The following is a 246,400-nucleotide window of genomic DNA, read 5'->3' on the forward strand; positions in this document are numbered from 1 at the left end:
GTCGTAATATTATGAGAATAAAGTCATAACTTTATGAGAAAAAAAAAGTGTAATATTATGATAATAAAGTCATAACTTTACAAGATAAAAAAATCAATCATTCTTATAGAGTAATTATTTTTTTCACGATTTGGTTTTTCTTTGCATTCTATGTTTTTTATCAATTATTTGATAGAGTAAAAAAAAATAGTTAATAGATCCCAACACAGCTTTTTAATCCATTTGATTAAAAAAAATGCTAGACATCCAACTCTTTTGTCTTTTTTTTTAATTTTGTTTTTCTTTTATTTGGTTTTACTCAGACATTTACATAAACATACTGGTAGAGATACATAATGCAAGAGCCCACCATTTTTGGATGAAATGTCTGAGAGATATTATCCCAGCAGTGGGTTTACTCATGCGTCTCATTTGACTGACAGACCTCCATTCATGCAGTCAATCAATCAGTTAATTGCAGTCAATTAATCCCCCACTACTACTGCAACAATCAATCATTCTTATAGAGCGATTATTATTTTCATGATTTGGTTTTTCTTTGCAATTTTTTTTATCAATTACTTGATAGAGTAAAAAAATAGTTAATAGATCCCAACACAGCTTATTTATTTTTTTTAAACTGAAGTTTTCATCTTTGTTAAGAAAATGCTAGACATCCAACTATGGAAGTTTTTATTGGACTTTATTAATTGTAATCCACAGAAGACATTCCACAAATGTGTACCATGATCTGCAAATATTTCACTACCCACAAACATGTATTTTTGTATTTGTGTTGTGTAAAGTCACATCCACAAAAATAAAGGGCGATTTGCAAATACGCATAACTTACTCTGTAAATACGTATTTTAAGGTTTACATGTAAAGTGATATTTACGCATTTTTGCATCTATTTCTACACGTGGAATGATATTTGCGCATTTGCAAATTGCTTCATGTGGATTTATGGGCCACATGACATTTGTATTTACAGAGTAAGTTATGCGTATGTGCAAATCGCCCTTTCAGTCAAGACAGACTGTCATGGTACACATTTGTGGAATGTCTTTTGTGGGTTACAACTAATAAAGTCCAATAAAAACTTCCATATCCAACTCTTTTGTCTTTTAACAAGCAAATGTGTGGCAAATAATGAATGGCTTTTATATTTTATATTGATCCATAAATCAATTCCTTGTCTGTTCAGTTAAGTTTTTATTGGACGGCATGGGTAAATTTGACTTTCAGCATTATAAAAACAGACTCATCCATCAGTAAACAGAATGAAGTAGGTTGGAAAAGAGGGTGCATATTTGTATTATGTACCTTCATCCTAAAATAAATATAAATATATTCTTTTAAAAAGGAAGCAATGAAAACCATCGATTAGTTAAAGTGACATCCAATAGCAGTAGAAACAATAAGTGACTGCAATAACTAAAAGGAACAAGTTAAAAAGCAGTTAAGAAAAGTCATATACTGTTATTGCTATTTCTGCAAGTCAAAATAAATAGAGTGAATCAGAAAAGGCGACTAAATTGAATAAGATTATTAGGCAAAAACAACCTAAGTACAAGTGGAAACATCTATAAGAAGTTAAGAGACTACATGACATGTGTTTTATATACAGTCCAAGGTTTTACTGGCCTCATTGTGTAAGATATGCCTATACTTGTGTTGCATCCATTTAAATATTGTTTTAGGATTATAAAAGGTGTGGCTGTAAGGATGTTTCTGTAGTTGTAAACTGCAAAACGGTGAGGGGTTATTCTGATTATTTTGTTGATTTTCTTTCAAGGCCTCTGTCTGGGAGAGAAATAACACCAATTTAATTTTCCTTCCCTGTCGCAGACAGAAGAAACTGTGCGTGGGACTTGGTGTCATTACAGAGAAAGCTCCAGCAACCTGTCCAGCCTAGAAGCCAATACAGAACTAACAAGCGTGCTATTGACTGCTGCGACCGAGGGAGAGGAAGAGGAGGAAGAAACAGCCAAAAAGAGAGAGAGAGAGAGAGAGAGAGATTGTCCTCTCTGGATACAAGGGGGGTTTTGGTCACAGAGATCATTGTTTTCCAGAAGCTTCTCAAGGGAAAAGTAGCCATTGAAATGTCTAATGGCTGAGCTGTCATCAGCCCAGGTGACCAAGTGCACCTGAGCATTACTGGTGCTGCACACACTCAGTCACCAGCAGCTGGTGGGCTTTTGCTGCGCAGTACAAAAAAAAAGCAACTCTACAGTGCTGTAGGTAGAGGAGGAGAAGCGTCACATTTTTATTTATTTTTTGTCTGGATTACCTGGAGCTTCTTTTTGCTGATTTGGTGGCTTACCTGGGAGAGACAAACAAGCGCGGGCGGACTAATGACTGTTTGTGGATTTGGGATTTTACTGAGCTGTTTATTATAGCAACAGAAGGAGGAGGAGGCTGCTGGGAGCTCAAGCGTCCATGTGCAGGAATCACATATGGAGCCAGACCATACAGGTTTGTGTCAGCAGTTTCTTGTTGTGTGAGTGTGTGAGGATTTATAATCTGTGCCTGGTGATCACAACTTTGCTTTTTTTTTTTTTTAAAACAGCATCTAGTAACATATGATATAGTTGCAACAGATGTTTTCGGGTTAAACAAAAATGATCTGCTATCATGAATCTCAAACTCTGAAAAGAATATCAGCGTCTGCATGTCTTTAAACACTAACCCTAACAATATTTACAACCCAATGGATACATAGCGTCTAGCTAACATCTCCAGACTGTCTGCTCAGCAGATGTTTGTGAACGCTGCTTGATTCATTGCTATATTTCCCCATAGTAGTCTCCTTGTGGGACGTGGTGGGACGTGGTGGGACGTGGTGGTGGAAGAGGCTTGCTCTTCACGTCTTGAACACAGTGTCCCAGGACTTGTACTGTTCACTCCCCCCTTTTTTTCTTTTCTTTTTTTGCCCATTCTGCTGAAGAACTTGCATGATAATTTGCGTGGGGGAAAAAGTGCAGTATGGCTCTTTTTTATTAACTCAGACTAACTCCATGCATTCCTCATCAAATCACAAGTTCCTGAAGTGTTACTTTGCATGAAAGAATAGAGTTTACTTTTGCACCTCCAAGACGTCAGCAAGGTAATTATTCTCCAGCATGAATTTATTATCATCGCTAATGACTTGGAAATTAGAAACTTCCTCATCCCACTTCCTGAAGGGAAAGGACATTACACTTTAGGAAGTTGCCTCGGGGGGTCTGGAGGGCCTGTGACGGGGTCTTGAGTGTAATTTAAACCATTTTCTACAGTGCTGTCAGATTGGATAAAGTAACTTTATATATTGTGACTGCACTTATAGGCAAGGCAAGGCAGCTTTATTTGTATAGCACATTTCAACAACAGGGCAATTCAAAGTGCTTTACAGAAACATTCAAGAACATTGCGACAAAATGCAAAAGAACATTAAGAAATAATTAAAACGGTTATAAAAACATTAAAACATTAAAACATTAAAGATTAGAAAATAAAAACAAGCTAAAAATAAAAGCTAGGATAGAAGCTAAAATTGCATAAAACTCAAAAGAGTAAAAGTTATAGTGCAGTGTCAGATCATTATCTGGTTTAATAAAAGGCACCCGCAAACAGGAAAGTTTTAAGCTTTGTTTTAAAAGAAGTGAGAGTTGGAGCGGTCCTGCAGGTTTCTGGGAGCTTGTTCCAGATATTTGGTGCATATCCCTTTTACGTCAAGGAGTCTGATCCTTTTTTTTACCCAGAGTGACTTACAACAAGTGCCACAAAGAAGGCACAGTATGAAAGACCAGTGAGGGATGCAATCGTGTGATAAAACTGATGTGTATAGAGCGATGGCTGCGGTTGTTGCACAGGAGAGAGATAAGAGCTTAAGAGAGAGTTAGAATTATTAATTTGTTTTGCTTCCAGCAATCCTCCAAAGTGTAACGACAGATTAGATTGCATAGTTCAGATTTTTGCATAATGTGTTGTGAGATATGCCTTTGGGACTAGTCACCTGTCATAGAAGTGTATGTAAATTTATTTATCTCTGTCATTTCCTCTTAAACTTCCGTGGTGCTTGAGCTAATAGTGAAAAGGAGGGAGGTCACAGGACTGTGAGTCATGATATCATACCTTCTTAAGAGTCACTGTCAGGATATCAGCAGAAGAGTTGCATAATGAAACAGACTTGTTGTATTTCCTTCTGTGTCGTAATTACAACAGAAAGCAGTTGTCTGGATTCTTATGTAAGGTAGGAGACGGTTGTTTCCAACAGAGCACTAAACTAAATAATTCTTTATTTCCCCTTCATCCTCTGTTTTTGATGATAATAGTGTTTGTCATTTCCATATTTAGATTATTGTAAAGGGGAAATTGATTGAAGTATTCTTTGCTCTCTCTGTGGAATAGCTCCACTTGAAGCGGTTGAATTTTATTTGCATACACTTTTGTTATCAAGTTGATGTGTTTATAGGTTGTTCAAATCCTCTGGAGTGCTTCTGTAAAGAGCTGAAGCACAGTTGTCTGTAATCAAGGTAGCGAAGGAGGGAAAAACCTGAATAATTCATATCGGGGGTGAGATATGGCTGAAAAAATATCTGAATATTGTTCTGATAACTTTGTCCCACATCGCATCAGACAAAACTCTTCTCATGTGTCATACAAAGACATCAATAACTTAGTTTTTTAGTAAAACAATAACACAACATCGGCATCTCGCGATCCAATTCCACTAAAAGTCAGCATACATGTATATTGAATTATCACTCAGTCCCATATGGCCACATGTTTGTTCATCCTGAAATGAATATTAAATGATCCGCTAATTTTTTGTCTTTCTCTCTGCAGTGTAGTGTTTGAGCAACTGAGCCTGTGAAGGCCCCCCGCAGGAGGCCATGTTGGATCTCTTCCTCAGAGTGCTGGTGTTGATCCGTCTTCACCCGTCGCCTCACAGCACCTGGCTGCCGACCTAACTCCTCGCTCCCCCTCTTTCTTCCCACATCTCTTTCTTCCACCGCCTGGCCGGGAGAAAGGTAGATGTGATGGGGGGGTTTTGTTTAGAGGGTGTGCTTGAGTACTTATTGACAGGTATTCGAATAAACCATCTGTAGATTCAGTTTGATGAGAGTCTATGAGAGGGGGGTGTGAGGCAGACCAGACTGATGAAAAATAACCTTCAAATCTACATTTCTTCTTGTGCAGTCTCGGCACTGACTTTGAAGTTTTTTTTTTTACATATTTAACGTACAGACATGAGAGTGGTATCGATCTTCTGCTCTAACTCTCAGCAAAAAAAAAGCGAATCAGCGTATTTCCAAAAAATGTCTAACTATTCCTTTTTGTTATTTAGGAATTTCACCTTGCCCACTTAGGTAGCCCACTTCTGTTGAATGAATATAGAGGAAACATTAAAGCACACTAACATAGTTCCATTTAATTTTTTCTAGGTCCTTGGTCCTTGTGGAAAATGTCCTATGCACACCACAAGCTGCTCACCTGGAGCTTACCTCACCTCCTCTTCCTACCGCTGACCTACCTCTTGCTCCTGGCTTCTCCTACAGGTAAAAACAAACCGTCACTCTGAACACAAACTGGCCAAACCTAATTTGTTGACCGAGAACTGATAAGGAAGCTCACAGCTGTGCCTCATCTCCGCGCTCGAGTGCACAGTAAATTGACAAACCTTTTGGTTACTCAGGGTGTGTCTTCATCCGTCTTTAGAATCAGATGATACTCGGATGGTTCAGTTGGTGTTTACTGTCCGTCTAATCTGAGGCGGAGGGACAGAGGGCTGTTGGCACCCCTACTGTGTGCCTTCTTTCTGATGCCACTCCGCTCAGTGGGTTACAATGTGAAACGGGACAATAGGGGCTCTGTGTGTGGACATTGTGTATGTGTGTGTGTGTGTGTGTGTTGAGGGGTGGGGGACAGAAGAAGGGTGGACAAGGGGTGGGATGACTAAACAGAGGCCAAAGGGTCCTTTCTAAAACAAACTACAGTGCTTTTGTGTGTGTGGCAAGACCTGTGTTTTTCCAGACTTGAGTTACACTGACGTCCCATGAAGTAAACCTTAGCCCACTTGTTGCCATGGTAGCAACAGTTACGGGTATAGCACTGTCTGATGAACTGTGTTTTTCAGTTTTTTAGTGAAGCCACCATCATTGATAACGGCCTTGCCATCAGCAGGACAAGCTCTCAACTGACTGACCTTGCACTCAGCTCAATTTTATCTTAGAAACATCCTGAAATATTGTTGCTACTTTTGCCTACAGAACACCAGTGTCAAAATGATATTATTGTGCCCAAATCAAGTGCGCCACAGGTGCGCCAAGGGGAGCATGGCCCACGAAATTACCACAAATGCATTTGGCATGCTCGGGATGCTTTTGGCAAGGTGCACTTGACTGCAATCTGGGCCGCACCGCTGGCTTCACAAGTCTGCGGTGTCCTCTTGAGCACAAAGAGCAGCAGTAACCATTGACAACAAAATGCTCTGTTGCAGAGAAAGAACTAAACTGCTAACATGTTAAATAAAACAACACACAATAAGTGGTAATCATCAGCCCGTTTTTCCTTCTTCTTTTCAGTTCTGCAGTTTTGACCTTGTTGCAGATTTAAATATCCTCGGGCATATGTTATCAGTTCTAAATTATTTTTTCTCTGGGTGAGAAAATGGACATGTGGCGCGACAGCGTGTGAAAAGAGTCAATTGCGTGAGTCTCATGGTCAATGCCTGAGAGTTGGCAACCCTGTCAATGATAGAAAAATCTTGTTCTTATGTAGGGATATTAATATTGACCAGCTGAATGCAGGTAAACATAAAAGTAATTATTACCTCCGCCAAGGCCGAAGGCCTAGGAAGGAGGTTCTGTTTTCACCGGCGTTGGTTTGTTTGTTTGTTGGTTGGTTTGTTTGTTGGTTGGTTTGTCCGTTTGGAGGATTCCTCCAAAAGTCTGCGATGGATTTGAAGAAATCTTTTGGAGGGGTGGGGTGTGGCACAATGAACAATCCATTAGATTTTGGTGGCGACACCTGTAGAATCTGCATTTTTTCACATTAAACTCGGTGAAATTACAGTTGAATTTGACCAAAGCACACTTGGTGATTGTTGGAAAGAGTAACGACGACGGTTTAGGTGAGTTTTACTTTGTTTCTGTCCAATTTGAATGAAGTGTTTTACGATGCTCCGCTACGTACAGCTGATCTCATCATAGACAAAAATACACGTGGATGATGGCGCAAGCTGAACGGAGAGGGGGGGCGGAGGTCTGCGCTCTCTGAGTGCCATTCTAGTTTTTGATGCAATGTAAAGCAAGAGCTTATACCCAGTTATCACTAAGCCTAGTAGAAGAACCAGTACTTGTTGTGCATTCATTGACAGCATATTTCCAGATGTAGTATAGAATACTGTTCAAAGAGGGCTACTAGCAAATGATAAGTGATCATCATCAGTATTTGCAGTTAATATATGATTGTAAACCTGCTTATGTGCGTGTCTAAAGATTTAATCTGCTTCCCGTGTGTTGACCGTGCTGAACTGCAAGACAAAAATAAAACCGCACTTTTTCATCGCAGCTGCAGTTTTCTTAATTCACAGAGTGACTCAGCAGCTTTCCTTTTGTCCTGGACTCTTATTCACGGCTAGTTTGGCTTCTCTGTCTGTGTGGACATTCATTTAATTAGGGGTGAAATATATCCTCCTATTTCTCCCTGCTGTTACTTTTACAGTCTGTGGGATTTTATTGTACCTGGCTACACAAATGACTTTCTGGTGTGTTGGACAATGGATGGATTGAATTGAGCTCATTTGATACTGCTTGGTAAAGCTTGAATATTGAGTAGTTTTTATCACCCAGAGCAATGCTCTTAAAAGAGCAACATGCACATAGGGGGGCAGCTAACTGTACCAGCTCACTGCACTGCTGATATGAGTCTGATATGGTCTGGCTTAGAGGGTGGAGTCTGGTGCGTTCTGCATACTGTGCTTTGGGTTTTAATCAGTGTCTTGTTTTGTCAGGGAAAAAGCCTCACTTCCTCTCTCCGCTGCTGACTTGGCCGACTGCTCAAATTGCGGTTGCATTTCGGCGTTTCTGAGAAATGTTCAGTCAGAGCCTAATCTGTGAAAAGTCTCACTGTGGGTTTCACTTTGCCCCCTTTGCCTTCGACAATGCCAAGAGTAGCCAACAATGCCCTGATTGATATAAACAAGTGAAATCATGAAAAGGCCTGGGAAGCGCTGCCCGCTGGCGGATCCGTGATGTCGCCTTTGGCAGATCCTTTTGATCAAACTACACGCTACACAAAACTCTAGAATTTCTCTTCCAGGAAACAAGTTAAAAAATCTGTCACAGTGACTTGTAGTTTTGAACATCGGTACACATTGTTTTCTCCTTCCTCCTGTCCCCCGTCCCAGGTGTGTCAGCAAATCTCTGCAGGGTGACCGGCGGGGTGCTGGGGATCGACTGGAGCGGCGCCATCGGCCTGGGTTGGCACTCTCTGGCCAGAGGGATAGGCGGGGCGACGTGCTGGCAGTCCTGCTGCTTGAATCCGAGCTGCAACGCCGTGTGGAGCCTCGGCGGGCAGTGTGTGCTCCTCCGCTGCTCGCAGAAGGGGGGCTGCCCCATCACCTCCCTGCCCCAGCCACACAAGGAGTCCCTCGGCCTCCTCCAGCTGCTCTCAAAGGTATAGAGAGCAGCTGAAACAACATCAACATCATCTGACCACATTTTTATTGTCATATATCATTTTTCCAGACGCGTACTAACGTCATTGATTAAAGTACAGTGATGCCAACAGGAGAAAATTAAACTTAAAAACACTTCCATATAATTATTGATAACAATCTATATAATTCTTTCTTATCTTGAAGATTAATCATCTATTTAGACGTTTTGAGCAGAGCATTTGCGTATATTATTTTACAATTAAAGCTAGGGTTCTCTTCACGAAGTCCACCATGTTGCTCCACCATGTTTCTACAGTAGCCCAGAAAAGACAAACCAAACAGTGGCTCTAGAGAGAGCCCTTCATGTTTCTGCGTTACCTGAAGGCCACCGTAGTTCTCTGACACACTTTCTGACTGTAGTAACATTCACTGTAGTAGCAACGTGAGCTGCAGAGTGTTAAAATGTGGTACCGTCAGCCGCCGTCTGACTTCAGTTGCTCCTAAAATAGTGTTATTAAAGTTAGGATGACCATGCAATGACATACACAGAATTTAAATTTGGTAAAAAGAGAGCACTGACATTGGGAATTTGGTATTTGCAGATACCCCGAGTTTAAAGGTACATTGTGTAGGATCTGGCGGCATCTAGCGGTGAGGTTGCAAATTGCAACCAACTGAAACTTCTCGCTTGTGCCAAGCGTGTAGGAGAACTACGGTGGCTGAGGCGAAAACATGAAAATACAAATGGCCCTCTCTAGAGCCAGTGTTTGGTTTGTCCCTTCTGGGCTACTGTAGAAACATGGCGGCCGGCTCCGTGAAGAGGACCCGCTCCGTATGTAGATAGAAACGGCTCATTCTAAACTACCAAAAACACAACGATTCTTATTTTCAGGTGATTATACACAAAAGAAAACATATTTATTAATATTATATTCTATTTCTGCCAATAGATCCCCCTAAATGCTACACACTGTTCCTGTTGTAATTTATAAACTATTTTTCTTGTCTATAACTTTACTTTTAAGAGTCCCGTCATCACAGCAAGACGTAGAAGAGCTCTTCACGCAAAGCATGCAGAAGGCCAAGCACCGCACACTGGACACCTTACCAGCACGGTAACTTCACAGAATATGGGTTATTTCTGAAAGTTTATATTGCATTGTTTTCTTGTAGCAGCTGCTGTTAATTAGTTAGCCCTCTTTAACAACACTGAAATAAGGCAGCCAATATTCTTCCCCTTTCTTTGTCGTCCTTTCTTAAATACTCCCCACCCTCATTCTTTGCAGTCACACTAGTCAGAGTGTGGTGGTAGATTCGGCGTGTAATTTTATCACATCATTCAAACCTACAATCTTTATCTGTTCCTACAGGAAATCCCTGAACTGGAAAAGGAAACTCCGACAGTACCCAGCACCGCCGCATTTGTCCAAACGGCCCAAAAGAACCTCAGCCAGTTAGCCAATGGGAGTGCAGACATCGCTCCAGCTCCACCGCAGCAGAACTCAACGGACACCGTCGACACCGCCGCGTCTTCCAATAGCAGTGATGTGAGCACATCAGCAACGACCGCAACCGCTGTCATCACAACTCCAACACAGACCGGTAAGGAAGCTACCGTCTGCAGCGGTTGGTGTCAGCGATCACCTATTTTCAGCTCGTTCAGTAATATGTCTTGTCTTCATTTATTAATTATGAGCTGCTAAATAATGTAGCGGCACTGCAGCCTTGGAGGAAGATTTCACACGACACTCAGGTCCATTCTTTACTCAAATTGGTTAAATAAATTGTTATCCTTTTTTTTTTTTATGACTGAATTATTGTTTCTTCCGAGGTCTTTTTTTATTATTAATTATCAATAATCAATAGAACAGCCACTATGCAGGGAAAGTTATTTTTTTTGTTTTTCTGAACAACACTCACCCGTGACACAACAATCATACCTGACAACAACATACACACAGACAGCCACAGCGGGCCACAGAAGACGTAACTGATTCTCAATCATGGATACATCAAATTAAAATTGTAGAAAATACTTGGAGAGTATCCACAAATAAGTCATGAAATAATAATAAGAAGAAGAGAGAAATAAATAAATAATAATAAATAAATAAATATAATAATAATAATAATAATAATAATGACAAAAATGAATAAATAATTGTCCTTTTTTTAGCCTGCGTTTTTCTGTCAGACGCACCCAAAATTTGCAAAAGATCCTTTCCTTTGCCCACAAATTTTATGGGCGACTGCTCCGTTGTTATTTTTCCAGATGAAAGCAACATGTGCTGTGGGTGTGAAGCCAAATGAGTGTAAGCTACAAGAATGTGCTGAGACACGCTGGCCTTCTACAAACAGGAATAACTCGTATGGTCCATTTCTCTCCATCCCGGGGAGGCTGCGGCTCAGTCAGAGGTAGAACGGTTCGGCCACTAATCCGAAGATCGGCGGTTCGATCCCCGGGTCCTCCAGCATGTCGAAGTGTCCTCGGGGAAGATGCTGAACCCCACCCCCCTAAATTGTTCCCTGTGCCATCGGTGTGTGAATGAGCATTTAGATCAGATCCTGATGGGATGTATGAATGAATGAATGGCAGTCATTCTTGCATTTAATTACAGATAAAATATGTTTAGCTTGTTTAACTGGTAACACTCCTACTGGAGCAAACAATAACAGGATGAGCTGGTTTGACTGAAGAGTTGTCCAAAAGTCAGCTGCATTTTATGAGGAGCTCAGACTTACATACACAACAAGAACCCGTGATTCTGAAGGGGAACATCTCACTTTCAGAGTTTGATTGAGAGGGAAACCAATTTTACAGATCATGATCAGTTTACTAGTCATGTGAGAACAGTTGCAAAAAGTCTCCTGTGGCTCTGAAGGGGGTTTTGTAAAGACTGAGATAATAACCCTGACAATGTAATAAGGGTTATTTAAAAAAAAAAATGATTCCATCTCAGTTTGGGCTTGGAGACTAGAACATTGGAAAGCCTTTGTTATGAGCTGGGTGTGGAATGGGTGACCTAATGTTGCCGTTTACAAGGCAGGGAGGGTTTAGTGAATAAATACGGTTGAGTTGCATTATGTCAGTTGTACAATCCAGGATGTTTTTGGAGCTTGATCCATACTAGGGAGTCCCTATACTGAATTACTTAAATGGGATATCACTGTAAAGCTGAGACTCTTTTCGACATCATTTCATTTGTCATTTGTTACTGTTACTTTTTACCTCTGTGTACGACGGATGCCTCTCTCATTCAGCAGCCTTGTTATGTTCGTATATACTACGTTGTCCCTCACCGTCCTGTTCATCTACCGCTTAATTTCACGGACGGCCAGGAGCTTCCGCACCTAAAAGTCTCGCCACATATCCATGTTGTTCTCGTCCGACGTTCACCTCCAGTGTATCTGAATACATTCCTACTGCCGTACGTCGCACCGTGTGTTGGAGCTACGCGCCCCGGTTGTTAATGACCCCAGTGCATGTCGTTCGCATTGAAAAATCGACCCTAGTCTGACCTGGGTCTCAATGCCGAGTCGGTCAACGCGGGTTAACCCTTTCAAACACAAATTCAACGCTGTATATCAACCCTGCTTGAGCTTTCGGTGTGGAAAGAGTACAGTATATGTAAACTGCCCCCCCAGGGTGTGTTATTTGTCCCTCTTCTGTTGGAATACTCCGCTCTCTGACCACTTCCTATCCCTTAGCCTGCCACGCTGTACTTTTGGCATCACCTCTGATCCCTGTGTTGTTTTCCTCGACAGTGAGGGAGCTGGTGGTGTCAGCAGGAGAGAGTGTGGAGGTCACGTTACCCCTCAACGAGGTCGAGCTCAACGCCTTTGTGGTCCCGACGCCCCCAGGTAAAACCATGGAAATATTACATACTATTGAAATTCATTACCTGACACATGCAGGTTGATTTTCTAATGCATTTCCATTGCATAGACAGAGTTATCAAAATCTGATAAGTCTGGAAATATGTGGAAAATGTACCTGACTTCAATGTATTCTAATAGCAGACTGACTGTCATTTAGCAGGTTGTGATATAATTGGTCTTGAAGGTTATATTCCTGAGTCACCATCAGGGTACTGTACGTCACACTGAACACTTGCTGGAGAATTTCAAATCCAGACTGGAAAAAGATTATACAGTTAGGAAGAGGGGACGCACGTCATCATTCAGTTAATCCCTTGATCCCTCCTCGACATGCTCCAACGATCCCAAAATCTCTCATCTGGAAATGATCCTTATCTGATAGATTTGAAAGAAACGCATGAGCAGTTTTGTTTGACGTCACCACTCCTTTACAGGGACAAACTATAAATTTGACTGGCGTCTGATAACTCATCCCAAAGATTACAGCGGGGAGATGGCAGGGAAGCACAGCAAGACACTTCAACTCAGCCAGGTAACACGTCACAGCCTTCACATTCATAAACTGCTCAAAATAAAATGTGCAGCTGGAGCTCTATTGAATAGAAGGTTTCAGTTGCGTCTGAAAATGATTACTTCCTCTCTCTCTTCTCTCTCTCTCTCCTCTCTCTCTCTCTCAGTTGACTGTGGGCCTGTATGAGTTTGAGGTGACGGTGGAAGGGGAGGGGGTTTATGGAGAAGGTTACGTCAATGTCACAGTCAAACCAGGTGAGGAGTGTTTATGTTCCCCCTTTTAAAACGAATGAAGACATAAAAACTAGGGCTGTCAATCGATTCAAATAAGTTTTTGCTTATATTTGACAAAAAGGTTAGAATTAAAAGAATTTTAAAAAAAGCTATTAAAAAAAGCTTTTTATGACAGAGCTATTGAAATGTTTCTTATTTGCCTATATGTAGTTATCTGTCTTGATATTAATGGTGTCTAATAGTCTAATCCTAATTAAGCTCAGCAGTAGTATGGAGTGGCTCTTCTGCTGCAGTAGGCCTTCAGAGGGGCATGACTTAATGTTTGATGGTATCGTCTCCCCCGACTGTCTGTCGGTATAAATGATCAGGAATCAGCCCACAGTTCAGCCTCATGTTGATTAAATAAATGTTACCGCTGGCAGACGAGGCTGCTTTTCCTCCCACGCACACTGTGTGACTTTAGCCGAGCTAGCCAGTGACTCGTGCACGCTGCCTCAGTCACAAGCAGCAGCTGACGCAGGGCTCCAGCAAAGCGAGCTGATTTCTTGTTTTTCCACCTGACAGAGCCGCGGGTAAACAAGCGTCCTGTTGCCATAGTTTCTCCAAAGTTCCAGGAGATCTCCTTGCCAACCAGCTCGACGGTCATCGACGGCAGCCGTGAGTATCCCACAAGCAGCTAAAGAGAGAGACCATGCACCTAAGATATGTTACCTTTTCCTCTCATGCTATTAAATGTATTTAACTGTGCTCCTCCTCCTCCTCTTATGTCCTCCTCCTTACAGAGAGCACAGATGATGACAAGGTGGTGGTGTGGCACTGGGAGGAGGTGAAAGGTCCCCTGAGGGAGGAGAAGGTCTCCGCCGACACCCCCGTCCTCACCCTCAGCGGACTGGTGCCCGGGAACTACACATTCAGGTACAGGTGGTCTTCAGTCGTGACATTGTTTTAACTTTGAGAGGTCCAAATTTTTCAGTTGTATTTTTAGATAAAAATAATTTACAAAGACAAATAAATGGGAGAAAAAACTGTCGGGATTTTGAATACTGTTGCCTCATTTCTCTATATATATCTGTCATAAGTATAACATTAAAAGTAAAGGAACGTCTGGCTTAAAATTACTAAAATTCTTACTATGTGTCACTCTAACTTTTTATAGATGTGTGTTTTCAATTTCTATTTTAGTATTGAACCTAATGAATGTCCTTTCTCAGTTTGACAGTGACAGACTCAGACGGAGCCACAAACTCGACACAGGCAACCCTCTTGGTCAACAAAGCCAAGGACTACCGGCCTGTGGCCAACGCTGGCGCTAACCAGGTCTGTCTTCTATCGTCGTGGCTCTGTTCTAAAGGGGGGACACTCACTGGCTACGTTACTTCCAAAACATGTCTCCTTTCAGACTAGCGGAAAGAAAACACACAACAAAATACACATTTAGGTGTTTATTTTACTACTTTGTCTGTTTGCGTCTGTAGATTTTTTCTCCTAAAGTCACCAAAAGTAAGCATTAGATAATCTATGATGTCAAGCACTTTATGTTGTGTTTTAAGCATGTGTGCTATAGAAATAAAGTATTATTATTATTATTACCAATATTATTAAGTTCAAATAAACTTTTACCAGTAGCAACATGTAAAAGTAGCATGTCTAACCTTTAAATCATAAGGTCTAATTGTTTTGTATTATACACACAAGATGTAGCAACATATTCTGAACCAAATATAGGACATTATATTTGGGTAAGGAGGGATTCGAAACCGCTTCTTTTTTGAAGGGCTTCTGGTCAAGAAATGTCCTCTACACCTATACGCGGCTGGCCACTGCTGATAACCTGGTCTTTCCTCTCCCTTCATCCAGGTGATCCAGTTGCCACGCAACTCCATGACGCTGTACGGCAACCAAAGCACCGACGACCACGATTCCCTGTCCTACGAGTGGTCCCTCAGCCCTGAGAGCAAAGACAAGGTGGTGGAGATGCAGGTGAGATACCGGAGGACGATGCATATACATAATTAATCTTCATGTTTCAAGAGAATCACGGCTGACAGCGGCTGACATCTCTTTGTGTGCTCTGTTATTTAGGGCGTCCGGACGCCGATCTTGCAGCTGTCGGCCATGCAGGAGGGCGACTACACCTTCCAGCTGACTGTGACGGACTCGGCTGGACAGCAGGAAACGGCGCAGGTCACCGTCATTGTGCAGCCAGGTAAACAGCTGGAGATAGAAGAAAGAAAAAGATGCTCACGTTTATGCCGCCTCAGCACTTTCAATAGGGAAAAGTTGAGAGAAATATTAGGTTATTCAGCTGCTGAGGGCATTACTCACAGTTCCTTTCAACTGACACTCTTTATTTGATAGTCATTAACTTGTGGTTTTAAAGCCTATTTGTTCAGCTGTGTGCACTTATGCACCACTTACAGACAAGACTAGAATTAAACTCCTCATCTCCTCGTCCTCTGTACTCAATATGCCCCGTGTCTCCTCTTGTTTGCTCTCACTCTCTTCCACAGGTTATATACAAATATTCACGTGAAGTGTGAAGAACGTAGTATGCAACAGTACTTGGCCTAGATAATGTGCAAAGCTGATGTCGGGGTTTAAGCTGCCGTTAAGAACTTCTATTTGCTTAACCTTTGGATAACAGCCTTTTGACTCAGAGAACGGGAGGTGTGTGTGGGTGCACTAGTACGTTTCACCTGATAAGCACCCGGTGTGAACTGTAGACGGCAAACACACACTGGCACGACGCCAGTTTGAACAGGAGCGGTTATGCGAGCACACATCCACCTGCAAGGTCAAACTATGTCAACCGTGTGAGTTCTAATGTCTAAAAAGAAATGGCAGCGTGTTTGTTAGTCAGAGGTATTTCAGAACAACACTGCTGTTCTTTGATAACACTTTGACCTTTATGTTCTGTATTAGGTTGTCATTTATATATCATTTATATGAGTGTGGATGTTATTCGTTATAAATTTATTTTTTTAAAGGACTGTTTGTAACTTCTTACACGTATAAATCAATCCGGGTCGGTGTCCCATGCGCGCTCGCGTGTTGCTACGCTGTTCAGACTCAGACTCCAACACAAACTACATGGAAGCACCAAAACCGCAAAGTTATATCTAGTGAAGCCCGTCTTGCAAAACAGTGTTGGCGGTCGCAGGACGCGGGGGAGACCGTAGCTTTGGTCTCCAGGGCCGGAGTCTTTGCTGTACTCTGCTCCTCTGCCTGCCTGCCTGCTTGCCTTCACTCACACACCGCGCTCGTTCTCACTTGCTCAGCTCGCGCCACCTCACGTGCATGCGCGCACACCACACACTGCAGAAGTTCATCTGTAATTATTATTACTATTTTTTTTTTTACCTACAATGGCCCTAATACGCTGTCATAAATATTAGTCCGTTTGTCAAACCACTGATTTGTCAGACACTGACCTGATGTGGATAAAACTTGGAGAAATTATGCGTATTGACCAATGTTCCGAATTTCATAGTTTGAAAGGGCTTTAAAGAAGAGGAAATGTTTCATGTGGTTTTCATTTAAGCTCTGAAGACAACCAGACACTTTTGACGGCCCACTTACTACTGTAACCTTCATGTGGGTTGTACAGAGATGTATTTTTAGTTTCATCTCTCGCTCTCCATCCTCCAGAAAACAACAAGCCACCAGTAGCAGATGCAGGACCGGAGAAAGAGCTGACGCTGCCAGTCGATCGAACCACGCTGGATGGCAGTAAGAGCAAAGACGACCAGAAGATAGCCACCTACCACTGGAAACTAACCAAGTGAGTCGGACACGAAGGCAGTTTGCATTGGCTGCAGGCTCCCTAGTTGATGCAATAACTGAAACATAGTCAGTTAAAAAGCTTCATTGCAAATACAGTTTGATTAAAAATGTACAAAAACAAACTAGCCAAGGTTTATCCGTCCTTCTACAGTAAATTCTCTTTCACACTCGTCTCTGTTTCTGTCCCTCCATCAGGGGTCCTGACGGTGTGAAGATTGAGAATGCAGACACCGCCGTTGCCACGGTGACAGGTCTCGAGGTCGGCACGTACATGTTCTCCCTGACCGTGACTGATGACAGAAAGCTGGAGAGTAGCGACACTGTCACGGTCATCGTCAGAGAAGGTCAGGAGATATTTGTGTGTGTGTGTGTGTGTGGATTTATAATTAAGGAAGCATTTCCACTTTGGAAACATCACAAGTAGATTTCTGTGTCTTTTAAAGCAGGAGTCGTTCTTATCTTACAGCACACAGCTGCTTAGAGCATACAAAACTCACTATTGTCTTATAGTTTGTTAATTCTGTATCTCTTTCAGCTCAAAGCTAGTCCATAATAAAATCATAATAATAAAAAAAACATTTTCAGAAATACTGTACAACACACGTATACACGCGCATACTGATCCTATATTCACATGATTATAAATGCGCACACACACACAATTGGATATACATATTCATACATAATTACATAATACGCATACAGACACAACACACAACACATTCTCACTCCCAACTCGTCAAATACTCGGTCAGTGCCCCTTGGCATCGAAATATGACTGTCAAGGTAGCCTTCTATTGTCAGTTTTGGACGTAGCAGGGACGGTGTGTCAATACACGCTCGTTACGTGCGTAGTGTTTTCAAAATAAACTTGCGTTTTCACAGGAAGGTTTAGGCAACACAACCACTTAGTTAGGGTTAGGAAACGGTCGTGGTTGACCTGAACTTGACTGACTAACGAGTCACGTGACTAACGACTGATCTGACGAAAAGTTCTGTTTGTTTGACCCATCCGCCACCACTATTATTCATGTTATGATCCCATTACTGTGTTATGTGTCTGAATTCTTTTTGTTTTTTTCCATCAGAACTGGACCAACCACCTGTGGCTCATGTTGTGTCGAGTCCGTCCATCGCTCTGCCTGTCAGGAGCGCCACTCTAGATGGTTCTCACTCCACTGATGACAAAGGTGGAGTCAACTACCTGTGGACCAGAGATGATAGCAGCCCCGCCGCTGGGGTGAGACTGGCCTTTCACTGGATATTACAAATTATTGTTGTTTGCTCTGATCTAGTTTATAACGCTTTATAGTAGACGGAATATAAAACCAAAGAAAGTCACACCTTGGAAAACACATTTAAAGACTTAAACCACACTAAAACAGAAACATTTTAACACGTCTTTGTTTTGTTGTTCCAATAGGATGTACTCAACAACTCTGACCACCAGTCGGTGCTGTTTCTGGGAAACCTGGTGGAGGGGAAGTACGGCTTCACCCTGACTGTAACTGACAGTAAGGGACAGACCAGCACTGACCGGGGCACCGTGGAGGTCAAACCAGGTGAAGTGAACATTATTGTGTTTGCTCGCTATAGTTCCCTCAAACAATGTATAACGAAGATGTGCATCAGAGGGGATTAAGCGGTGGGTGGCCGACTGAAAAAATAAGTAGATATATGCTGTATACCTGCATATTCCCTGCATTATACCACTGCTTAGATGCAACCTAATCATTACCTAAAACTAGATAGCCATATCCTCAAATGACCATAGATTACGTTACATGAATCTTGAAACACCACCACACAAAGTAACCTGAATCTATAGCTAATGTAAACCTTTAGCTACATGTTGCAACATGACTTCATTACTCTACCACGAAAGATTCATCACTTGACACGACTCTATAAGTCTCACTCCACTCGAAGATAGAATATGCAGGTTGCGCAACGAAACTGGCAACCACTGGTTGTGAAGTGAATGCAGTGGAACGGGGGGAGGGAGAGTGTGACATCTAGTGGCTGAATGTCATCAATGGCACTTTAAATTACAGCATTTTATCAGATAATACCTCTTAGGGTGTATTGGAGTTTATTTTTGCCTTTTGAACAAATCCGTGAGTGCAAATGTTTTCCACACAGCAAGAGACTCACCAACAAACAGCAGAAGGTTGAGCAGGTCAGTGTGCAGCATACGGTGCTCGGACACAAACGCAGCCAGAAACTAATCCGTCACTGGGAGCTCTGGCCTCGTTCCCAGATTGCAGAGTGTCAGATGGGTCCTGCAATCAGTCTCATGTTTTCCTCCTTTTTACTTTTTCTTTCCCACTACACTCCTCTCTACTCTACCTCCCCCCGTCCACGTCTCTTCTGTGCTCTAATCTCCTTTTCTCACCTCTCTGTTTATCAGACATATGGGAGCGTGACCTGGTGGAGTTGGTGCTGGAGGTCTCCGTGTCTCAGGTCACCCACCGACAGCGCGACATGCTGCTGCGCCAGGTCGGGGTTCTACTGGGCGTGCTCGACAGCGACATCATTGTGCGAGATATCAGTGCTTTTAATGAGCACAGGTGAGTCTTACTATTTTATTCTTGACTTATTTCTGCTCTGAAACCCCTTGATTTTGTTAAAAAAATAAATAGATGTGTTGTATGTCTGAATGTTTTCTCATATTTTCCTCAAGCTCACAGTCTTTTATTATAACCCCAACTTGGTAATGAATAAACAACAACCATAAAAAAGGCTGGAATGAGATTTTTAAGTCTTCCTCCCTCCTCAGTACTCGTCTGGTCTTCCTGGTGTCAGGCGGTCCAGGGCGCCCTCCTCTGTCGGGCCGCAGCGTTGCACTCAGCCTACGCAACAAACTGCGCAAACAGAAGAATGACTTTCTCATCTACAAGGCCCGGCGAGTGGATACAGTCAGTGAGTACCTGACATAGTAGTATATAGTTTTTAAGAGATGCACACAACAGAGTAAAAGGAGTATTGAGAAAGAAAATGACCTCTTGACCTCTATTGCCTAAGAAAATGGCCAGATAATGGCCAGGGATTGATAGGACTCAAAGGTCAAATCTCTAAGATGTTCGAGCTGTTGCTACCAGTTCTATATTCTCCTTCTTAACTCTTTTTCTCTTGTCTCTGTGATGAAACTTACATACACTGTTATCTTATTCAATGCACCTATTTTAGGTTTATGTTCTATGATATGCATGTGGTATGTTGTTGCTCCATAGTTCCCTCAGTCTGCTTTTCTGTAAGATAATGTACCACTCTGGGATATTAAAGCTCTGGTCTCATCTACTGTCCACTCTGCTGCGCCGCTCTCCTCCCTCAGTCTGCCAGCTGAACTGCTCGAGTCACGGCGATTGCGACTCGTTCACACGGCGCTGCGTCTGCCACCCGTTCTGGATGGAGAACTTCATCACAGCTCAGCTTGGAGATGCAGAGAGCAATTGTGGTGAGATGACATACGTCTTAATTGAATATTTTAGCCGGTCAGTGCAATCGGACACATAATGTGTGTAATTTGTTTCTCCTCACGTATTCAAGTTTTACATATTCCATTACATAGTACAGTAATGACATACTTTGCTTTTTCAGAATGGAGCGTACTCTATGTGACTATAGCATCCTTCATGATTGTGGTTGCCATAGCAACAGTTGTCTGGGGGATAGTGTGTTGCTGCAACAGGTGAGCACAATTGCTAAAATATCAAATATTGTTACAGTTATTACTAAATAACTGTTATTACTGTGCCATTGGACACGTACAGTATGTGCATTATTTCTGTATTTTACCCACTTCTTATATCTACCTCCACTCCCACTGATGATATTTGATGTTTTCTTTTGTTTTTCCTGAAAGGCGTAAGAGCAAAGTGCGCAGAAGCAAAAGCAGGTATAAAATGCTAGAAGCTGATGAGCAAGACAGTCTGGAGCTACAACCACCTAGAGCTGGTAAGGTACACACTTATATACTGTACACACTAACTCCACGACTTGTTTCAATATCAGAATTTGATCAATTCCGTCCAATAAACAATTTTATATACTTTGCCTTTTTTTTTTTTTTTTTAATCATTCAAATTGGGCTGTGTGGTTTAGTACACATTTTTCTGTGGTGTGACAAAGTCAGATCACATATTTATTTCTGCTTTACCCGGACTTTAAAGGATGCTAAAAGCCGGCGTGTATTTAGTATTTTAGATAATCTGAGACTACCTGTTTAAATAAAGGACTAAATAAAAAAATTCTGCATAGTCCAGGTTTGACACAGCATCATTTTGACATCCTACCGTTTCTTTCTGTCCTCCACCTGCCTCCTTCCAGCCCGCATGAAGCCGGTGCCCGCTCCCACCTCCTCCGCCCTGATGCACTCGGACTCTGACCTGGACAGTGACGAAGGGCAGGGCGGGGTCCCGTGGACGGAGCAGGAGCGCGGGCATCTCTTGCGGCCCCAGAACGGCTCCCTGAGGAACGGCCAGGGGCCGGTGAGGGGCAAAAAGCAAAGAGAAGAGCTGCTATAGCAAGAGAGGAGGAGGAGGGGGAGCTCGCTGCTGCCCTCACACACTCACACGGCTCGTCATCCAGCTGTCACATTCCCTCTTGTTCCTCTCTCTTCCTCTTTCTCTTTTGTTGTTCTTCAACACAGTAACCTCACACCTCTCATCCATGAAGACAGACTGTGTGATGCCTGGATTAAGGAAGGGAAAGAGAGGAGAAACATGTTGTCCCACTGTCACTGAAAAAATACCACCACTGTACTGACATTTCCCTGCGCCTTCACTGAGCCACTATGGAAGGAAAACAAGCTGAGAAACAGGGGTGAGCACTGTACAGTGTACAGATATCACCCTATTATTTAACACAGAGACATAAAGAATGTACTGTTACCCCCTCTTACCGATGGCACGCAAAGTAGCCTGAGTGACACTTGACTTTCTGGATTTAAAAAAAAAAACTGCTTGAATGACACGAAAACCAGCCACTTGACACGCTCACACCTTGCCTCTCGTAGACACGCATGTACGCACACAAAGACGTCCTATTCACACTGTTCCAGGTCAACCTGATGCTACCAAACTGCCATGTAAAAGCCAATGGTTTAACGCTGCTCCGATGATTTTTTGTTAGCGGCCGACGATGTGAAAAACACAACCAAAACAAGAGCCACCAACAGCAAACGGACCCTCCTCCAAATAAACAAAAACAAAAAATGTGCATGAAGAGTGACAGATTGCAGTTCTGGTGCAATTTGATACCCGGATGATCGCCTGCATGATTGTATGTTGGGTGTATGTGTGGATTTATTCTGGCTGCTGTGTCAAAAAGATGTTTCTTCAGAGCAGTTTGTATGTTTTTATTTCTCTTATTAACCCGCGGAAGAGTCACAATGTTGTCAGCGATGGCGGTCAGAGGCAGAAGATCCTTTAAAAAAATAACGCCGTGCTTTTAATCTGAAGGTTTTTCTGTGGATAAAGACTCTGGGACAAACACTGGAATACACGATGAGAAGTTCACAACAAATGGGACCGCTTCCTCACTCACCTCAATATTCATTAATGTAACGAATGCTTGTACCATAAGGACCACTTAGGTATTTTTTTTTATTTTATTTTTTTTTTTACAAACAACCTTCAGGCTGTGATTAGATGTCGATGCACTTTGATTTCATGTCTGTCAGCTTCAGTCTCATTTTGTCTATTGTTGGTTTAAAAGGGAGATCTGTGATGGTTAAAGTTGGAAATGTTCAGCCATAAAGAAAATGGGCTTGACTGCATTCAAGATGTATACAATATTTAATTTCTTTTTTTTTTTTTTTTTTTTTTAAAGATGAAAGGGTATATTTTAGCAGATGTGAATGCAGCTCTAGTCCAGAAGCACCTCTAATTGTAACGCACCTGTAGGCTTGAAATGTAAAAGGATGGTGTAAGCTGTAAATGTGGGACTTTAACTTTTTAATCCTGTGAGGTAATTTTGCCATTTCTGTGCAATTTCAGCAGCCAATTATGAACTGTTTGGATCTGAATAGGATGATCTTATTTATCCTTGCTTTCCTTTTGGCAAATATTCCGCTTCAGTTCAATTTGGGAATTACAAAATTACACTAAAAAATACAAGGAAATCTGCATGAAAAAAACAGACATTAAGGGGATAGTTAGGGGGTTTTGAAGTGGGATTGTATGAGGTACTAATCCATAGTCGACATATTACCTACAGTAGTTGACGATCGGCACACCCGCAGTTTGGAGAAGCAGACAGGAGTTACCACACAGTAACAAAGCAATGTACTGCTGTGGACGGGGGCAGCAGCATATTTTCTACTGTAGGTACTGACTCTGGATAAGTACCTCATACAACCCCACTTCAAAAAACCCTGAACTATCCCTTTAAATCAGGTATTACTGAACTTCCATTAGTGAGTTGTGCGTCCAGAATGACCTGAAACTGTGTTAAAAAAAAATGATGTCTTCCGACAATGTAAGAGCAGAAGGTTAATCTGAGGGAACAGGACACAAAGGAAGGCTGCAAGAACACAGAAGATCTATCCATTTATTTGTTGTGTGCATCAGTGGTAGCGACGGGTGTTTCTACACTGAGTGAAAACTTTAACCAAATGACTCTTCCCTTGCATGTGAAACTGGCCTGTGAGTCCACATATTGAGTCTCTTTTTCTTTTGTTTTTTTCTGTTGAATGTTAAAAGAGGCACACCATTGATTCACTTCAACGTGTACTCTGTGTGAAATAAGCAATCATTTAAATTTATTTGCTAAATTGTCTGTTTCTTCATGTTTCTGCTGCACTTGTTTGGTCTTAAAGCACCAAGGTGCACAATCAGGCCAGGGCGGAGATATTTAAAATTCAGATTAGCTGAATTTATCTGACCTTCTTTTGCCAACTTGGTTAAAACTAAAACTAAAATCAAAGAGCGCCCAACTCTGTAAAATGGCATCACTTTAAAATAGTCATATTCTTCCCATGTTTTTTTTTTTTGCACATCATAGGAAATGGCTTTTGAAGTAATTGCCAAGATTGTACATTGATTCAGTCATTTCTCTCTCATTCCAAGGATAATTATACACTAATCTGACAATACAAAATTCAGCATTTCTTCTGTTACACGTACAACATTTGCCAGTCACTTTGGGAATTTCTAGAAGTAGGTAAATTGACCTTGACTCTGACAGAGTCCACTGTGAAGACAGACAGAGAAAACGGGGAGGAGCTGTTAAATGAAGGGAGTTTAAAGATGTTTTAGATGAGCTTTTAGTGAAGGATTATCCCCCCCTTCTTTCCATCTGTGTGACCAGACCTGATGCAACTGGATTATCTATAAATTAAAATAAAATGTTTGTTCTTCAGTTTTTGGACAGAACAAAGAGTTTTCCTCATTTCTTCCTGTTTCCCCCTTTGTCTTACTTTTCTACTCCCAGCATGCACGGGTCAAAAACAAAAAGGATCTGACACAGAAAGTCTAAAATGTGCACGTAGATTTACCTGTGAATTTGATGTTATGGGACTTCACCAAAGGCTTTTCTAAGGTCCTATAACGTGTTTTTTGAAGTTACAGTAGAAGCCTGAAATTTGGTAATGTGTGCGAGTTTAGCTGAGAATTGCAAGCAAATTTTTCTTTCTCTATTGGTGTAAATCAGGGGTCAGCAACCTTTACTATCAAAAGAACCATTTTAGGCAAAGAAAAAAAAAAAAAATCCGTCGAGAGCCGCAAAACATTTGAGCATTGTGATGAAGGTAAGACAGTTTATAGTCTATAGTATATAAGTCTAATGCAGTGAGGGCCAAAGTGCAGATGTACGACGGAATATTAGGCCACATTGAGGGAAAAAAAATCTGAGATTTACAGAATAAAGTCATAACTTAACGAGAGAAAAAAAGTCATAACTTTACGTGAAAAAAAGTTGTAATATTACGTGAATAAAGTCATACATTTACGAGAAAAAAAGTTGTAATATTGCGAAAATAAAGTCATAACTTAACGAGAAAAAAGTCATAACTTTACGAGAGTAAAGTCATAACTTTACGAGAATAAAGTCATAACTTTACGAGAAGAAAAAGTTGTAATATTGCGAGAATAAAGTCAACTTTACGAGAAAAAAAGTTGTAATACTGCAAGAATAAAGTCATAACTTTACGAGAAAAAAGAAAATAACATACATTACTACTTTATAATATTATGACTTTATTCTCATAATATTACGACTTCTTTTCTCGTAAACCTATGACTTTATTTTCGGAATATTATGACTTTATTCTCGAAATCTCAGATTTATTTTTTTTCCTCAAAGTGGCCCTAATACTCTGTCGTACCATAGTACGTTAGACCTACCACAATGATAAATAAAAATAAAAAAAGCACTTAAACCTGCTTTATAATATAAAATACATGAAAATCTCACTTTTTACAATATGGGACCTTTAAAAAAAAAAAAAGATGCTGAAAGTACTGAATGTAGTCTTATTATACATCTTAACACCAGAGGCCAGGAACAGCCCAACATGTTCAAGCATGACAGAGCACAAGAAGCATGCAACACTGAGATGCTCCCTGCAGTAATTATGCAAATGCCTGCAGATGCATATACAGTATGTGAGTTTTTTTTACAGTATGTGAGTTTTATAAGAAAACGAGTGCAATGATGACATATCTCTGCTGCACAGCCTTTCACAGCTACATCATGAGGAAGGAAATCAGTCTCCTCATCATATATAGCAGTCTGCCCTCTGCCTCTCACACTCCTTATATGGGAAAGGAATTAGTTGTGCGAACAAGAAGAAGGGCGGAAACGCGGCGGCGCGGTGACAGCTGGGTAAAAACCACCGACATACAGGAAGACAAACCAGACGAAGCTCAGTCAGTCAGTCTCTGCTGCAACCTGCAACCTGCAACCACTCCCACAGCTACAGAAAGGACCAAATCACTGCTCCAACCAGGTTAGCAGGTAAGCGGTAATGTTGTGCATTTAACAGTTTCGCTATAGCGTCAAATGGGCGAACAGCGCGTCGCTGCGTCGACTCATTCAGACATTATGTACTGAAGGCGGTGTGATGCTAACTGCTAGCATTGGGAGCTAACTAGCGAGCTAGCTGGTTAGCATAGGGAGGGGTGTGTTCCAGGAAATGCCGAAACTAGACTGCAGACTCTCCACAATAGGGAAGTGGAAAATAACACACACACTAGTTGTGCTAATTAATAACGTATCTATATATATATACGTGATTAACTGTAAAGTAGCTTACCGTCTTTGTCTAACAGAAACCGTTGCCATGGTTTTAACGTTAGCTAGCAGCCTTTTTTCATTGTCGGTGTTATGACATATTTCGTAAACCCCGCAGACTGCTTCCTCATCGATGAAGAAGCAACTGTCTTTAGAGCAAGATAACGTTATTTAAGGGAAACATATGTTGACTCTGGTTAAAAGTCAAGCTGTCTAAATGTTTCCTCCTCGTCCTCCTTTCTGTTTTAGTCGAGGTTTGACTTGTAACGGTTTTAACGGTTTTAACGGTTAGGAGGAGTTTAAACTTGCTGGGGACACAGAATTACACACAACACCCACCCTGCTAAAGCTAGCTACCCAGCTTGCTACAATCACCTGCATTATCCTTTAAACTAAAATTCTGACTATTATTTAAATACCACAGTGCAAAGCAACTAAATGCATAAATCATATATTGTGATGATCAACATGAGATTATGACATTATTTTACAAAGGAATAACAAATATGTGAAGTAAAGATCTGTGTAGTTTGTTCTGCAGACTTCTTGTACTACTTTTTTTTCCTTTTGAAAACTGGCCAAAAGGAGTTTGAATTTATCCCCTCCAAGAGCCCTTCCTCCAGTATGTAAAACCCTGTGGACATATGGCTCAAATGTTCTGCATAAAGCACCATGAGCATGCAGGGGCAGTGAAGTAGGTTAGATCTGTGTGAGGGTTTCTCTGCATGTGGGGACAAGACCTTCAGACATAAAGAAGGGAGTGTGTGTGTGTAGCCTTTTCTATCCACTTGCATGGTATGAAACAAAACCACACACACCATCTCTGCCTGGGGAATCTGTGCTTTTACTCTACATGTTCTCAAATGACACTTTTATGATCAGTTAGTTGCATTACCCTCTAACCAAAGGTTGCCTCTTGTAAGCTATGCATACACTTCAGAGACAGAGAAGTAGGCCAAAAGCAATGGCAGAGAGCTCTAACCCTACCAATATAAACAGTCCTACTTCGGTGGGCTCAGGGCTCCCGACAAATCAAGTTCAAAGCGGCTGATGTTAATGAGATCACTGGGTTTTTCAAACCAGACTGCCAGGGATACTAGCTCGGCTAAGGCTGGCTGGGTAGCTTTTCACAAGTCCATCTGCAGAACAAACTACACAGATCTTTACTTCACATATGTTTTGGGAACTATTATCAGCTGTAGATTTGGATACACAGTAGGATCAATAATCCATTGATGGTTTTGTCTTCTTATTGTCAACAAATCTCATTAAAAAAAAGAAGTGTCATCACAAGACTCCTCTTAACTATAAACGTCCAATCATCTTATGCACATCTAACCCGTTTTCTTAAATTCCAGTTTAAAAGGCTGCTACACACTCACGATCCTCCTCCTCTGAAGTTGCAGTTAAGCCCCAGTTTTGCCTTTTTATAGTACTCAAATCTAAGGAAAATGTTATGAAAGGCATGACTCCCTGGCTGGAGTCATTGTATCTGCCCTTTTGCGTCTCTGGAAAGTTGCTTCTACTTTCTTACTCGACAGTAGAGTTTCCTTTGTGGTCAGCACTTGGCTTGAACCCTTTTACTTTAGTTAACTTTAGGAAATGTTTTCCAGCATCTAAACTGATGTAGCAGAACCGGATAAAGTTTGTTAGTGTCATTATAAACAGTTTGTCATCTGCAGTACTTTTTTTTTTTTAAGAAACTTTAGTATTTAGGTGCTTGTTTTGACTCCCACATAGCCTACACCTTTAGGGACCACTCCCTTCCTGTATTGCTGGTGAGTCATCTCTCGGCTGAGACAAGGTACACCGTAAATGCTGCTGTGCCCCTGAACATTTAGGCATTTAGGTCAAGGGTAGTAAGGGTGTGTGTCCTGCTATGATCCAATTTTATCTCCACGCCTTGTGAGACAGAAAAAGAGAAGTAGTTGAGGCATTTTGAAATGGGACTGACACATCCGCTGTAAGAGAGTAGTACTTTTTTGTTGATCATCGTGAGTGATTTGGTCTTTTGTTTGTAAATGTAGTAGTATCACTATCACACCACCTCTCCTGCAGTAGATCCAGTCAACTATTTATAGTAATGTAATACTGCTGATACTGTTATGACTTCCCTTAACAGCCTTAGGTCTGATATTATATAACCTGCCTCACCCAGTGGTGCTTTAGGAACCGTTATACTGCTTGCAACAAGATTAATATTGGCATCAGTAGACAGTCTGAGTCATGTGATAACTCTTTTATAGCAACTTTTCCAACCTGAACCTGCCATAAATTAATTTATTTTATTTTAATACTAGTGCCATTATAATACCTTACAATATAGAACTTATTCTGCGAAAGAAACATTGTTTTTCTACCTTTCCCTAACATACAATTAAATACATTTCGAAATTTTCGATTCAAATCAGGAGCTATCGGATCCAACAATAAGTAAACAAGGTAATGAATTTGACCAGATGCTTGGGTACCAAAAGCTTCCACTGAATGTCTGGTATTGGTACATTTAAAAATTTTTGGATAACCTATAATTTTGAGAAAGATGTTTTTCTACAAAAAACTTGTCAAAATTCTCAAATTTGATATCCTGTCTGAACAGAATAGAAGAAGAAGCACATGAACTTTGCCTAAATAAAACCACGTAAAATTGCCGTTTTCCTCGTTAAATCAGGAACTTTCTGATCAAAGAGTAAGAAAACAAGATTATGAATTTGAATTTTGATATTGCTACCAATAAATGATTGACGTTTGATACCAAGCCCTACCCTTATGTATCCAAATTAGGTGGCAACCCATTTATACAACTACAACTCCTTTCCCTGCAGTATTATAACCAGGAAAGTGCCTTCAAATGTGCCTCTAGCATCATCTATCACAGCCAAAAATGTTAAGTGCTCTCTGTCATTAGATATGCAAAGATTTTGTTCAGTCCCTCTGTAGTGAAAGTGACACTGTAGCGACAGGTTTATTTTGCGTAGTCTCATTAGTGAGAGTGGTCTGTGTGCCTCCATTCACCGTCAGCCAGGTGTAAGTACCTGAGACTGGAGGGAGGCGCTCTGTCACACAAGTGAAGGCAGCGTCAGGTTACAGCCGTCTTATGTAATGTTAGTCTTTCTCATTTGGTGTGTGTGTGTATTATTCTAGACTTGGATTGAAGTTGGTTAATCATGTACTTAAAGGGATAAGTTAGGATAATCAGGTTGCATGTTGGCACACATTCCTACTGTTTTGTTTATCAGAATGAGTGCCATCTTTTTAAGTGCCTCCTAAGTTTAGACTATAGCTGCTGGCCTTAAAAATTAGATTTTTTGTTGTTGCGAAAGATACAAGCATCTGCACATGACATAGTTGAGATAACAGGGCAGGTCTGCACACTGCAGAGAGTCAGCAGTAGCTTGTTGTAAAGATCGACATACCTTTACTCAGCAAGTCCTGACCTGCTTACCAACACACCCATTCCTTTTCTTTCTCAGTACTCAACCACTCTAAAGGTAGAATTCAGTGACCGTCACTATAGAGCCAGAAAGGACTTCCTGCTTTTGGGTCTATTAATTCAAATTCTGCAAAGTTTGCAGACTGTTTTAGTTCCATTTAGTGTCTTAAGGCCCCAACATTACTGATTACTGCAACCTTGCAGGTTAATTTCCATGTCTTACTGTGCGAGATGGGTCCGATACATCAGCTGCTCCCAAAGTTGGTTAACATGATATAAAAGCAGATAGACATATTTCCGCTGCACAAAGATTTTTTTTTTTGTTTTGTTGTAAATGTCGATATGACCGTACTCACAGCAGTCGCACGGCCAGTGATAGGATTTGTGTTGGATTTAGGACCACATATAAAAGTGAACCCAGATCTGATTGGGGGAAAAAAAAAATCTTATTTCTGTGTTCACACTACTTTGAAATAATCAGATCTGTGTCACATGAGAGCAAAACAAAACAACTGATTGCAGGCAGTTACACCTACTTCCACCAAGCTTCGTAGGACTAAATCAACCAAAGGAAAAAACGTGCCCAGGATCCAGAGCACAGCTGTTTGTTATGCTACCAAAGTAGCTCATTTTTAATTGCACTAATTGCCTTCACCTTGTGTCCCAGGAGTAATCCAGTCTCCAATTAGAAGACTACAAGAACAGAAAGTACCACTGTGTCTTGATGATTAAAATATTAGCTCTGAGACAAACACAAAAAGGAAGAGCTTTTGAAGTGAAGAAGCTTGTGGAGTTGTAGATAACACTGCTGCTATTGCAAAAAAAAAAGAAGGGATTTGAATGACCTCTGGCTGCTGTATGTATGGTATGACGAGGAACCAGTAAATCTTGTAGCTCCTGCTTAATTTCGCCAATGTTTGCACCCTCCTTCACAGGTATGGCTGATATGGCGTGTCTGGTGCAGCGGCTGGAGGTGGCGGTGGGTCGCCTGGAGTCCATGTCGGGACCTGGAGGCAGCGGTGGACAGTCAGCTGGGGGAGGAGGTAAACGATCAAGTATCAGTATTATGGATTAACTCCACTTATCATGAATAAGATATCTGAATGTGTCTCTAAGTAGACTATATGATCTCTCTCTCTCTCTCTCTCTCTCTCTATCTAAATCAATCAAGTATTTACATGTAGATACCAAAACTGAGTCTAAAGGGGAGCTTTTTCTTTCACAATTGTTCGATAAGAAATCAGATAAACGTGTTCATGCAAATCTCAAATCAGTGCTGCCATAGCCATTCAGTACAGCTTCTCCTCCCCCCCTTTTTTCAGCAATGTAGCAATAAAGATATTTGACTATCCCTCCTCATCAACCACTTGCTCCTGAAATAATTTGATTTGGATGTCAACGTTCATTGTTGTGAACTGTAAACTCTTTAGGCTGTAGCGATGCACCTTTTTAAATCGTCCACCTGCTGCGGCGACTGCAGGTCAAGTCACTGAAGATTGTAGTTATTAACCCCCTCATAAAAAAAAGGCATTAGTAGGTGGCTTAATGCTTCCAAATACTAAATAATTATAGACCTAATATGAAATCATCATTATCTTAAATGTGCCTCAGTAACTAATTTTGGAGATATGTATCATTGTATTGTAGCTGCACTAACTATTTTTTATTTAATTTTATCCGTTTTTTATTTTACAATATCTTTCCTTTTTTTATACTTTCTTTTTTCCTCTTTTTTTCGAGGTCGTTTTCATGCATATGCATGATAGTTTATAAACACATTTTTAAGTAATTGAGCTTAGAAACAAACACAATAAGTACACAAGAGAAAACATCAGCATTCAAAATTTAAATAAAATAAAAAAAATTGAATAAATAAAAAAAAATAATAAATATACAAAGAGGAAAATAATAATAAATTAAATAAATAAGTCAATTTATTTAATTTTTACAGTATCATGGTCTTTTTTAAATGCGTTTTTATGCCTTGTTTCTCTCTGTAGCTGTATCCGCGTACGTGGAGGCCTTTGACGAGATCATCAGCGGTTCCGTGGCTAAGTACTTGAGCCTCAGCCAGAAGATCGGGGGCGATGTCCAGAAACATGTAAGTTACCGTTAAAAGGTCTCTCTGTAAGAATCACAAATTGCTTGTTAAGAGTGACACCCGTGGTCGTTAAGTCAACGACAGTCAGCGTCCTGCTGGGGGTGGGGGCTGGTCGTTTGTTGGCGTTAGGGGACTCCATTCCTAACTGAACGTTAGCTGTAATTGCACACTGTTAGCCTCTGTTAGCAGAGCTGAACATAAAGGCACTTGCGAGCGCGCATGACGTCACATCCGTTGGCTTGTCCCGGAGAAACTGGCCCCGGGTTCTTCACATTAAAAGCAGTCTACAGGCTGATGGAGGAAACCCAGAAAGTTGTGGAAGGTCTCATTTTTTAGGTTAGGTTACAACCTGTTCACACATTGGCAATAAAAAATGATTAAAACTTGTTTATTTGATTTCAAAACTTACATACAGTCCCTTTTTATTATGTGACAGTGAAATAAAGTCAGTTCTGCACATCCAGTTATCCCGTTGACACACCACCAAAACCATCTTTGTCTTTACATATTTACTACAAATCACACATATCTATGGAGTATGGTTATGGTATTCAAAATTACAAAACTTGACGAGACAAACGTGCACACTACACTCAAGAAAGATTTTTTTGCTTTGTTAATTATGTAATTTTTAGTAAAAGGTCAAAAACACCGGGATGACTGTTTTTTCTGTAAAGATATTTTGAAACTAACTTCCCTCTCTCTCTTCCATTCTAGGCAGACATGATGAAGCAGGCATTCTGCAGTCAGAGAAACTTCCTCGCAACAGCCTCCTCCTCCCAGAGGCCCGCTGAAGTGAGTGAAACACACTTCGTAATTGCTCGGTCATTTAATTGTCTCAGTTGACTGAACAGCATTGATTAATCAATTGCAACAATTTGAATAATTCATTATGCTCGCCTCTTGTCTTTCATCCCTGCAGCCCCTTCACTCTTGTTTCCTTCCCCGTTACATTTATAATTATATATTGTTGTATTATTATATATTTACATTTAAAAATCTGCCGACTTGCTGTTGAATATTCCGGCTAGATTTATACTTGATGCAATTGGTTAACAGGAGCCCTGCCACAGATATCTGAGAGATTTTGTGACCACAATAGCGTCGCAACCGTGCAAGATGCAGTCATGAACTTTTACAGATGCGTAGTTGAAATTAAAATGGAAGGTTGAGTTCAAAGAAGGAGGACCAGTAACTGTGTTTTGCATGCTTTTCCTCAGGCAATATTAGTTGTTATGAGATCACATTTATTCACATTTACATGAGCCTTTGTTTACATCATTGTCTACAGTAGATTTATGAAAAATTGTCAATTTTCGGCTTGCGTTAGGGAGCATTAATTCTGTTGGAGGGCCAGATTTCACTCACAGGCCGCTTGTTTTCCTCCCACCACCTTATGATGTCAAGGCTTTTAATACCTATTTACAGCCAGGTAACTTTTACCTTAGTCATTACTAAATAAGAGTGGGGTTCTTGGTGTTCTTTCAGTCACTGAGAGTGGATCAGTGGAGATGGCTTTGCTAGATGTGTTTTTGGAAAGTAGAATATTTAGTCTTTCTTCAACTTCAGATTCTTGTTGGAGGAAATGCGAGCATCCCAAGTTCACCAATCACAGTTCTTGCTGTCCCCTCATCGTAACTCCATAGCCGCTATAGCGTGCGTGACCTTTTACATCTAGCTGGATTTACGTTACAACTATAAATCCAGGTTTAGTCAGACATGCCATGCTGAATATGCAAGAAATGGAAGAAAGTGACTTTTGTAAAAGAGCTTTTAATTTGTAAAGTTCATGTATCTAAAAAGTCACCCGATTGTAGGAAAAAAGGGTCTCCTGAATTAAAAAGTATAAATCTTTAACTTGCTAAAAATCTACCACATGTATGAGTGAAAGTTATTATTTTTTTAAACTTTGTGTCGTCTCTTTCCTTTTCAGGGTGTTATGACGGCTCTCCTGCAGCCGGTGTCCAAAGTGATCCAGCAGGTGCAGGCGTTCCGCGAGGCGAACCGCAGCTCGAAGCAGTTCAACCACCTTTCTGCCGTGAGCGAGAGCGTGCCCGCCCTCGGATGGGTCGTCACGGTGAGACTGGGGATGGGAGTGGTAAACAGGCAGGAAGGGAAGCTTTTTGAGACTGTTTGTGTGTTACATAGAATGACTCTGTGAGTGTGCTTTGTGTGCGTGTGGGGAGGGGGGGGGGGTCGGATAAACGAGTGTATAAAACAGGAAACAAGCCGTTCTTTTATTCTGTCATCACCGTCTGGTGAGCGACAGTTTCTTGGCTCACACACGGCCACCAGGCAGAAACAGAGCTTCACTGTTACAGTTTAAATGATTAACTCTTTGTTTGCTGCTGTTTTGGTTCTTATGAATAATACATCAGGTTTTCAAATACACATAATGGATGCATTCATTCTTTGTACGCCTCCTCCAATATCTCGAAGATCTCATCACACACTTGTTGTATGAACTGAATTTATTACTTTACCACTCACTTGCTCCTCTAGTATGCAATTTAAAAGAATAGTACTACATTTTGTGAACTTTCTTGCGTAGACTTAGATAAGAAGATAGATACCACTCCTGTTTGGACGCTAAATATGAAGCTAGAGCCAGCAGCTAGTTCAACGGTAACAGAAGCTGCCTACCAGCACCAATAATTAACGTTCTACATTGCGTATGTTTTAATTCGGACAACAACAAAGTGTAAAGGCTAATTTTGTTACTTTAACAGAGCCAGGGTAGCTGTTTCCCCGTTTCCCGTCTATCTGCTAAGCTAACCGGCCTTTGGCTGTAGCTTCATATTAAGCGTGCAGACTTCTGCACTACTTCTAATCTCTCCAAACTTTCATATAAAGGCAAATGAGCCAAAATATCAAAGTATTTCTTTAATTTGAGAGCTTTATTTTGTAGCTTTGGAGAGGGCCCGCCGCACTTTTCTGTCTCTGCTTCCAGTCTCTATAAAAAGCTCATCCATCTCTCGGCAAGAAAGCAAATAAGTGTATTTCCCAAAATGTTGGACTTTGAATTTAATCTCAGTTTAGACATGTTTGTGTGTTTACCTTTTTTTTTCCTTTGTGTCCCAGGCTCCTAAACCAGGCCCCTTTGTTAAAGAGATGCTGGACGCCGGCACTTTCTACACCAACCGTGTAATCAAGGACTACAAGGAAACGTAAGTAAAGCTTCATTATATTCTGCAGTGAAGCCGGGGGGTAGGGGGGATTTTCCAATAATAATTGACTAATTCAGTGATTTTCGACTAGTATTTTCGCTAGGAATGCACATCCGTCCTGTCTACACGTATACAAAAGGACATTCAATCACCATTTGGTCTCCACATGTTTAATGTGTTCCCTGCTTTGGCCTCCTGTGACTGCGAAATTTTTCAAATGTAAAGTAGTAATTAGTCTGAGCGGTGCTAGCAAAACGTAAAAAAGACGGTAGTCCGACATCTTTTTTATTATTTCTGGCGCATGTTCGTGACACAAAGCACAAAGACAATGAGCGTGTGCGAAATGAGGCGAGGACGTCATCGTTTCCCAAACGCTTCGTTTTCCACGTCCACACAGATACAAAGTAAGAGTTTATAAAAAATCTGCACCTTTTTGAAACGTCTGATGACTAAAATGGTCGGATTAGCTTTCATATGCAGCCAAGCAGCCTGCTCAACCCATCTGTCTTCCATCTTTACTTCCTCCGGGCTCTTTTTTTTTTTTTTTTTTAAAGTTCAGTTTTACTGAGTCAGCGCTGCCACACGACAAGCTGACGCATGCTACCGCTAGACTTCCTGTCTTCAGACCTGAAATCAAAGCTTTTGTGTTTATGAGCAGACTTGCAGAGTTACAGGCAGGTTAGAAGGTAATGAGACTAAAATCAGTTTGTTTAAGCTGAGCAGTTGCACAGAAAAAAAAGAAGCTTATATTAAATGTGTCAGAGAGCAGAGTTGAATGCTGTCTACAAAGCATAGGAGGAAAACTGTCTGGTTATACAGTGTGAGATCTGGACTTTGTGGTTAATGTGGGTTAGAAAATGTTCTATTTAAAGTAGTTAATCTCTGGTTCTGTTCCTGCGTGTTCCGGGTCTCACGCATTGTCTGTTTTCCTGTGGGACGCCGAGACCAGCCAGAAGGAACAATAAATTGCTAGAGGAGGGAAAAGAACCCTAAAAATGCAGAGATTTATGCCTGTTTCCGTCTCTTCCTCACAGCGATACGACACATGTGGACTGGGCGAGGGCCTACAACGCCATCTGGACTGATCTGCAAAACTACATCAAAAAGCATCACACCACCGGGCTGGTCTGGAGCAAGACCGTGAGTCTCATAAGAATAATCCTCTAAAGAGCCAACGTATGAGTAACAAAGTTCTATAAATGGGACCATATTTATCAGACTTACTCCCTCTTACAGTGAAGTGTAAGAGTAACCTCCGGAAAAGGGGCAAAAATTTCGTGTCCACCCTGGTGTCATGCTTCCGTCACTCAGACTTATTTGTCCCGGGAATGAATGCCAGTTGTAACCTATATCACTGAAGGTTAAAGCCAGATGTTAGTGGGTTTTTTTGTCTAGTGGGAAAGTGGCTTTATTTCACTGATATCTGGTTCTGATTTCCATTAACTTTTTCTCAGCACAAATGTTAAAACATGTTAGTTGAATCATCTGCTGTGACCTTACATGGCCTCAGTTACAGCATCTCTGTTGTTCCGTCCACCTCAGGGTCCCGTAGCTTCAGCCTCTGCAGCTCCTGCAGCTCCTGCAGGTGGACGTCCTCCCCCACCTCCACCTGGACCTCCTCCCCCCATGATGTGCGCCCCCAGTGGCGGCAATGCTAGTGGTGATGAAGATCGTAACGCTTTGTTTGCCGCCCTCAACCAGGGATCAAAAATCACCAGTGGTAGGTGACCAGCTATTTTTTTTTAATACTGTTAGTTTTGATGTGCAAGATTTTAGTTTAATCTTTCACAATTAATATCATCATTTTATAAGTTCAAGTTCAATTTTCTTTAAGGTAAATATTTAAGTCAAGTAAAAAGTAATATATTTCCCTCTGAATTTTAATAACGTACCTCAAATTGAACTGAAGTACAGTTCTTGAGAAAAAGTACTTAGTTACTCTTCACACCACTGTGTAGATCTTCAGTCATGAATTGGTGTGTAATATTTGGTTTCTGAGCCAAAGACATGTTCTACTGAAGGACTTAGAATGCGTTTCCCCTCTTCCCTTGACCTATCCAGCCCTGAAGCATGTGAGCGACGACCAGAAGACCCACAAGAATCCTACCCTGAGGAGTACGGCTCCAGTACGTAGCGGACCAAAACCTTTCACCACTCCCAAACCTGCTGCGTCATGCACCACGACCTCCACGCTGCCCCCCGTCTTTGAACTGGAGGGGAAGAAGTGGAAAGTGGTAAGTTGGTGTTTCACTCTCACTAAAAAGTTGCAGAGAACGTTAGAAAGTACAGCTTAACCAACTTATTTTAACTTGGAGTCGGTTATCCCTGTAAAAGGAATGCCCTAGAAAAGAGGAATTGGGCCAGATTAACTGGAATGATTTGTTTATGCAGCAGGCTGTCAGACTGCCAGAATGAGTCATTGAACCAGAATAACTGTTTATAAAATAGTTTTTTTTTTTTATAGTAACTCCATCTCAATGTCTCAACTCTTTATTTTTCTCTTCTTGCCCTCTGCAGGAGAACCAAGAGGGAGCACAGGACCTGGTGATCAACGACACTGAGCTGAAACAAGTGGTTTATGCTTACAAGTGTAACAAGACCACCCTGCAAGTCAAGGGCAAACTCAACTCCATCATTTTAGGTAAGAACAAAACTGTGCGTTGGATGTTTACAGGTAGTTCAACTTCGGGATGTCACAATACCAGATATTTAGGCCATGCCAATACCAGTGACGCTCCACGATTCTCGATACTTCGATACCACGATACAAAACAATAAATCTCATATACTTCGACAGACAATCCTTTTTATTAGGAAGTTAAACATGTCATAATTCCCTCTCTATTATCTATTTTATATTGTTGTGAAAACATTTCCTTCAAACAACTGGATTTATTCAAGTTTCATAATTTTTACCGAATAGAGCCTGAAGGCATCATAAATCAATGGCACCTCCCGTGTTGAAATCGTCTAGTTAATGTTAGCCGTTAGCTTTGTGCAGGACTGTGCTGCTTACCGGCTGCCCTCGTCCCGCCGATTTCAACGCATATTTGTTCACAATGCAGCATTATCAGGGACAAAATAGGGTGCGTCTCCTGGTGAGTTTAGTGTGTCCCCAAACAAGTCATTTTTATCGATGCCGGGTTGCCGTTAGTCTCGAGCCTTGACGGGACCTGCGGTACTCTAGAAAAATTAGTACCGTCACGCTTTCACAATTTTGGCATCTACTTAGTACCGAAGTATCGGTTCTCGTGACGTCCCTAGTTGAACTCACTCGTCAGAATCTTCTAAGCCATAGGTTTTATATTTATGTTTTTTATTTAACTAAGAAATCCTTTGAATCTCTTTTCCGAGGGGAAGCCCTGCAAATCCATCTGCTTAGAAATCATAGAACAAGACGCAATTTGTAACCTCATACCTTGCCTGAGAATAATCACAATTTAAAGTTTTCTCAAGTATCAAAGTAATCCAGTCACAGTTGTTTGTACATCCATCGGTACATTGCAGACAGGATCTGCTAATCACTGATTCGGCATAGTTTTAATGGTGCCAATTTGCAAAAAAGTAAACAAATGTTGGCTTTAAAGAAACCTGGAGCTCAAGTTGTAGCCCTTCAGCCACCCTCCAAAACCTCTAAGCATGATTATCCCCCGAATTAAAAATAAAACAAACAATCTTAATGGAAGGGACAAAATCTGTTATGGTTCTTATGAACCTGTAACACTGACTCTTATCCATTCATAAAGAGATGTGTTGGAAACCTGTGGACATTTAGACAAACAAGTCAATCAATAAGCGCAGTTGATTTGGATTAAAATATCTCAAAGTAATACAGAATATCTCTTTTAAAAATACTTCTACTGGTAAGAAAGACATCAAATGCAAATGGTTAGGGCGAACCCTTCAACAAAGAACGATTGGACTACAATAGTCAATGAAATACACTGAATGGAGAAATTTACTTTTTTGATTGATCTGAGGACCATGATATGAACAATATAACAATAATAAAATAACCAATTAAATGACTTTGAATGGCCAAGTATTGTGTTGCCTGTGCCAACCCACTCATCCAGCTTGAAAATACCAATAAAAATAAAATGGTCAATAAATAAAATACAAAAAAGGAATACAATGTCAAAATGGCCATGACTCTAAATATGTGTTTGTTTCTCTCCCAACAGACAACTGTAAGAAAATGGGCCTGGTGTTTGAAGATGTCGTGGGCATCGTCGAGGTCATCAACTGCAGGGATATCAAGATCCAGGTGTGTAAGAAAACACACGGTGTAATTGTTTTTTGTTTTTTTTATGCTGAACATTGATGCATTTGTGTCCCATCAGATACAGCAGTAATAAATCAAACTTTTCCAACCAACATGCCTTTAATCAGCAGCTATTACATGCATTTTGTTGCCTGTTTTTGTATCCAGGTCATGGGTAAGGTCCCCACTATCTCCATCAACAAGACGGACGGTTGCCACGTCTACCTGAGCAAAGACTCTGTGAGCTGCGAGATCGTCACCGCCAAGAGCTCGGAGATGAACGTCCTGGTACCCAAGAAAGACGGAGAATTTGTGAGTATCCTTTCAGGAGGGAAAATGGAAAACATGTTTAAAGGATAAGTCTGGTGATATTCCATATTAATTTTTTTTATTGGCAACAATATCCCACGAAAAGACCAAAACCAACAATGAATTGATCCTAGTAAAAAGTATTGTATTTCTATCCCGGCTGACTTCCTGTTGGCTCCCCACACATCGTCATCATGGCATAAAATGATCATCTCTTATTATCACCGAGTACACCAGGCAGACACACAGCTGACAACCTCGCAGCTAAAGTATGTGGTGGAGACTTACTGGGACAATACATGCAGCAGCGTGGCTGCTACAGTAACTCTCCCGGACGGATGAACCGGGGACTCTGTCTGTTTTGCTCACACACACTGCAGCTGGTGATAAACGATTGATTTAACCGGTTTGTGCATCGGCTTTTCGTTGCAGCTGGGCGGCTCGTTAGGCACTAAAAAATAGCACCGCTGCGTGAAACGCACTAATCTTGTCTGTTAATAACCTGTTAACAAGGGACAGTTATTGGTTCCATTTTTTTTTTTCAAAATAAGCATTCCTAATCATGCTGTATTGAAGACTTGAAACCAGCAATTAAGACCATAAACTCATGTTTACAATGTTTATGAATAATAATAAATCAAGTGAGAAGTAGGCTCATTTTCTCATTTTGCAACCAGAGTCGCCGCCCTCTGCTGGCTATTATAAAGAACGCAAGTTTAAGGCACTTCAGCATTGGCTTCACTTCTCAGACCCGGAGGTTGCCCACTGAACTGAAACCTATATTTGTAGGAACCAGTGGGCTTGGGTCTGAGAGCCACAGACGGGTGTATGGAAGTCAGAATGTGTTGGTTTTGTTGACAATAATAAAAATGTAGAATATTGCCAGCCGTGTCCTTCATGCCGCAACAAGCATATCAAACATCTATTTCAACATGACTTCTCTCTCTCTTCCTCTCAGACGGAGCTCCCTGTTCCCGAGCAGTTCAAGACCGTCTGGGACGGCAAAAAGCTCGTCACCACAACAGCAGAGATCTGTTAGACGGAGGCAGCGTGTGAAACGGCCGCCCCTCCTCGACACCATCCCCACCACCCACTTCTTTTGCAAACGCCTTCCTGACTGATCGACCACCCCACCAGCTAACTCTCAACACTGTAGACTTGAGATTTGGACCTCATGCGTTTATATCTCCCTCCTTCCCTCCCTCCTTCGTCCTTTTTATCAGCCAATCACAGCTTAAGCTGTCCCTTCCATCAGCCAATGAGAGGACTGCTCACTTTTATCTGGAGCAAAACCCTCCAGCCAATCAGCAGGGAGCGGCTTGTCGTTCAAATTGGTTTTTCCCCTGTGAGCACTTTTCAACATTCATGAGTTTTGCCAATAGCTGGGATGCTCTGTATCATATTTTGTATCTATCTGGATGATGCTAAGCTAAATTTAACATGTAGAATAGCCAACATGGGAATGGGGATATTGATTCCTCTGCATCCAATCAGCCGCTACTATCAAGCTCTCATTCTTTCTCCTCTTCCTGGTCAGGAGGGGCTGGTAGGTTTCTGTCCCATTATATGCAATTCACCAGTGAAACACCTGTCAAACAAAGAGGCTAATGGCATCCATATCACCTCCGCTGATGTTGACTATAATAATATTAACATTCATAGTGGATAATAATATAAAACAAAATAAAAACAAGTCAGCACTCTCAGAGCACATCAATAGGAGTAAAAACAAATTGTGTGCACATCATTAAACGCCATCTAGATGATGTTGGAACAGTTAAAATAGCAGTACAAATGATCATTCCATGTGCTTTTCCCTTGAACCCACACATAGGACATTCCCGAGTATTAAAAAAACAAAACATTCCATATAAAAGGAGGCATGTAAGAAAAAGTTTGCGATAAAGAGCAAAGAGATGTTGAAACAAAGTGGAAGAGAGAGACTGAAGGACGTAATCACCTCCACCTCAAGTCTCTAGATTTGAAATATCTGCTGTAATCAATCTGTGTAGATATTGATAATTACTGAATAGTCTTAAAATATTAGCCCGACCATCGCCGTCTCTCCACCACTCGCTCGTAGCTCACGTCTGCACTCTTTAGTTCTCTTCAGCTCTTGAAGCTTTTTGCTGAATTTTCTTTTATGTTCTTTCTTTTTACCTCTTTATTTTTTGGGTCCAAAAATCTGAGTTGTGCTCATTAGTACTGGAGACATCATTAAAAAATGTTGCAATAAAAAGGTATTTTTGCTTGTCTTTATTGGATTAAACATGTAATCAGTACAGAGGCAGATAAATGATGAATGTATAAAACAAAACAACAATTTGACCTATCGGAACAGTGTTAGTAATGCAGTAGTAAACCCAACACATAAAATTAGCTGCTAAAATCAACCTCCCAAAACCTCAACATGCTACAAGTGATCAGTGCAAAAGGAATGAATTATGTGCTTTCTGCATCCCTGCCCAAGTTATTAAGCTTTTATTTTTGCATTATATTGCTGTTTGAAGTCTTGGAGTATATTTACTCCGAGATGACTGACTGGAAGTGTTCTAGTGCAAATAAGGCAGCAGGTTTGCATCGAACCACTCTCTGGTGAACTGCAGGTGGTCTCCCGGGGATGCCAGAAAAGCCAGCTTTCCAGCCTTGTCCATCGCTGCAAGGCCCAGACGATCCTGCATGAGGGGACGCACAATTCAGTTTTACATCCTCAGAAACAGAACTGTCTAAAGGCAGTCCTGAGTGTAAGATACTATACCACGGTGTCTGAAAGAAATTAGCTAACTTTGAGACCTTTTAAACTGCGGAAGAGTAAGGATGAAATGTCAAACAAATTCTGGATTAAGCCGACAAGGTATCCATTATCAGGAATTAATTGACGACGTGGAGGCCATTAATGGATAACTCGTTGGGCATTATCCCGCTTATACCATGGTCACTTGCCAAAGAAAAAAAATAAGACCATTAATCTATATTTTCATACGTTTTACAACCAAAGTCTAAAGTTTTTCCACAATGCATTCACTCCGTTTCCCTGGTAACCCTGAGGGTTTGCTAATACCTGGAAAATATCTATTAGTCTGAAATGGGCCATTCTGCATAATGAGTACTTTTGGTACTTTTAAGTATATTTTGACCTGCATTAGAGTACTATTATACTATTTTTACTTAAGTAAAAGATTCCTCACACTATCAGCTGGTATTTCCTCATGAGACAGTAAACACAGTTACCTCTTTGTAGAGAACGCTCTCCTGTAGAGTTTCAGTCTCGTTGGCCTGGCCGGTTTTCAGGAAGCCGAACCACTAAAATGAAGAACAACACGATCGGTGATGCAGCATTATTATATTCAGTGAAACAGACCTGTAGAGTATATATTATTTAGAGCGTGTGTTCGGTACCTCTGTATCGACGGGATCCACCACAGTGTCCTGCAGGAACTTGACCATGACGAACTTCTCCAGCAACTGAAGATTCTTCCTGTACGTCTCGTTTACAGCCTTTAAAAGCAGAAATTAGATATTACAAAACATATTGAGAAAGCTGATTATGGCCAACTTGATTCAGACTATAGAAATATGTGAATAATGTGTTTTTCTGAAGTGCTATACAGCCGCGTACTGACCCTCTCCTGGTTGATGTCGGCCAGGAAGAGGCTGTGCTTCTTGTACAGGTCGTCATTTAAAGGGTCGTGCCAGTACTGGGCCTGCACCAGGCTGATAACCACAGAACACAACATCCAGTCAGTGCTACAGAACAATAGTCTGTACAGAGGCCACGAGTAGCCACACAGTATCAAGGCTACCAAATCACATCAGCATCGCTGAGCGATAAACAATCAATCCCTAGCGAGAGGGAGGGAAGAAACGTACTGCTTCTGAACCAAGTCGGTGTACGCTCCGCTGTTCAGAGCTTTGCGGATCATGTCACAGATGTGGGAGCTCTCTCCGGGACACCTGGGCAGCCCGTACACTCCTGAGGATTGAAACACACACATGTCAAGACAGTTTTGATAATGATTCATATTCACAATGTCTTCCAGAGCTTAAAAAATGATCAAGGAGCTATAATCAAAAAGGTCAAGACTCCACTTGTCTGGCTTTGACAAAGGGCTGCTACATATTTGTTCCAACTGAGGATAAAAACATCTTTAAAAACTGGTCACAAATATTTAGTTTAACTTCTAAAAAGGGCAAAATAATATCCTTAAACAAGTGGGCACTGTAGCTTTTAACAACCGTCACTCAAACCAGAGTAAATAGTGCATTTGGGACTATTTTCATCCGCGTATTTATACACGCTTGGTGCACTAGAGAGTATTTACGGCAGCAGGGCGGTGTATATGGCATTAAAAAATTAACTACAGTGCCCGCGTTCATGGTAATGAAGGGACATGTCATCCAGTGCAACAGTGTGGATCATTGCTGCGTTTTTAATAGTGGTGTTTCGGTTTTTCATAATGACGTTACCTTGGTGCTGGCCCCCGACGGAGATCAGGGTTTTCATTGGTGGAGAGGGACAGCGCTGAGCCACAGCTCGTCTGTGAAGAGAGGAACCAAGAAGAATCAACGCAGAGCTTCCTCATTCTTGTCAGGAGGAGAATATTTTAAACAGACAAACATGCTCAAACAGAGGCTGCAACCTGAGGATGTTGAAATCACACTATTCTCTAAGATGTTTTTAAGTATTTCATTCACTCTGCAGGAGAACCAGGCAGGAAGGGAAACTACACAAACACAGAATTTGTCCAATTTCTACCACATTCACATCACAAAACCGTTGAGTGTCCAGAACAGTAGTTACATACAGGAACTGTCCCCCCTGGGAGAAGCCCATGGCATTGTATCCTTCCTTCAACTTTGGGTCCTGAGCCAGCAGACCGCACACCATGGACACCTGCTCATTCACATCCTTGAAAAACCCATTTTCTGTGTCCTGCACGAGGAGAAACATGAAACGTTCAAAGCATGACAGGCAGATTAAAAAGAAGAAGAAAAACGAGCGCCGTCTGCGAGGAGAAGAGCTGAGAGATAAAGTCACGGCGTTACGACGGATCAAAGCAGAGTCACGCTAGTTCGCTATGAATATTAACGCTGAAAAATGACATAGTGAAGTTGTAAAAGAGCCACTTCTCTGATGTAACTTGAGCCACCAGCACTGCAAATATCACAGAATAGGAATCCTTACATGTCATGTGGATGTTTCAATCAAACCTGCTGTAGGACTGTTTGGTTCACATGTCATGTGACGTTCTTGGGTCATATTTTCACATGTGCAAAAGGAAAAGAGGACCTATTTTTCCTATTGAAGGCAGCGAATTAATTTATGTACTTTTACAGAAATTAAATAAAGTCACAGTAAAATATAACAGATTTTTTGGGAGGTTAAGTTTGGAGTTACTGAACTTAAAGTAGCTACCTTTTAGCTAGACAAACATACATACATAGGTGATTATACACTAAAGAAAACATACTTACTAATATTATATTCCATTTATAGGTAGTATTTAGTACAATAAACCCCCCCCCAACAGAAAAAAATAATAGAAAAGGTCAATTTTATATCAAAAAGGAATGATTGTAATAATGAAAATTGTTTAACTGAATAATTTGGGGGCTATAAAACTACTAAAAAAAATCATTTTTTTCTCTCCAGATGTTTAATTGTTGCATCATATATATATATATATATATATATATATATATATATATATATATATCATCTTAGATCATTGATCTAAGTCAGAGGTTTAGTGCTTCTTAGTTCTTCTAGCCACTGTGTATTGTTGGTGTTGTTGAAGTGCAGATCCTATTTTCTCCAGCAACGTAATCATTTTGGGATTAACATGCAATTAGTGACAAAGTTTCCTTCATAAGAGGTTTGGCACTTGCTAGGAAATATGTTCACTTTTCAGTGTAAAAAGTACCTGAATGACATTCTTTCCAATCATCAGCGAGAGGACGTAAATGCCAGAGATCTCCTCCTCGATCATCTTCTTTATCGCCCCCATGCTGAGCGGGTTACAGCAGCTGTCGCCTGGTGGACACACAAACATTTACTTTGTTATCATTTAAACTATTTAGTTGAACTTGACCCACTTTTCAATCCTAAATATAGTTCATGTTAAAACCAAGTCTGATATATCTTATTCATCTGTGCCACAGATCTCTATAAGATACACTTGTAGAGTCCCACATGCATCGTTCTGCTGTCGTCACAAGAGCAACAAATGTGTATTAATAGGCCGCTGAAAATAGTCCCCCAAAAATGCCCTATTTATTCCTGTTTGACTTATATTTGAATTGAGAAATTGTTTGTTTTTTGTCTTTTCATCGGCAGTAAGAAAATATATCGAGCGATGCCAGCCTCATCGTCTCACCTTATCAAAAGAGGATGTGCATAAACACAAGTTTCTGCTGTTAAAACACAACAACAGATTATATAACTTGATGTCAGAGGCACCTTAAAGCCATTGTTGTTGAAGGAGAAGAGAAAATGTTTTTGTTTTTTTCACTTCCCCTGATTATGTGCAATTATAAGTGTAACTTTGAGGTTGCACACCGCACCTCTCTCACATTACAGGTCTGGTGAGGTTTGTATTTCAACAGAGCAACTGTCAGCTGTAAAGGGTCAAGTTTATGAGAAGTGGTAGTTTGTTTTCTTTGTGGAGGAGACACTCAAACATGTGCATTGTATAGTCAGGAAAATGTAATCACAGTTAACTTAACCTCTTAAACCCAGATGACTTCTTGCCAGTGGGTCCATCATTACAAAGCTGTGAAGCCAGACTCATCTTTAGTAGAGGTCCAAAAACTAACCAAATATGACCAAATATGTCAGTCTGAATTGAATTTAATATTTCACTTAGGTTAAAAATCATGTAGCTTCAATAAAGAACTGGAAGTAATTGATACTATACTGTAAGTGATACTGTCAGAGAGAGTTTTTCAACCTGGGAACTGGATGTTTATTGGTTAAATATATAATTCTAGTCCGGTTTCAGTTCATATTTTCAATTAGACAACTCCCTATAGGTAAATGTAATGTTCTTTTTAACCTTTCACAGGTCACTCACCCATCCCATGCCACAGCACCAGTGGTACGGTCCCATTGTTGGATTTATAAACTGGGCCGCCAGCAACCAGCAGCACTGGACCAGCCAGGAGGAAACACAGGAGGGCTGCTGTCATCCTGGGACCCTGAAACACACACACATATTTTATCCATCTGTAATATTGTTGTTCTTGTGCTGCTGCAATTTCCCCTCTGGGATCAATCAAAATGTCTTACTTCATTAATTAAAGGTCCCATATCATGCTCATTGTCAGGTTCATACTTGTATTTTGTGTTTCTACTAGAACATGTTTACATGCTGTAACGTTAAAAACAAACGCTATTTTCCTCATACTGTCTGCCTGAATATACCTGTATTTACCCTCTGTCTGAAACGCTCCGTTTTAGTGCATTTCAATGGAATTGCAACAGAACTGCGTTGCTAGGCAACAGCTTGGGTCCATGTTTACGTCCTGTCAGCTAATTACATTCACATACACTGCAACAGGAAATAAACTGGGACACATTTAGAATATTTATGTTTAAAACCGTGTAATGGTCTAAATATTGTATATCTGTGACATCACAAATTGACAGAAATCCAAACGGCTTGTTTCAAACACACAATTTCTTAATACATGCTTTGTGTGTGTTCCTCCGTATATTGAGCGTTTTGATAGTTAAACAGTATTTATATATCACTTTAACCTGCTTTATGATATAAAAAACATGAAAACCTCACTTTTTACAATATGGGACCTTTAAAAAAATATTTTCAATCTATCATCCCAGCCCTGAGAATTATGTGTAACCTGTCTCTGCATACATTATTTTTGCTGTTATTAATTTAATTTAATGATTTATACTTTTTTATTTATTGTGCATTCCCTTCTAACAAATAGGTTTGTTGAGTATGCTGGTTTCTGTTTGTCCTACTAATATACATCACTATAAAGTGGAAAAACACAGTTAACAATGGTAGTCAGGAGGTGCTGATACTGAAACTGTAACAGTCATGTGGAAAAACAGAAACCAAGCTGATTGCATTTCCTCTTATCTGCAATGCTTTCAATTCATTGTAACCTCACAGAGATTGTCTCAGATATATATATCAGCAAAACAGCAAGGTTAAACAGAGAATCAACCCAGACATAGTACTATGAGATAAAGACACAGATAAAGTCAATGAATCATCATGAACAAGCTAACGTTAACTAACCAATTAACGGAGGTTTACATGACATAAATCAATAACTAAATACATTTTTGAAACATGTAGCAGCAGATTTATGCTATGGAGGAAGTTAAAATCGACATAACATTTTAAAAAGCATAATAAAATATGTCTAATTACTGTTTTATATCAAAGTATAGCAGCTAAATGTCCACAAAAACATTACCAACCTTGTGTGTGTTCTTCCTGCTTCTGTGCAAGGCCTATGGAAGGAGGCTATAACACGCGTCATATCTTTGGGGTACTACACATGCGCAGTAAGATCTGGTCTGCCGCACGACCGCAGCTTCAGTTACACTACGCATGCGTTTGTATCCCAATGACCTAACCTCCTTCAATAGGCCTTGCTTCTGTGTTGTCCCGACCGTTGGTCATGTGACTGTGTTTAGAGCCAACAGAATAGTGATGTGAAGGTCCGAACGAGCCGGTTCATTGAGCCGGCTCTTTTAAGTGAACGATAAGAGCCGTTTTCTTTTTCTTTTTTCTTTAAAGGGACTGTTTGTAAATTCTTACACGTATAAATCAATCCGAGTCGGTGTCCCATGCGTGCTCACGTGTGGCTACGCTGTTCAGACTCAGACTTCAACACAAACTACATTGAAGCACCAAAACCACAAAGTTATATCTAGTGAAGCCCGTCTGTTAGACAGTGTTGGCCGCGGTCGGAGGACGCGGGGGAGGCCGTAGCTTTGGTCTCCAGGGCCGGAGTCTCTGCTGTACTCTGCTCCTCTGCCTGCCTGCCTTCACTCACACACCGTGCTCGTTCTCGCTCCACTCTCACGTTCATGCGCGCTCACTCCACACTGCAGAAGAGTTAGTAGCTCTGAGAATATCTAGTGAATGTACAGTGGATGTTTGTGCAGAAATAAATGCTGCAGCTCCTCCAGACCAACAGAGGTTTCCTGTGTCTTGTGAAGTGACGGGGCTCCACAGAGAGACACGATATCGTCTCCGACCAAAACTCCAGTGTCTCCCCTGTTCCTTCTGGCCGTGGTCGGGAGGCTGAAGCAGGAAAAGCCAACACTAGGATCAGCAGTGATTGATGGAGAGACCTTCGTTTGGTCAGCTAACATTACTGCCAAGCAGGTGAAATATAGTAATATTGTGGTTTTAGCTGATGTGTGTCGCCTCACTGTGTTGAGCGATGCTCGTTCATGTCTATGTAGAGCGAGCACAAGCTCGAGCCCGACGCTGCCTTTCGTTGATTTAACGGCCACAGGTGTCGCTGTTAACAAGCATTTCTGAAAGTTACAAACAGTCCCTTTAAGTGATATATGTGCACACATACTAATCATAGGTCAAAACAACTAAAGCTAAATTTGGCTGAAGTATAAAAGGCAGAAGTGGTAAAACGAAGAGCCGTTCGGGAGCTGAAAGAGCCGGCTCTTCTTTGGTGAGCTGAGCCAAATGATCTGACTCACTAAAAGGAGCCGTGATTCCCATCACTACCAACAGCCAATCAGATTGGAGTGGGCGGGGCTTAGCCGAGCTGACATGTGACCTGCTGTGATGACGACTAGCCACTAGCCGTTCATGTTTATAGTCATCCTGTTTTAGGTTTCTAGTCCGAGTTAATCACATTTGTTCCGGTGTTATGGTGATTTAACCTCTTAATAACGTTCATCTTAAACCCCGTGTGGATACGTGACGGTTGACGTGGTGATTTTAACATATTAAACGCCGTGTTTACAGTTTGATAGCTAGTTAGCTTGCCATGCTAGCAACAACGTTCCTGTGTGTTAGCCACTCAGCTAGCTGGATATAAACAACACTAGCAGCTTTAAAGGGGAACTAAAACACTAAGTACAGGATGTCTATTCAGTATGCGGATGAGGAGCCCGCGTTAAGTGGGAGTTATGATGCTGTGGATTCGTTTCCTAAGAGTTTTGGTTATGGAGTGGAGGAGGAAGGTGATGAGGAGGAGAACTCTTCATCAGCTGACAAACCCAGGATACTGCTGATGGGACTGAGGAGGAGTGGCAAGTCATCTATTCAGAAGGTAAACAAACACTATGGTAGCTTAAAACACACCTAGACCACAAGACTGGGGAGTATATTAATGTAGTATACAATACAATACATCAAAGACTACTGTATATATACAGTCTATGATGTACAACAGTGGATTTATCATTGATCATATCTTTATAGACATTATTATGGGAAAATGTGGTGTTTGGTTTCCTCAAAGAAAATGTTTTCTCATAATAAATTCGATATGTTCTTTTAATCTTTTAATCATAAATATAAATTGAACAATAAATATCTTTGTTTTGTTGTTTTCTTGATGGATATACAGTATATATATATATATATATATATAGTATATATACACACACACACAGTAGGGCTGGGCGATATAGAGAAAATCAAATATCACAATATTTTTTACCAAATGCCTCAATATTGATATTGCGACAATATTATGAGGTTGACTATTGGTATATTCACAAAAATATTTTAACAATGACATTTTTGATAAATAATCATCAGTAATGTGGATATAATGAGTATAAATATAATATATATAAATATAATAATATATATATATATATATATATATTATTATAATAATAATAATAATAATAGAACAGCTAGAACAGTCAAAACACTTTATTGTAATGTATCATTTAAAACCAGGAAAAGACAACACTTATGTCACATTACGATTATCCAAAATCTAAGACGATATCTAGTCTCATATCACAATATCTATAAGATATCGTTACATTACCAAGCTCTAAAACACAGAGAAAATGTGTACAGTATGTGTAAAGTCAGTGTAATATGAGTAATATAAGTTATAGTAATAGAAAACCTTGGTTATTGTGGAAATGAGGGTAGTGGTATGGTAATGTGCAGTCTAGAAACATGTATAACATGTAGAGAATTAAATGCCGAGAGATGTTTTCTAATATTTAATCTACCTTCATTAATATAATATAATATAATATAATATAATGTAATGGTCAAATTGGTCAAAATATTAGAAACACTTCTCAGAGTGTCCTGATAAAGTTCAACTCAAACTACAGCAACCAGAATGACCGTTAATTTGAATAAACACCTCTAAAACAGAACATTATAACCTTCATGATTTACTGAAGGACTGTTGCATTAGTTTCAGCTACGTGTACTTGATAAGCTGACCACTGACTGTAATTATGACATCGTCATGACATCTGTTTATTCTAAAGCCCATAAATTGACCAGGCTTATACAGTATATTTGGCCAATGTTTACTAATCACAGATATATATCGGTATTGTCTTATATGTAACAGGAAATTGCAGTACAGAGGTTATTTAGAAATGGTGTCTCCAGAGTTTGTTAACCAGAGAGTCTAAAATGTCTCGCTCATTACATACATACATACAAGGACTAATGTCCAATATATCATTACCAGGTTTTTTTTTATCAGCCTCAAAAATACTGTACTGGTTAGGCTATAACATGGAAAAATTCTGCTAGTAGCTTTATATTGTGTCATAGTAGATTTTTCTGGAAATAGTCTGTACAATATACAACACTTATTATCCTTTTAACACTGATTCTGATGAGGTAAACTCCCTTTAAAGAAGCTTCTGGAACAGCATGGATGGACAGACATGAAATTTGTGATATAGAGTAGACAGAAGTAGCAGTAGTAGAATTACAATAAACAGAATGACAATATTAAGTAAATACAGTGTAAAACACATCATTTTTAGGCATACTAAGTTAAAAGGGTTTAATGTAAACATAAGAGAATGAAGCCTGTGAATCAGAGAAGATATTGAAAGTAATAACATTGGACTGAGACGAGACATTAATCCTCCCGCTCCTCTGACCAGGTTGTATTCCACAAGATGTCCCCCAATGAGACGCTGTTCCTCGAGAGCACCAACAAAATCCACAAGGACGACATCTCCGCCACCTCCTTTGTCAACTTCCAGATCTGGGACTTCCCCGGCCAGGTGGACTTCTTCGACCCTTCGTTTGACAGCGAGATGATCTTCAACGGGACCGGCGCTCTGATCTTCGTCATCGATGCTCAGGTAGGGTGACATTAGTTTAAACTGAAGAAGAACACTGTTTAACACTTTTAAAGGCTTCCTGTGTGAGATTGATTAACATTGGTTCACCTTGTCCTTCCTTGTTAGGATGACTACGTCGAGGCTCTGGGGCGGTTACATCTCACTGTATCCAGAGCCTACAAAGTGAATCCACGCATCAACTTCGAGGTGTTCATCCATAAAGTAGACGGTCTGTCAGACGACCACAAAATAGAAACACAAAGGGACATTCACCAGAGGGCCAACGACGATCTGGCAGACGCCAGCCTGGAGAGGCTTCACCTCAGGTGAGTGTGTGACACGTCTGCACAGGTTAGATATTTTAAGCTGCAAGATTTAGCTGCAGACTACCCCTAGAAACAGTGTTAACTTTTGTAATTGTAGTCTAACAGGGATGGACGTTGTATGTGCTCTACTAAAATACCAGAGAGATTATGATTTCTAGTTAATTGAAATTACCTACTGTACCTTAAAGCTGCACCCCTCAATATTTTTATATCAACAATCGTGTGTAAAAACTGTGCAACATCGTGACAAACCCAACTCATCAGTCTCCCTCACTTTCTCATATGGCTGTGGCTCAGGAGGTAGAGCGGGTCGTCATTTAATCACGAGGTTAGCAGTTCGATTCCCTCCTGTTCGCATGTCCTTGAGCAAGACACTGAACTCCAAGTTGCTCCCGATGGGCAGGCCAGCACCTTGCATGGCGGCTTTGCCACCATCAGCGTATGAGTCTGTGTCTGAATGATTGGCTTTATCCAGTAAGGTAGAAAGGCACTGTATGAAAAGCAGTTAATTTGAAATAGGCAACTGTTTGCAGTAAAAATGTTATAAGTTTATAATTATATTTAGCTTGACTTGCTTCTCTCAAGTAGTCAACAAATTAGTTAAAGGTGCTAAATACAAAATTCAGAGCATTTCTGTTGCCTCCACACGGCTCTCAACATGGCGGTAGCTGAGCCGGTGACTTGCAGCTAATGGTGCTTGCAGCGCTAACAACGGCAACAATGCTGACAGTGTTAACCTCTAACCGCTTCCGCAACCAACGACATTATCAGTTGTAAACAAAGTATGAGAGCAGTGCAGAGCGGCGGCCGTGAGCTAGCCAGTGGGGCACGCTCACATGCACTTAAAAGCATGCACGGCCGGCCCGGCTATGTCAACAAAGCAGGGAAAAGCTCAGATTACAACACACACAGAGGGAGAGCGACTTCATTCTCTGCTCAGGTAGGCGGTACTCCTCTATGTCTTTACATAGACAACAGTTGTTTGATGCTACATTAAGCTGCACTTATCAATGTTTTATATATTAACAATCGTGAAAAACAGTTAATTGGTAAGGTCAGACTAGGTAAATGTTTCTGTTCTATCACTGTGAAAAAGCCTGATCGGTGTATTCTTTCGTCCTCACAGTGAGAGAGAGAAGACACCATTGGTCTTGTAGTGTAAGAGCAGAGACTTGTTTGGCACTGGTGTATTTTTTGCGGTATCTTCACTCTCTTCCACTTTCCCTCCTCAGCTTCTACCTAACCAGTATCTACGACCACTCCATATTCGAGGCCTTCAGCAAAGTCGTCCAGAAGCTCCTTCCTCAGTTACCGACGTTGGAGAACCTTTTGAACATTTTCATTTCTGTATGTTCAATTTTAGTTACATTTAATTACAGAAAAAAAATGTCTCTGTAAGTGTGTCCTATTTCTTATTAACATCCGTCATGTGTTACAGCATTCTGGGATCGAGAAAGCCTTCCTGTTTGATGTTGTTAGCAAGATTTACATCGCCACAGACAGCTCTCCTGTGGACATGCAGTCCTACGAGCTCTGCTGCGATATGATAGATGTTGTCATCGATGTCTCCTGCATTTACGGGTGAGAAGAGTTATTTTTTGTTTAAAGCGTTGGCAGTGATCGTATCCTTTAGTTTCAAAGTTTAAAGGTGCCTCTCCGTCTTCTCCCTCTTGGCAGGCTGATGGAGGACGGCGGCGGCTGTGCCTATGACAACGAGTCTTTGGCTATCATCAAGCTCAACAACACCACCGTGCTTTATTTGAAAGAGGTCACAAAGTTCCTCGCTCTCGTCTGCATCCTCAGAGAGGAGAGCTTCGAGAGGAAAGGTGAGTGGTTTTTAGATTTTATAAACAGTTCAGTTGGCATTAGTAGAGAGTGGTTTGATTACACAGGATGTCCTGAATGTGTGATTGAAGTGTGAAGCTGCCAACTCAAAAGTGCATGCTGTTTTTACCTCCATTCTAAGCTGGCAAAATTTAAAAAAACACATATTCTTCTCTCTGTTTTGGATTCCCGTACACACTAAGCCGGCATTTTTCACACCCAAAAAACTCAATTTCTTGCCAAGTGTTTTGGTGTGAACGAGGAAAACTGAGCTTTTTGGAAAAGGATGACTGACTGTGGGCAGTAAAATCAAGAAGACAACTTTCTATCTTTCATTGTGCTCCCTCATTTTAAAGCTAGAGATTGACGCTATCAGCGTGTGAAATTAGAAGACAATGCTAGTGTGGAGGCATGTCTTTTTCACATTTAGCCACCGTGTAGAGTTTTGGATTTAACGTTGCAACATCTCTTATCACGTTTAAAATGAACTGCTTTAAATGACTCGTTTGTTCTCTTCGCAGGTTTGATAGAGTACAACTTCCATTGTTTCCGAAAAGCCATCCACGAGGTGTTTGAAGTCGGCGCCTCGCCTCAAGACGTACGCTCGTCCAGCAACAACCTGAAGGGCCTAAAGTACGCAGCGGTGAACGGAAACGCCGTTTAAAGGGGCAGAAAGATGTGCGTGATTCCTGAAGTGCGGCATGATGTGGAGAGATCGTATGAAAGCCTCCTGTCAAACACATGTTGCCTTTAACTGTGTGCAACTGAATGTGAATCAGTCAGAGCCGCAGCTGATGAACTGAGCTTATGCCAAATGTCTAAAAAAAAAAAGTGGCTCCTACTTTCTGCACATTTATCGGTATTGAAATGTCAGCTATGTTTACCTTCTTGGCCAGTTAACTCTGTGTATTCTGCAACATAAAAATACTTCTGATCCACTTTAAATACTTGTGAGCAAAAAGCTCCATTGACTCGAGCTCAGACTGTATTTCCATGAACTAAACTTTACAGTATAAACTTCTTTCATGCTCCTGCACATTTTACTTTGAAATATTGAGTGCTGTAAATGGATTTAATCCCCAGTATGGAAGCACAGTGTTTGTTTTACTGTGTATTTTCTGTTGATAATGACTCATGAGACCAGCGACCGGTGCTCTGCTCAGGATCCCCGCAGACCAGCACTGTGCCAGTTACACCATTAGAGCCTTTAGTTTGATTTAACAGCATGTTGGTCTTAATGGAGTCTGGAAATAACGGATGAACCTGCCACGCCTGCTCACAGTCCGACTCGTTGTAGCTTGTGATGAACGTTTTTGACCAAATTTACTCCACAGAGATTCAGTTTGTGGCGGTTTGTGTTTTGCTTTTCTGTGCGAGCGTTGAATAATATTTTCAGAGATTTGTTTTTTATTATTGTACATAAGTCTTTAATAAAATATGTTTCATATTTTCCTGTGTCAAATTTGATTGTATCTTTGAGATGGAAGCTCATTTCTACCACTCACTTTGAATGTTTTTTTCTCGTTTTCTCTCGATTATGAGATGAAATGTCTTTTTTTAAATGTTTTTTATCATCATTTTGAGAAATGTTTTGTATATTTATGATATATTTCGTCATAGCTATCAGATACTTGTCAAATATGAGGCATGATGTTAGTTAAATATTTACTTTTTATTATGTATCACTGCTTTATTTCTCCTGATTATGATGCATTATTAGATATTACGTCATAATTATATTTCTTTATTTTGACAACGTTTCTCATATGAGATACAAAGTAACTAGTTAAACCGCCTTTTTCCTTTTGTTTTGTGTTCTCATAATCAAATTGTCTGATAATTATGAGGAAGTGTGTCTCAATCATGTTTTTTTCCTCATTATATGCCATATTGTCATATTATTATAACATAATTATGCTATATAATGAGCAACTATCATACTGTTTAAAGGTCCCATATTGTAAAATGAGATTTTCATGTCTTTTATATTATAAAGCAGATTTAAGTGCTTTATAAATACTTAATTAAACTATCAAAACACTCAATATACGGAGAAATACACACAGCCCGTATTCAGAAATTGTGCGTTTGAAACAAGCCGTTAGGATTTCTGTCCATTTGTGATGTCACAAATATACACGTTTTAAACGTAAACATTCTGAATGTGTCCCAGTTTATTTCCTGTTGCAGTGTATGTAAATAACATCAGCTGACAGGAAGTAAACATGGACCCAAACCTTTGCCTAGCAACGCAATTCCGTTGAAAAGCACTAAAATGGAGCTTTTCAGACAGAGGGTATATACAGGTATATTCAGGCAGACAATATGAGGAAAATAATGTGTTTATTGAACATTACAGCATGTAGACATGTTCTTGTAGAAATACAAAATACAAGTATGAACCTGACAATGAGCACGATATGGGACCTTTAAGTTTTAATATTGAAACTTTTCCTAAACTCATAATTAATGTCTCATAATTCTGAGAAAACACCTAATCATGAAAAACTGAAGTGATTATTTTTCCCCCCTAAGTAGCAGAACTGGACCCCACATATATTGTTAAAGTGAAGATTGTGATAATAAAAGCTTCATGTGTTTTAACTCTAACAGTGTGGTTGAACTGTTGTAACTAGCAGGTTTTAACAGCAGGTGGCAGCATGTTTACACGTAAATATTTGACATTTTCAGGATGATGTAGATAAAGTTCACCCTCACTCAAGCAAAGGGTAATAATTCAAACACGTCAATATTTTCAACACATCCTCACCATGAACTCTGAGGCTTCAAAATGCCACACACATGAATGAAAAGCCTTCATCACTTCACAGTGTTCACATTGTGACTTTAATGGGTGGTGGCAGGATGGAGCCTCAGCTGAAGCCTCTAATCGTCCCCAGACCTCCTGCTCACCACTGTGGAAAATGGAGGTCAATGAGAGAGAAAATGATATGTTGATTCTTTTTTGTGTGTTTTTATTTCCCCGGGACCCTCCAGTTCGCTCCTGACCGCAGATGAAATGTCATGTAGCCGAGAAAACTCAGCAGAAAGGTTACACTTGAGAGTGAAAGACAATAAGTGTGGAGGGTTTAAAGCTGCCTCATACATGTGTGATGCCTGGCAACTGAGAAATGAAGCCATACATATGGTAAAAATGTATTTTAACCTCCCCTTTTTAGCCTTTTTAAACAGTATATAAGCAATTTATACACAGTCTATAACTATCACACGTTATAATGTGGTCGTAAGCAGACAGAACATATTTTTAAGAATATAAAATGTGAAGTATATTTATTTATTTTTTAATATTCATTATATATTATGAAGTATTAATTCATTTATAAATCGTCACTCTCATTACAACTGAACCAACTTCATCTCCATCCACGGATGAAAGCCATGACAAGTTAGCGGCTGAAAGCTCCGGGGGGAAATCAAGTAAGGGGACTTTGAGTTAAGGATTCTTTTATCAAACTCCTGTTTTCAGTGTCAGATTTGTACATGTGTATTAACAGTTAAAGAATGTTTTATAACGTATGAATAGTTAATAAATTTTTATAATATTTATAAACAGTTAATAAATGTTTTATAATATTTATAAACAGTTAATAAATTATTTATAATATTTATAAACAGTTAATACATATTTTATAACATGTATGAATAGTTAATAAAGGTTTTATAACATGTATGAATAGTAAATAAATGATTTATAATATTTATATTTATATATTTATTATATTTATTATCTATATATTTTATATATTTATATATCATGATGAGATTAAAACGCTGTAGAGCACATATAGCTCCTATTATTACAGGGACTTTCCATTTAGAGAGGTAATAAAGTGGTTTACATCAGCAGCTATAAGCCTATTATGTATTCAAAACAGTGAATCAGTCAGTCGACCTTCCTCCAGCTGAATGTCTCCACAAGGTGAGAGTCAGGCAGAGGGAGTGGAGAGCAGAAAGGGGAGGTGTTTGTCTGTGGGTTCGGTTGGTTTTTACGCAACACATGCTTCAGTCAGTGGAAACCAGTCAGTCTGCAGCTCGGCAGGAGTTTTTCACGGAGGATTTATTTAATTATCTGTCATTTTATACAGCAGAGACTGCTGAGATCCTGCAGAGAGACTCCTGAGAGACCTGAGAGCATCTCCAGCTAGAGGCTGCTGCTGCTGCTGCTGCTGCACAAAGAGAGGTACGTTACACATCTAGAGACCATTTATAGACCTGAAGGCTGCAACTCACAGCTCTGTCATGTGAAACAGGGGATGATGAGTGAATTTAAAGTGTGTTACTGTGAGTTTGCATTATTATAATCTCATATAAGACCCTCACCTGTCTTCACCTGTCTTCACCTGGTGCATTAATGAAGCATCTAATACATTTTTTAACATCTTTACCCTGTTTTTTAGTTGTTTTAACACACTGAGGCTTTATAATTCCTTTATAAATGATGTAAATAATGGGCTTTATTAGTGGTTAATAAGTTATTTATTTGATGTAATTAAGGAAAACAACCTTTGCGTTGCCAGGTTGTGAATACAATGACTGACCTTTGACATGTGACCACTTATTTTTTTTTTAGAAAAGTGTTGCAGAGAATCTAAACTAAACTTCAATGCATTAATGAGTTAATTACATTTATAACTGCAGACTTGATTGCTTGTTAGAAACAGACAATCTCAAGCATTTATTAATACTCTATTCTAGCTTCTATCCTAGCTGTTATTTTTAGCTTGTTTTTATTTTCTAATCTTTAATGTTTTTATAACTGTTTTAATTATGTCTTAATGTTCTTTTGCACTTTGTCACAATGTTCTTGAATGTTTATGTAAAGCACTTTGAATTGCCCTGTTGCTGAAATTTGCTCTACAAATAAAGCTGCCTTGCCTATTACCAAAATGTATGACTATACGTCATAACCAAATTGAAAGCTCAAACACCTGCCAGTGGGATTTTTTTCACAACCTGGCAACCCAAAATTTCTCTCTTATTCATTTCTTATAATTGATCTATTAAAGCTTTAGTAAATGATTTATTACTTGATAAAGACATTATAAAGCGTGACTCAGTACACTTCCAAGTCAAATATTTGACCCCCCACATCCAGGATAGAGCAGAGAGGATGTTCTTTCTTCAGAGTGAGGAAACGGTGGATGTTATTGGGGGTTGGGGGCCTGAACGGGGTCCAAAGTGAGTAACTGATCCTGTGAATAAGTGCTGCGGCCCCCGTTTTTCAAGTGGGATTTATGAGAGGGAGAACAAGGAGGCCTTTGAGGAAACAATCCCCTTGCTTTGATGTTTTCTTAAATTGGCCTTGGGTGCCCAAAGTAAAGCTTCATATCTTGACATTGAAAGCTTATTATAATGTTTTTTATATATATTAATTTGGAGGCGTGTTAACAAGCCACTCAGTCTGGTTGAGTTAGAGTGATGTCATGTCTCCTACAGATTACACATTTACTTCTGGAGGCTCAGCAAAGCCCCCCCACACCTCCTCCTCCTCCGGCACTGCTCATAGTTTCCATCACCGCACACCCATCCCCATCCCCATACATACCACCATCATGTTCCAATCCATTTGGGTGAAATTAATACATTCATTGAAACAATGCAGCTCTGGTTGCACGCGGGGTCGTTATTTTCGCACAGAAAGGAATTCCTGACTTTTTGTCTTTTTTTAGAAAACAGAGGGCGGAAGAAAAATGCTTTTCTTGTTTGCTTTTTCTTCCTCTTCTTCTTCTTCTTCTTCTCAACCACAACGTTTTGCCACGTTTTGACCACGGTCACATTCCTCTGAGATTCTTGCGTTGGGCGAAGGTTGCGCCTGCATGTGTATAGCTACAGTACAATCACTGGAGACGAGCCAGACACAAAATAAAAGATGATATTTTGGAATTGTCAAAGCGACCGAGGGTCATAAAAGTCAGACAGAGAGTCTCATCGTGAGTCAGTCTCACTCACATCACTTGTCTTTTCCATTTCCCGTTTCAGCTGCACGGCATGGGACAGAGTTTTAAAGGAGTAGTTTGACGTTTTGGAGAATGCGTTGATTTGATTTCTTGCTGAGGAGATGAAAAGATTGATACCACTCTCATGTCTGTATGCTAAATATGAAGCAAGAGCCAGCAGTCGGTTATCTTAGTTTAGCATAAAGACTATAGATAGAGGGAAACCGCCTAGCCTGGCTCCGTCCAAAGGTAACCACTAAGCTCACTAATCAACAGGAGGGAATAGGCGGATGTTTGACTGGCGTCCGGTAGTCGCTTTCAGTCCAAAATGGCGGAAGCGTAGCTCTGCTGCTGCTCCTCAAACGTCTAACTACTCCTTTAATGAATCAGAGGAAACATCACACATTAGTTTGAACTACAGTTTCCACTTCAGTTTGGAGTAAATGTCCTTTTTAAAGTCTGCATATATTTACACCCCCATCTCTAGTTGCTTGAAACCCTAAATCCATCTATCAGTATTTATCTGCAGGCGTAAAAGTTTGATTTTGACCAGTAGTTCTTGTTCTCAACTCAACCCGATAACAACGGCTCATCAATAGATTGAGTCTGAAACCAACATCTTTCTGAAGTCCAATAAAATCCCTCAGCAAACATGAAACAGAGACAGCTGGCCCAGTCCCTCAGAAAACAAACGTCTGTTACCATCAACACCCAGGACTTGACCTTTGCCAACGCCAGCTGGCAGCTGATGGGAAAATATGTTTACTTGTGTGTTTGTTTTGGACGATAGTTGTCGGTATTTTAAGATCAGGCCGACTGTTTATTTGTATCGGTCAGCGTTCGACTGAGTTTAATCCAAGTGCAACAAACACGCTGCCAAAAGTAACTTCGCTAAAGGTACTTCATTTTAAGAGACTTCATGACCGCACTTGATTACAATCTTTTTTAATCTGCCTTTCTACGTTTATTCTTTCGTCATTCGCAGAAACATTTAGACGTTTCACATATATTTTTAGCTACACTCGGTCCATCACTTTGGTCCAGACTGAAATATCTCAACAACTATTGGATGACATTTGTTTTACACATATTCATGTTCCCCAGAGGATGAATCCTATTCTGGACTTTCCCTGGCTCTAGCGCCACCGTCAGGTCAAACTTTGTCCAATAGGAGTCTGCAAAACGTGTCTGCGAGGTCGACTTAAAATGTTGCGATCACAAGGAATTGTGGGATGTTATTCTCTTCTTTCCTTTGGTAAAGGATGGTCCAGTGTATCCTCTGCTAAAGGAAGTACGAAAGGAAGCATTGAAGCACCTTTCCTTAGCGATTAGAGAATTTGACCAGCTCTTATCATGGCTGCTACTCAGATACTTCCAGGTCATTTCACTCAGTTAGGAACCTTCCTAACAGAAAAGGACTTTTCGATAGCAGCCTGAGTGTTGTTAATGTGTCCCTTAGATAAGTGATTTCCAAAAATGCTTTTGCTTGGAACTCCCAAGTTATGTTTAGTTTTCACCCCTTGTCACAGGCCTGGAGAGAATGATGTAATTTGGTAGAATCGTAGGGGAAATGGAGACGTTGTTCACTTCCAATTACTCAATTACAGTTAATTGTCAGCGGCAACCTGCAAAAATGGGGATTTTGACCTCTGACAAGTGAACAATTCAATTAATTCAAGTTTCCTCTCGACCTTGGGAACAGAATTTTGACAAATAGAAAATCTGAGAGTCCACTTTCTAGCTTTTTCCCTAGAGCTTCATCTCACAGTCTTCCTCTGTGAATAGAGTTTGGCTGAAAGCTCAATAGCAAGTAACCAAATTCGCATGTGGACTCTGACTAAGATGTGTTATTGTTTATTTATTACATGGCTGTGTTGAATACTCGATTCTGATTGGTCAATGAAGGCGTTCTGCGGTCTGTAAATTCTGTATAGCAGACCGTTGCTATGGACGCAGTTCTGATGTCGGACTCTGGCGGACCATTTTTGTGTGAAATTATTGATTTCTTAAGTAAGTTGCTGTGTAACAAGCGGGATAATGTACAGCTAGCGGGTCATTGTTGTGAAAGAATCTCCTTCAGGGCGATGAGAGACCAGTCGTGGATTCTTTCACAACAATGACCGACTCACTGTACATTATCCCCTAAAAAATATGTTTTATTTTCTAGTTAATCGAAGAAAAAAAGTTTCTGATAAAAAACAATGGAAGAATATGTGAGTTTAGATAGTTTTCTGTCACGGAAATGTACCCAAATTACATATTTCTTTCCAAGGAAATGACGAGGATATTATAGCACTATAAAATAAAACATTTTAGAGATCAGAGGAAATAAAACTACACAGTATTAAAAAAGAAATTTGAGTTTATTTTGTTCCTATTTTGTACCTCAGTAATCATCTGGCGACCCCCCATCCCAAGGAAGGAGCAGTAGCATCAGGTCACTGTGTGATGAAGTCTTGGCGTGGTGGTGACTTGTTTACTTGTTGTCTGACTGAGATCTGTTAGTCAGTTCTGACGACAGCAGCAGAGGAGAAACTGCAGCTGCAGCCCACATTGTTTCACTGGACAAACAAACAGCCAGCTGGAGACTCTTAAAACAAAACCAGGCATGTATTATTCTAGTCTTTAAAGGTGCTCTAACAGGTTGTCTCATTATATCCATCTTTGACACTAATTTGACCTTATAAGGATGCGTTTTTTTTCATGTTCAAGTAACCAAAAATAATGTTAAACATCTAAAGTGACACACATCTGGACATTGTCAATGTTTGAAACCGCAATAAGAAGCAGTTCATCCTGATGAGATCTTTAATCAGCGACTACAAAAATGCACAATGTGCGTTGATTTGTGTGCGTCGCGGCAGCTGAAATTAGCCTTGTGATCTGCAGGAAGCCGCAACACATTGAGCGTCTTTGTACCGGGGGATGAAAGGGAGCGCAGTCATCTGACAGCCATAAGAGACCAGCCTTGTTTTTCTTTTCTGTAATAGCTGCAAAACCATGAGGGGTGTCACTTTCCCCGCCGATGCTGCAGGGCTCCTCTGTTGTTGCCACACAGTATTGTGCCGCTGTCAATATTCTCATTCACCTCCCCAAAATCCAGGTTATGCAACCCAGTGAGTCGCACAATATACGGACTGTTCTGAGCTTCAGAGGCCGTTAAAGTACCCTAATCCATTTCTAGGGGGAATAAACAGTAAAGTGGGGTGGTAATTAAAAGCCAACTTTGTTACACGCTTTCCTGCTTTGACTGAATGCACACACAGTTTGGGTTATTTATAGAGTGGTACAGCAAAGGAGAAAGCAGTGATTGTTACGTTGAAGCATAAAAACCAAGAGTCTACAGTCACGCTAGCAGCCCTGTAAGGCTGCACTTATCGTTTACGAGCAACAGAATCGGAAAAACATCAGGCTCCGAGTGGTATTTCCCAGACAGAGATATTGAGAATTTATGACAATGAGATAATATCTGCCATAATAAAGTTTCAACAAACCACTGGCAACACGCCTGTAAAGCTGCCATCGCTGGCAGTTACATCTTAAATAAAACCCCAATATTACAATCAGTTTAGCTCATTTAAAAAGGAGCTATACATTGTTTGTATCTTATTTCATTTGTTAATGAACCATAAATATTTAAAGTAGCTAAAGGCAGTTCGTTTGACGTCATGGCTCCGTTTTGCTCTGATGTGCATCGTCAGCTGTGAGACCTTTGTATAGACGGGTGTGTGTCCAAATCATGTCCAGTTAGTTGAATCTATCACAGGTGGCACCAATCAAGGTGTACTAACATCTCATCAACATCTCGATTTCAGTCATAGCAAAGAGTCCGAATACTTACTGTATGTCAATGTGATATTTCAGTTTTGTCATTAAGGAGTGTATTGATGAGGGGAAAATGAATTTGAATGATTTAAGCATAATGCCGCAATCATAGACTGTATATAAGAAGTGGGTGTAGTCACCGTGACGTCACCCATTGGTCTGTGGACTGCCGTTTTGAAGCCTTGAGTTTGGCATTTTGGCTGTTGCCATCTTGGTTTTTGGTCATCTCCATATTGGTTTTTGGCCGTCGCCATGTTGGGTTTAGATCGTCGCCATATTGGGTTTTGGTTGTCTCCATATTGGGTTTTGGTCGTCTCCATATTGGTTTTTGGCCGTCGCCATGTTGGGTTTAGATCGTCGCCATATTGGGTTTTGGTCATCTCCATATTGGTTTTTGGCCGTCGCCATGTTGGGTTTAGATCGTCGCCATATTGGGTTTTGGTTGTCTCCATATTGGGTTTTGGTCATCTCCATATTGGTTTTTGGTCATCTCCATATTGGTTTTTGGCCGTCGCCATGTTGGGTTTAGATCGTCGCCATATTGGGTTTTGGTTGTCTTCATATTGGTTTTTGGTCATTGTCGTCTTGTTGGGTTTTGGTCATCGCCATATTGGTTTTTGGGCGTCTCCATGTTGGATTTTGGACGTCTCCATATTGGTTTTTGGGCGTCTCCATGTTGGATTTTGGACGTCTCCATATTGGTTTTTGGACGTCTCCATGTTGGGTTTTGGACGTCTCCATATTGGTTTTTGGGCGTCTCCATGTTGGATTTTGGACGTCTCCATATTGGTTTTTGGACGTCTCCATGTTGGGTTTTGGATGTCTCCATATTGGTTTTTGGTCGTTGCTATGTTGAAAAACTAAAAACTCACATAATATATGAAACAGTCTCAACAGGAAGGGGGTACAGGGACTGTAATCCCCCCCAAAAAAGGACTGAGGCTGTTTTACAATGCATGAATTAGTATTTTGTGTCTCTGACAGATTTAACACTTACCTTTATGTTTTGTTCCACTGGATTTTATTACGTGTGACAGCTGTTTTCTTCATGGAATAATCTGGTTTGTAAACCTCAGACATGAAGTCTAAATTCCTCCACGGGGGGAAAATAAACAGTAACACCCAGCAGCAGCAGCAGCAGCCCTCATGGCTAGCAGACAGTTTCTGGCTGCGGTCGTAAGAAACTGTCCAGGTTGTGAAGGAGTAAAAACAACAGCAGCGAGCCATGAAGGGACATGAGACAGGAGGCCCTGATCCTGGGAGACAGTTGCCATTTGGCCGCCGCTACAAAGCACTCCTGTAAATCTCTCACCGGGACAGTCAGTGTATCAGTAGAGGAATCCAATATGTTCTCTCATCAAGGTGAATTGTGGTCTTAAATACTTTCACAGCCACGCTACTAGAGAGCGAGTGCTCAGACAGGATGGATGAGTGTTTGGTTTAATGTCTTGTGTTGAGGAGGAGGAGAACAGGGGCGACAAGTATTCTTGGGTGTGAGCCAAGAGGACACCTGTAGAGTAAAGTGAACGCCTCCTAAACAAGGAGCTGACTACATGTGAGTCAGTGATTCAGAGACTATTAGTGTCAGACAGTCTGCAGGGTGTGAAGATGAACACATTCTTAACAGATGTTTGTTTTCAGTGTGTCGTGACCTTTAAGCGAGATATATGGAAGCAAATAATGGGTAGTAATAAGAATCTTATGAACGACTGAAAACCTAATTTTGAATTTTAAATCCCATTGAATTCAGGACAAACATAATTTACTTTGAAAACCATCTACATGACTTTATGTGGTCTGAATTCCCTTCAATTTTCAATAGACAATTTGTACAGTGAGAAAATGTAAGTATCAAAACTGCATTAAAATGGCATCAAATTTAATAAGTTCAATTCGTTCGATCACGTATGATATCTTACAAAAAGTTATTCCTCATTTTTCGTGCATTTTCCTATGAATGTCCAGCAACACGTGTCGAATTCCCCTCGTTGCATGCATACAGTCTTTTCAGAATAAACTTCCGTCTTCGCAGGAAACTACTTGGTTAGGTTTAGGACAAGATCGTGGTTTGAGTTAAAATTTTAAATATATATATATATATATATATTTAAAATAACTGCAGAACTGGCGTTACTTGGTACGGAAGTTACGTGACAATTAAAGCAATGTTGACTTCTGGTTTCATGCAGGACACTAACAGCGGTCTCCTAGGCGAAAGTCTGGTGTTTTTTTGGGGTTAAAATAACTACGGAAGTGGTGTTACTTAAGTTTGGAAGTTACATGACAAATAACTCAATGTTCGGGTTAAAATATCTACGGAAGTGGCGTTACTTAAGTACCGAAGTTACGCTACGAATAAACCAACATTAACTTAAGGTTTCACACAGGGATATGAAAAAAAAAAGAAAAAGTCTGGGTTTTTTTTGGGTTAAAATAACTATGGAAGTGGCGTTACTTAAGTTTGAAAGTTACATGACAAATAAGTCAATGTTTGGGTTAAAATAACTACAGAAGTGGCGTAATTAAGTACCGAAGTTACGTAACGAATAAACCAATGTTTACTTCTGGTTTCACACAGGGTTACGAAAAACCTTCTACAACTTTTCTACTACTGTTTCTACAGTATGAGTCTTACCATATCAGCCGACTATAAAGTCATAATTGACTGTCCTGTAGGAACCATAAAATATTGTTTTCAACAATGATGGATTTTAATTAGACGCTTTTGTGTTTTTGGCTCGAGTCCCATAAGAATTCCCTATTGGACGTTTAAAGGAGAATTTGATGACAGACAAACAGCTGGAGACCCACAGAATGTGTTCACAGATGTCGTGGCTCAGGAAGAGGAACATAAAGCTCAAAACTGGGAAGACTATGTCCGGAAGGAAAACCATTGTTCTATCACTGCATTCATCGTAGACATGGACGGACGAGAATAGAAACCCGAACCCTCTTTAGTGACTTTAGGAGGGAAGTGGGGCTGATTTCCCCATCCATCCAGACAGCAATCTGACAGAAAACAGACATAGGATGGGATGTTTTCTCTCAGTTTGCTTCGGTCCTCCTTGTTTTGTTGACCCAGCTCGGTGCCCTGTAAGAGGAAGCTGTGCTGTTATCTGCAAGGGGGGGTTATGCATGGATGGGATGTCCTCGGTGTTGTGCTAACATGGCATTGGGAGGAAAAAGTCTCCGAACGAGCTGCAGAGGAGCGGGAGTTCTGGCATCGACTGCAGAACATGACCGAGAGCAGACTGTGTTTATCTTCTTCGTGTTTATCTGAAATTGCTGCATCATTGGTTATAAGAAACAAAATGTTTGATAGCAGTAAGACACGGGGAATGTAAACTGCACTCTCACGATGACTCCGTTAGCAGACCAGATGCAAATACTTGGAGGTTACAGAGCATGAAGCGCATTACCTGTAAATGTGCGGAGCGGGAAATCCATCATCATGCATGACGTTTAATTCATACCAGCTTCATAAAACAACAAAACAAATGTATTCCTGAGAAAACAAGTGGCCTTCATTAGTTTGGATCGAGCTCTGGGTCGTCTCATTGTTCAGGCCGAGCCGGTGACGTCTTCCAGGGGGAGGGATGCGGGGGGGTCTCGGCTCATTCCTCGATCCCTCGGAGAGATTTCAAAGCCACACGATTTCTCGGCTGCACTTTGTTGAACCCACCTCCTCTTTTCTGTCATTATAAAAACATGTCAAATCCCCTCCGTGACCAAAATAGGGCGGAAAAAAAATTATAAACAATTACAGTTTCCAAGTGAAATATTTAAGCGTCTGCCTTTGTAAATGTTCCAGACGTTGTGATCCTGAACATGAACAACATATACCCAGAGAGACCTCTCCTTATCCATAATCTTTATCCACACTGTATATATACCTCTCTGAGCCATGCCTGCCCCGTCTTAACTATTCCACGGGATGGTGTTTTAACCTCCCACACTTCATTTCCTCACTCATTTCCCTCTGCTGCTGCAGAACATGGGGTCACATACCCTGCTAATGCCTCGCTGTGTTCAGTAATAATGGTGGGATGATGTTATTGTTATTTCCACCTGTCCTTCCTCTGCTCCGAGAGCGCTCAATCAGGTCATTGATTTAGATTAAGAAAGGAGGCTTCTTCTCAAGGTTAAGTGACCCTTGAGATGCATCATCTTGTTTTTAAGAGGCTCTAGACAAGTGAATTATTTATTTATTTTATTTTATTTTTTAGATATTTTTATTTATTTATTTATTTATTTTTTTTAAATCTTTTTTTTTTTTTTTTTTTCATCTCCTAACGTATTTATTGATTTTATTTTTCTTTTATTTCCCATCTTACTTTTTCTGATAGGGTATATATTCAGTATATTTCTCTGTATTGTTGTCTATGATTTTAACTTTATTTATCCAGAATTTACATATCTCCTCTGTGGTCAGCTGTGGTTGCCTTTGTTTTTGCTTTTAGTGTGAGCAGATGGTTGTTGGGTTGTGACGCGGGTGACTATCGTTGAGAAAAACAAAAATTCTTTCCCTGTACTGTTACTGTTTTATTCATTATTGACAATAAGCAGGGCGTAACTATTGAAATGTAGTCGCAGAATAAACAAACCTTACAAATGTAAAAAAAAAACTAGATACTGACATTGTTTTACCTACAAATTAGGATAAACCCATGCTTGCTGAGTCATTTTGAACCCTGTTGTTTTCTCATTCTTATTTCTTGCCCGCTGGCGTGTGGCTTTTCAATTACACTGCTGACGGGCCAAAAAATCTTCAGCAAAAAAACAACCAAAAGCTTCACTCAACTTGTAGCAGTCCCTCATTCTTTGATACTTTCTGTCATTTCCCAATTAATTTGAGCTGAATGTCACCAATCCTTTGAGTTGATTGGAGGGTTATTCAGATCACCTGTTGTGCAAGGTGTGTGGACCGGCTGCTAATTAAGAACTGAGAGCAGCTCGGTGCATTTCCCCTCTTGGCCAATCAGGGTATGACGACGCCCTTTCTTTAGGGCATTTAGGTCGTTTCAGGAGATATTCAGCTAGAAATGCTGGTCTTTAGGCCCTTTGAGACTTTGTTGCTACCTCTGTAGGATTTATTTTGTTATAACCTCCACCAAGGCCAAAGGCCTAGGAAGGAAGTTATGTTTTCGCCGCCGTTGGTTTATTGGTTGGTTTGTTTGTTGGTTTGTTTGTTTGTGTGTGACCAAAAGTCTGTGATGGATTTGAATGAAATTTTTTGGAGGGGTGGGGTGTGGCACAATGAACAATCCATTAGATTTTGGTGGCGATCCGGATCATGATCCGGATTCAGGAATGACCCCGCCTCTTTGTGAGAGCAGAGAGATACGTGTGTGGATGTGTGGCGAGACATCGAGGTGCAGGAGCTGCTGGCTGTCTGCGGTGAGAAAGAAAAAAGCGCTAGATGACGGGATGAAAGACACCATAGTGTAACGTCACACAGACATAACAAGGCTGCTGAATGAGAGCGGCATCTGCCGATACGTTACACAGAAACACACCGTGTTAATAACAAGCCGACCATCTCACGGTACCGCCAGCTGTGAGCTGTGATCTGTTTTTAAAGTCACGCACCTTGGCAGAGGTCTGTGCTCTCCGAGCACCATTCTAGTTTTCAATGAAACCCCCTTTATACACATTTCCTTATTATCAAAGAGGCATTTCCTTATTAGTGAAGTGGCATTTATTTTATTATTAAGGAGGCACTTGTGGAATTAGTTTCTCCCAGTAAATATTTGCGTATTATGTGTTTGGGAACTGGTTCTCAGGCTTCTTCCCAAACTGTGGAAAACTTGTGAATCAGTACCACCACCACAATCTGGAGTTCATTTTATTACCCCAGTTTGTTTAGTGGCATGGCAAGCAAGAATATAAAAAGCTCCATAATGAGGCAAATTGAGATTTGAGACACAATCAACCCCATTAACAAACTTTTATGAGAAAATACAGAGCAGTTAAAAATTGGATAAAGTTGTGCTTTTGGAGGAAGTACTGCTGAAATTAAAAAGTGTCCTGGGAGTATTTATTTAAGAATGAAACAGATCATTCTCTGAAAACAAAAGGAAACAGTCTTATACAGTTATGAAGTAGGATCTGTGAAGTGCTCTATGTAAAACAAGTAAGGGTGACTTTGGGGGAAGCCTTAGTAATCATCCTTAGCTGCCATAGAGTAGAGTACGTTATCAAGATCTCACATAAAACAAAAAGCTAAAGTTTCAGCAATAAAACATCTTAATGGCATTGTGATTTTGTTACTGATAACAAGAGAAAGTTTTGCATTTTAAGGGAGAGTTGTGGACAAAAGGACTAAACTAGATAAACGAGTGGTACTGCCCTTTAAACGAAGGCTAAACAAAGATGAAAAAAGCCCTCGAGAGATCCTTTGAAATAGAGACCGCTGTTTCAGTTCAGCTCCCAACAATTAATATTGTTTAGTTCTTCTTTCTCAACGCCAAACCACCGCAGGGGGTTTCATACAAGAATGAGGGGGAGGGAGAGCCAGACATTATAAGCTTTCACTTATTACTGATGAAACAGCAGAAGAGGTTTTATCATTACAGGCCTGATTTACCATAAATCAACTCAGAGTTCATTCAGTTCTTTCTCTGCTTGCGGGAAATGTTTTCCGGATGTGGAACATTTTTGAACAATAGTTAACTGTTAACTGCGGTATGATGTCTTTTGGTTACACCGTCTCCATTTCTTGTTTGTTGAAGGTTCATCTAAATAGGATTCACCACATTTTTAAAAGTCACCACCAACCACCTCCTCCTCCTCCTCCTCTCAGACTCTGGTCATCTCAACATTTTCATTCAACTTTTGACACCATCAACCACACCATTCTTCCTCAAGATAAGATAGAACTTTATTTAACCCGATGGGAAATTGTTGCAGCAGTTGCAATACAAAGTAGGAGAGAGTGCAAATATAAAACATCAATAAAAAGATATCCAGAATCCAAAATGTACACCTCCTCCTCCACCACTGCTTCTTTGTCCCAAGGTGTCCCCCAGGGTTTGATACATCAGACCGGCAATACGTCATCCAGAGTAGGCTCGCATGACCATGCCTCCTTATAGGGGAAAACAATCCCGTATTTTCGGTAACGGAGTCAACAGAAGAAGTTGAACCATGTCTCCAAACTTCTACTTTAAACAAACCGGTAATAGTAATAACGCTATGCCGAAGAGTTGCTGTGTAGCTGGTTGCACAAACAATAAATCCAAAAATACTGATCTCCGATTTGTTCCCCTGCCGTGTCCTAAAAAAAATCTAATAGAGGATCTTTATGGCTCCACGTCATAGACCAGACCAGCACGACGTCTTCTCCGAGACTGCGCTCCCTTTTAGGGGAAAGAAACTCGCCGTCACAGGAGAGAAAATTATGAAAAGCTGTTTTGTAGCAGGTTAACCGAGGCTTTCACACTGAGATCTGAGGCACATACGATACATGAATATTCACTGTCACTGAGGTAAATCACTAAATGATGCAGGTGACAGTGACTAACATGGCTAGATAACATTAGCTTGAGTGTGAGGCTGCTGCAGTAATACAGTCATACTTTAACGTTATAGCAGCATCAGACGTCGTCTCCAACGGTTGGCTATTAACAAGTTGGTTATTTAAAGACAACACTTAGCCTGACGTGATTCAATCAGATATGTAGAGATTCTGGATAAGCAATATCCAGCCACTGTGTTCGACGGGGGAAGACTGAAGGGACATGGCAGCGATCAACCTTAAATTATCAAGGTATCGTAAATGCTCAGGTTCAAGCAAAAATAATTATTAGACATGTATAAAACAAACGTTTGTATAACAAGAGCTGAATGCATACGAATTTGTCAAAATTACAATCCAAACACACGTCAAATTGCATTGAAGTCTACGGGATCTTCGGTTTCTTTCCCCCAAAAGGGGGCGTAGCCTTGACTTTTTGCCAAGTACCCGTATGTGCCGGTCTGATGTATGTTTGGTCCTCTCCCGTTCATTACCCTACATGCTCCCCCCTTGGTAACATCATCCGTCTCAATGGTTTCCACTTCCGCTGCTACGTCGATGATGTCCATCTCTACATTTCCATTAAATACACTACGTCACTGCAACTCACTCCACGTTGACCAACTGCACTGCCAAAATTAAACTGTGACTGCAAGCCAATTTTCACAAAAACAAACTGTGATAAATCTGATATGATCATCAATGGTCCCAATTAACCTCAATTTTCAATAGCAGACTCTCTTTTTGAGCACGACGCAAATCTCATTAACCAAAACAGCCTTTCTTCCACTTCAAACATATAGCTTCCCTGAAACTTTGAGCCATGCTTTCATCACATCCAGACTCGACTACTGCAATAGCATTATTTATGGTACATCACCCAAAGTCCTAAATGAACTTTAGTACATCCAAAAAGACTCAAAACTCACCTTTTTACTGTACAACTGCTTTTAATGTTTGATTTAATGTTCTGTACTACCCCGTGCCTCTGGTGTTTTTAATAATCTAGGATCTTTTTAACGTGTTGTACAAAGCGTCTTTGAGCGCCCTAAAACTTTTGTTTCTTTACTCCCATTTTTGCTCTCTGATGTTGGTCTTACTTTCTCAGCTGTATATCCAAAAACTGTCTGCCTCCCTTCTTCCTGCCTTCTCTCTGTGTCTTACTAATCTCACTCCTCCTCCTTCCTGCGCTGTCTTCTTGCTGATAGCGAATGCTAAACTGTGTCTGTGAATTCTCTTTCAGCCAGAATAAAGACATCATGAGTGACCAGTTCAACTGCAAAAACTGCAACGAGTCCCTGTGCGGACGCAAATACATCCAGGTGGAGGACAAGCCTCACTGCATCCCCTGCTACGACGGCCTGCACGCCAACACCTGCGAGGAATGTAAAGAAATCATCGGCCATAATGCCAAGGTAAGCTGTACGGGGATAGACAGTGACCAAGTATATTTACTCAACCGCTGTACTTAACAATCTTGAAGTATTTGTGTTTTGGATTTATACTTCTGCTCAACAACATTTCAGAGGGTAATATTGTACTTTTTTACACTACATTTATTTGAAAGCTATGGTTAGAGATTTAGATGCAAAATATGTGAAGCTTTTATAAATGATAGTTGCAACTAACTACATTTTTCCTTGTCAATTAATCTGACAATCATTTTCTTGATTAATCAATTAATTATTTGGTCTATTAAACCTCTAAAAATAGTGAAACATGCCCATCACAGTGTCCCATAGTCCAAGGTTCAAATGTCTTATTTTGTTCAACAAACCCAAAGATATTCAGTTTATAATGATTTAAAACAGAGAATAGCAGCAAATCCTCAGCTGAAACCAGAGAGTAGTTGGCATTTCATTGAAAAATGAGGATTAATCAACTATCAAAATAGTTGCCAATTCATTTTCTGTTGCTCAAGTAATCGTTTCAGCTTTATCATAAATATGATGTATCGCTTTACATAAAAAAACTACCCAAGAGTAGCCTGTATACAATAAGTAAGGGATAATGTACAGCGAGTCGGTCATTGTTGTGAAAGACTCCCTGACTGGTCTCTCATCTCCCTAAAGGGGATTCTTTCACAATAATGACCCGCTGTCTGTACATTATCCCGCTTATTACACGGCAACTTACTGAAGAAATCAATATTTTGACACAAAATCGGTCCGCCAGTGCGACATCTGAACTGCGCCCATAGCAACGGTCTGTTATACATAGCAACGGTCTGTAATTCTACAGACCGCAGAACGCCGTGACTGCATCAGTTTTCTAACTGCTTTTACAAACCAGCTGGCGTTCCTGGAAAACTCTCCCTCCAGAACACCAAATTGTCCGTAATCCCCTTTAAGTTGCTTAAAGCCTTAGTTGGTGAAAATTAAAAACAGTGTCCTGAAGGAAACACCCACAGACGTCATGAGGCCATCGGTGTCCTGTGAGTTATGGACTCCCTGTGAGGGATTGGCAGTAAATTACGCTCCTGCTTGCTTTGGCCGTCCCTCCTCCGCACAAGACATAACAACATCCATCCTTCATCCCGCTCCGTTCCTCTGCTTTGGTTGTTTCTTTCACCACCAAACTCCACGCCTCAAAAATAAGTTTTTCACCCACCGTTAAATGAAGCCATTTATCACAGAGCTCTCCTGAACTGCAGATGAACTGGAACACAAGCAGCTGTTGGAAGAAAAAAAAAAAGTGGGTTATTCAGATTTTTTTTTTTTAAAGAAAAGGGAATGCACAAAAACCTCTCTCATGTTTGGAGGACAGCGGGATGTCGTGGAAAGTAGGAAACTTCAGGGCTGACTAAGACTCCCATGTCGAGGAACTGAGTCCTGTGATTGACCGTGACCTCTGACCTCCAAGCAGATAGGGGGGGCAGCAAATAGAGAATCTCCCTGTGAGGAACAATAACATCGATTAAAATATTTAATCACGATTAATCGCAAATAAATCTTTTATCTATTCAAAATGTACCTTAAAGGGAGATTTGTCAAGTATTTAATACTCTTATCAACATGGGAGTGGGCAAATATGCTGCTTTATGCAAATATATATATATATTTATTACTGGAAATCAATTAACAACACAAAACAATGACAGATATTGTCCATAAACCCTCACAGGTACTGCATTTAACATAAAGAAATATGCTCAAATCATAACATGGCAAACTGCAGCCCAACAGGCAACAACAGCTGTCAGTGTGTCGGTGTGCTGACTTGACTATGACTTGCCCCAAACTGCATGTGATTATCATAAAGTGGGCATGTCTGTAAAGGGGACACTCGTGGGTACCCATAGAACCCATTTACATTCACATATCTTGAGGTCAGAGGTCATGGGATCCCTTTGAAAATGTCCTTGCTAGTTTTTCCTCATCAAAATTTTACGCAAGTTTGGAGCGTTATTTAGACTCCTTCGCGACAAGCTTGTATGACACGGTAAATGAGTGGCGTTAAAACCAATTTGTGTCACGCATTAACTTTGACAGCCCTCTTTTGTCCCTTTTATATTAAATACAAAAATGCCATGAGAAAAAACATGATTGACTGTATTGTCAATACCTTGTATTTTAGAAATGTAGTGTGTCTTACAAATGGAACAAAATAGATTTTGAGCAATGTGTTTTTATTAAATACCTTTGATCATATAATTTACTATAGGGACATTTTAATCCTGACTGGTTTTACAATCTCTAATTGCTCCTTCTCCTCCTCCTCTCCCTCCAGGAGCTCTTCTACCAGGAGAGACATTACCACGCGCACTGTTTCCGCTGTTTCCGCTGCGAGCGCTCTCTGGCAGACGAGCCCTTCACCAGCCAGGAGGAGGCGCTGGTGTGCAGCGACTGCTACTGCAGCGAGTATTCCTCCAAGTGTGTGTCCTGCGACAAGACTGTCATGCCAGGTATAGTGACGACAGTAAAGACTTGGCTGCATCGCTTTTATGCCTCCAACACCAAGTTCACAAACCTCCTCCGGGACGCATCATTGAGTAATCGCTCAAATAGTCAGAAAGTTCACACCCTGTCTCTGCGGGGATAAAGAGGCTAATGAGTTGTTGTTATCCGGGGTGTGACAGCTTAGATGTGACAGGATGATTGTTTCCTCGCTCTGCTGAAAATATCTCTCGGCAGGGTTTCTCGGCTCCGGCCGCTGTGACGACACGAGGTGCAGCGGCGGTGTCGGATGACTGAGAATTACCCGGGCCTGTGGCTAGTGTGGGATATCATAACTCACCAGTTCTTTTCTGAACTGAGCGGTCATTTTCTTCAGTTTCTGCTCAGCCTGGAATGCCTTTAAAAGCCGCCTACGTTTTCTTAAAAAGTGCAGCCAAGTTCAAAACATCATCATGCCTTCGGGCTGCAGTTCAGGTCTCAAAGGTCGTAAAACAAGGCCAGTGATTAAAGGAACTCAGAGGCATGACCGGCTCCTAGCTTTTATAAACCTCTGCAGTGAAGCATGCGTTTCTTAGCAAAGAAAAACAGCCACATATGAAATGGTTAAAACTGTAAAATAAATACAAAAAGCAGTGTAAGGATGCCAGCTAGAGCTTTGCTTTGTTACAGCTTGTCAGGTTGTTTAGATGCGAGATAAGCTGGAGTAATTGTACGGTGCAGAAGGGCTTGCATAAAAACAGGTTTAGCCGTCACACTGAATCATCATTTTGCTCTTCATTCCAGTGTGTAGTTACATCACACAGCACGGCAGAAATCAAGAAGGAATGCCACAAGGGTTTGCAAATGTCAGGGAAGATATCAACAAACAATCTCAATTTCCATCCTCATCTGCTCCTTTTCTTTTTGTTCCTCTGACAGGATCGAAGCTGTTGGAGTACGGCGGCTCCACGTGGCACGAGGACTGTTTCGTGTGTCACGGCTGCGAGAAGCCGATAGGTGCCGAGGCCTTCATCCCAGACAGCAACAACTACTACTGTGTGCCGTGCTACGAGGGCAGAGTCGCTCCTCAGTGCAGCCACTGCAAAAAGGTCAACCAGCATCTTGATTAATCCGTCGAGAACTTTTTCAATTAATCATTTGGTTGATAAAATCCATCCATCACTGTTTCCCAGAGTTCAAGGTGACATCTTCAAATGTCTTGTTTATCAAACCATCAGACCAAAAACGGAAAGATATTCCATTCAAAGCGCTATAAAACATAGAATAGAAGCAAATCTCTACAATTGAGAAGCTAGAACCAGAGACTGGTGTTTTGCTTCTTAAATGACTTAAAGGATAAATCACTTATTAAAAGAAGCGTCTTGAATTGTCACATTTGACTGATACAGTTTGTGTTTGTGTTCCCTGCAGGCTCTGACTAAAGGAGGGGTGACCTACAAGGACGAGGTGTGGCACAAAGAGTGTTTTCTCTGCACGGGCTGCAAAGCTCCGCTGGCTGGCCAACCCTTCACCTCGCAGGGGGACAGTCCGTACTGCGTCAAGTGTTTCAGCAGCCTTTACGCCAAGAAGTGTGCTGGCTGCAACACGGCCATCACAGGTCAGTGGAGAGCACAGGACCACCGAGTTGTTGTTGTTGTCTGCACAGTATCCCTGCTTCAATTCTGTCTGGGGTTGTTTATCACCTCCCATTTTCTCACTGTGACTCTGGTCTGTCTCGACGATGTACTATCAATAAAACGTCAAAACAGTTCTCTTCAACAAACAGGTTTAGGCAGTAAGGTGAGTCAGGGTTTTAAATCTTGGCTCTGATCCTTTCTCTGTGGTTTGCACATTTGCATAATATCCTCTTCTTGTGTTGTGTAGTTTGTTCCTATTATCCAAAGAATTTACTTCACAATAAAAGCCACACCGTGTTGTGTTTGAGCTTTTATAGTGAACCAACAGCAATAGAAAATGTCCTGTTATTAGCAGTAAATTCATACAGTTTTGATACTGTATATGTTTACCATGAATCCTTCATGTGTATGAAGACAATTTGACTCCCATTGGGGAATGGCGGACCCTGCCACTAACAATTAAATCGACTATATAGGCTACTGTAGAGGGCTAATTACACAATGTAATACATTGAATGGCTATTGCTGATGAAATGCTGACTATAAATAGCACCAAAAACTTTGATTTCATGAACTTTAAACCTGCAATATGTAATTTTTCTTTTTCCACTTGTGAGCATTATCATTCATTTGGAGTCCTGTTTGTGTCCATCTGATGAACGTTCAATATTCACTCTCTTTTAGCTCTGTTTTTGGTCTCCACCAACTCCTGAGGGAAATATCTGACTCTCTAGCTGCTAAATGCTCCACTATGTTCACCAGCCAGTCTCTTAACTGTCTCTCGCTGCTGTTTGGTGCTGAGCAGGAAGTGTACATTGGGTTTTTAGAGCTTTTTCAGTGAAAACAGCTGCCTGCTGCCGCGGAAAACAACACTATGAGAACTGTGAGAATGAACTAAAACAGTAAAATTGCGGGCCGGACAGCTGAACAATGAGCTGAGATTCATCCTTCAGGCAGTTCAGGAGTGTTTTTGTGGGGGAGAGTAACTCCCTTTGTGCTTTGTAACAACCTTTGACATGCATAAAAACACTATATAACACACTAAAGGAAAGGGGAAAAAGCTCAAAAGCATAATAGTTCCTCTTTAAAGAAAAAACAATGCAGGTACTATTAGGTCCATTATCCTCTTTATCTCACCTCTTTATAGTATTGGCAAAGAAACGTAACATGCCAGAGTTAAATGAGGACTTTAATTAGATGCCTTTGACCACAGCTATGAAGCAGAATACCAGCAGGTTGACAGAACTGACAGTGCTTTCTTTTTGTTACTGCCAGCTGCTGGTGTTATTAAATTGTCTACCCCTAATAAAACATTCCTTCATTAGTTGCTCACGTGTTGTATTTGTGTCTTCTCAGGGTTTGGAGACGGGAAGTACGTGTCTTTCGAGGAGCGGCAGTGGCACAAGCCGTGCTTCAAGTGCTCGCGCTGCTCGGTGTCGCTGGTGGGCTCCGGCTTCTTCCCCGACCGCGACCAGATTCTGTGTACAGACTGCAACAACGAGGACTGACCACACCACCAAACCTACGCCTGTAACACCTGCAGCGAATATCGAACACTAAACCTCAGCCTTGCACACGAACACTGCGATATCACTAATTCACTCACAGTGTAAAGCTGATACAAAGCTCAGTATTCACAACTCTCCTCGGCCTTTAGCACATTGACATGTTTGTATAAATTCTACAGAAATGATGTGTGTGTATGACTTTGTTTTTCTTTATTTTTTATGGTTTGCACATCAAAGACTAAATAAAATATACAAAACATATATGTAAACCTTTAAATTAAACTGTTTTCCACTTTTTTTATGACTGCTAGAAGGAACCAAAATTTGAATGTTATGACCAACGCTTGGCAACGTGTTTCTACTTTTTAAAGAATATTCCAATATATAAACCTACCCTTATTCTTCTTATTTGTTGAAAATGAACTGTATATTTTCTTTTTTTTTCAGCTTAAAACAGTCTTTACTGTCGTACCTGCAGTAATAATAAATGATGAAAGAATGAAGTGATAAATCAAAAGGGTGGTGTGTAAATTATTTGTCTATGTGAGTGTGAAAAGGTTTCCTCAAAACATCACACTGGAAATACGTCATCCAGAGTAGGCTCTCAAGACCACGCCCCCTTTTGGGGGAAAACAATCCCGTGTTTCTTGTAGACGGTAACTGAGTAAACAGAAGAAGTTGAAAGATGTCTCCAAACGTATACTTTAAACAAACCTGTAATAGTAATAACGCTATGTTGAAGAGTTGCTGTGTAGCTGGTTGCACAAACAATAAATCCAAAAACGCTGATCTTTGATTTGTTCTCCTGCCGTGTCCTAAACAAGATATAATAGATGGACTTTATGACTCCAAGCTATAGACCAGACCAACATCGCGTCATCGCCGAGGCTGCGCTCCCTTTTAGGGGAAAGAAACTCGCTGTCACAGGAGAGAAAATGATGAAAAGCTGTTGTGTAGCGGGTTAACCGAGGCTTTCACACTGAGATCTGAGGCACATAAGATACATGAATATTCACTGTCAGAGTGGTAAATCACTAAATGATGCTGATGACAGTGACTAGCGTGGCTACCTAACGTTAGCTTGAGTGGGAGTTTGCTGCAGTAATACAGTCATACATTAACGTTATACCAGCATCAGACTGTCATCGCCAACTAAATCTCAGCCTATAGATCAAACAGTTGGCTATTAACAGGTTGGTTATTTACAGACAACATTTAGCCTAACGTGATTGTATATGAAGAGATGTCTGGAAAGTCCCCAGGAAGAGCGCCAGGCTTTGAAGCAAATTTTCGTAGTGGCCAAATGGCGGTACTACAACTTAAATGTCCGTCACGTGATGCCATTGGGCCCAAAAAGACTTTTCCCATAGACTTACACTGGGAAAGAGACGTCTGTAAATCAGCAGATACATTTCTTTTAATGTAAATCAACTTCCCAGTACGAACACTTGAATAGTCCTTATTTAAATCATTAAGTCCTAAAAGTTGTAAAATGCACTGATGGTCGAATCCAGAGTTATTTTCCTTCCTCAATTCATGTGAATGAGACCCAGACCGAGGCTGGACCGCGGGCTGGGGAGGCGGAGTTAAAGAAAACGCTACTGCGCATGCTCTATGGGCCCAATAGATGCAGAAGATTGCTGGATGATCCAGGTACTTTATCACTCGGCAGTCGAGCCGTTTTGGCATCATGTGCCACTGAGCAACTCTCATAGGAATGAACGGGAACCCGCCTCCAACGCTGTATCCAGATCTCTTTATACATCCATGATCTGAACATGGCGGCCGGGTCACAAACGTTCTCATTTTCCAGCTAAACAGTACACTACAAGATGTTTCCGAAAGCATTTTATGTGAGAAATAGTCATTACAGTAACAGAATATTGATTCATATTTGATCAGCGCTGCCTAGTTTGACCATTTGATCGGCGTTCGTGAGTGATTGACAGCTGCTCAGAGACGGCAAGGCTCCAGCTCGGCTCTGATTGGCTGTTTTCTTCCCGTCTGTGAAATCTTGCAGATGCCGTTAGGAGCACCGGAGGACACATGATTATTTTCAGATTACCTGTCTCATGCACTACTGTCAGGATAAAGTGACCATTTTATAAAAATAACTTTTTAAAAAAAATCATATTTACTCCAATTCTACCCACTGCAGCTTTAATAACCCTAGAAAAAAAATCAGGCGGAAGGTTCCTTTAAAAAAACAACCTTACCCCGTTTCCCAAAGATGGTTTTCTGTGGGCAGACTTTCCCTTATATTACTTACATAATCTACATAAATATTTACAGTGCAGAACCTCTGCACTGATCTGCTCTGATTGTGTTTATACGGAGGCCGTGCCAGGCTGGTGTCCATGTCGGGAAGAGGGAACAGAAAAGCAAGATGATGTAGTTAAGGACACACAAACGGGACACATTTGTCCATAAAAGTGATTTCGGTCTATGTTACTTTTGTTTTGATGGCTTATATGAAAGAGACAAAATATATGGATTTGGCCTTGACAGGTGCTTATGTGAAAATACAGCCGCTCCTCTCACTCCAGGCGCCTGGTACTCCCTCATAAACTGAGAAAATGTAGCTGTCGAGAAGTAATATATACATTCCTGTTCCTGCGTTTGATCATCTTTTATGACTCAGTTTTAAAAGTGTTGACTTACTACAACAAGCATGTTCTTTTATACGCCGTTAAAAAACCTTATCACCGGATCAACTCCAGATGGAGAATGATAAAAGCACCATGTGGTGTGCTTGCTGTTATTTATTTGAGCTTTTCCCATGACTCTTCCTGAAATATGTTTGACCTTGTTTGCGGGGATGTAGAAGAACGAGTCTTGTTTGGTCCCAGGAGGAGGAGGAAGAGGAGGAGGAAGGATGGGGTTGAAGCTCCTCAGTGAATATTTAAGATTTCACGTCATCCCCGCTCAGCGGCCGGGGACTCAGACTCAGATGGATCCTGCTGGTGGAGGCTGTTAAAGTAATTAGACGACATTACTCTGACTGACTGACCACAGAAGAGACCCTGCAGCTTCTACTCCTAAAGTCCTTAGATGACTGCGTAGTATCAACAGGAATCCACTCAATACATTCTCTGTGTCTGTGGGATTTTTTACTCCGTAGTAACGTTTGAATAATGAGGACCGGTTTAAAGAGGGTCAGTTAAACTTTTCCCGAAACACATCTGTCATTAACCACTTGTGCTTTCTAGTCAGGCTGATATCCATCTCTCCTCCTGCCTCTGTACCAACATAAAGTGGAAGTGGATTTTACTTGTGGTGCTCACAGCATTAAAAACTAAACAGCAACATCTGGTAAATCCACTGTCAATAGTTTAAAAGGAACTATTTCTTTGGTAGAAGATATTGATCATGAAAACTGTTGACGCTGTTGACATTATTTTTTACTTTTCTCCTGTTGATTTTCTCAAAGCTTTTAGCCTCACAAGATTACAATATGGATAAAATCCTCTACGATGGTATATGTCATTTTATATTTCGCAGTATCTATATACACCGATCAGCCGTAACATTAAGACCACTGACAGGTGAAGTGAATAACATTGATTATCTCGTTACCATGGCACCTGGCAGTGGGTGGGATATACTAGACAGCAAGTGAACATTTTGAACTTTGAACTTTGTGTTGGAAGCAGAAAAAATGGGCAAGCGTAGCGTAAGGATGTGAGTGACTTTGACAACAAGGGCCAAATAGTGCTGGCTAGATGACTGGGTCAGAGCATCTCCAGAACTGCAGCTCTTGTGGGATGTCTGCAGTGGTCAGGACTGACCAAAAGTGGTCCAAGGAAGGAACACCAGTGAGCCGGCGACAGGGTCAGACCCGAGGCTCATTGATGCAAGTGGGGAGCGAAGGCTGGCCCGTGTTGTCCGATCCAATAGAAGAGCTACTGGAGCTCAAATTGCTGACAGAGTTAATGCTGGTTCCGATAGAAAGGTGTCAGAACACACAGTGCATCACGGTTTGTTGCGTACGGGGCTGCGTAGGCACAGACCGGGTCAGGGTGCCCATGCTGACCAATGTCCACCGCCAAAAGCACCTACAATGGGCATCAGAACTGGACCACGGAGCAATGGAAGAAGGTGGCCCGATCATGCAGTCGGCAACGAGTTCGAGGTGTTGACTCGTGTAGATCTCAATCCAATGGAGCGTCTGTGGGATGTGCTGGACAAACAAGTCCGATCCACGGAGGCCCCACCTCGCAACTTACAGGACTTAAAGGATCTGCTGCTGACGGCTTGGTGCCAGATACCACAGCAGGCCTTCAGAGGTCTAGTGGAGTCACGCCTCCACGGGTCAGGGCCGTTTCGGTGGCAAAAAGGGGCACCTACTCAATATGAGGCAGGTGGTCATAATGTTATGGCTGATCGGTGTATATTGTGATATAGTATATGTTTAAATTCATAAACTTGAACTTGGAAACTGCAGCTACTGACTGCTTTATGACAATATTCTTATTATTCATCAGGTATTTAAGTAACTGGATAAGCCAAGAAACAGACATTTTCAGTCTATTTATCAACTGGCAACACAATCAATCTCACCACACGCTCCATTCGGGAGCTGTTTTAAAGCTTTTATGTGATCTTCCCTCAGCAGATGGCGTCCGTCCAGTTGTCCTAATAGTCGGGTCAACGCGGACGAGAAGTCCTCGGAGAGCTCACAGGATATAGAAATGGGAACTCCTACAATTGCAATACAATACAATATGTTCCAAAAGCTCCTGGAAAGCTACTGAATTCCCTTTGTGGTGAGATTGTTTTGTCAACTGACTGATATAAAAAACTGATTTGAATGCCTTATATTATGTAGGGAATTAAATACCTGATAAATAATAACAATATTATCATAAAGGAGTTTGTTTTTTTCTTAGTTTTCAATTTTTTTTAACACAACATGAATAACAAACATCAAGAAACTCTTTACAAAAGACAAATAAAAGAAAATAAATAAAAAAATATTTAAAGAAATTAATAAAATAAGATAAATAAATGAAATAAATAAATAAAACCCACCAAAATGGGACGGTTATTGATTTGTTTTGTTGCTTCCGTGTAGTTTGTGTTGGAGTCTGAGTCTGAACAGGGTAGCAACACGGGAGCGCGCATGGGACAACGAGCCGGATTGATTTATACGTGTAAGAAGTTACAAACAGTCCCTTTAATGGTACTCTGACTGGCCTTTAATCAGCGGAGCGGCAACAACACAAGAAATGACAAACAGCACAAGTAGATTAGATAAAACTTCATTTCCAGTAAAGCTCAGCAGGGTTGAAGTAAAGTTGTTTGCAATTATTCACTCTCTGTTGAAGGCATCATTATTTAAAGCTGTTATGTTTTTTCATAGTTGGACTGAAACAAACACAACAAAATCATTCAGGGAGCTTTCCATGCCAGGAGAAACTGACAATCCTAAATTAATTGAGGCAAACTGGAGTGTTTGGCAGCAAACCACATTCTTTTAAGACCTATACTACAATTTTTATTTTCCTAATTTGTTGTAAATTGCTAATCTGGACTCAAAAGTACAAGAAACGCCAGAGAGCTGAGTCATATATAGCCTATAAGTTTAACTGCAGGAATCCTGTTTGGCTCCCAAAAGCTCAATTAAAGTTCTGCCTTGGTCAATTCTTTCCAGATAATTTCCTAAAAGTGACAGGAAATGAAACAAAGATCTGCTGTTAAGTGGTGAAACACACACACTGTACATTCACGGCTCATTACTCACACGCCCCGAGGTTAAGCGCCTGGAATGTACGCTGGTGTGAGTGTGACTTTTTCCAGCCAGATTGCATTACGTAGTCGGCGATGTTGAATGTGACTTGTGAGTGAGTCATGGGCTGACATGTAATACCTGGTCTCAGTCACTGCCTCTAAAGTATCTGTGCGTCGGAGGGGCTGGAGGAGACATGGGAGGGGACGAGGTAATAATATAGCTAGGAGACATTATGTGCTGTCTCCAAACCTGTGAAAATGCTCAGTGTGCTGTCATTAGTTATGAATCACCAACACAGGTATAGAGGGGAAGGCTACAGTGGAACCTGGGAGAAAAGCATTAACATCTGTCTATTAGAGCAATAAAGTGGTGAAAAGGGTAAAATACAGAAGCCTATAGAGAGCTCCAGGGATGACGAATTTTTGTAGGCCAACCAGGAAGTTAGCATTGCCCTGGTTCCCTCAACAAAAACCCAATGGGATTCCTCCATTGGGTTTTGGATTATTGCAGAAAATGAGCTCTGTGGGCAACAAACGTTTATGATACTTACACGTTTTGTTAAAGGTCCCATATTGTAAAAAGCGAGATTTTTATGTCTTTTATATTATAAAGCAGGTTTTAGGTGCTTTATAAATACTGTGACACTATCAAAATGCTCAATATACGGAGAAATACACTCAGCCCGTATTCAGAAATTTTGCGTTTTAAAACAAGCTGTTAGGATTTATGTCCATTTGTGATGTCACAAATATACAATATATAGACCATTACGCGGTTTTAAACGTAAACATTCTAAATGTGTCCCAGTTTATTTCCTGTTGAAGTGGATGTGAATAACATCAGCTGACAGGAAGTAGATATGGACCCAAACTGTTGCCTAGCAACGCGATTCCGTTGCAATTCCATTGAAATGCACCAAAATGGAGCGTTTCAGACGGAGGGTAAATACAGGTATATTCAGGCAGACAGTATGAGGAAAATAAGGTGTTTTTTGAACATTACAGCATGTAAACATGTTCTATTAGAAACACAAAATACAAGTATGAACCTGAAAATGAGCACGATATGGAACCTTTAAGCAAGATAATCATCACAAATGAACACCACTTTTATGATTTTTGAAGTGTGAATGCAATCGCCAGAAGTAAAAAGCTAACATTAGACTATAGACAAACTACGCCACGGTCGCATGAGTATACACAACGACGAGGCTGTAAAGGCAGACGAGTCGGCGTGATGACGTTTAGTAATCTCATTCAGCCACTTGTTAGCAACCGCCTTTTTAAGACACATAAAAGGCTTCAAAATTCATGAGTGGGGTATTTATTGATGTATTTTATGTCCTAGAACAAAATGTTAAAATCTCTTCAGCTTGTTTTAAAGGGACTGTTTGTAACTTCTTACACATATAAATCAATCCTGGTCGGTGTCCCATGCGCGCTCGCGTGTGGCTACGCTGTTCAGCCTCAGACTCCAACACAAACTACACGGAATCACCAAAACCTCAAAGTTATATCTAGTGAAGCCCGTCTTGCAAAACAGTGTTGGTCACGATCGGAGGACGCGGGGGAGACCGTAGCTTTGGTCTCCAGGACCAGAGTCTCTGCTGTACTCTGCTCCTCTGCCTGCTTGCCTTCACTCACACACTGCGCTCGTTCTCGTTCTCGCTCTCTCGCTCCACTCTCACGTGCATGCGCGCACACTCCACACTGCAGAAGAGTTAGTAGCTCTGAGAATATCTAGTGAATGTACAGTGTACGTTTGTGCAGAAATAACCAACAGAGGTTTCCCGTGTCTTGTGAAGTGACGGGGCTCACCAAACTTTTAACAATTGATCCCGAGGGGGGCATGAACGTCTGAATCAAATGTCATGGCAAACCATCAGATAGTTCAACCTCATGGTGATGCTGAAAAGGGAATCAAGTGTTAAAGATTGTCTTGAAACCATCCACAAAATGTTATGCCAATCCATAGATGTTGGAATAGAGTAGGTCGCCCTGGATGAAAAGTTAAGGGGATCACCAAAGTCAGTAGGATTCATCCTCTGGGGGCCATGAATGTCTGCTACAAATTTCATGTCAATCCATCTTATTGTTGAGATGTCACATTAAATCAACCTACACTGGCGCTAATGGAAAAGTACCGGGATCATTTATAGACTTTATACAGGGTATGAGATCACCGAAGGATATTAGGATTCATTCGTCTGGGGAACACGAATGTCTGTACAAAATTAAACTGCAAGTACATCCAATGATTAGATGATGTGATATGGCTAAAATACAATCATTTGTGTCGTTCGTATCAGATGAAATGTGACTCTGGGACAGAGCCTGAAACCGAGGCGTGCATTCCAGCGATGGACTCTTTCCAGTCAGTCTCTCCATCATATGTTTGTCAGCAGCTCTGGTTCTTCTCCATCCCCCCATGCGGTGATGTTTCGGGCCAGTTGTGACTAATGTGCTAGTCACTGAAAGATTCAACTACTTTCACGTTTTGAGTTCTGACTTTAAGGGAGCTTTAGGCCTATAGAGAAGGATAGTTCAATGGCTATCTAAAGCAGCCTTAAAGGTCCCATACCGTGCTCACTTTCAGGTTCATACTTGTAATTTGTGTTTCTACTAGAACATGTTTACATGCTGTAATGTTAAAAAAAACTATATTTTCCTCATACTGTCTGCCTGAATATACCTGTAGTCACCCTCTGCCTGAAACGCTCCGTTTTAGTGCAATTCAAGGGAATTGCAACGGAATTGCGTTGCTAGGCAACAGCTTGGGCCCATGTTTACTTCCTGTCAGCTGATGTTATTTACATACACTGCAACAGGAAATAAACTGAGACACATTTAGTATGTTTAAGTTTAAAACTGTGAAATGGTCTAAATATTGTATACTTGTGACATCACAAATGGACAGAGATCCTAACGGCTTGCTTCAAACGCAGTTTCTGAAAACAAAACGGGCTGTGTGTATTTCTCTGTGGATTGAGTGTTTTGATACTTTCGCAGTATTTATATAGCACTTAAACCTACTTTATGATATGAAAGACATGCAAATCTCACATATATACAATATGGAACCTTTAATTTATTATTTTCACTTCTTTCCATCAGTTATTACTGTAATAACAAATCAAGATCAGAACCCCTTAAACGGGGTCATATATCTTGTTCTGTTCTCATTTGGTCACAATCTTGTTTTTACCTAAAAAGGTATACAGTATGACAATATTTTACCTCATATTAATTATTTATAGCTTATTTTATTTGTTTGTTTGTTTTTAATGTTTCTACATTGCATTTGTCTTTTTGTTCCTTTTATCTTTTTGTGAAGAACATTGTGTGTAGTTCTATTATCATTCTTCTCACTGATAATGTAACACATATATATATATATATATATATATATATATTCAAATGTATGTGTATTTATGTCACACGTTTGTGTTGTCCACATACATTTAATATTAAAACTCATTATTGTGTAGGATTTTTACAAACAATCTTGACTGTAGGTATAAATGCCCAATCTTAATAAGGGAATAAATCTGAAAATGTAAAGTATCAAACTCTCTGTGTCTGTGTATGTCGTTGTTATTTACAGTATAGACAACCATGTTTTGGTGCTCCCTAGTGAAACATTGTGATACTGCATGCTGACTAGACTATGTGTAGATTAGAGATATGTTAACAGCTGTAACTTTCACAAACATTTGTTGACCAAATAGTATGAAAGAAACAACTTTCTCTGTATTTGAATCACCTTATTGTTAAAAAACAGCATTAGATATTCAAGTTTATGACTGACAGACCCCAGGCAACATTGGTTAAATAACATAATGTCATCAGCTTGTGTTCTGTTTATGCAAGTTACTATTTTCATAAAACAAACGGAGAACTGTCAGAAGAGAATGCGCTGGCTATTCTCTATATTAGTTGGGTAAACACTGCTAATACTTGGGAATAAAATATTCCATAACACAACTTTTTATGGACCCTATGTGTGGGAACTGCATCAAACAATTGGGCCAATTTCAAAGTTTTCACAGGCAGGCATCTGCCAGTGATTGACACAAGAAAAAACACGGTGATTATTACAGCTGCTTTACAAAATCCCAACAATCCTTTAACTTCTGTGATGAGCGATGCCGAGCACTGCTTTTTAATAAACAACCAAAACATATTCACGTTACTGGGATTTTATTATTTTTTGCAAAAAACAACCATGTAATAAAAGAATCCGGGGTATTCGGGGTAATACGACTATGTGATGCTTAAAAAAAAAAAAAGACGTTCTTCCAATTGGAAATTAACTACATAATAAATACAATCTTTTTAACACTATACAAAATGGTGTGTTACTGGAGGGGCAGCCTCGTCAGGCCTCGAGTAACATGCAACACCATATTTTTACTTGGTAGGTTAAAATGTTAACCTCAACCGAAGGTAGGTGTCGGGGGGGGGGGGGAATGTTTCAAGCAATACACACAGTACAGGCTGAAATATGACAACTGGAGAAAAAAAAAAAAATGACGAAAAAAAAAAAAAGGCATACAAAGTTAATAAAGTCCAGAAATCTTGTGTTTCTCTACAGGTATCCTCCTCAGGTGTGTCCGGGTGTTCCAGTCCTCTTTGTTAAGTTGAATAGTCCTGCAGAAGGAACAGAGGACAAAGAATGAGAACAATTATTGAAGTAAAGACGCAGATCATCACAGTCAGAGCTGCAACAATAAGATTAATCGATCGGCAGAGAAAATTAATTATTTTGATTATAAAATAATAATTTGAGTCAGAATGGTCGGATTTTAAGCAAAAATGCAAAATATTTGGGTGAGTATTCTATGCTTTTCTTTATAATACATGATAATAAACAGAATATCTTTGGGTTTTGGACTGTTGGTCAGAAGATGCAATCTTCGTCGGTGGGAAATTCTAAAAAGACCATTTTCACTATTTTCTGACAATTTAGTCACTAATGAAAATAATCGCTAGTTTCAGCCCAAATAACAGTATTATTAGACAAATAAAACAACAATAACTCAATTTATAGCTAAATAAAAACAGAAATAAATCAATTTATAGCTAAATAAAACAAAAATAACTCCACTTATAGCTAAATAAAACAAATAACTCAACTTACAGCTCGCGGTTTCTTGTTAACCTTCATGTCAAATCTGCAATAAAACAAAGGAAGGCTGTGTTAGATATTAACAGATCATAAACCTGGTTTTGATGGGAATTACGGTTAAGAAACGGTACCACTACTGTATCATGAAGAAGCCTATAGAAACAAGCCCATAACAAGAACGCTAAATGACCATGTGTTTGTTCTTGTTTGTGCACAGATCTGTAGCCAGCCCAGCATCTGACAACACCAGCAATGCTTTACTTAATAATTACTGGCGTTAGGGGAAGCACACTTGAAATGGATCTGGGGGTCAGAAAGATATGAAAATACCCCCAGTAACAAGCAAGAGTATTTAATGGAGAGATCAGAGTGCTGGATGCTGATGTGCATTCAAGTGATGGAGAAGAGTTGGACATGCAGTATGACTGAATAAACTAGCAGGCTTAAACTCGACGTCTGGGTCAGCAGAAGCAAGACAGAGAGAGCAGGGAAAACGGTGGAAAAGGTGGAGGATGCAGGCAGGATGTAAAGACCACAGGAACAGGAAGTAAAATTCAGACTTACTCAAAGTCATAATCAAACATGGCAGAAGGACTGGGGGGGGTCAGCATTAGGGGAAGGAAGAGAGCAGCAACTGTTAGTTCACCAACCTGAGTCTAAAGCCCTACGTCTACATAATAATACTGCAGTCCAGACTTTACAGAGTGAGAGAGCCACTCCGTCACAGTGTGTTAGGTGGAGCACCTGCTGTGTTAATATGTGGTTAGAACAGTGAAGCCTGAGTCAGGGAAAACAGGTTGACAATAAACAGTTGGGTAACACTCACACACAGCCACATTACACATATAGCGTAGTGTAAACAATAATTCTACTTAACAAACCAGTCATTTGTGACGACATCGACTCTTATAATAACCTAACTAGACTTATCAATAAACAATCAGTGTGTTTACATGCTCTTAAGTTGGAGTTTAGCTAAGTGTTGGAAATACCCAAAATATGAGAGGTTCTCAAGAAGATTAAAAGGTATGACAGAGAAGAAAATGATATTATTATTATTATAAGTATTACATTTAAAGACCTTACATTTAAATGTTCCCAACATCAGATATTCCCTTCACTTTTTACTTATCCTTGGACTAACAGCGTCTCTGGGAAACTTCCCCAACAGGACTAGTCTGAAAGCATTTTGTATTTTCATATATTTTTCCAAAAACAAGCTTCTTATTGTGGTCATCTTATTTTCTGGCCACTACGGTATATTTCTCTTACACAAAATGATGTTTGTTTTTCCTGACTTTTTGCTTTTTCTCGTAAAATACTTGATACTTTGACCTCTTCGGGTCTCTAAAAAATCCTTCAAATGAAACAACTTGAGAAGGAAAAGTCGCTCTTTGATTGAACTGCTCACAACTAATGCTTATACAGAGGCCATACGCTCTGATGAGGGTTCACAAGTAGCTTCATTTGAAGGGGTCACAAGTCAAAAACATTGGGAATCACGCCTTAAAGTAACCGGGTTATTCTGTGTCTGAATTGGAATCAGAAAGAAGCGTCTCGTGTCACTAAGAAGTTTAAAATGACTAAGCTATGGTACCGAAATAGGATCAGGATAGGGGGGAAATCAGAATCTTGAACAGACCCCTTATTAAGAAATCATGAAATTTGATGTCAATTTAACAGCACAGTCTGAAGCAAAAAAAGAAGCAGAGACTAAACGGCATGCTGACACACTACGTCTTGTAACTTCATTGTTTACCTGTGTCTGTTTTTGTTCTTCCTCTTCTTATGGCTCCCGTGATGGCTGCCTGAGGAGGAAGAGGAGGCAGCTTTCTGAGGCTTTAGGTCTTGCAACGTCGAGTCCACGTCTTCCGTGTCCTCCTGGCTGGGCTCGTTCTCTTGGTTCTGGAGATCCGGAGAGGCGTCGCTTTCCGTGCCGCTGCCCGCCTCACCTGACGGGGAACCGAAGCGACAGCAGTGTCAGAAAGTAGCAAAGACTACGATAGAGAAACTTTTCCCCAACGCTGCTTGGTTTGAGAAAGTTACAAAAAACTACTCACGTTTTTCATTCATGTGATCCGGAATCCCACCGAGTGCGCACACTGCCTGCAAATCAAAACAGAGAGTGCGGTTGCATTAGTAGTCATGCAGCAAATTAGCAACTAATATATTGTGTGAAAAAGTGAGAGAGGGACTTACTGCAACCGATGTGACGGATGACTTGCTGAATAAACGCTCGGCTTCCTTGAATTTCCTATTCCTTCTATCGGTCTTACTATTGGAGTTCCTGTTGAAATGACAGAAATATGGTTATGATCAAATGGAATTGCACAAAGTTCCCACCATGCACCAGCTCATTAATTCCATAACACTTCGACAGTGTTGAACCATTTTCTTGTCAGTTTTCATCATATAACAAAGCAAAGAGATAAAAGTCATAATATTACGAGAAAAAAGTTCTAATTTAATGAGAATAAAGTTATACTATTTCAAGAAAAAAAAGTTGTAATAATATAAGAATAATGTCATAACTTTACGAGAAAAAAGTCGTAATATTACGAGAATAAAGTCATAACTTAACAAGGAAAAAAAGTTGTAATATTACCATAATAAAGTCGTAACTTAACGAGGAAAAAAAGTTGTAATATTACGAGAATAAAGTCATAACTTTACGAGAAAAAAAGAAAATAACGCGCAAAATTACTACTTTATAAAACCTGTGACTTTATTCTCGAAATCTCACATTTATTTATTTTTCCTCAATGTGGCCCTAATACTCCGTCGTACCGTCGTACCATAGACCTACAACAATGATAAATAAAAATGAAAATGTAAACAAAAAACTGTTATTCATTTCCATTTTTAAAAATCCACAGGGAGCCACTGGAGAGGAGCTAAAGAGACGCATGTGGCTCCGGAGCCGCAGGTTGCTGACTAGAGTAATGTATCCGATACTTACTTTTGGTTGGTGAGGTATCGGTCCCATCCTCTGATGATGTTGCCATACATCTGGGTGTCTTCTAGGTAGCTGCCTTCAAATGCATATATTTGTCTTTCCAAGTTCACCAATGTCTCCTAAGATATTGTATAAAAAAAAAAGAAGAAAAAGAAGATTAAAACTTGTATTAATTGTGAGAAATTAGGTGGAGGAAGGATGAAATGATGTAATGTTACACAACCCTGTCCAGTAGGTGGCGGTATACAGCTTTAACACAGCTGCCGTTAAAAGCGACAGAAGAAGAAGAAGAAGAACCGGGCGGCTAAATGTAGCTATGCTAGCTGGTTAGCACGCTGCGGCACAAAACGTTTCATATTTTAAAATCAAATGGATTTAGCAACACATGAGTGAAACGTTAGCTGACTAAACATTACCGGCAAAGTCGCTGTTAGATATCTGGACAATAGTTAACAACGCTCTCTACAGCATTGTCTTAACAGTAGCTAGCTAGCTTAGCATGAGCTAACCAGCTAGCACTGCTGGAGTGAACCAAGGCCTATGGAAAGGAGGCTGCGTCACGCGTCATCAATACGTCATATCTCCGGGGGTATTGCACATGCGCAGTAGAATCTGACCTGCACTCGTCGAGATGAATAGATGGATAGAGAGATGGATAAATGGATGGATGGATAGATAGATTGATAAATGGATGGATGGATAGATAGATAGAGAGATAGATGGATAGATAGATGGGAACTTTATTGATCCTGAGGGAAATTCAAGTTTCCAGCATCACAGTTCCATAGTGCAAAACATGTTAGTAAAAAGGCAGTAAAAAAGTTAATAGTGCAAAGTACAAAGTTCAAAAAAAATATACCAGATATAAAAATACAAGAAGATGAAGAAAACTGCATTATTATTATCTGTCCTGCAGACCGTCCTCCTTTGTCCCCCGCACCCTTCCCTAGAGAGGTGTTGTACAGTTTGATGTCTCGGGGGACAAAGGATTTCCTGAAAAGTGGAGGAGGTTCTGGCAGGAGGTTAAAGTCCATCAGGACCAAAACCTCACGCCATAAAAACAGTTTTTTCCACATGGCAGTGGGGCTCTCCAACAGCCACTCAGCCCCCCTGTGACTGTCTCTCTCACACACACACACACACACACACACACACACACACACACACACACACACACACACACACACACACACACACACACACACACACACACACACACACCGATGCCCCGCCAACACTGACTCTCCACCTCTCTCATACACTCTCAATACCACCCCCCCCCCCCCCCCCTACTGTATCCCTCTCTCAATTTTTTTCAATTCAATTCAAATGTTGTTTGCACTCTGGCAATATTTGCACTATCTGTATATATCATGTTTATTTTTGTTTAAAGCTTATTTTGTATATTATATATTCTTAAAATTTAAATTTTTTTAATTCTATTTTATTCTAACGTTTTTATCTATTTTGTTATTATACTGTTTGACTTGCACCAACATAACCAAAGCAAATTCCTAATGTAAATCTCTTACACCTGGCAATAAACACAATTCTGATTCTGATTCTGATTCTGAAATGGCTTTATAGGCATGACGTAACACTATACATGTTGCCAAAGCATATTCAAATGATGGAAATTTACAATAGTTATCTCTCTCTGGTACCTGATTGTTTGCACAATCTGTTTATATCATGTTTATTTTTGTTTATAGCTTATATTGTATATTGGTAGAAATTCAATTTTTTTATTCTTATTTTATTCCAACGTTTTTATCCATTCTTTTGTTATTATACTGTTTACTTTCACCAACAAAACCAAAGCAAATTCCTAGTGTATACCTCTTACACCTGGCAATAAACACAATTCTGAGCCTGTCTGTGGAGCACTTGAGTCACACTGCGCATGCGCAACACCCTCTCACCCGTGTCCCATCCTCTTTCTATAGGCCTTGTAGCCAACGTTAGCAGCATTAGCTTAGCGCGTAGCTTAGCCCTTAGCATGGCCTCGGTTTCGCCTCTAACGGCTGGTATCAGAGTCCCGTTCTCTGACTCTTCGGTTATTAAACATTCATATCTGATGAAACTCACAGCGAGCTCTTGTTTCCTCTTCACCAGCTCGGCCAGCTCCCGGCGTGTGTCCGGGATCTGTGGTGGAGTCGCCTTCGCATGCATCGCCATGATGGATCGAAGCTATCTGGTTTAGAAACAAAACACAGAGGCGGTTCGGTCGGTTTGGTGTGAAGCGGGCTGGTGGTGAAGAAGCACCGCCATGTTGCCGAGAGATGGCGCTGAAGGACCGGAAAGGACGTCAGCGACGTGTTGTCACGTCGCCATGGCAACGAGATCTTTATTATGGCTTCAGATGTTTACTTTCTACATGATGAACTATAGGCAACATGTACAGAGGATATCATCAAAGTGAGTCTAAGTGAAAACTTTACTTTACTAACTTTACTAATTAGATAAACTTTTTTTTAGCTATTAAATAAATAATAAAAAATTATTCTAATAAATATAATATTTTTTTAAACATACACAATAATATTTTTAACAGTTTCTTCTGCACTATATTGACATTTTTAGTAGTCCTGTATCTCAGTTGTTACCCTGCACTATATTCAGTTTTAACAGTTTCTTCTGCACTTCGTCTTAAGTGAAAACTTTATTTAATTTTTTATTTAAGCTAATAAATATAATATATCTTTTTTTATAACATACACAATAATATATTTTTAACAGTCTCTTTTGCACTATATTCACTTTTTTAATTTTAATAGTCCTGTATGACAGTTGTTACCCTGCACTATATCCATTTTTAACAGTTTCTTCTGCACTATATTCACATTTTTAGTAGTCCTGTATCTCAGTTGTTACCCTGCACTATATTCAGTTTTAACAGTTTCTTCTGCACTTCGTCTTAAGTGAAAACTTTATTAATTTTTTTTTTTAAGCTAATAAATATTTTTTTTGTTATAACATACACAATAATATTTTTAACAGTCACTTTTGCACTATATTCACTTTTTTAATTTTAATAGTCCTGTATCACAGTTGTTACTCTGCTCTATATTCAGTTTTAACAGTTTTCTTCATCTCCTGTTATTTTTTATATCTGGTATATAATTTTTATACTCTGTATTACTGACTTGTGCCTTTTTACTAATAAGTTTGCACTATATTCACTTTTTAATAGTCCTGTATCTCAGTTGTTACTCTGCTCTATATTCAGTTTTAACAGTTTTCTTCTGCACTATATTCACTTTTTTAATTTTAATAGTCCTGTATCACAGTTGTTACTCTCCTCTATATTCAGTTTTAACAGTTTTCTTCATCTCCTTGTATCTGGTATATTGTTTTGTACTTTGCACTACTAACTTTTTTACTGCCTTTTTACTAACATGTTTTGCACTATGGAACTGTGATGCTGGAAACTTGAATTTCCCTCGGGTTAAATAAAGTCACCATCTATCTATCTATCTATCTATCTATCTATCTATCTATCTATCTATCTATCTATCTATCTAATATAACAATTATTATTTTTGATTTTTAAAACAGATAAGTATGGGGCGTATACCGCTTCATGTTCAATACCAACAAAATACCAAAGAGTGGTGATAGCACATGAAGAAAAGAAGGGGTTTTCATCTCAAGCGAGGAGATTCACTTCAGAAGTCTGTCCGGTAGGGACGTCACTATAAAGTATCAGCTAAAAAAACAAAACAATGCAATATAAACATGATGATGTGTGTTTGTTTTTCAGAATACAAATCCAGGACCAGGCAGATATGGCCGTAGTTTCAGCGCTGAAGTCAAAAGTCCTTCCTTCTCAAAGAAAGGCACCACAGGCTTTATTGCATCCAAGGTCAGGTTTCCCCAAGTCATGTGCACTGATTTCAGGTTGCATGCTGAGCAGGGCCATAGACAGGATTATAGAAATACAGAGTTTAAGAAAGAAAAATAAATGTCATACTTATTTGAAACCTTTAATCTGCTATTCATTTAAAGGTCCCATATTGTAAAAAGTGAGATTTTCATGTCTTTTATATTATAAAGCAGGTTTAAGTGCTTTATAAATATTGTTAAACTATCAAAACGCTCAATATACGGAGAAATACACACAGCCCGTATTCAGAAATTGTGCGTTTGAAACAAGCCGTTAGGATTTCTGTCCATTTGTGATGTCACAAATATACAATATTTACACGGTTTTAAGCATAAACATTCTAAATGTGTCCCAGTTTATTTCCTGTTGCAGTGAATGTAAATAATATCAGCTGACAGGAAGTAAACATGGACCCAAGCTGTTGCCTAGCAACGCAATCCCGTTGCAATTCCGTCGAAATGCACTAAAACGGAGCGTTTAAGACAGAGGGTAAATACAGGTATATTCAGGCAGACAGTATGAGGAAAATAAAGTTGTTTTTTTAACATTACAGCATGTAAACATGTTCTAGTAGAAACACAAAATACAAGAATGAAACTGAAAATGAGCATGATATGGGACCTTTAAAGGATAACTTTGGTATTTTTCAACCTGGACTCTATTTTCCCATGTCTTTGTGTGACTAATGGGGACAACACTTTTTGAAATTGGTCCAGTATTGAGGGAAAACGCTGCAGACGGCAGCAACTAAACAAGCTGTAATGTAATCATTTGGGACAACCTGGTACCGTCCATTTACATCCACTAAAAGTGCTGTTTTAGCCACAGAAAGGCTCAAATTGTTATTATAAGTGTCTGATAACATCATGTAAAAGGACCCTACAGAGAAATGAAACAATTTATTTACCTTTCGCTTGATCTGGTCTGTTTGTTATTGTGCGTCTCGCTCGGAGAAGCCTCGCTCTGAAATCTCGCATCGCATCCACATTGTTGAAACCACATTGTCTAAATATTCAGCCATGACACTGAAAATCCTTAACAACAATCTGAGCCTTGCAGTGGGAAAAACAAGCACCTTTAGTGGACGTAAACTGACGGTACCAGGTTGCCCCAAGTGATTACATTACAGCTTGTTTAGCGGCTGCAGAGTTCTCCCTCAATACTGGACCAATTCAAAAAAATTTTGTCCCCATTAGTCACTTAGATGTGATCCTTTAAGTGTTTACTTAATTTAACGAAAATTTCTGTAAATCTTATTTCTCAACATGACTAAATTGTGTCCCATGATTGCTAAACCCCCCTAAAAGTGTAGATTCTGCTGATTGCCTGTCAATACACCAAATATGTTTTTAAAAACTGTGTGCATTTCATCCTCTCTAACAGACTGCCTGGATTTCCAATAAACGACTGAGATCCCTCCCAGCACCAAATGCATACAACCTGGATAGCTCCTTCATAAACAAGGATAACTTCAGCATCGGAGCCTCCAGGGTGTTCAGGTCGCCTGTGGCTGTGCAGCTGGATGGTCCGAAGGACAGAACTCCTGCTCCGAATCAATATGATGTATGTATGTGAATTATGCAAGTTGCTTTTAAAGACTATGTTGTGCATCTTGTGCAACTTTTTGTGTTTCTTCTGCATGGACAGGTCAGTTGTGGCGGAAGAAAGAGCTTCTCTGCAGTGGATGGTACATCAGCCTTCCAGTCAAAAACTGGACGCGACTCTTTTTACCAAATCAAAAAGGGGCCGTCTCCAAGTAATTACCTCTCTGTGAAAAGTCATGCATAATCTCATTTCATCTTTTTAGTCTTCATTTTATTTATCTTAGTTTAACATCTTACATCACACATTTTGTTAAAGGCCACTACGTGTTGAGCAGCCACTTAATCCAGCACGGCTCCAAGGTGGTCTCGTCCCCCTTCAAATCAACAATTCAGAGATTCCCTCCTCCGGTTGACAACCATGTACCAGGCCCAGGAGCCTACTGTCCCCATCAGAGCCCTGAACCGGTGAAGAGGACCAAGTGAGTAAACACACAATATCTATCGCTTTGCTTATGTGTTCCCCAGTTATTTCTCTTCAATAGCCTAAAAAAATGTGAATTCTGTGAACTGTGTTTTTACAGGAGGGGATATTATTTGGCGATAACAGCGCCTCCTGTGATCGTTCCAAAGGACCCTCCCTTGCCGGGCCCTGGGCAGTATGACATAGGGGATTATAACGGCCTGTCGAAGCATCCCATGCCCACTGCTGCATTCGCATCCAGAATTGAAAGGATCCCCCAAAACTCACCGGCCGACATGATGCCAGGTCCAGGTAAAGCCTCAAAAACCCGAATCTACTACATAAAACATAAATACTTTTTTTTATAACTTGTATTTTACAGGACATTTTGGTTGTCGGTATGTATGTGTTTTCTTATTTCTGTAACTAACTAGACAAATACAGGTGATGTGATGTCAGGATTATTTAAAGAAAACTCTTTGGCTCCCTAAAACACAATAAACACCAGACGGTCCAGAGAAAAGCTTTCTTTATAGCCTAATCATTATATACAGGATATGTTGAGATACTGACTTCTGCAGCGAGCTGGTTGTGGTGTGAAATGTAGTCACGTGCTAATTTGTACATCTTTAAATAAATACATTGGGATTAGATTAGGTTTGCATTAAATTTGCATCCCCGCTCTGGGAGCTGTTAAAATGTGGGGAATGTAGGAAACTGCTGACTTAAGTATTATGTAAATGAGGCCGGGTAAGGGAAAGTAGGTGCACATGAAAATTTAATGACAACATTTTATCATAACGTTACTCCCAGAAGCTGCCTGGGATTTTTCCTTTAACCCCGTCAGTCTCACTGTTTATCTACATCAATAGTCTTCTTCCTTATGAGCAAAATTACCTTGCTAGTCTTTTTTGTTATGTGGCTACCGAAGAAACATGTACATATAAGTATGGTTGTGTAAAACTTTATAAAGTCAGGGAAGACGCTGGAAAAAAAATTCTGTTTGCCTATGTCTATTGGTTATGATGCTTTTGTAAATAATTTACATTCTAGGGTTTTGACCCTTGACACCTATAAAGTCAGAAAGGTTAGTGAGTGACTGGAGTAAAGTTTTGTTGTTTGTTATCCGTTATGATGATGTGCTGCAGTAAACCCACATTTCGTTGGTTACACCACAAAACCTCACAGATTTCACTGATCGGTTGGATTACTGTTCTGTAGTCGGAACACATTTGACACCTTCAGAAGGGATAATGTACAGCTGGTCATTGTTGTGAAATAAACTGTACATTATCCCGCTTATTACATGGCTACTTACTTAAAAAATCTATAATTTGACTCAAAAAATGGTCCTCCAGATTCCAACATCAGAACTGCGTCCATAGCAACGGTCTTGTTATACATAGCAACAGTCTGTTATAAAGAAATAACAGGCCGTAGTACGCTTTGATTGACCAATCAGAATTGAGTATTCATTGTATCTTTCCAGGCAAACCCAATTTCTACATATGTATCGTCCATCATAAATCTGTAATGCAACTATTCACATTAAATGTTTCTCTATTTTTTAAATAGCCCTGGTTATCCTTAAAAAAGAAAATGTGCAATACATCCATATTTGAAGCCAAGAAGTGACCTAGAGAAGTAGATTACGATACGATACGATACGATACGATACGATACGATACGATACGATACGATACGATACGATTGTCAGTTTACATTGAAAGTAATTTTGCATCCTTGGACAGTTCCATTCAAGAAATTTACATACAGATTAAACATACAGTTACACATATGACACTTTCGCAGACGTACAAAACCCATTCTAACAGTTATGACAGTTAAACATCTTTATTTTTATCCTCTGGATTCAGATCTTTTTTAGCAGCACACTGATTTTGTTTGAGCAACAGGATAGACTTATGTATAAAAGAATTCTTCAGCCTGTTGCGTTTAGATGTAGGTACTCTGATTTGCCGATTGGAGGGCAGAACTATTCCTTGTTTAAAAGAAGTAGTACAAAAAATGTTGGTTTTTTTTGGCGTGGAGCTGAATGGGCAAATTCCCCACCTACACCGAGTCGTGACACATTTAAACAGGGAATGCCCCTCCTGGACTTTTGGGATTTTTAGCGAGAGACCAAAGCTGTTGCTCATTGAACATTCATCTCTGTCTCTTATTGCCCTGAGCAAGAGAGAAGTGTAACTCCCCTGTCCTATTATATAAAGTTCAACTTCATTTAAAGCTTCAGGCATAATTAGAAGCTCAGGTTGTTTGTCTGACATCACTTTCTCTGGCTATAGGAGAAAGACATGTCTGTAGTACTTAATTGTGTCATATGATTGCAAGTATGAAAGCATTAAGTTCAACTTTCTCTCCTTCTTTCCAGGTTTCTATGATCCACGGATTTTGCCAAAGCAGTCCTTCTTTTGCAACGAGTCCAGAATCTGGCTACCTGTATGAAGCTTTCAAGGAAAACTGCCCTGCAGATATGTACATTCGTCACACACATGATTATCTGTATAAAAACGCTTCTATGCAAGGTATGTGTATGTTTAAATGTGCATGGATTCATGTATCTCTTACTTTTATATAGATCAGTATTTGTTTAGAAAAAAAGGATGACAATTAAATGTTTGCAACCATTTAGCCTCTATTTCTATGTTTAAGTAGGCCGATGAGATGATAGAAATATTTTGAAAGATGAATCACATAGTGTATTTATTCTATAGTGGTAATGTAAGGGAGTGCCAAAACACTTGAAAAGCCATATGTTTTATCCTCACGTATATTTCCTGATGCTCTAATGTGGAGATGATTATAGAAGTGAGTGTCGCCGCAGTCCCCGACAGCTGCTGGTCCAGTCACTGGTACGCCACAGTAACAGCTGAGAGCTTGAGATGACACCGCTGTGCCAACTGCTGGAGGGCAGACAGAGGGGCGTAGTGGGACTGTATGTGAGCAATGTGACTGACTGGGCATGAGGCAGGGATGGCGTTTAACCCGAAAGACAAATGCACACACATCAGTCGTCAGCCTTTAACACATTGTTATATTGTTGGATCAGTGGCTTTACCACTTTTCTGACCTCAAGTTTGTTTTGAAGTTTCACATTTTGGGTAATGTGCTTGTTTGCTTTCTGGCATGGAGTTGATTGATACCACTCTTATATTTAAAGCAGCTACAATATTTTCATCATAATGTATCAGATGACAATGGAAAGCCATGTGAAAAGGGTCGCTCGTAGTGATCAGTGGGCAACCTCCGGTTCTCAAAAGTGAAGCCAATGCTGAAGTGCCTTAAACCTGCATTCTTTCTAACAGCCAGCAGGGGGCGACTCCTCTGGTTGCAGAAAGAAGTCTGGTTGTATAGAAGTCTATGAGAAAATGAGCCTACTTCTCACTTGATTTATTACCTCAGTAAACATTGTAAACATGAGTTTATGGTCTCAATCGCTAGTTTCAAGTCTTCTTCAATACAGCATGATGTTCATTTAGTAAATTATGGTCCCATTTAGAGTCAAATAGACCATAAAGCAGAGCATGCTTTAGGGCGTGGCTACCTTGTGATTGACAGGCCGCTATCACGGTATTGTCCGGTCTGGGAGGTGTCCGTGTTTTGTCTTACAACTTTAACCCTTTCACAGTGTGTTTGCAGTTCGCCTAAAAATGTCTTATTCAGCTGCGGTTGTACTTGGCTCCACCCTCTCGTGTCAGTTCTGGTTGCAAAAAAACGTCATGGCGACGGCCAAAAATCAAGATGGCGACAGCCAAAATGCCGAACTTGAGGCTGAACAAACAGAGTATTATCATCTGAATCTGCAGCACACCTCGGCTTTACGGAGCTTTATAGTGAGTTTCAGCTCATTTAGTTGTTCGGCCACAATTTATTATTTTGGTTCACTCCCATAGTGTAGCTTTTAGCGAAAAAGCTCTAAAAAACCCCAGAGTGCACTACCAGCTCAGCATAAGACAGCAGATATTGGACTTAGATTCATCAGGTGGCCAGAAACACTGCCTCCAAATGAATGATAATGCTCCGTATTAGCTGGGAGTGTAACATGTTTAAGCTATTTCAACTTAATAGGTGACGAGATGTCAATGTTGCATCCACTTTCTCCAAATGGCCCAAAAAAATCAGTTTTTGCAGGTTTAAATATGAGGCTACAGCCAGCAGACGCTTAGCTTAGCTTAGTTTACAGACTGGAAACAAGGGGAAACAGTTAGTTTAACTCTGTGCAACAGTCATAAAAATCAGCCCACCAGCACCTCCCAAAACTCACTAATTAACATGTTATATCTTGTTTATTTAATCTGTACAAAAAAGGACAAAAAAAGAACTAGTATTTCTTGACCTGGGACAGTAACTTGCTGTAGGTTGCCTGGCAACTGCAAAGTTTTTGCACATACTAAACAAACAAGATATAACATGTTAATTAGTGAATTTTAAAGGTGCTGTTATGCGTTTTTGTAACCTGTAGACCGAGCCAGGACAGCTGTTTTTGAGTCTTTATGCTAAGCTAAGCTAACCACCTGCTAGATGTAGCTTCATATTTGCCATATAGATAATATAATTGGTGTCAATTTTCTCATCTAACTCTCCGCCAGAAAGCAAATAAGTGTATTTCCTAAAATGTTTTCACTCCGGGTAGTTGTCATGGCATCTTGTGTTCACCAGATGCAGCTGTTGACATGGAAACTACTCTCACGGAGAGATTTCTGCTCTCTGGAAATGACAGAATAAAACAACAACATGGTGCCAACGAGTTTTTATTTATACCTCAAGCTTTTTTTTTCCATCTGCAAAGAGCGAGGATGCTATCCAGTTTAAACCACAGTGTCATCTGCTCGCAAGGAAATCAGTCGGAGATTTTTTTCTCCAGCTCTGCACTCGATAACCGCACCAACTGCAGACATGCTTGACTCCCACACTGTAGCAGCTGTAGTTATATTCAGACTCTGACTTCAGCAGTGTGCTCTCCAAATATGTGTACTCGCCCTGTAAAATCAAACCTTTGTGCACGTGAGGGTTTTTTACAATAAGCAGAGCATTTTATGACTCCCTTTTGCAGACTGAAATGTGCTCTCCCCCTCTTGGTCAAACGTGCAGGGAGGATCCAGACGGATGTTTTAAGTGTAACTGCAGGCTTTTTAGGCCGGCGGTTGCCTTTGTGGTCGTGTGTAGGAGGGGCAATTAACTACGTGCCTCTGTGGGTTTATGGGAGAGTCTCTGAACCTCCCCATGTCTCAGTCAGGTGTAGGCGAGTATGGACATGATCTCCCTCAAAAGGAAGTCTCACTGAGAAAGCTCTTTGTTGTAGGGAAACGTTCAAGGATACATGCGGGTTGAATCAGTTCCTCATCGATCTTCGCTGATTAAAGATCTGACCGTATTCATGCATTTATTAGTCTAACTGTATACATTAGGTTAGATTCGGCTCTAAATTTTACCAATAATAGTCTGAGAGATCCAATAAAACTAATTTGACTCGCTAAAGTGACGCTGCCTGAATCAGAGTTAAGAGCTAATCATGTCTACTTATGTCTGTTCTGCTGTAATTTTATGAGTCTCGCATAAAACGTTTAAAGACACATGGTGTATTTATGGAATCAGAAATATGAGAAAAACACAGTGAAGCATTTGAGGATTTTCCTATCCTGCTTGTCCATCATATTTAGTTTTTTAGCCATGCTAGTGGCGATTGGGATGACAATGTGGGTCAGTCGGTCGGTCGGTCGGTCGGTCCGCACCAGACCGAAATAACTCAACTACTAATGGATAGATTGAAACTATAAGGACATTCATTGTCCCCAGAGGAGTAATCTTCATGTCGTTGGTGATCCCCCTGACTTTTCCTCTAGTACCATCATCATGGATGGATTGCAATGACATTTGGTAGAGATGTTCATGGTGCCAAGAGGATGAATATTAAAGAGGACATATGCTCATTTTCAGGTGCACACTTTGTATTTTGGGTTCCTATACTTGAACATGTTTACATGCTTCAATGTTCAAAAAGCGCTTTACTTTTACCAGCTGTGCTACAGCACCTCTTTTCACCCTCAGCTATCCTCTGTTATGAGCATTTCAGCATGCTGATGTTAGACTCTCAGAGCTGCTAGCATGGCTGTAGACTAGGGCGGCAACCAACGATTATCTTCATTGTCGATTATTTTCTCGATTAATCGATTAGTTGTTTGGTCTATAAAATGTCAGAAAAATGTAAGAAATGTCAATCAGTGTTTCCCAAAGCCCAAGATTACATCCTCAAATGTCTTGTTTTGTTCACAACTCAAAGATAATCAGTTTACTGTCATAAAGAAACCAGAAAATATTCACATTTAAGAAGCTGGAATCTGAGAATTTTGACTTTTTTTTCTTAAAAAATTACTCAAATCAACAAATTGATTATTAAAATAGTTGGCGATTAATTTAATAGCTGACAATTAATCGATTACTTGTTGCAACTCTACTGTATACTCTGTTATTCTCTTATATTTCTCCTTATATAGAGAGTGTGGCCGTCAACAGATGCATACAGCTGCAGTAGATGGTAAATGAGACCTGATAACTTTAAAGGTTTAGCTCTAGTCTGTTTATCGCCTCACTGCGATCTTTGTCTGAGTACCTTATCACCAGTGCAACAAAGAGTCCCTTCACTGATCGAGATGCATGCGCTCTTATAAGTTAGATCATGTATTTATTTTGAGGTTGTAGCCTTGAAAATAACATCATTCCTTCAATAACACATGACTTACAGTAGTAGAAAAACAACACGTTTACAGCGTGACCAGTGTCATCACGCTGCTCTCAACCTGTCTGCAGCAACAAATACTGTAGTATGTATACGGTAGTCTATTGATCCAATGTGTCTGTTCAGAAGGAGACAAAGGTTCTCGTGCAGATGAACAAGATATGTGAGGTTTATTGAGCGCGGCCTGCCTTTCCTCTACAGACGTATTGCATTTCCTGCCCTTGCATTTCCAAATCCCGTTACTGCATCAACAAATCGTTTTTTACCAGAGACTCCAGACTCAACAACAGAGCCGTTCACTCCTGCAGAGGCACCAACAGTTCAGATCCAACTCCCATTAGCCCCGATGGAGCTGCTTTCATGTGTCTTAGGGCGCCCAGTGGATTGATTAGCAGTGTTTCAACACATCACAGGCTGTCTGTAGCCTCCATGTACCATGTTTAAAGGAATACTTCAAAATAAAAGAGGGTATTATCTGCTCACCTCAAGTTGTTTTTTTTCAGAAGGACAGATTTTGGTCATGTGAAATTAGAGTTTTAACTGTCAACGTTTGTATTTTGTAAGGGAAAAGGAATGAAGCGTCAACCACATAACCAGAAGTCCTTAGTGTCTTCACCAAGCTAAGTGGGTCATGCATATTTTATCTCTCTGGTAAAGCTTGCATACATTTGGCCTTTTAAGTACAGCTCTAACATCATCATGTTGTATCCTACTCTAAAGAGTCTCTAAATGAGCGTTTGGGGAATTTTTATTATGCTTTTTAATGTATATTTGTACTCAGTGCCATCCTGTCTTGCAGATAAATGATGAACACAGATGACCTCATCTATAATTAATCAGATTTTTTTTTTTTAATAACCAAAAAGGTGTAGTGGGTTCTGGTCAGACTATTTATAAAATGCCTCTTTTTTAAAAATGAATGACACTCCTCCTCAACCCCTGCAGAAGACGCTTTTATCTTCGAGAAGATGTCATCATTTCGATATAATAATCACTAACACAAAAGGGTTATAATATGTCCAAGTTATCCAATAAATGCCATATATATAAACTGAGTTAGGGTTTGTCTCCTTGAGATTATTTTCTTTGTTCTTCCATCCTCTTGCTGCTTCCTTTTCTTTTATCAGATAAGACTGGGCAGCAGATTTCCTCCTGGAAGACTGCCCTGCTCTGTCTCCTGCAGTGGCAGGAAGGTCATGTCAATTGTTAATCAGCTTGTCAACACCAATATCGCAAGCAGCATACTAATGCCCTGTCAGTTTTTCTTATACAACATTTTGTGCTTTATAGTATATCCCTAAATAAATAATGATTTTTTCCCCCTACAATATAGGATTATTTGTCCATTCATTGGTAGGTTTATAGAGACATTTGAAGGGTAGTTTTTCCTTATTAGTATCCAGTAATATTCCAGTGAGGTTTCTGTATTAAAGGTCCCATATCGTGCTCATTTTCAGGTTCATACACGTATTTTGTGTTTCTACTAGAACATGTTTACATGCTGTAATGTAAAAAAAACAAAAAAAACGTTATAACCCTCTGTCTGAAATGCTTCGTTTTAGTGCATTTCAATGGAATTGCATTGCTAGGCAACTGTTTGAGTCCATGTTTACATCCTGTCAGCTGATGTTATTTACATACACTGCAACAGGGAATAAACTGGGACACGTTTAGAATGTTTACGTTTAAAACCGTGTAATGGTCTAAATATTGTATATTTGTGACATCACAAATGGACAGGAATCCTATAACGGCTTGTCGCAAAATGCAAACGCAAAATTTCTGAATACAGGCTGTGTGTATTTCTCCGTATAATGAGCGTTTTGATAGTTTAACAGTATTTTTTATAGCACTTAAACCTGCTTTATAATATAAAAGACCTGAAAATCTCACTTTTTTACAATATGGGACCTTTATTGTACTAATTAAGAGTATTTTTCCTAACATATATCTTGTCCATAAAGAAAGAATGACTGTTACAGCTCCATTAATTAAAAGCTGTGATTACACATACAGTGTGCTGTTATGATAACTCACCTCCTTCCAGGCAGCAGGGCTGTTTCAGCTGCTGGAAATCATCTGATGGATCAAACCATTCGCGGGGTCCAGGAGGACACTTTTTGTCCTATTACTGCGGCTTAAACCGACAAAAGAGGCTTTACGGTAAATTAAATGTAATATTTCACGTTTTTAATTAATCTTCGATTGGTTATTTGGGCTGGTGTTTTATGGGCAAATGAGTTCTGTCCGTTGCGAAACAGTTGGTACAGTCCAGTTGTCCGGCATGCGGTTTTTCGTTGCCATTCGATGACGTCAAGTTAGCAGGAAGGAGAGGAAGACCACAGCCGGAAGTTAAGCAATGTTGCCTTCAAAATAAAATGTGATTATTTTAAAATGGAGTGACATAAATTAACCATTTTATGTAGTTGTGCAATATCATTATCATTATTACTACTAAGGTGTAATTCTCACTGTGCAATATCATTTTTTCCACTTGTGCAATTTTGTTAATAGTCTGTTTATTGTCAATACTGTATATACTGCTTCTATTTTTATACTTCCTTCTATTTAAATGGTTCATATTTTGTTTCACTTTGTTTAGTTCTTTTTTTTTTTTTTACTGTTAGCTGATGCATCTTGTTTTTTGCACTATCCCCTTTGCTGCTGTACTCTGCAAATTTCCCCACTGTGGGACTAATAAAGGAATATCTTATCTTATCTTATTTTAGAAAATTCTGGGACAACGGCTGTATTTTGTGCATTAAAATAATTAAAAATATATGTTTTATTATCTGTCCTGTCTGTTTAGTGTTGTACATCATTGTTTGTATTTTCTAATTGTTATCTATCAAAGGACTGCAGACTAAAATCGGTTTTAAGTTAAATCTGGTGCAGTAGTCTATACTCAAGTGAAGCATTTGTGTTTGATATACATATTGTTGTCAGACCTTTTGAACAAAATAACCACACTTTGGAAATCTGTTTGAATATCCTTCCAAACTGTCCTGCAAGATTATTGTGTTTAATTATTTATCACAGCATCCTGTTGAAGTGCATTGCTTATTTTAATTGTGTGTCGTTGTGTATGTTGAATGTTATGCCATAAGATAAGCTAAGATATTCCTTTATTAGTCCCACAGTGGGGAAATTTGCAGGATACAACACAGTAAAAAAAAGCAAAGCAAAAGTGAAACAAAATATGAACAATTTAAATAGGAGGAAATATAAAAATAGGAACAATATAAACAAGGGGAAATATTAAAAATACAAACAATATATACAGTATTGAAAAAAAAATTATTTACTAAAAATTTAACATACAAAACATACTAATTCAAGGTCCACTTACTGGCTTTTTTTCTGGAGCTTCACCTGCATCTTGTGGCCTTCCTCAGTGGATGTTTTCTCCGTCATGGAGATAGCTCATGTGACGACATCTCCAAGTAAACTGAGCAAACTCTATCTGCGTAGGAAAACCACGAGATGCAGTTAAAAGCCCTGAGAAAACATAGTTAGTGGACCTTTTAATTGTACTTTTTAAAATTAAAATAGCTACTTGAAATAATATGGCATTATTTTATTCTGAAATCTGCAACCGGAAGTGGTGACATCATTCATTCAGACTTGCCTTCACTTACAGGACTCACTGAAGCTTTTTTATTCCCACACTGTAGATTTTCCTCTAAAGAGCCGCTGGATTGGACTGACTCTCTTTATTCTATAACAAGACACTGAAGACAGTTTATTATAATTTAACATTTCAAACCCCCCCAGCTGTTTTCAGTCGGATCCTGTTTCTTTATTATACATTATATTTTTTGGTCACTTTTTCTCTTCTATTCCGGTTGGATTTACAAAGGGCGTGTGTTGGGAGTTTCATCTCCTGTACTGGTGCGACTCTGAGGAATGACAGCAACTGGGATCAGATCAGCCTGAATGGAAACAATGGATTATAAAGAGCTGGGACATCATTTCGAGGAGAAGCTGACACTAACAGACAAATGTGAGTATATTAATGACAATATACATATATATATATATATATATATATAAAAAAATAGGTCATGCATAACATTGCTATAGAATTAAAGAGGGTGGTGGTGGTGGTTCTGATAATACATGTTTTTTTTATTCTTAATCTTTTCATCCTACTAATCATAATGAAAGTGTGAGGGTATTTTCCTGTGCAGTGATTCAACAGCTGCAGCAATGCAACACATCACATTCCTCCCTTCCTCCTTTAACATGTTAAAAGATGGGATGTTTGTCCATCCTGTAATTCCCCCACACTCACACACATACACACAGTGGGCTGTCTGCAAGAAGAGATCGTGGAAATGCTGCACTGGAGCTGTGCTCTCCATTACCAAACACGTCAGTGGTGCACAGCACAGGGTGGAAAAATTACCCATATAAACAGTCAGGCAGGCAAAGCTGGTGCAGCTGGAGAGATTCTGCAAAAAAAAACCAAAACAATCACTCTTACTGCACAATATTAGTGAGATACTAAACAGATTACATGCAGGAAAACTCTTCCTTTATCTCCTTCAGTGTCTTTGCTCAAGAGCACTTCAGCAGCACAGATATACTGGTTGATGCATGCAGAGCTTCAACATCTGCATCTCCAGCTGAGGGTTTCTCACACACTGCACATCAGCCTCTTTGTAGCTGATCCAGTAGCCCAGAGGAGATTTTCTTAATTCCAGTGAAACCTTTATAATGATAAGCTGATATTAGTGAGTCATTTATTCTTATGTTGTATACATGCTATAATGATTTAATAATGTAAATATTACATAAACTGGACCAACAAAAACCCTGAAATATTCTTTCAAAAGCCTGGAAAAGAAGGACATATGGCTGATGTGATTAGGCTGGTATTCACTCTGATTTCTCCAGTATTATCAGATTTATTTGCCAAGTACATGTACACACACAAGGAATTTGACTCCAGTTTTTACGCAGCTCTCTCCGTGTACTTAAACAGAATAGAAATAACAGCTAGGAACAATAATGACCAACAATACAATAAGCATACAATAATAAAAATAAAATGTATACTGTATATACAAGTTAAGTGTTCTGGAAGTTGTAAACAATACAAATAGTGCAAAGAAATAAATACAGGATGGATATAGATGGACTGGATGTACAGTATGCACAGTGTGTAGGATTTATATGTAAAGTGACAGATGATATGTACATATTACAAAACATGTGCATTAAAGATTGTAAATCATAATCTAAAAATGTACATTATAGATTGTAAATCATAATCTAAAAACGTGCATTATAGACTGTAAATTATTATCTATTACAGCAGCAGCAGGTATTTTTGTGTTAAGAGTGTTATTGACAGTGTATGACTGATCATAGAGTAAATGCTTTTGCCAGTGATGTATGATTTTTGGTAAACAATGAAGGTCTGAAGTGGTTCGAGTTCTTTATTTCTGGTCTTACATGTATTTTCAATCTGGTTTATGTGGATTGGTGGTGCCTTGTAAGCAATGATACAATTATAAAACCACATCTCCCCTTGACCTGTGTGCTGGTGGAAGGTGACTCTGTTCACTGGCAGCCCTCCCCCTCCCCCTACACTGTTTCCACTTGATGTGGAGAGCGTTGGATGGAAGGAGAAACGTCTGCTGCAGCTTTTTATCACCGCAAAGGCAGAGCTGTCATGGCTCGCTGCTGATGTGTGGGTGTCTATGTTTACATTTGCTGCAAGAAGAAGAAGAACAGCAGCTATAGTCCGACGGATGCTGGAATTTTGAGGCCAATACTGATATCAATATTTGGGAATTCGATATATTGGTCGTTGTCATTCAACACATAACATAAACAATCTTTTATTATTAATTTGGTCTCTTTGCCTACATTTGATAGTGACAGTGATAGCTATGAAATGGGGAAAGAGAGGGGATGACATGCAGCAACGGGCCGTATAGATCAGCTTCGAACCACGGGCCACTGCAGTAAGGACTCAGCCTTGGTACATGGGGCGCCCAAGAAACGTACAGAGTGAGACATTTTATAGTTGCCAAAATCCCTGGTGGTCAAACTATGTAATGATGACGCTGTTTGGCATTTCTGCTGTGCAATTTCTACCTATTGGCTGACGTATACCTCAATACAGAATGATATATGTGCAATAATCTGGCCAATTTATCATTCTAGCTCTAAATAGCAACCCCTTAAAAGTCCCATATTGAAAAAGTGAGATTTTTATGTTTTAGATTATAAAGCAGGTTTAACTGATATATAAATACTGCGAAAGTATCAATACACTCAATCCACAGAGAAATACACACAGCCCGTATTCAGAAACTGTGCGTTTCAAACAAGCCGTCAGGATTTCTGTCCATTTGTGATGTCACAAATCTACAATATTTAGACCATTTCACAGTTTTAAATGTAAACATACTAAATGTGTCCCAGTTTATTTCCTGTTGCAATGTATGTGAATGTCATCAGAATAAACACCATTCTGATTCTGATTCTGATCAGCTGACAGGATGTAAACATGGGCCCAAGCTGTTGCCTAGCAACGCAATTCTGTTGCCATTCGGTTGAAATGTGCTAAAACCGAGCGTTTCTGATAGAGCGTGAATACAGGTATATTCAAACAGACAGTGTGTGTAAAATAGTGTGTTTTTTGAACATTAAAGCATGCAAACATGTTCTAGTAGAAACCCAAAATACAAGTATGAACCTGAAAATGAGCATGATATGTCCCCTTTAACATAAGCATAAGCCCACAAATAAAAAGGTTCTGTTCTTGACTCCTTTCGGTTACAGTCCTGATCCTGGTGTCTTCAGAAAGGAAACTCTTTGGAGTTTGCAATCAAAAAGTCAGAATTCGTAAAAACATTTATACTAAGCGAAGGCACCGACATGGTAGGCCTATTCTAAGGTTTTTCCTTCTCCTTTATTTCTCTGTCTTTATGAATTCATGTTGGAAAAAAAATCCACCAATTGCTGCAGTGATATTTGGATCTTAAAGTGGATGAATTGTGATGCCTTGTGCTTTTACATGTATAGTCTGTCAACTGTGAGTAAGGATTTAACTGGATGCTGCTTGTTTAGTAGTTAAGAGGAGGGAAATGTCATCCTGTGTACGTTTTTGAGGCAAGGTTGTCAGCTTTGAATCTGTCTTTTGGTGCTTAATCATGATACATTTGTGTAAATTCTTCTTCAGAGGTGTAATTTCTGCTGTAAAAGTTGCTTTTATTGAAATACTCAAGAAGCATTGTATTGTTCTTGAGCACATCCACCCATCGATAAGGGAATATAAGGTGGAAAAACAAAGCATGTTTTGGTTGCCGGCCTTCCAGTCGGAGCTGCAGCACGCAGCATGGGTTGATCAACATGTGACGTTATCAGGAATGCTAGACGCCGAAAAAGGCATGGCGTTGGATAAACAGAAACATTCTTTCTCTCTGACTCCTTTCTGAGCGCTGTGAGTCTCCTTGTTCTTAAGAAAGACAGAAAGACAAGCCAACTAGGGTATGTTTGTTTTTGTACAGCTTGCAGATCTGTCAGAGGGGATTATAATCTCATATCAAAGTGATTTATTCAGGTCGGAGGTTGGCAGACCTTTGGTTGAGCCCTAATACATGTAGACCATCCAAATCCCTTTCACACATACACAGATGCATACACACTCACCCCTCCAGACCTCATATATCTGCTGTCATCCCTCACACCCCCTGAAACCAGTCAACCAGCTACATTACGCCACTTAATCAGTCTGTTTCACTGTCTGCTGGTGTTTCGATGTTACAGAGCAGTTTTGTCTAAAAGGAAACACAGCTAGCGGCTGCCTTTCTTACTGACTGCAAGCGCTGGAGTGAAACCAAGACTCTCCAAGACACGACATGTTCAAAGACTCTTTGTTTACGGCCCACAATAGGAGTGGCACTGGCTTTTTTTGTGCGGTGCAGACGGAGAACCTCTGCTCTTGTTTGTAAAGGAGTTTAAATTGTACAGTTGTGTGAGTTGTTATCTGCAGTGTGGCTGTACCAGCTTTTATAGCCTCGCAGTCAAGAGTCTCAGTGTGGAGCTAAACGCTCCTCTGTGGAAGTAATCATGAGACGTGGACTCCCTTTGGCCCCGAGAGCTTCCCAGTCATGCTGGCTGACGTTATGTTCTTGGCACACATTCAACATCGCAGCCGGGGCTGGAAAATGTAGATTTTGGCCTAGAAACCCTCCTTCCACCCGCTTTTAATTTGCTGCTATCATCAGTCATCCTTAACTCAGAAAAGAAGTAACCTCAGCCTGGGGTTTCCAGGCAGTAAATCGAGTTGAATTACTACATGTAGAGCTGCAATGAACTATTATTTTACATTATTGTATTATAATTACTTGTTTTGTCTGACCAGCAGTCCAAAAACCACAAGAGAAGAACTAAAGGGGGGGGTTAGCGAACAGTCGATTAAACATCAGAATAGTTGAATAGTTGTAGATTGTGTAGCCCCAGTGTAAAAGTAAGGAGTTAAAACAAGTTAGTTCCCAATAAAGTTGGATGACAATAATTCAGTAAGGCAATTAAAGCTGAAGTAGGTGAGATTGGAGCAAATATGATTACAAAAAAGTTATTTTTATAAAAGGGTCACTATATCGTGACAGTAGTACATGAAACAGGTAACCTGACAAAAACCATGTGCCTCTGTGTCCGGTGTCCTCCGGTGCTCCTAACGGCATCTGCAAGATGTCACATACGGGAGGAAAACAAGCAGTAAGAGCTGATCTGAGGTCTGCTGTCCAGCTGCCGTCGATGAGAGCCGGCTGTCAATCACTTGCGAACTCCGACCAAACGGTCAAACTAGGCAGCGCTGCTCAAACATGAATCAATATTCTGTTACTGTAATGCCTATTTCTCGCCTCAAATGTTTTCAGAATCATCTTGTAGTGCACGGTTTAAAAATGTAAAATAAGAAAGTTTGCGATGTTTGCGCCATTGTTAAATCTGGTGAAGGAACGCCAAGTTCTGGTCACATGACTGAAGCACAGCCAATAGGAACGCTCTCTCAATGAAATGACCTCTGATTGGTCAAAGTCTCCCGTCACGGGATAGATTTTTTAAAGCTTGAAAGCAGAGCCATGAGGAGGAGCAGAAGTCTAGTTTTCTCTCAGAACACTTGAATTACAATATGCTGAAAGGTTATTATGGAATTTTTGCCCAATGATGCCAAAATTATACTGCCTACTGCTGCTTTAAAGTGAAAGTAATTCAGTAAAAAAGGAATAAAATGGTTAACTGAGAGATTAGGATAAATTAGGCATAAACAAGGTAGAATGTAAATATGAATAACTAGTAAAAATAAACAGTTCTGAACAATATTGAGGGCAAACAGTGGAGTAAAGGAAATAAAAAAACACAGATTGTGCCTTTAGTTTCAGCTCTTTTCTGTGATTGGTTACTTTAGGTGTCAATCAGTGTCACCTGTGGTGATTGGTTGTTGGTCAGGAAGAGGGCGGGAGAAAAATGCTAACTCCTCAGGATGCTTATTAAGTGTATTGGTGGCATCGGCTAGCAGTTAGCTTGTGTGACTAGTGGATATTAAGTGAGTAAGTCGAGTGTGAGCTTGACCTTGGTGGATTCAAGGTCAGACAGCTGTGTGGTGTCTGATGAAGACACCTGTTGGGCCGTTCAGATGCTAGAAGGTGGTATATGACGCCATTGCTGACGGTTGGTTGTTGTGTTCTGACGATGATGTCACTTCCGCTGCCGTCTGGTTCCATCTTTCGGACCATGTGCTGGTTCTCCAGGACCGACACCGAACTGTGAGTTGGACCTTCTGTGTTTTTGCACCATAACCGTTCGGAGCAACTCCAAGGCTTGCAACTTTTTAAAAAAAATGTTTGCGTGTGAGTGTGAGGGCCCATGATGGGGTTAGAGTGTCTAGTTAAGTACAGTATTGGGGACATAGTGGTAAAAGGGTGAGAAATAGAGATTTTTCCAAAGAAAGCTACTAATAACTGGTAACTAGTCACTACCAACAGGATTTTTAATTGATGACCACCTCTCTTTTAAACCTCATATACAGAGTCTGATGAAAAAGTTGAAATTGAAGTTTTTATTTTAGAAACAAGTCTTTTTTTTCTCTTGATGTCAGACGAAAACTGGTTGAAGGGACGTTCTTGCCTGTTCTTGACTATGGGGATCTGCTTTACATGAATGCATCGGTTCATTGTCTCCATATGTTGGATACTGTATATCACGGCGCTTTAAGGTTTGTTACAAACTGAAGAGCCCTCACTCATCATTGTACTCCAAAGTAAACTGGCCTGCTCTGTCAATACGTGGGTTTAGCCATTCGTATGTTTTTATCTATAAGGCTATTCTGGGTAGACTCCCCTGTTATTTATCTGTCTTTCTAACCAGAAAACATGGCAATTATGGGTTACGGTCTCATGACACTATGCTTGTGACTGTTCCCAGAGCTCGGACTGAGTTGGGAAAGAAGGCCTTTATGTTTTCTGCACCATTTGCATGGAATAGCCTGCAAAATAAACTTAAACTCCAGGACCTAGTCACTCTAAATGAATATAAAGGCATGGTGAAATCTATAGAAATGGACTCTATCGATAATCATACTTGTTTTGTTTGAAATAGGATTATATGGCTTCCCTGCACTTTTACGGTATGGCACTGTTGATCTATTGTTTTTACTGTTTGCCATTCTTGGCCAGGTCGCTCTTGAAAAAGAGATTTTTATCTCAATGGGTCTAACCTGGTTAAATAAAGGTTAATGAAACTAATATGCCAATTCAGTTAATTACAGAGTTAATTTTGTTATTTTAAAAGAGTATAATTTGGGTTTTTGTTTCAACTGAAAGGGTAAATATTATTTGTACATTTAAAGTAAAGGCAGTCAGTAAACTGTTATTCCCTTTCATTACAAAGACTTGGGTCAGTTATTTAAAACGGAGCATATTCAACTTGAATAGATCTACTGCAAGTTTGACAGTTTCTTTGTTTAGTCGTAGGGTATTATAAGTTTCACCCAAAACAGGTAAACCTTCGTGGTAGTTACCTTAATAATAATAATAATAATAATAATAATTTTATTTATATAGCACCTTTCAAAACAAGGTTACAAAGTGCTTTCCAATAAAAGCATGATAAAAAAATAATTAACACCCAGAACTTAAAATCTAAACAAAATAAAATCATATAAATAGTTACAACAATTACATTTAATTCAGTTCAATTAGTTTATATATAGCATCAAATCATAACAGAAGTTATCTCTTAAGAAACAAAACCGCTAAAATTGTTTAATCCTAATGTCAAAAAATTAGATTTTAAAGTTTTTAATACTGTTTCTGTTAGCATCGGAGGGAAAAACAAAAATAAAAGATAAGGCTCTTCAGCTCCTACCGTCCGACAGGGCTCAAGTTCTCACAGCTCTGCTGCCAACTGTGTCTTGTTTGCGTCCTGAGGGCTTGAATGCTTGTACATGGGGGTGGGAGGGTTGGCTGTGATGGGATCGGCTAGAATGACTGTGAGAAACGGGATGGGGAGTCGAGGTTTCAGCAGGGTTTATTGTGGTTTGAGTGAATTCTTTAAGAAGAAGAAGTGAGGAGGAGGAGGAGACCTCTCCCCTCTACACTCCACGTCAGCGGCCCCTGTGACCAGATGCTATAAATCACAGCCATGACTCCGACCTCTCGCACAAGAAAGGAGAGGAAATGCTCCAATCTGCTGCTGAGTCTGAAGAAGGAGAAGCATGTAGCTTCCTGAGCGCCTATGCACAGATTAGTCATGTTTCCTCTTCGTATCCGGTATTAGAAAAAAAAAGCAGAATTCATGAATGGGTTGTTGATATAATCCTGTTTGCAGCATAATCCTGTTAGGGAATGGTGTGAGGCAGAGTTTAGTCATAAAAGGAACTGTCATGTCACATTTTCTAGATTAGACTCATTGTAGCATCACCTACACACCTGGGACTATTTTAGAGCTAATGTCGAGGCAGTAATGGAAAAAAATCAGAGTGATGATCTCGTTATGATTCAACAATATCTACAAATACTCCAAATGTTTCACAGCTAATCCAAAATTACCCAATTTTCAATCATAATATTTTTGCCGTGCACTTCCTAAATATCACTTTAGTGCTCTCAGCAGCTGTTAGTGCTGAAGCTATTTCATCCTCTGTTGCCGCTTCAGGAAAAGCAAAACGCATCACTTCCTGATTGTGCACCAGAGGATGTTGAGTATTGTCAAATAAAAGCCTCTGACTGAGTCAGACTTAAATCATTGTCGTGCTCTATTGATAAGCAGAGGTGTGGACTTGAGTCACCAGTCTGATGATTTTAGACTTGATTAGATAAAATCAAAAAACGACTTTCAACTTGACTTTTGACTTAAACACCAAGCCCTAAGACAGCAGACCAGCTGACAGACGAATAATGACTTGTTTAGGACTCAAAACACACCGAAAGTACGACCTGGACTTCACTTGGGATTTGCAAAGCAGTGACTTTATCCCACATCTTTCGATCGGTAAGGAAATGTTTTAGATCAGTTTTACATGCAGTATATAATTTGGTAAATTGTACAAATGTTAGAGAAAGTCACGTATCTAGATAAAGAAGACGATAAGAAGCGGCACGTGAATAATCAACATCATAAAACAATAAAATCTTGGTAATATTTAATTGCAACATACTGTATGTTTGCTTGCTAATTTTATTCAATTTAAAGTAATACGGGTTATCCTCTCGTGATTGTTTATTTTCCTTTTTTTTGCACATCCGTTGATTGCTTGTCTTTTGAAAAATTGTGTGATTAATGGTTACTGGTAGGGCTGGATATTGTTAAAATGTTTCAGCACCAAAACCACAAAGGTACTTTTTTTCCCGATGCGTTCCTTTGAGATGTATATATGTATTTCATTTAATAAAGATGTAAAATTTTGCCTAAAATTGGCAAGATTTTGATTTAAATCTGGAACTATTTGATAAAAGAATAATTAATCATTCAATATTTAGTCATTTATTTCAAGCGAAAGTGCCAAATATTCTGTATTTCTAGCTTCTCTGAATATCTTTAGGTGGTTGGATAGTAATTTCAAGACCTCACTTTGGATTTTGGGAAAGTGTGATGAAAATATTTCTGTATTCTGACGTTTTACAGACCAAACTATAATTTGCAGATTAATCAATACTGAAAATAATTTCTATTTGCACTGTTTGGTGCTGCAGCCACATTTTGTTTGGTACCAAACAAGCACTGAGGTTTGATATCCAGTCCTAGTTACTGGGAACGGTCTCAAGAATTTGGCCTTTTAACCCAGTGATGCTCTGCACTTACCTTGCATGGCAGCTGGATTCTCGCTAGATGTCACGAGACCACGCAAGAAACGCAGGATCACATGACATCACATACGAAAATCCATGTTGTCAGGCTTCAAGTGATGCGTTTGTGTCCGGCAAGCCAGAGCACGGACCAATCAGCGTCCTGTGAGGAGCTACAGGCGTGGCTTAGGTGTGTGTGAGGTGATGACACGGAGAGGCGACTGTCTGTGAAGAGGTTAGCGTAGCTGCTGCAATAGCACCGGTTCTATCAGAACTAGAGAGTATTTCTTCATTGAAAGAAGAGCAAAGAACAACACTGAATGCGATGTTTTCGCTCTTCTCCTGACTGACAGTTTGATTGACAGATGGTTCATCCAATCTGCAAATTATTTTTCTGAAAGTGTCTTCCCTTTTCCAAACAGTTTCCAATGACGGCTTCTCAGATGGTTCTGCGTAACGAACCATCTGCCGTGTCAGGGTAGCTCTGTACTTGAATGTATCTTAAATATTCAAGATGAAGATTCACTTTGATGTATTACACAGAGTACTACCGTATTGCTTGTGTCCTCAGGGGCCTTTCCAGCGAACCCAGAGGCTCTCCCCTCACTCCGTCCTTTTTTAAATTCTGCATCTCACTCAGATTTGACTTCCTTGGGCGTCGGGCTGTTAATTAATGTTATATTAATCAATATTAATGCTGCTGAATTCATCAGAAGTGTTAAATATAGGATGCTGTACTAGCTGTAACAGAGACGTCACCGCATAAGCTCAAATTTCTTTCTTTGAAGGAGCTGATACATGAACATGTTGAGTATTATTTTAGGAAACAACTCCCTATAATAGCATGATTTTGGTTTAAACAAATTCAGCTGTATCCGTTTGGTTCCTGTCCTGCACTTGTCGCCCATTACCCAAGCTGCCTTGCAGTATGTACTGGATGTTTTTGTTGATGTGTTAGTCCAACCTCAGGGGAATCGCTAACAGATGTACCCCCCCTTCTTCCTGCTTTGAAGTGCACGTGTTCTTATGTGTGTGTGTGTTTGGAGATAACAGCTCTGATGTAGCTACATTTGACGTTCATGCCCACTTAAACACGCACACACGTCACTCAGCGCACATCATCTCAGTCACAGGACCCACAGGCTCTAATATTAGAGCGCAGATGATGGCTGATGCATGTTGCTATCAGGCTGTATGACTACAACCTGATTTGATCTGGAAGACAGGACAACAAAACTCATAATAATAACAATCAAACATATTTATATGATCGGCCATGTGGACTTAAAACAGATCTGACAATGGTGCATTGTTCCCAAACACGTTGCAAAGAGAAAAACCTTTTGGTTGTGTAAGGAGGACGCGTCGTTATGTGGTGGGTCAGATGTTTTTCTTTCTTTCTATTTGTCTTCCATGTGCTTTCCTGCTCTCCAGATGGCTATTTCAGAACGGCAGATGAGCAGCATTTAACCAGATCAAAATGCAGCGTCTCCTTTTGCACCAGTCAATTGATTACCTCTGCAGTCTTCTTCAATGACGCCACTCTGCTTCTTCCATTACACACACACACACAAGTTGCGGTGACCCAGGCAGCAGCTCTCTGTGCCTCTTTATGCCCTGAAATGATCATTGAAAAGCTCTTCTCCAGGAGGGAAGATGAAGATTGAGCTGCAGCAAAATGGCGTTACATTTTGGCTGCAGCTGGTCAGGTTTCCCTCTAGTCTTGCATCTATCACACATCATCTTGGTTGCCAGATTTGATGTGTCTGAAGGTCAGAGCTGCAGTAAATCACGCCTGACCTCGGTTAGGCATCATTACTGTCCCTCCGGCATGTTGATTTTAATCTCCAAAATGATTGAACATCTGATGTTTATGAAGCTGATGCTGCAGGCAGCACCCTCTTCCTGTTGATTTTACTGAAAGGAGGTATTGAATCCTCATCTTCATGGCATTTAGGAAATGAAGGAATGGATTAATTCACTGCAAGTCTAATGTTTTATGCTTGCTTCATAAATTAGAAGGGTCAAGCTGTCAATACTGGATGCAGAAAGTGCACTAAATATTTAAATATGTTCCCCGAGACTAATAGCTGTAATCATATGTATCACAATATACAGCTTATATATATTTTGTTTAAATTCTAACACTGAATAATAACATTCAAAAGAAATGCATGCTTGAGAAATATGTTTACAACAGTATATCATTCATACAGAGTCCAATTATATTTCCATTTTCGTAAAAAAAAAATGAAAAAACATTTGACATATCGGGCAAAAATTTGAATTAATCAAATTAATTTGATATATCTCCCGGCTCTAGCCTCAAGATACATGTCCGTTTTCCGTTAAAGCAGCAGGAGGTAGAATTGGAGCAAATATGATTTAAAAAAAGTTATTTTTTATAAAACATACACTATATCCTGACAGTAGTTTATGATACAAATAATCCTCCGGTGTTCCTAACGGCATCTGCAAGATTTCACAGACCGGAGGAAAACAACCAATCAGAGCCGAGCTGGAGCCTTGCCGTTTCTGAGCAGCTGTCAATCACTCATGAACTCCGATCAAACTAGGCAGCACTGATCAAATATGAATCAATATTCTGTTACAGTAAATGAGACAGTTTGTGACCCCGCCACCATGTTGAGATCAGTTGAGGAAATACCAAGCACCGCCCACCAGCCGGAGCAAACTTTCTCCTTTTACAGCTAAACGGTACACTACAAGATGTTTATGAAAACATTTTTACGTGAGAAATAAGCATTAGAGTAACAGAATATTAATTCATATTTGATCAGCGCTGCCTAGTTTGACCACATGATCAGAATTTGCGAGTGATTGACAGCTGCCTCCGTTGAGAACAGCCAATAGGAACACTCTCTCTCTCTGAAATGACCTGTGATTGGCCAAAGTCTCCCGTCACATGGCTCTGTTTTAAAGCCTGAAAACAGAGCCATGAGGAGGTGGAGAAGTCTAGTTTTCTCTCAGAACACTTGAATTACAATATGCTGAAAGGTTATTATGGATTTTTTGCGCAATGATGTCAAAAACAGTCTGCCTAATGATGCTTTAAGAAGATTTACGCAACGATTCCCAGCCCTTCATCATGTGTCAGGAGATCTACTTCCCCCCAGTTCCTCATAATAGCTTTTCAACTTGCTATTAATAGTAGTCCTAAAGTATTTACCAAAATCCCTTCCTGAGAAACTTTACTGAGTGAAACTACAAGAGAAAAAGAAAGAAAGTCAGCTCTAATGGAAATGTGTTGACCCACTGTGACGCAGCACTGAAACCAGACCTCAGCTGAGATCATCACACCTCACCACGCTGCCAGGTCAACATTAGTCAGCCTGATACAGTTATGCCCTACTTTATGAGTCCAAAACAAGTGGGTGAGTGTGGTGAGGCAGCTGTGGTCTAGATACACTTGATTCTGATGTTTCCATCAGAAAAAAAACCGATCAAGACTTTTTTTACTTAATATTGACTCCCAAGTTTGTAGTTAGAGTCACATGTTAGCTGAAACTGTTACGGGACCTGCTGACAAGAGTACACTCTGTCTTCTTGGCGAGGTCTCTCTTGAAAAATAGTTGGTTAAATAAAGGAAGAGAAAAGGCTAGATGTAATCAGGAGTATTGTTGCTCTGTAAAAACACATGAACAAATAATTGCTTGCAGACTTTCTTCCAGGCTCTCTGAAGCAGGAAGTGATGAGTGTCTGAAGGAGGCTTGTGGTCTGCGGTAATGAGAGAAATAAACAGGACAGAGATCAGCCGCAGTGCGACTCATTGTTACTGCAGATCTGTTTGCTTTTTGTTTCTGTCTTTTGACATTATCTCTACTGTTACTTAGGAAAATCCCTTTTGTTACTTGTTTTTTTCAGCGGTGTTGTACAGGGCTGCGATACTGAAACGTTTCGGCAATAATCACATTTTTACAATAGGCCTACGTTTCAATACTATGTTATACACAAAGTCCTTTTTCCATGTAAACAAAAGTTGTTAAAATGTTAAATGTTGTCTCAACATAAGCATCTGTACAAGAACTTTGGCATTTTTTGGCCACCTGAGGGCAGTGCAACAAGCTGTAAACACAACATTGACATATTATAAAGTTGTTTCAGTGAACATTTTAGCCAACTGTTGCATTATATTACTTATCTAGCAGACATGGAGCAGCATTCATTTGTAGTCGCATTGCATCTGATGAATTTAAGTTCAATATTCTGTCTTTTAGCTCTGTTTTTGGTCTCCACCAACTCCTGAGGGAAATAACTGTCCCCTTAGCTGCTAAATGCTCCACTATGTTCACAAAGCTAGTCGCTAACTATGTCTGTTTGACGTTTGGTGCTGGGTTAGAGACCTTACAGTGGTTTTATGAGAGCTTTTCTGCTGAAAACATCTGTTCGTGGCTGGAAACAGGGTTGATAAGAGCCGTGAGACTCAACCAAAACAGTAAAGCTGCAGGCCAGAAAATTCAAAACAAAAAACTGAAAGATGCTAAAACACCGATAGGAACTACAGGCTTTTTCCATTGTTAATATAAAAATATTGATGAGTGCAAATTCTGATTTAAATCAGGAACTATCTTGATCAAAGAATAAACAAGATTACAAATGACCAGACATTGAATGCTAGCTTTCGGTACTTGACGGTTTTTGATACTCTGTGCTATTGACACAATTTGGGAGATCCCAAAAAAGTATTACAGTTTATTATAGTGCTAAATTTCTCTCTCTCTTTTTTGTACTTTTCCTTTTTGTCACTCTCAAAGCAATACCCATACTTCTGTTTTTTACCCTACAACCTTGTAGACAGTGTGTGAATGACTGAGTAGGTCTGTGGCTGCTTTATTGATTTAGCTTCCTTCTGTGTGCCTTCAACATAAAGACCTTGTGGTAACTCGTTGCTATATTTACATCACGAGTCTTGCTTATCTTATCGTTGCTATGTCGTTGAAATGATGACCTAACGATGATGTCATGCCTGAGGAAGTGAAACTCCTTGACTACAGCCTCAGTCAAAACAAACCACGCCTGAGCTATTTTCTCCGCGTCTCGAAGAAAAGCTTTTCTCAGCACCCCGCCATTTAAAAATGGTTCAGAAATCTTCCCTTCTCGCTGCATCTCCTTTGACCCTATTTTTTAAGTATCAACCCCGAGCCTGAGAATAGAGAAGCAGGGAAAACGTTAATAATGGATGATCCATATATGATTCATGCTTGGCTCTGTTGTACGTCTTTGTGACTGGGTAACCCACTTCTTTGTGGTTAAAAGCATCTGGAGATCCCTCCGGTTTGCGGCGGTGTAACATCCTGTCGCCTGCCATTCGCCACTCTGACTGAATCTATTTTAGTTCTCATTTTTCAGACCCATACACTCTATGTAGTACTTGTATTAACTTTTCATAGCTTGTCCTGTGTTCAGAGACAGGGGAGTTGTTGAGATAATGAGAAAATGGTCCCTGATGTTTGCTATTATAAACCAGCATGCTGTGTCAGGATCCGATTTTTGGTTGTTTGAAGGCAGAAAACAGGTCATATGGGTTAGTATTAAAGAGACAGTTCACCCAAATTACAAAAAGAACATGTTTTCTCACTTCCCCAAATAATAATCAAATAATACCCAGTGATTTTCGAATATATTTTTGCTTTGAATGCAAATCCCTACGAGCTAGCAGTCGTCATTTCATTCAACTGAATCCTCGGTTCTTGGGTAGAAATGAGAAGCTATATATCGTCTATCTCTGAAGACCGATAGTTTTTAAAATGACTAAGAACAGAAGGGAAAACTTGGCAGGCGTAGCGGTGGCGTGACTTAACGAACGGTCAGCTATGATCACTTCTAGCCAGACTCCAAACAAAGGGAAAACGCAGCCTTGTCCGTAGAGCTGACACACAATGGTCTGTGATTGAAACCTAGCTTTAAAAGTGAAGGTTTCTCTTCTATCACGAGCACAGAGAAGCCACATGTCTTCTTCTGTGACGGTGATTAGTAGCTGTGCATGTTGTAAATGCTTGTTGCTGCGACCTGGAACTCATTGCAAACACAGCTGGTGGTTGTCGTGACCTCGCACGGCGTAACGGGAGAATCTGAGGGGTTCAAAGGTTCGTGCAGCATTTGTTTCGTGAGGCCTGAAGTTTTCCTGTAGCCCTCAGAGGCAGTTTGTGTGGTTGACATTTTGTTTGTGGGCTTTTTGATATCATGTATGCTTGAATTTGGACTCAGTGACCTTTCGGTGTACTCAGTGTTCTTGTCATGAGAGGGGAGCTGGGGGTTTTCAGTTCGGTACAATGCACACCAGATACCATTTTTCCTGCTGCAAATTGGTGTTAAACTTGAATATTACATTTTATTATGTGAACGTTTCACACACGCTCACTGGTTAATAGCTCTCCAGACATCCAAACTGGACGGCGTGTGTTTTGGCTGTTGTTGCTTTCAGCACCACCAATGTCCCAGGAATGTTCTTCCTCTGCTTTTCCCTGGGGCGTGGATGCATGTAGCCCAAGAGCGTTTCCGTTTTTTTTTTTTCTATCCACAGAGGAAGAGGTGGCGGAGGCGTCCATCAAGGCCACAGTGCACAGCATGTAAGCAGTCAAATACGTCCTGCAGGAATGAGAATTTATGTCTCAAAATGTCTGTTTTTGGTTGGAATATTACAAATTCACGGAGTCATGTAATCTGTGTTTGTGCATTTTGTGGAAATCAATCAGATATTGTCCCCGTTGTTTTGACTACACGTACAGTGTTTAATCTCTTCCCTTTTTTTGGATGATTTTAATCCTTTGAGTCCTTGCCACATGCAGACCATGCATGCAGACACACACAAAAGACACATTTGCTGTATAAACACGTGCAAGGGGGAATGTGGATGCCAGGGATTCCTGAGGTTGGCCTGACCCAGATCCAACATGTCCCACTCATCACAAAGACACACATACACATATATATGCGTTCACATACTGGCTCTCTCATGCACATAACTCCAAACAATAGAGATGTATAATAGAGTCTGACCTGCTTCACACAGCAAGGGGCTCAGCCCCCCCACCTTTAAAAAAAGACTGATGAAAGAGGCGCTTCGCTTTTTAATATTTTTAATATTTACTGTACCTGCAATCAGAACAAACTCATAGTAGCTTTTTTTAATATAAAACCCACTATTGTATTACAGCATGGAACAAATTCTTCCAGAAATGCATCCCCAGCAGCTGTAGGCGAATGTAAACAGTGTGATGTAATTCACTTTCTAAATCCCATTTTGATGTTGAGGTGAGCAGCATTGTTGCAGTAATACAATATTTACAATAATGCACTCAGTTGCCAGTTTATTAGGTACAACTAGTTAAAACTATTGCAGTCTAATGCAACAGTTCATGAAGGTTATAATATTATGTAATTTAGCCTACGCTCATTGATAAATATGGGTGGACAAAAATGATCGAGCTTTCTGAAAGATCCCAGTTTCCAAATGGTAATTACATCTTGGATGTTGATGTTAACAGCACAAGTCAAAAATTTGTAATAAGCTTTTCTCATAGAAGACATTTTGACATGCCACATAAAATCAATTCAGCTGCTTTTGGTTTCAAGGTCGTGGATGTGGAAACCATGACTTGGCGTTTACTGGGACACTTGAATAGAACAGAGCCATTGTTAAAGGTGCTTTATTCCAAATTCAGAGCAATAATATAGCAGCAAGCTATACTATTTGCAATCCAAAGATATAGAGGAGTAACGTCTACCTGAGCAGAGAATGAAGTCACTCTCCCTCTGTGTGTGTGTGTGTTGTAATTCAAGCTTCTCCGTGCTTTGTTTATGTAGCCGGTCCGGCCGCTCGTCGCCGATCTGCACTGCGCTCATACGCCAGTTACCGCTGATAATGCCGTCCCGACCCACGGCATCGTCACAGAAGCGTAATGCCCACCCTCTGGTTATTTGCACTGTTCCTGCTGTTAGCACTGTTAGTTGCTAGCCGCCAGCTCAGCCGTCGCCATGTTGACAGCTATGTGGACGCAATCCCTCAATCATAGATAGGATCTGAATTTGAAATTTAGCACCTTTTAATGTTATGAGTATTTTTGGGAGATTCTGCCTTTTTTCGAAAGTAGACCGTAGAGAGATGATGACAGGAATAAGGGGCCAAAAAGGTCACCAGCTGAAATCAAACCAGGGATATTGAGATCGCAGTACAGTCCATGAATTATGCCCCTTACAGGTGCATTTTATTTACTTTTCGGATGAGATGAGCTGTTGCCACTAAAAACTGAGCTCAATTAGGCTTATCTTGATCACCCAAAATACTTTGAAACTGTGTACAAATGCATAAAAATATAGTGAAATTCCCCCAAAGTTTCTTTTAAGAATGTCCATGTTGTAACGGTAGAGCCAGACTGAATGCAGAGAGAAAATTAGAGAATATGTGACTGGTTGGCCTACTGCCCCACTTACCTGTCTGACACCATCTGTATTTCCATCATGCTCATTGTGAGGGATACCCCTCTGACGAACTCACTGCGTTTGCTCTGCTTGTAATGTAAGTTCTCTTCTCTCCTCTTAGCTTGGTGCTAAATTAAAGAGAAGATCTATTGGAAAATACTTAAAAATGTAACATTCCTCATATTTCTGGGAACATTTTATTTTCTATTTTTTTGTTTTCATAGCTGTTTGTTCCACATCACTGTTTTCTGTCAGTCCCTCTTAGGGATGCTCATTTTGAAAAAATTTCTTAACCGATAACCGACCCTCGTTAACCGATTATTAACCGTTAACCGACAAGATTTGTGCCTCGCATGCAGCGGTGTGCCAGCTGTAGGAGCACAACAAATATTGGTTGACGGAAGTCCCAAGTTCACCCGTCCGGGAGCGTTAACTTAGCAGCTACGATGCTGCGTGTAGTGTCGCGGACATGCCGCCACTTTCCCAGTAAAAGTCTCCACCACACATTTAGTTTAGTTTAGCAGGTTGTCAGCTGTGTGTCTGCCCGGATTAACTTTAGCAAGTGGCCAACAAACAATGTGTGTATTTGTGCTACGTTAGCAGCTCTATCATTGCCGCAGGCTTCGTGCTCGCCGCCGCACACATTCTCTGCGTAACTTTAGCGAGTTTCCAGCAGATCCTGTGTGTGTTGGCGGTGAGTGTGAGGTTGTTGGTGGCGTTATAGCTGTGAACGTAGGTGTAGCAGTGTGTATACAGATTATTTGTGATTTATAAATGCTCCGAAACTACAACTCCTCCGCTCCGCTCAAGCGAGCCAGAGACCAGAGCCAACTTCCTGTATCCTGCAACTCTGGCTCCGCTTCTTAAAATGGGCTGTTAAGGTGGACCAGCTTTTCTCATTAAAGTGACGAGCCGCTCAGCTTTTTAATTAATTATAAATATTTCTTTTAACCATTTTAACTGATAGCGTTAATCGGTTAAAATGCTTAATGTCGGTTAACGGTTAAACGGTTAATTAACATCCCTAGTCAGGAGCCTTTCAAAAGGGGGATTCTGGGAAATGTAGTGCACGAGGACTAGAAGTAATGTGTATCTAAGGGTTAACAGATTTTTTTTTCCTGACCATCACTGGTAAATTTCAGTCTTCAGTCAAGCTTGGCAGGTTACCAACTCTCATTTGGACGTCCTCCTCTGTTTTATTCTGTTATTGGTAGCAACAGTTTTTATGCCAGATGGGTTTGGATTTTATCAGCCAATGCGGCCCACACACAAACAAAATGAAGTTTTTCCTGCACTGCCCGTGCAGTAAATCTGGTGTACCACATGCTGCAGTTTGTGGTCACTGTGCCGTCCCAAGGTGCCTCGACAGAAGCCAGCCCCTTTTATGGCCGACATTCTCAGTATGGTGCTTATCGCTATTTATAAACCCAGAGTCTGTCACAGTGGCACAGAAACCTGAGAAGGCTGGGGAGGGACGAGGAGCTCTGAGGGAGGCAGGGAGGGAGGGAGGGAGTGACGGGTGAACATCATGCTGAATTTGTGTTTCTGTGTTAAATGGAGCCTGTTACATGAAGGGCTGATCATGTGTGATAAGATGACTTGATGCTGAACACGTAGTTCTGCAAAAGCTGTGTGGATTGTTGTTGTTGCAGGGACACCACTGAAAACATGTATTAATGTTAAGTCTGCATATTTTGATTAAGGTTTTCCCATGTTATGATTTAATCTTTCATAAGTAATAAGTCATTCTTAGTATATTGGAAGCAATTGTGAAATTTCGCCATTGAATTTCACTTATAACGACCAGGGGGTTTTCCTAAACTACTGTGCCAACAAACATTGAAAAAGTTAATATTCATGGATTTTGTAACTCATATTATTATTCTTCATCTTCTTTTTGTTGGTAATGATTCTCTAACTTTTGGAAATACAGTTCCTCTAATGCTTTGTGGGGAATGTAAACAGGAAGTATAATGTTACCAAGGATTCAGTATGCTAAATGCTTCTACAACTTGAGCCCTGTTTTTTCAGGCTGTATTTAGTCACCATTACAAGTATGCCGATTATTACTAATTACTAATTAGCTATTAGTAGTTCCTGTTTGTAATGTACTCATGGATGTACAGACAACTATCACTGGATTACTTTGATACTGAAGAAAACTTAAAATCACAATGATTCTCAGGCCAGTTCTGGAGTTGTAAGGAGCGTTGTTTTTCCTATTTCTGAGCGGATTTATGGACGTTTATTGGCGATATCTTCTAAAAGTATAAGTCACACTGAATCTAAATATGTACGTCATGTCTTAGTGTTCACATTTGATTGAGTTATGACTCATAAAAGGAGTGTGATTTTTTATGCAAATTGTGGCAATTTGGTGTTAAGTGTTTTTTTAAAGTATCTTAACTGCTTCCATGAGCCATGAAAACCTCTGATCTAGACAATAACTGTAATAATATTTGGCTATAACACAAGGATGTTCATTTTAGCTGTAATTATGAAGCCTTATTGGACACTTTGAAACAGCTGCTAGTCAGTCATTTGGTGTTTTCTCTCTTCTCATGTTGTTCACTTGTGTTTTGGGATTCATTTCTGTTCTCTTTTGGCCACCACCTGAAGTGCAGCTTTTGCAGAACAACAGACACTGTGGCCACTTCCGAAATGCTAAATACTAATATTTATATAGTGTAGTTTAACAGTAGCACAAGTAGAGAAGTGAGTCATAAAGAGCTGACTCAGCAATGCCAGCTAGTCAGCAGTATATCTGTTAAGTTTGGCTAACATTTATCAAGTTTAAGCTGCTGGCCATACCAAACCAAGTAAGACTGTAACATTAAAGCCAGTGAGTGTGTTGAATTGGGCGAGGCTGTGTTTTATTTCTCATGAATTCAAAAGTTTATACTGTAGTCTTGCTTTAACACAACTCCTGTCATCACGGTACAGTTTGGATGCAAGAAAACACACAACAGCCACACCCATGCTGTGCTTATGGTAATAACTAGTTAGAGTCAACTCTGCAGTATAAACTAGAGTCATATGAGGGATCTGGTCCTCTGCTCTGTAGTCTTCTCTGTGCAGCTTATCACAGTGGCACCTGGTTTACACGTCGCACATTAGACATCAGAGGTATCTGATGTACGATACAGTACAATAAACTTTATTTATTTTAGATTTTCAAGTGATCACTCCCACAAAGTGAAACATACGAGCTGGAAAATAGTCCTGCAACCCTAAAATGATAATATTTGGACAGACGTACAGTATGAGAGCTGAAGAGAGGAAAGGAGAGTCTTTATCAGTCTTTTTAATAATTATCTTCCTCAGTAGACCGAGTCACCAGACGGTAGTTTTGGCCGCTTTCTACTTATTTAATTCAGTGACCAAAATGTTGACATGGAGTAAAGTAGTCACCCTCATCACTGTTGTGTCATCACAAGTTGTTTCACCTTCTATTGCTCAGCATATACACCATTAAGGCTCAATGATGGTTATCAAAACATAGGAAATAAATATCCAGAAAATAAAACCATCTATAAAAATGACAGAAAACCATACAAGTAAAAGAATAGAAAAACTTAAATTAAAATTAAAATGACGTTGAGTTAAATCATTTACGAATTTCCAAATTGTTGCCAAGTCTTACAGTAGCTCAAAACTCTTATTCTACATATCTGGTTTTATTTGTATGATGTTTTTCTGACCGTGTTATGGTGGATAGTATAATCAGCACCACTTGTCAATGTGCATTTTTGAGTATATTTGACTTGTCTGGCCAGTCTTATATACTCTTATATACTCTTATATACTCTTATATACTGTTATATACTCCTTTTTTGCCCCCCAGGAATATTTTGAATTCTAGAAAGGGATTTGAGTCGTCCTAATCGTTTTCCTCTGTGTCTCTTACAGCCATATAAGGCTGGTAAACTGTCCAAATTCAGAAAGTCAGCCACTTACTTGGTGAACAAGTAATCTTCTCAAGTGAGGAGGAGCACTGCAATCCTCTTTTTACCAAATCCTAATCCTTTTTTTCAGGTAGAAGCAGAACCATTCTGTTTGAACATGATCCTGCATCTTCTTTTTCTTACTCTCTTATCTAAACACACAAGGGGCTCTAATTTACATCCTGTCATTCCTCCATTAGTATTCTATAGTGCAGCCCGTGCTTTACGCTGTGTGTTGAAGTACAGTGGGGGTAGCTGGAGAGGAGCCCAGTGTTAAGCAGTGATTTATGCGGTTCGGCGAGCGTTTGGACGGTTCTGAGGAGAGCGTCACTCTCCATCTGCCCATTGTTGGCTGACTGGTGTGGAGAGCTGGCCTGGAGCCTGAAGTCTCTCACCTTCCTACCTCATCACCTGAACTGCCGTCTCATTATTTCTCCAGCTCTGGGTCTAGCTGTTACTGTCTTTATCTCCCCTCTTTTTTTGTCTTTTCAAATCCTACGCTTTCTTTTTCCTCCTATGTCATTATAAAAACAGCCTGCTGCACCATTTTTTCCACTCTCTCATTGTCCTCCAGCTCTCCTTTCTCTATAAATCTCTCCCTCACTCTCCACATCTTCCTTGTAGAAGTGCACGAATTGTCCCTTCTTCGACTTCCTGCTCCAGTCGTCGTCCCCCCCCCCCCTCCATGCGTCATTGCAGCTCTGCTCAGTTTGTCACCGACTTCTCCAGTGTGACAGGGATAAAGGGTGGGAGGGAGTCGGACAAGCAGCAGCCGAGCAGCTGAACTCAGTGACAGTATCAGCAGGAGTGTGAAAACAAAGTCAGAGCAGGGATTAAAACAGGATGTGTTTTGTGGCTTTTTGCTGCCTCTTTGTCGTCCTCCGTAAGGGTCAGAGGTCAGGAAGCCTGGCCTCATGGCCGGATCTGTATGGAGCTATCAATGGTGGGAAGTTTTCATACAGATGCCTAGAGGCCTTCATGTAACGTAAAACATTACATATTGAATGTAGGGCTGCAAGTACAGATTATTTTCATTATCAATTCATCTGTCGGTTCAATACTCTACCAACTTTTCATGTCAAAGTCAAAGACAAGCAGCGTACCACACAGACAGTTTGTACCATTCTTTTTAAAAATTTGTCTCCCACCTTTATGGAAATGCAATACTAAATCACTCACATACTTATTTAACTGCTTAGTCTATACTAATGTCAGAAAATAGTGAAAAATGTCCATTAACATGTCCCAGAATCTCAAGCAACATCTTTAAATAGCTTGTTTTGTTCAACCAACGGTCCCAAACCCAACATCGAACAATAAAGCAAGGAGTCTCTGTCTGTCTGTCTGTTTGTGTATGTTCTTCGCATATCTCGAGAACCGCTCATCCAATCTACTTCACACTTGTCAGGTGCATTGCTGGGGACCCATGGGAGTGCTTTGTCGAATTCGGTGCAATTTGGACACGCGACACGTTCAATATTAACCTGTTCCACTCCTTGAGGGCACCGGCACTATATGTCTTTTACGAATTTACTGTCTTTCAGAGGCTGTAGCAGGCTCAGTTTGACATTACAGTACAAGTATCACATGAAACTAAAAGACCTAAGGAATCCATCGGTACCAACTTTGTCATGCTAGCATGTCGAGAAGGAGGCTAAATAACGCTCCGAAGTTAGGCCAAATTTTTGCCACGGAAAAAAACTGGCATGGCGATTTTCAAAGGGGTCCCTTGACCTCTGACCTCAAGATATGTGAATGAAAATGGGTTCTCTGGGTACCCACGAGTCTCCCCTTTACAGGCATTCCCACTTTATGCTAAAACCCATGCAGTTTTGTGCAAAGATAATGCAGTTTTTTGCATGCGGTACAAATTCGCCTATTTTAAAAATAACAATAACATTACCGCCAGCAAAATACCTCCGCTAATTAAATCCATGTTCTACTTTATAACTGCAGGAGTTAAGTCAAAGCAAGCGACTAATACATCTGTTTTGAAATTACATCATTGTTTCTGACAGTGAGTGGCCACGACTTGGGTGTGTGATGCAACTATGTCATGGCAGGTATATTGCTCTGGACCCAAGGAAGCGCAGTCATGATTGTGAAGTTTGTTTGTATAAGTGCGTCTCGAGAAAGCTGCAAGCAGCAACACCACAGGCCAGGCATTCAGCCCGTTCTGATCATGCATGGTTTGAACGGGCACTGCACTAGTACATTCAAATTACAATAAATCAAAAGCAGCAAACTGGTATTTGAGAAGCGGACACTGTTTGGCATTTACTTTAAAAAATAGCTTTAACTATTATTTGATTCTGAAACTTTCTGTTGATTTACTTTCAGCTTTAACAGCTATGAGCATTTTGTGCCCCACAGAGAAGTCAGGGGATTTATAGCTCAGTTTGGCTCTGTGGGGATAATTAAGCCCATTACCATTAATTATCCCCCTGATAACCACTATGTGAGGATTCTTATTTTTAGGGAAGCAAGCTGAAATAGACTTTACACAACAACCTCCACTGTTTCTTCCACCCCTACAGGAAAAATCAATGTGTATTTAGCCTCTCTGTCTTTTTTTTTGTGATACTGTGAGTCTGTTGCTTCAGTTGCACTCCTTAAAAGCTAACCTTTAGAGATTTATTCCCACGCTTGTGTCTCACCTACTGCTCGTGTATTTAACGCTGTTGACAGGAGGCCTTCTCTCTGCAGGACTGAAAGCCTTCAGGGACGGAGGGGGAAGTGCAGCGTCTTGCTGCGAATCGACTGATGTGTGTGAATTGCGTGTGAAAGAGATGTTAATGATTTCTAATGAGGCGAGAGCGTTGTGTTAATGAAGTCGCAAAGGGATTTGCAGGTTTACAGTAAAGGTGTGTCAGCAATGGATGTAGAAAGAAAGTCACTTGCGTTTATTGAAAACGTCACTTTGGAGAAAACACTACTGATGCAACAAGACGTCACATATTGGACAGAAAGCGTCAGTGACAGCACGCAGAAAACTACATGAACATTATCAGGATGATTTAATGTTGTGACACATCGGATAATTAAACATCTGTGGCATCTTAATCAATTTGTCTTTTTCCATCCTCCAGCTCTTCCTCTGCAGACGGAGTCTCCGTCCATCCAGAATGGGGACAAGTCTTTGGGGAAAGACATCCTGACGTCAGACGACTCAGCCGTCACAGACCTCTCTCCTAAAACAGACTCCAGCCCCATAACGGAGACCCCCACCAAGACAGATGACTCCTCCAAGACAGATGTGAGGCCCTCCACTCCGGGCAGCAGCCCTCAGCCCAAGAAAGGTAGAGTTATGGATGTTCTGTTGTTCAATATTCAATTCAATTTATTTTTATATAGCGTCAAATCACAACAGAAGTTATCTCAAGACGCTTTATATATAGAGCAGGTCTATGACCGTACACCATAGTTTAGAGACCCAACAAGATCCACCAAGCGCGCTGTGGTCAGGAAAAACTCCCCGTTTAGTGGGAAGAAACCTGGAGCAGAACCGGGCTCTGGGTGGGCGGCCATCTGCCGAGACCAGCTGGGGGGGGGGCAATGCCATCTAGAGTAACTATATGATTAGATAATTTGTTTCGGAGGCTTTCAGGGCCTAGTACAATAACTTCAGTTTTGTCTGAGTTTAACATCAGGTCATGCAGGTTTTTATGTCCTTAAGGCATGCTTGAAGTTTAGTTAACTGGTTTGTTTCGTCTGGCTTGATCGATAGATATAATTGGGTATCATCTGCATAACAATGAAAGTTTATGGAGTGTTTTCTAATAATATAATATCTGTTATATACGCAGAAGAGTCGGTCTTGGTTTAGCTGGCAAGGTCCAAAGTCCAGAACAGCTAACCTGACGCGGCAGATGGTTTGTTACACAAAACCATCTGAGAAGCCGTCATTGGAAACCTTGGCAGGTGATTGGTTGAACTATCTATCAATCAAAGTCTTGCTGAAGCCAGTTGGGAGAAGAGCGAAAACATCTTTTCCATCGAGAAAAGCCTTCAGTGCCGATCTTTACTCTTCTTTCAAAGAAGAAATACTCTATAGTTCTAATAGAACTAATGTTATAGCAGCATGTAGGCTAACCTCTTCAGGAGCCGCCATTGTTGTTTAGAACAAATAGTCGCCTCTCCGTCGTTACACACCGTAAGCCATCGACACATGATGACATTGATTTCCTATGGAGAGAGAGCGGGGTCGTACAACTAGGTGGAGAAAATAGGGGTGAAAATATGGCTTTGACTGGTTGAATGTTCTTATTTTTCAGCAGCGTTTTGTTGATATTTGAAATGATAAGCTACTATTTTATGCCACCGCGCCGGCGATGGCCGTGGTCGAAGCCATTATGCTTTCAGGTTGTCTGTACCCGTGTCGTGAACACAATATCTCAGGAACGCCTGCAGTAAATTTCTTCAAATTTGGCACAAATGTCCACTCGGACTCAAGGATGAACTGATTAGACTCTGGTGGTCAAACGTCACTGTGAACTCACAAAACACGTTTTTAGCCATAACTCAAGAATCCATGTGCTAATTATGACAATTTCACACAAATGTCTAACAGGATGAAATGAAGTGATGACATTTTGGACGGATATGGATGTAAACGGTAACTTGACTGGTTGGGAGAGGCATATAAACCGTGAGGCGGTAATTCTAGTTTGTCACATATAAGCACTAATACACGAGAGGGTCTGCTTTAGTGTGCAGTATTGGCACTTGTGTGCTTCATTTGCAGGCAGATAGCAGAGTGCTGGGATCAGATAGGATGCTGGGTTCCAGGTATAAAAAGGTAATTAAGGCAGAGCGATGCAGCAGGGAGATAATGGTGCTCATTCGAGTGCCTGTCACAAGGTCATAGTTGTTGTAATGTGGTGTTGTAATGGCAAATTAACAATAGCAACTATTACCACTGCTGGAAATTGGAAGCAGAAGCAATTTTTACCCTTGTTTCTGTTACAAACTGGTTAATTTTCTACCCTTTCTCACAGTATTAGGTACATTTAATTGCTGATGTAGTGTAAAATGTGGAGTCAGCTTTTTCCTCCTACTGCTTCTGGCCATGTGACTGTGTCAGGCTGTGGGCTCGTTTATTTTCTTCTTCATCAAAACCTGCTCCGTGTTAATCGTTCAGTCGCTCCACATAAAACACTGCAATGCCTCCCACATTCTCAGGAAAAAAAGTTGATCAAAAACACTTTAAAAGGCATTAAAAGGTATGAAACTGTGAATTAATGTGGGGTATTTTTATATCCTCCATCTATCAGATGTAAAAACCTAAAAGTATTCATGCATTGTTTTCACATACGTTTTGTCCTGATGGAAGTTTCAATGTATATTGAGTCGTTCCCTCCAGACAGATGGTAGTGGCTGAAAGCCAAATGGTCATTTGCTATGGTGGGAGACGGGATGTATAGAGTGGAGGAAGACGGATGGTGGAGTGGGGAGGGACGGATGCATTAAGTGACGTCTCAGTGGGGACGAGACCTTCAGGCCCGTGAGATTTATTTTTCTCTGCACTCCGTAGCGTCTGCATATCAGCCAGACTGAAGTGTGCAGCCGCGTAGGAAAAAACTCTCTGAAAGGTGGGGAGCAAATTCAGGTTGCCATGGAGACGGGGCTGAAGTGCTGCAGGAACCTCCGTGATTGGTTGAGAATGCGCGGCATACATATTACATAGCACGGAGGAGCAAGCACAAAAGGAGACGGGCACCCCAGGGGTCCTGGTTTTTCAGCGTTATGTAGGGCTCTTCATTCGTGGCTTTTCACAGCCAGTTTTAAAGGTGGAAAGAGACGCACAAATCTTCGTGTTACATCAGGATTCATGCTGATTATCACTGCGGATGGGAACGGCTGAAAAGCAGATGCTCATCACAGTTACGGTTGAGCTGCACAAGAGTTTTGACATCGTCAGTGTACGAAGAGATGGAGCTATTTTGACCTTGAGAATGAATCGATGAATGAAACTCTAAAATAAACTTCCTATGATGAGTCTGTAAAATGTTAAGGGCTTCAGCCAAATGCCAAAATCATTGAATCATTTTCTGTGTGAAATCTATCAATGCAAATCATTTTGGTTTATTAATTCCAGGTTTTGATATACACTCTATGTCTCTGAGACTTCTGCCACCACCCCAATGCAATGGAAGTCAATCAACAGTCAATCACAGTCTTGATAAATGCCATATATAAAAAAGTCTGCAGCAACATGTCTCTCCAGAAACGATGTCCTTGTTACTCGGGATAACCCACAGAACATGCTGTCAGCTCTTTTTAACTGGACCATTTCTCTGTGGTACAAAGCAGTTCCATTAATAACTGTTTGCAGGATTGTGGATTAATCAAAGTAACAGGGAAATTGTGTCAGGAATGATGTATTTCTGTTGAATTTCTAAATTATTTTTCAATGCTGTGACCACCACAAATCTGTGAGCCCAGGCCTTCTTCTTCTCCAGCTACTCCTGAGGGATCACAAGACATTCCCGGGCCAGATGGGACATGTAATCCCCCTCAGCATGTTCTGGGTCTGCCCAGGGTCTCCTCTCAGTTGGAGTTGTTCCTGGAAAACCTCTAGAGGCAGGCGTCTAGAACGCATCCTTAATCAGATGCTCAAACCCTCTCAACTGGCTGGCTTTGAGGCGATTGAACAGAGGTTCTGCTCCAAGCTCCTTTCCGGATGTCTGAAGCAGTTCTCCTCAGCTCTACTGAGCGTTTTATTGTCTTTAAGCTACCAGCTCAGCACCAAACAGCAGACAGACACAGTTAGCGACTAGCTGGTGAACATAGTGGAGCATTTAGCAGCTAAAGAGACAGATATTTCCCTCAGGAGTTGGTGGAGACGGAGCTTGGACTTACATTCATCAGGCGGACAAACACGACTCCAAATCAATGATAGTGTTGCTCCGTATCTTCTGGATGAGTAGCAACTGTTTGTAGGACTGCCCCATTTTAGTAGATTAGTCAACTAATCGTTTGTTTTGGTCTTAGTCGATTAAAATTTCTTTAGTCGATTAGTCGTTTTTTATGCTTTTTCATGCTGAATGACTTCTTTCCAAAAAACGTATGTAGGGATGCACCGATCCGACTCTTTCAGTCTTGATATCGATACCTGGGCTTTTTGGTAATCGCCTGATTACCGATCCAATACCAGTGTTTGATTAATAAGTTGTATGCCTCACTGTGTGGAAGTGACTGTAATCATTCTTTTATGTGTAAGGCAACATCCGGCTTGACTTAAACATTGCTTTCCTAACTTTGTAGAACAAAATGTGACAAATAAATACATAGATATAAATTTACTTACTTTTTAAAATAATAAATAACAATTAATTCGTACACCAGCAACTTGGTAAAATAATGGTAAAACAAGAATTAAAATGCCAGAATATAATGCATCATGATGTCGATTAGTTATCGGTGCATCCCTTAACTTATGAGCACGTTTCTGGTAAACATGAAATTGAAAGTGATGCTTTTAATGTGATTCTTTGTGGAGAAACTGAGTTTTAAAATTGTATGAGTGTTTGTCGACTAAGAATTTCTTTGGTTAAGGACGGGGAAGATTCAACTGAGAGAATTGTTTTCTCTTTTTCCCTGCAGATTCGATGAGCTCAGAGCAACGACAGAAACTTGCCAAGGAGCGGAGGGAGGAAAGAGCCAGATATATCGGTAAGAATAAAACAATATTTTGAGCTTTTTGAACTTTGAACAAATTGGATTTTTCCTAAAAAAAAACTGCTGGTGATGCATGAAGCTGGAATTTGTTATAACAAACTTGATGCATGCACATCTTCTATTCTCAATGTAGTATTAACTTTCCTCTTTCCTCTGTCACTCTGCTCTGACGTGACTGACAGTTATTGTCGTCTCTTATTGTTTCTCCTCCTCGCATGGCTTTCAGAACAACAAACTCAGCTGCAAGGTAAGGGGCTTCACTAAAACCCTCAGCGTCCGCAGCCGTCGTACCATTTAGGAATAATCAAACTTGTGATCGGAATCACAGTCGTGCCTTTTCTTCTTCCCTCCATGAATCGATCATGTTTTTGTTGTTCATGTAATTTGGGTTTTTCTGTCGTCACTCGCTGGAAAGTTTTGAACCCTCTGCACTTCTACTTTTTTACATAAATGTTTCTGGTTATGTTTCTTCTTCTACATTCCCGGCCAGCGTGCATGTCCCACACCTATAATCATGGTTTCACTTTGTGGCTGCAGAATGAAACTTTTCTCTCTTATGAAAATAAAGTTCTAGCCCAAAAACATGAAATACTATATGTAGTTTTCAAGCACAGGGCTTCTCCCTGCGGATGAAGGCAGCCAATCAGAGCCGAGCACGGCGGGCGTCTCCCCGCAGAGACGTCCCGCGGAGCCAAGGGCGTGAAAAATGAGCAGTCATTACCATGAACTGAGACCAGACCTCTCAGACAGATTAGATTTAATTACTACTTTCATTAGCATCAATAATGTAGTCATGCCGCAGCACAGTCAAAGGGTAATTCTGCTGCCTTTTTATCGATAATATCTGAGCTTCAGTTGTGATAAGTTTAGTTTCCTGCAGTCTGTTTCTGTCTGTAATTACATGGTTAAGGCTTTTTTCATGTGGAGCATGCAATTTGTTCAGAACAGTATGCACATAATGGCATGTGGGTCAAAAAACATGTTTACATTCATCCCTTAAACGACAAATATATCTGCAAATATCGTGAAGAATTGAGCATTGTTATGTAACAGCAGCCGTGCACTGAATATTTTGTGCAAACTCTGCAAAAATGACAACGCTCACAGGCATTCACCCAACATATTTTTCAATCCTGCTGCGCAGAACGCAGACGTAATTGGATTTTTTTTCAGGAATTAGATTTATGGAGGAGTGAAGAAAGGCTTTCTGTTCATCGATGAGGCTCAGACTTGTGTTCCTCATTAGTGAAGATGTGCTGCAGAATACCGAACTAAATACAAAACACGTCTTTGCCTCACAACACGGCTACATCCTCGTAGAGCTAAATCTACTAAAAAGTCTAACTCGCAGCATTATGAGGTAATATTGAAACACGTCATTTCATTCCTTTTGTTGGATCCAGCATGTAACCCACCCTCATCATCGTCATCCATTGTTTAAACTCTCCACCATGCTAAAAAATATGTTGTGTGATCAGGCTTCTATGCAAGTGTTAAGAAAGCTATAAATCTAAGCTATAAGAGAGGCAGCTGCTGTCCAGCCTATAGAAGGTTTAATTCACGAGGATTGATTGCTGTTAAATTGTTCCTCCGAGAAATGAGCCACAGCGGCGTATGTGCAAAGAGAAGCAGGCGTCTGCTGCTGGAGGGTGCTGTAAAACACAGCGGGGAACTTCTGCTTATTTACTGTTATCAGGATTGTAGTGCAATCAACACAGTGTCTTCCATCTGCTTCACCCATTCTGTTTGAGCATCAAGAGATTAAGTGATTAAACACTTGTCGGATTCAAAGAATGGAATAACCTACGTAAGAAGACGTTTCTTTAAATCACTGTTGAATTACTATATTTCACATTTAGCTTTTATGTATCTTTTCATAGTCCCTTTTAATAGCGTTTATGTTTTATCCACGCTGATACACAATAGTTTGACATCTGTTTAACCCCCTGAGACTCAGTTTTAAAGCTAGAGTGAGTACCAAATCACAGCATGGCTTTTTCTACGCAACCCTCAAGGTCTTGGTGTCTTAATGTGGTACTTTGGAGAGATTATTGATCATTTTTATCAATTCTCGAGTGGTAAAAAATGGTTAAATCTAGCTCCATATCTGTGTAACAAATGGTATCAACCCATAAATTGCTGCAACAACTTATGAGACAAAATATCACTGCATCTCAAATTAAGCTGTCACGTATGTCACTTCTATGTGACATCTACACGGGTCTGTTGTGGGTCTCAGAGGGTTAATAGACTGCATTGAAATTTGGTTCAGATATTCATGATCTCCAGAGGATGAATCCCGTGATCTTAGTGCTTCCCTGACTCTCCTCTAGTGCCAAAGTTTGATTTATCTACTGAAATATCTCAAAATTTACCAGAAGGATTGGCACAAGATTTGGTGCAGACATTCATGGTTCCCAGATGATGGATCTTACTGACTTAAGTGCTCTCCTAAATTTTCCTCCAGCGCCACCATGAGGTTTGTGGATTTGAGTGAAACGTCTCGACAACTATCCGATGGATTGCCAATGAAATTTGGTTCACTCATTCATGTCCCCATCAGGATGAATTGTAATAACTTTGGTGATCCCTTAACTTTTCATTTAGCGCCATAATCGGGACAAAATTGTATTTTGTCCAATACTTTATGACCAAATACCTGTAAAACTAATGAAATTTACATCAGCCTCAGCTATACTGCTAATTGGCAGCATGCTAACACGCCAGACTAAACCGATGAACACAGTAAATATCACCTAGACGTCAGGATGCTAACTTGTCTTTAATGTGTTATAATTTAGCTAAAATCATTGATGTGACTAAGTGCAGCCTCACAGAGCCGCAATGCATTTTCTAAACATTATTCAGGAAAGGTGCCATTCATATAAGAAAAGTGTGTTATCATTAGGATGTTCTTATCATCGTTGTAGGGAAAGAAATAGGTTGGGCTTTTCTTACAAAACACTATTCAGATAATCACAAAATTGAAAGAAAAGATATCAAACAAATGTGATCCTCAGCAACCTTTTATTTTCTAACTTTCTCATGTAATCTCTATTACTCTCTCTCTCCTTGGCGTTTCTGTCTAAATGTTAACCCCCCTGTCTGTGGTGACCCTGCAGCGGTGAAGAAGACCCAGTGGCTGGAGAAGGAGAATAAGGCCCGACGTCTGAGGGAGAGCCAGCTGGAGGACCGCAGGAGGAAGCTGGAGGAGCAGAGGCTGAAGGCGGAGAAACGCAGAGTTCTGCTGGAGGAGAAACAGAGACAGAAACTAGAAAAGAACAAGGTGAGATGTTGTAGCATGTTAGCATGCATTGTGCAATGAATAAAATGATGGTCTAACCCACTGATGCAATTTCAAAGCTGAGCTAATATGGTTTTAATCGATGGTATCTAACACAGACTGATTTCTGTTATAGCCAGAGACAGGAATGTGTCCTGCTCGCCAAAATATCTAGGGTTAATTGAAGTCAGGGTGGAAAAAGTCAAGCATAATGCTTAGTACAGTTATGCCCTTGTAACCGGGATTTGATTCCTTCTTGAATATCAGTTGTGATGCCAAGTATGGGCTCCGTACAGCAGCTTTTCCAGTGGTCATAAGTGCAGATTTTTCATTTCATTTTCACTGTAATTTAACATTTATTAATCACAGCGGAGGTTCCCAACTATTTTTTGGTTTCTTTTTGAACTCTTAAAATGAAACAGCGTCTTCTTGTGACTCATTGTCACAAGTTACACATGCCTATGAGCCGGGAGCATTTCTACCAGACAGATAGTTTCTCTTCTAAACCGCAGATTGCTAAATCTATTTTTTGGTGTCCAGAGTTAAATGAGAAGATCAATATCACTCTCATGTCTGGACCAATAATTTAGTCTGGCTCTCTCCAAACTTAAAAAATACATTTACCAACGCCTTCAAAACTCATTATTAAACACTTATCTTGTTTGTTTGACCCGTATTCAAACAGAAATGACAATGACAGAAAAATGACAATTATAACAACTTCTTGGTTAACAACAGCCGAGAGCAGTGACTCTCTGGAGTCTTGTCGTCACAGTGAGGTTGCCAGGTTAAGGGCGGAGACGCTGCACATGAGGACTGGCCCGACAAATTAACTGTTGTCATGAAGTCCCTAATGAGCAGTTTTTTAAAAACTTTGGACAAAGCCAGGCAAGCGCTTTCCCCTGCTTCTTGTCTTTATGCTAAGCTAAGCTATTCACCTCCAAAGGACCACTGATACCCCCATAAAACCACGACATGTTGTGTACGAATAAGGGCTGCCTGCTCTTGATGTTTTTAGTTGATTTTTTTATGCTTTTTCATGCTGAATGACTTATTTCCTCTCCACAAGAAAGCAAATTTCCCGAAATGCCTAACTGTTCCTTTAAACAAATGAACTGTTATGAGTGTGACTCAGTTGTGACTGTGTGGTCCCTCCAGGAGCGATACGAGGCAGCTATCAAGAGGTCGACAAAGAAGACGTGGGCCGAGATCCGCGCGCAGCGGTGGTCCTGGGCGGGCGGACTCAACCAGACCTCCCGCAGAGAAAGTGAGTTTCAAATGAACCGCAACCGCTCGGGGGACAATCCCGACACAATGACAGGAGCATATCACGCCCTCGCTGTAACTCAAACCTTCATGTTGAGCAACGCTGCACAGACTGTGACTCACTGGTCCAACTGATGCAATTCAAGGAAATAACTTGTGAAGGGTTTGCTGTCATAAAGGCGGGGTACCAGAGGCAGATGGGCTCCACTCAGTAATTTAAACCTTTGTAATTCCTCAGTGAACGTCTCTGTGATTTTAGGCAAAAACTCGGTTTTGAGTACCAATTTGAGAGTGATCACAGAGTCAAGAGAGAAGAGCAACAAGGGAGCTGCCATGAACATGTTTTCATTAGATTAGCAGTGTGAAGAGAGTTTTCAGAGAGCTGTGAGCTTATTCCCCTTTTCAGCCCGTCAGACATGTGACGGGGCTGCCTCTTTTGGACCCCGTGACACTGAGGTCGAGACACGTTTTCTCTCCTTCAGTAGTGTGAAAGATCCTGAATGTGTGTGAGAGCGAGTGTGATAATTTCTTGCAGCAGATAAAAAGCCACTCTAAATAATGTGATTTCTAACTAGACCACACCCTTCCCACGCTTTCCTCAAATTTCCTCCCCATTTTCCACCCCAAAGTCAGATTAATCTCCTCCTCAATGTCAATGAGAGTCCTCAGAGAATGGTGAGTCACTGATCTCTCCGATCAGATCAGAGGAGAAGGCAGCCCCCAACATCTCTTATCAGTCCTCAGCTGGGGCCGCCCGCACCCGGCCGCCTTGTGAACAGTTGTTGTCTGTTGCGTTCTCTCCGGTGCAGGCAGATGCTCGGCCTCCACGGTCAACTTGCCGAGACAGGTGGACCCTGTCATTAACAACAGGCTGTCCAAGTCCTCTGCCACGCTCTGGAACTCCCCCAACAGAAGTAAGGACGACCCGACGTCAATGTCCACCAGGCTTCCTCCTTCCCTCCCTCTCCCTTCCTCTTCATCCCCTTCCACCTCCTCCCTCCCCCCACTCCTCCTACCCTAATCTGGTTTTTGGTTTCTTTTTATGATTATAACTGTCGTCTCTGGTGGCCTGCCTGCCTGCCTGTGCTTGGTGACTGGTCATTTACCACCTACTCCCTCCTCTTATCACGCTCTCGGTCTCGTATGCATCGTGGTTTTTGTTGATTTCAGTTGGTGGTTGTCATTGATTTGAGTCTCCTCTGCATTTTTGATCAGCCTCCCTTTCACCTCCGACATCACCGAGCCATATTTTGTGATACATGTGTTTTTGTTTCATAGGTTTTTAAGTTCACATTTTACCTTTTATTGGTTGTCCCCCTCCACTTTACTGTTGGTGGTTTGGTGTGGTGTTGGTGGTGGTGGTATTGGTGGTGGATATTATAGTGTGACTGTTGTCAGTGAAAGTAGAGCAACTTAATGCACATGTGTTGTATTATATTTTGGTTATTTTATGTATATATATATATATATAGTCTGTTTCCATAGAGATTAAGCCTTTCTTGCTTGGTTAGTTATTTACAGCAGCGTATTGTTGCCTCTAAGACAAAAACACATTTGCTCAGTTTCTCGTTATAACATGAAAAGTTTCTCGTTGTAACTCAATCCTTTTAACATGATATAACATCATATTTGTAATGATTCTGTTACATATTTTCTCGTCATTACTTAAAGAAATATCGTTAAATCATGAACTTTATGTAATTACACAAAAGCAACATATGGTTAAAAGCATTTCTCATCATAACATAGCAAGTGGGCATGTTCTTATAACAAACAAGTGTGCACAGCCATGCTAACGGCTACTTAGATACGGCAGTGCTTTGATGCCAGCATGCTCACAATAACAATGCTAACATGCAGATGTTAGGTATGATGTTTACCATGTTCACCATCTTAGCAGGTTAGCATGCTGATGTTAGCCGAGAACACCAGTCACTGTGGTCGCAAACCACACGATTACGGGATAATGTGATGCGTTTTATTACTTATGAATTCATCATTTTATTTGTAAGAGGGAAATTGTGTTATTTCTTCTTTCCAAAAGTTAGTTAGTTGGTAAATAACTGTGTTAATAAGTTATAAACCAAAGTATTCAACAGCTTATCCAATAGTTGTCGAGACATTTCACTCAAAACCACAAATGTAAACCTCACGGTGGCGCTGGAGGAAAATCAGAGGATCAACAAAGTCCTTAGGATACATCCTCTGGGGAACATGAATGTTGGTACAAAATTTCATGACAATCAATCCGATAGTTGTTGAGATATTTCAGTCTGGATCAAAGCGGTTGGCTGTAAACTTCTATATGTTGTTTTAACGGGAAGGTTTCGTTATATAACAGGATGAAGTGATATTTCTCGTAAGACCAGAATAATTTGGTATGTACTTAGCAGGCGAGGACGGACCCGGTTCATTTCGTTTGACTATTGTATGTACTAAAAACAAGGAAAATATGTCTCAACAAAATGAAAAACATCTTGTTACTCATAAGGAGCTCGTTAAAACAAAAAACGTTTCATGTAACAAGAAACTGAGCAGATGTTTTTTTTTTGTCTTTGCGGCAGCAATACGCTGTCGTATTCTGATAAATATTTAAATTAACTTGTTATATCAAACTCATTTCATCAGACTCCTGAGTTGCCACATGCACATAAGCAGCGCTGTCTTCATCTCAGATTCGTCACATCTCTAAACATGTGTCATTACAGATCGTTATCACCCACAGTGCAATCAGCAGTCAGGCTCTCGGCTCTCGGCTCCCCCCGTCGCTACGATAGAGATACAGATTCTGTGCTTGATAATCACTAATAATACAGATACTGCGGGAACATGAAAGGACGATTTCAGAGCTGAATCATATTTGAGTTGATATCAGAGCTCGTGTTTTGGCCTTGAGAGATGCTCAGTGTACCAGTAATAGTGTGGTGGTGGTGGTGGTAAGTTTATAGATGTAGTCATCAATCTACCTCCAGGTGAAACGTCGATCACCAAGCAGCAGCTCAGCTCAGCTCGGCTCAGCTCGGCTCATCTCAGCTTAGCTCAGCTCAGCCTCCTCTTGCCGCATTGGAGAAAAAAAGAAGAGGAGGAGGGGAAAACACTGTTGCCTAGCAACGGGAGGTAGTCGAGTTATCAGTTAGTCATTAAACATGTTGTAAAAATGATCCGTCCAACGTTACAGCAGAAGTGACTGTTACATAAGAAAGGCCAGGCTCTGATACAAGAAGGGTTTTTTAGTGTAAAACGCGTAATAACAACACAACTTGTGTCGTTCCTGCAGCGCTGTTGTCATTGCACTATTATCTATGTGTGTGTGTTTGTAGCTGTCATGCATACCAACAGAGTGATGCGCTACAATAGAGCATTGCGAAGGAGCAGTACACATGGTCGAGTTGTCCACTAAACATACATCTTTGCACGACATGTTGTCAGTTTTTGTTATGCGAGGGCTGAAAATCTGTCGTAATTCATTTGATCTCCGGTTGAGATGGTGCATTCTGTGACCATCTGTGTTGTTGTTGTTGTTGTCTCCTGTGCACTCGCGTCTTTTCTGTTGTATTGTACTGTTTCAAACGAGCAGGACAGGACAGTAAAAGAACTAATCCTACATTTTTTTTACCACATTTTGGGAACTACCATCTATGCTTATTCGCTTTCTTGCAGAGAGTTAGATGAGAAAATCAATACCACAGTCAGACATGAGAATTTAATTGATATTCTCATCTAACTCTTGGCAAGAAAGCAAATTAGGGAATTTCCCAAAATGTCGAGTTACGTAAAAAAATAAAAAATACTCACTTACAAGTAAAAGTCCTGCATTATTATTGTTATTTCAGTATGTACATAAGTATCAAAAGTAAAATTACCTGTGCAGCCAAATTACAGCTATCAATGTTATATTATTGTATATTATTCTATTAGATTATTATTACAGATGAAGTAGTTTAGCTCATTTTAACTACTAAGTAGTTTATCTACTGTATAAAAATGGATCATATTTTAGAAACACATACGTTTTGTATGTAAAATCTGAAATAAATGTAGTGGAGTGAAAAGATAAATATTAAGTCTGCAGGTCTAAAGTTTAAATTATTTGAAGGGAAATGCTTCAAACGTTTGTTTCTTTATTCCAGTTACTGTTGAAGAAGTTTGAGCTTCGTCTCTATGATATTCTGAGTGAAGAGTCTCTAAATCAGAGCTCTCACTCTGCATCATTCATCGTCTTTCTCCGTCTATTCCCTTTCGGGGGTTTTCTAGTATTTGTCTTGTGCTTTTTAAAATTCATACACAGGCATCTGTAGTTTCTAACAAGACTCATTTGATTCTGCCAGAATCAAAGACGGTGCCGACCTCTGGCTAAACACAACTTTATTCTCTGGCATTAAGTTTGCTTTACTCACGAGAGAATGATTTATTAGTCTGTGTGTATTTCCCCCCGTCATTACAATGCATTTGATTATATTCTGGACATCATAATGTGCTGAATTTTCATCACATGACACTCAATAACCGTTAGATTCACACCGTATGATACCAGTATATACAGTTTAAAGTCAGTAGTGTGCGTAACGCTAATGTTGAACTCACCAGAAACTGACTTTGCACTGCATTTTGGTTTGATTGGATTCAAGTAAACAGCTACGCTGGCTTTTACGTGATGTGTTTTTTGAGTGGTAAGTAATGAAAATTAACTTGGGTTTGCTCCTCTGTGTGTTGTTATCTAATGTCTGGTACTGTGTGCAACATGTGGGCTGAAGTTCAGTCATTCATCCGGTATGATTTCTCTGTATCTTTGAGTCTGAGAGTGTCTGGTTGGCAGACTGGAGTTTGAGTTGTCAAAACTAATTTCACTGGATGAGTTAAACCACAATGGTGGAGTTAGCTTATAGGACAACTAGTGTTGGTCTTGTTTATGTTTCTCTTGGTTATGTCAGATACCAGTGTACTCTCACTCTGGTATCAGACATCACTAAAAATGTGAAGAAACCTGAGTAGTCAGATGATCAGTTACGTTTTTTTTACCCAAAAATCCATCAAAGTTTACAGACTGACGTTCTGCTTCAACGTTGATCTACCTACTCGCTGCAGTTGTGCGCACTCTTTGTTTCCCTGTCCAATAAGTAAGGGATTATTAGCAACTAGGGCTGTCAATCGATTAAAATATTTAATCGCGATTAAACGTATGATTGTCCATAGTCCATAATCCATAGTCCATTTTTTATCTGTTCAAAATGCACCTTAAAGGGAGATTTGTCAAGTATTTAATACTCTTATCAACATGGGAGTGGGCAAATATGCTGCTTTATTCAAATGCATGTATATATTTATTATTGGAAATCAATTAACAACACAAAACAATGACAAATATTGTCCAGAAACCCTCACAGGTACTGCATTTAGTATAATAAATATGCTCAAATCATAACAAACTGCAGCCCAACAGGCAACAACAGCTGTCAGTGTGTCAGTGTGCTGACTTGACTATGACTTGCCCCAAACTGCATGTGATTATCATAAAGTGGGCATGTCTGTAAAGGGGAGACTCGTGGGTACTCATAGAACCCATTTTCATTCACATATCTTGAGGTCAGAGGTCAAGGGACCCCTTTGAAAATGGCCATGCCAGTTTTTCCTCGCCAAAATTGAATCAAGTTTGGAGCGTTATTTAACCTCCTATCTTCACTCTAGCTTTAAAACTGAGCCTGCTACAAACCTAAAAATTGCAAGTTACGATAATGCAGAAAAATCAAACCCAGTTCAGTGTGTGTGTGTGTGTGTTTGTAAGTGTGTGTGAGGGAAGAGAGGATGTGCTGCAGTGTCATCAGTGAGGAGCGGTACACCTCCTGCAGAGCGAGTGTGTTCACCTGTGCGACAGTATGCAGGAGATACGAGGGGTGTCTTTGTGGTGAGTAGCTGTGGTGCAGCTCTGACACTAACCCGACACTGACTGCGTCCTCTTATGTCAGCCCGCAGCCTGCGTCTGAGCCCGTGGGAGAGCCGGATCGTGGAGCGGCTCATGACGCCCACGTTGTCCTTCTTGGCCCGGAGTCGCAGCGCCGCCACCCTCCTCAACAACAGCGACTCCAGTGAGTATGAGACCCTGTCTGGGGCATATCTTTATCTTTCTGTCTTCATCTCTATGTTTTTTATATAAAACTCTAGGGTGATATTTGGTTCGATTGAAAGATAGGAAACAATCTCACCACAAGGTCCATGTTCTGGAGCTTTTGATCGTATCATATGACCTTCATTCACAGACGGAGTTCACCCAGTTATCATGAAATTGCAGATGTTCAAATTTCCATTTTTTTCCCCGAGCACTTGTCTTGACAGTTCGCCAAAGTCACCTTAAAATTTGAGTTTCAACTTTGAAGTCCTTAAAATGGCCAGAAAAAAAATGCAAATAGACCTCGTGGTCAGATTGTTTTCTCAACAACAATTATTTTCATTATTGATTAATCTGTCAGTTAATAATGTAATCAGCAAATGTTTGGCAGTTTTGCTTTATAAATAACTTGTTTCAGTTCAGTGTTTATCTTTTCCCCTCCCTATTACTCTTTCTTTATCTCTATGGATCTATGTATTCATATTTCTATATAACATCCTGTTGTGATGTTTGGTTTGAAGATGAGGCTGCAATTTATGATTATCTTCCATATCAGTTAATTTGTTGATTTAATCGATTCATTGTTTAGTCTAACAATGTAAAAATGTTGTGAAAAAGGCACACCAAAGAGTCCAAAACTGTTAGATATTCAATTTACAATTATATGAAACAGAGAAACGCAGCAGAATCTCACATTTAAGAAGCTGGAACCAGCAAATATTCAGCATTTTTTCTTTATAAATGATTAATCTATTATCGGAATAGTTATTGATTCCTGAGGGGAAATGGGGTCAAAAGTCTCTAATGGATAACAATAAAAATATGATTAAGCTTTATACGTGAAATCAATAAGATCCTATCAAAAACCAGTAAAATATGTCACCTCCTCCTCCTCAGCTGTCATTACTTTATCTGCCGGCTAGATTGAGTCATTGTCTCGCAGCATGTTGTTTCCTCACTGAGAGGCTTTTTATTATCACTCTGCGTGGTGTATGTGTGTGTACGTACGTATGTGTTTATGTGTGTGTTGTGTTTGTGTGGGGCCCCTGACGATCGGCCCTGCTGCCGCTCTCTGCATGTTCATGTGTTACTCAGACTCTCATCACTGCTCCCGTTCAGCCTCCGCCAGCCCGCTGACCGCCTGCTCCCATCACCACCCGAACGCCGAGCGCTGGAGGGTCTCCTCTGCCAGCACGCCGGACATCACCCAGCGCCAGCGCCGGCGAAACTCCACACCGGTAGGCACACATTAATGACTCTCATATACACAAACCTACTGTAAATATATGCACTGTTTTTGCTGTGGAATTCTTTTTTAATGTGTTGATAAGGATTTAATTGTTTTATAACGTAATTTTTGTGGTGTTAACGCTCATCTTTGGATCTTTCATGTACTAAATTCAGACCATCATGACACATTTAACATCTTCACTGGAAATTGTACTAATGAAATCACTTCTAGGGATCCATCAAACCTGTTAGATGGCAATGGAAACCTAGATTTGGACTTTAAACCTGCACTAATCTAATGCTTTATATGAACAATGGGTCGTATGAAGGTAATGTGAAAGGTGTCGCTCGCAGTGACAAACTCACAGAGAATTATCACCCTACATTTTAGCATCTTTCAGCTCATTGTTTTGGTTTTATGCAACTTTACTGTTTTGGTTCGCTCTCATGGTGGCACTGTACGCTACCTGCCCAGCACCAAACAGCAGACAGACAAAGTTAGAAACCACACATTGGTTTGTGGACTGCCGTTTTGAAGCCTTTTGAAGTTGCCATCTTGTTTTTTTGCAACCAGAAGTGACACGAGAGGGTGGAGCTAAATACAACCGAACGCTGAATAAGAAATTTTTTTGGCAACCAAAATATTACAATTAACTTTCATGAACTGAAAACACACTGTGAAAGGGTTAAAGTTGTAAGAAGAAAACAAGGACAACCTCCAGACCGGACAACGCCGTGGTAGCGACCTGTCAATCACAAGGTAGCCACCCCCTAAAGCATCCCCTGCTTTATGGTCTATTTGACTCTAAATGGGACCATAATTTACTAAATGAACATCATGCTGTATTCAAGAAGACTTGAAACTAGCGATTGAGACCATAAATTCATGTTTACAATGTTTACTGAGGTAATAAATCAAGTGAGAAGTAGACTCATTTTCTCATAGACTTCTATACAATCAGACTTCTTTTTGCAACCAGAGGAGTCGCCCCCTGCTGGCTATTAGAAAGAATGCAAGTTGAAGGCACTTCAGCATTGGCTTCACATCTCAGACCCTGGAGTTGCCCACTGGTTAGCGACTAGCTGGTGAACATTGTGGATGATTTAGCAGCTAAAGAAATAGACGTTCCTTCAGGAGGTGGTGGAGACCAAAACAGAGCTCAAAGAGAGAGAATAATGGACTTACATTTGTCAGGTGGCCTGCAACACGACTCCAAATGAATGGCAATGTTGCTCTGTGCTGGGTGTGTAAATAGGCAAATGTTAACACGTAAATAACACGTTCACCAACTTTGGATGATAATATGTTACGGCAAGTGGTAAAAAATAAATTTTAAACTGCCCCTAATTTCACAATTCAGTTATTAAATAGCATGTGCAAAGGGAATAAACTGTCATGCCAGGTTGAAATGCTTGTTTTATAATGTGATGTGTAATGTTGACGATACTGACATTTAACGAAAGACCTTTAACTGCAATATACCGTATATATATATATCAGCCTCAGCCTGAGGTAATAACTGATTGTTTGTGTCCCGTCTTTCTTCAAGGTGGACAAAAAGAAGAAAGAGAAGAAAGACAAGGAGAGGGAGAATGAAAAAGAGAAGAACGCTATCACAAAAGACAAAGTGCAGAAGAAGAGACAGACGATATCGCCCACCACCACGACCCAGAGATCCAGGCCAGAGACCAGGTATCATACAGGGTGGTGTCTGTAGATCGATACATCCCGTATTTTAACCAGAAAAATGTTCAGTTCATTCTATATTGAGGATTTGGCAGGAGAGAGGCTGAGAGAAAGAGAGAGAGAGAGAGATAGGAAGCTCATGTGTTCTCATGCTTTATCCTCGGAGCAGGTTAATGTCTGACAGATGGTCCAAGGTGCTATAATCTAACTAAAAGGGCTGGACACCGTTCAGTCAGCAGGCGAGGGCCAGTCTGCCAACGGACAGTCAGACAGAAAGGGGTTTTCCTGACTGATGCACAGGGGGAAATAAAAGATGGCTCAGCTAAGGTTACACCCCGCCTGCAGCCAAAGATTCATGGAGATTCAGACGGAGTCACTAATGTCTTACACATGACCTAGTTATGGTTCTTATGAAGTGCACTGGGAACCTCATTACCTTTTCCTACACCGCTATGAAAACCTCATCTCTTGTGCCACCAACTCTCTCTTTGACTCATGTTTCACTTCCCCCTCCATCTCCTTCTCTTCTCATCAGCACCCCGAAGCTCAAAAACAGACCTCCATCACCCGCAGCCCCCAAAGGTCGGCCCCTGTCCCCGATGGTGCCAGCAGCAGCAGCAGCCTCCAAAACCCCCACGGGCAAAAAGACACCTACTGGCACCAAGACCCGACCCAAACGAGCCCAGACGCCCGCCAGGATGCAGCCCCAGACGGTCACTGCGGTCGCCGTGGCAACGGGCCACAAAGCCCAGCAGCCCAACGCTCCAGAGGAGAAAAAGGGTGAGTTGTGGTTACCATGGAGACGATATCCAAGCTTCAAGGTGACCTGGAGGTTTTGGCCCACATTCGTGTTAAAAAACGGTGTGATTACTGAGTTTGTGCGAGATTCTGACCGGCCTCTAACTGGAGTGATTTGAACACGGGTTGCACAAAATTGAACCGGTGTAATTGTGGTTTGATAGACTGTCGTAAAATAACCACAGAAACCTCCCTGCTTATGTTGCACATCAGATGTTTTGGTCTTTTGATGAATTATTCCACGTAATTTCCACTGCAAATCAACAGCCGTGTAGGTGACATTGAAAACTGTTCACATATTTTAATTTAAACTTCTCTCTCCGCCGATAACTTCCACTCCTACCAGCCCTCCCCCGGCGTATCCATCCGGGTGGAACGGCTGCAAGCATCACCTGCTGGAGCTCCGCATTTTTAGTTCCAATGCAGGTAGACTTGTGGCCGTGGTCATCAACATCATTTGGTTTAAATTTTATACTCAAGATCCCAGAAGCAAAAAGATTGTTATTTTTTTAATTCCCAATTTATTTGTGTAATTACCGTAATATGAAGATTAAGCATGTAACTATTTTGTTCCCTGACAGTTATTTTTCGTTCACATGCCGTGTTTTTTTGCGCCCCGCAAATCCATTGTTGCACCCGAGTTTAAAAGTTGTTGAAGTTTTGGAATGCGCATGTCATGTGACGAGGAACAACCAAATCACAGCCGGCAGATATCTTTCCGTTCTTCTGTAATTATGAGTGTATGCTGGAGAAGAAGTTGATTATATAGTGAAATATCATAGATATGTTATGTTATTAATATTGTATTAGTAAACTAGAGCGTTTGGAAGAAGATCAGATGACACGGTTAGCTGGCCATGGTCGTTTAGCAGTGTCAGGTACAAACTGCCTCTGTGCCCTTGAAAGTTGGCACAAGAGAAGGAACCCAGTAACTGAACCGTGCGTTGTCCCGGTGGTTAAAGAGGCTGCATGTGTCCCGGCCCTAAATCAGTCCAATCTAACTGAGTAAAAACAGGAATATAATAATAACAACAAAAAATAGGCTGCATTTTAAATTACACTTTTATTTTATTCATGGCACTACGGTGATATTGAACTACGGACTGTTATTGTATGGATCATTGTGATGTCTGCACTATTACGCACAGAAATGACTGTAGGATCTGCAATGTGTCCTGAGAAGTGAATTAAATTTAAAAAGAGACATCATCTCCTGTTGGCAGGATATTTGAGCTGCTGTATTCACATTTGACTCTCTGCATAAAGTTTCCTGTGAGGAAAACTCTCCACAGGATTTCCCAAACTGTCCGTGTGTCATGGCGTCGGCTGTGTTTCCAGTAAAAAGGGATGAAAGTAGCAAATGTGATTAGCCATGATCGTCACAGCACAAAATTACCAAAAGTATGTTTGGCATAACGCCGACGCACTGGGCAGGGCGCACTTCATTGCAATCTACGCCTTGTTGCTGCGCTCATGAAAATAGAGTCCTTTATGTCTGTTTTTAATGAATCAGCTTTACTTTAAATTGTTAATTTAGTAAAATGAAAATTCAATGTTGAATCATAGCTGCATAATAAACAATTTCAAAATGCATCATCTGGCAGTCTAGCGATTTTCCCTCATCTTATTCTTCAGATGTTTTAATGAGTATGTTCTTGGTAAACCAGATGTTTGCTTCCTTATTATTATGTTTTTAGAAACATAAGCACCACCTGTCCTCTCTTTGTCTTCTCTCTAATAGACTCCAGTAATGTTCCTGCCATCGTGGTGTCCACAGCACCGCTTACACCTCCTTCCCTCAGCCCAGCGGTTGCATCAGCGGCCTCTCCAGCTGCTCCAAACGTAGAGCCGGCCGCCTCGGCTGCTTCTCCTCCTGCAGCCTCCACCGGTAATCCTGCTCCATCTGCTGCACCCGCCGCCACCGCTGTTGCTACCACTGCCTCCACCACCCCGGCTGCACCAACCAGCAGACCGTCAGCAGGCACCAACAACCAGGAGGAGGCTGCTCGTGTCCTGGCAGAGAAACGCAGACAAGCCCGGGAGCAGCGGGAGAGAGAGGAGCAGGAGCGTCTGGAGCAGGAGCGAAAGAACAAGTAAGGCTCAATGTCAACATGAATATATCAACACAACAACTTATTATTCATCATATCATATCATTTAATATCTATAAACAGTGTGACAACAGGTTGATGCCGTTAAAGGGCATGAAATGAAATGTCATCTTTACCACCAAGAGACCGAACACTAGAATGACAAAATAACAGGAACACCTTACAACATGATGTAATTCAACACAACACAACTACCTTGCTGCAGTATATTTGTTTTTCTGACAAAAAAAATTGATGATTTTGTGACGCTTTATTTTACAAGTTCTTAATTTCCTAATAATTTCTATGTAATTTGGCAAAGATTGCAGGAAAAATAGGAACTTCCATGAAAGAATTTCTCCATTTAAAGGACCAGTATGTAATATATTTACTGTAATAAATGATATGTCATCAGAGATTAAGGAGACATGCTGAATTGAAATACTGGCTTCTCTGACAACGATGCTACAGCCAGTATGTTCTCATTTGAAATTTCCATTCCGGTCTGAAACATCTGTTTTTGTTTTGGCCGGTGTGATCCCGTCCACTGCCCATTTCAACACCCCGTTGCCACATAATATGAAACAAACTGGCACATAAACACAGCCTCCTGCAGCCATGGAAGCAAGCAAACAAACTGGATCAACAGAGATAACGTTAACATTAGATTCTACCCGACCTGAAAAGCCTCGGCACATCTCTCTGTGGTCCGTGTGCTGCTGGGTTATCAAGACAGACAGAGAGTATTTGAGAGACACAGCCGGTGAAGTGATTCAAACTACTTCTGCTGGCCAGAGACTAACAGCGTGATGCTAACACACGCTATCAGTCACACAGGAGAAGCAGACGGGCCACGGCTCCAATGTTTTGAATTTGTACCCATTTTGTACCCATTTTAAACACTAGCTGTCAGTGCTACATATTGCTCCTTTAAACCCAAATAAATGGGGGAAAAAAGCAAATAAAATGAATGATCGCAATTCATCATTTATTGGAAACTTTGTTATTGCCATTTATTATTTACGCTGCCCGGAGACAAGTTGTTGTTGAGTAAATTATTTGCACTAGTACCTCTGATACTTGTCTGTCTGTAATTATGACCAAGTTACATCGCTCTTCCCAGGAAAGGTTGTACAGAATTATTAGAATTATAGAGACATTTTTGCCCATAAAATAAAGCGTTACCGACATGTTTTTACCAGGGTTTTTTTTTACAGTGGAGGTTTTGAATAACTGAATAATTTTTCATTTAAAAGTTCCCTTTCATTTATAAAAGAAGGATCATTTATGTGTTTAAATCATTTCAGTGGCCTCAGGCCTGCTACTTTATGTGTCAGCTGCGGTTTTAGCCTCGGGTACGGAAGTATGACTTCTGAGAATTGTGGGACAACTAAAGGTTGTTCTCAGGTTTACAACTGCAGATATATAATAATATATATGGTAATGTAACACGGCTACGTCTTTTCAGGATCCTCCGGGAGGAGGCGATGGCCCGGGAGGTCGAGGAGAGGAAGCGCAGAGAGGAGGAGGCTCGATTCATGGCCGAGCAGCAGCGTGTCCGGGACGAAGCCCAGCAAGCTCAGGAGGAGCAGGAGGCGCAGGAGAAAGCCAAGGCCGAGCAGGAGGAGAACGAGAGGCTGCAGAAACAGGTCAGTGACCAGGACACGTACAGGACATGTGATCTGGTGGATGAGATTGAAAGTTGTTTTTGATAATTGTAGTGGCTGTTTTAACTTTGTTCCAATCAGGAACACTTTTAGTCTGCAAGGCATCTCAGTTTAACCTCGTGCTCCATTTAATTGAAACCTCCTTGTGAATTAAACCAGTGTTCTCACAAGGCCTGGAGGCAGGAAACTGGTGATTGGGGGGTTTATTTAAAGGTTTAGATCACAACATCAGGGCAGGTGATTCTTATCCAAAAGTTACATCTCAGTCTGGTTCGTCACCATCTGAATTGTACCGTCAAAAACTTGTTTCAGTTCAAAATTTGCAGACTTCTCTACATCTTACAAGCACCTTGTTCCTAAACTGTTTCACCTCTGTGCACTAAAGACTACCTTATACCACCATTACCTCTCCTCAATAATAATAAGTTATGTACCTGTATTCCAGTACTTAAAGGGAGAATACGTATATAACTTTTCTGTAATTAAAATATCTAAAAACGACTAGACCTGTTATATATTTTGTTGAGTTGTGTTCTTATATTATCCCAGATGTTTACAACACTTTTCAAACCCAGAGGAATCCGTAATTTTAATCAACGTAACGGTCCGCTTCATTTGGTCGCCTGTCGATGGCATCATATCTCCTTGCACATGCGTCAGCATTTTGGTTGTCTATTAGAAGCCGTCATAAACTGACATTTTATCCGCCACAGTTTAACGATACACTTTTTATATCTTGGTAGTTTTTAACTATATATTTTAGCTGGATGAAGGATTTCAGTCATCGTACATCTAGATCTTAAGGGGACTGTTTGTAACTTCTTACACATATAAATCGTACCGGGTCGGTGTCCCATGAGCTCGCGTGTGGCTACGCTGTTCAGACAAGACTCCAACGCAAACTACACGGAAACACCAAAACCGCAAAGTTATATCTTGTGAAGCCTGTCTTGCAAAATAGTGTTGGCCGCGGTCGGAGGACGCGGGGGAGACCGTAGCTTTGGTCTCCAGGGCCGGAGTCTCTGCTGTACTCTGCTCCTCTCGCCTGCCTTCACTCACACACCGCGCTCGTTCTCGCTCGCTCAGCTCGCTCCACCTCACGTGCATGCGCGCACACTCCACACTGCAGAAGAGTTAGTTTAGCTCTGAGAATATCTAGTGAATGTACAGTGGACGTTTTTGCGGAAATAAATGCTGCAGCTCCTCCAGACCAACAGAGGATACCCGGGTTTTGTGAAGTGACGGGGCTCCGCAGAGAGAAACGTTATCTTCTCCGACCAAAATTCCGGTGTCTCCCCTGTTCCCTCTGGCCGCTGGGATTTTTTACTTGATCCTGAATAAACATAATGCTTCTATTATCTGTAATTTGGCTTAGTATTATAAATCAAAACCCCCATGATTTCAGTGAAAGAATAATTTAAATCCATTTCCTTGAACCCACTGCCAATATCTAGTGGGTATCAAACCCTCAACCCGAGTTAACCACCACCACTTCCATCAGTGAGACACATGATCAATTCCTGTTAACTGTAAATACTGTATGAACTGCAAACCCTCTAATTTTCCACAAACCAACATGAATCCCTTTGATCCCCCACATGCAGTAAGCCCACTTACCATCTGGGCAGATTAATGCATAGGAGGATGCCTGAGCTGTCGGGGGGGTTTGTTGCTGTACGTGAGCCCGAACATCAGACTCACTCACCCCCTGACTGACTGACTGACTGTCTGGCAGATTAAAGGACATAAAATATGTGCTGCTGTCACGGACCACTGGTGAGCCCTGTGAGTCAGAGGGCCCTTGTCTGCCCGGGCACATGCCAGCTGGTGACCTCCATAATGGTGATGAGCAGAGGCTGAGGGAGCCATTGTGATCTGGGAGATAGTGACAGGCCTGTGCTGCCTCTGTCTCCTCGTACACTTGGCTCTGCAGTGGGCTGATGGTTGGATAAGCAGCGTCAGTGTACGCCGTGCCCGAAGCACTCCGCCACGCTCCACTCCCCTTCTCCCCTCTTCAATCGGACCATTGTTCCACCCTGACAGCTCCAGACTACAGTGGCCTCATATTTTTTTTTACAGCTCAAGTGTTGCGGGAAACTAAAAACGTGTGTGACTATTTAAAGATTTGTGTCCAAAACTAATCGCTGCAGTCAAAAGACAGTGTTAAAACATGTGAAACTGCAGATTTTAAAAACAGCAGGTTACAACAGTTGTGACAGATGTGATTTATGCACACATCATAATCTTTGTTTTCATTGCCTACTTCAACACATCTGCTTGGTTGGTGCTGAATCTAAATACCCAGTGAGGCATGTAATGGAGTTACTCAGATGATATCAACTCTGTCCTGAAGGCTGCAGAACTGACTGAGCATGTGCTGCCACCTGGTGGTCAAGAGGTTTTCTGCATTACAGTACATCCACACACACAATGTGACACACCAGAGGTGGAAGAAAGTGTTATTTTTGTCAGCTTTGTAATCATGTTTTTGTCTTATTTTTTTCAGAGGGAGGAGGCCGAAGCCAAAGCTCGCGAGGAGGCCGAGCGTCAGCGCCTCGAGAGGGAGAAACACTTCCAGAAAGAAGAGCAGGAGCGGCTGGAGAGGAAGAAGGTGAGGAGAGAAAACAGAGAAAAATAACAACCTCACAGTTCAGAAAAGTTCACACTCAGGAGTTCATCCCAGTACTTCCCTCCCTCTAACTCACTGATCTCTCTGTCTGATCTGCACAGCGCCTTGAGGAGATCATGAAGAGGACTCGGAAAAGTGACGCAGGAGAAAAGGTTTGTGTGTTTCCTTTTAAACAAGCTTGAAGGAACTGAACTTCCTTGTGACCTTTTTGAAACAACAGAAGTCTTTTTGATCTTTTTCTCATCACAGAAGGATGTCAAAGCTTCTCCACAGGTCAACGGCAAGGACACAGAGCTCAGCAAGAGTGAGTGTTACAGTTTCTACGCCGTATGTTCAGTCTGAAATACAATCTCATTTATTCATTTACTCATTCTGTTTCTGTTTGCAGCTGGGACCCTGCAGAGTCCCGACGCTGCAGTCCTCAGCGCGTCACAAAGTGTGTCCGGTCCGGTTGTAAACGGCGTCCAGAACGGCGTCTCGGCCAACGGAGAGGCGGCTCACTTCGAGGAGATCATCCAGCTGAACAACAGCGGCAACCCGACGCAGACTCAGAGCGGGCTGGTCAGCGAGCCCATCCTGGCGTTCGAGGGCGGAGAGCCCTTCCTGATGAAAACAGGCCCCATGAAGCCTCAGCATGTCGCAGGTACAGTGAAGAGACAACACATGAGACTGTGATCATACATTATAACAATGTATCAGGACATAAAGGAGGAGAAATGTTCACGTTTCTTTGGAATAAATTGATCTCGAGGTCAATAAAAACTGTCAACACCCCGTCATCAAATCTTAATCCTACATCAGTGTTCCTTAACATAAAATAATATCTCCGTGTGATAATCACAGTTCAAGGACTTTTAAGTTCATCCAACGATTTTTTTCTTTCCACATTGTTTCATTTGAAGGAGTTTTACAGGCTTAAACATAAACATATTCAGTATTTCACAAGATAAATGGCAGAAATGTGAGAAGTCTAAAAAATGCTACAGAATTTTGTGCCAAAATTTTTTTATTTTATCAATTTAATCATCTTGTGACCCTCATATTTATCTTAGGGAGTGCTTTGAGGGTCCTGAAACCAAAGTTAGGTCAAATAAGTCAAACATGTCATTCTTTCATGGAAGGTGCAACAAGAAAGTCATCCCCCTGAATTTAGCTAAATTGGACAAAGGTGGTGTGTCTTTAATTCTGTCTTCAAACATTCCCTCTAATGTCGAATCCCTAAAATGCTAAATTTCCTTGGCTTTCATTGACATGTGACCAGTGGTGTCAGTTTGAGAAATGATATCTTGTTATCTTATTATTATTATTATTATAGGGCCCCCATTCGACCAATCTATGTCACCTGAAAGTTGCTCCTGTAAGTGAAATGTAAATTTCAAGCCATTGGGAATGATGTAAACCACTGCCTGTCCCGATGTAGCAAGACATTTCTTTCTGTAATTCATAGCTTTTATCATTTCTTCTTTAATGTGTGTATCGACAAACGGCTTTTTCCCACCGCAGGGACGAGCAATCAACCAAAAACATTTTAAAAAAGGAGATAATGCTCACTGCAAACCTCAGCATACACAGTACAAATAGAAAATACTAAAAGAAGATTGTCTCGTAGGAAAGGTGTTAAAGAATGCAAATGAACCCAGGGTGCACCCACTACTGGAAACACATATACTGTTAATACAATAGAGTATATATATGTAGACGTGCTGTCATGCAGTTACCATAAAACAGCCAAATTACAAACAAAATACCTGCTCATTAACACACAAATAGATATTAGTTCCTAGTCTCAGTTCGGGCTGCAACTAACTCATCTTATTTTCAACATTGATCAATCTGTATTTGATTTTTTTTCCGTGAATCGATTCATGTTTGTGAAGTCATAATTTCCCGAGACCCTAAAGTTACATCTTCAAATTCTTTGTTTTGTTTGACCAAAAGTCCAAAAACCAAAAGATATTCAGTTTACTCTCATATATGACAAAGAAAAGTAGCAAATGCTCACGTTTGAGAAGCTGGAACCAGATATTTTTTTGGCGTTTTGCTTGTAAAATGATGTTAAAAATGAATTGATGATCAAAATAGTTGTAATTTTCATTCAAGACATCTCCCATTCATCTGGTATAGTTATTGCTGGAATCAATAATGTTTGAAGATGAAATCAGAAAACGAGAATAAAAACGTATTATACAAATATTAGTTTTCCCCTTCGTCTCACCTCTGTTGTTCTCTCCCTGCAGAGGTCCTGTGAGTCGCCACACATCTCCATGGAGACGCGCCTTATGTCTCTGCTCGAGCTAAGAGATTCATGCCACACCACAGCGGCTTATAAAATCGTGTGCCAAACAAACAATGAACTGCGCTGAATTCACATTTTTACCGTTATCGGTCTGTCGCAAGAGGACAAAGAGGAGTTCTTTCATCATCTGACATATACCAACATGCAACAACGACAACAACGACAACCACAACAAGTATTCTCTCTCCGTCTCCACTGCGTGTTCTGGTGCAGCATCTGTCAAGTTTTACTGAAATGTCACATGCAGATTTTATGGTGCACCTTAAAGATGACTGACTGTGTAACAAAACTTTTAGAAAATACAGTATAAGAACCCTGGAAATGCATAATATTTGACAATGGTTGTTATTATTACCGTCGTTACGATATCGTTATTGTTATCTTAAGTTGAACAGTGTGCGTGCGTGTGTGTTGTTTTGTTGTTTTTGTCTTGAATTATTGAGTTATTTAACATGGGGAGCATTGTAAGGACTGGCCACAGACAGTGTATGTAAATGTATAATGAGCCTGGCTGCCTAGGCCTCCTGTTACAGGGGATCTGTGAAATAAAGCTTTATGAAAGGGACTGGGCTCCGTGTCCGTCTGTCTGGAGTTATGTTTATTATTATTACCTCCGCCAAGGCCGGTTATGTTTTCACCGGCGTTGGTTTGCTTGTTTGTTTGTTTGTTTGTCTGTTAGCAGAATCACTCCAACAGTCTGGGATGGATTTGAATGAAATTGGCAGTGTGGTGTGGCACAATGAACAATCCATTCAATTTTGGTGGCGATCCGGACCATGATCCAGATTCAGGAATTTTTTTACGGATTCCGATCAGCCTGTTAATTTAGACCACAGGGTATAACACATTGACACATTGATGAGGCGGTGATGACGTGGTGAGAAAGGAAAAAAGCGGTAGATGACGGGGTGACAGACAACGTAGTGTAACGCCATACAGACATAACAAGGTTACTGAATGAGAGAGGCATTCGCCGACACGTTACACGGAAACACACCGTGTTAATATAAAAGGCCGACTAACTCATGCTACCGTGAGCTGTGATCTGTTTTTAAAGTCAGGCACCTTGGCGGAGGTCTGCGCTCTCCGAGTGCCATTCTAGTTATTATTGAAAACATTAGATATCCGTTTCTACTTCCTGCAGAGATCTGGAAGCAACTAGTAGTACATGTACTCAAGTATGATACTTAAGTACAATTTTGAGGTATTTGAGTATTTCCATTTTCTGCCATTTTATACTCCACCACATCTCAGAGGGAAATATTGTAATTTGTACTCCACAGGACTGAACATATGTCAGTATTAAGTGCAGATCTTTTAGCTGCATTACACAGTAACATGTTCAGAGAGACCAGAAGGTGGCAGCAATGATGCTTTAAATGAAAATGCTTTCTGCACCTCTATCTACCAGACTGTGGTTCTGATGGTGGAATATTTACATGTAAAGTATGTAAAGTACATTTTACTTTACCCACATACAAATGCCTTTTTTGTGTTAACCAAATGTATGCTGGGATATGGTAGACACCTGAAGCTTAAAGAGATTCTTCAGGGGTTCAGTATCGCACTTTCATAAAGTCATGGGAAATTATAAGAGACAGATTTAACAAAAAAAAGAAAAGAAAAGCGATAAAACATTCAAGCAGCAGAAGCCGAGATATCCTGACTTGTATCACTAGTAAGGATCAAGCCTCAAAAAGGCTTCATCCTCTGGGGAACACAAATGTGTGCACAATATTTTCTGGCAATCCATCCAATTGTTGTAAATATTTCACTCAAAACCACAAATGTCAGCCTCATAGTGGTGCTAGAGGAAAAGTCAGGGGCTCAACTGTGTCATTGGGATACATCATCTGGGAACCATGAATCTCTGCACCAAGTGTCACGCCAATCCATCTAATAGTTGCTGAGATATTTCACTAAAAAAAACAAAATGTCAACCCCATGGTGGCACAAGATGAAAAGTCAGAAGACCACCAAAAACGGGGGAACACGAATGTGTGCGCAATATTTTATTTATAGTGGCGCTAGAGGAAAAAGTCAGGGGCTCAACTATGTCATTAGGATATATCATCTGGGAACCATGAATCTCCTCACCAAGTGCAGACTAGGGTCAGGGTTCAACTCCGTAACCGCAACATCTTCATCATATCACAATGGTTTTAAGACCAAAATTTATATTTTTATTTTCATGAATAACTGTTTTTTATTATAATATATTAAACAATTGGTCCCTGATATTGTAGGCTTAAAAGTGTTTAGTCAATTTCACTACAATTTACACTTTTATTAACAAATACTGTAAATGCAGCCGGGCGGCTGAAAAAGAGTGAGAAAGAGAGTTACAGGGGTGAAAAGTGTAATTCTTTCTTTATTTGTTCATTTGTTACCTCTTTGTTAGAAGGTGTTGCCCTAGGCGACCGGCTATATGGCCTCAAGCTGCGTGTGAACCACATTTCACCTGATTTACATACAGTAACAAACAGTATTTTAGATGATTAATGAACCACAAGTGACTGAGAGTGTCTGGATTTCCATTTTGGATTTGAAAACCACTACATTTTTGTCTTTTTATACCCCCGCAACAATGTAGTCCTCGTTTCCGGAGCAGAACTTGGAAACTATTTCACTTTGGAACCTCAAATTTGGTATGATGGTTGACAGTGTGGTGTAGTTGTGCTTTTTGGGGGTTAGAAGTCCAGGGTGCCCTAAATTTGTTTGATAATAACAAGCTAGATTGTGCTCAATAGACTAATGCCATTAGTTCCAAAAGGGCAAAAGCTTTGGCTCTACTTTAGTAGGGGTCAAACAGTGAGCCATGCTCACTTTTGCCTTGTCGACAGTGTAACGAGGGGAAATTAGATTTTACGTATGAAATCATTTTTAAAAATGGGTTAGATTTCAACAGGGCATCTCTGTTTTCAGTCACAGTCTGTGTTTGTTTGGCTGTGGCTTTATGTCACACGCACACAGAACTGACCCCCAGACAGCTCTCAGGTGACGTCCAGCCAAAAAGGATCAAAGGTGTGTGCGTGAGACTCGCTATAATCCACTCTAGCGATCAAATATTAGAAGCCTTGTGGTCGCTCTTGTTTTCCCCTTCAGTTCCAGGTAACGTTGACTCTCGTTGCTGCGGTGGTCCGGTCAGTTTGGGTCACGGTGCATCTGCCACGGGGTCGCTAACCATATCGAATGTCTAACAAAATACACTGGAGCTTGTTTCAATGTGACCACGCCGCCGTTCGGCACAGAGATGTGATTCTGGACAGAAACCCGCGGGGGAGGACATGTTTGTCTGGATCTGTTTGCTTTTGGTTTGGACGGTGACTTTGCAATTAGAAAGCTTACTCACCGAACAATGCAGCGCTGCATACAAAGAGCCTCTCTGCCACAGTCCACGCTGTGAATCATGAGACCCTGTTTACTGCTCGGTCTCTGCAGTTCATGGTCCTAATATGTTTCCATTGTTTGTCTGATAAGTGGATGTTTACATGGTAACGTTACGCCGGTTCCACCTGCATGAGAAAGGTGCAACACAGCAGTATTTCTAAACTTATTGATGGCAATGTCTGTCGGTCGGTTCACTGCCTTGGTCCAATCTATCTCAACAACTATTGGATGGATTGCCAAAAAATACACACATTTGTGTTCCCCATAGGATGAATCCAACCGTCTTTTGCGGTCTTCTGACTTTTCATCTTGTGCCACCATGAGGTGGATATTTTAGTTTTTTAGTGACATATCTCAGGAACTATTAGATGGATTGGCGTGACACTTGGTGCAGAGATTCATGGTTCCCAGATGATGTATCCTAATGACATAGTTGAGCTCCTGACTTTTCCTCTAGCACCACTATGAGGCTGACGTTTGTGGTTTTGAGTGAAATATATACAACAATTTGATGGATTGCCATAAAATATTGTACACCCATTCGTGTTCCCCAGAGGATGAATCCTACCGTCTTTGGTGGTCTTCTGACTTTTCATCTTGTGCCACCATGAGGTTGCCATTTTTTTTTTTTGGTGACATATCTCAGCAACTATTGGATGGATTGCCATGACACTTGGTGCAGAGATTAATGTTCCCCAGAGGGTGTATCATAATGACTTTTAATGATCACCTGACTTTTCCTCTAGCGCCACCAGGAGATCAGACCTTTCACTTTATCTAGTGAAAATTCTCACCATCTATGGATTGGCTCAACATTTTTGTACAGAGATTCATGGTTCCCAGAGGATGAATCCTAATGACTTTCGTGATCACCTAACTTTTCCTCTAGCGACACCAGTAGTTCAGACCTTTCACCTATCTTGCAAAAATTCTATCAGATGGGTTGGCTCAAAATTTTGTACAGACATTCGTGGTTCCCAGAGGATGTATCCTAATGACTTTGGTGGCTGACATTTGTGGTTTCGAGTGAAAATATCTCAATAACAATTGAATGGATTTCCATGAAATTTGGTACACACATTCATGCCCCCCTTGGGATGAATAGTAATAACTTTGATGACCCCTCATCATCAGGTCAAAATCTTTACTTGTCCCGGTACTTTGGTTTATGACCAAATGCTAATTAGCAAATGTTAGCATGCTAGACAAATACAGTATGCATTGAGCCAGTTCTGCTTCCAAATAGAGGATGAGAGTTGTGCTATCTCGTTGCAAATGTTTGTCCTCGTTATGTTCCTGAACAGTTTGGTATTTGCATAACCACTTTATGACTGTGATATGAACAGTATCGTGGTCTGTACTTGTTTGATTATGTGCTACTATGTGAGGTCATATATATATATAAATATAGCCAGGTGTTTGCCTTCTTTCAGGCTGCTATCTCTGGTCCCACATTGACCCTGTTGGTTTATTGCCCAATCAAAGTGGCAGCAGAGATAGCAACCTGGAAGGAAGCGGCTACTATAGCTGATTAAATTTACACTGGACTTCAGCCAACAGGATACACACTTTAAAAGTCATGTAGCCGAGTGATTCAACCTGCCCATCCTTCACACGACAAACGAAACAAGATCATTGTCGCGTATAAAATGATGCTGAACCTTTAATGCATCTGTGTACTCAAATAATCAAATACAGCGTCTACCTTTTACAGCAGCAGACCCTGAAGGCGTCTTATCATGTGGAAGCAAACACATAACTGTAACTCATAGATCATCATTGAAAACGCTTCCAGAGAGAGGGAACTATTTATAATTGAGATGTGATTTCACCAAGTGGTTGTCAGACAGTTTGGGTGCTCGTCCTTAAACAGCCATCATCACTGAGGTTTCTTCTTCTTCACCTGTTTCTATAAACGAGGAAGCAAAAAGACGCTCTTCTGTGTTCATAGATCTTTCACTCTCTCCCCTGCAAGGTGAGCCTTTTTCTTTTCTCTCTCTCTCGCAAGTTTACATGTTTTGTGCTGCTATGTTTCTCTGATAGTAGACATTGTAATTTCAGTTGTAGGTTTCAGTGTCTTACATTTACTCAAGTACTGTACTTAAGTACAATTTTGAGGTACTTTGCTTGAGTATTTCTATTTTATGCCACTTCATACTTCTACTCCACTACATCTCTGAGGGAAATATTGTACTTTTTACTCCACTACATTTATTTGACACTTTACTTTATACATATAAAAACACATGATATGCTTGTATGTTATGATGCAGTACTACAGTGTTAATCTAGTAGTATACATAGTATCTAAAATTGTCTCCACATTGATGAACTACATCATTAAAATGCTCCTAAATGTATTCATCATAGTGATAAAAACATAACACAAACAATATTCTATAACACTGTGAAAGGAGCCATTCTGCGTAACGAGTACTTTTACGTTTGATACTTCAAGTACATTTTGTTGATAATACTTTTGTACTTCTAATAAAGTAACATTTTGAATTTGGGACTTTAACTCATAATGGAATATTTATGACTTCTTCCACCACTGAAAGCATTATTATTTACAGCATTCTTATTTAATGGTCTCTTAGAAAGTTCATTGTGTTTTATTTTTGATATATTTACAAACAATAAGAAGAAAAAGTTGGTTGTTGTGCTTTATAGAAATAAATAAATATATAGAGATATATTATCACTATATAAAAGATCATATTTTTGACCTTTTTTTGTGTTCTTTTGCTATAATTTAATTCTTGCTCGGTGCTCGTTTGCTCTATTTTGAATGATGACACAGATGCTCCACTCGTTTCATGTTGCAGCCACAATCCCTTTAATCTTACTGACTTTTTATTTCACTTTCATCTCATGACCTCACCGGTCAGAGCTGTCTTCCGCCCCCTTGGAATTCAAGCCCCCATAAACAGCTCATAACAGTGAGTGACAGACAAGAGCCATGTCTGCTCTCACATTGTGGCCGGGGGGGTTAATTTTAACTTTGGCACATCCGAGCGTCCGGCACCTGTGCTGCAAAGGAGAACGACAGCGAGTGGGAACTGTTTGCATATCTTTGTCAAAAGGTCAACGAGGAGTGACTCGATCACAGCGTGCCATGCGGAGTTGTGAGAATTCAAACCAGGTCTTTTATGCAGGCTGTGGACCAGAGGTTGTTATTATCATACAGAACGAAGGACACACGGTTGGGTTTAAAAGGCTGCAACTGTGTGATGACAGCCTCCAGTGTCTAGTGACAGTGTGCAGACGAAGTGGAGATTAATGTACTTATGTATTAAAAAAACAAGATATATACAGTCTGAACAAAAATATATACTGTGCAGGTATAAATACAAGTAATGGCAATAGGGAGACATTATATAGAGAAATAGGGGTGTGCTATAGACCAGTGGTCAACAATCATTTTGTAACAAAAATTACAAATCCTCAAACAAAATCCTCAATTTGAATAAAGTGATCCAGTGTATTAAATTAGCTAGTTTTCTTTAATATATATAACTCATCAGTGCGTGCCTCCCTTTGTTTGCAATCAGCAGGAAAGCAGTGAAAAAGTTGTTGAAAGGCTAAACGCCAACAAATATGGATTGAAGCAGAATATTTAATTAAATGAAAACACGTTGTGAATTTTGGAAATGGTTACATCTATCTTTTTTATTTATTTTTTTATTTTTTTATCTTTTTCTCTAATAAGTTTTGAATTTTAGACTTCACATGGCTCTGGAGTTATTGGAAATGTCTGAATCACACCAGTCGGAAACAATCCTGCGCAGCCACCACTGGAATCGAATTCTACAGATAGTATAATACTAATAATATAATATCTGCAACTGTGCACAAATAACTGAATTTTAGCAGAATATGGCCTCCTAAATAGTTTCATACACATCATTTTTTTAATAAATTATTATACCCCCATGATAACATAGTTAGGGGTATTCTGTATAGCGCTCCGCGTGTCCGTCCGTCCGTCCTTCCGTCCGTTCGCGTGTCACACTTTAGTTTCCGGAGCAGAACTCGGAAACTATTCAACTTAGGAACTTCTAATTTGGTATGATGGTTGACAGTGTGGTCTAGTTGTGCCTTTTGGTGGTTAGAAGTCCAGGGTGCCCAACATTTTTGAAATTTTTCCAAAAGGGCAAAACCTTTGGCCCGACTTTAGTAGGGGTCAAGCAGTGAGCGGGGGTATGTTAGCCATGCTCACTTTTGTCTTGTTCAGTAACTGTTATTGTGATTTTAGTTATACATGTGCAAATCTAATTTTGACAATTTTATAAAAATGTTGGGCCGGGGACCCCTTACAGGGGAGTAGATTTTCCAAAGACCCCCTCCTACATGTAATCTTAACACAGATTAAGCATATTACTTACTACCATTTGTACTCTTAATGCCATTGGGACTATTTGTATTCTAAAACTTTTCAAGCTAAATACTTCAGACCTGTTTCATCGTGATAAACTGAAACATGCACTCATTGCACCCTGAGTGAAGTGACTGATTCATGACAGATTGTTCAGATTGTCACAGTCATATCAGAGTTTCTATTTGCTCAAAGCTATCGTGGGTGGTAGTAATGGACACTTGTTTTAATAGTGCAGATGTTCCCCATAGATATGTAATTATACAGCACAATTTTTATAATTTATAACAAATTATTTCACTGACCTCCTGACAGAGTGCCAACGGGCCCCTGGGGGTCCCCGAACCCCACTTTGAGTAACACTATTGAGACTATAGATCAGATATGGACAGTAATATAAATGTATGACTGCGGTGCAGAAAGTATGAGATTGTTACACAGTACTGCCTTAAGACAGTGAAATATTACTGCACTGTATTAACATATTTTATGCTGTTGAGGCTATGTATTGTTTGGCACACCTGACCGAATGTCTGTATGCACAAAAAGAGATTAAAACTGTGAGTTAGTGTTCAAAAACGACTAAAACAATAATGTTAATGTTGTGTATTAGAGAGGAAGATTGAGATGACACTCCAGTCTAGTGGTTGAGGATTGATTTCTTCGTCACTATGTGGGATTATCAACCCCCTGAGGTTAACAGATGGTGCACAACCCGACAAGAAGATATATTCTTCTAGGCAGGGAGTCCAGTGATTCAGTTTGTACTCTTATTTGAAATATCGGTAACACTTTGTATCAAGGTTCTTGTAATAAGCGTTAGTAAATAGGTAATAAGGCCCCTTTTAAGTCCTTATAAGATGCTTATTAACATTCATATTCATTAATAACACTATATGTGTTAATAATAGCATTATTAACAAGTTTATTGTTACATTATAAGACTTAAGATTCGCATTTATAAGAAACTTGTTAACAGTTTATAGATCGTTCTCGCTTTAGATCTGCAAAAAAGCAGTTAACTGTTAATGCTAATAAATGCCTTAAGTATGTATTAATCTTGATAAAGCAACAAAACATTTAGTTAAACTACATGTGTTTATAATGCTATTATATAGTGTTAATAATAGCATTATTAACAAGTTTATTGTTAGATTATAAGACATCTATAAGCACTTATAGGAAACTTGTTAACAGTTTGCTTAAGAACGTTAATAAAGGCCTTATGAGATTCTTATAATTGTTTATAATAGCATTATAAACACATGTAGTTTAACTAAATGTTTTGTTGCTTTATTAAGATTAATACATACTTGATAATGCCTTTATTAGCATTAACAGTTAACTGCTTTTTTGCAGATCTAAAGCGAGAACGGTCTATAAACTGTTAACAAGTTTCTTATAAATAAATGTCTTGTGATCTAACAATAAACATGTTTATAATGCTATTATTAACACTTATATAGTCTTATTAACACATATTAATGTTAATAAGCATCTTATAAGGGACTTATTACAAGAGCCTTATAAAGCGTTACCGAAATGTCTTATTTTCTTTATTTAATTTCACCACATCTCACCAAAACTTGTTCCTTAGCTTTGAATTCATCCCATAGAAAGAAATGACTAACCTCCACAAGGGGGATACCATCAGGCAGCAGATTCTTACAACTCTAATATAAAAGATTGTGATAGATCTGTTATTCATTTAACTCTCCAACAGAAAACATGTCAGCGAGATGAGACAGAATATAACTTCAGTCACTAACTGTGTTTGTGTTCGGCCCCGAGAGGTGTTCAGGGTGGAATCTGTCTCTGTGATAGGAGGCGTTATGTGGCTATTAGTCAGATAAAAATAGTGCAACAAACGGCACAGAGCCGACGGACACCAACGTCAGGCTGAAAGACAGCTGTGTGGTTGAGGGGGAGCAACAACATCTTCCACAACAGATGAACACACAACATAGGTTTCTAAAAACTGGGAAATGTGAGAAGGGCTTTTGTTTCAGTGATGTAATTAACCCTAAAAAGAAAAGGTCAGTGTGAGAGGATCCTGACAATTACTATAATTTTATTTATTTTTTTTTTTCGTCCAAAGGCCCAGAGAATACATAAATGTACAGGGAGGAAAAACAACATGTTTATTTATACTTATATAAGAAGAGAAGAGAAGAGAAGTATAGAAAATGAATTGAAAAAGAATAAATAAAATAAAAATTAGAAATAAAGTTAGAAAATAGAAATTGAGAATACAAAAATAGAATAGGAATAATAATAAACAAAACTAAATAAAAAATAAATAGAGAAAAATAAATAGGGGAAAATAATTATAATATTAATAATAAATAAATAAATAAATAAAAATAAGAGAAACAAAGTAAATAGTGATAATAAATCACAACAAAACAAATAAATAAAACAAATACATAAATACCAACAAAAATTAATAGAAGAATAAAAAATTAAAATCCCCAATTTGTTACATATTTATTTAGTTCACATCAATTAAAAAAATATTTTTATTTATTTATTTACTGGGACATTAATACTTTCTATAAATGTGTCATTGATTTTCTAAAAAAAACTGTATGAACCAGTTTCTTCCATCAGAAAACGAAGAAGGTGATACTGAAACTTCTATGTTTACAATTTATCATCATGAAGACATAAACAATGCCTTCTTAAAACATATACAGTATGTACAGTATAGAGAAACGTTATCGTCTCCGACCAACACTCAGGTGTCTCCACTGTTCCCGCTGACCGCGGTTGGTAGGCTGAGGCAGGAAAAGCCAACACTAGGATCAGCATTGATTCATGGAGAGACCTTCGTCTGGTCAGCTAACATTACTGCCAAGCAGCTGAAATATAGAGTGATATTGTGGTTTTAGCTGACGTGTGTCACCTCACTGTTTTGAGCGATGCTCGTTAACATTTAATTTAGAGCGAGCACAAGCGTGAGCCCGACGTTGACTTTCGTTGACTTAACGGCCACAGGTGTCGCTGTTAACAAGCATTTCTGAAAGTTACAACAGTCCCTTTAAGTAGCTTATAATTTTTAGGTACTTGTAGCCTACTTGAGTATTTAAATTTTATGCAACTTTATACTTCTACTCCACTACATTTCAAAGGCAAATATTGTACTTTGTCCTCCACTACATTTATTTGAATACATTAGTAACGTTGCAGATTCAGTTTATGAACACAAAACATAAATCAACCAATAAATTATGATATACTACTACCCAGCAATGTATAAAGTTTAATGAATTACACAGATAGGGGAGGAAAACAGGGGCCCCAGGCACATTAATCCAGCTGTGTACCTGAGCCACAGGTGTTACAGAAAGAAGAAAAACACACTGCACTAGAGTTAATGAGCTCATCAGAGGAAAGTTAACTCTCCTCCAGGACATCTTCACTTCACGTCACGTCACACAAAATCTCGCGAGATTTTGAGCGTTAGCCAAGCTAGCACTGTGAGCTAACTGTTAGACTGTCGACGCCGCCAAAAACACACATTTAGCACAATTAACAAACACATAGACACATCCACAGGTATATCTAATGGCGACGGACACGCCGGGTGTCTTATAAAAGCCGTAACGCGTCTGTTTTCGATGGCTTGGTCGGTTAACGGCTGCCGTTGCTAAGAAGCTAGGTTGCTAAGCAGCTAGGTTGCTAAGAAGCTAGGTTGCTAACATCCGCCTCCACTAGCTGCTGGAACCAGGAAGGAGAAGCAGTTGACCAGACGAGCAGCTTTGGCCTCAAAGGTTAGTCAGACACTCTCTACTCTACTTCTGCTTTTAATAGTCATAAAACGAGCCTCGTGTAAAGGGAAAAAGGTAATTGTAACTTCCTTTTTGTAGCTTAAGCTGATGGTTGAAGTAATGTTGATAAATGTCGTTAATGTTGTCGGTTTCAGTATCGATAGTCTTTAGTGTTGTCCTCACAGCTGCACGTTAAGCTGAGCTAACTTTACATTTTTCTGTCTGTTATCTTTGCTGTTGATGTGGTGACACCTTTTCTCTGCTGGTGCACAGGTAATCTTATATTACCTTGCCTTAAATGGTGATTATTAACGCAGCTAACTAGCTAAATATACAACCAAACATGACCAAATTAACCATTAAACCCCAGTTCCAGTGGCTTGTGTTGGTGACATGTGGTGGAAGAAGTATACTTCAGTAAAAATAGCAATACTACAGTGTAAAAAAACAGTCTGTTACAAGTAACTCCTTCATTCATAATTGTAATCAGGTAAAAACACCAAAGTATTAGCATCAAAATATACTTATACATCATAATTTAGTAGTTGATTTACATTTAGTGTCAGTAATAATCAGAATCTGCAAAGCAACATAGTCACTGATGTTGTGAAATAAATGTAGTGGAGTCAAAGGTACAATATTGGCATCCAAAATGTAGTGAAGTTGAAGTATAAAGTACCAGGAAATGCAAATTATCAAATATGTGGTGGCACCTTTTCTCTGCTGGTGCACAGGTAATCTTATATTACCTTTGCACGTAGCCTTAAATGGTGATTATTAACGCAGCTAACTAGCTAAATATACAACCAAACATGACCGAAATTAACCATTAAACCCCAGTTCCAGTGGCTTGTGTTGGTGACATGTGTATCCAGTGGTGGAAGAAGTATACTTTTATTTATTTTTATTTTTTATTTGCACTATTATTACTATTATTTAAAATTAAAAATAAATATAATATAATATAATAATGATAATAATACATAATATAATATAATATAATATTATATAAATATTATATAAACATGTGTATCCATTGGTGGAAGAATAGAATAGAATAGAAAGCTTTATTGTCATTGTATTAAATACAACAAGATCCATAGGTTCCACTTCTGATCAGTGCTTTAAAACAAATACTTGACAAGACTAAACGAGGCAGGTAAAACATATAACTGGTAAAACATATAACAGGTAAAACACACACAGTTATAAAGCAAATAAAACAGGTAAAGTAGATGTAATAAATAAATATAAACAGAGGTATTACACTAGAGGAATAAAATAGGTAATTGCACTTGTAAAATAGGTAGGGTAGATGAAATAAATAAAATGTAAACAAAGGTAGTTGCACTTCAGGTGTATATTGCACAGTCAGTGTATTATTATTGCACAGAAGTATACTTCAGTAAAAATAGCAATGCTACAGTGTAAAAAACCCCACTCTGTTACAAGTAACCTCAAAAGTCCTTCATTCATAATCGTACTCAAGTAAAAGTACCAAAGTATTAGCATCAAAATATACTTAAATTACCAAAAGTACTCATTATGCAGAATGGTCCATTTCACAATTATTAAAGTTATATCACTGGATTATAATTAGTGATGTATTAAGATACCCAGCACCTCTACCAGCTATACATTAGTATAGCTGGTAGAGGTGCTGGGTATCTTAATCCATAATACATCATAATTTAGTAATTGATTTACATTTAGTGTCAGTAATCAGAATCTGCAAAGTAACATAGTCACTGATGTTGTGAAATAAATGTGGTGGAGTAAAAAGTATAATATGGGCTTCCAAAATGTAGTGGAGTTGAAGTATAAAGTACCATGAAATGCAAATACTCAAGTACCTCAAAGTTGTACTCAAATACAGTACTTGAGTAAATTAATTTTATTTATAGTTACATTCTACCACTGGTAATATATCTGCTATAGTTAAATTATTAATTAATATTTTGGCAGCTGTGCTCTATTTTATAATATAATCAACAGGGATCAATATTGAACTACATTGTATGCAATTTCAAGAGCTTAGCTTTAGGTAATTACACCATTATCAAAGCACTTAAATTAGACTCCATATACTTTTAATTAGGGCTGTCAATCGAATAAACCATTTAATCACAATTAATGGCATGATTGTCCATAACTACGATTAATTGCAATTTAATCACACATTTATTATCTGTTTAAAATGTACCTTAAAGGGAGATTTGTCATGTATTTAATACTCTTTTCAAATATGCTTGCTTTATGCAAATGTCTGTATATATAAACAATGACAAATATTGTCCAGAAACCCTCACAGGTAACCCATTTTCATTCACATATCTTGAGGTCAGAGGTCAAGGGACCCCTTTGAAAATGGCCATGCCAGTTTGTTTTTTTAACCTAAAAATCACAAGTTGTGTTAATGCATTAAAGAAATTTGCGTTACTATCGTGTTAACCTTGACAGCCCTACTTTTAACTGGAGCCACCCTTACCCAGTCTTTGTCTTTTGTCTTTGGCCTCTCAAGTTATTTGCTTCACAGTTATTGTGTCTGTCTTTGGTTGGCTGGTGCATACACTTCTTATAACATCAACCCCCACAATCAGTCTAGCTACTCTTCAGGGTAAACCAGAACCAGTTGTGCATCCTTAACCACACAAGTTGGTGCACCCATTAGTTTATTAGATAGTATGTAAAGTAAAGTGTTGCATATTTAAATGTAGCTACATGTAAATGTTTATTTTAATAGATGTTTGCAGTCCGTGCAGCTTTACAGGCTGTCAAAGATCTTTGCTAGTAATGAAATGGAAAAACCTCTTTCACTTCCTTTTTTGGTTTTGGGGGCGGGGGACCTGGGCTTTGGTGACATACAGTTGATAATGTGGTCAAAAAGTTAACTCACTGATGCACCTCCCTGTAATTATCATTCAGGGCGCCATACATGTGAGGGCTGCAGGGAAGAGAAGAACAAAATTCAGAGATGATGCTGTGAATACATACTCTTAAATTACCTTAATAACCATAATGCTTATTATAAGACCTTTATGCATTTTTAGGCTACTATCACTCACTCTGTAAAATCTGCTCATTGAGAATTCCAGCCATACAAATCATAATGTTGACTTTACATTTGAAATAAGAAGCATGAATGAGACAGGTTTTGTCCCTCGCATAATGGGACTGAAGTGGCTGAGATACCTAACAAACAGGGGGACCTAGGCATGCAAAGAGGTACCTTAATTATGTGTATTGAAAGTTTTGAGGTTCAGCAGAAGAGTGATGTGGGCCTTCGGTGGTCAATAAAATACTCAAGTGGCCCGCTTTAGATTTGCAGGAGAAACCCTTTATGAACACGTAGCAACCATTGTTTGACACATAGCAACATGAAAACAGCCATTCCACAACATTCGGTGGAAAACAAAAAACACTATTATGCATTTCATTGGGTTCTCAAAGGGAATCTTGAATAAGATGCAAAGGCTTCACCAACAGTTGGTTTGGTTTAACCAACAGAATAGCAGATTGACGTCATTAGAACCAAGGAGGACGCTGCCTTTTCAGCATTAGGAAGTCCCTGTAGTACAGTAGTGAAAGCTTTCTGCTTGCCCCACTGCACTAAAGCACCACTACCTGCTCCAGGGCTGCTGCTTGGTAAGACACTCTGATCTCCATTTTGTAGAAGAGATGTATTGTTGTTTCATTTTGGCAAATAGGCCGCAAGATAGACAAATACTGCTAAATTTTAGTCGGTAATTTTATATTTTTCTTGGCAGAAACTAGCATATAGATAAAGAAAATCTATTTTCTTGTTCTGAAGTGATGAAACAAGTGATGCCATGTTGTCATTTTCGGTTAGTGTTGATTCACTAGTTTGCTTTGGGGTCAAAGTCAGTTAACTGAAGCTCTGTTTACCCGAAGTTAAGTTTTCTTATGTTAAGCAGCAGGGAAATAGTGACACGGTAGCTCAATGGACGATGTCCAGTGTTTGATACTTTTTTGTGGTTACAAAACAAACGAAAAACAAATCGTGCTTACATAACATTTGCCCTGCCTGGTTAGTTCTTTTGTTCGCTGCCAGGTTTGTTCTTTCACGTCACATTTCACCTCCTTTAAAGTCAGACATGTCCATTTGAAATTTTTCTTTTTAACATATTCTTGTCAGGTATTGTAATCAGATCAAATGCACAGAATACAGTTATATTAAGCTTGTCTTGATGTATATGTATTATGGCTGTCTATCGATTAAAATATTTAATCGTGATTAATCGCATGATTATCTGTTCAAAATGTACCTTAAAGGGAGATTTGTCAACATGGGAGTGGGCAAATATGCTTGTTTTACGCAAATGTGTGTACATATTTATTATTCGAAATCAGTTAACAAAACAAAACAATGACAAATAAATAAAAAAAGATATGAATACATAAAAAATATGCCTTAATCATAACATGGCAGTGTGCTGACTTGACTATGACTTGCCCCAGACTGCATGTGATTATCATAAAGTGGGCATATCTGTAAAGGGGAGACTCGTGGGTACCCATAGAACCCATTTTAATTCACATATCTTAAGGTCAGAGGTCAAGGGACCCCTTTGAAAATGGCCATGCCAGTTTTTCCTCGCCAAACTTTAGCGTAAGTTTGGAGCGCTATTTAGCCTCCTTCCTGACAAGCTAGTATGACAATGTGGTACATGGTTGGTACCAATGGATTCCTTAGGTTTTATAGTTTCATATGATGCCAGTGTCTTCACTCAAGCTTTAAGAATGAGCCCGCTACAACCTAAAAATAGCAATTTGCATTAATGTGTTAAAGAAATTAGGGGCATTAAAATGAATTTGCGTTAACGTGTTATTATCGCGTTCAGCCCTAGTATTAAGATTGTCTTGATGAGATCAGAGTTTTTAAACTTTACAACAACATCTAGACATTTTTTTATCGTTAGGACTGTATATTATATATTTGGGGCATTTTAGGCCTTTATTAAATAGGCAATAATAGAGAGTTGATAGGTAATGAGGGAGAGATGCAACGAAAGGTCCGGCCAGATTTGAACCAGGGATGTTGCAGGTCATGGTCGCCTCCAACAACTGTATATGAATATAAATTTTACAGTATTACAGATAGGGCAATCTATTCACAATTGCCTAACTTCAATACAGTTACCCAGAGAGCTAAAGCTTTAACTAGACTTGATATATTTAGTTTTAAAGATGACAAATTCACCGAATCTGATCCTGTGCCGTAGGCTGTATCCTGTTATTGGAAGGGCCATGCTTTTGGATAGCTGCACTATTTAGGTTGATTTATGTTTGACGTTGAGCCAGCCTTCACTCCTCCTCCTCAGCAGCAGCCTTCAACATCTTGCTACACAGAAGCTCAACTTGTCTCACATTGCTGCCGCTGGCTCATGTGCTCGCGTTTACATGCTGCTCCAGCTGTCTGCTACAGTCTTAAAGCTAACCTGTTGGCTTCTGTGTGTGTTAGCACTGCATCGGTCTTGACAGTTCAAGGTCATGTGGGGCTTTAGGGCCCGCTGATGGCAGGCTTTAAAGCAGATAGGTGCAGGGGTCTTAGTGACGGGGGGACACGGTGTCATGTATGCTGTCCACTCCAGTCCCATCATGTAGCTGCACAATCCTGATGAAGATGGAGGATTTCTTTGAATTAAATTTGTTTTCCCTCAAAGAGCATAATTGTTCAGCATAACCGTTGGTATCTGTTTCATTCGTCCTGTGAACAAACCAATGAAATTCACTTGTTTTCTTGTTGTGTTTTTTAAGGAAAAGAATATTTATACGGTCCTAAGTGCAAAGATGTCAAAGGCTCCGGATTCTCCAGCTCGGTCCCGCTCCAGATCAAAGTCCAGATCCAGATCCTACTCCAGATCTCACTCTAGAAGCCGCTCCCGCTCAAGGTCCAGAAAACGTCGCTATAGGTAAATTTTGTGGGTCTAGCTCTGTGATATTAGTCAGAAAAAAACACACAAACATCAGCTGAGTACTCTGGTGTACCAATATCAGGTTGGCTCCGTTTGTACAATAGTACAAAGCAACAAAGAAATGGCCAGCTCATGTTTCATGTCTCATGTTTACTCACCATTTGCTTCATCATGACAGCCACTTCACTTCAGTGACACAGCACTCTTGTGTAATTCCCTTCAAGGAATACTTCACCCACAAAATGACCATTTGTATATCGATTACTCACCGCATGTTACCTTGAATTCTTGAAGAAAACATTGATTCTCTGTTCACAGTGGAGGCAAGGGAGAAAAGTTTTCTTCAACATCTCAAGCTAACACACGGTGAGTAATTGGATATACAAATGGTCATTTTAAGGCTGAGGTATTCACTTTTTAATCTGAAGGCATATTTAAAATCTAGATTTAAAGCGCAAGTCCAGTGAGTGCTCCCCAATTAATGTTTTATTAAAGGGGAATTCCACGGATTATACACATCAAAGTGTGTTTACAGGTCTTGGGGAGTACTACTGCATATGTGAAAAAGTAGTACTAAGCCTTTTGTGGCTGCAGAGGGAGCTGCCCAAAGTGTGTTAAATTACCTCAAGTGATATCACTTGAGTCAGAGTCAGTTGAGGCTGAAGACTACAAGTTTGAAAATGAAAAAAATCTGGGGGTGTGGAGTTAGAAAGAAGTGAGACCTCTGTAGCTCCTCTTCTCTGCTTGAGGCTAGGGGCTCGAGGCTACAACAGCCGAATCACCAACCCAACTGTTGAATGTCGAGTTGCATTGTGGGTAATGTAGGAGCCATGTTTTGACAAGGGAGAAGAACACATGGAATAGAGATGTCACAAGAACTGATACTTCGGTACCAAGTCGATGCCAAAATTCTGAAAACGTGATGGTACTCGTTTTTCTACAGTACTGCAGCTACCGTAGGTACCGTCAGGGCTCGACACTAACGGCGTCCTGTCGTCCTGGGGACAATAGAAAATGTGTTTTGGACGCTGTAAACTTATTAACGTCGACAGGAATCACTCCATTTTTCCCTAATAATGCTACATTGCTAACAACAAATCTGTGTTGAAATCGGCAGCAAGAGAGCTAGTTAACGTTAGCTGTTAGCTCCGTGCAAGACTGTGCTGCTTACCGGCTGGTAACGTTAACTAGCCCACTTCCTGCCGATTTCAACACGGGAGGTGCCATTGATTTACATTAATTAGTAACATATGTAGTTTTTGGTGAGAAACTCTAATAAATACAGTTGTTTGAAGGAGATGTTTTCAATGTATTTGTGCAATGTAAAATAGATAATAGAGAGGGAATTATGACCTGTTTAACTTATTAACAAAAACAAGGGTGCCAACAGTAATAGGGCCGCTCTTGGAAGGCTGCGCTCCTTTCGCGCCTGCCGTTACTAAGCAACCAAAACCTGCGTGCTGCGATGACTATGACGACGGAGTTGCAGTGATTTAGCAGGAAGCCTCACTGACTAAACTGAGCAAAGTCAAAACAAAGATGAATGTATTTCCAGCACCGTAAATCCCTCACAGTATCAATATGTCTGTGTTGATCTGGCTGACCTTTCAGCCGGATGTTGTGCCGTCCTCGGACAGAAAGGCCAGTGAAATAGTCCTTGGGACAGATGGTAAAGCTCGACTACTAAATTTCTGTTATCGTGACATCCCTAACATGGAATAAAAAAGACGATATCTCAGGTTCTGCTGCATCAGTTTAATACTTTTTTGTTTTAAAAACTGTTGATTATGAGTCTGACAATTTTATAGGAATATCTTGCAATGCTAAATCAGTGGAGTTCTCTTTAAAGTAGCCTGTCTAGGGTTTGCAATTACCACAAGATGCAATTACCACAAGATGTTTATTGGTAGGGAGTTACCAGATACGTACCTGATATTGTATTGTAATTAACTCTAGATATATTAAAATGTAACTAGAAGTTAGTTCCTTATTGTTCTTCTCTAACTGGGCCCAACTTGTTCTCGGTTTGCTCTCAATTTGTATAAATGTTTTTCCTGTGTGGGCGAAATGCTGACGAAGCCTCAAGCTATTTGCATCAGCTCACCTTCTTTAATGTTAAGAAGTCATCTAGTCATCTATATTTGTGTTACAGTTTAAGATGTCAAGCCATATACCCATCATAATGTTTTTTATTGATTTATTGTTATGGTTTTTCCTTATTTAAGCGAGGGAGTGCTTCCCATGCTGGCTGCCTTGTTGTTGTCGGTCCATGTTTGTGTTTGAAGCTCGAGCCGTTAAAGCACTTTCACAGTGAGCAGTTTGAGTGGATGTTTTTTTTCCTTGAAGAGCATTGCTACACGCAGCATGTCAATGATTATCAAAAGGAAAAAGAGAGTAGAGAGCGAGCACTCTTGGCCTTGTTGGACCTCCCTCCCCTCTTCACTGCCTCCTCCCTCTGTGGATTAGAGCAGGTTGTGTCCTGGGTGTACCCTTTGCCCAACACATAAATTAAAGCCACACACAGACTGTCCTGCTTGTGGGAATACACTGTCTTTTGTCCAGGACTGCTCTGCTCCAATGAAAAGGTACAAGTATGTAATTGGCATGTACTTGTAAACTTAATGGTTTTTGTCTGTTGCTTTACGGGCCATCAGGACGGGTGTCGTGTTAACACCGTGTCAGTTAAAGTCACATTTGTTCTATCACTGAATTTACATGCTATTTTTACATTTCTCTAGAATAGGACGGTTGAGTTTGGAAAGCTTTTATTTGTAGTCTTTCATAGGTGAAGCTACAGTTTGCTGTTTTCTAGGTGTGTTTTTTTATTTGCAGATATAACGTCATGATGATTAGTTTGCTGTCTGTCATCGCGTTGAACTCTTTTGTACAGTTCTCACTTCAGAGTTATTTGTCCTCAGTGTAGCAGCATGCTGAAAGCTGTTTCAGAAGTGATTCTTGGTGTCTGTATAGGTGTAACATCCTGTATGTAATTTAAGTTTTTGTTTACATTTATGTCTCTCCGAGTGATGACAGACACAACGCTGTGCTCAGTAGAGAGTAGAGACGCTTCCCAGTCATCTCTGAGCTTACAGCTCCCCCTGTTGACAGTGGGCAGTAGTAAGTCTCTCCTGTCAAGGCTACTCAAAGTATGTTTTTTGGGACCACCAGGAGCCATTGGGTACGCCTGGGGGTCCACGAAACAATGAGGAATAGTTTGATATTATTTCAATCTCAAAGGTTACCACAATAAAAGAGGTATTGAAAAGTTGTCATAAGCTCCTGCTGCTGGCCAGATAACTGAATTATCAGTCCTATCTTTTAAAACTTTCTCTTGTAAGTGTATAATATAATATAAGGCTACATCTAACAATCGTTTTCAGTTAATCTTACTATTATTTTCTTTGCCATCAATAACATAATTGTTCTTCTTCTGTCTTTTCCCTTCTCCTCTCTCATCCAGTTCCAGGTCTCGTTCCCGCTCTCGCTCTCACTCTCCGTCCTACAGAAACTATCCTACCAGGGACTACCAGAACAACAGAGGTGGTGGGTTCAGAGGCTACAACCGAGGCTACCGGAGGCCCTTCCACTACCGCGCCAGAAACCGAGGCTATTACCCACGCGGCGGCCATTACCAGAACAGGGGAGGAGGCTATGGCTACAAGTCCAACTGGCAAGGTGGAGGTGGAGGTGGAGGTGGAAGTGGAGGTGGTGGAGGTGGTGGAGGTGGTGGAGGCTGGCACGATCGCCACCATGACCAGGACCACCACTCACACAGCCCCAGGAGGGGGCGCTCACGCTCACGCTCCCGCACACCCAAGAAGCGCTCGGTCAGCAGGAGCCGTTCCCACAACTCCGACCGCTCGTCTTCCCGGGGATCTCGACACTCCAGGCGTTCCAGCTACTCTTCACGGTCCCGGTCCTCATCACCACGTCATCGCAGCAGCAAGGGCAAGCCTCCCAAGGATGCTAAGGATGTTAAGTTAGAAAGTCAAGCAGAGAAATCAGGTCAGGCAGCGGACGGCAGTGCCATCGAGAAGGCATCTGGAGGAAAATGGATTGACTATGACGCCAGCCCGAAACGAATCAGCCCAGAGACTAAAAAAGAGGATTCTCCCACTAGTCCTGATGGCAAAGGGCCCGCCTCGAGTTCTGGTTCTCTGTGGAAAACCATCGGCACCGCGTCGCCTCCAGCAAAGAGCCCCACAAAGTCCGGACAGACTGCCTCCTTCAGCGGCTTCGGCTTCTTCTCAAAGGAAGACGCCAAATGTGGAGATAAGGCCGGGATCTCTGCCGCCTTCAAAAAGTACGTCCATTACTTTTTGCAATTATTTTGAATGTAATTACACGGTTTTCATTTTTTCATTTTTCTAACAAATCATGAACGTTATTTTTCTTTCAAACATGTTTAGCCTTTTTCAAAGATCCCTGGAGGAATACAGGTTAAAAAGGAAAACAGATTTTAAGTGCATTGAGAGTGGTTGAGAGGAAGTTGTATGAAATCCCACTTACTTAGGACGGTGGTGCTTACGTGAGTATAATCATTGCAATGTCTATACTGTTTGCTTTAGGGATGGGCTTTTTTATTTACATTTCTTTTTTTTTTATTTCATAAAGGAAATTAAAACCAGCACTTAGTCTGCAGCTGGAGTTTGTAGGTTTATCTATCTGCCATTTTGGGATTCAGGCAGCCGGCAGTGGTGATTTAAAGTTCTTGTTTTTATTTTTAAGAATAATTTGATTTGGGAAATATACTGATTAAATGCCAAACCAATTATTTTTCCAAAGAAGACTCCATTGCCATTGAAAAACTAAATTAGCTCGTCCAGATATCGGTTGGAAATCTTTGGAGTCAACAACATCTAGGCTTTCTGACGGTTGGAATGCAGCACAACATTTATTTAAATGTGAAATTGCAATAAAAATACTTTGTCCCTAAAATCTATGAATGATCGTGATAAAAATCGTGTTCTCCACTAACATATAGGGCAATATTTCTCTTTCACATACACAGAAACATGAAAAATGTTTTGGCACAGTCCACCACTGTCAACATGCGATTGTCAGTTCAGTAACTCTTAAAGTTCTTCGGCCGGTAAGGGAATGAAAGTTATTCTCTCAACAGCCTTTTCCTTGCACAATAACCCAGTTAAAACTGAGTTGCATTGTTTGTACATGTGCATTAGTACCTTGTTAGTTTGGAGCAAGGAAGGAGAAGAGATTAGACTTACAAAAGCAGGAAAATAGTTGACAGAAGTTAATAATCCAATAAATAGTATTATATATGCAGTTTTATCATCTATTTGTAAGCTTGCCCATCCCTGGTGTGTATTACGTTGTTATTTTTCAGCTTGTGAAAATATGTTGTATTGTTTTCCCCTCTTACATTGTTCATCTCAGTCTGAATTTTTAAAATAAGCATATTGGTTAATGGCATCGCAGGTACTAAAGCTCAGTTTGGTTCTCTGTTTCAGGTTCTTGGCTGAGAATAAAAACAAAAAGCAGGCTGCTGAAAAGGAGAACGGTCGCGATAAAGAGCAGCGCGCTACGGACAGAGAACTGGAGAAAGGAAGCAAGTCCGGAGACCTTTTCAACACCTCGTCCACTTCTTTCGGCGACTCCAAAGAAGACATGCCTTTCTTTGACGCTGGCGAAGAGGAGTTCCTCAAGTCTCACGGGCTGAAAGAGGGGGACATCGATGAGGACGGGGAGGTCAAAACCACCCTCACCGCTCGGGACATTTTCGGGAAATGGGGGGACGAGCCGAGCTATTCCACGTCCTACCCGTCGGTTAAAGAGAAAAGCCGGAGAGACGCTGAAGACGTCGAGCCTGTAGACCACTTAGAGGAGGAGATGTACCGAAGCCGCAAGCACAGCTCCAAGAAAGAGGAGAAGGCCAAGAAGAAGGAGAAGAAAGAGAAGGAGAAGTCCAGAAGGAGTCCGTCCTCTCCCGCAACTTCCAGAGAGAAGGAGCGGCCGCTGTTTCCTGGAGCTTTCCCTCCTCGTAAGGAGTCACCTGTACGACACATGTCTGCGTCAAGGGACGACTTTGAACAAAAAATCGGTTCTGTAGATGAAATGCCCAGGTATGTGTAGTAATACCCGATCATATACTTAACATTGAAATATTACCGCATTGGCCCGAATATTAGACCCCCCCACTACCCTACAGTTTCAACTAACAGATCCTCGTCCTGGCAGCCTTTTGTCTCGTACGAGTGAAACATGGCACGCTTCCATTACAAGAGAATGTAAATCCCACATTTGTGGAGCTTTTCTATCAGTCACAGACTCGCATAACGGTCGGAATGATTTTCTCTGGCTTTAGTCTGAGTTCCCCATCATGACATGTTGTTACTAGTAATTGTTGTTAATTCTCCAGTCGGGTGCCACTGAATTATCGTAAGTAGAAGAGCACCAGTCAAACCTCAGACGGTGAAAAACCTTGTAGAAAACATGATGGAAATATGGAATTTATGTTAGTTTCATGTATGAATTTGAGGACGGTTACAGTCTCCCCATCGCTGCTCACAGATCTGATGTTTTTCTTCTCTTCAGCGGAAGCTTTATTGGATGTTTAAGTCATGTGCTTCATGTATATCATGATTTTCTACTTTCATATGATGCCAGGATCTTCACTAGTTTTAAAACTAAGCCCGCTGCAACCTAAAAAATTGCAAGTTGCATTAAAGAAATGAGTGGCGTTAAAACAAATTTGCGTTCACGCGTTATTATCTTTGACAGCCCTAATAAAAAATAGTTCTCGAATGTGATACGACCCCCTCGTCCTGTATTCGGGCCAATACGGTAGATGCTTTTACTTCTCATTGTTCAATGTTCCTGACCTCTTCTGTTCTCTCAGCTCCTCCCTTTCTAAAGAGCGCCTCACTCCCCGAGAACCGCCGAATCCCACTAAGAAAGATCCCGAGTTTCGTTCCATTTTCCAGCACGTTCAGTCGGCGCAGCTCCGCCGCAGCCCCTCTGAGCTGTTTGCTCAGCACATAGTCTCAATCGTGCACTACATCAAAGGTAAAGTATGATCTGCGCCGGTTCTCTCCGACCTCTACCGACTCAAGATGACAAGAGGCGTTTGGACAGTTGACGACATCCACTGCACATTTCATTACTTGATTACTGCAGCTGGTGCCGCTGTATCTGGAATAATAGTTTGTTGTTCTCTATTTGCAGCTCAACACTTCCAGTGCTCAGACATGACTTTAAGTGAGCGGTTTGCCATGTACCAAAGAAAAGCTGCAGAGGTAGAAATGATGAAGCCAAGGAAGAGCCCAGAAATCCACAGGTATCCACGACGTCTGATCAGCTGATCTGAAGTGATTTATAAAAAGAATCATCTGTTATTGACCTTAGGGCTTTTTCCTTCTCTCTCTCAGGAGAATCGATGTTTCCCCCAGTGCCTTTAAGAGGCACTCTCGCCTGTTTGAGGATATGGAGGAGACGAGCTACAAGGTGACCCGCCATTTTGAAATTTGACGTATTTGGAGCAAGCCAATTTGAGACGACCAAAAGCAGCAGTGTTCAGCTTTGTGCTTTTCTTTCAAAGGATGCATATTTCTAAATCAAAAGCCCAATTGTGTTTTGTAAGTGCCAAGCAAGCCCCCCAGCCTATGAGATATGGTTATTGATTGGGTATGTACGAACCCAGGCAAAGGCTAAAAGGAAGTGAATTAAGATCCCGAGTCCAAGCCTCTCAAGGGACGCTTATCAGTGCCTTTACCTTGTAAGTATTTTTCTTAAAAAGAAAAAAATCAAGCTACAAAAAAACTGTGAAATTCAATTTATTTTGATAAGCTACATGCATGCTGCTGGTTTCCACAAATACTTTAATATTAAATTGTGAAAAGTCATTTTGTATTATTCTTTATGTGCTTTACTGCATTAATAACCACCTTAGTAATGTGTAATGTAAGAATTCACAGTATTCACATTTTGTCTTAACCACTAGAGGGAACACTTAATATGTGTTCTTCATCTTTATTTGTAATGCAGATTTCCATTCCTGTGTCATGTGTACCAAATCATTTCTGGCATTTATGAATCTGTTCATGAGTATTTTAAAAACAGTGGCTAATAAATACATGTTTCTGCAGGATCCAAGTAAAAAGTTCAAAGGCGACGTGATGGACCTCCGTCTGGATATTGAAAGACGTAAGAGGTTTGCTGGGAAGGAGTACAAGCGTGAAGGAGGCAGGAGCCCCGGAGGCTCCCGAGGACCGAGCAGAGAGAAGTCCTCTGAGAAATCTGGGAAGCACCACAAGAAATCCAAGTACGTTCAATATGTTGTCTCCGTTTTTTCCACCCTAGAGAGGTTGATACAGTCCTGTCTTCAGATCAGCAACATGGTAACACAATGTTTGGAGGAGTGGTTCCTGTTGTTACTACGAATATATATTGCCATGTTCCTCTACAGCAGCAGAGTAAGATAACAAATTACCACTTCCTCCTTCTTTTCGCCCACACATAATATAATTGTATCACCCTACCGCATGTATGTCAGCACAAAGTTGGCTTTGTGCCGATCACTTGCTAGAGTTAATAGATTAAATTTATTGAAAGATAGCAGTCAGTCGCTAAGACGGATGACGAATACCACTGCGTTTCCTGTAACCACTTTGAAATGAAAGCGTTCTTGTGGTTCAACGATGGAAAACTTAGAGAATCAGAGATCGGTTTATTGCCAAGTAGGCTTTCATATGCACAAACACAGTAATGCAAAACACGAGAATCATGAATATAAAGTAGAAATTTTACATTATAAAAATATGTAAAATATATCTGCAGCATAATGTGCTGTTGTTCATAGTATGAAGAATGTAAAAAGCTTAAAGGGATAGTTTGGGTGTTTTTGAAGTGGGGTTGTATGAGGTACCTATCCATAGTCAGTGTGTTACCTACGGTAGATGACGGTCGGCACGCCCCCAGTTTGGAGAAACCGACTTGTTACCGCACAGAAGCAAAGCAATGTACTGCTGTGGACGGGGCCGGCAGCATAACGTATTTTAGCCTCTTAAAAGAAAGACTCACCTAAAACAAATCCATATTAGTTTTAAGTGTACTCTCTATATTTAGAGTATTTTCGCCGGTTTACCTTGCCGTGAGACAATACAGTATGTTTCCGAAGGGAAACTGAAGCTGTTATCTACGCTCTCGCCAAAGCAACCAGACTCCATGGAAAAAAAAACCAGTAAATTTACCTCTCAGAACACAGAGGTTTTTTTTCTATGGAGTCTGGTGGCTTTGGCAAAAGCATAGATGGATATAACGACTTCAGTTCCCCGTCGGAAAGGGCTGTCTGACGGCAAGATAAAGCAGTGAAAATATTCTAAATATAGCGTACACTTAAACCGATGATTTTTTTAGGTGTGCCTTTCTTTTAGGTGTTTTGTTTTTTTAAATCTAAGCACTGCTAGAGGCTATTTTTCTCCATTTTCCTTTTATCTTTGGCTGCCTGTTTTCAGATTCAAGCTTAGGTTGAATATTGGTGGATGGGCTTGTGCAAAAATTTAATGTGAGAAGAGACATGCATATTTAATGTATGAGACACCAAAATGTAGGGCATTGTGTTTGTTTTTGTGAAGGAGGAAGAGGGGAAAGCATTAGTCGTGTCTCCTGTAACCATAGTAACCACTCTACAAACCTTCCACAGCCTGCACATTATACCATCAAACAGTTTTGACAACATCTGTAAAGCTCATTTTTTATGACACTCACATCCAACCTTTTTTTATGTTTGTGCTCACAGGAAGGGTAAGAAGAAACGGGATCGCTCTCCATCCTCCTCTTCCTCCTCATCCTCTCCATCCCCTTATCCTCCACCTTTCAGAGGTAAAGAGTTCATGGGGGGAGAGGGGATGGAGCACTCGGAGGAGGGCTACGGTCACCCACGTTATCCTCCGCGGGACTACAGTGGGCCCGGAGACAGGGGGGGCCACTATGAGGGCCACAACGCTGAGAGAGGCCGAGCGCGTGGATTTGTAAGTTCCCGTCTGTGCTTTGGTTTTATCTCTTCTGCTGCTGTATTAGTGTGTTTTGTCACTTGAGGTACTGACATCTCATCTTCTTGCAATTTTTTGTCCTAATGGCATCCCAGTAGACTACGCTTCTCTGCTCTGTTCCTTCCTCCTAATGATAAGGAACATAATGTGGATGATGATGATAATGATGATGACTCTCTATCATACATATTCCATGCACTTTTTATTAAGGTAATGTAGCGTAAGTCAGTGGAACTTCACCTCTTCACTAAACAAAATACCTGATTTCCATCAGTATAGCTTCTTATTTGTGTGTTCTGTCGTTCTCATCATCCCTGGGACCACAAAATATAAAATATAATAATCCATTTTATTGCAGTGTTTGTCCCCTTGACTGCAACTTTAAATCCACCTTGTTGTTTTTGGTTTCAGTTCCCTAGAGTCAGAGGGAGAGGGTGGAGCAGGGGGAATTATCCAGGAGGCGGCGGCGGCGGCGGCGGCGGCGGCGGCGGCGGCGGCGGCGGCGGTGGTGGTGGCGGCGGTGGAGGTGGAGGCGGCGGCGGCGGTGGTGGCAACAACAGCAATGGAAACCCTGCCAATATGAATCCTGCAGTGCGCCCTCCAGAGGAGGAGTGGGACCCTGAATACACTCCCAAGAGCAGGAAGTATTACCTGGTGAGCTACTAATTGATTTAGTGGCACACATAGTCTTATTCACTGGAGACATTTTGACATGTCACAGTAGAAACAATATTGTTGAATGATGCAGAATTATATTTAGCTGCTCCTGTTTCAGCATCCTGGTTTTGAACCCGCTGGCTTACTGGGACACTGAAACAGAAAAGAGCCATTGTTAATGTTAATGTAATGTAATTTAACTTGTGCTTTTCCTAGTATGACAAGTCAAAATGCAACAGATGCTGCAAAACAAGCTTATCAACCTATTTTTTGAGGTCTTAACCCTTCCACCTCATTTTGTTTTGACTTTAATTGATGTGTGTCATGTGATATGTTTCTAAACCAAGGTAGGTCTCATGTTTATTGTTTTTGGATATATTTCTTTTCTTTTCTATATTTACATAGCAAATAAGAAATATCGGGACCGGAACAGTTTCCCTAAATGTTGGAATTTGAAGAACCAAGAATTTATCAATGTCTTTAAAGATTATTTTGACAGCATAGAGGCCGGGAGGAAATAATATATTCAGCTACTAAGGCGCCTATAACTTGGACTTTACTGATGTTTTTTTAGGGCTGTCCAATCGATCAGAATATATAATCATGATTAATCGCATAATTGTTTCTAGTTAATCGCGATTAATTGCAAATAATTTTTTTTTTATCTGTTCAAAATGTACCTTAAAGGGAGATTTGTCAAGGTTTTAATACTCTTATCAACATGGGAGAGGGTAAATATGCTGCTTTATGCAAATGTATGTATATATTTATTATTGGAAATCAGTTAACAACACAAAACAATGACAGATATTGTCCAGAAACCCTCACAGGTACTGCATTTAGCATAAAGAAATATGCTCAAATCATAAAATGGCAAAGTAAAGCCCAACAGGAAACAACAGCTGTCAGTGTGTCGTTAAAGAAGTTAGTGGCGTCGAAATTAATTTTGACAGCTCTACTTTATTGACATTTCTTTCTAAGTTTTAACTTTTTAAACGTACATAATCCAGCACCTGAACATAGAACCCACTTCTTGTCTAAACCAAACTATATTTCATTTCTGCTTCCAATCATATAAACTGCATCATAAGGAAACAGATTACTTTTTCCTTCCTGTTGCCAATTGTTGCTTATATAAAACGCTTTCATGAACTGTAGCGTAGTTCTGTATCTGATGATTATTTTACACAGTAAAAGCTGTAATCTTGACTAAAATTTGTTGATATTTATTTAAACATTTGAAGCATGTTTTGCAGCGTTATGATAAGCATGAAGAAGAAGAAGAAGAAGTTTCAAGTCAGTCCAGAGTTGAGTTTGGTGGGGTGGGGGAAAGAGCAGCACCCTGATCCTTCTGACCTCTGACTTGACCTTTAACGTTGTCTGTGTCCCCTTTCAGCATGACGACCGCGATGGTGAGAAAACCTGGATAGACAACCGCGGAAGAGGCCGGGGTTCCTTCCCGCCTCGCCGCGGACGCTTCGTCTACCGCAAGGGGGGCAGCAGCCCTAAGTGGACCCACGACATGTTCCAGGGAGGACAGGAGGGGCAGATGGGAGACGACAACATCGAAGTAGAGCGCAAAGAACCCAAGAGCGCCGGAGACGCCTCCGTCCAGAAGCAGTAGAGCCGCTCACTCCCATCGCCATCACCATCTACACATTCGTCAGAACGGTTCCAGCGATGATGAAGGGGGTTAATCTGCTTTATTCTCCACGTCATCTCATCATTTAACGGTTAAAAAACAAAAGTGAGTTTGAGCCTTCTCACAGTTAAAGTGAAGAAAGAAGTGACTTGAATGAAGAGCAGCACTCGGTTACGTTTTGTATGTGAGGTTAGCTTCATTTCAGAGTGGTCTTTTTTTAATGTAAAGGTGAGTTTTGTTTTACAGCTGGTCGACTTAATCGTTTTAAGGGAGAAAATACTGAGGCAACAAAGATGAATATTCTGTGAAAATATGACATAAATAGGAAAATGAATTTGTGCCTTAGAAAATAAATAATAATCCATCTGTTTGACGGTACAGCCCCCGGCTACCAGAGGTACAGCTGTGTACCTGTTTCAGTGTAGAAAGGCATTAGATGATTTCCATCTTCTCGTTTTTCTGTTTGTTTTTTGGGGCTGTGATAAATCTTCGATGTTACTGCATGAAAGCGTTTGATTCATACCTCGCTCCTCGGGACCAATCAGCAGCGGGCTCAGGGCTCACGATCGTCAAATTATCAGACATGGAAAAAGTTCGATGAACCCCCCCCCGACCGATTGATGTTTGTCACTCATATTATCCGATCTTTTTCATATAGTGCCACTTCACCTGTATTTCTCATTAGTTGGGGGGGGAGACATTTTTATGTGTGTGTTACAGTGTATTCTCATTGATTGTGGGTGTTTTCAGTTCAAAAGAAATTGTAAAGAATTTGGCACCAAAATCCCCTGATTTAGCGTTAAACGTAGATTTTCTGCCTCATCAATTTAGGTAAGTGGCTACCTTTTGTTTAGACTTTTAATAAAAAAAATAGTTCTTACAAAAGGCTAATACATGTATAGAATTATAAGGACCTAAATTATTGTAATCTTAACATCTGGGGGAAGGGAAAACTGAATATAGTTCTTTTTTTTTCTTTTTTTAACACAACAGTTGCAGTAAATCCTCTCGCAAAAACAAGCTTAACATGAAAAAGTGAAGAGAAACCCCAAAAAGATTTGTGACACAACATTTTGTCAAAGGCAACGATGTAATTTTTAAGAGGAATTGACGCGCAGACTAGCAGAACTAGTTTTGTGAATCTCACTGTGCTGCTTCGTCCCACTTTTGATTGTACATACTGCATGTACTAAAACAGAACTGTAGGACTTTTTTTGTTTAATCTGAAGCTGAAAACTTTTGTACTGTTCCCAAGAGCTTTGGAGTATTTTGTCTTTTCATTTTCAATAAATCTTTCTTTGATTCAGGGCAATTCTGCGAGTGTGATTGTTGAGATCTGCAGATGAACCAACTAGGGGCTGTCCCCGAATACCACCTTTTGGGCTTTTAGAAGCTTCGGTGAGAAATATTCGAAGGTATTCGAAGCTTTGTGGCGCAGCGAGTTGACATGTTCTTCAGTCTGTCTGTCTGTCTCTGTCTCACCCGTTTCAGTGCTGCTGCCACATTACTGTACACAAACACACCTCTACACAAAACAAACAGTTATCTGTCTGAGAGTAACTAATAATAGTTGATGTTGAATATGAATAATGTGGGATTTTTCCTTATTTCATGGGATATTTGGGGATTTTTACATTATTATATACTTCTATAAAAAAAAAGAAAGTAAAACGAAGCATTGGAATACTGATTTGGAGGTCGATTACCATGGCAACGGTCGAAGCTTCGAAGCATTCGGGTCAGCCCTAGAATGTCTGACCTTATATATATGTATAAAAGTATTGATGTGGTAACTTTAAAGGACCCATATCGTGCTTATTTTCAGGTTCATATTTGTATTTTGTGTTTCTACTAGAACATGTTTACATGCTGTAATGTTAAAAAAAACAACTTTATTTTCCTCGTAATGTCTGCTTGAATATACCTGTATTCACCCTCTGTCTGAAACGCTCCGTTTTAGTGCATTTCAACGGAATTGCGTTACTAGGCAACAGCTTAGGTCCATATTTACGTCCGTTCAGCTGATGTTATTTACATACACTGCAACTGGAAATAAACTAGGACACATTTAGAATGTTTACGTTTAAAACCGTGTAATGGTCTAAATATTGTATATTTGTGACATCACAAATGGGAATCCTAACGCCTAATTTCTGAATACGGGCTGTGTGTATTTCTCCGTATGTTGAGCGTTTTGATAGTTTAACAGTATTTATAAAGCACTTAAACCTGCTTTATAGTATAAAAGACATGAAAATCGCACTTTTTATAATATGGGACCTTTAAGCTTATCCACAAAGTGGGGTTGAAGTAACAAAATAACCATAAAGAATCTTAGGGCTGCAACTATTGATTACTTTCATTGTCAATTAATCTGTCAATGTTATTTCATTCTTTGTCTATAAAATACCACAAAGTAGTAAAAAAAAATGCCCATTATAATTTCCCAGACATTTCTTTGTCTGTGAATAATGTTTTCAAATTGTGGTATTTCTACTTATGTGGCTTTGCGTTGTTAAAGAGGTTCCCAGGAACACAAACAAGTGTGAATAAACTATCTGTCCCAGAATGAGCACCACACCATCAGGTCCTGAGTGTCTCATTTTGTCAGCATTGAGAGTTTCCTACAACAATCTCCATTCAGTGCCACTTAACGGACACTGGACACAAGCTGCTGCAGTCAGTAACATAAGGAGCCTTTTCATGGACGGAGGAGGAAAAATTCAGCCAACAGAAAATATAGAGCGTCTCCGGGGACATGGCTGGGATCCAGTCGGAGGAAGAAGCTGTGCATTGGTAATATCTACAGTATGGCTGAGGTGAAAGGCTCTTTCATAGCCACCAAACTGTCTTCAGCAGAGAGAGCTGCAGTGTTGTAGCTGAAACTGGGAGGGGAGTGGTACTGGGAATTGTGGGAAGGGAAACACAGGAAGTGATGGGGTCAGAGACACAAGCCAATTTAAAGGCTGGGAAAAGAGACTGTGGGAAGCTCACTTTGCTAAGATTAGTCCACCATGTGGGAGCAGTTTATCAACAGGGCTGCAACTGTTTTTGCTTAATATACATACAGATTATTTTCTTGAATAAATAAAAAAGTCAGAGATTAAAATCACAGTTTTCCAGAGCCCAAGATAATGTGTACAAATTGCTGAAATTATTATTATTATTTAATGATTAGTTGATGAACAGAAAAATAATCAACATTTTTTGAGTAATTCATCAAATAAAAGGTCAAAAATATTTGATTAAAGTTTATAAAATGTGAGGAGTTGCTGTATTTCCTCTTTTATATTATTGTAAATTTCCTTTTGCAACTTTTTTGCTTAATATACATACAGATTATTTTCTTGAATAAATATAAAAAAGTCAGATAATTAAAAATACCGATCACAGTTTTCCAGATAATATAATGTGTACAAATTGCTGGAATGATTATTAAATGATTAGTTGATTAAAATTAATCAACATTTTTAAGTAATTTATCAAATAAAGGCCAAACATATTTGATTAAAGTTTATAAAATGTGAGGAGTTGCTGTTTTTCTTCTTTTATATTATTATTATATTATTGTAAATTTTTTGGACTGTTGTTCAGACAAATCAAGCACTTTTAATGATTGAAAACACCTGATAAACATATTCAATTTACTATCGTATAATAAGACAAAGAAATCAGCTAATATTAACAGGTGAGAAGCTGGAACAGGATTGTTGGGGTCGGACTATTTCTTGGAGTGGACCGGTAACTTTCTGGAGGCTCCAACGGTCAACGTCAACGTCAACGTCAATGGTCAGCGGTAAACGTCAACGGTCAGCGGTCAACGTCAACGGTCAGCGTCACAATTTGTACTTTTTTACAGTTAGAGGTTCTGGTAGGACAGATTCAAAGTTCTGGTTCTGGACCATCTGGTAGGTATATTTCTTTATCGCCAAGAAAGCAAATAAACATATTGTTTGACACATAAATAATCACACACTGTTACATCCGATGATAAAGATATATATCCTGTTGTTGATTAAAAAGTGGTTAAACTTCTTTTAATTATTCACATTTCAAAGATATAGCGAAATACAGATGAAGCTAAATTGTGCTACAAAATCTGCCTTAAAGGTCCCATATCGTGCTCATTGTCAGGTTCATACTTGTATTTTGTGTTTCTACTAGAACATGTTTACATACTTTAATGTTAAAAAAAACCTTTATTTTCCTCATACTGTCTGCCTGAATATGCTTGTATTTACGCTCTGTCTGAAACGCTCCGTTTTAGCGCATTTCAATGGAATTGCAACAGAATTGCGTCCTCGGCAACAGTTTGGGTCCATGTTTACTTCTTGTCAGCTGATGTTATTCACATACACTGCAACAGGAAATAAACTGTGACACATTTAGAATGTTTACGTTTAAAACTGTGTAATGGTCTAAATATTGTATATTTGTGACATCACAAATGGACAGAAATCCACCTAAAGCACCTAAATCTGCTTTATAATATAAAAGATATAAAGGAAATCTCCCTTTTTACAATATGGGACCTTTAATGTCAATATAAAAGAAAAGCTATGGAGACCAAAACATGTTGAAATTCATGAATAAGAATAAGAATAATCATATGAATAAATAATTACAGACTAAACTTATAACACTGAAATAATTCAATAATTTTTTTGAAACTCAGCTCAAGTTATTTTATCCTCCTGAGAGTAAAATATAAATAAATCAAAATATAAATGTGTTTTTTCCCCCCCAAGATATCTTTTTATTTCATAATGATATTTTCCCCTGTGATATAATGCCAATTTTTCAATCAGGACAAACAAGTTTTACTTACATTTCATAACATTGAGCTGAGTTTTAAAAGTGTATTGGATATGAAAATATCATAAATATTGCTTTGCAAAATATATTTTGTGTGTATTTATTCATATGATTACTTATTTCAAATGTAACAGATATGTATCTGTATCAGTGTTTTATTAATGTGTGCACATTAGAAGTTGAGTCAAGATTTTAAGGATTAAACAAGTTGGACTAATTTAACGGTGTTTTATTAATCTTGTTTGAGGGGGGTTGAAACATTAATGACCCGTAAGGTTCACTCCCCTCACCCCCACAATCATTTCCGTACAGTCCCTTATTTTGATATTGACCTCTTGTGTGTGTCTTGCCCTTTGCAGTCAGTGAGGTGGATCTTTAGGGCACAGTCAAAGTGTCTGTTAGTGGTAATGCACTCGTCCAATAGTCCCCGTCCCCGTGACCAGGATGTCCGGCTGTCCGTTCCTCCAGATCTCCCTGACGATTCGCTCTCTCTCCTCCAGGCGCCGCGCCTTCTCCAGCTCCTCGGCTGACGCGAACACGTTCACGCTCCTCAGAGTCCCGTTAGACTGACTGCTGCGATCGCTCATTGTCACTTTGGGGATCTCCGCCTCCTCCCCATCTTCCTCCGCAATGCCCTCCTCCTCGTCGTCGTCGTCCTCCTCCTCTTCCTCGCTGGACTCCTTCAGCTGTCTCCTCTCGGGCGAAGGGGGAGGTTTGCCGTGGCGGCGAGTCCTGCAAGCGATGGCGGCCACCATGAGGCACAGCGCCATGAGCAGGCCGAAACAGACGCCCATCATGAAGTAGAGGGCGAAGCTCTCTGGATTGGCTGAGAGGGCAGAGACACACAATGGACGAGTTAGAAAATGACCTCAGCAACAGTAAGTACTAAGTACATTTACTCAAGATTTGAGGTACTTGTACTTTACTTGAGTATTTCCATTTTATCTAACTTCACACTTCTACTCCATCTCAGAGGGAAATATTGTACTTTTTACTCCACTACAGCTTTAATAGTTACTAGCGATTTTTCAGGTTGACAAAAGGTAACAGAATCCCACTCAGCACCCTTGCTTTTTGATCTATTTGACTTTGAATGGGACCATAATTTACAAAATGAACATCATGCTGTATTGAAGAAGACTTGAAACTAGCGATTGAGACCATAAACTCATGTTTACAATGTTTACTGAGGTAATAAATCAAGTGAGGAGTAGGGTCATTTTCTCATAGACTTCTATACAATCAGACTTCTCTTTGCAACCAGAGGAGTCGCCCCCTGCTGGCTGTTAGAAAGAATGCAAGTTTAAGGCACTTTCGCATTGGCTTCACTTCTCAGTCACGGAGGTTGCCCACAGGTAATACCACAAGTTGTCATTTTTAGTACACTATGATTTTTGTTAAGATTAAACAAACATGATATAATGTGTTCATTCAATTTAATAGCTTTAGAGGTGCTGGTAGACCAATTTTCCGAGAAAGTGTATTTCCTTTAAAGGTCACCTATTATGCAAAATGCACTTTTCCATGTCTTTTAAACATCAATATCTGTCCCCAGTGTGTCTATAGGCCACCATAGTATCATAAAAGACCATCCTCTCTCTTTTTCTCCTCCTCCGTTTGTCCGGAAATGGGTGCAGAAAAAAAATTCGCTTTTTTCCTTGTATTCTGACGTCATTAGGGAATGCAAGTCACGTGAGGGTTTCCTGGTCGAACCAGAGAGAACCTTCAGTAGCTGACCCCGCCCCACAGCGCGTCACTGTCTCTCCTCCTCAACCTAACTTGAGCAAAGTAGCTCCTACAGTTAGTCTGCAAGAACCAGCAGAACAGGCTTCATGTACTCCCATCATCTAAATATAACATGTTCTTTCACAAAGGCTTTATGTAATTGCACTGTTTAAACAGATGATATTTATATATTATATATATTTGATGTCATGCATGTAGCAGAGTACAGGTAGTAAATAGTGACTTGTAAGCAACACAACACATTTCTGTTTCACAGTCAAACTTTATTTGAGTAGACAGATGACAATATTAATTATTCACAGCATTTGTAATCATCTCACCTGTTAGTTAGTTATGTGACATGGTACAGGAGAAAGTCTTTCAGCTCTGGTAAACTATGGTAAGCTAAGCTCCGGTGGTCTGTAGTCATGGTAACACAGAGACTGCTACTACTGTAAATAATATACCATTACTCTGATCTTCCATACATTTATCTTTTAGCAGAAATAATGAACTGACTACTGTTTCACATCTTCTATTTTCCACCCTGATGGTCGCTGTGTTTACACACCGTGTCATAGCGGTAGCATGTAGCTAACCCGTTAGCATATAGCTACATGCTAACGGGTTAGCTACATGCTACCGGGTTAGCTCTGTATCTCCATGTAAACAGAGTCATCTGCTCTCAGCTGTCTGCTCTCCTCTGGGATGATTCTGTCGGTCATTTCTCACAGATGGATCTGTAAAGACAGACGTAAAACAGAGTGTATGTTTACGGTTTACAGAGTTGATGCATGAGGTAAACACTGAGTTAACTAACAGAGATATAAACAGCATTATTTACCTGAGAGAAACCGTCAGGAAAACCTGGAATCTGGACCGCAGATGTTCATCATGTGTCGCCGATTTCTGATCAGATTCCTCCGGTAACGTGCGCTGGGTGAAGTTTCTGGTTTATAAACTTTAAAGTGGTTTATAAACTTTATTCTAGCTGCTATCTCTCCACTCGTCTCTCTCTCTCTCTCTCTCTCTCTCTAGAGAGAGAGAGAGAGAGAGCTTCTCCGGGAGGGAGGGGGAGGGTGACGCTGTTGTTGAGGACGTTTGATTGACAGAAAACGCTGACCAATCAGAGCAGAGTGGGAGGAGACAGAGGCTACAGACACAGAAATCAGCACTTTTGGAAATGGGCTGAAACAGAGGTTATAGAGACATGCTGGAATGCATGATCTGATTGTTTTTTTGAAAAAAAAACTTCAGAGACATGGTTTGGAGGTGTCTGAGACCTATAATAACTAGTTTAAATGGAGTATAATATGTGACCTTTAAATGTCTTTAGAGGCCTGAAGAAGTAAAACTATATAGTATTTGGCAAGAAATATAATGTATTTATTTTTTGTATATTTTGAACACATCCTGTGACCCCATAAATTTCATGCCGTGACCCGATGAAGCCCAGAGCCAGAGGTTGAGAAGAGCTGTAGACACACTGAGGTCTTTACCTTTGATGTGAGCGTAGGTCGCCATGCTGTTACTGAGCAGCTCCAAGTCTCTCTTAACAGGCTCCATCCTGGTTCACTGTGCAATCAAATATCTACCATCTCCAGGACTTTCTGCTCCACACTGAACTCCAACACCAACGACAGGTCCTGTCACAAAAATACACAAGCAGACAGTAAGTATATGATTTAAATTATATAATATACAGTATAGTGTCACTTTTCCAGCCACTAGGGAAGTCTGAGCTCATTAAAAAGCCTGAAAACATGTTCCCCACCCATCATCCCTGTGATCTAAACTGGTGTCAGAGGTCAGTAGACAAGGACATTGTGTTCCTCGTAAGTGTTTTACAGTCAGGCCTGCGGTGAGGACAGCAACATGAGGCCCTCTGTGTCTGATGAGGATGTTTATATTTATGACAGTAGTGCCTAAGGAGGCTCTTTTCCGGCGTTTTTTTCTTTTCTTTTATCCACAGAAAAAGTGACTGAAACTCCAGCTACGTCATTACAGAAAAAGTATATTTTCGTTTCAATTTGATTTATATAAGTTTTGAGATATCTGTCTCTGAGTTTTGAATGATGGTAAGACACTTTATTAATGAAGGGTTTCTTGTAACTAATGGCTTCTTTAATGGTCTATAACATGCTTTATAGATCAGTTAGCAGAACCATTTTCACCACATTGTGATATTATTTTGTATTTCTATTTGGTAATAATGCAGGTAATCTGTTAATAAATGCTCTTTGGTTTCTCTCTTTTGTAATAAGCCATTAAGTCTGCAGTAAATGTATAAATGAAATGTTAGAGAGACAATAATTAATAAAGGTAGTCTTTTCTTTATGAACTAAATTAGTATCTAAAAAGCTAAGTTTATGCTCGAGGAGGAAAAACACCAGCCAGCCAGAGATTTCTCACGACCTGACAACCCAAAAGTTGTTCTTATTAATGTCTGATTACTGATCTATAAAGCATTAGCGTAATTTATTCAATAACATTAATAAAGCCATTAGTTACAACCATTTTCAAAGGGTGCCTTATGAGAAAAGCCTTCCAGAAGTATGTATAAACAAGACAAAAGCTGTGTCGTAATTCAATACTACATACTAAATCTAAGCAGCTTGTGGAGTGTGTTCACACCAAAATGGGACAATAATAAGTAAGTATGCATACTAAAAATGCTTGATTTTTGTGTGTAGTATTGATGCACACTATTTTCCCACAATGCAATGCACTAAAGAAGCAGAGGAACTGCCCACAGCTGCAACCAATTAAAACTAAATGTGTATGGTGGTGATGGAACAGCTCCAGGGGCATCTCAGAAAACAAAAAATAACAATTCAATCTTTGGGGGAAAAAAAACATTTCAATGACTATTTGTGAGATTTAATTGGCATTGAGAGTCTGACTGACACGTATTCTATGATTTGTGGCGATCCTTAAGATTCCTGGTTGATTTGGTGACACCCTAATTACTGGTGGTAACAGCGAATGCAGTCTAATACTACAGATCCCAGAATACTGGGGGCAGCAAAACAAACTGGAGACCGTCCTGCGATGGGATCACACCAGCTGCGACGTCTAAAGTGCACCGGCCAAAGGCCCCTTCCCCACTTCCTAACCCCCTACTTCCGGCGCCCTTGCTCGGATCAAACCTATTTTACAAACTCGACCTTCATTTTGATCTCAACTACACATCTGTACAGTTTCGTGACTGCATCTTGCACGGTTGTGATGCTTCATCTAACAGCTCCCTCTGGCTGCTCCTTCTTGTTCCATTACTCCCCGTAATATTTCAAACTGATCCGCCGGAAATAACATTTGCATTGTTTTGTAGAGGCATTTTTGATGAACGATAGTGTCAAGCTCACTGACAAACACGTAAAGTGAAGCTGCAGCAATAGGAAGTGTTTGGTTTGTATTAGCAGTAACTTAAAGCTTCAGTAGGCAGAACGTTTTTGGCATCATTGGGCAAAAATTCCATAATAACCTTTCAGCATATTGTAATTCAAGACTGTATAAAAGAAATTGAAGTAGTCACCGTGACATCACCCATTGGTTTGTGGACTGCTGTTTTGAAGCCTTGAGTTCGGCATTTTGGCCGTCACCATCTTGTTTTTTTGCAACCAGAAGTGACACGAGAGGGTGGAGCTAAATACAACCGAACTCTGTATAAGACATATTTAGGCGACCAAAATGTTACAATTAACTTTCATGGACTGAAAACACGCCATGAAAGGGTTAAAGTTGTAAGAGAAAACACAGACAACTCCCAGACCGGACAACGCCGTGGTAGCGACCAGTCAATCACAAGGTAGCCACGCCCTAAAGCATGCCGTGCTTTATGGTCTATCTGACTCTAAATGGGACCATAATTTACTAAATGAACATCATGCTGTATTGAAGAAGACTTAAAACTAGCGATTGAGACCATAAACTCATGTTTACAATGTTTACTGAGGTAATAAATCAAGTGAGAAGTAGACTCATTTTCTCATAGACTTCTATAAAATCAGACTTCTTTTTGCAACCAGAGGAGTCGCCCCCTGCTGGCTGTTAGAGAGAATGCAAGTTTAAGACACTTCTGCATTGGCTTCACTTTTTCAAACCCGGAGGAAGTTGCTACTTGGCCTCCACAGGCACCCAGTTTGTAATCCTGCAAATATATAGCAATTGCAATGCCATGTCGTTCATCTTTATATACAGCCTATGATTAGCACTAAACACAAAGTACAGCTGAGGCTGAGGAATGTCGTTAGTTTTACAGTAGAAGTATTGGACTAATTAAAATTTTGGTGGCGCCACAGGAAAAGTCAGAGAAATTCATTCTTCTTCAACAGTAATATGTCTTTCCTGATTACTCTGGATAATCCGCAGACATCACTGGAACTACTTTCTACTGAAAAATGAGTAGGCTGAGGGTTAGGTTGGGTTAAAGTGGGGGGGGGGGGGGGTGGGGGTTGTCACAGATGGTCTCACAGTTACAGTAAAGCTTGATGTAAACATGATGACTGATATTTCCCACCTCCTCACATTCCCCGTCATTAAAACAACAATGTGCGTGGGAGCCAAATGTTTTTCTTTCTGTTGCTTTCTCTCTAGAGAGAACACCAAATCATACCCTGCTCCAATCGCTGCCATTCGGGGGCCTGAGTGGCTCTCCCACCCTGATCTTTATCCTGGTGACTCTTGGCAGACCTTCTTCCCTCTCAAGATCTTTCTTTTTTATAATTTTTTTTAAGGGGCCAATTACAGCGGTAGTCTCTACGGTGGCTCGTTGACTCATGAGAACCGGTCGGTGGGTCTCAACCAGCAGCGGCCTTCTATTCATCGTTTTAACTCACAGACAGAAGAAGCATGACTCCATCTGCACCCCCAATTTGCGGCCCCCAGACCTTAACAACATAAGTGGGCAATTTAGTTTCCGCTTCAGATCGTGTAAAGTCGAACAGTGTTTGTTTTGATTAAAGACTGGCCTTTACACCCAGTACTTCTACATGCCCGCCAATCAGACTATCAATCTTGTAGCGTGTGTTACATTGCGTGACTTTCTTATCAAGTCATATTTCCTGTAATTTGAGTCCTTAAAGGAATAGGTCAACATTTTGGGATATATTCGCTCTCTTGCTGAGATATAAATATAAAGCTTCAGACAGCAGCCGGTTAGCTTAGCTTAGCATAAAGACTGGAAGCAGGGGGAAACAGCTAGCCTGGCTCTGGCCTGGATTAACGTATTAAATCTTGTTTGTTTAAAACTGTGTAAAAATAACAGACGAAAAGTTTCTTGCAGCAGAAAAAGAAAGTTTGGCACATGAAACAGCAAAATATTGTTTTTGAACAAACAAGATGTAACATCTTCTATACATACATACTATACATTAATTAGTGAGCTTTTTGACACATTTTGTGACCTTTGGACGGAGCCAGGCTAACTGTTTCCACCTGTTCCCAGTCTTTATGCTAAGCTAAGCTAACTAGCTGCTGGCTGCAGCTTCACGTTTAATGAAAGGTATCGCTCTTCTTATCTAACTCTTGGTAAGAAAGCACAAGCATCATTTTCTTAAAAGAAGTGGAACAGCCTGCACAAGCAGTAAGAATTAGGGGTCAAAATCACAGGTGTCATCACGATACGATACGATACGATACGATACGATACGATACGATACGATACGATACGATACGATACGATATTGTTTCTTTGGACAACGATACGATATTTGCTGATATCACAAAGTTTGCCACGATACGATTTGATTTAATTGTGGGGCCTGAGATCGATATGAGACGGTATCATATGCCCCTTTAACTCAATCAGTTACATTGATATTTACTCACAAAAAGCAACTTAATTATGATTTGACAATTTTAGTACTGGGCTCTTCCAGACATTTAAAATTAAAAATAATCCATTCCTTTTAATAAAAAGAATAAATATAAAATGGGAATTTCAAAATAAAGGTTTATCTTAAAGATGATGATAATGTAAAGATATTTTCACTTTGCATCGATGTTATTGGATTGTTGATCATTGAATCGACATATCGATCCAGATCGATGTATCGTCACACCCCTAGTAAGAATATTTTATACTTGTTTCCAATGCAATCACCAATTGTTTCATTGCAAAATTAAGATCCTTTATTTTTTTGGATTCTAGTGCAGTTATCTCTTAATCAAAATAGTGTTTTAAGCATTTCATTTCTGGAAACTTCTTGAAACAACTTGATTTCTGTTTAAAGAAGTTGAAATCATCTCACTGCACTGGCAGAGTTTTTTCTCTCGTTTTAAGAAAAAGAAGATTTTTAGGACTTGATTATAGACAGAGAGGATATGATGGAGACTATTTGCAGGGCCATAGTAACAACACTATTGTGTCCATCAGAAGCACGCTCTCACTCTTCTTCTGTTGTCTCACTTGCAGATTAACACTAAAATACATATATTTTTATGCAGAGCTGCACAGAACCTGATGACAGCCTGAAGCGGGCAGTATGTGGTGGAGTTTGCCCGAGCTGGAAGCACAACACAAATGCCAGAGGGAGACAAATGTCCATTTTATACAAGCCGCCGCAGTCTCTCGGGCAGACACATTTAACACCTAACATTTCCAGACAAGTCCAATAACTTCTCGACTTAACTATACACATGCAAAGCCCGGCAGCTGTAACTGTTTATGCAACCCCATAAAATGCACTCCGGTTCAACCCTCCCACACTTCCTGCTCAGATAATCCTATTTAAGTCAAAAGATGAAACCTGAAACCATTGAAAATGAAACTTGTTGTTTTACAGTAGTCCACCAAAAATGTCTAGTGTCTCCCAGACGGGGAGTTGCTGACAGAAATATTCTCATCTAGCACAGTAGAAAGTGAATAAAAGTGGGCTCAATTAAGTATAAAATACATGAAACAAGCTGGGCTTTCTCTTCCAATTTATGTTCAAAGTGTTGATGATTTGTGGCACATTGTAGCTACTGCACCTATAAAGGATTTTATGGTCTGCGGTATTGTAAAGAACATGGTGCAGGCCCTACTAATAAACTAGTTTGTTGCCTTGTTTATTGCCTGACAGCAGAGTCACTGCAGTATATGTGAAAATGTTTAAAATTTGTTAAAAGATCTGACAGATAGCCCCTGTAATGTGAAATAAAAGCTTGATTTACATGATTTCTTTTTTTTATAAAGATAATGAAGTTATCACTCACCTTGGTGCTGGATGAGAGCTGCACAGGTTGACTTAACACAAAGTTTCCAGCTGGAAAAACAAAGAATTTACATCCAAATCTGGACCTGTTCTGTCAGCCAACATTTAGATAACATCCCCATAATTTAGACGGAGGAGCAGTGAGAGGTTGTTAGTCACTCAGTGTTCGTGACAGAGGAGCTGATGTAGCTGCTGGAGAGGGAGCAACACCCTCCACTATGATCCACTCCCTGTCATCCTCTAGAGGAGGAGGACCAGACAGAAACGGTCCTCACATGTATCGAGGAGGAGGAGGAGGAGGTGTTTCCTTTTCCTGAGAGATAAGGGGAAACTCACACATGCACCACTGGCATCTGTCTCCAAAATAAAAGCCCCCCAAAACATGCAGGTGAACCCCTCTATAGAGTCCTCACTTGTATAGAAATCACCCGAGTTATTCTGCCTCTGTGCAGATTTGAGCCCCACTACAGACCAGAGGGAGGTGATCTGTCCTCTGCTGGCCACAGACACACCACAGTGAGGTCTGTTCACTGTTGAGCCAGGAGGGTGGGACAGGAAATAGCTAGACGGCTGCCACGGGCACCAGGCCGCCGTGCCTTAGGGGGCTCGTGGATTAATTGAGCTCTTTGTATTTTAATCTCTGCGTCGTGGGAGGAGGGAAAAAAGACCAGTAGTGCAGTTTGTGTCTCTAACTGAGTTTGTTAAGCAAACAGTGAAGCCAGCAGATGCTGCTGTTTGGTGGAACACACACACACACACACACACACACACACACACACACACACACACACACACACACACACACACACACACACACACACACACACACACACACACACACACACACACACACACACACACACACACACACACACACACACACACACACACACACACAGTACATTTACTCTTGTACTGTAATTAAGTCCAATTTTGTATTGAGCATTTCCATTTTATGCTAAATTATACTTCTAGTACTCCGATCCTTTAAAAGTAGAAATACTCGGTTACAAGCAGTGGGCAACTCCGGGGTCTGAAAAGTGAAGTCAATGCTGAAGTGCCTTCAACTTGCATTCTTTCTAACAGCCAGCAGGGGGCGACTCCTCTGGTTGCAAAAAGACGTCTGATTGTATAGAAGTCTATGAGAAAACGACCCTACTTCTCACTTGATTTATTACCTCAGTAAACATTGTAAACATGAGTTTATGGTCTCAATCGCTAGTTTCAAGTCTTCTTCAATACAGCATGATGTTCATTTAGTAAATTATGGTCCCATTTAGAGTCAAATAGACCATAAAGCAGGGGATGCTTTAGGGCGGGGCTACTTTGTGATTGACAGGTCGCTATCACGGCGTTGTCCAGTCTGGGAGTTGTCCGTGTTTTTGTCTTACAACTTTAACCCTTTCACAGTGTGTTTTCAGTTCAAAGTTAATTATAACCTTTTTGTTCGCCTAAAAATGCCTTATTCAGCGTTCGGTTGTGCTTAGCTCCACCCTCTGGTTGCAAAAGACAGCGCCATGTTGAGAGCCGTGCGGAGGCAGTAGAAATGCTCCAATCTTGCATTTAGCAACTTTTAAGTATCCATTCATCCATTATTACACCTACGGGCAATTTAGAGTCAACAATTAATCTAACCTGCATGTCTTTGGACTGTGGGAGGAAGCCGGAGTACCCAGTGAAAACCCACGGGTACAAAGTAAGTAAAAGCACAAAAATATTAGCATCAAAATATACTTAAATTACCAAAAGTAAAAGTATTCATTCTGCAGAATGGCCCATCTCAGAATCATCAATCAATCAATCATTAGCATTTTATAGTTAATGTTGCAGCGGGTAAATATGAGGCTAATTTTAATCAAAGTAATATATATATATGATATTAGTAATACAGCAATAATATAGTATTCATATAATGATATCTTAATTTATTTATTTTAATCTAAATCTGCAAATAAATGTAGTGGAGTAAAAGGTACAATATTTCCCTCAGAAATGTAGAAGTAAACTACAAATACTTAAGTGCAGTACAAGTACCTCAGAATTGTACTTACGTACAGCACTTGAGTTAAGTACATTTTTGCTGATACTGTAATACTTTCACTTAAGAAAGAAAATAAAAGCAGGACTTTTAGTACGGAGTATTTTTACATCGTTGTTCTGATACTTTTACTAAAGTACAGGATGTGAGTACTTCTCTTTTGACCACTGGTGCAGTCTGTGACACTGAACCAGGCCGTGTGATGTCTTGTAAAAGAATTGTTTATGCGGTTGAGCCTCTGTAAAGTGCTATTCTGAGTTTAGTGAGTGTTGATGTGGCGCTCGGTCGTGTTTTTAGCAAAGCAGTAAGCAGTCATTATGTGGGCTGCTGTCATTCACGTGCTCTCAGTGTCGGTTTTGAAGCAGTCAAGAGAAAAATATGTCGCTAAAAACACACTGAGGCCACAGCCAAAACAATGACCCAACCGCCGAGGGACATTCCTGTGTGCATATTCCTTAATTTAATGCAGCGTTTCACTCAAAATGACACTCCCATCTATCTAGAGAGCAGGGTTTATCTGCACCAGCTGCCTCCGCCTGTGTTATGTCAGGCCTGTCCTCTTCCTGACACAGTGCAGGAATAACATACCCCTTTGCAAATTCCTTAAATTCCCAATCGTATTTGTGCATCGGGAGAACACTGGGACGGCAGTTTCCAAGCGAAACACTCTCTTCCTTTCACCCCGCTCTGCTCTGTTTCCATTGGCTAAACAGTCCCATCCTGCCAGGCCTGGATGTCACACCACCAATCACGGCAGAGAGTGACAGCTCACTGATGCATGCAGCAGAGATGTTTGTGAGGTGGAAGCCGGTGGAAACACGCCTGCTTGTTTTTCCCTCCACCAGACTGGCATAGATGGTGAGTAATGTTTTCCTGCATGTGGGCAGTTATTAACTTTCTACGCAGACAGACAGATGGGCTTTGTGGTGCATGCCAGCATTTACTCAAGAGCAAACACACTGACACTCTGGGCCACACCTGCACTCACCGTTAATTGTAATATGTTCCATTTAGGGCCGTCAATCGATTAAAATATTTAATCGCACATTTTTATCTGTTCAAAAATGTTAATATTTAATACTCTTATCAACATCGGAGTGGGAAATATGCTGCTTTATGCAAATGTATGTACATATTTATTATTGGAAATCAATTAACAACACAAAACAATGAAAAATATAGTCCAGAAACCCTCACAGGTACTGCATTTAACATAAACAATATGCTCAAATCATAACATGGCAAACTGCAGCCCAACAGGCAACAACAGCTGTCAGTGTGTCAGTGTGCTGACTTGACTATGACTTGCCCCAAACTGCATGTGATTATCATAAAGTGGGCATGTCTGTAAAGGGGAGACTCGTGGGTACCCATAGAACCCATTTACATTCACATATCTTGAGGTCAGAGGTCAAGGGACCCCCTTGAAAATGGCCATGCCAGTTTTTCTGTTTTCTTTTCGCAAGTTTGGAGCGTTATTTAACCTCATTTGTGACAAGCTAGTATGACATGGTTGGTACCAATGGATTCTTTAGGTTTTTCTAGTTTCATATGATACCAGTATCTTCACTCTAGCTGTAAAACACTACAATTTGTGAAAGATTGATTGTGTTAATGTGTTAAAGAAATTAGTGGTGTTAAAAAAATGTTTTTACGTTAACGTGTTATCATCACGTTAACTTTGACAGACCTAGTTCCATTTCATTTTAATAAAGCAGTCGTGTGTTGAAACAGACGTTTTTGTGGGGATGATTTAATTGTAAGAATCTTTATTCATAATTCATGTATGTATTTAAAAAAAAATTCTTACTTCTTCAAAAGAAATGGAGGATGGCTCTTTCGTGTCAATTACAAACTTCAAACATACCAAAACACAAAGACAGCGTTCACCTCATTAGCTAGTCCAGTGGTTCATCAAAAATGCTTTTGTTCTGTGTAGAGCTGTAACAATCAGCCGATTAATCAACTGAAAGAAAACAATTAATCGTTTCAATCATTTTTTTTTTAAAGCAAAAATGGCAAAACTTTCTTTGGTTCCAACTTCACAAATGTCAGACTTTGCTGCTTTTCTCGGTTTCATATCTCTGTAAACTCAACATCTTTGTGTTTTAGTCCGATATAACGAGACATTAGAAGACGTCATTGGGCTCAACGGTCACTTTTCACAGTTTTGTGACATTCTGTAGACAAAAGCTTCATCAATTAATCAAAGAAAACAATCAGCAGATTGATTAACAATGAAAGTAATTGTTACATGTAGTTGCAGTCCTAGAAAGAAAACAGAATCGGTCACGCTATATTGCCAAACTTTTGCACCGTGACTCGTCATCACAGGTTGTGGCCTGAGGGTGCACATGAGTTCAAGCAAAGAGGGATTTTTTCCCCCTCTAAGATAGTTTCATTTGAAGGTTTTTAGAAGCCTGAAGAGGTGAAAGGATCCAGTATTTCACAAAAGAAAGAAAAAAAGTCCAAATGTATTTTTATGTAACAGACGTATTTTTTCGTTCCTTGATCATATTGTGACCCTTCAGGTTGGAAACTGCTGATCGAGTCTGATGCTTGTCCTCAAATCTGGAAAAAAATAAGTATTTTTGGACAAGTCTTGCACAAGCAGTACTCAACTGAGTTTTGTGTCCTTCTACCAAAAAGAAATTGAGTTTCATTTTGTTTTCTTGGCGTATTCTTTTCTGCCTCCTCCATGACTACCAAAGTTGCGGACGCGGTGGATCTTGGCCAGCTGGCTCTGTATGGTCTTCATTATGTCCATGTGGTCCGGGATGTGGACGTAGCGGACGTTCCTGCCCGTGATAAACAGGTCCTGCAGCTGGGTGAGCTTACCCCGTCTGTCCCGGAACAGCACGTCCGCCAGACGTACGTTCATGAAGGCGTCCACGTTGATCACGCGACCCCGCGCCGTGCTCTCGTCCCTCAGGTCCACCGTGGTCACCTCTCCCTGCAGACCCTGCAGCAGGACCACCATGCTGTTCTCTGCGATTGTGCGCTCCCGGATGGAGTTGATGACGTCGGCTACAGGCACCAGGCCCGACAGCGAGGATTCAGTCCCCTGTGACTGCATGGATGCTGATGAAGATGCTCTCCAGAAGTCAGGGATACCTGCAGACAAGCAGAAGATTAGATATTGCCATAAAACTGTGAATTGCTGTTTACTGTTTGTCTACAGTACGTATGATACCTTCTCCAGGTGATTGAACAGTTTTAATTTAATTCTCCTGAAGTCAATTATAAGCTTCTTAGTTTTCTCCGCATTCAGGGACAGATTGTTGTTGTGACACCACATGGTCAGGTTCCTCACTTCGTCCCTGTATGCCATCTCATAGTTATTAGTAATGAACCCATCACTGTTGTATCGTCTGCAAATTTCACAATGCTGTTTGCATGATGTTTAGCCACAGTCATATGTGTACAGACTATACAGTAAGGGACTGAGACAGCTGTGTTCATTCACAGAATGAACCTGTAACAGTCAAAAAACAACACAACTTATAGTAGGGAACTTAGCTAATAGTTGAATTAGCAAACTTCAGCTATTAGCTTTAGCAGCAGCAACACACATAACTAGTCTACTCCAGAGCCTCTAGAGAGCATATATTATATATTATACTCTTACATGTTGTGTGTCGGATTTACCTGGATTAGTTTAATCCTAGTTCCATCTGAAAACCCACACTACAGTCTTTGTAAATGGAGATAAACCGGTTCAAATTATGTCAACACGCTGGTTTTTCCCGCAACAAGTCCAAAACAGGAAGTGCAGCGTGATGACGTATCACGTTTCACGTCGCAGATTTTGCGTCAACGTGGAACCACGTCGCCCTCTTCAGGCAGCTTCAGGAAACAAACTCAGTATTCCTAAATACATCAGTGAATATTGCAGATGCAAAATAAGACCATAATACTCTATTTGATACAGCCATATTAATCTCTAAAAAAACTTGTCATTGTATATTAATTAGTGAGTGATTAAGTTATATTATAAGTAATGAATTGGTATTCTGGATTGATAACAAATTTATATTTTGATAAGGATAATTATATCAGTAATTAATTTATATTTCTGTATGACAGAGATAAAAGGTAATAATTATAGTTAGAATAATTATAAATAATAATTATAGTTAGACAAATTTAGGAAAATGTAATTAGAGTATATGTATGGCTCAATAAGGAAGCTGGTATGATCACTCTTTTTCTTTATTTTTTATTTTATTGTTTTGTATTGTACATGTTCAAAATAAATTTTGAAATGAAAATGAAATAATTATACGTCACGATGTCTATAAATAAATTTGTTTAACCAAATTTAAAAATCTTTTTTACTGGAGTGTCCATGCCATAGAGGTTACAAAACATAAAAGACACAATTATGATAAATTTAATAAAAAATATGAAGGGAATGATCAGATCTCTGATCTGATTTTCTATAAGTATTTAGAATGCATAAAAAAATGTATTTCTGATATCCTTTGGGAAATTTGATATAACGCAATCTGATCAGAAAATAAAAAATCGAATCCATTTTAAAAAATGAATGAATAACAGAAAAATATAAATAAGTCTGGATCATGTTAAACATGTTATGTTAAAAAAACAAATCAGCACACAAACAAAAAAAAATATGAATAAATCTTTTATGGAAAACATATAATACATACAATAAAATACATACAATACAAAATAGTTTATTTTAGGTGCTACAGTATATGAGTCATTGGATATTTATTTTACTCACTAATCTACTTCAACCAAGTGTAGAAGTAAATACATCAACAACTGCATATTTTACAGGTTAAACAGTAACAGATAATGTGATTTAACCTGAGTTAGGCAGTCAAGTTGAAACAATAAATGAAACCTATTGAAACTACACATCAGGGTCAGAGGTCGTCCATCATGGCCAGCAGGTCGTCTCCTTTGCTGCTGCTGAGATTTTCTGTCTGCTCTTCACTGTCTGCAAACTGTCCGGCGATCTGAGCCAGCTGAGACGCAGCCTGTTCATCCTGAATCAGACAAAAACCCAAACATGTCAACTCTTCACATATTATGTTATTAAAAAGGTGGTTATTAGTTGTTTTACTACAATCTATTAAGTATTTAATCAGTGAGAAGGTACTATCATATGAAACTAGAAAGCCTAATACCTAATGAATCCATTGGTACCATCCATGTCATACTAGCTTGTCATGAAGGAGGTTAAATAACGCTCCAAAGTAAAATTTTGACGAGGAAAAACGGTCATGGCCATTTTCAAAGGCGTTTAATCTTATAATAATATGTAATATATTTATATGATATATATTATACTAGGCTGATACTACACTATATACTATGTTATACTATATTACTACATTTCAACCTATTATTTTACACCCCATACTGTACAACAATACTATTTTATGTTAATATGTCCTATTTGTCTTTTTGCTTTTTCTGGTATAGTTTATATTTTTACTTCTGTTCTTATTTTAGTTTTATATACCTGTTATTATTACATTTTTATTTCTCTATTTATCTTATTTCCTTCCTTGTTCATATCAATTATATTATTATATATTATTATTATTATATTGTCAGCCTAATAAGGTGTGTCCCATCAGCGACTGTTGTATAACATGCTGCAGGTCCTCTCTCAGGTCACATTTTACGACTAAAAGTGTTACATCACCCTACCTGCATCGCTTGAATATTTATTACTCCAAACAAGGACTGCTCAGCTCCATCTGAAGCTCCCCTGTTAACCAAAACAAAAGTCACATTTGTGGGAATTAACGTTAATTTAATAGCAGAGAATGAGAAAAAAGACATAAAAGAAAAGCACTCACGCCTCGTCCTCCTCTCGGTCTGTAGTGAACAGGTTGATCCTAAAGCCGGTTTCAGTTTTAGGCGCGTTCTCGGCATTCATGCTGCCCATCAGACGAGCCAGCAGGTTCAGCTCCTCTTTGGCCAGCAGGTTAGGGGTGTCGTTCGTCTGCAGCAGCAGCATGGTGGTGGAGGGGCACAGGAAGGTTATGAATGAATAGAAATATGTTCTCAATACTGTATGTGATGCATAATCAAAAAGCAAAATGTGAGATACAGTAACTGAGAGAAATGTGCAGTTATATAAAAACAGTAATACCATATTGTAAAAACACTCAATTACAAGTAAAAGTCTTGCATTCAAAATCGTATTTAAGTGAAAGTACACAAGATTATCAGCAAAATGTACCTAAAATATAAAAGTACTCATTATGCAGAATGGTTCCTTTCACAGTGTTGTGTTTTATTATAGAATATTAAATTAGTTTTTTATCACTAATGAATACATTTTATTGTTGTAGTTGTAATGTGGAGCCAATTTTACTAACTTCATATCATATAAGCATATCCATCCCGATGTAACAGACCCGCCTGCCCACCAGAGGACAGCGTGTCAGTGTCACGTTTTGCCTCTGCAAGGTGTGAATATTGTGAAGGTGCAGTACCAGCAGGGGGGGCATCAAAACCACTCAGTTAGGTTTAGGCATCAAAAAACTCAGGTTTATGAAAATAAGGCCTTGAAATAAGTACATAAACTAAGTACAATATGCACGGAAACAACGTAACCTAAGTTCGGAGGACACGTCACAAATGTCTCTAATGTTACTTACAAAACAAAACACCGGTATCGAACACCGGTCTCCTGGTTGAAAGTCCTGTGTTTGTCGGACGCCACTAGCTTTGAGCATAGCATAATATACGTGGCTGCATTGACATTGCAGTCAGTAAAGACTATATATGGTGTAAAAATAATAATAATAATAATAATAAACTTTATTTATAGCACTTTTCAAAACAGCAGTTACAAAGTGCTTCACAGTTCATAATAAAGTACATAATAGTAAACAGCATGAAAACATATACAATTTATAAAACAGAAGCAGGTACTCAACAATAAATGCAATATAAAATAATAATTTAAAAAACGCCAAAAGCAAGAACGGCATTCTTATCTCATGCTTTTGCCTCGCGCAATTATCGTGTCATTCACATGCCTTTTTTGCGATTGAGCTGGCATATCATGTGTTTATTTTTTATGTAAACTGTAACAATATTTCCCTCTGAGATGTAGTAGAGTAGAAGTCTAAAGAAACATAAAATGGAAATACACAAGTAAAGTACAAATACCTCAAAACTGTACTTAAGTATAGTATTTGAGTAAATGCTCTTTGTTACATTCCACCACTGTACTGTGGCCTGAGGGACTGGGCAGAAAAATGTCAATTGTCAATAAAAAAAATCAATATGAAAAGTTTAGGAGCGAAAAATACAATCAGGACATTCGTACTTCTGACTGAGCGTTATGACCTCCCAACAGTCACTTCGAACATTCAACCCTTCTATTATTACCTTGACAGAGGGGGTCTGGGATGTGTGCGTCACCTCTTGATGGTTCCCACCGTACCTTTTTGAATTCATGAAACACAAAACACAGCAGTGTCATCTTCTAATCCAGTGGTTCCCAACCTGTTTTCCTTGAAGGCCTCCCTTTGTGTGCATCAAGCGAGAGAGCCAATTGTTTTTTGAATGCAGTGAAAATGTTGTTTTTGAAAGGCTAAACGCCAACAAATATGGATTGAAGCATAATCTTTTTTTAAACAGTTTTTGATATACTGACTTTTGTATAAATTATCCTGTATGGGTGTTATTATGATTTTGGTTAGGGATGCACCGATACCTGTATCGGGTATTGGGTCCGATACTGTGCTCATGTACTCGTACTCGCAAAACGGCTCCGATACCACGGCACCGACTCCCCAGCCTGCCGTGTGTTGCTCACACCCTCCAGCTGGCAGTTAACGAGGGTCTTTTGGCACAGAGAAGTACTCGTATCTGTACTCGGTATCGGCGAGTACCCAAATGTGAGTACTTGTATCGGTGCATCCCTAATTTTAGTTATACATGAGCAAATCTAATTTTGACAACCTCAGAGCAGACAAATCCTGACGCACCCCCCTGTGCTCTTTGTCGCCCTCCTAAGGGGGCCCGGACCCCAGGTTGGGAACCACTATTTTATTATCCATATGAGCTCCACTATAATGTATGTAGTGCAGTACCAATACAGTTCATACGTACATGTTCATGCCCAGTCTCATGACTCTGTCTCCGTGCAGCTCAAAGCATCCCTGTCTAACGGAGCTGGTGTAACTTCCTCCAGTGGGGAACTCCCTCCGTCTCACCTCTCTGCCCTTTCTGTCAAACGTCCTGCGGAAACAGGAAGCAGATGATGACACTCTGGAATATTGAGGTACTTCTTATAAGCAGTCAGAGGGAAATCTGGGACTAAATGTAAGACATGTCAGCTTGTCAGCTTGTCAGCTTTTGCGGTTGCTTCACAAGCAGCTACATCTGATGGCATTAATGGAAGTCATGTGTTAAATTGGTTATGTGTAAATGATGCTCAACAACCAGGCTATAAAGAAATGATTGGTGTGTAAAGGTGATTTAGATTTATACGATGTGAAACAGTAAAACCCCTTGTCCATACGGTCCCGTTACCCTGAGTGAATACTTTCGTTAGAATGCAAATCAAAGAAATTGTTTGCTAGTTGCTAGCTCATAAAGTGACAGGGGGGTCGGGACTTCGAATCATGTTACGTTATCTGACAGCACTCTGTATGTCTCGGTTTACATGTAAAAGATGTTTCAACAGATTTTCTAACTATCAGAACACATTTTAATGTCATGTTCGTCAGCTGCCTACCTAATAAGCCCTGGAACCTCTATCCCATGAGGCACTGGGCCTGACGTCGACATGGCAAAGCGTCCGTTGGGATTCTGGACTTGATTTTTGAGGAAAAGTGACACCTAAGAGGATGGAATAATAAAAAAACAAACCCTAATTTAAATAATTATATATTTATTCATTTTATAATAACCATCATTTATAAATGGTAAATAGTTGATTAAACTTAGTTAATAGTTATTTTACTGTTAACAAACAATGAATAATTAATACTGTTTACTAATTATTAGTAATGCTATAATTTCTGTTATTTTATCATTAGTTTGTGTAATATGAAATAATTAGTATAGAAATTATATATTGTATCATAGCTGATATAAACCAATATAATTACATTGTGATTACATTAGTAAACTATGTATTAATAGTTTATTGTTGCACACATTATAACATGTTATATAATATAATAAATATTTGTTAGTGATTACCAAATGATTTTTAAACCGTTAAGAAATCGTTTGTGAAACCTTTATAAATATTACATAGACAGACGGACCAGAAACTGATTATTAAGCATCGACAAAGTATTAACTATCTATCTAAATAATATTTATAGATACAAAGCATTTACTAACCATTTAACAAGGTATTGTGTTATAATCTATAATAATATAATAATAAAAATAATAATAAATATTATAATCACCAGTTGCAATTTTTTTATTAGCCATGTTTATAGATAGTTTATAAATAACTTATTTAAGGTTTACAAATAATATCTTAATAATTAACAGATATATATATATAACATTTCATATACTATATATATATATATATATATATATATAGTATATAAAATGTTTTTTTTCAACAATAAAATGTTAAAATAATATATAGTATTACCAATAATTAGTAAACCTTATTAAATGTAATTTAATTGTTTGTTTACGGTAACATAACTATTAACTAAGTTTAATTAACTATCAGTTTACCATTTATACATTACGATTATTATAAAGTGTTACCAAATATATTTTCATCTCACTTGTATGGAGAGATGAGTAAAAAAAAAAGACTCACGCGAACATGCATGTCTTGAAAAAATATGAGCAGTGTTTGTCTGAGAAGCTGGAATTCACCTTCTGGTAAAGATGAGTATACCTGGAGTATATGAAGAAGAACAGAAAACAGGTCACACAGGATGCAGGCGATAATAACTGACAGCTGGAACACTAACTTATTGTACAGGCTGTACTGTATCCTGCATGGAGTAATAAGTGTTTAAAGCATTCAGTAATTAAATCTGATTACAGCTCTTAAGTATACCTCAATGATCTTCCTATGTGTCTCGTCCACTTGATTCACGACCACAGGAGTGTCTTTTACAAATTCCCTGATGGCATCTATGTGATTGTAAGTGATGAGCAGCAAGTCTTTAGGCCGTGGACAAAGGAAGACCTGATATTTGAACGCCATGATCATCAGCTCGTAAAGCTACAGGGGAAAAAGGAAAGAAGGTCTCAACTTTAAGGACATGCCACCTCTGCAATCAAACAAAACTACTTTTTTTTTGCTTCTAAACTGACAATTAGCTCTACATATTTTTTCAAATTGTAACCAGTATAAATGCTGTAGTCTTAAAGTCGACACAAAAAAGTCGCTATGGGTATCTGGAGTGCTTACCAACACACAACTGGGGGTTTTAAAGGGGACATATCATGCTCATTTTCAGGTTTCACTTTATTTTCCTCATGCTGTCTGCTTGAGTATACCTGTATCAACCCTCTGTCTGAAACGCTCCGTTTTAGTGCATTTCAATGGAATTGCAACAGAACCGCGTTGCTAGGCAACAGCTTGGTTCCATGTTTACTTCCTGTCAGCTGATGTCATTTACATACACTGCAACAGGAAATAAACTGGGACCCATTTAGAATGTTTACGTTTAAAACCGTGAAATGGTCTAAATGTTGTAGATTTGTGACATCACAAATGGACAGAAAATCCTATTACGGCTTGTTTCAAAAGCTCAGTTTCTGAATGTGGGCTGTGTGTATTTCTATGTGGATTAAGCGTTTAGATACTTTCACGGTATTTATATAGAACTTAAATCTGCTTTACAATATAAAAGCCATGAAAATGTCACTTTTTACAATATGGGGACCTTTAAAGAGACAGGCGCTAAAATGGAGCGTTTCAGACAGAGGGTGAATACAGGTATATTCAGGCCGACAGTATGAGGAAAGTAATGTGTTTTTTTTTAACATTAAAGCATGTAAACATGTTCTAGTAGAAACACAAAATATAAATAGGAATCTGAAAATGAGCATGATATGTCCCCTTTAATATTCGGACTTAAGACACAAAAATAAGCACTTGAGAGTTGACTTATTTTGAGGCTTGACTTTAAACTTTAAGTGACTTTAAACCATTAAAACCTCAACATTTGATCTGGTAAAACCCTGGAAACATAAAACAAAAATGTGACAGTGTCGGATCTTGGTCTTATATGCAAAAATCACTAAACCTAAACCAAGAAAAATGTTTAAATGTGATGTCATTAAATAGCCTAACTTTAACTTGAGCATTGATTTGGTGGATTTCCCCCAAAAAATACTTTAAAAACATCTTTCTTATCGTCTTGTACGTACCTTGTCCATGCTGGCCGGGTTCAGCCTCATGATGGAGGCGTGCGCTAACCGAGTTAGCACCGTCCTCAGTGTCCTGTGAGAATACAGCTGCTGAGGTTTGAGAAGTTCATCCATAAAGTCTTTACTAAACATGGTCCCAATAATGTCAGTCATAACTATGAGTGGGGAAGAGACAGAAACAGAAAGGTGGTTAATTCTCCCTAGAATTTGATATTTTAATGTCATGGACTGCAACGGCACAGAAGAGCTTGTTTTGATGTAAATGCAACTTGAATGCATTGTTTCTGTACCCGGTTGTCATCACTGGAATACTGCTTTACAAAAGCAAAGGACTACAGAAGGAGTGAAAAAGAAAGAAAAAGATTTAAAGTTTTAAGAAAAGATCTAAAAAAAAAGCTGCATGCTGCCTTTGGACAGTCTTCAGGAGAAAACACAGTACATCTACAAATAAATAAAGCTCTTTCACTTTTCTGTGATTCTTAGGAAGGTAAACTTTATTAAGTATTAGTATTTACAGTATTTGGGAACCAATAATAAATGAATCTACACTTCAATACATTTAAATATGTAATATAAAGGTCGCTTAATCCCACCAAATTATATTAATTCCACTGGAGTCAAAAACTGAGATGACGGTTATGGTTATACTCTGATAAAGTAGGCCTATAGTTACCAATGAGGTTAACTAGGTGTGTTTCTCCATCACGATTGGAATAGCTAATGCCTCATTTAGTTATGTGGAGTAAAACAAAGAATTACCAACATGTTTGTTCATAAAAATGTAAAATCAGTAGGCCCTAAGCAAATTTAGTTTTAGCTTTAGCTTTACCTAGATGCAGCTTGCTAGCTAACGCTTGATGTTGTTTTCCTGCTAGTTAGTTGTCTAATTGTGTTTCTATGACAATTTGACACGCTGTTTTCACAAAAAAAAGCAACCTTTTAGACGTATATTAAATGTGCATTCAACATAAAATTTCATTGTGGAATATGAGTAAACAGAATCTGTGTATATGACAAAAAATAAACAGTTACACTGTAAACACTTGTGTTCAGTGTTTATGTTAAATATTTACAAGTTTTTTATTAATTTTTAAAATATGTAATGATATACATAGCAACGGTCTGTTATACAGAAATTACAGACTGCAGAACGTCGTGATTGACCAATCAGAATCGAGTATTCAACACAGCCGTGTAATAAAATATATTAAGTATTTGTCAGTGATTACCAAATGATTTTTAAACCTTTAAGTAATCGTTTGTGAAACCTCTACAAATATTACATAGATAGTCAGAATCGAGTATTCAACACAGCCGTGTAATAACTACATTTACTCCAGTACGGTACTTAAGTACAATTTTGTAGTACTTACTTTATTTGAGTATTTCTATATACTTTATACTTCTACTCCTCTACAATTTAGAGGCAAATATTGTACTTTGTACTCTATTGACTTGATAACTTTAGACTCTCTCTCTCTGTATGTATGTATATACGTATGTGTATATATGTATACCGTATATGTGTGTGCATATATGTATATATACTGTATGTGTGTATATATGTGTATATATATATGTGTGTGTATGTATATATAAGTAGGCCTATACTGTATATTATTGTACACATTAGTGTATCATTGATATAATCCAATAATATACATTATTCTGAAATGGGATATTCGTCAAAATGACTATGTTGATGCTAATACTTTTGTACTTTTACTTAAGTAAAGTTTTAAATGCATGTCTTTTGCTTGTAACAAAGTACTTAGTATTGCTACTTTTACTTCAGTAAAAGCTCTGAATACTTCTTCCAGCTCTACTACAGGGGCACAAGGAGCTGACTAAACTATAAAATGCAGAAGTATGGCATGGATACCTCTTTTTCTGTCATTGTCTGACCACACTCCTGCATCCGAGTTAGGTTTCCCCCAAGTAAGAAAACAAAAGAAAATAGACTTGTTATTTGTAGTTGGTGTGCACAAGAAATATGAGCCGCACATGTTCGTTTTTTTAAGCTGACATCTGACAGCTATAGGCTCACAGCTAGGAGGGATGAGTGGGAGCTACACATACATACACATCTATTAGGCCTGTCACTCCTCTAGCTGCCTCTACCTTTCTCTGAATTGTCCTCAGACGTGTTGAGAGCTTGCAGTCGTTGGTCCAGTATGTAAAGCATCTCTCCGCCGAGGTTAATGAAAACCAGGGGGAGAGTTCTCACAGACATCTTGCAAAGACAAAGAAGGGATTAACTCGTATAGGCAACAAACTGGTGCAGAAGTAGACGTTCAAAGTAGCTGAGCCCCCCTTCAGATCAAAAGCACTCTTGTCATTTAAAAGGCATTATCTGCTATTGTTCCCGTTGTGAATTTGCTACTGTTAACAAGTTGTCCATGTTAAGTCTTATCTGATCATGCTTCTGCAGATAACCTGTCGCACTAAGATGCAACAGGTGGTGAGGAAGAGGATCAGCAGACGCCAGATACAAGCTTATTGGCCGGGATAAGGATGACGTGGCAACACAGCACAACCAACCACAGAAGGTAAACGGCTATGTGTATATGTCCAATTTCTGTATATCACGAGAGTGTGCTTTATAGGCTTGTTGACAATAATTTACAGTATGATGCAACCATGAAAGTAAGGCCTAAGAAAACAAATAATGATATATATCTATATTGCATCGTATTAAACACTACATGGGGAAATGAATGAGGTAACATGAAAAAGGTATGTTATTGTTAATCATCTCATTCCCAAACCATAGAGTATTAATTTGCTGCTACAACATCCTCCACTCTTCTGGGAAATCTTTCCACAAAACTTTGCACACTCTTTTCTTTCATATCATTGTATGACTGTAGCATTAAAGCAGCAGTAGGCAGAATATTTTTGGCATCATTTGGCAAAAATTCCATAATAACCTTTCAGCATATTGTAATTCAAGTGTTCTCAGAGAAAACTAGACTTCTGCTCCTCCTCATGGCTCTGTTTTCAGGGTTTAGAAAATCTAGCCTGTGACGGGAGACTTTGGCCAATCACAGGTTATTTCAAAGAGAGAGCGTTCCTATTGGCTGTTCATTCAACGGAGGCAGCTGTCAATCACTCGCAAACTCTGATCAAATGGTCAAACTAGGCAGCGTTGATCAAAATATGAATTAATATTGTGTTACGTTAATGCCTATTTCTTGCCTCAAATGTTTTCATAATCATCTTGTAGTTAACTGTTTAGCTGTAAAATGACAAAGTTTGCTCCAGCTGGTGGGCGGTGCTTGGTATTTCCTCAACTGATCTCAACATGGTGGTCGGGGTCACAAACTTTCTTATTTTACAGCTAAACAGTACACTGCAAGATGTTTCTGAAAACATTTTACAAGAGAAATAGGCATTACAGTAACAGAATATTGATTCATATTTGATCAGCGCTGCCTAGTTTGACCGTTTGATCAGAGTTTGTGAGTGATTGACAGCTGCTCAGAGACGGCAAGGCTCCAGCTCGGCTCTGATTGGTTGTTTTCCTCCGGTCTGTGAAATCTTGCAGATGCCATTAGGAGCACCGGAGGACACAGAGGAACATGATTTTTTTCACAGATTACCTGTCTCATGCACTACTGTCCGGGTATAGTGACTGTTTTATAAAAATAACTATTTTTAATTATATTTGCTCCAACTTGCCTACTTCAGCTTTAAAGAAATAGTTCTACATTTTGGGAACAGCGCTTATTTGCTTTGAGAGTCAGACGAGAAGATCGATAACATTCTCCTCTCTGTACAGTAAATACAAAGTTACAGCCAGAAGCCAAACCAAAAGTACACCAAAGTATTTGGACAATGGTGTCCTCATACTTTTGTCCATATATAATGTAGCTGCCTACACAGATATTGCATACTGATATTTGTTCCAATTCAAGTGACTGTCTTCAAAAATCTTACATTATAATAATTTACTTTAGGTCATAGATGAATTCTACTTGCAGTAGTGTGTGTAAAGGATATCTACTGTAGCCAAATTGACTCGTCCCTGAGGGCACATTTTACTAAACTGTTACGATACGATCTGTTCACCGCTTTTACGACGCCCACATGTCTTTGTCTCTTTCTCTCTCTCTCTTTCCCTGCCATTCCAAATTAAAGATTAGGGAGTAGAAACATGCAAATACAAATTTATCTTTATGCTCAGTCAGTGTTACGGCTGCTCACTCGCGAGGGAGGCAATCGCCCGTTTGCCACGGTCCTCGGTGTCAAAAGCTTTTCTTGTTTTACAAACCGACAGTTGAAAAAAACATGTAAACATCTGGGAAGAGGAGACCTGAACAAATCCTGATTGAGCCCCCCGGACTATAGATTAACCAACAGAAACCAATGATGGGGATCCATCTTTACCTCTGGCTTCTCTCTATGTAAGTCAAACCTAATATTGGTAATTGTATTGTGTTGTAATTTTGTCTCACCACATCTGCCTATTGTGCATAAAATGATGTGCATTATTACATCACTTAGTAATGGTTTGCTATGTTGCCTGTTGTTGAAGAACAAATAACTCAAATTAGCAAATATCATGTGTTCCCCTCCCACCAGAGTAACCTCCTGTTCAGGCTCAGGGTCAGGTTTCAATAATCAACCAACCCTAAAAAAAGAATCTCATAACCTGGACTGGATGAAGTTAATATCTGACGAGACTCTAGTATCTGCTATCTCCATTCCTGGAACACACGAAAGCCTCTCATTACACGGAGGACCACTTGCTAAATGTCAAGTTTGGACCTTAAAAGACCAACTCAAAGTGGGAATACGGTATTTTAATGTGCATGCTGGGATTTGGCTGTCGGAACAAAAACACATTTATATCCGGGATAATAACTGGAAGTTTTGGCAACACATTAAACTTGATGAAGTCCTAAAGACCATCTTAGATTTCTTAACAGACCACAGCAGTGAGACTGTGCTGTTGAAAGTGAAACCACACGGCTTTTACAAGAAGAAAGTTGAAGAAATGATGAAGCAATTGATTGAAGGGTTCAAAGATAAAATATGGAGTGAGCCGTCGGTACCAAACATGCAACAGGCGAGGGGCAAGATTGTTTTGCTCCGGAGTAGCACGTTCTACGACGGAACAGAAAACCACAAATCATATTTCTTTGAACATAAAGAGCTGAGAAATGTTGAACGGAAAATAGAGCACCTCAAGTCACACATCTGTGGCCATTTCATTGTAGTGACTGGTAGTAAAGCGGCAACGCATGAAAGTGCTAAAACTTTGGCTCAGAACGTTAACAAGCAGCTTTATGACTTCGTGGTGCAACATGCGGAAAGCTCCTTAAACCGAGGTTGCTTAGGTGTCTTAAGCATGAACTTCCCCAGTGCTGATCTTATTAGAAGCATCACTAAACTCAGCCCGTGCTCATGTGGTGAAGGTGGAGACAGACGACGCAAAGGAGAGATGCCTCAAACGACAATCGAGCCACCAGGTCCGGATTCTGAAACTACCATTGAACCAACACCTGAGACAGAACCAACCACATGTTTGCCGGATTCTGAAACTACCTGTGAACCTGACACAGAACCGACCACATCTGAACCACCACCTGTCCCAGAACCGACCACATCTGAACCACCACCTGTCCCAGAACCCACCACATCTGAACCACCACCTGTCCCAGAACCCACCACATCTGAACCACCACCTGTCCCAGAACCCACCACATCTGAACCACCACCTGTCCCAGAACCCACCACATCTGAACCACCACCTGTCCCAGAACCCACCACATCTGAACCACCACCTGTCCCAGAACCGACCACATCTGAACCACCACCTGTCCCAGAACCGACCACATCTGAACCACCACCTGTCCCAGAACCGACCACATCTGAACCACCACCTGTCCCAGAACCGACCACATCTGAACCACCACCTGTCCCAGAACCGACCACATCTGAACCACCACCTGTCCCAGAACCGACCACATCTGAACCACCACCTGTCCCAGAACCGACCACATCTGAACCACCACCTGTCCCAGAACCGACCACATCTGAACCACCACCTGTCCCAGAACCGACCACATCTGAACCACCACCTGTCCCAGAACCGACCACATCTGAACCACCACCTGTCCCAGAACCCACCACATCTGAACCACCACCTGTCCCAGAACCGACCACATCTGAACCACCACCTGTCCCAGAACCCACCACATCTGAACCACCACCTGTCCCAGAACCGACCACATCTGAACCACCACCTGTCCCAGAACCCACCACATCTGAACCACCACCTGTCCCAGAACCGACCACATCTGAACCACCACCTGTCCCAGAACCGACCACATCTGAACCACCACCTGTCCCAGAACCCACCACATCTGAACCACCACCTGTCCCAGAACCGACCACATCTGAACCACCACCTGTCCCAGAACCCACCACATCTGAACCACCACCTGTCCCAGAACCGACCACATCTGAACCACCACCTGTCCCAGAACCGACCACATCTGAACCACCACCTGTCCCAGAACCGACCACATCTGAACCACCACCTGTCCCAGAACCGACCACATCTGAACCACCACCTGTCCCAGAACCCACCACATCTGAACCACCACCTGTCCCAGAACCGACCACATCTGAACCACCACCTGTCCCAGAACCGACCACATCTGAACCACCACCTGTCCCAGAACCCACCACATCTGAACCACCACCTGTCCCAGAACCCACCACATCTGAACCACCACCTGTCCCAGAACCGACCACATCTGAACCACCACCTGTCCCAGAACCCACCACATCTGAACCACCACCTGTCCCAGAACCCACCACATCTGAACCACCACCTGTCCCAGAACCCACCACATCTGAACCACCACCTGTCCCAGAACCGACCACATCTGAACCACCACCTGTCCCAGAACCGACCACATCTGAACCACCACCTGTCCCAGAACCGACCACATCTGAACCACCACCTGTCCCAGAACCGACCACATCTGAACCACCACCTGTCCCAGAACCCACCACATCTGAACCACCACCTGTCCCAGAACCCACCACATCTGAACCACCACCTGTCCCAGAACCCACCACATCTGAACCACCACCTGTCCCAGAACCGACCACATCTGAACCACCACCTGTCCCAGAACCGACCACATCTGAACCACCACCTGTCCCAGAACCGACCACATCTGAACCACCACCTGTCCCAGAACCCACCACATCTGAACCACCACCTGTCCCAGAACCGACCACATCTGAACCACCACCTGTCCCAGAACCCACCACATCTGAACCACCACCTGTCCCAGAACCCACCACATCTGAACCACCACCTGTCCCAGAACCCACCACATCTGAACCACCACCTGTCCCAGAACCGACCACATCTGAACCACCACCTGTCCCAGAACCGACCGCATCTGAACCACCACCTGTCCCAGAACCGACCACATCTGAACCACCACCTGTCCCAGAACCGACCGCATCTGAACCACCACCTGTCCCAGAACCGACCACATCTGAACCACCACCTGTCCCAGAACCGACCGCATCTGAACCACCACCTGTCCCAGAACCGACCACATCTGAACCACCACCTGTCCCAGAACCGACCACATCTGAACCACCACCTGTCCCAGAACCCACCACATCTGAACCACCACCTGTCCCAGAACCCACCACATCTGAACCACCACCTGTCCCAGAACCCACCACATCTGAACCACCACCTGTCCCAGAACCGACCACATCTGAACCACCACCTGTCCCAGAACCGACCACATCTGAACCACCACCTGTCCCAGAACCGACCACATCTGAACCACCACCTGTCCCAGAACCGACCACATCTGAACCACCACCTGTCCCAGAACCGACCGCATCTGAACCACCACCTGTCCCAGAACCGACCACATCTGAACCACCACCTGTCCCAGAACCGACCGCATCTGAACCACCACCTGTCCCAGAACCGACCACATCTGAACCACCACCTGTCCCAGAACCGACCGCATCTGAACCACCACCTGTCCCAGAACCGACCGCATCTGAACTACCACCTGTCCCAGAACCCACCGCATCTGAACCACCACCTGTCCCAGAACCGACCGCATCTGAACCACCACCTGTCCCAGAACCGACCGCATCTGAACCACCACCTGTCCCAGAACCGACCACATCTGAACCACCACCTGTCCCAGAACCGACCGCATCTGAACCACCACCTGTCCCAGAACCGACCACATCTGAACCACCACCTGTCCCAGAACCAACCGCATCTGAACCACCACCACCACCTGTCCCAAAACCGACCACATCTGAACCACCACCACCTGTTACAGAACCAACAAGACCACCGTGGATAAATCCACGAGCCACTCTGCCTGCAGCAGTACCAGAGCCATATCCAGCTGTGGTCCCTAACATCCCCCTTAAACCACAGCACAAGCCAAGACCAGAGTGGAGAAGGCGTAACTGTAATAGAGGGTGAATCGAGTAAGAAATGTATCACTTAATGAAATATTATTACCTTGTAGAATTCTGGAAAACAAAACTGTAGAATTGCGCTTTGTCCCGAAATCTTAAATAAAGTGCAAGACTTTCATTTTGTCATCTAATTTGCTCAAGTTTGTCTAATATTCACATGCATTATTAGAAACAATAGTGCATGTATCGGGAAAGGATCTTTAAAGAGTGTTGTGAAAAGAGTTGTAAGAAATAAATCCTCACTAAAGACAGAAAAACTATAACAACCATGAAAACAACGCATCAAATGTATCATTTATTTCTGATACACACAGAGAGGATAAAAAACAAAAAAATATTTTAGCCAGTCTACAATTTATAAATACTATTTAAAGGTCCCATATTGTAATTTTTTTATTTTCATGTCTTTAATATTATAAAGCAGGTTTAAGTGCTACATAAATACTGTTAAACTATCAAAACGCTCAATATACGGAGAAACACACACAGCCCGTATTCAGAAATTGTGCGTTTGAAACAAGCCGTTAATTAATTAAATCTAAGAAATGTGTCTTCCATCAGAATCTAAACTTGGGATACTGACATCAATCTCAGGACTCAAATTGTTTTTCTTATTGTCTTCCATACCTGAATAAATGTGTGTTGAACAGAGTGATTTATAACACACCGAAAGCAAGCGCGTGCCACATACATAATTTGTAAAAAAAAATACCTGACAGGAGGTATGCTGAACACTTTGAGTATGATGCCTGTAATTTAAAAATTCCTGGCCTTGAACGGGTGAAAACTGTAAATCAAGGTCAAGATGTTGCCTAGCAACGCAATTCCGTTGCAATGCACTAAAACGGAGCGTTTGAGACAGAGGGTGAATACAGGTATATTCAGGCAGACAGTTTTTTTAACCTTACAGCATGTAAACATGTTCTAGTAGAAACATAAAATACAAGTATGAACCTGAAAATTAGCACGATATGGGACCTTTAAAGCCTGAAAACAGAGCCATGAGGAGGTGCAGAAGTCTCTCTCAGAACACTTGAATTACAACTTGCTGAAAGGTTATTATGGATTTCTTTTGCCCAAATGATGCCAAAAATATTCTGCCTACTGCTGCTTTAAGATACCTGGCATGATATAAATTAGATGAAACTTTTACCTTTGGTGCTTTAAAGGTCCCATATTGTGCTCATTTTCAGGTTCATACTTGTATTTGTGTTTCTACTAGAACATGTTAACATGCTGTAATGTCCAAAAAACACCTTTATTTTCCTTATACTGTCTGCCTGAATATACCTGTATTTACCCTCTGTCTGAAACGCTCCGTTTTAGTGCATTTCAACAGAATTGCAACAGGATTGCGTTGCTAGGCAACAGATGAACAGAGGGGCAGTCAGACTAAATATTTGTAAGGGTGTAGCAGCACATGTGACTCGCCCAAACCTCCACGTTTGCTGCTGCTGCTGACACGAAGTAAACATGGACCCAAACTGTTGCCTAGCAACGCAATTCCATTGCAATTCCCTTGAAATGCACTAAAACGGAGCATTTCAGACAGAGGGTAAATACAGGTATATTCAGGCCGACAGTATGAGGAAAATAAAGTTTTTTTTTTAACATTACAGCATGTAAACATGTTCTAGTAGAAACACAAAATACAAGTATGAACCTGAAAATGAGCCCGATATAGGACCTTTAAAGCCTGAAACCAGAGCCGTGAGGAGGAAAGGTTATTATGGATTTTTTTGTCCCAATGATGCCAAAAATATACTGCCTACTGCCACTTTATTTGATTTACTATAACACACGAAATAGAATTTTTTGTTATTGTGGTTAAATAATTGTAATTTTTGGTGTTGTGTGGGCCTCCCTTTATGTGCATCAAGCGAGAGAATGTAAAAATGTAAAAATGTAGTTTCTGAAAGGCTAAACGCCAACAAATATGGATAGAATTTTTGCCCAATGATGCCAAAAATATTCTGCCTACAGCCACTTTACGATACCTGGCATTATTTAAATTAGTTGAAACTTTTACCTTTTGGTGCTTTAAGTTTCAATTTTGATGCTAATACCTTTTTTAAACGTTTACTTAAGTAGCCTAAATTAAGTAGCCTTTTTCCACTTTACCCACTTTTTTATATTTATTTCCTTAATTGTCCTCGTGTATTGTGTAATCGATAGCAGTGAAGTGGATGAACAGAGTGGGAGTATAGATATTAGTCCTGGTGCAGCAGTAACATGTGACTCGCCCAAACCTCCACGTTGATGTCAAGAAAAGGAAAAACCCGACTTACTTCCTTGTTACCGGCTCACAACTCCGAGAAGAAGCGTCCTGTCGACACACTTCATCAGCAGAGAGAGACAGAGACACTTTTCACATGGACATGTCAGCAGAAAGACACTTCTCACCGCTCCTCTGACGGTTTTAAGGTAAGTCTTGATGTCTCTTTGTCTTTGTTAAGGTTGAATTTAAGGCGGAAACAGAAGCAGCGACTTATTTAACTAAGTAGTATGAGTAGTAGTAAGAGTTGGACTGTCTCCCTGTGTTTACTACGGATTAAAGGAACTAAATGACAAGTTTAGCCAGTGGTGGAAGAAGTATCCTACTCAGATAATACTACCTATAGATATATAGATGTACTTTATTGATCCCAAATTGGTAAATTATTGTGTTGCAGCAGCAATGTACAGGAACAGTCAATATCAACACTATAGAGATCATATCTATAATATATACACCTCATTACCTGAGTTTAGAAATACACATCAAAATATACTTAAAGAACAGAAAGTAAAAGTACTCAATATGCAGAATAATATATTGGATCATAAAGTTGGAGCTAATTTTAATTACTTTATATGTTGTATATAAACATATAAACAATTAAAATAATAAAAAATAAAAACACTGGGTATATACCCAACATGGGTAGCTTGTGAATTCATCAATGAATGCCATCTTATCTTAACATACATCATAATGTATTTGTTGATAATGTTTTGTAGTATAATAATATCTGAATTTGTAACTAAAGTAATCGAATAAATAGATGAGGGAAAAGTACAATATTTGTTAATTGTAAAGTGGGAGAAAATGGAAATATTCACGTAAAAAGTACCTCAAAATTGTGCTTACGTACAGCACGTGAGTAACTGTACTTAGTTACTTTCCAACAATGAGTTTCACTGTAATTATAATTTATTTAAATAGTGAGAGGATGACATAAGAATCTGTGTTTATTTCCCCTCTCAGTTCTCCTTTTATATCCCATTAACCTTTCGTCAGATGGGATGATGATAGGGAAGTACAGATATAGCGGTCAGGACTGAGAGATTTAGATTTATTGATTTATCTGCAACTAGTTTGATGATCTATGAATCATTTCTATGAATCATTTCTATGAATCATTTCTATGAATCATTTCAGACATTGATCACACAGATATTCACTGGTTTCAGTCTCTCAAATGTGATGAGTCGCTGCTTTTCTATATTTTAAATCATTAAGTGATTTTATTTTTCTGGATTTTTGACTATTGATTGGACAAAACAAGACATTTGAAGAGTGAGAAACTGTGATGGGCATTTTTTTTTCATTTTCATTTTCTGCCATTTTATAGACATAACAATGACTTGATTTATCAATAATGAAAATAATCCTTAGTTGCAGCCCTACAAGTAACTAATAATCTGATTTAGGACAAAATAAAGGGTGTAAAAGTTAGAAAAAAAAATGGGTTGCAACTAATGATTATTTTCATTCTTGATTTATCTGCTGATTATTTTCTCAATGAATTGATTCATAGCTTTGTTTATTAAATATTTAAAAGAAATGGCCCCAAATGTCCATTATAATTTGGCATAGCACAAGGGGATCTTGTTTTATCTAACCAACAGTTTAAAACCCGAAAGATTTTAAGTTTTTTTTTCACAGCAGCACATTTTCACATTTGAGGAGCTGAAAACTTTGTTTGAAAAAACAATTAATTGATTATTATAATAGTTGCAGATACATTTTCTGTCAATCAACTTGTTGATTAATTGACAAATTGTTTCTGGTCTGAATGAAATATTTTCAGCAGCGTAAACTATTCTGTTTGTCTAGGGATTACAGACTGGTCACCAGTGGTGGAAGAAGTACTCTAATCTTTTACTTAAGTAAGATTTTGAAAGCAGGACTATGGTAACAGAGTATTTCTACACTGTGGTATAGTTTATGTTTACTAAGTATCAAAAGTAAAAGTAGGCTAGTCGTTCTGCAGAATGATCCATTTCAGAATAATGTATATTATTGAATTATAATTATTGATGCATTAAAGAGGACCTATTATATTTTTGTGCTTTTTTCCCCTTTCCTTTAGTGTGTTATATAGTTTTTTGTGCATGTTAAATGTCTGCAAAGTTAGAAAGCCCAAAGTCCATGCCAAAAGGAGTTACTCTCCCCCACAGAAACACTGCTCCTGAACTGCCTGAAACGTCTCCCTTGAAGTCCTGCCTTTTTCTTCTGTAACTTGGTGATGTCACAAAGTTACACATTTGCATAATACTTGCCTAGCGGCTAGATTGGCACTCAAACAAAGCTAGTTAGAGCGGAGCTGGAGCGGAGTCCGAAGAGTTTGGTTTGGTTGACCAATCGGAGCAGACTGAGGCTTTTCACTCAAACGGAGTGTTTCAGACAGAGGGTGAAAAGAGGTGCTGCAGCACAGCCGGTATGAGAAAAATACAGAGTTTTTCGAACATTAAAGCATGTAAACATGTTCTAGGAGAAACCCAAAATACAAGTCTGTACCTGAAAATGAGCACAATAGGTCCTCTTTAATGTGTAATCACTTTAATGTTGCAACTGGTAAAGATGGATCTGATTTGAACTACTTTATATACTACTGGGTAGCTTAATCCATAAGAATATATTCTAATGTATTTGTTGATTTATATTTTTTGATTTATATATATTTTTTTATATCAAGATGGTGTGGAGTGGAAGTATAAAGTAATATAAATTGGAAACACTCAAGTAAAATACCTCAATATTGTACTCAAGCACAGTATTTTTATGATGTGTTTTTTTCTAAACAGGTGGAAGGTGAGCGAGTTGAAGCTGAAGAGATGAATACTGATGTTGCTCTCTTCACATCTGTACACCCGTGGAGTAAAACCAGCACCCGTCTGAACCTCCCAGACTCTGACACTTCTGCATGGATCTTCCCTTCCCTCCTCCCGGCTCCAAACTCCGCCCGTCCCTCCTGTGAGAGAATGTACCCCGGCGAACCCGACCCCTCCTCCCCGGGACTCCAGCACCTGCAGGAGGCCCAGCTGGACCTCTTCCACAAGCTCGGGTACTCCACGGCTCAGGTTCAGGCCGTTCAGCAGATGTTCGGCCCCAACATGGACACAGATAAACTTCTGGGGGAGCTGGTGAGGATCGGGGCCAGCCGGGACCCTGGCCGAGGGGCCGAGCAGGGGCCGGTGACCACCATGTCGGTGCTGGTGCCCAGAGACGACCTCCAGGCTGCGGGCCCCACCATGCTGCTGCCTCTTACTGCATCGTCTCCTCCGAGCAGAGAGGAGAGCGGTGAGGATGAAGACACTCTGAGACCCATTGTTATAGATGGGAGCAACGTGGCCATGAGGTGAGATACTACAGCTGAAAGGATTGATTAGTCCGTCGACAGAAAATTTATCAGCAGCTATTTTGTTAATAGATAAAAAATACCCAAAATGTACTGATTATAGCTTCTCAAATGAGACAATTTGCTGCTTTTTTCTGTTTTACATAATTAACAGCTGGAACGATTTGTCAATTAATTGACTAGTCGATCATCAAAAAAAAATCAGCAACTATTTTTAATTTAGAATAATAATTAGAATTTTCTTTCAGCAAAAAATTGCAGATTCCAGCCGTTGAAATGCGATTTATTGCTGCTTTTTATTTATATATATAAAATATAATGTGCTATTTTTCAGTATATTCTTAGGTTTTATAGATTTAAGATTTAAGCCCTTTATTGTCATTGTGTAGTACAACGAAATTAGATTGTGACAATCCTAAAACTGCTTATGAAAAGATAATACAATAAAAAAGAGATAATACAATATAGAAATACAATATGTATATTGGTGAGATGACAGTTTTGCCATATTATTGCACAAAGTGTTCGACCAAGCACCCGATCGATTGATCAAGAAAATAATCGGCAGATGAATTGATAGTTAAAATAATCATTAGCCGTAATAACCTTTTAACCTTTTCCACACCTGCGTACTGCTCAAGAACAGGGAGGAGTAAAGCCCTTTTGTCACTTTGTTTAATTAAGGAAAGCTCTTTTGTGATGACAGTATTGCTTCTTAAAATCATAGTTATTATCACAATCTGTGCCACAGCAGCTACGTGAACCAACGCTTTATCGGACCTTTTATGGTGTGGTTTTTGGGTGGGTCACACTGAGAGCAAAGTCTCTTTTACACTTGAGGCCACTGACATAAATGTCACCAGTGAAAGTAACATGAGAAGCATTTAATTACACCTCAAATCACCCGATGATTCACTCTTTTGTTGGAGATCAACGTCCTCTTGCATTTTCCAGAAGGGCACGCCTGTTCAGGCACGTTGTCGACAGACTGCTCGAATATGCAAATCAGCGTATATAAGTGCTTTCTTGTTTCCTTAAAGACCAGCGGTGCTTGACGATAAAGCCGTCGTTTCAACAGGAACAAGCCCGACAGCATTTCACACCTCTCCTATGAGCTTTCCTTGTTCTGTCGTTTGTCTTGGTTTTAACTTTGACACTTCCAAAAACTCCCCCGAGGGCTCCTCACACTGACAACTGTTGTTCTCAGAGTAGAGCTTAAATGGTATGTAAATATATAAATAAGATCTGTCACCATTCCTCAGGTTAGATGCTTTGTTTTCACTGTTTGCTGCTGGTACAGATTTCTAGATGAGAAGCGGATGATAATGAAACTGTTGCCGAAATAACCACAAATACCAGAATCAATACTTTGTAGGCATTGGTTTCTAACCTGAGGGTCGTGACGAGATACATCTGAAGGGTCAAAAGATTAATAGTTTTACTAGTTTTGGGGCTTTTATTGTGAAATACTGGACAATTTGACCTCTTCAGGCGTAAAAAAAGCATCTGAGAGGGGAACATCACTCATTTGTTAAGCTGCTAAACGTGGCTAGAAGGGAACCAGCAAACTGGGGAAACTCTCGCGAGATAGTAGTCAAGGTTAGACATTTTGTTAGAGAGATTTTGTTACCTCCACACAAGCCAGGCTAGTTGTTTCCCTCTGTTTCCAGTCCTTGTGCTAAGCTATGGGAGTCAAAAGTTCAATAAAGCAAATATGTGACTACATATTCAATAAAGCAAATATGAAAACTACTCTTTTAAAGGATCACAAGCCACAAATTTGGGATCCAATGAGTTACTGGATCCCAATATAAATATAAAATAACAATAAGCTAAAGGCAAAAATATGAACAGGTTAACGGTAGGATCAAAAATATATAAACAAACTGAAACCCATTGAGGTTATTTCAGCAGAGATTAAACATTAGTTTTATTCGCAATGCAAAATGTTGCTTTGATTTCTTCTATTTGACATTTTAGTATTTTGGAAAATTCACTGTTTCTAGCTTCTTAAATGTTGGATTTACTCTATAATAGTACATTCAATATCTTTTTCTAATTTTGGAAATCAAAACATTTGAAGACATTGTGTTACCGCTTTGAGAGCTTATTATGGGCATTTTTTCCCCACTATTTCCTGACATGTTATAGGCCAAACAGTTAATCAAATGGTCAGATTAATCAATAATGAAAATAGTTGTTATTTAGCAGGTAAAATATCCATCAAGCTCAACCTGTTTGAGACAAGTGGGTTTGTTCTAGGCTGTTGAAACTCTCAAATTTACATAGCAAATAGGGTGTATTCATAAGCCATCAAAGAGGGGCATTATAAAGGACACCTCAGTCTTTGTTCTGACCTGGCTCACAGACTCGTCTTTAGTTGTGAATGTTTACTCGTTTCTCATCCCTGTTTTTCCTGGTTTCTATTCATTCATTCATTCAGCCACGGGAACAAGGAAGTTTTCTCTTGTATGGGAATCCAGCTGGCTGTGAACTTCTTCATGGACAGAGGCCACACTGAAATCACCGTGTTTGTTCCCTCGTGGAGGAAGGAGCAGCCCCGGCCAGATGTTCCCATCACAGGTAAGACGACGGGGAAATTCACATTTATTTTAATGATTTCTACTTCCTTCTTTGACTGGCACTGTGGCTCACACAACACTGCACCTCATTACCTGCCGTGACAGCGACACTGGTATTGTTTTCACCGCGTGAGTCTCTGTGTGTGTGTGTGTGTGTGTGTGTGTGTGTGTGTGTGTGTGTGTGTGTGTGTGTGTGTCATCATGGCAACATGTGGAACCTGCTGTAGCGGGAACTACCACAGAGGCAGCTTTGAGTACTTTGCTAGGTGTTTATATTCCTGTCTGTTTGTGGTCAGATTTTGTCACAACGATAGCATCGCAACCGTGCAAGATGCAGTCGTGAAACTTTACAGTTGTGTAGTTGAGATCAAAACGAAGACCCAGTTCGAAGATGGGTGTGGTCTAGGCAAGGGCGCCGGATGTAGGGGGTACCCACTTTACACCCCTGGCCTGATTTGGCGTTGCAACTTGTGTGAGATCCCATCGAAAGATGGTCTTTTCTTATTAAAGAGGACCTATTATGCTTTTGTGCTTTTTCCCATTTTCTTTAGTGTGTTACATAATGTTTTTGTGCATGTAAAAGGTCTGCAAAGTTACAAAGCCCAAAGTCTACGCCAAACTCTCCCCCACAGAAACACTGCTCCTGAACTGCCTGAAATGCCTCGCTTGAAGTTCCGCCTTTTCTTCTGTAATGTGGTGATGTCACCAAGTAACACATTTGCATAATACCTGCGTAGCGGCTAGTTAGAGTGGAGCTGGAGCGGAGTCTGAAGAGCTTGGTTCGGTTAACATTACTAGCATTAAAGCATGTAAACATGTTCTAGTAGAAACCCCAGATACAAGTATGCACCTGAAAATAAGCATTATCAGTCATCTTTAATTGAGACCAAGGTGTGGTGGGGTTGTGAGGTCTTATTATGCAAATATTTGTGATTAGAAAAACAGGCCGTCTCCTTTATTGTCATGTTTGAAATGGAGGGGAAAATATACATTTATGTAATTTCTCAAGCAAGAATGACAAAAATATAATAATAATTTAATTTATAATTTACCAAATGTGAGAATTTGCTTCTTTTTAATGTTCTATATCACTGTAAACTGAAGGAGGTTTTAAAGGCCGTATTTTACAGAAATGATTGTGAGTGCAGGAATCATTCACTATAATGAACTGATGTTTTATAGACTAAAAGATTATTAGAGTAACTAATTGATAATCATAAATGAAAATAATTATTAATTGCAGCCTAATTTGAAATGTTTTTTTGATTTGCATAGACTTTAAAAGCCAGAGGCAAAATGATAAACGGCTCCATTAATAGAGCAGGACATCATTTTTTGCTCTGATGCAACAGAGTGAGCTCTATTGCACAAAATGGGAAATACCCAATGTGGGTATTTCCGCCAAATGCTGAGTAAATGAGCTTTATCTGTAATCTATGTAACTAAAAAAATAAAAATGCAGGGTTTTTCCGATGGTAGATAAGCATTTGTACTGTCAGTGATTCTAACAGCTTTTGGTTAACCTACATCTGGAAGCGCCTACTGACGCTCTACTGCTTGTTTGCTTCATGTAGATGAACAGATTGCTCATGCTGATAAATTGTTTTGTTACAGGATGTACTTTTAGGGCCCTTCGTTAATATTTAACCAGGTCAGATCTCTCTGCCGGGAAAGAACCCAAATTAAAATGCGACAGTGGTTTCCTGAGAAATTATTATTAAGATTGTGACGTGTAATGATTTACTTTAAATCGCCTAATTCGATAATTAGAATATTAAAGCTAGGGTTGGTAATGTTCTTCAAAGACATTTTTGTTATATTTGTTGACATTCTCATTACACCCCGACAGCAATCAATTAATCAAATATATTTCAAGGTTTAAAAATAAAATTAAAATAAAATAAATTTTACAACAAATAAAATGTAAGGAAAAGAAAAGATGAATAAAAACAAAAGAGAAAAAACAATTGGGGTCTGTTAAACAATTGGAATAAATTTGAAATGTCTAAATAATGTAATAGTTTTTGCCAATTTAGAATTTTTGAGTTTTAAGTTTTCAATCATAGTAAAAATGTGTTTTAAAATCAGTATCTTTAAAAGTATTAAAGTATTAGCAACTTTAGCTGCTAGCCACCGGCTCAACTGTTGCCATGTTGAGAGCCATGTGGAGGCAATAGATATGCTCTGAAATCCATATTGAGCAACTTTTAAAGTGGCTAAAATCAATATTTTTATTATGACAATGCGAAAACAATGTGACAATGTGAATGTTCACTGTTTTGTACTGATTTGGTTCATAGTGGAGCATTTAGCAGCTAAAGAGACAGATATTTCCCTCAGGAGTTGGTGGAGACCAAAAATGGAGCGTGAATATTGGACTTAATTCCACCAGGTGGACACAAACACGACTCTACATGAATGACACTGTTGCTCTGTAACTGCTGGATGTGTAATTGCTAACAAGTTCTTCATATCAACTTAAAAGGGTAATGTTTCTGCTGCCCCCATCAGTTAATGCAGGTTTAACCGTGAGTTCATTTTTGGTTTACAGATCAGCACATTCTGCGAGACCTGGAGAGGAGGAAGATCCTGGTGTTCACGCCGTCGAGACGTGTCGCAGGCAAACGGGTAGTCTGTAACGACGACTGCTTCATCGTCAAGCTGGGCTACGAGTCCGACGGCATCATCGTGTCCAACGACATGTACCGGGACCTTCAGGGAGAGAAGCCGGAGTGGAAACGCTTCATCGAGAAGAGGCTGCTCATGTACTCCTTCGTTATTGATAAGTGAGTTCGGCCTTCTTGATACAGAGGGTTCCCTTGCCTTGTGTGTGAAGCTGGACCTTTTGACTAATGTTCACCTTAACGCAGGTTTATGCCTCCTGATGATCCTCTGGGCCGCGATGGACCAACACTGGAGAACTTCCTGCGGAGGTTTCCAAAGACTCAGAAGAAATTGCCATGCCCTTATGGTGAGAGAACTTCTAATATAATAATCACTCCTGCATTGCATTGTTTTATAGCTAATGATATTTAGCCATACTAGCGGCATAGCAATGTAGATGTCTGCACAGAACCTACGCCTACACCCTCTGATGACGAAATTTTTGCCACGAGACCCTCGCGGACACAGAAAGTATAACTTAAGAATAGCTTAAGAATCGTTGTGTTTTTGTTAGCTTCATATCTACATAGAGAGCGGGTCATCTTCAGAGTCCGCTGTGTTGTGTTTAGTAAAGCTAAACATTGCTATGTTAGCGTCTAGCTCAAAGTACTGCTGTGCGGTCCTCACAGAGCGGCTGTAGACTCTCAGTTTTGTTTTATAATTATCAGCACTGCTAAAATCTTGTGTTTCGTTCTTCTTCTTTCAGGAAAGAAATGTACTTTTGGAATCAAATGTAAATACCACCACCCTGAGCGAGCCAAACAGTCCAACCGCTTGCTTGCAGATGAGCTTCGGGAGAACGCCAAGCACCCGTCCACCGCTCAGAAACAATCCTCGGCTCGCTCGAGTCCCGTGCCTGGACAGAGCCTCGCGCTGGTGGAGGATATGGCAAAGAAACTGACTCTGGGACACGAGAGTGGCTCCTTAAAGAAAGATCATAAACATGAACAGTTGAAGGCGAGTCACCGCTCCAGCAAGAGGGCCACATCTAGAAAGGAGAAGACCGGCCAGCAGTCGTCTTCAGATCACGGCTCGGTGCGGCAGAGTCAGGAGCAGCTGGACTCTGGTTTAGGCTCCATAGACAGTCAGCCAATGGAGGCTCCTTGGAGTGATCACCAGTACGGGGCGACGTACGGGAGCTCTCAGCACACCCACAATGTGAGACAACAGTTCTGCCCTCCGTGCAGCTGCTGCTCACATGGCCCTTCCTCTCGGGGGTCCACGCCAGCTTTCCAGCACCACAACCAGCAGTACAGCCTCGGGCCCGTCAGCAGCCACAACTCTGATATGATGCCCTACCCGCCTCATTACGCCAGCTACGGTCCATACCCGGCCAGCATGCCTACATACAGTCAGCCGACAGATTTCCAGCACGGCAGAGTCCACGTCCGTCAGCAGCCCTGGTCCGATCCTTTGGGGGGTTATTCTCCGAGGGTCCGCAGCCTGCCGGGGGAACGCTCGCACTGGGAGCCTCCTCGGGGGACGAGTCCCGGCGGAGAGGAGAGAGAGGTCGTCCGGAAGAAGCTCCTCGCTATCTTCAGCGTCCACTTGGTGGACGCCGCCATGGACATGTTTCCTCAGCTGATGGATCCACCGATGCTGGTTGCTGAGATCCTCAAGCTGCAGAGTCAGCTGAGATGAGATGAAGTCCAGCGACCGTCTGAAACCACGTCTTTCAGTGGAAAGACTGAAACATGAGTTTGTGTGTTTATGTATTGTGGTATCCACCTTGCTGTATTTGAATGCCTGTGTTACGTTGTAAGTTGCCTCAGTGAACTGGGTCAAATGAGAGGCACTATGTAGTTGATACAAATTGTATCTTTATTTAAAAATGTCAAAGGAAAAAGTGGATTTTAAAGCCACTATATGGGATTAAATAAGGTAACATCCTGTTACTCTTAAGGTGTAACTCAGAATCCACATTACTGTTCTGCCATAACATCTACTTTTATTATGCTTAATGTGTTTTTGTGTCATATTGGCACCGTGCACATTTATGCTTTCGCTGCCAACTGTTCTCGAGGGTTGGGCAATAGTTCACTCTAATCAAACCTTCAGTAAAAGTGTCAAATAATGTTGAGTTATTGTGATGCACAATTATTAGCAATATTTAACCTTAAATAATAATGAATAAACTGGTTTTATAATTCTTTATATTCCCAGTTTTGTTTATTTTGTGTTACTTTGTACAAGTTGCCCGACAACAGCACTCACTTTGCTGTAAATGTGTTACTGTTCATAGAATGCTAGATGCAGTTTTTCTGTGACATAAATTGTGATGTTTTGTAACAGTAAAGCTTTTTTTGGGATCAGACCAGAGATGAAACCACGACTGTCAGTAGAGCTTTAGGGGGCAGTTTAACAAAAATGTCAGTGTTTAATTTATAGGTACATATATTTTATACTATTTACTTAAAGCTAAGGTTGGTAATCTTAAGAAACTAGCAAGAGTATAGATTTAATCCAATTAAAGCAGCTAGCAGCACTAGCTTCAAGAGTCCCTAAATCTAAAGAGAAAGTAAAAAAGTCGGCAACACTGACAGTTTCCTCCAACGCCACTCCCCCAAAATTATCCTTATGAACGTAAACAACAAACATGACTATTGTTAGTGCTCACAAGCTGTTAAGCTAGTAGCTAGTAGAAGACTGCTGACGCGCAATGAGTGCTTGGCCACGGGCAGAGTGCTTGCATGTAAACGGGCGGGTAGGCCGTCCAATCATTACATTCGGGCTGAATGAACGGGCTTATTACAGTCCTGCGACAGCCACAGATAGCGGATTTTTTTCTTTTTTTCTGTCAGAGCATTTGATTTATTTATTGCTGTCGGGATGTAATGAGAATATCAACAAATTAACAAAAACATGTCTTTGAAGAACATGACCAACCCTAGCTTTGAGGGCCAATCAAGGGATGGTAGATAAGCATAGCATAACAGACATGGATTGTTGTTTTTTATGTTGAGCAATAAACATTTGTGATTACATTTTAGTGATTTACGACATACTGACTTCTTCATTGTGTGTGAGCTTTACCTGTCTGCACAAGTAAATCCTGTTCATCACACCCATCACAATGACTACTATCTACTTGGATAAATGGTTTCATGCCAGAAGCTTAGCGTCTAGTGCCTCAACTAACATTTATTTCCAAAAATTCAAAGATATTCCACTTACAAATATAAAAAAACAAAACAGAAAGGCAAGACATTTTTGACTAATTGCTGTGGACAATGACCGAATGCATTGAAAACAGAAATGTAAATACATTTACTGTATAGCTACAGTGGTGGGGAAAGCATCTGGATCCTTTAGTGAAAGTAGTTATACTACAATTTAGAAATACTACATTACAAATAAAAGGCCATCGCTGGAAAAGTCACTTAAAGGACCAGTGTGTAACATTTAGGAGGATCTATTGGCAGAAATGGAATATAATGTTAATAAGTATGTTTTCTTTAGTGTATAATCACCTGATAATAAGAATTGTGTTTTCGTTACCTTAGAATGAGCGGTTTATATCTACATAGGGAGCGGGTCCTCTTCACAGAGTCCGCCATGTTTCTACAGTAGCCCAGAACGGACAAACCAAACACTGGCTCTAGATAGGGACATTCGCGTCTTTGCATTTTCGCGTCGGCCACTGTAGTTCTCCTACACGCTTGGCACACGGGAGAAGTTTCAGGTGGTTGCAATCTGCAACCTCAACTGCCGCCAAATCCTACTCACAGCACCTTTAAGTAGGTAAGTATTATTAGAAAAATAAAGTGTAAAAATTTACTCATAATGCAGAGAAATCACCCCTGTGAGTGTTATACTATTGTTTAGTATGTAGGCCTATAAATGAATTATTATTACTGATGCAGTAGCATTTTACTGTAGTCTGTCAAAGTGGAGCTAATTTTAACAATTTGTATACACTGTTGGGTTGTTCAGTCTATAACAGCACCTCATAGTTTATAAGGTAATTATATGTTTTATATGAAAAATCTTACTACAGCTCTATAGATAAATGTAGTGAAGGAAAAAGTACAATATTTATTTCTGGGTAGAAGGAAGTAGTAAGTAAGTAAAGGTACAGTGTGTAGGATTTGGTGGAATCTAGTGGTGTGGTTGCAGATTGCAACCAACTGAGTACCCATCTGCTCACTCACTCCTTTTCCAAACGTGTCGGAGAGCTATTGTTGCCTTCAGGTTACGTAAAAATGCGAAAGTCTCTCTCTAGAGTCAGTGTTTGGTTTGTCCGTTCTGGGCTACTGTAGGTACATGGCGGACTCTGTGAAGAGGACCCGCTCCCTGTGTAGATATGAAGGGCTTATTCTAAGCTAACGAAAACACGACGATTCTTAGGCCGAAGTTATGCTTTCCGCGTCCACTAGGGTCCTCATAACATAAATTTCGTCATTAGAGGGTGTACGCGTAGGCTCTGTGCGGCTGTCCGCCTAATTTGTTGTAACTGCGCGGTCTTTTCCGCGTGGCCATTATGCTACAAGTGGTAACGCCGCGATCTACAGTGCATGTGAGGAATGCGTCCTCCAAGCGGACAGTATAAACAGAACTATTATGCGTCGGTGGTGTCTGCAGCTGTCACACATCCAACCCTAAAAATCCTACGTACTGGTCCTTTAAGTAAAGAATAAATACCTCAAATTTGCATTTAAGCGCAGTGAGTAAATGTAGGTTTACTTAGCTGAGGAGTACATATGCAGAACAGGTTTGTTGTCTTTGCACAGCACTGATGTGTGCGCGTCCCATTTGTTCTGTAAACGGTGTGAACATGAAGTCAAAAGGTCATCAGCGGTGCAGGTTAAAACAAACATCATGAGGAACGTTGAGACGCCAAAACTTGTTTTTCCCACACAAAACCACATTGTTGCTTTTTTAAAAAGATACTAGAAACCAAAGCAGCACAAGTTGTACCAATTCAAAAGGATCCGATAATGATCAGTGATGAGATAAAAAAAATAAAAAAACACTACTTCCACAAGTCATCCACGGTTACCACATGCTGTGTTTGTTTGTATGAGACAGGTGTTACACAGCGTTTAGCCACGGGACGTTTAGCAAACATAACAAGCTGCTGGGGGAAATGAAAAAACTCTCACAGTGACATTTATGACTCATTCAGGAAAACAGTTTTCCATTCATGTGTACTTCCCCTGCTTATGTTGCAATTTGATATTAACTAAAAACATATTAACACGCTTGCATGCGGTGTGTATCACGAGCACACACACGACCGAGGATGTGGAACAAGGAAATTCTCTAATATCAGCACTGTGAGATAAGAAAATAAAACTCCACTCATCACTATGTGTAAATCAGTTAGTAGTTACACAGGAAATTAATTTATTATCAATGAAAATATAAGAGGGTCACATAAACATGTACTCTTTAACATGTTAAATGAAAATGTATGAATGCATATAGGTCCATGTAAAGATGCAACATAGCACTTGTTTTTACGGAGGTTAAGGACAAACCAGTTCTGCAGTGGTGGAAAGTTACTAAGTACATTTATTTAAGTACAATTTTGTACAATGTACTTGTACTGCAACACAGTCCCATGGCAGTTTATGAATCTATTTGATTCGTATACATAGACACGAAGAGAGGAAACCACATATTTGAGGTTCCAGATCAACTTTGTAGAAGCATTTTTCTGCACCAGATAAGATCTTAAGCACCTCTTTTTGAAACCAGGCTGATTTTTATAGTCACTTGTGGGCAGCAGAAAGATGTGTCAACACTAGGGCTGTCAATCAATTCAAATATTTAATCGTGATTAATCACAAATGAATCGCACGTTTTTTTATCTGTTCAAAATGTACCTTAAAGGGAGATTTGTCAAGTATTTAATACTCTTATCAACATGGGAGTGGGCAAATATGCTGCTTTATGCAAATGTATGTATATATTTATTATTGGAACTCAAAACAATGACAAATATTGTCCAGAAACCCTCACAGGTACTGCATTTAGCATAAAACAATATGCTCAAATCATAACATGGCAAACTGCAGCCCAACAGGCAACAACAGCTGTCAGTGTGTCAGTGTGCTGACTTGACTATGACTTGCCCCAAACTGCATGTGATTATCATAAAGTGGGCATGTCTGTAAAGGGGAGACTCGTGGGTACCCATAGAACTCATTTTCATTCACATATCTTGAGGTCAGAGGTCAAGGGACCCCTTTGATAATGGCCATGACGTTGAGCGTTATTTAGCCTCCTTTCCGGCAAGCTGGGTTGTCATGGTGGATTCCTTAGACTTTCTAGTTTCATAAGATGCCAATATCTTCACTCTAGATTTAAAACTGATCCCACTACAACCTCCGAAAGATCAATTGCGTTAATGGTGTTAAACGAATTTGCGCTAATGCGTTACTACCAGGCCTGCTCAGAATCGATCACTGGCGATCGCAATGCATGCCGGTTAGATTTTTGTTCGACTTGCTCTGGCGTCACGCACACGTGGGCAACAATAACCTCACGAGGTCGAGGCGGCCGCAGTTGTTAGAGCCAGGCGCCGCAGTTGCTCTCCACCGACTGCAAGACCCAGGGCATTATGGGAAACGCCTGGCTGTCGCCTGATCAAAGAGCTGATTGGCTGTTAGTTTTGACAACAAACACCACGTGTTGCAGAAAGTCCGAACTTTCTGTGTAATATTTAACGCTAGATTGTAGCTACAGTATTAGTCTCATGTTGTGCAATGAACGTTTCATTCAGTTAATAAACAAATCTTGTGTAATTGATAATAATAATTATTATAATAATTATAATTATGATAATGAGGGTTATTTATATAGCACTTATTAAAACGAGGGCTCATTACAATGTGCTTTACATGGCGGACATAAAAATAATTAAGGACAGAATCCACACACGCACATTTCCACATATATTTACAAAAAAATATAAATAAATCCCAACATGTTCTGTAAACAACAAGTAACCTACAGATCGGATCTAACAGGATGTCACTTTTCCTGTGACTTCCTGTAAATTCGTTGAAGGCGGCTGGGAACGACTTGAAACTGTTCGACTTGACCGCAGCTTTTTGTCACCTCCCCCTGTTGCTGCTGCCTGATCTCGTCTACTTTCCAGGCGAGGCGCAGCTCATCTCTAACGAGCCTATTATCACGTTAACTCTGACAGCCCTAGTCATCACCTTTAAAGTCGATATAGCACACTTGTTAGCAAACATTTGTTTATATACTCATCCAGCATTTACAAAGCAACATTATCATTAATTTGGAGTTATGTTTGTGTCCACCTGATGAATGTTAGTCCAGTAGTCACTCTCTTTTAGCTCTGTTTTTGGTCTCCACCAGCTCCTGAAGGAGATGTCTGTCTCTTTAACTGCTAAATGCTTCGCTATGTTTACCACTAATTTGTTTATTAATTGTTTGCTGCTGAGCAGGTAGTGTAGAGTGGAGTTTTAGATCTTTTTTCTGTCTGTTGCGGCCAAAAAAAACGCTATATTAGAGCGGCGAGAATGAACCAAAACAGTAAAGTTGTGGCTAAACAACAAGCTGAAACTCACTATAATGTCTTTAAAAGCCGAGAGAAGCTGCAGGTTCAGGTGATTAAATCTTAATTTGAATCATTATCTTTTAAAACTAATAGTCCAAACCAATCAGAGAACAGACTCCTGAAGGGTTTCTCAGTTATCTGGGCTGGACTCCACATACTTTGGTTAGACACACTGTTCTACTTAACACCACTTTGAAATGGCATCTTGAATTATGACTCATGTTCTCACTGCGCTCGTAGCATAATATGCAAATACTGAGGCTGGTGTATGTGAAAGGATACGCTCCGCTGCAAGTGTGAACAAGTTAAAACATGACATGCCGTTCCTAGAGTTCAGAGGGGGAATGAGATTGGATAATAGGGTGACGGGGCTAATTTCTGACATCCACAGCTTACTTTCTGCTCTAACACTGAAACAACAACATTTACTCAGTACTCGACTTGAAACTTGTACTTTTCTTGTGTATTTTTCCTTTCCTGCTACTTTATACTTCTACTCCACGATATAAATATTGTACTTTTTTTCTCCACTACATTTATTTTTCTAGCCTACTTACTTACTGGTTACTTGTTTACATATAAAGATATGATATGACGCAGTACTATACTGCTAATCTACCCAGTAGTATACAAAGTATTATTACAAATTGGCTCTATATTGATGAACTACAACACTGAAATGCTCTTACATATATTTGCTAGTGATAAAAACTGAATAATTTAACACTTCTGCATAAGAGTACTTTTACTTTTGATACTTTAAGTACATTCTGATGATAATACTTTTACGTAACATTTTAAATTCAGGACTTTTACTTGTAATGGAGTATTCTTAGATGACTGTATATCTACTTTTACTGAAGTAAAAGGATCGGAGTACTTCTACCATGACTGGAAACACACATGTATCGTCAGGTAAAATACTTCTTGACTACTTTATCCACTTCTTCAAAGCCTCATTTGAATACTATTTAAATGATGCAGGGAGTGTAATAAAAAAGGTGTGAGCTTCCTGTGTAACCTCACAGATCCTGACTTGATAATGAGAACATCTGAGGTAAATCTGTAGTGGCTCATGTGCTGTGAAGAATACAGGTAAACATCAGCTGCACCTACAGACGGGTTACAGACGTTTGATAATGACTCCTCCTGCTGGATTTATGAATTAATGCAAAGGTGCTTTCTTGCATTGTGGATTAAGTTACAGTTAAGTAAATGTCTAATGTAAAGCATTTTGTATTGCCTTATAAGAGGTCATTGTCTTGTGTGACATGTTTGTTATTTATATATATATATATTGTTTTTTTTTATCCTCATCTACCTCTTTGAGTGTTTTTATGTGACTTGGTTGCTTTAATGCTGAAATGTTCCAGTGAGTTTAATC

At 40.1% G+C, this 246,400-nt stretch overlaps 13 protein-coding genes and 3 long non-coding RNA genes across 35 annotated transcripts in view; 10 read left to right on the forward strand and 6 right to left on the reverse strand.

Moving 5' to 3' along the window:
- kiaa0319l (KIAA0319-like ortholog) overlaps positions 1 to 22,105 on the forward strand; it is a 23,034-nt gene extending 929 nt beyond the window's left edge. Inside the window, exons 2-25 of one of the 2 annotated variants that reach the window (XM_074613492.1) lie at positions 1,831 to 2,457; positions 4,810 to 4,994; positions 5,409 to 5,522; positions 8,375 to 8,643; positions 9,652 to 9,741; positions 9,997 to 10,252; positions 12,392 to 12,487; positions 12,940 to 13,037; positions 13,183 to 13,270; positions 13,814 to 13,906; positions 14,032 to 14,164; positions 14,461 to 14,566; positions 15,107 to 15,229; positions 15,332 to 15,455; positions 16,898 to 17,030; positions 17,228 to 17,376; positions 18,121 to 18,272; positions 18,456 to 18,594; positions 19,443 to 19,602; positions 19,812 to 19,954; positions 20,367 to 20,489; positions 20,633 to 20,723; positions 20,898 to 20,989; positions 21,362 to 22,105. In XM_074613492.1, the coding sequence (XP_074469593.1) occupies positions 5,429 to 5,522; positions 8,375 to 8,643; positions 9,652 to 9,741; positions 9,997 to 10,252; positions 12,392 to 12,487; positions 12,940 to 13,037; positions 13,183 to 13,270; positions 13,814 to 13,906; positions 14,032 to 14,164; positions 14,461 to 14,566; positions 15,107 to 15,229; positions 15,332 to 15,455; positions 16,898 to 17,030; positions 17,228 to 17,376; positions 18,121 to 18,272; positions 18,456 to 18,594; positions 19,443 to 19,602; positions 19,812 to 19,954; positions 20,367 to 20,489; positions 20,633 to 20,723; positions 20,898 to 20,989; positions 21,362 to 21,558 (2,949 nt within the window). In that variant the 5' untranslated portion in view covers positions 1,831 to 2,457; positions 4,810 to 4,994; positions 5,409 to 5,428 and the 3' untranslated portion in view covers positions 21,559 to 22,105. The remainder of the gene's footprint in view (positions 1 to 1,830; positions 2,458 to 4,809; positions 4,995 to 5,408; positions 5,523 to 8,374; positions 8,644 to 9,651; positions 9,742 to 9,996; positions 10,253 to 12,391; positions 12,488 to 12,939; positions 13,038 to 13,182; positions 13,271 to 13,813; positions 13,907 to 14,031; positions 14,165 to 14,460; positions 14,567 to 15,106; positions 15,230 to 15,331; positions 15,456 to 16,897; positions 17,031 to 17,227; positions 17,377 to 18,120; positions 18,273 to 18,455; positions 18,595 to 19,442; positions 19,603 to 19,811; positions 19,955 to 20,366; positions 20,490 to 20,632; positions 20,724 to 20,897; positions 20,990 to 21,361) is intronic. The other variant, XM_074613493.1, reaches the window with a different exon arrangement.
- A 492-nt stretch (positions 22,106 to 22,597) lies between these two features.
- Positions 22,598 to 24,412, forward strand: LOC141754448 (uncharacterized). The gene is made up of 2 exons (XR_012590648.1): positions 22,598 to 23,327; positions 23,456 to 24,412. It is a non-coding gene; the product is annotated as an uncharacterized LOC141754448 (long non-coding RNA).
- A 1,411-nt stretch (positions 24,413 to 25,823) lies between these two features.
- On the forward strand, positions 25,824 to 41,779 carry cap1 (CAP, adenylate cyclase-associated protein 1 (yeast)). 3 transcript variants are annotated; one of them, XM_074613497.1, is made up of 13 exons: positions 25,824 to 25,982; positions 30,635 to 30,742; positions 31,700 to 31,800; positions 32,518 to 32,595; positions 33,734 to 33,877; positions 34,882 to 34,967; positions 36,002 to 36,107; positions 36,510 to 36,687; positions 37,029 to 37,201; positions 37,485 to 37,608; positions 39,152 to 39,234; positions 39,400 to 39,543; positions 40,499 to 41,779. In XM_074613497.1, exons 2-13 carry the CDS (start codon positions 30,637 to 30,639, stop codon positions 40,577 to 40,579), a joined length of 1,404 nt encoding a protein of 467 aa, XP_074469598.1. In that variant the 5' UTR covers positions 25,824 to 25,982; positions 30,635 to 30,636; the 3' UTR covers positions 40,580 to 41,779. The 3 variants fall into 3 exon arrangements, with proteins under 3 accessions (XP_074469598.1, XP_074469600.1, XP_074469599.1); XM_074613499.1 differs by having other exon boundaries at positions 25,873 to 25,990; XM_074613498.1 differs by lacking the exon at positions 25,824 to 25,982 and adding an exon at positions 30,534 to 30,555.
- Positions 41,780 to 41,781: 2 nt separating this feature from the next.
- Positions 41,782 to 48,030, reverse strand: ppt1 (palmitoyl-protein thioesterase 1 (ceroid-lipofuscinosis, neuronal 1, infantile)). 3 transcript variants are annotated; one of them, XM_074613500.1, is made up of 10 exons: positions 48,002 to 48,030; positions 46,614 to 46,739; positions 45,465 to 45,574; positions 44,346 to 44,473; positions 44,008 to 44,078; positions 43,411 to 43,513; positions 43,164 to 43,254; positions 42,940 to 43,038; positions 42,772 to 42,843; positions 41,782 to 42,215 (listed from the first exon to the last, which is right to left on the reverse strand). In XM_074613500.1, the coding sequence occupies exons 2-10, from the start codon at positions 46,726 to 46,728 to the stop codon at positions 42,093 to 42,095; spliced, it is 912 nt and encodes a 303-aa protein (XP_074469601.1). In that variant the 5' UTR covers positions 46,729 to 46,739; positions 48,002 to 48,030; the 3' UTR covers positions 41,782 to 42,092. The 3 variants fall into 3 exon arrangements, with proteins under 3 accessions (XP_074469601.1, XP_074469603.1, XP_074469602.1); XM_074613502.1 differs by having other exon boundaries at positions 46,614 to 46,737; positions 47,996 to 48,026; XM_074613501.1 differs by having other exon boundaries at positions 46,614 to 46,737; positions 47,946 to 48,023.
- Positions 48,031 to 49,311: 1,281 nt separating this feature from the next.
- rragcb (Ras-related GTP binding Cb) lies at positions 49,312 to 55,081 on the forward strand. The gene is made up of 7 exons (XM_074613503.1): positions 49,312 to 49,824; positions 51,659 to 51,862; positions 51,968 to 52,167; positions 53,400 to 53,514; positions 53,606 to 53,748; positions 53,845 to 53,993; positions 54,513 to 55,081. The coding sequence occupies exons 1-7, from the start codon at positions 49,636 to 49,638 to the stop codon at positions 54,653 to 54,655; spliced, it is 1,143 nt and encodes a 380-aa protein (XP_074469604.1). The 5' UTR covers positions 49,312 to 49,635; the 3' UTR covers positions 54,656 to 55,081.
- Positions 55,082 to 58,015: 2,934 nt separating this feature from the next.
- Positions 58,016 to 79,096, forward strand: LOC141754450 (four and a half LIM domains protein 3-like). 2 transcript variants are annotated; one of them, XM_074613504.1, is made up of 6 exons: positions 58,016 to 58,192; positions 72,533 to 72,704; positions 75,019 to 75,193; positions 76,104 to 76,273; positions 76,596 to 76,782; positions 78,158 to 79,096. In XM_074613504.1, the coding sequence occupies exons 2-6, from the start codon at positions 72,549 to 72,551 to the stop codon at positions 78,307 to 78,309; spliced, it is 840 nt and encodes a 279-aa protein (XP_074469605.1). In that variant the 5' UTR covers positions 58,016 to 58,192; positions 72,533 to 72,548; the 3' UTR covers positions 78,310 to 79,096. The 2 variants fall into 2 exon arrangements, with proteins under 2 accessions (XP_074469605.1, XP_074469606.1); XM_074613505.1 differs by having other exon boundaries at positions 58,169 to 58,293.
- A 9,126-nt stretch (positions 79,097 to 88,222) lies between these two features.
- meaf6 (MYST/Esa1-associated factor 6) lies at positions 88,223 to 94,352 on the reverse strand. 2 transcript variants are annotated; one of them, XM_074613667.1, is made up of 8 exons: positions 94,212 to 94,352; positions 92,127 to 92,242; positions 91,367 to 91,454; positions 91,228 to 91,273; positions 90,927 to 91,119; positions 89,732 to 89,761; positions 89,180 to 89,213; positions 88,223 to 88,689 (listed from the first exon to the last, which is right to left on the reverse strand). In XM_074613667.1, exons 1-8 carry the CDS (start codon positions 94,299 to 94,301, stop codon positions 88,675 to 88,677), a joined length of 612 nt encoding a protein of 203 aa, XP_074469768.1. In that variant the 5' UTR covers positions 94,302 to 94,352; the 3' UTR covers positions 88,223 to 88,674. The 2 variants fall into 2 exon arrangements, with proteins under 2 accessions (XP_074469768.1, XP_074469769.1); XM_074613668.1 differs by lacking the exon at positions 89,732 to 89,761.
- A 28-nt stretch (positions 94,353 to 94,380) lies between these two features.
- stpg1 (sperm-tail PG-rich repeat containing 1) lies at positions 94,381 to 100,560 on the forward strand. The gene is made up of 8 exons (XM_074613666.1): positions 94,381 to 94,541; positions 95,682 to 95,806; positions 95,887 to 95,988; positions 97,393 to 97,572; positions 97,657 to 97,765; positions 97,870 to 98,032; positions 98,135 to 98,325; positions 100,406 to 100,560. Exons 1-8 carry the CDS (start codon positions 94,520 to 94,522, stop codon positions 100,477 to 100,479), a joined length of 966 nt encoding a protein of 321 aa, XP_074469767.1. The 5' UTR covers positions 94,381 to 94,519; the 3' UTR covers positions 100,480 to 100,560.
- Positions 100,561 to 108,409: 7,849 nt separating this feature from the next.
- LOC141754456 (uncharacterized) lies at positions 108,410 to 161,757 on the forward strand. 6 transcript variants are annotated; one of them, XM_074613520.1, is made up of 18 exons: positions 108,410 to 108,773; positions 133,553 to 133,762; positions 138,069 to 138,137; positions 138,370 to 138,390; positions 141,266 to 141,429; positions 142,585 to 142,693; positions 143,502 to 143,606; positions 148,656 to 148,775; positions 149,891 to 150,033; positions 151,576 to 151,718; positions 152,248 to 152,492; positions 154,252 to 154,603; positions 156,069 to 156,249; positions 158,774 to 158,878; positions 158,998 to 159,048; positions 159,146 to 159,200; positions 159,285 to 159,539; positions 161,134 to 161,757. In XM_074613520.1, the coding sequence occupies exons 1-18, from the start codon at positions 108,707 to 108,709 to the stop codon at positions 161,142 to 161,144; spliced, it is 2,406 nt and encodes an 801-aa protein (XP_074469621.1). In that variant the 5' UTR covers positions 108,410 to 108,706; the 3' UTR covers positions 161,145 to 161,757. The 6 variants fall into 6 exon arrangements, with proteins under 6 accessions (XP_074469621.1, XP_074469623.1, XP_074469625.1 ...); XM_074613522.1 differs by having other exon boundaries at positions 149,915 to 150,033; XM_074613524.1 differs by lacking the exon at positions 143,502 to 143,606 and having other exon boundaries at positions 108,411 to 108,773.
- Positions 161,758 to 172,400: 10,643 nt separating this feature from the next.
- On the forward strand, positions 172,401 to 192,287 carry thrap3b (thyroid hormone receptor associated protein 3b). Of its 6 annotated transcripts, XM_074613514.1 has the most exons (14): positions 172,401 to 172,733; positions 178,509 to 178,663; positions 178,985 to 179,032; positions 182,127 to 182,347; positions 182,390 to 182,969; positions 184,138 to 184,749; positions 185,526 to 185,692; positions 185,852 to 185,963; positions 186,055 to 186,130; positions 186,772 to 186,947; positions 188,424 to 188,655; positions 189,088 to 189,330; positions 190,590 to 190,640; positions 190,730 to 192,287. In XM_074613514.1, the coding sequence occupies exons 2-14, from the start codon at positions 178,542 to 178,544 to the stop codon at positions 190,955 to 190,957; spliced, it is 2,868 nt and encodes a 955-aa protein (XP_074469615.1). In that variant the 5' UTR covers positions 172,401 to 172,733; positions 178,509 to 178,541; the 3' UTR covers positions 190,958 to 192,287. The 6 variants fall into 6 exon arrangements, with proteins under 6 accessions (XP_074469615.1, XP_074469617.1, XP_074469616.1 ...); XM_074613516.1 differs by lacking the exon at positions 190,590 to 190,640; XM_074613515.1 differs by lacking the exon at positions 178,985 to 179,032.
- A 2,464-nt stretch (positions 192,288 to 194,751) lies between these two features.
- LOC141754466 (uncharacterized) lies at positions 194,752 to 196,693 on the forward strand. Its single transcript, XR_012590660.1, has 2 exons — positions 194,752 to 194,883; positions 196,291 to 196,693. It is a non-coding gene; the product is annotated as an uncharacterized LOC141754466 (long non-coding RNA).
- On the reverse strand, positions 194,984 to 205,261 carry eva1bb (eva-1 homolog Bb (C. elegans)). Its single transcript, XM_074613533.1, has 3 exons — positions 204,713 to 205,261; positions 199,015 to 199,161; positions 194,984 to 196,616 (listed from the first exon to the last, which is right to left on the reverse strand). The coding sequence occupies exons 2-3, from the start codon at positions 199,079 to 199,081 to the stop codon at positions 196,189 to 196,191; spliced, it is 495 nt and encodes a 164-aa protein (XP_074469634.1). The 5' UTR covers positions 199,082 to 199,161; positions 204,713 to 205,261; the 3' UTR covers positions 194,984 to 196,188.
- Positions 197,044 to 199,008, reverse strand: LOC141754467 (uncharacterized). Its single transcript, XR_012590661.1, has 2 exons — positions 198,836 to 199,008; positions 197,044 to 197,277 (listed from the first exon to the last, which is right to left on the reverse strand). It is a non-coding gene; the product is annotated as an uncharacterized LOC141754467 (long non-coding RNA).
- Positions 205,262 to 208,486: 3,225 nt separating the features above from the next.
- On the reverse strand, positions 208,487 to 209,825 carry lsm10 (LSM10, U7 small nuclear RNA associated). Its single transcript, XM_074613535.1, has one exon. It carries the CDS (start codon positions 209,823 to 209,825, stop codon positions 209,409 to 209,411), a length of 417 nt encoding a protein of 138 aa, XP_074469636.1. The 3' UTR covers positions 208,487 to 209,408.
- A 1,038-nt stretch (positions 209,826 to 210,863) lies between these two features.
- oscp1a (organic solute carrier partner 1a) lies at positions 210,864 to 229,011 on the reverse strand. Of its 3 annotated transcripts, XM_074613530.1 has the most exons (12): positions 228,901 to 229,011; positions 220,241 to 220,352; positions 220,002 to 220,031; positions 218,120 to 218,274; positions 216,798 to 216,965; positions 216,552 to 216,632; positions 215,490 to 215,593; positions 214,862 to 214,990; positions 214,136 to 214,190; positions 212,590 to 212,735; positions 212,438 to 212,498; positions 211,458 to 211,767 (listed from the first exon to the last, which is right to left on the reverse strand). In XM_074613530.1, the coding sequence occupies exons 2-12, from the start codon at positions 220,350 to 220,352 to the stop codon at positions 211,645 to 211,647; spliced, it is 1,164 nt and encodes a 387-aa protein (XP_074469631.1). In that variant the 5' UTR covers positions 228,901 to 229,011; the 3' UTR covers positions 211,458 to 211,644. The 3 variants fall into 3 exon arrangements, with proteins under 3 accessions (XP_074469630.1, XP_074469632.1, XP_074469631.1); XM_074613529.1 differs by lacking the exon at positions 228,901 to 229,011 and having other exon boundaries at positions 210,864 to 211,767; positions 220,241 to 220,543; XM_074613531.1 differs by lacking the exons at positions 220,002 to 220,031; positions 228,901 to 229,011 and having other exon boundaries at positions 210,864 to 211,767; positions 220,241 to 220,543.
- Positions 220,551 to 240,471, forward strand: zc3h12ab (zinc finger CCCH-type containing 12Ab). Its single transcript, XM_074613527.1, has 7 exons — positions 220,551 to 220,668; positions 228,788 to 229,036; positions 231,683 to 232,236; positions 234,680 to 234,819; positions 237,370 to 237,604; positions 237,689 to 237,789; positions 238,189 to 240,471. Exons 2-7 carry the CDS (start codon positions 228,872 to 228,874, stop codon positions 239,121 to 239,123), a joined length of 2,130 nt encoding a protein of 709 aa, XP_074469628.1. The 5' UTR covers positions 220,551 to 220,668; positions 228,788 to 228,871; the 3' UTR covers positions 239,124 to 240,471.
- The last annotated feature ends 5,929 nt before the right edge of the window (positions 240,472 to 246,400 follow it).

This window comes from Sebastes fasciatus, chromosome 17, assembly GCF_043250625.1.
Source record: "Sebastes fasciatus isolate fSebFas1 chromosome 17, fSebFas1.pri, whole genome shotgun sequence".
NCBI classification, from domain to species: Eukaryota; Metazoa; Chordata; class Actinopteri; order Perciformes; family Sebastidae; genus Sebastes; species Sebastes fasciatus.

Excerpts from the sequence above, each read along its gene's own strand:
- cap1 (XM_074613498.1), top strand. Across the intron at positions 33,878-34,881 it reads CCCTCGGATGGGTCGTCACG|GCTCCTAAACCAGGCCCCTT; the intron begins GTGAGACTGGGG and ends TTTGTGTCCCAG. Across the intron at positions 39,235-39,399 it reads GCAGGGATATCAAGATCCAG|GTCATGGGTAAGGTCCCCAC; the intron begins GTGTGTAAGAAA and ends TTTTGTATCCAG.
- ppt1 (XM_074613500.1), bottom strand. The coding sequence starts at position 46,728 with ATGACAGCAGCCCTCCTGTGTTTCCTCCTGGCTGGTCCAGTGCTGCTG. Across the intron at positions 44,079-44,345 it reads TCCCAGGGGGGACAGTTCCT|ACGAGCTGTGGCTCAGCGCT; the intron begins GTATGTAACTAC and ends CTCTCTTCACAG. Across the intron at positions 43,255-43,410 it reads ACCGACTTGGTTCAGAAGCA|CCTGGTGCAGGCCCAGTACT; the intron begins GTACGTTTCTTC and ends TGTGGTTATCAG.
- rragcb (XM_074613503.1), top strand. The coding sequence starts at position 49,636 with ATGTCTATTCAGTATGCGGATGAGGAGCCCGCGTTAAGTGGGAGTTAT. Across the intron at positions 49,825-51,658 it reads GCAAGTCATCTATTCAGAAG|GTTGTATTCCACAAGATGTC; the intron begins GTAAACAAACAC and ends TCCTCTGACCAG. Across the intron at positions 51,863-51,967 it reads TCTTCGTCATCGATGCTCAG|GATGACTACGTCGAGGCTCT; the intron begins GTAGGGTGACAT and ends CTTCCTTGTTAG.
- LOC141754450 (XM_074613504.1), top strand. The coding sequence starts at position 72,549 with ATGAGTGACCAGTTCAACTGCAAAAACTGCAACGAGTCCCTGTGCGGA. Across the intron at positions 75,194-76,103 it reads CGACAAGACTGTCATGCCAG|GATCGAAGCTGTTGGAGTAC; the intron begins GTATAGTGACGA and ends TTCCTCTGACAG. Across the intron at positions 76,783-78,157 it reads CTGCAACACGGCCATCACAG|GGTTTGGAGACGGGAAGTAC; the intron begins GTCAGTGGAGAG and ends GTGTCTTCTCAG.
- meaf6 (XM_074613667.1), bottom strand. The coding sequence starts at position 94,301 with ATGGCGATGCATGCGAAGGCGACTCCACCACAGATCCCGGACACACGC. Across the intron at positions 91,455-92,126 it reads CGATACCTCACCAACCAAAA|GAACTCCAATAGTAAGACCG; the intron begins GTAAGTATCGGA and ends TCATTTCAACAG. Across the intron at positions 89,762-90,926 it reads AAGAACAAAAACAGACACAG|TCCTTCTGCCATGTTTGATT; the intron begins GTAAACAATGAA and ends GACCCCCCCCAG.
- stpg1 (XM_074613666.1), top strand. The coding sequence starts at position 94,520 with ATGTACAGAGGATATCATCAAA. Across the intron at positions 94,542-95,681 it reads GTACAGAGGATATCATCAAA|ATAAGTATGGGGCGTATACC; the intron begins GTGAGTCTAAGT and ends TTTTTAAAACAG. Across the intron at positions 98,326-100,405 it reads CGACATGATGCCAGGTCCAG|GTTTCTATGATCCACGGATT; the intron begins GTAAAGCCTCAA and ends CCTTCTTTCCAG.
- LOC141754456 (XM_074613520.1), top strand. The coding sequence starts at position 108,707 with ATGGAAACAATGGATTATAAAGAGCTGGGACATCATTTCGAGGAGAAG. Across the intron at positions 142,694-143,501 it reads CCAGACCTCCCGCAGAGAAA|GCAGATGCTCGGCCTCCACG; the intron begins GTGAGTTTCAAA and ends TCTCCGGTGCAG. Across the intron at positions 143,607-148,655 it reads CTGGAACTCCCCCAACAGAA|CCCGCAGCCTGCGTCTGAGC; the intron begins GTAAGGACGACC and ends CTCTTATGTCAG.
- thrap3b (XM_074613514.1), top strand. The coding sequence starts at position 178,542 with ATGTCAAAGGCTCCGGATTCTCCAGCTCGGTCCCGCTCCAGATCAAAG. Across the intron at positions 185,964-186,054 it reads AAGAGCCCAGAAATCCACAG|GAGAATCGATGTTTCCCCCA; the intron begins GTATCCACGACG and ends TCTCTCTCTCAG. Across the intron at positions 188,656-189,087 it reads GAGGCCGAGCGCGTGGATTT|TTCCCTAGAGTCAGAGGGAG; the intron begins GTAAGTTCCCGT and ends TTTTGGTTTCAG.
- eva1bb (XM_074613533.1), bottom strand. The coding sequence starts at position 199,081 with ATGGAGCCTGTTAAGAGAGACTTGGAGCTGCTCAGTAACAGCATGGCG. Across the intron at positions 196,617-199,014 it reads GACCTACGCTCACATCAAAG|CCAATCCAGAGAGCTTCGCC; the intron begins GTAAAGACCTCA and ends CTGCCCTCTCAG.
- lsm10 (XM_074613535.1), bottom strand. The coding sequence starts at position 209,825 with ATGCAGTCACAGGGGACTGAATCCTCGCTGTCGGGCCTGGTGCCTGTA.
- oscp1a (XM_074613529.1), bottom strand. The coding sequence starts at position 220,352 with ATGTCTGTGAGAACTCTCCCCCTGGTTTTCATTAACCTCGGCGGAGAG. Across the intron at positions 212,499-212,589 it reads GACCGAGAGGAGGACGAGGC|GGGAGCTTCAGATGGAGCTG; the intron begins GTGAGTGCTTTT and ends TTTGGTTAACAG. Across the intron at positions 211,768-212,437 it reads TAAATATTCAAGCGATGCAG|GATGAACAGGCTGCGTCTCA; the intron begins GTAGGGTGATGT and ends TGTCTGATTCAG.
- zc3h12ab (XM_074613527.1), top strand. The coding sequence starts at position 228,872 with ATGTCAAGAAAAGGAAAAACCCGACTTACTTCCTTGTTACCGGCTCAC. Across the intron at positions 229,037-231,682 it reads GCTCCTCTGACGGTTTTAAG|GTGGAAGGTGAGCGAGTTGA; the intron begins GTAAGTCTTGAT and ends TTTTCTAAACAG. Across the intron at positions 237,605-237,688 it reads TACTCCTTCGTTATTGATAA|GTTTATGCCTCCTGATGATC; the intron begins GTGAGTTCGGCC and ends ACCTTAACGCAG.